This window comes from Canis lupus, chromosome X, assembly GCF_003254725.2.
Source record: "Canis lupus dingo isolate Sandy chromosome X, ASM325472v2, whole genome shotgun sequence".
NCBI classification, from domain to species: Eukaryota; Metazoa; Chordata; class Mammalia; order Carnivora; family Canidae; genus Canis; species Canis lupus.
This window is the reverse complement of record NC_064281.1, coordinates 40,188,946-40,425,000: the sequence shown is the minus strand read 5'-3', so window position 1 is coordinate 40,425,000 and position 236,055 is coordinate 40,188,946. Positions and strand designations below refer to the sequence as shown.

The 236,055-nt window shown below is 42.3% G+C and overlaps 3 protein-coding genes, 2 long non-coding RNA genes and 1 pseudogene across 8 annotated transcripts; 4 read left to right on the top strand and 2 right to left on the bottom strand.

Annotated features, from left to right (window-relative positions):
* The first annotated feature begins 38,049 nt into the window (after positions 1-38,049).
* Positions 38,050-186,928, top strand: SLC9A7 (solute carrier family 9 member A7). 3 transcript variants are annotated; one of them, XM_049107720.1, is made up of 17 exons: positions 38,050-38,515; positions 104,676-104,875; positions 107,757-107,834; positions 113,471-113,547; positions 116,992-117,104; positions 129,940-130,045; positions 130,420-130,561; positions 133,120-133,225; positions 134,680-134,768; positions 134,861-134,974; positions 137,446-137,557; positions 141,179-141,332; positions 149,818-149,877; positions 154,025-154,088; positions 163,249-163,331; positions 176,413-176,518; positions 178,514-180,398. In XM_049107720.1, the coding sequence occupies exons 1-17, from the start codon at positions 38,191-38,193 to the stop codon at positions 178,541-178,543; spliced, it is 1,959 nt and encodes a 652-aa protein (XP_048963677.1). In that variant the 5' UTR covers positions 38,050-38,190; the 3' UTR covers positions 178,544-180,398. The 3 variants fall into 3 exon arrangements, with proteins under 3 accessions (XP_048963677.1, XP_025324678.1, XP_025324679.1); XM_025468893.3 differs by lacking the exon at positions 178,514-180,398 and adding an exon at positions 180,405-186,928 and having other exon boundaries at positions 38,051-38,515; XM_025468894.3 differs by lacking the exons at positions 149,818-149,877; positions 178,514-180,398 and adding an exon at positions 180,405-186,928 and having other exon boundaries at positions 38,051-38,515.
* On the bottom strand, positions 75,372-107,761 carry LOC112673265 (uncharacterized). The gene is made up of 3 exons (XR_007409474.1): positions 107,530-107,761; positions 101,594-101,739; positions 75,372-76,020 (listed from the first exon to the last, which is right to left on the bottom strand). It is a non-coding gene; the product is annotated as an uncharacterized LOC112673265 (long non-coding RNA).
* LOC112673251 (eIF5-mimic protein 2-like) lies at positions 171,363-172,768 on the top strand. The gene is given in 3 exon segments (XM_035711604.2): positions 171,363-171,672; positions 171,674-172,218; positions 172,221-172,768. Coding segments are annotated over 3 exon segments (1,254 nt in total). The 5' UTR covers positions 171,363-171,463; the 3' UTR covers positions 172,721-172,768.
* Positions 186,929-188,176: 1,248 nt separating the features above from the next.
* CHST7 (carbohydrate sulfotransferase 7) lies at positions 188,177-217,343 on the bottom strand. The gene is made up of 2 exons (XM_025468934.3): positions 215,463-217,343; positions 188,177-188,614 (listed from the first exon to the last, which is right to left on the bottom strand). Exon 1 carries the CDS (start codon positions 216,953-216,955, stop codon positions 215,495-215,497), a length of 1,461 nt encoding a protein of 486 aa, XP_025324719.1. The 5' UTR covers positions 216,956-217,343; the 3' UTR covers positions 188,177-188,614; positions 215,463-215,494.
* On the top strand, positions 188,613-192,361 carry LOC125754698 (COMM domain-containing protein 6-like; annotated as a pseudogene).
* On the top strand, positions 201,592-203,002 carry LOC125754699 (uncharacterized). 2 transcript variants are annotated; one of them, XR_007409473.1, is made up of 2 exons: positions 201,592-201,953; positions 202,764-203,002. It is a non-coding gene; the product is annotated as an uncharacterized LOC125754699 (long non-coding RNA). The 2 variants fall into 2 exon arrangements; XR_007409472.1 differs by having other exon boundaries at positions 201,592-202,017.
* Positions 217,344-236,055: the final 18,712 nt, after the last annotated feature.

Here is a 236,055-nt window from a genome sequence, read left to right as displayed (position 1 = left end):
CATGAGAGACACAGAGAGAGGGGGCAGAGACATAGGCAGAGGGAGAAGCAGGCTTTCTGTGGGGAGCCTGATATGAGACTCGATTCTGATCATGTTCTGAGCCAAAGGCAGACATTTGACTACTGAGCCACCAGAAGCCCCTAAACCACCTGACTTTAAGTCTGGTTTTATACCATGAACTATCTGTGTGACCCTAGACAAATTACTTACTTTCTTTGTGCCTCACTGTCCTCATCTGTGAAATGGGGATAATGATAGCACCTACTTCACTATCCCCTAGATGACTTAACAATACAAAGTGTAGTAAATGCTCAATAAATATTTACCATATTAGTAAATCACTCCAGTGTTTAATCACATTTTTAATATCAAAGGCTTCCCTATGCTTTTCAATATGTGTTTCTAAACTCATGTTACAGAACCTAAAAAAAAAAAACATCTAAGGGAGAGTCTCATTTGTATTTTACCTCCAGCTATGGAGATAATAGTATGTTTCCATTTAATACATATACTGAACTCCTGGAACATGTGATGCTCTGTGTGAGAAGAATAAGAGACAATACTCCCTGTCTCAAATCTTGCATTTCCTTGTAATGAAGAAGTAAAACACCTAAATAAGCCAAACCAAGATAGCAATCAATTGTAAAATTGCTGAGACAGAGTTAAACTAGACTCTGTTACAGAAAGTAACTGGCAGATGTAGGGCAGGAGTAGCACGTAGATAGGGTCATCAGGAAAGGTCTCTTTCCGAGAATGACATGTCAGCTGAAACTGGGAGGATAAGAAGGAGCCAGACACAAGGCACAGACAAAGGAACAGGTGGGTGGTGGGCATTTTTAGGAAAGGAAACACCTAGATGCAAGCCCCTAAACAGGGAAAACATGCCTCTTCTGTATTTCTCTGCTAATTAAAAACACAGTTAAAGTCATCATTTGCTGGTGGAACAAAAAAACTGCTACCTAGAGGTATGCTTTCCTTTATTTTTGTTATTTTATTTCATTCCTGAGCAGATATCAAAGTTTCATGATTACAGCAAACCGTAAAGACTGTGCATGCAAGGGCAAGAATTTCAAACTGCCACATAGGTTAATCGGAACACATTTGATGATATGACCTGGTCAAATTGACCATCAGCACTGTTCCTCATACTCATATTCCAAATGATGCCACCAATCACTTCATCATCAAAGCCAGAGCCAAAGGATCCACGCAATCACAAAGTCAGGTCACTTTTCTCAAGTCGGTCTCTCGTTCATCCTCACTGTCATTAATTTGGTTCGGTTCTTATCATTTATTTCCTCCTGAGTTACAAAAGGTTATCTCCCAGCTGGTGTGGTGAATTACAGATATGGCCACAAATAATTGCAGCCCATTCCATCAAGAGATGGACTCTCTTTCTCCAATCCTTGACTTTGGGCTGGCCTTGAGACCTGATGCGCAGTTGAAGCAATGTTGTGTGAATTTTGAGTGTGAGTCTCAAGGGAACTTGTGTGCGTCCTGTCTTGTTCTGGGAATACTTACCACCACTGCCATGTGGGCAAAGCCATACTAGCCTGCTAGAGGATGAGAACCCATGGGGAATGGAGATGAGCTATCTCATCTGAGCTATCCTAGACTAGCCAGTCCCCAGCTGACCCAGTTACCGACAGTAAATGCATGAGCCCAGCCATGTTTACACAAGGTTGGCTTAGATCAGCAGAATTGCCCATCTGAGCCTGGGCTACATTGACAAACCACAAAACCGTGAGATAAATAAATATGTTTTTTTAAGCCATTAAGATTTAGGGTAGCTCAAAAAAAAAAGATTTAGGGTAGCTCTTTTTTTTTTAAAGATTTTATTTATTCATGAGAGACACAGAGACATAGGCAGAGGGAGAAGCAGACTCCCTGCTGGGAGCCCCATGTGAGATTCGATCCCAGGACTCCAGGACCATGCCCTGAATGGAAGGTAGATGCTCAACTGCTGAGCTACCCAGGCATCCCTGGGGTAGCTCTTTCCACAGCAAGAAGTTAATCGATACAATTGATTTCCTGGCTTCTGTTTTTGACTCCACGACAACCAGTGGTCTTTCTAAAACATGACCTGATTATGATGCTCCCCAACATTTTCCCATCACTTTTGTGTAAAACCCACACTTCTCAGTCATATAATTTTCACTATAATTTCTTGCAGTTGCCCAAGCATAAAGTTCATTTTTCACCTCCATGCCTTTGGAAATGCTTGATTTGGGGGTGAATTGGGAACCCCCCTTCCAAATTCACACATTGAAGTCCAACTCCCAGGACTCCAGGACGTGACTGTGTTTGGAGATAGAGTCTTTAAATAGGTAATTAAATGCATGAGCCCAGCCATGTTTACACAAGGTTGGCTTAGATCAGCAGAATTGCCATAAAGTCTTATGGGTGGGCCTTAATCTAATAAGACTATTGTTCTTGTAAGAAGAGGAGGTTAGGACACAGACCAGTACAGAGGGATGACTATGTGAGGACACAGCAAGAAGGCAGCCAACTGCAAGCTAAGGAGTAAGGCCTCAGGAGAAACTACTCTGCCAACACTTTGATCTTGGGACTTCCAGCCTCCAGAACGGTGGTATGATAAATGTGTATTGTTTAAGCCACCAAGTCTGTGGCATTCTGTTATGGCAGTCCTAGCAAACCAATGCAATGCCATTCCTCTTCCAGGAAGTTCTTCCAAATTTAAGTACACCTGTACCTTCTACTTCTTCACCTGGCTAATTCTGACTGAACCTACTACCTTGGGGAAGCCTCCCATAATTCCCTTCAAGCTGGTTCAATGACCTTGGTCTGTGATTCCTCCCCTGTATAGAGCACTTACCCAGGCGTATCTGAATTTTTTGCGGTAGGGGCCCCTGGGTAGCTCAGTCGACTGAGTGTCTGACTCTTGATTTCGATTCAGGTCATGATCTCAGGGTCGTGAGGTCAAGCCTTGCCTTGGACTCCATACTCAGCAGAGAGTCTGCTTGAGATTCTGTCCCTTTCTCCTCATGATTCGTGTGCTCTCTCTCTTCCACTCTCTCTAAAGATAAATTAAGAAATCCTAAAAAAATTTTGGGGGAAAGAATACTTAATGTGAGATTACATAGTCAACAAAATTTTAAGTGTACAATACAGTAATTTTAACCATTGAACCTATGTTGTACAGCAGATCCCTTTAGCTTAATCATATTGTATGACTGAAACTCTTTGCTCATTGAAAAACAAGTTCCCATTTCCTCCTTCCTCTAACCCCTAAAAACCACCATTGTATTCTCTGCTTCTATGTGTTCGACTATTTTAGGTATCTCATATAAATAGAATCATGCAGTATTGTCCTTTTTTAAAAAAAAGATTTTATTTATTTATTCATGAGAGACACAGAAAGAGAGGCAAAGACATAGGCAGAGGGAGAAGTAGGCCCCATGCAGGGAGCCCGATGTGGGACTCGATCCCTGGACCCTGGGATCACACCCTGAGCTGAAGGCAGACGCTCAACCACTGAGCCACCCAGGTGCCCCCAGTATTGTCCTTCTGTCACTGGCTTTTTTTCACTTAACATAATGTTCTCAGATTCACTCATGTTGTCATATATGGCAGGGTTTAATTCTTTCTTAGGGTAGAATAATATTCCATTGTATGTTTATATCACAATTTTTTTTTATCCATTCATCCATTGATACACAGTTGAATTGTTTCCACATCTTGGCTACTGTACATAATTCTGCAATGAAGATGAGAGTGAAGATATGTCTTTGAGATTCTGGTTTCAATTATTTTGGATATATACCCAGAAGTGGGATTGCTGGATCATAAGGTAATATTTTATTTCTTATTTTTTTATTTTTAAAGATTTTTTTTATTTATTCACGAAAGACACACACACACACACACACAGAGAGAGAGAGAGAGAGAGAGAGAGAGAGAGAGAGAGAGAGGCAGAGACACAGGCAGAGGAAGAAGCAGGCTCCATGCAGGGAGCCCGACGTGGGACTCTATCCGGGGTCTCCAGGATCAGGCCCTGGGTTGAAGGCGGCGCTAAACTGCCACCTGGGCTGCCCTATTTTTTATTTTTTTGAGGAAACTTCTTACTGTTTTCCATAGTGGCTTCACCATTTTACATTCCCACCAATAGAATACAAGTGTTCCAATTTTTCCAGATCTTTGTCAACACATTATCTTTTGTTGTTGTTGTTAATGGGCACCCTAACAGGTGTGAGGTGATATCTCATTGTGGTTTGGGTTTGCACTTCCCTGATGATGAGTGATATTGAGCATCTTTTCATATACTTCTTGGTCATTTGTGTGTCTCCTTTGGGGAAAGGCTTATTCAAGTCCTTTACTCATCTTTTAATTGGTTATTTGTTTCTTTTCTTTTTGCTATTGAGTTGAAGTAGTTCATTATGCATTTTGTATATTTCTTTTTAACAATATTTATTTATTGATTTCAGAGACAGAGAGAGCACATGAGCAGAAGGAGGGGCAGAGGAAGAGGGGGAGAAAGAATCAGTCCTAAGTAGACTCCCCAATGAGTGCGGAGCTGGATGTGGGGCTTTATCCCAGGACTCTGAGATCATTATCTAAGCCAAAAGCAACTATCAGCCGCTTAACCAACTGAGCTACCGAGGCACCCCTCTCATATGTTTTGGATATTAACCTCTTATCAGATAGTTTGAAAATATTTTCTCTCATTCTATAGTTTGCTTTTTCACTGTCGATTGCTGCCTTTTCTGTACATGTGGTTTCACATGGTCTCTTCCCGCTAGCCTGTGAACACCTAAGGGCAAAGAGTGTGCCTTTTCCATCTTAGCCCCAGTGCCAAACAGAGTGCCTGGCACATAGCATATGTTTAATAAATACTTTTTGGACTAAAATCCTGCAATTTCCTGCCTCCACATCTTCCCAACTCTGCATATTTGTTTGCTGACACTGCCCCCTCACTTGTAATGTTCTTCTGCACATCTTCCCAAATTCAAACCATGCATAAGATTCACCTTAAAAATCATCTTTTGGGACGCCCGGGTGTCTCAGTGGTTGAGCGTCTGCCATCAGCTCAGGGTGTGATCCCAGGGTCCTGGGATAGAGTCTTGTATCAGGCTCCCTGCAGGGAGCCTGCTTCTCTGTGTGTGTGTGTGTTTCTCGTGAATAAAAATAAAATCTTTTTTAAAGAAATCATCTTTTGATGAAATCAGAGAGGTAGACAAACCATAAGAAGCTCTTAATCATAGGAAACAAAAACTGAGGGTTGCTGGGGGGTGGGACGGGGTAACTTGGTGATGGACATTAAGGAGGGCACATGATGTGATCAGCACTGGGTGTTATATGAGAATGAATCACTGACTTCTACCTCTGAAACTAATAATGCACTAAATGTTAATTAATTGAATTTAAATAAAAATAAATAAGTAAAACTGGAAAAAAATAATCTTTTGGACCAAAATTTCTCCATCGCCCTGCTAGAAGTAATCTTTCCTTCCTTTGAATGCCCATTACTTTTTAAAGATTTTATTTATTTATTCATGAGAGACACAGAGAGACAGGCAGAGACACAGGCAGAAAGAGAAGCAGGCTCCCCGTAGGGAGCCTGATGTGGTACTCAATCCCAGAGCCCCAGGATCACACCCTAAGCCGAAAGCAGATGCTCAACCACTGAGCCACCCAGGTGTCTCTGAATGCTCATTATTTTTATGTAGCTCACTTAATGGATTTTTGCTTGTCACATTGCCCAATATCTGAACCCTCCTACAAATTTTTGACAGATCTCATTTTCCATTGAAAAGTCAGAAAGGTTGGTGTTTGTTTCGCCTGCCTTCTTTGAAGCTAGGGGGCTGGTATGTGACCTGGGCTGAGCCAATAAAACACATCGTCCTGGCACTTTGTATTAACAACTGGAAAGGTAAAGACTTAACAATGGTGAGGAACCTGTCTGGTGGTGGTGGTGATGGTGGCAGCAACATCCAATCTCCAGGGCAGCAGTGGCAGTGAGACGCCAAGACCTCATGGTCATGGCCTAATTTTTGGCCTCCAAGAGACAGAAAGCAGCAGGGGTGCTCCTGCTTGCCGACTTGGGGATCCAGTTTGTTCCTGTTCTGGCTGCCTTGCTTCCCTTGGTCTCTGATCATTTTCTGAGTGTGATATTCCAGCCTTGCCAATGGCTCTATGAAAAGCCAGTATGTGTGGCTGGAGCAGAAGAGTCCTGACCTGTAAAGAATAGTAAGGTCTTACTCCCACCTGTCAGAATAGCTAAAATTAACAACCCAGGAAACAACAGATGTTGGCGAGGATATGGAGAAAGGGAACCCTCTTATACTGTTGGTAGGAATGCAAACTGGCACAGCCACTCTGGAAAAAGTATGGAGGTTCCTCAACAAGTTAAAAACAGACCTACCCTATGATCTGACAATTGCACTACTAGATATTTACCCAAAGGATAGAAAAATACTCATTCAAAGGAGCACATGCACTGCAATGTTTATAGCGGCATTATCAACAATAACCAAATTATGGAAAGAGCCCAGATGTCCATTGACCGATGAATGGATAAAGAAGTTCGGGTGTAATTATGTATGTATACATACATATGTGTATATATACTGATATATTTCATTTAGCATAATAGAGTCTAGCTCCATCCACGTCATTGCAAATGGCAAGATTTTATTCTTTTTGAATGTTATACATATATACAATAGAACATTACTTAGATATCAAAAATTATGCTAAATGAAATAAATCAGAGTAAGACAAATGCCATATGATTTCATTCATATATGGAATTTAAGAAACAAAGCAGATGAACATAAGGAAAACGGGGGGGGGGAGAGAGAGGGAGGTAAACCATAAGAAACTTTTTAACTATAGAGAACACACTGAGGGTTGATGGAGCGAGGTGGGGGGGGATGGGCTAAATGGGTGATGGGCATTAAAGAAGGCACTTGTGATGACCACTGGGTGTTGTATGTAAGTGATGAATCACTAAATTATTTTTAAAAGATTTTATTTATTTATTCATGAGACACAGAGAGAGAGAGAGAGAGAGAGGCAGAGACACAGGCAGAGTGAGAAGCAGGTTCTACGCAGGGAGCCAGAGGCGGGACTCGATCCTGGGTCTCCAGGATCAGGCCCTGGGCTGAAGGCGGTGCTAAACCGCTGAGCCACCCCGGCTGCCCAAATCACTAAATTCTACACCTGAAACCAATTTTATCATAAATGTTAACTAGAATTTTAAAACTTGAAATTTAAAAAAAAGACAAAAAAAAAAAAAAGAAAGGTAAGGTCTTTGAGGGCAGAACTCTGACTCATTGAAGTCACTAACTGAATTGCAGAACTTGTACCTAGGATAAATTCATCAAACATTTCCCAAGTCAATGAAAAAATAGTGATTGTACAAAGAAACCAATTATTTATAGCTTTCATTGGTGTTAGCTTTTTGCAGCTTTCATCAATATCAATTTCCCTTGATATATGGATACTTACCTTCAACACACTCCATCTATAGAGAAAAGGTGTTCATTACTGAAATTGAGTCTATCAAACTTTAATGCCCACTATAAATTATATTGCATATATATGATTGACCTCAGATCTTTCAGTATTTGGTGAAATGGAGAGTTAAGAGGAGTACTTTGATAACAGTTCTTTCATGACCTATGTGGCTGAATATGGGGCAGAAAGAAACTTGGGCAAAAGACACTTTTCCAGGGTTGATCTTACATTCATCCTCACATAAGTAAGTAGAAGGCTACACCTGAAGAAGGGATATTCTTTTTTTTAATTTACACTTTAAGTTTTTATTTTAATTCCAAGTAGTTGAATTTTGGGAGATGGGGATCAAGGAGTGCATTTGTGATGAGCATAAGGTGATGTTTGGAAGTGTTATAGGAGTGATGTTCTATGCGAAGCTGTGTGCATGCATTTGATTATAAACATGGCTTTATCCCACCCATGGATACACTGAATATAATGCACAGATGGTAGAAGAGAAAGTTTATCTGTCAGTTCAAACAAAACTGAAAGAAGTAAAGATTCAAACAAATAATAGTTGGACATGAGATTTCTTGTTTTGTTCCAATTTTATTTATTTTTACAATATCTTATTATAGTATTATGTTACAATACTGTAGTAAGAAAAAACATCTGGATAACAGGTGCTCACAAAATGTGAAGCTATATCAGTTAATTTTGCGAGACTATGCTTATTACGCAGAAACATCTCTGAAGGTTCTAAGCTATAAAAATCCTCCAGTTACCTGACTGTACCAAAAATCAGGTAGCTCCAAAAGCCCATTATACATCATTCAAGGATGGTAATTAGAATGTAGAATAGAAATCAACCTTATTTTTTTCTGGTTCATTATTTTCTGTTTTTCACGTGTATCTTTGCAGCATTTTGCTCCTTTTCCAGGTCTGGCTATTGCTTCAAATAATTGCAGAGACATTTTTCTTTTCTGGCTCTGGGAGATCATGGAACATGACTGATTTGGAAGAATTCAGCATGGCTTTAGTCTCATCACTTGTTTTTAGTGAAAAGAGGAACAGAATAAAACCCTTTAGCTTCTGTTTTAGTCAGAAACAAACCTAGCTCTTATAAAGGAAATGCACAATTTTGCCTTTGGAAGATGATTTTAAAACAACCTTTTTTTTTTTTTCTGAGCTCCTTTCAAAATACACTGTATCAGCCTTATGCCAGTGCTGTCAAGTAGAGATTTCTTGATGAGATATTCTAAAATTCTGGCTGTTTAACACATTAGCCAGATAACTAATGGCTACATGTAGTATTATGAACTTGAAATTTGGCTAAGTGCAAATGGAGGGACTGAAATTTTAATTTAATTTATTTTTAATTAATTCAAATTAAAATTTAAATAGTCACATGTGGCTACTACATCATATAACTAATAGCCAGCTGAGGAGCAATAAAGCCATCTGGTAATACAATTGAGATACAATCCTTCCCATGTTTCTGCCCCAGTATCCTTAGTATGAAGGCCTTGGTCCTTATGCTCCTTGCCTTGTGGCTTCAAAGGACCACTGCACCTTCAGCCATTGCCATCATATCTGCATTCCAGTATGGAAAAGGAGGAAGAGGAAGAAGAAAAACTAGAAATCATCTATATATGTCACGGCTGCTCTTAGCTGTAGTAGAGAGTAGGAAATGGAGTGTTTGGTTTTTGTGACCTCTGTAGTAGAGGTAGGCAAAGAGAAAATAGAATTTGGGTCAGCCAATCTATAATGTCTGTCTCAACACCAGAACTTATTAGACTGTCATGGATTATGGAGAGATTAAATATGTGCTTAAAGAAAAAGAGCTGATTAGATAGCTGCCTGGTCAAGGGACAGGCAGATAAGCTGGCAGCTACCCCAGTGATTCTGGTTTAAAAGTAACTGTGTCCATTTTCAGTTTATGAAATCCGAGACTTAAGTACAGAAAGGCAAAGTAATATATCTAAGATCATACAGATAATACCTTAAGGAGTAGAGATTCTCAACTTTGGTTGAGGAGTGGAATTACCTGGAGAGCTTTAGAAAATCCCAATGCCTAGGCTATACCCCTGACTAATTAATTCATCCTCAAGGGGAGTTATTTGGAGCATAGCTAAGGTTGGGAACTGTGTTGCGGTTACCTATTGCTGCATGAGAAAAATACCCCAAGAAGAATTATGCAAAATGAGAATAGACTTAGGGAACTAAGTGACTCCATCAAACATAATAACACTCATGTACAGGAGTCCCAGAAGAAGAACAGAGTGAAAGGGGGGACAGAAAATTTATTTGAAGAAATAATAGCCAAGAATTTCTGTAATCTGGGGAAGGAAACAGATATCCAGATCAGGAGGCACACAGAACTCCCATCAAAACCAACAAAAGCAGACCCACACCAAGACATATTGTAATTAAACTTGCAAAATATGGTGATAAAGAAAAAAACCTTAAAAGAAACAAGACAAAAGAAGTTATTAACTTACAAGGGAAAACTGATAAGGCTTGCAGATTTTTCAGCAGAAACTTGGCAAACCAGGAGAAAGTGACATAATATATTTAATATACTGAATGGGCAAAACTGCAGCCAAGAATACTCTGTCCAGTAAGGCTGACATTCATAATAAGAGGAGAGATGTAGAGTTTCCCAAACAAAAACTAAAGGAGTTCATGACCACTAAACCAGTCCTGCAAGAAATATTAAAGGGTAGTCTTTGGGTGGAAAGGAGAGACACAAAGTGACAGTATAAGGGTAGGAAACACAAAAACAATAAAATGTATATTTCTGCAAAAAATCAGTCAAGTCAAAATATAATAACATATGCCTAAAACATGGGGAGGAGAGGAGAAAAGAATGGGTTCAAACTTAAACGGCCATTGACTTAATATAGGCTGCTATAAGCAGAAGAGGTTATTTATAAACCTAATGGTAACTATTCATCAAAAACTACTAATAAGCATGCAAAGAATAAAGACAAAGAAATCCGAATGTATCACTAAAGAAAGTCAGCAAACCGTAAAAGAAAGACAAAACAGGAAAAGAAAGGATCAGAGAAAATCTTCAGAAACAACCACAAAACAAGTAATAAAATATCAATACATATATATCTTTCAATAATTACTTTGAATGTAAATGGACTAAACACTCCAATCAAAAGACACAAGGTGACGGAATGGATGAAAATCAAGACTCAACTGTATACTGCCTATAAACGACTCATTTTAGACCTAAAGACACCTGCAGATTGAAAGTGAGGGGATGGATAGCCATCTATCATGCAAATGGATGTCAAAAGAAAGCTGGAGTAGCCATACTTATTTCAGACAAAATAGACTTTAAAACAGACTCTAACAAGAGACAAAGAAGGACACAATATAATAATAAAGGGGATGATCCAACAAGGATATATCACAATTTTAAATATTTATGCACCAAACATGGGAGCAACCCAAATACATAAAACAATTAATAACAAACATAAAGGAACTAATTAATAATAGTACAACAATAGTAGGGGTCTTTAACACCCCATTTACATCAATGGCTAGATCATCTAAACAGAAAATCAACAAGGTAACAATGGCTTTGAATGACACACTGGGAACAGATGATTTATTTTTATTTTTTAAAAAAAGATTTTATTTGGGCAGCCCCGGTGGTGCAGCGGTTTAGCGCCACCTGCAGCCTGAGGTGTGATCTTGGAGACCCCTGGATCGAGTCCCACGTCGGGCTCCCTGCATGGAGCCTGCTTCTCCCTCTGCCTGTGTCTCTGCCTCTCTCTCTCTCTCTATGAATAAATAAAATCTTTTTTAAAAAGATTTTATTTTAAAAGATTTTATTTATTTATTCATGAGAAACACAGAGAGAGAGGCAGAGACACAGGCAGAGGGAGAAGCAGGCTCCATGCAGGGAGCCCGACTTGGGACTCATCCCGGTACTCCAGGACCACACCCTGGGCCGAAGGCAAATGCTCAACCGCTGAGCCACCCAGGCGTCCCGGAAGAGATGGATTTAACAGATATATTCAGAACATTCATCAAGACAGTGGAATACACACTCTTTTTAAGTGCACATGGAACATTCCCCAGAGTAGATTGCATTTTAGTCCACAAAACCAGCCTCACGTTCAAGAAGATTGAAGTCATACCATGCATCTTTTCTGACCACAACACTATGAAACTAGAAGTGAACCACAAGAAAAATCTGGAAAGAGCACAAATGCATGGAGGTTAAAATAGCATGCTACTAAACAATGAATGGGTCAACCAAGAAATAAAAAATACATGGAAACAAATGAGAATGAAAACACAATGTCCAAAACCTTTGGGATGCAGCAAAAGTGATCCTAAGAGGGAAGTATATAGCAACACAAGCCCATCTCAAGAAGCAAGAGAAATCTCAAATAAACAGCATAACCTTACATTAATGAAGCTAGACAAATAACAGCAATCAGAATCTAAAACCAACAGAAGGAAGGAAATAATAAAAATTAGAGCAGAAATAAACAATATAGAAACCAAAAAAAAAACCAAATCAATGAAAAGAGGAGCTTGTTCTTTGAAAAACATAATAACATTGATTAGCCTCTAGCTAAACATATCAAGAAAAAAAAGAGAAAGTACTCAAATAAATAAAATCTCTCACAAATGAGAGAGGAAAAATGACAACCAACACCACAGAAATACAAAGGTTATAAGAGAATGTTATGGAAAACCATATGCCAACAAATTGGACAACCTAGAAAAAATGGGTAAATTTCCAGAATCATATAAACTACCAAAACAAAGCTAGAAAGAAATAGAAAATTTGAACAGACCAATAACCAGCAAAGAAATTGAATCAGTAATCAAGGGCGCCTGGGGGGCTCAGTAGGTTAACTGTCTGCCTTTGGCTCAGGTCATGATCTCGAGATCCTGGGATGGAGCCCTGCATTGGGCTCCCTGCTCAGCAAGGAGTCTGATTCTCTCTCCCTCTAGCCCTCCTCTCTGCTCATGCTCTCTCTCTCTCTCTCTCACTCTGTATCTCTCCAATAAATAGATAAAATCTTAAAAAACGGATTGAATCAGCAATAAAAAAACTCCAACAAACAAAAATTTAGGACCAGACGGCTTCACAGGCGAATTCTATCAAACATTTAAAGAAGAGTTAATACCTACTGTTCTCAAACAAGTCCAAAAAGTAGAAAAGTAAGGAAAACTTCCAAATTCATTCTATGAGGCCAGCATTATCCAGGTACAAAAATTGGATAAAGATACCACTAAAAAAGAGAACCACAGGTCAATATTCCTGATGAATACAGATGCAAAAATCTTCAATACAACACTACCAAACTGAACTCAAGAATACATTGAAAAAAATCATTCACTGTTATCAAATGGGATTTATTCCTGGGTTGTACAGGTGTTTCCATATTTGCCAATCAACCAACATGGCACATTACTTCAATAAGAGAAAGGATGAGAACCATAAGATCATTTCAATAGATGCAGGAAAAGCATTTGACAAAGTACAACACCGATTCACAAAAAAAAAAAAAAAAAAAAAAAAAACAACCCTCAACAAAGTAGGTAGAGAGCTAACATATCTCAACATAATAAAGGCCACCTATAAAAAACCCATAGCTAACATCAACCTCAAAGAGGGAAAAACAGAGCTTTTCCCCTAAGTTCTGGAGCAAGACAAGGATGCCCACTCTCACCACTTCTATTCAACATAGCATTAGAAGTCCTAACCACAATCAGACAACAGAAGTAAATAAAAGGCACCCAAGTTGTAAGAAAGAAGTAAAACTTTCACTATTTGCAGATGACATGATACTCTATGTAGAAAACCTGAAAAGACTCCACCAAAAAGCTGCTAGAACTGATAAATGAATTCAGTAAAGCTGCAGGATATGAAGTCAATGCACAGATATCTGTTGCATTTCTATTATCAAAAATGAAGGAGCAGAAAGAGAAATTAAGAAAACGGTCCCGTTTATAATTACACCAAATGTAATAAGATACCTAGGAATCAACCTAGCCAAAGAGGTAGAAGACCTGCTCTACAAAACTATAAAACACTGATCAAAGAAATTGAAGATGAAACAAAGAAATGGAAAGACATTCCGTGCTCATGGACTGGAAGAACAAATAATGTCAAAATGTCCACACTACACAAAGCCATCTACACATTTAATGCAACCCCTATCAAAATACCAACAGCATCTTTCACAGAGCTAGAATGAACAATCCTAAAATTTGTATGGAACCACAAAAGACCCTGAATAGCCAAAGCAATCTCGAAAAAGTAAAGCAAACCTGGAGGCATCGAAATTCTGGACTATAACTTATATTACAAAGCTGTAATAACCAAACAGTATTTGGTGCCAACAGTACTGGCACAAAAATAGACACACAGGGCAGCCCGGGTGGCTCAGTGGTTTAGCACCACCTTCAGCCCAGGGTGTGAACCTAGAGACCCGGGATTGAGTCCCATATCAGGCTCCCTGCATGGAGCCTGCTTCTCCCTCTGCCTGTGTCTTTGCCTGTGTGTGTGTGTGTGATGAATTAATAAAATATTTTAAAAAATAGACACACAGATCAATGGGACAGAATAGAAAACCCAGAAATAAACTGGCAACTATATGGTCAATTAATCTTTAACAAAGCAGGAAAGAATATCCAGTGGGAAAAGGACACTCTTGTCAACAAATGTTGGGAAAACTGGACAGCAACATACAAAAGAAAGAGACTGGACCACTTTCTTACACCATGCACAAAAATAAATTCAGAACGGATGAAAGACCTAAATGTGAGACCTGAAACAAAAAAAATCCTAGAAGAGAACACGGGCAGTAACAGGTAGCAACTTCTTTCTAGATATGTCTCCTGAGGCAAGGGAAACAAAAGCAAAGATAAGCTAGTGGGACTCAAAATTAAAAAGCTGCAGTGAAGGAAACAATCAACAAAACTAAAAGAATGGGAGAAGATATTTGCAAATGACATCCAATAAAGAGTTAGTATCCAAATAGACAAAGAACTTCTAAAACTCAACACTCAAAAATAAATCATCCAATTAAAAAAATGGGCAGAAGACATGAAGGGACATTTCTCCAAAGAAGACATCCAGGGTTTCAACAGACATGTGAAAAGATGTTTTTCATCACTTCCCATCAGGGAAATACAAATCAAAACTACAGTGAAATATCACCTCACACCTGTCAGAACGGCTAAAATCAACAACACAAGAAACAACAGGTTGTTGGCAAGGATGTGGAGAGAAAGGAACACTCATGCACTGTTGGTGGCAATGCAAACTGATGCAGACACTGTGGAAACAGTATGGAGATTCCTCAAAGAGTTAAAAATAAAACTACCCTATGATCCAGCAACTGCACTCCTGGGTATTTACCCAGAGAACATAAAACACTAATTCCTAGGGACACATGCACCACTATGTTTATAGCAGAATTATCTACAATGGCCAAGATATTGAAGCAACCCAAGTGTCCATTGATTGATGAATGAATAAAGAAGGGGTGATATATATAGAGAGAATGGAATATTATTCAGGCACTAAAAAGAATGAAATCTTGTCAATTGAAACAACATGGATGGAGCTAGAGAGTATAATGCTAAGCAAAATAAGGCAAAGAAAAATATTGTATTATTTCACTCATATGTGTAATTTTAGAAACAAAACAAAGGAGCAAAGGGAGAGAGAGAGGGGGAGAGGGGGAGGGGGGAGAAAGGGAGAGGGGGAGGGGGAGAGGAAGGGGGAGAGGGAGAGGGAGAGACAAAAAAGCAAGAAACGGGGGCAGCCTGGGTGGCTCAGCGGTTTAGTGCTGTCTTCAGCTCAGGGCCTGATTCTGGAGACCTGGGATCAAGTCCCACATCGGGCTCCCTACATGGAGCCTGCTTCTGTCTCTGCCTCTCTCTATGTGTCTCTCATGAATAAATAAATAAAATCTTTTTTTAAATAAAATCTTTTTAAAAAATCAAGAAACAGACTCCTAATTATAGAGAACAAATTGGTGATTACCAGAAGGGAGGGTGTGGGGGAGGAATGGGTGATGGGGATTAAGGAGTGCACTTGTCGTGATGAGCAGTGGGTGATGTATAGAATTGTTGAATCCCTGTGTTGTACACCTGAAACTAATAGAACACTGTAAATAACAACGACAATGCCCCAAATCTGGAATACAGCCCAAGATTCTATAGGAGGTTGCCAGGGCTACTGGTCCTCGGACTACACTTTGAGTAGCAAGGGCGTAAGAGGATTCAAATCTCAAGCTGGTCAGCTGTGTCTTTTTATTTATTTGAGAGAGGGAGTGAGAGAGAGAGCATGAGTAGGGGAGGAGAAGAGGGAGAGAGAGAGGCAGACTCCCTGCCAAGCAGGGGGCCTGATGGGAAGCTCAATCCCAGGACTCCGGGATCATGACCTGAGCTGAAGACAGATGTTTAACCAACTGAGCCATCCAGAAGCCCCCAGCTGTGTCTTTCTAACTGTCCCCCACTAAGCACAGTCACTCAGGGTTCAGTCCTTGCTCCTTTTTGCGAGTGTATGTTTAGTAAGTAATAAAAAGTTGTTAGAAAGAAAGCTCTCACCCCCCTCCAATAAAAAGATCAAAATATCAAATCAGGCTCAAGTGGTGAGCACAGAAATAACGAGTTTTCAACAAGAATCTATGGTTTTCTTAAGCAATCTCTGTCGTTTAGCTAAATGCTTTCCCTGGACAGACTGGGACGTGGGTCACACAGTGAGGCCCAGGCTCTAATTCTGGCTTTGCCACCAATTACCTGTGGAAGCATAGGGAAATGACCTGTATCCCTCATTTTTCTTATCTGCAAAATTACAGAAATGCAGATCTCCCCTAAGGTCTGCTTCAGCTCAAACTCACTCTACAATCCACAGTTTCAGAGAGTGATTACACTTCTTTCACTGAAAGTGCATGTTTGTCTCCAAAATGTAACTGAAGAGATGGTATAGCATATTCTGAGGGAATCTGGCCTGGTTTGCCCTCCTGTTTCGGCTGTGCCCATTGCCTGTTAGAAGCACCTGCCCCAGCCTCCATCCTTTCCAGAACTCTTCAGTGTCAACCTTTATCCCACCATGCCCCAGCCTCTCACCATAATACCACTTGTCCCTCAGACATGAGCCATTGGTGCCTTGGACACTGAATTAGGACACTGAATTTTGATAAGGACAACCATTTCTCCAATCAAAATATTTGACCCTGGGACGCGTGGGTGGCTCAGTGGTTGAGCGTCTGATTTCCGCTCGATCCCCAGAGTCCTGGGATTGAGTCCCACATGGGGCTCCCCGCATGGAACCTGCTTCTCCCTCTGCCTGTGTCTCTGCTTCTCTCTCTCTCTGTCTCTCATGAATGAATAAATAAATAATATCTTTAAAAGAACCCAAAATACTTGACCTGTGTGACAGAATTAGCATAATTAGGTTCCTGTTTCGGTGATGCTGTATAACAAACAATCCCCCAATTTAGTGGCTCACACAACCGTTTATTTCTCACTGGCAGGCCTTAGGGTTGGTTTAGGCAGCTCTGCCTTAGGCTGCAGGTCAAGTTCAGATGTGCTGTTTAATTCTGATAATCGCAGCTCCACAGGTCATGTTTTCTTTTCATGGCCATTGCTGAGGCACAAGGTGCCCTAAATGGAACAAGCACGTTTGGTGCCTCCCCTCATATCAGGTCCACTAGCGTGCCATTGACCAAAGCAAGTCACGTGACCAAGTCCGAAACCTGCAGCACAAGGAAGTCTACTCTGGGGGTTCCTGCAAAATCACATAACCAAGCGAGTGAAGATATAATTTCAATAAAGGGAGGGAGAAGAGAGTGGGAACAATAATCTAATCCACTACAATGGGGCACAGTGCTTTTTTTCACCCCAATTTTTCTTATGAAAAATTTCAAATGCAGAAAATTTTAATAAAAAGATTTTATTTATTTATCCATGAGAAACACACGCACACACACACACACACACACACACACACACACAGAGGCAGAGACACAGGCAGAGGGAGAAACAGACTCCATACAGGGAGCCTGATGTGGGACTCAATCCTGAGACTCCAGCCTCATGCCCTAGGCCGAAGGCAGATGCTCAAACTGCTGAGCCACGTAGGTGTTCCCTCACCACCTAGATTCTAGAACTAATATTTTACTGCACTCGATTGATGGCATTAGCCATCTCCCTCTTTACCCATTCATCAATCTTATTTTTGATGCATTTCACCACAGCTTGCACACATCAGTACATTTCTTCCCAAGTACTTACGGATGCAGAAAGTTAACTGTAATACTGTCTGTAGTGAAATTTGATCCCTTGAGGTAACTTTTACATACAATATAGTGCACACATCTTAAGTGGACCATTCCATGAGTTTTGACAAATGCATATACCATGTATCCCAAACTCCGCTCAAGATAGAGAACGTGATTATCACCTCAGAAAGTTCCCTTGGGATGTAGATTGTCAGTGGGTGTCCTTTTCATCTCACAACTTGATCAACTGAGGATCCAAATAAGGTAGTCTAAAAATTGCCCCCTGGCTAAGCAGAACACAGAGGAATGAGTGGAAACACGATGCTGTGGGGGACATAATGCTGTCTTTCCTAGGGCAGCCGCCTGAGGTTGTGGCTTGAATTACAGATTGTTCACGGAAGGGATGTGTTTGTTTCACAACTATTTTGAGAGCCTCTGTAGCTGTTGCCACACTACAAGGAAACTTTGTGTGAAATACAAAAATGCTCACCCTCTGGGTGTAGTTCTTCTCGCTTGGCTTGGGAAGCCCAGAGGACTTTTGTGCATTTAGGAAAGGCTCCCTTTTCTGAACGGAAGTGGCCTCGACTGGGATACAGGTGTGGTGAGCAGAAGTGCTGTGGTTTACTTCCGGCTAACTTGCCTTCCCCTTGGCGTGCACTGTTGAAAACTACCTGCAGGAGCGCACCCAAGGCCCTGGCTGACTGCTCTGCTCCAGGCCCTGTATGCTTGGTGCTGGTGAGACAGTGGTGAGAAAGGCAGACATGATTTCTGGCCTCAAAGAGCTTCCATTCGAGTGGGACCCACTTATATTCCAGGTTGTACAATCTGTTCAATGGCAACTGGGGAGTAATAAGACTTAGCAGTCTGGCCTCATAGTTAATAAGTGAACAGTATCTATCTATCTATCTATCTATCTATCTATCTATCTATCTATCGAGAGCAAAGGCATGCACAAGCAGTGTGGGGGGGCATGCAGAGGGCGGGGGAGACAGAATTTCAAGCAGGTCCATGCTGAGCACAGAGCCTTACTCAGGACCCAACCTCATGACCCCCAAGATCATGATCTGAACTGAAATCAAGAGTCCTGTCTCTTAACTGATTGAGCCATCAAGGCGCCCCCATAAGTGAACAGTCTAGACTTGATAAAGATAGACTGCAAATCCTTGAGGTCCACATACAGGAAAACGCTGATTCTAACCCAACTGGAATTGGAGTCCAAGGGGACTGAGAGACACTTCCTAATCACATCTGAAGGCTTTCTCTTCATGGAGCTAAATTAGAAATTAACATTGGAGCCATGAGGTATATTATTTCATACTTCGGTTCATTGTTAGTAAATCATTTCATAGTGCAAGCTGAGACATTCTCAACGAATTCTCTCTACTTCCTTTATTTGTAAAGTCTCAAGTTGAAAGCATCATTTTCAAAGGGTAGTTCTCATTAATGCCTTCAGGAGCCCAGGAGGTTCTGTACCTTTGTGAAGCACTCAGTCTGAGAAAATACAGAGTGGGTGGATCATAGGAAACTGGAGAGTGCATGCCCCTTCACCGTATTCAAGTATACTAAGTAAATAACAAAAAATAATGACAACAGTATTAGTAATAAAATAAACAAATGTGCTGGATCAACAAAACATGCTTATGGAATAGGTTTGGCTAACCTGTGACCTCTGAGGTCTGTTAATAGAAATGTACACTTGGTGTACCCATTGGACAGACCAGGTAAGTGACAGCAGCATTTGTTATGAAACAGGCTATAGCCCTGTAGGTGGATCCATTCTTACTTTGGAGTGGAGTATGTTACTCACACTCTGGGCTGTGGTATCCTAAATAAGTTAAAGCATGAAGAATTGTCTGAAGGAGTTTATGCCGCTGTATCAGTTACAGTTAAGTTTGGCTGCAAACAAGAACCTCGTCCACCTAACATAACAAGTTAACATTTTCTCTTCCATTTCTCTTAGGTGAAGGAAATCTGAAAGTAGACTGTCCATGAATGGTCATGGATCTTTAGGTTGCCATTGGGAACACAGTCTCTTCTCTTTTTGTCCTACTGTACTCAGCATATAGCTTCCATCTTCAAGATTACCTCATGGTCCAACGTGGCAAGTGGTGCTCCAGCCCTCAAATCTATTTTCCAGGCTGGAAGAAAGAAAAAAAAGGACAAAATGTCATACATTGCTAAGGATCTTCCCTGGAAGACCTACCCAGTGATTCCACTCTCATTTCACTGAATGAAACTTTGTTCCGTGGCCATACCTCACTGCAAGGGAGGCTGGGAAATGTACTTTTTTAGTTTTATTTTTTAGCTGGGCACATTGACTCTGTTTCAGTTGCTAAGGAAGAAAAGAATAGAAGGGGATATTGAAGGCCCACTAGTTATCCCTGTTTTCATTGCAAATAAGTGGCACTTATTGAAACTACTGGGTTTGTAGGAGCTGAAGAATAAATGCTGTGTAAAGTTTATTTGCACAGAGCTCATCTTAATTTTCTCAGAAGATGAGAGAAATTCACTAATATCTAAGCTATATATATATATATATATATATATATATATATATATATATATTTTGAATGGACCATTTTCAAGTGAACAATCCAGTGGCATTCAGTGCATTCACAATGTTGTGCCCCATCATCTCTCTGGTTCCAAAACATTTTCGTCACCCCAAAAGAAAGCCCTGAAGTTGTTAAGTGGTTACTTTCTATTCCTCATTTTCCCCAGCCCCTGGTAACCACTGATCTGTGTTCTCCCTCTATAGATTCATCTCTTCTGCATAATTCATATGAATGGAATCCTACCACATGCATCTGGCTTCTTTCACTTAGCATAATGTTTTCAAAGTTCATCCACATTGTAGCACGTGTTTGCATTGGTTTCTTTTTATGGCTGCATACAAGAGGAGCATCTTCGTAGCAGGTGCAGTACCACCCCTCCATGCCACATTCTGAACAAAGGCCCCAGCAAAAATCGGTTGTCTTATAATTGGGTATAGAGTGTTCCCAAGGATTCTTTCAGAGACAGACACTGATGTAAGTCCCAAAACCTAGGTCTAAGTGCCCTTCTTCATGGCTGATGGATCCTTCTTTTTCTCTGAAGCAGCAATGTGCCCTGCCCAGGCTCACAACTGGGACAAACTTGTTCCTTATTTTCCCAACCTCTCTTGTGGCCCAGAAACATACTGGGCCTCAGGGAGATATTTCTTTGGAAAAGTATTTGCCTTCCTGATAAAAGAGGATGGGGGTGGGGGTGGGGGTCCTTCCACACCTTTCCTTGCTCTGATTGCAGGCCTGATGGTTGGCGCTGCAGGACTTGTCTTTTCCATCACAAATACTCAGTTGTGCAGAGATCCTGTCCTCACATCCTTGAGGCATTGAATCTGCCCTAGCAGCTTCCTACGGAGACAACTCCTGTTACATGGGAAAGAGAAATGCTTGTTTGCCTCAGCCATGGGGAGACAGGTTTTCTGCTCCTTCCAGAAAAAGTATTTCTAATGAACCTGTGAGTTCCTTTCCAGTGATCAGTTTCCCTCTACTCATCAGAGGCAAAAATTATAACTGCCACCGAGAGAAGGATGATGCCTGGGTAGAGGCGGGGTGGCGTGGGGGGCTCCTGAGCTCTGCTGTGGCAAACCTCTAAGTAGAATCTAAGGCAGCACTTTTGTAACATGGCTACTGAATCACAAACATATTGTCTGCTCGGATTCATACAGGCATGGAAGCCAGAGCACCTGGGTCTTCTCGTGTCTTTCCACCCCTCTTGCTCAAAGAGAAGGATCATTTATTTATGCCTATGGTCATCAACGCATCCACAAAAGTTCCCTAGGGGCTGTTCGACCTTAGCTGTCATCAACGTGCAGAGTGGTGCACTGCAGTGGGAGCCCTGGATGGAAGCCCAAATTTGGAGGATGCTAAAAAAGAGCTTAAAAAAATTGCAATGCCTACATTTTGCTTAATGTTGTGAGATGGAAGCAGGCAGCTAGAAGGGACAAACCCGAGCTGTTCATATAAGCTTTAAGGAGTATCTTGAGCTCCTACCAAAGTCTTTGTGATTTTTAGAACATCTCTCTACTAAGGGCATTCTCTCCAGTATTGGCTTAAATATTTTCAGATGACTTGAGGATAATTAAAAAGGAATCTGGAGGTTTCCCACAGCTTCGCTTAAATGACTCACATTTAGAGGAATCTCAGTGTGTATAATGAGAAGCATAAAACAAAACTAGAAATGACTTTGCTTTGTTCCAGAGAATCTTCATTGAAACTATATTTTGAAATTGAATCGGGAGGGATTTTTGGTCATGGGAAATAGAATGGAGAATGAAGTACTCAGATTTGAGGATGATAAAATAGCTGGGGGGAAAAGCTCAAACTTGTTATTTTATATTTAAAGGTATCTTTTATTTAATTTGGAACATATTACAGGGGTATTGTAGCATTAAATATATAAGAGATATTTAAACCTGTTCAGTTTTCCAGGATTGCACTGAAATTTAACTACATACATTTACCAACAGAGATTATAAGTGGTTCTTGGCAGCTGATAGTCCATAGAAACAGAGCAGCAAAAGTAAGATGGGGCAGAAAAGACACTAGACAAAAGCAAATGATAAATAAGAAGATATGAATTCTAAGCAAAGTAGATGATCGAGAATCTGCAAGAGGTACAGAAAAATTGTATTTAGAAAAATACAGAATTCACTAAATGACTTTCAATTAAATGGCATTGTATGTACCTAGCTAGACATTAAAAAAACACAACCCCTGTTTTATTTATGTACATTTAATCATTTATTCAACAGATTTTCTTTAAGATTTTCTTTATTTATTTATTAATGAGAGACACACACACAGAGAGAGGCAGAGACACAGGCAGAGGGAGAAGCAGGCTCCATGCAGGGAGCCAGACGCGGGACTCCATCCTGGGTCTCCAGGATCAGGCCCTGGGCGGAAGGTGGCGCTAAACTGCTGAGCCCCCCGGGCCGCCCTCAACAGCTATTTTTGAACATCTACTATGTACCAGGCATTGTGCTCAATGCATGGTTTAGCAAGAGCTAAACAAATACAAAAAGCAACAATAAAAAAATACAACAACAACAAAAACAACAGAAAGACTCAACCCATGCTTCCAAAGGGCTTCATGTAAAGTGAATATATCAACAAATAATCAGGTAACAGGATACAATGTGGGAAGGGTCACATTACAAGTAAACGCAGGATATTTAGGGAAAATATAGGAAATCAGATTGAACCCAAATTAAGGAGGCTTTCTGGGATGAGTAGCATCTGAACTGGACTTTCAACAACTAACAGCAGGTGCCAGGTCAAAATGATCAGTACTACAAAAAGAGGAGCATATGCAATAGCCCAGAGGTGTTAAAATTTCTTGACACCTTTAGGGAAAGTGAGAGAGTAGGAGCCATGGCCAGAGATGAATCTAGAGAGGTAGGCAGGGGGCAAATCACAAATGGACTAGTCAGGATAGGCTTAGGTTCTTTTATTTTTTTAAGATTTTATTTATTTATTCATGAGACACACACACACACACACAGACAGAGAGAGAGAGAGAGAGGCAGAGACACAGGCAGAGGGAGAAGCAGGCTCCATGCAGGGAACCTGATGTGGGACTCCATCCCGGGACTCCAGGATCACGCCCTGGGCTGAAGGCAGGTGCTAAACTGCTGAGCCACCCAGGGATCCCCGTTTTTTTTTTTTAAAGTATAGTTGACACATAATGTTACATTAGTTTCAGGTGTACAACTTAGTGATTTCGCAAGTTTTTATAAGTGTGGGAAGTGTAGCTGCCATCTGTCCCATTACATCACTATTACTGTATCATTGACTGTATTCCTTACACTGTGCCTTTTATTCCCATGAGTTATTCATTCCATAACTGGGAGCCTATAGCTCCCTTACCCCTTCAGTCATTTTGCCCATCCCCCACCTCCCTCCTCTTTGGCAATCATTAATTTGTTGTCTGTATTTGTAGGTTTGATTCCGCTTTTTGTTTGCTTATTCCACTCATAAGTGGAATCAAATGGTAGTTGTCTTTGGCTTATTTCACTTAACATTATAGTCTCTACTATAATGTCTCTCATCCATGTTGTCTCAAATGGCATGATCTCATCATTTTTATAGCTGCATAATATTCCATTGTGTGTCTGTGTCTGTGTATCATATTTTCCTTATCCATTTGTCTTATTGATGGACACTTGGGTTGTTTCCATATCTTGGCTATTGTAAATAATGCTGCAATAAACATAGGGGTATGTAGATCTTTTCAAATTAGTGTTTTCATTTCCTTTGGGTAAATACCCAGTAGTGGGATTGTTAGATCATATGCTTTTCTACTTTTAATTTTTTGAGGAACCTCCATACTCTTTTCCACAGTGGTTACACCAGTGTGCATTCCCACCAACAGTGCACTGGGGTTCCTTTTTCTCCACATCCTCACCAGCACTTGTTATTTCTTGCCATTTTGATTTTAACAATAGGTGAGGTTTTACGGTGGCAACAATCCCAAAGTAAAAAAAAAGTCTGCCTCTGGACTACATGTCATACATGGGCTTTTCTGTCTTATAATATTCCCATCCTCCAATAAAAAAATTTTTTTAAAATATTCCCATCTTAATCTGAGGCTTCAGGATTCAATGCTGCAGGGTAGGACAGCACAGATAATCATGCACCTGCTCTTAAATACTTCTGCCCAGAAGTGATGCTCATTACTTCCCTCATTTCACTGGCCAAAGTGACTTGTAGAACTACCACGAACTTCAGGTAAGTGAAAACTACAATCCTCCATGTGTTCAGAACGAGAAGGGAATCGGACATAAGGGGGACTACCAGCAGAGTCTACCAGAGGCCTTATGTACCACACTTAGGAATTTTTATTTTATCTTCAAAATGCAGGCACAATTCCAAACAGAGGCAAAACAAACACAAGAAACTCAGGGTCAGCCGTACTCCTGGTTGCCCTCTGACTTAATTTTTTAATTTTTATTATTTTTTAAAGATCTTTTTATTTGAGAGAGAGAGAGACAGAGAGACAGAGACAGAGAAAGGCGGGGGGTGGGGCAGAGGGAGAGGAAGAGAGAAACTTAGACACTGAGCTGAGGGCAGAGCCCTACTGAGGCCTCGATCTCATGACCCTGAGATGATGACCCTAAGATCATGACCTGAGCTGAAACCAAGAGTTGGTCACTTAACTGACTGTACCAGCCAGGTGCCCCAGCCCTCTGACTTTATACTGCAAGTCTCCAGAGACTGGAGTCAGGGTCTGGTTGGGACAACAGAACCCATAGCTGTTTCAACAGAGGAAGTGTAATATAAGGAATGAGCTACATAGGTATTGGAGAAATGAGAGAGCAAAAAAAGCACAGTAAGATAACCCTGAGAGAATAATAGCAAGAAGCAGCCACTGTAGCTAGGGCTAGAACACAATAGGGAAGGAGTAGGGTTACCAGAACTTGGCAGTCAAAGGAGAGGCCCAGTGGAATTGCTTTGGGGGCTTCCTAAGAGGCTTGGTTGCTGTTGCTGAAGCTGGTTCTGGAAAATGTAAATGAAATTGGAGGCTGGGGCAAAGCAGTCCAGAATAGCAGGAGTTGGCAAGGAAGCTCTCAGCCCCTCTTGCTGCCTCCTGCTCTCCAATGACAACCTCCCATCGGCAGAACTAGAAGGATATCCCGCCGTGGTTCCAGCTTCGACACACATCCCTGACCCCCTGGTCATTTAGCAATCCCTCTCCCTTTTCTGTCTGTCCAGTCTGGGGTCTTCCACTCACTGCTCTCTAGGGGTACGTCATGTTCTCTAGTTGGCATCCCATTCTTCTATCTCCTGTATCACCAATTATCTGCATTACATTTCCTTTGTTGGAAGTACTGAAAATCGTTTTTGTTTTTCTTATTAAATCCCGAGTAAATTAGTAAGTCTCTAGTTTATTTGTAAAAACCAATCATAGAGCTAAATTTGGACACTTGATTTCTAATTCTAGAAAAAAGGACCCGTAACCACGGTGCTAAGATTTATGCCCATAGACTTCATGGTACCTGTGGGTGTGTCTAAACGTTTCTGACTTTCTTTCCTGCTATATCCTACCACATTTCAGGGTAACTGACCTCAGGTCACAGCTCTAGGGGAGTTCTTGACGCCTTAACCTCAAACTAACATAAAATTGGAGACTGTCCAAGGGCAGCCAAAGAGGTTGTTAAGATATTTCAGGGAGAGGCACCTGGGTGGCTCAGTTGGTTGTGTCCAATTCTTTTTTTTTTAAAGATTTTATTTATTTATTCATAGAGATGCAGAGAGAGAGAGAGAGAGAGGCAGAGACACAGGCAGAGGGAGAAGCAGGCTCCATGCAGAGAGCCTGACGTGGGACTCGATCCAGGGTCTCCAGATCATGCTCTGGGCTGCAGGCGGTGCTAAACCACTGCGCCACCGGGGCTGCCCAAGCGTCCAATTCTTGATTTCAGCTCAGGTCATGATCTCAAGGTCATGAGATTGAGCCCCACGTTGGGTTCCACACTCCAGTAGCTACTCCAGTAGCATGGAGTCTACTTGTCCCTTTCCCCCTGCTCCTCCCCTCGCTTTTGTGTGCTCATGCACACAAGTACTCTCTGTCTCTAAAATAAATAAATCTTTTAAAAAAAAAAAGGATACTTCAGGGAGAAATCACTCAAATCAACATACAGTAAAATGTATTTTTTAAAAGATTTTATTTATTTATTCATGAGATACACAGAGAGGAGAGAGACAGAGGGAGAGAGAGAGAGAGAGAGAGAGAGAGAGAGAGAGAGAGAGAAAGGCAGAGGGAGAAGCAGGCTCCGTGCAGGGAGCCTGACGTGGGACTTGATCCCAGGTCTCCAGGATCAGGCCCTGGGCTGAAGGCGGCGCTAAACCACTGAGCCACCAGGGCTGCCCTAAAATGTATTTTTTTAAATGTCCAGTTGTCTGGCTGAGGCTCCATAGCTCAGGGGTTAGGCCACTGGTCTTGTACAGTTGTCCGAATTTATCACATGTACAGGTTCGTATAACCACCACTATGATCAGGCTGCAAAACAGTTTTGTCACCCCAAAAACCTCCCTTGTGCTGTCCCTTTATAATTACACCCTCCTTCTCTCATTAACCTCTGGCAGTTACTGATCTGTTTTCCATAATTATACTTTGTCTTTTCAAGAATGTCATACAAATGGAATCATTTAGCATACAGCCTTTGAGACTGACTTCCACTCAGCATAATGCCTTTGAGATTCATTCAAGTTATTAGGTATGTCAACTGTTCATTCTTTTTTAATGTGGAGTAGTGGAATAGTAGTATTCCATCGTAAAGATGCACTAGAGTTTGTTTATTCTTTCACCCATTGAAGAATGTCTGAGTTATTTCCAGTTTTGGGCTAATACAGGTATCTCCTGCTTTTCAAAAGTACTCATTAAGCAACTTCACGTTTACAGAAGACCTACATTAGTGCCTATTTTCACTAACAGAAAGAAATCCAAAGAGGCTTTTCACTTTTACAAAAAAAAAAAAAAAGATGAAAAGCAAAAAATAGCATTTGGTGTTTGTTTTGCAGGGAGCCATTATAGAGGAAGTTTGCATCCCCAGGTAGCAAGAGTGGCCTGGCCAAGGTCCCTCCCTGGGAACTCCACTCAGCTCTCAGCATCCAGCCACCGGAGCTTTGAATTGGATCAATGAGCATCTGTGCTTTATCTCAATTTATTTTGTACATCCATTAGCAAGACATGTCCTAAGGTATCAGAAAAGCCTAAGAGAGGTTATTTCTTTGGGTCCGAGAATGCTCAAAATTTTTTTCCCTATAAATTAATGATAACTGCTTCTTCACTTTATGTCATTTCAGCTTATAAAAGTTTCATAGAAATGCTCTATTTTCAGATAACAGGGGAAACCTGTATAAATAAAGCTGCTATTAGCATTCATATGCAGGTTTTTTAATGAACATGTTTTTATTTCTCTTGAATATATATCTGCGAGTGGGGGTGATTACTTCTATGGATAAATGCATGTTAATTTTATAAGGAACTGCCTAACTGTTCTCCACAGTGGCTAACACCAGTCTGCATTCTGACATTCGCTTGGTATGGTATTTTTATTTAAGACAATCTAGTAGGTTGTAATCATGGCATTGATTTTCTTTTCCTAAGTGGTTAATGGTGTTAACTCGTTTCACATCATTATTTGTCATCCACGTATCCTCTTTTGTCTGTTGAAGTTTTCTGCCTATTTTTCAATTGAGTTAATTTTTTGCATATGAACTTCTAATTATTCTGAACCATTTTTTTTAAAAGAATGTACTTTCCCCCATTGAATTGATTTTGCACTTTTGTCAAAAATCAATTGACCAAATTTGTGTGTAGACCTATTTCTGGACTCTATTCTGTTACATGGATCTATATATCTATCCTTTCACCAATACTACCTTGTCTTGATTGCTTCATACTTTATAGCTTTATAGTAAGTCTCAAGTTGCATAGTGTGAGTATGCACACTATGCGATTTTATTCTTCAATTTTATTCTTCTTTTCAAAATTGTTTTGGTTATCCGAGTTTCTTTGACTTTCCTATTAATGTTAGATTACCCTTGTCTAGATTTATAAAAAAAAATTCTGCTGCGATTTTGATGGGAATTGCATTAAATCTGTACATCACTTTAGAGAAAATTAACACCTTTTCTAGGATTTGTCTTCCAATTAATGAACATGGTAGGTCTCTCCATTTATCTAGGTCTTCTTTGATTTCTTTCATGAGCATTTTGTAGTTTTCAGCATATGGTACATGTTTTGTTAAATTTATATCTAAGTAATATTTTGTTGAGGATTTTTATGTGTAAGTTCATGAGAGACGTTGGCCTATAGCTTTCTTTTCTTGAAGTCTCTGATTTTGGTGTCAGAGTAATGTTGACCTCATACAATAATTGTTCACTCTTGTATATTTTCTAGAAGGGATTGTGTGGTATTGGTGTTATTTCTTCTTAATGTGTTTGGTGAAATTCACCAGTGAAACCACCTGGGCCTGTAGAATTCTTGTTTGGAATGTTTCTATGACAAGTTCAATTTCTTTTCTTTTTAAGATTTTATTTATTTATTTATTTATTTATTTATTTATTTATTTATTTATTTATTTATTTATGAGAGAGGGAGAGAAAGAGAGAAAAAGAGAGAAAGAGCAGGGGGAAGAGCAGAGGGAGAGAGGACAAGCAGACTGCATGCTGAGCCCAACGTGAGGCTCGCTCTCAAGATCCTGAGATCATGACCTGAGCTTTAATTAAAAGTCAGATGCTTAACTGACTGAGCCACCCAGGTGCCCTCAATTTCTTCAATAAGTATATGTAGTATGCTGAATTACGGTCTCCTAAAAGACATCTATGTCCTAATTTCCAGAATCTGTGAATATATTACTTTATTTATTTTTTTTGTTTATTTATTATAGTCACAGAGAGAGAGAGGGGCAGAGACACAGGCAGAGGGAGAAGCAGGCTCCATGCACCAGGAGCCCGACGTGGGATTCGATCCCGGGTCTCCAGGATCGCGCCCTGGGCCAAAGGCAGGCGCCAAACCGCTGCGCCACCCAGGGATCCCTGAATATATTACTTTAATGACAAAAAGGACCTTGCAAATGTGACTATGTTCAGGCTCTTGAGATGGGGAGATTACCTGGATTGTCTGAGTGGGCCCTAAATGTAATCACAAGTCCTTAAAAGAGGTAGGCAAGAAGGTCAAAGGAGGGAGTAGGAGGTGTGACAATGGAAGCAAGATGCTACATTGCTGGTTTTGAAGACAGAGGAAGGAGGAGTGCCTGGTGGGCTCAGTCAGTTAAGCGACCCACTCTTGGTTTCAGCTCAGGTCATGATCTCAGAGTTGTGAGGCTCCATGCTTAGTGCAGTCTGCTTGAGATTCTTTCCCTCTCCCTCTTTCCCCACTCTCTCTTTCTCTATCTCAAATAAATAAATACAATCTTTTTTAAAAGATGGAGGAAGGAGCCATAAGGCAAGTAATACAGCTCTGAAAGTGGAAAAGGCAAGGAAATGGATTCTTTTCTAGAGCCTCCAAAACAAGCCAGCTCTGCTGACATTTTGACTTTAACACAGTGAAACTGATTTCAGACTTTTGTTTCATGTGCATTTAAAGGCAATTTGTAGGGCAGCCCAGGTGGCTCAGCGGTTTAGTGCCGCCTTCGGCCCAGGGCTGGATCCTAGAGACTTGGGATCGAGTCCCACATCGGGCTCCCTGCATGGAGCCTGCTTCTCCCTCTGCCTGTGTCCCTGCTTCTCTCTCTGTGTGTCTCTCATGGATAAATAAATAAAATCTTAAAAAAATAAAGGCAATGTGTATCCTCCTACTGTTGGATGGAGTGTTATGTAAATGTGAATTAGATCCAGCTGGTTGATGGTGTTCAGATTTTCTATATGCTTACTGATTTTCTATTAGTTCTAGTTCTTACTGTGAGGTGAGTATTGAAGTCTCCGACTCTATTGGTGGATATGTTTATTTCTCCTTTCCTTCCTGTCAGCTTTTGCTTCCTGTATTTTAAAGCTCTGGTATTAGATGCATCTAGGATTGTGTGGTGGGCAGTCCCTAAGAAGGTGAGTCCCAATGAAGTCAGCTCTTGATGTTCATGCTTTTGCATAATCCTCTCCTACTGAATGGGGGCAGGACCTAGGACTTGCTTCTAACCAGTCGACTATGGCAAAGGTGATGGGATGTCATGATCTTGATGAAGTTATGCTATATGGCAAAGATGATGAAATGCTGCTTCCATAATTATGTCACATTATGTAAGACTCTCTTAGCAGACCAGAGTGAGAGATCATCTTTGTTGGACTGATAAAGTAAGTGGCCATTTTGAGGAAGCCCGCATGGTAAAGAACTTCAGCCAGCTTCTAGGAACTGCAAGCGGCCCCTCATACCCGAAGGTGGCCTCCAGTTGACAGCCATCAACTATCCAGAGCCCTTGGCCATACTGCTACAAGGGAATGAATTCTGCCAAAACCTGAATGAGTCTGGAAGTGGATCTTTTCCCAGTCAAGTTTATGATGACACTGCGGCCTTAAGCAGACACCTGAATAACAGACCCCCTGAGCACAGAACCCAGTCAACCTGGGCCATGACTTCTAGTGTACAGACCCTGTGAGATAATAAATGTGCATTGTTTTAGGTCACAATTTACCTGACTTTGTGGTAACTTGTTATGCAAGAGCAGAAAATGAATACAGGTTGTAATATCTTCCTGGTGAACGGATCTGTTATTATGTAATGTCCATCTTTATTCCTGGTAATTTTTTTTTGCTGGGAAGTCTAACATGTCTGATACTAATAAAGCCACTCTAGCTCTCTATTATTGTGTTTTACATGGTATATATGTTTTCATCCTTTTACTTTAAACCACCTATGTCAGGATATTTGAAGTGAGTTTCTTGTAAGCATTCATTTTGGGGTCCTGGGTTTTTTTTTTTAAAAAAACCATTATGACACTTCTTTTAATTGATTTGTTAAGGCCGTTTACATTTAATGTAGTTACTGATATGTTGGGATTTAGGTCGAGCATTTTATTATGTGTTTTCTGTTTGTTCCCTCTGTTCCTTGTTCCTCTTTTTCCCCTTTCCTGCCTTTTTTGGGGTTTCTTAACACTTTAAAAATATTTATTTATTTATTCATTCATTCATTCATTCATTCATCCATTCATGAGAGAGAGAGAGAGGCAGAAACATAGGCAGACGGAGAAGCAGACTCCACACAGGGAGCCCAATGTGGGACTCGATCCTAGGACTCCAGGATCATGCCCTGAGCTGAAGGCAGAAGCTCAAACGCTGAGCCACCCAGGTGTCCCTTGTTAGTATTCCATTTAATTTATCTACTGTGTTTTTACTTTATCTCTTTGTATATTTTAGGGAATACAATATACATGCTTAAGTTTTCATGACCTACCTAAAATTGATATTTTTACCTGTAGTACAAGTGGAATATGAAAACTATACTAATATGTAGGTCCCTTTATCCTTTTCCCTTTATGTTGTGGTTGTGTATTACCTCTACATATGTTGAAAATTCCACTAGACCATGTTATAATTTTCATTTTCTTTTTTAAAATAATTTTTGTTTTCAATCAAAAATCGTATTTTAAAAACTGGTGAGAAGAAGAACTTACCTTCACCATCCTTTTATAGTAGGTCTTCTGGCAATGGATTCTCTGTTTTCCTCCCTTGAAAAATGTCTTTATTTCACTGTCATTCCTGAAAGCTCTTTCTGCTGGATGTATTACTTTGGGTTGACAGTTCTTTTGCACTTTAAAAATGCTGTGTGCTTTTTTATGACCTTGGTTTCTGATGAGAAATCCATAGTCATTTGAATTGCTGTTACCCTAAGTGTAATGTGCCATTTTTTCTCTTTCTGCTTTAAACATATTTTCTTTGTCTTTCTTGTCAACGGTTTGAATATAATATGTCTGGGCATTGATTCTTTTGAGTTTATTCTGTTTGGAGTGTGCTGAGGTTCCTGAATCTTTGGTAAATCTGGAATGTTTTCAGTTACTATATCTTTTTTCCTCTGCATCACACTTTCTCCTGCCCTTGGGATTTCAAAGACATGAATACTAGTTGTTTCATTATTATCCTACAGGACTATGTGGCTATTTTATTTACTTCTCAATTTTTCTCCTCTGTTGCTAAGATTGGATACTTTCTATTGATCTATTTTCAAATTTACTCTCTCCTCTTCATTCTGTTATTGAGCCCATCTAATCCCTTTAAAATTTCAGTTATTTTATTTTTTCTGTTATAACATTTCAATTCAGTTCTTATTTTATCTTTTAATCTTTTTTAAAAAAAGATTTTATTTATATATTCATGAGAGATGCACAGAGAGGCAGAGACATACGCAAAGGCAGAGACATCCCTGTAGGGAGCCTGATGCAGGACTTTTTTTTTAAATAATAAATTTATTTTTTATTGGTGTTCAATTTGCCAACATACAGAATAACACCCAGTGCTCATCCCGTCAAGTGCCCCCCTCAGTGCCCGTCACCCATTCACCCCCACCGCCCGCCCTCCTCCCCTTCCACCACCCCTAGTTCGTTTCCCAGAATTAGAAGTCTTCATGTTCTGTCTCCCTTTCTGATATTTCCTACCCATTTCTTGATCCCAAGCCCCAGGTTCACGACCTGAGCCAAAGGCAGACACTTAACCACTGAGCCACCCAGGCACCCCCTATCTTTTAATTCTTTGCTGAGACTTTCTACCTTTCCATTCATTTCAAGATTGTTTGCTCTTACTTATTGGAGCATTTTTATAATAGCTGACTTAAAGTCTTGTTTAGTTAATTCTAACATCTGTGTCATGTGTCATCTCAGCAATGGTGTCTTTTGATTGATTGCCTTTAGTAGTTGAGATCTTCATGTTCTTCATGTGCTGAATAATTTTGTGCTGTATCCTGGACATTTTTAATATTATGTTATGGGGCCTTGTGTCTTATGTTCATATTCCTCCTATGGAATATTCCTCCTGTTTTTGTTTGAGCTTTAGTCAACATGGTTGGGTCTAGATCACAAGTTCTTTCACAAGTTCTGCCCTTTGTGGATCATGGCTCCAAAGTCAATTCAGTCTTCAAATATTTTGCAGTACTATTTTGATTTGTCCCACAAGTGTTTTATCCAATGGTTAGTTTCAGATCTGGGTGGTGATCTGTTTCTTAGTTCAGTTTCACAGTCTTCAGTATGCTGTTTAGGATAAGATCCACTTGCAGGTTAGGGCGAACCTAGGAGCTCATAAACAAATCTATAGGGCTCTCCCAAGTTGTTCCCCTTCCAAAATCTCCCTGGGACTTTGCAGTTCCTTGGCGTTCCTCTTTTCAGTCCTTTGGCAAGAAATCTGAGTCTTTATTTACTTCTCTCTGGCATGTGCTTCCTGCAACTTCACCTATGTCTAAAGCCAAGCAGCAGGAGGACACAGAGAGAAAAAGGTCTATCAGTGGTCCCACTGTCTTGGGACCAAGGCTATTTCAAACCAGAGAGGAAGGTTCCCCCTTCTGTCAGCATCTTAGGTACTTGACAGCACTGCTCCCTCCATTGTCACCATTGACTCAGCTGCAATGGGGGAATTCCTATTGGCAAGGGTGTGAAAGAACGAAAAAAAGAAAAATTGCTGTACTTCCCTACTTTCCCTGAACATCAGTAGGTCTGTTTTCCGCTATTCCTGTGCTCTCTCTGTCCATGTCCTCTTCTGAGTTTGGGCTGCCTTGAGTTCAGTCCAGTGGCTACTGGAGGAGAAAGAAATGGTAAACTCACTGCCTTTTGTTTCAGTTCAAATTCTGGTGCTCTTCCTCAATTTACCTGGTCCAATTTATTTTCTAGAGTCCTCAAATAGCTGATCCATGTGTTATGTTCATTTTTAAAAAGATTTTATTTATTTATTCATGAGAGACACACAGAGAGGCAGAGACATAGGCAGAGGGAGAAGTAGGCTCCCCATGGGGAGCTCAATGTGGAACTCAATCCCAGGACCCCGGGATCACTACCTGAGCTGAAAGCAGACGCTCAACCACTGAGCCACCCAGGTGTCCCCTGTTCAGGTTTTACAGCTGCATTCAGTGGGAGAGAATGGGTTGAGTGGGATTATTTTGTATTAACTGGAATCGGAACCCTCGTGCTGTATACGTTAGTTTTCATATATAAGCATGTATAGATAATTGAGCATTTTCTTTGGTGTAGATTTGTGAATACTTGGGACAAATATTTTCATACTCTATCTGAGGCAATCACTTTATACTATAAATATTCTTCTGGTTATCTGTTGCTATGGAGGAAATCACACTTAAATTTAGAGCTTGAAATGACATAAATCATTGTATTGTTATCTCATAGACTCGGGCATTGATTAGGTTCAGCTAGGTGGTTCTTCCTTGAGAGTCTCTCATATACTTACAGTAAGATGGTGGCTGGATATAAAATAATTTGAAGGGATGCCTAGGTGGCTCAGCGGTTGGGTGTCTGCCTTTGGCTCAGGGCGTTATCCCAGAATGCCTGGATTGAGTCCCACATCGGGCTCCCTGCATGGAGCCTGCTTCTCCCTCTGCCTGTGTCTTTGCTTCTCTGTGTGTGTCTCATGAATAAATAAATAAAATCTTAAAATAAAATAATTTGAAGATTCACTCATTCAAGTGTGTGGTATTTGGGCTGGAAACACCAAAAAAGCTGTGGTTCCTGTGGCACTGTCCATCTCTGTTGCTATGTTGTCTCTCTGTGGTTTTGCCAGCATGGCAGCTTCAAGGTAGATAGATTTCTTTTTTTTTTTTGATAGATTTCTTTTTAAAAGTTTTCCAGCTTTATTGAGATATAATTGACACATAACATTGTGTAAGTTTAAGGTGTACACTGTGTTGACTTGATGTACTTGTATGTTGCACTATGATTACCACCTTGGCGTTAGCTAATACCTCCATCATGTCACATAATTAGCATTTCTTTCTTTGTGGTGACAACATTTAAGATCTACTCTCTTAGCAACTTTCTTTTTTTTTAATTTTTTTTAATTTTTATTTATTTATGATAGTCACAGAGAGAGAGAGAGAGGCAGAGACACAGGCAGAGGAAGAAGCAGGCTCCATGCACCGGGAGCCCGACATGGGATTCGATCCCGGGTCTCCAGGATCGCGCCCTGGGCCAAAGGCAGGCGCCAAACCGCTGCGCCACCCAGGGATCCCTCTCTTAGCAACTTTCAAATATATGGTATAGAATTGTCATCCATAATTACAACACTGTGCATTAAATCCCTAGAATGTATTCATCTTATAACTGTATGTTTGTATTCTTTGACCAACATTTCCCTATTTACCTCACCTCTCAGCTCCTGATAACCAACATTCTACTCTGTTTCTATAGATTCAGTTTTTTTAGATCCCACATATAAGTGAGGTCAAACAGTATCTGTCTTTCTCTGCCTGACTTATTTCACTGACTTATGGGATCTCAAGACTGATCCTTGATGCTGTTGCAAATGGCAAGATTTCCTTTTTTCTCATGGCTGAATATTCCATTGTGTGTGTATATAGCTATATCTACATATCTCAATATATCTATATATATATATCTCATTTTCTTTATCCATTTATCTGTTGACAGATACTTGAGTTATTTCCCTATCTTGGCTATTGTGAATAATGCTGCAATAAACGTGGGGATGAAGATATATCTTTGAGATCCTGTTTTCACTTTCTTTGGATAAATACCCAGAAGCAGAATTTCTAGATCATCTGGTAGTTCTATTTTTAATTTTCTGACAGACCTCCATACTGTTTACCAGAGTGCCTGTATCAATTTACATTCTAACCAACAGTGCATGAGGGTTCCCTTTTCTCCACCTGCTCGTTCACATTTGTTATCTCTTGTCTTTTTGATGATAGCCTTTCTAACAGGTGTGATGTGATATCTCACTGTGGTCTAGATTTTTTACATGGAAGCTCAGGGTTCCAAGCGGGTAGAGAGCAAGAGTGTGAGAATGAGTCAGGCAGAACTAGATTGTCTTTTACAACCTGGTTTCGCAAGTTGTGCAGTCTTTATTGCCACATTCTATTCTTTGAGGCAGTCACGAGGGTCGACTGAGGTTCAAGGGGTGGGAATGCAGATGCCACCTCTTGATGGGGCGTGGCACGTTCTGGAAGAGCATGTGCAATTGGAAATGGGGTTGTGGGCATTTTTTGAAAATGCAATCTGCCCTAAGTACTAAGAAGTCTGCAGAGAGAAGTTCTGTCCTCGACTTATAGAACCCAAGAGGGTGTAATATTAAATATTATGATCAATATGGCCAGTTTTCAGCAAATGTGGATTTTAGTGAGTCTCCAGAAATTAGATTGTCTTCCTGTTGCTGTACAACTTTCTCTGTGATTATACAGGTTTTTAGTATTTGCGATTTCATTAGGAACCTGCATGGAACTTCAAGATATATGGATTTTTGCAGGGGCTGGGTGACAGCCTGGACAAATATAGAACAATGCTAGCTAAAATCTTGATGAAGAGATTCATTCCCCTGCTTTAGAGAAGGTACTAAGCAGCTCCGCAGAGTGTTCACCTAGAGGAGAACCAGGAAGGCTGTAGTGCTCCAAATCTCTTTCTTACCTAATACTATCCCCTACCCTATTATTACTCTTTTTAGTTAAGCATTGATTTCTTCAATTAATTCTCTTAAAAATGCAAACTCCCCTGGGAGAGAAAACATGAACAGTTGGTAAGGATTTCAGAGCAGTTCAATAAACACTTAAGAGCACAGCGCTAGGCACTGGGAATTCAGTGATTAAGAATTCCATCGCTCTAGGGGCGCCTGGCTGGCTCAGTAGGTAGAGCATGCAACTCTTGATCTTGGGATTGTAGGTTCCAGCCCCACGTCAGGTGTAGAGATTACTTAAAAATTTAAAAATCTTTTTTAAAAAAGAGAGAATTCAAGCTCTTTTCTTCCGTGATGGATTGGAAATTCTAGTTCCTGAGGAATTGTTCCAAGAGGCTTTATTCTCCAGAGTCCACTTTCTGATTTTTTTTTTCAGAGGTGCCCCAAGAATCATCCAAAGACTCCCTGGGCTACCATAAGGTCATCATAAAAGGGCCACCAGGGTAATCACCCTCAGCCCCTGCTGCGCATCTAGCAGGAACAGCAAGAGTTCAGTTCCTTCTGGCTCAACCCTGTTCCCCAAGAGGGTTAGTTACACAGTCCAAAATAAGAAGTCGGTCTCTTCCCCAAATGGTGAAGGCGGTATTTTAACGCTTGCACCTTATTCCAATCCCTTATCAGTCCTCACTTTGGAACAGACTTAGAGCAGAGGTTTGAATGAAGCCTGGCGGAGTCTGGGAAGGCCTGTGAAAGCTGTGGAAAGAGAGGCGTAGGGCGAATCTTCGCTTCCCCCAGATCCACCCCCCCCCCACCCTGGGTCCCCTCGCCCTTTACTGGGCTCCGGGCAGCCACACCCTGGCCAGAGGTGGAACACTTCGCGGTGGCCCCAGAGCGCGCGAATCCAAGCTGATGCTCCTGCCGGGCACCGGCGACCTCTGGCGTTGCGTTTAGGAAGCGCGGCGACGGCGCCGACTGCCCAGGACCGGCCCCGCGATCCCAGACGGCCTGGCCAGGTACGCCAGGACCCGGTAGGGAGCGCAGGGAGGCCGGCGGCCGACGGCCGCTCCCGGGAGCCGCAGGGGCCCAGCCGGGGCGGCTTCGGCAGCCCGGAGGGCGCCGGCAGCGCGCGGCGCGGCTGGGGGCCGAACAGGTGCGCGGGCGGGGGGCGGTGCTTGGGGATCCTGCGCACTGCGCGCGCCCCTCCCCCACGTGGCTCCCTGCGCAGCCCCGGCCCGGCGCGCGGGGGGAGGAGCTGCGGCGGTCGCGGCCACTCCGGCAGGTCGGCTGCGCCGCGGGAAGCCGCGGACGGCGCGGGCTGCTGGTCCCCGCGCGCAGGAGGCGCGGGCGGCCCTGGGGCCATGGAGCCTGGTGACGCGGCGCGCCTCGGCCCGGGACGGGCGGCCCGGGCGCTGCCACCGCGGCTGCTGCTGCTGCCGCTGCTGCCACTGCTGCTGGGTCGGGGGCTGCGCGCCGCGGCCTCGGCCTCCACTGGGGCGGCGGCCGACGACAGCAGCGCCATGGAGGAGCTCGCCACTGAGAAGGAGGCGGAGGAGAGCCACCGGCAAGACAGCGTGAGCCTGCTCACCTTCATCCTGCTGCTCACGCTCACCATCCTCACCATCTGGCTCTTCAAGCACCGCCGGGTGCGCTTTCTGCACGAGACCGGGCTGGCCATGATCTACGGTGAGCACCCCCTACCGTGCCCACCGCCCCGCCACCCCTCCGGCGGCCCGGCCGCGGCGCTGCCCCCACCCCGCCCCGCTCTGCGCTGCGCTGCGCTCCCCCTTCACTTGCCAACGTGTTTCTTTTCCGTTTCCCGCTGCGACGGGGTTGGTTCCCAAGGTCAACTGTCTTGCTTTTTCTGGCTTTCTATTACCGTTAAAAAGAATCCCACCCCATTTCGACGTTTCTTAATCGGGGAACCAGGATAATGAAAGGCACCGAGGTGGCCCGGCTCTGTCTGCCAGGTTCTGTTTTGTGCCCCCCCCCCCCCCCACGATCCCCGCATCGCGCTTCCTCACCCGCCACCCCACCCCCCACCCCAGTTCAGCTCAACAGGGTGTGTGTGCCTCTGCGAGAGGTGGGTGACTACCCTGGGGACCGCGTCACCCCAAGAGGCAGGCCACAGTGAGGTGGGGGCGAGGGCTGAGGGTTTCTGGGCTTGGGTAATGGGCGGCCTGGGGCCTGATGGATGCCACACATCCATGGTCAACCTGGGTGAGCACCCACTTCTGAGATCTCTGTTCCCGGGTCTCTTGTTAACAAAGTCGGAGCCGGATGTGCTGTGAAAGGCGAGCGGGGTCCAGGATCCAGAGTGGTGCACTGCCGTGGTCGGGCCTAGTCGGGCATGTGGGCACTCCTCCCACTCTTCTGTCCAGGTGGGACATTATACCTAATGACTTGAAGAGGACCTTTTGTGTTCTTCAGGTTTTAACATAGACATGACTTTGAAGATACGTTTAGAAGTGTATGAGAGAGGGAAAGTGGTGGTTTTAACTCTGGAGTCAGCCGTCTTTTGTTGTGAAGGGTGGGCTGATGTCACCATCCTCTTCTGGATTTAATGGCACAGGGTGTGTTACGTTCAGAGTGGTCAGCACAAATCTTCCATCATTGGATGGATATCTGTTAGCTGTAATCTGAATCATCCCTCTATCCCACCCCCTTGTGACTCCAAACTAGAACCAAGTATTCTCTTTTTGAATTGAATTCAGTGGAGTTAAGGCCCAAGTGGGCATCGTCACGTGAAATAGATAAGCCCACTTCATGACTGTTCCCATTTGGGAACATTATACTTCATTACTTTTACTGGAGGGATCCCTCCATTCAATTTCCATTCAGGGTTCCTGGACAAAGAATGGAAAGCAGACACCTTAATTTTTAATGTGAAAATTACCCTTGGTCGTGGGCGTTGCTTCTCAGGGCTCTGGATCAGTTGTTGACAGCCCAGGCTCATGGCCACCAGGGCCTAAACAGATATGTCATTGAAACAGAACCAGGTCTAAAACCGAGTTCGGTTATTGCAAGTTGGAGACGTGAACTCAAACTTTGGTCTCAATACCTGGCCACTCTTGAGCTCTGCGGTTTGTGTCAGTGGGTAACAAATCACTAATGCCAGGGCTGCAGGTAAGCCAGGAGGTGTACTGAGCAGATAGTGGAGTGGGGGAATTGAAGCATGTTGTCATTTCAGGTGGTTGACTCTGAGGGATAATGCAAATGAAAATTATCCTTCTGTGTCTATAGATAACCATAAAAATATTTTTATTTTCTAGCCTCAGGATCCAATTCACTAAAGCACAGTGTGAAATACTTCTAAAAGGTAGATTTGACAGGCTCATAAATACATGTTCAAGCACATGGAAAATGAGGATTTAAAAATATTTTTTTTCTGATGGAGAAAAAACTGTACTCCATGTTCTCAGGAGCTCAGTCATCTTTATCTTAAGGGTTACAAACAATAGTGGGATTTTCCTTTGCTGATATATACTTTTTAAACTCCTCTCCATCTTTTAGTCATTGGGGTCGTGTTGCAGTGTACCATTTTGTTTTGTGGTACCGAAATCTGGTTTAATTGCTGATTGTTCAGAACAGGCAACATCATCTTATAGCACTCTGTGTCATTTTGCTCTGTCTTTGGGTTTTAGTGTTACTTTGAAATATACTAAGAAATTTAGTTTGTCAGTATCTGATGTCCTATGTTCTGCCAAATATTAATATTTTAATGTGAATATTTTGCCTGTGAGAAAAGTTTTCTGTCTCATGGATATTTAGTCTTCTGTTTTAGTACACACACACCTTCCATCTGAATTCTAACATCATTTGATCAGCTAATTATTCATTATTTCCTGAAGGCTAGTGGGATAGGGATTCTGATTTTTAAAAATTCAGGATGAAAATATTCAAACGCTTAAGCAAACATAGTACAGATTTTCAGGACTTCTCTTTGTTAATAATAGTAAGAAACAGATTTCATTTCTTGATATCAGTAGAGGAAGTGAGTAATTGTCCTGTTGCCTCTGAGTAATAAAGGACAAAAAGACCTAAGGAAACATTTGTTGAGTATCTGCTGTGTGCTGGGTGCCCAATTTAATTTCTGAAGGTAAACAATTTAATTTTTAAATGTTGGTAAGCTTTTATGAGTGAAAGAGTTCAACTGCAAGTTTCAAAACTCTTTGAAATTTAAAAAATGTTAATTTCTGCCCCTTTAAAAATATATAAGTGGCATTTTAATTTGAAAGGGAAAGCTTTAATATTTATAACAAGTTATGATAAGTAACTATGTTTGCTGATATAAAATATCTCTGGAAGGATAGTCAATAGATTAGTAACATTGGTTTTTTTTTTTCGGGGGAGGAACTAGGTTGCTGTGACCTGAGGTGGGAGGGAAACATCACTGTATACTCTTTTGTGCTTTTCCATTTTTTACCTGTGGAAGCTGAATTACCTCTCAGTGCATCATTGCCCCCATTTGGAGGCATTTATGATGGCATTTTAAGATGCTCCTCAAATCATCTAGTTTGATACCCACTTCTCCCTGTTTTAAATTATATTACACTATCAGTTTTCTGTGACCTTTCAATTGTTGCTTATACCCATGGGACTTCTGGAGCCCTGTGCCTGGAATGGAGACAAAATGGGAAAGGGGAAAGAGATTTTCTTTTCTTGCACTCTCTCCAACTCATTATCCTCAAAGAAGAGTTGATTTTTTAAAAAAGATTTTATTTCTTTATTTGAGAGAGAGAGATAGTACAAGCAGGAATGGGGGGAAGAGTCAGAGGGAGAGGGAGAACTAGACTCCCCACTGAGCAGGGAGCCTGATGCGGGGGCTCCATTCAAGGACCCTGGGACCGTGGCCTGAGCCACCCAGGCGCCCCAAGAGTTAACACTTTTTTAAAAATATTTTATTTATTTATTCATGAGAGACAAAAGAGACACACACACACACACACACAGAATGAGAGAGGCAGAGACACAGGCAGAGGGAGAAGCAGGCTCCCTGAAGGGAGCCCGACGTGGGACTCAGGACTCGATTCTAGGACTCCAGGACCACACCCTGGGCCGAAGGCAGGCACTAAACCGCTGAGCCACCCAGGCATCCCCCAAGAGTTGATGTGTTATTGGGAGTGGTGTGCACTGATAGATCCCATCTTAAGCTCTTGCTCAGAGACAAAGGATCTGAGGACAGTAAAAGACACACTGTGCATGCTCAACCTTCAAATTGCAAGGGACAAGGGCACCAGAGTGGCTCAGCGGTTGAGCATCTGTCTTCAGCTCAGGTTGTGATACCCAGGTCCTGGGATCAAGTTCCACATCAGGCTCCCTCCAGGGAGCCTGTTTCTCCCTCTGCCTATGTCTCTGCCTATGTCTGTGTGTCTCTCATGAATGAATAAATAAATAAATAAATAAATAAGATCTTAAAACCAAAAAATAAATTGCAAGAGACAGTTATAAGCACACCTCCCTGACAGCAGACCCAGGTAGCTATCAGGGAAGGTGACCAGAGACCAGACTCTCCAGGGAAGTTGAAAGCAGCACCTCCAGGCCCTGTGATGCACACAGCAGTGGCCCAGGAGCTTACTGGCACCAGTCTAACCTGTTTTGTCAGAGCAGGGAGCTCCCAGCTGTCTGCCTCTGTACGTGACTACATGACTACGTGCCATCCGAAAGTTACTGGGCCCAGCAAATCTGTGCAGCAGAAATAGCAAGTGTCTGAGGCAGAGAAAGGTGGTATAAACATACTGTGTCAGTTAGCTGTGGTTCTCTCTCGTGTGTATGCTAGTTCCACTTCCCCCCATAATGTTTTTGTGACAACTGATACAGGTCCAAAATATCTAACTTGGCCGTGTCAGCCTACCACCTGCCTCTCGCTTCCTCCACGCCTATCAACTTCCCAAGTCTATGTTGGTCAGCCCCTCCAGGTTCTGTGGGCCGTGGGCTGGTGGTTGCTTTATTGGAGCTGAATTGTCTAGCTCAGCCTGAGAGTGGGTTCCTAGGCAAAGCCTGCAAGGGGAAATATGACTCTTTGAAGTAGCATACAATTAGCATTTGAGCCTGTGTGTGAGTAAACATTTTGGAACCACCCTGTTCTTGGTTAATTGGGAGCCCTGGGTTTTTCTTTTAAGAGTCCCCCCACCCTTCAGCCCCAGTCTGGGGCAGCTCCATAGGGTCTCACTTTGGCCCCAGATCCCTTGGGTTCAGATGCTGGCTCTGTTATTTTTAAAGCTGTATACAACATTGGGTTAGCTCTCTGAGCCTTGGTTTCCTCTTTTCAAAAATGGAGACAGTGTCACTCACCTCATAGGATTACTGTATTATTGAGATGTTGTAAAGGTCAAGTGCAGTGCCTGACACTTAAACACTTGGTAAGTATTAGTTCTTATTCTCACTTTAGACTTTGTGATTCTTTGGCCAGCTTTTTTTTTTTTTAGGATTTTATTTATTTATTCATGAGAGACTCACAGAGAGAGGCAGAGACACAGGCAGAGGGAGAAGCAGGTTCCTTGTGGGAAACCTGATGTGGATTCGACCCCAGGACCACGGGATTACGCCCTGAGCAGCAAGCCGACACTCAACCACTGAGCCACCCAGGCGTCCCTGGCCAGCTTTGCCACTTGAGATTCATTCAGTAGAGACCTGCTGTAATTTAAAAATGCATCAGCATAAGTTAGTGGGGGAGAGGTGCATTTAATTTTTTTTGATGGGCTATTTGTTAATACCTAGAAACTATTTACAGTGTACCTACCCTGCTCTTTTGGCCAGCAGTCTCAATTCTTGGACCTTGTCCTTCAGAAATACTTGTGCTAGCATGTTACATAGATGGCAATATTTGTTGTAGCAGAAGCAAGTTGCAATACTCAAGAAGGGACTGGTTAAGTGACAGCACATTCCTGCTAAGGAATATTATGCAGCTGGCAAAAAAGACGTGTTGTGCAGCCATCCACACATACTGTTGTGAAGAAAAACAAGGCATGGGGCACCTGGGTGGCTCAGTAGTAGAGCCTCTGCCTTCGGCTCAGGTCGTGATCCCAGGGTCCTCAGATTGAGTCCTGCATCAGGCTCCCCGCAGGGATCCTGCTTCTCCCTCTGCCTATGTGTCTGCCTCTCTCTGTGTGTCTCTCATGAATAAATAAATAAAAGCTTTAAAAAATACTTTATAAAGAAAAAACAAGGTTCACAACAATCTGTATAGTATCATCTCACTTATGCTTTAAGAATTATGCAATGTATGCACTCAAACATGTACACATATTTATATATGACCTGCACATGCAAACTTAGCAGTGGTTATCCTTTGGTAGTGGAGCCAGTTGTTGGGATAGAGGGAGGGGAGATGTTACTTTTCCCTTTGTACTCTTCTGAATGGCTTGAAATTTCCATGACACTGACACATTTCTTTTGCAATTGAAAAATTGTTTGAAAAGAAAGCTGACAATTTTTATGTAGCAAAAATTACATTAGAACTAGGGGAACATAGTTATATGGTTAGGTAGCATTTTCCTTCGATATTAAGGTATTCTTTTTAAAGGAATCTCTAGGCATAAAGAAAACTTAGTTTTTTAAAAGTGAGTAATGGACATAAAATGTATCTCAAAATTAGAAAGTGAGATTTCCTGAAATTGTTTCTTAGAACTCTCAAAAGGTAATCTTTTTGGAATGATGTGATTAGAAAATCACCATTTTACAACCCTCGATGACTTAGACCAGGATTTTCAATGAATTCCAAAGCTATAGGTGAGAGGTTGTTGGGGAACATGGTCCTTACATGGTGCCAAGGGGCACTCCACAGATTATTTGCCTATCACAAAGGAGAGAAGGTATCTTTATGGTGGAGAGGTCAGGCAGTCGCCATCCTGTATCTAAGTCATCAAATTTATCCTTGCTCCTTGTTGAACTATCTAGTAGTATGTGCCTCCTTATGTGATGCAGTTTTTACAGGAAATATAGGGGATAGAGAAGCAAGTTATCAAATACCGTGTGAAGACAATTAGACATATCCAAAATATGGGATAATCTACAAGAGCATTGTCCTGGTTTCAAGAAGTCTATGTCAAGGGAAACAAAAAGATAGGATAAATGTCTGTTATGGACTGTATTGTATCTCACCTTCTGAGACTCATGTGTTGAGGTCCTGATAATCCCTAATGTGATGCTATTTGGAAGTGGGGTTTGGGGAGGTAATTAGGTTCTAGGTGAGGTTATAAGAGTGGTACCTCTATGATGGGTTTAGTGCCCTTATAAGAAGATGAAGAGACCAAAGCTCCCAGTCTCTCTACCATGTGAGGATACAGGGAGAAGGCCACCATCTACAAGCTAGGAAGAGGGCTCTAATCAGACACTGAATCTGCCAGCACCTTAATCTTGAACTTCCTGGCCTCCAGAACTGTGAGAAATAAATGTTGGTTGTTTAAACTACCTAGTCTATGGTATTTTGTTCTAGCAGCCTGAGCCAACTAAGACCGTGTTCTTACAAGTTCATGGAGACCAAAGAGGCATAAGCAGTCATAGCACAGGAAACTTGATTGACTCCTGGTTCATGAAAATAAACTATAAAATGTTTTGGATATGGACTTGGTGCCAGATGACATTAGGGAGTGACTGTTATTTTTCTTAGGTGAGATAATTGGGGTTGTATAGGAGAATGCACATATTAATTGGCGTCTACAAGTATTTAGGGGTCAAGTATATGAGACCTAATGCGTGCAACTTACTTTCAAAAAGTTCAGTCAAAAAAATACACATACCACATATATCTGAGTGGTGGGTGAAAGGGTATGCGTTATATATATTCATCTTTCAACTTTTTTCTATGTTTTGAAATTTTCATTAAAATAGAAAATTGGGGAAGATGTTAACCTCCCTGCTAACCTGTTAGTTGTTAACCTTCCTTCCTGAAAGGATGAAGGCTATATACAACCTGTTACTCTCATTAAATTCTGACATTGAGTAATGCTGTTTGACATTACTCATTGACAGTTTATTTTTATTTTTTTTAAAGATTTTATTTTAATTTATTTATTCATAAGAGACACAGAGAGAGGCAGAGACATAGGTAGAGGGAGAAGCAGGATCCCTGCGGGGAGCCTGATGCAGGACTCAATCTGAGGACCCTGGGATCACGACCTGAGCCGAAGGCAGAGGCTCAACTACTGGGCCACCCAGGTGGCCCTTGACATTAGTTTATATGGGATTATGTTAGGCTTTCTTACTTTTAATTTTTTTATTTTATAAAAGATTTTATTTATTTGTTTGACACAGAGAGAGAGAGTCTGTGTGCACAAACGGGGGGAGCAGCAGAGGGAGCGGGAGAAGCAGGCCCCCTGCTGAGCAAGGAGCCACATGTGAGCCTCAATCACAGGACCCTGACCTGAGCCGAAGGCAGATGCTTAGCCAACTAGGCCATCCAGGCACCCCTGATATTTTTTTATTTTAAAAGCTCACATCTCTTTTGAAAAATTACCTCCGTTCCATTTGCAAGAGAATAGGTGTTAGGAGACTTTTCTCTTTTGGTTAAAGCATGTTACTTGGCTTTTAATCAGTGTGGATATTTGTGTTAGGGTAATGCTAGCCATTGGAACAGACCAACCCCAAATTTCAGTGGCCTAACATAAGAAAGGTTCATTTTTATTTCATGTAATGAGCCAGTGCAAGAGTCTGGCAGGTGGTTCTCCAGGTAGTCATTCAGGGACCAGGTGCCTTCCATCCCGTGGCTTCCACATCCCTTAGGGCCTTGGAATCCTCTCTCTCCAACCAGTGAATAAGGAAAGGAAAAGAGATCACATGGGGAAGACTTTGTGCTAAGCCTGAAAGTATTGCACATCACTTTGTCCACTTCTGTTGGACAGAACCTCGTCATAAGGCCACATCTTACTGGAAGGGAAGCAGGGAATATAGTTTAGCTAGAGGAAGAGGAACAGGTTTGGAAAGCAGCTAGCCAATCTCTGATGCAGTGTTTGATGTGTACTTTGTCACACATAATCTAGGAAAGAGAAGTAGTAGGATTTGCATGTGGTTTTGTTGTTGGTGATAATAAACTAAATTTTTTAAGTAACCCATTTTGAAGGGAGTATTCATCTGGAGTTTATGAAATTATTTCAGTACATTACTGGGGAGATTATTAGAACTAGCAGGTATGGTCTCAGACTTAGAATGCTTCGGAGTGGGACACAGAAATTGATGTTTCAATACATTAGCAGAGTTTTTTTTGCAATATTTTATTTTATTTTATCTATTTTTTTTAGAGCGAGTGAGCATGAGTTGGGGGAGGGAGAGACAGAGAACATGAGAAATAATCTCAAGCAGACTCTGCACTGAGCATGGAGCCCAACATGGGGCCTGATCTCCCAACTCTGAGATCAGGACCTGGGCCAAATCAAGAGTCAGATGCTTAACCAACTGGTGCCCCTAGTAGGGTTTTTTGTTGTTGTTGTTTTTTAAGTTGTAATTTGAAACTCACTGCTGTAGAAGATTTGTTTTCACCCTTTAAATACATTCACTATGTTGCTTGTAATTAAACAATAGTAGAAAAATAGCAACTGTTTTTGGAGTACCTGCTATGATAGCCAGGCACTATGTTAAGTATTTTGCACACTTAAAGCCATTTAACCTTCACATCAAATGTATGAAGACTGTATTGTTGCTCTCATTTTGCCAAATGAAGAAATTGAACATTAGATCTACTACTACATTTGTTTAGGGCCATGTATTTGAGAGTGGTAAGTGGGAGTCTATTAAAGGATGAGATCAGTATGGTTCAGGATGTGTTTGGCCAGGATAGAGCCAAAGTTGAATCCTGCCCTGATGACCCGGTTCCTAAGGGTCTCTGAGGGAAATCTCTGCCCAGAGTATAAAATAAAAGTGTCCCCTTTTATTCTTAGTTAGGGCTTTGGTTCCAAACTCCAATGTACTACTGCAAGGAATGAGGCTGGCCAATTTGGAAGACTGGATTTTCCTATGCTAAATTGGCCTTGGGACCTTGGATCCGAGTGGAGCCAAAATGCCTGTTTGTTTTCATCCAAAGGTGCTATGAACGATTGTTTGGGCCTCCCCTAATTCATATATTGAAATCCTGACACCTAGTGTGATAGTATTGGGAGCTATGGCTTTTGGGAGGTAATTAGGTCATGAAAATGGAGCCCTCATGAATGAGATTCATACCCTTATAGAAGAGACCCCAGAGAGCTCTCTCCCCACCACACGAGTATACAATGAGAAGTCGGCAGTCTGCAGCCCAGAAGGAGACGCTCACCAGAACCTGACCATTTTATGACCCTGATCTTGGACTTATAGCTTCCAAAACTGTGAGAAAAATAAATTTCTGTGGTGTCTAAGTCACCCAGTCTATGGTACTTTGTCAGAGCTGCCCTGACCAAAACAATATGGCAGAAAGCTACCAGTTGTTATAGAGGAAAACCCAGAAAAATCATCAAAGGATGTTTAGAGTGGCTGTGCCAGGCCTTCTTGGTGGGAGCAGGTGCTTAAAAGGTTTCTGATCTCAAGATGTCACTATCACAGAGGTGGAGAGGCAGAGCCTGGTCTGTCGAGCTTCCAGGTCTCCTTCCTCTTACTATGCTAGTTCTCCCAGGCATATCATAGTCTCCTGGAGAGCTCTTCCCAAGTACATTAGAACATAAGCCTGAATGACAGTGTAGGCAGGCATACATGTCTTTTGTTTACTGCTGTCTCTTCTGTCCCTAGAATAGTGCCAGACACATAGTAGGTGCCATGGAAATATTTGCTTAATGAATTCTATTTTGTCTAACAAAAATAAGGTGCTATTAACGCTGCTTAGCATTAAAGGTCCTTCCTTCAGGTTCTCATGCCTCAGATTCACACTGGCAGTGAAGTTTCTGAGGAGAACTGTGTGTGAAAACATCTGCCTGAATCACAGCAAGCTGTTGCAGGAAGGAGAACAAAGGGGGATAGGTGAGTATATTTTCGCAAAAATTGTGTACTTAGCTGATAAGCTACATGGTGGTTTCTAAATTCTTTTTTATTTTTTATTTTTTTTTTAATTTTTATTTATTTACTTATGATAGTCACAGAGAGAGAGAGAGAGGCAGAGACACAGGCAGAGGGAGAAGCAGGCTCCATGCACCGGGAGCCTGATATGGGATTCGATCCCGGGTCTCCAGGATCGCGCCCTGGGCCAAAGGCAGGCGCCAAACCGCTGCGCCACCCAGGGATCCCTAAATTCTTTTTTATTGTGGTAAAATAAATATAGCAAAATTTGCCATTTTAAAAATCATTTTTAACTGTACAATTCACTAGCATTAATGGCACTAGTAAAACTGTGTGGCCAATCATACCAGTATTTCCAAAAATTTTTTGTTACCTCAAACAGAAACTCTGTACCTATTACACAATAATGTCATATTCCTTCCTCTCCCCACTGCCCAATATCCTCTAATCTAGTTTTTGTCTCTACGAATTTGCCTATCTTAGATATTTCATGTAAGTGTATTCATACACTTCTAGTCCTAACTTATTTGTATCTGACTTATTTCGCTCGGCACAGTATTTTCAAGGTTCATCCGTGTTGTTGCATATATATGAATTTCATTCCTTTCTAAGGCTGAATAATGTTCTACTCTGCATTTGTTTCCTCATTTATCAGTTCCTGGACACTTGAGTGGTTTTACACCTTTTGGCCATTATGAATATTGCTGCCATGACATGCAAGTATCTCTTTGGGTCCCTGTTTTCAGTTCTTCTGAGTATATACCTGGGAGTAGAATTGCTGGGTCATATGGTACTTCTATGTATGACTTTTCTCAGAACTGCCTGTTTTCCACAGCAGCTTCAGTATTGTACATTCCCACCGAAGTACACAAGAGGTCTAATCTCTCCACATCTTCTCCAATACTTGTTATTTTCTGTTGTTGTTGGATTTTTTTTTGTAGGCATCCTAGTACTTGTGAAGTGGTAGCTCATGGTTTTAATTTTCATTTTCCTAATGAATAATGATGTGGAGCATCTTTTCATGTGTTTATTGGCTGTTTGTACATCTTCTTTGGAGAAATGTTCATTCAACTCCTCTGCCCATTTTTAAATTAGGGTGTTTATTTTTGTCATTATTGAGTTGTAGGAGTTCTTTATATATTCTGGATATTAATCTCTTATGAGATGCATGAGTTGTAAATACTTTATCCTAGTTCATGTCGCCTTTTTACTCTATGATAGTATCCTTTGATGCATAAAAGGCTTTAATATTGATGACGTTCACTTTTTTTCTTTTGTTGTCTATGCCTTCAGTGTCATACTCAAGAAGTCTTTGCCAAATCCAATGCCATGAAGCTTTCTCTATATGTTTTATTTGAAGAGTTTCATAGTTTTAGCTCTTAAATTGAGGTTTTTGGTCTATATTGAGTTAATTTTTATATATGGTATCAGGTAATGGTCCAAATTAATTTTTTTTTTGTATATGGATGTTCAGTTATGCCATTACCATTTGTTGAAGAAACTGTCCCTTCCTCATTGAATGGTTTTGGCACCCTTGTCAAAAAACAGTAGACCATAGATGTGAAGGCATATTTCTAGGCTCTCAATTCTATTCCATTGGTCTATATGTCTGTCCTTATGCCAGTATCACACCGTTTTGATTATTGTAGCTTTATAGTGTGTTTTGAAATTGGGAAGTGTGGAGTCCTCCAACTTTGTTCTTTTTCAGGATGATTTTGGCTCTATGAAGTTCCTCGATTTTCAATATAGGTTTTAGGATGGATTTTTTCATTTCTTTTTTTTAAGATTTTATTTATTTATATGACAGAAAGAGAGTGTGTGTGTGAGAGAGAGGACAAGCAGGGAGAGTGGCAGGCAGAGGGAGAGAGAGAAGCAGGCTCCCTGCTGAGCAGGGACTCAATCCCAGGACTCTGGGATCATGATCTAAGCTGAAGGCAGACAGATGCTTAACTGACTGAGCCACTCAGGCACCCCAGGTTTTTTCATTTCTGCCATTGAGATGTTATAGAAATTACATAGAGTCTCTATATTGCTTTGGATAGTATTGTCATCTTAATGATTTTAAGTCTTCTAGTCCGTGAACATGGTATCTTTTCATTTATTTAGGTCTTTAATTTCTTTCAGGAATGTTTTGTAGTTGAGTGTACAACTCTTGCACTTCCTTGGTTAAATTTATTTTCAAGTATTTTATTCCTTTTTATGCTATTTTAGGTGAAATTGTTTTTTTTAATTTATTTTTTATTGGTGTTCAATTTACTAACATACAGAATAACCCCCCGTGCCCGTCACCCATTCACTCCCACCCCCCGCCCTTCTCCCCTTCCACCACCCCTAGTTCGTTTCCCAGAGTTAGCAGTCTTTATGTTCTGTCTCCCTTTCTGATATTTCCCACACATTTCTTCTCCCTTCCCTTATATTCCCTTTCACTATTATTTATATTGTTTTCTTAAGTTCTTTTTTGGATTGTTTATTGCTAGTGTATAGAAATATGACTGATTTTTTTGGTGTTGATTTTGTGTCTTGCAACTTTGTTGAACTTATTTTTGTAGCAGTTTTTTGGATTCTTTAGAGTTTTATATGTATAAGATCATGTCATCTGCAAATGGAGATAGTTTTACTTCTTTCTTTCTAATTTGGATGCCTTTTATTTCCCTTTCTTGCCTAATTGTTCTGGTTAGAACTTCCAGTCCTGTGTTGAATTGAAGTGGTAAAAGTGGGGATCCTTGTCTTGTTCCTGATCTTAGGGGAAAAGGTTTCAGTTTTTCACCACTGCGTATGGTATTAGATTTGGGTTTCTCACATATGGCCTTTGTCACTTTGAGGAAGTTCCTTTTTATTTCTAGTTTATTGGGTGTTTTTTTTTTATAATGGAAAGGTATTCTTTTTGTCAAATGTTTTTTCTACTTCAGTCGAGGTGATTATGTGGGTTTTCTCCTTCATTCTATTAACATGGTATATTACACTGATTGAGCTTCATATTTTGAGTCACCCTTGCATTCTTGGGATAAATTGCATTTGGTCATGGTGTATAGTTCTTTAAATGTGTTGCTGAATCTGGTTAGCCAGTATTTTGTAGAGGATTTTTGCAGCTATATTTATAAGGACTGTTGGTCTGCAGTTTTCTATTGTCATGTACCTGGCTTTGATATGAGGGTAATGCTGGCTTCATATCAGGAAGTATTCACTGTTTCAATTTTTTGGAAGAGTTTGAGAAGGATTGTTGTTATTTCTTCTTTAAATGTTTAGTAAAATTAATCAATAAGGCTATGTGGTTCTGGGCTTTTCTTTGTTGGGAAGTTTTTGATTACTGATTCACTCTCCTTATTGTTATAGGTCTATTCAGATTTTTCTGTTTCTTCTTGAATTAGTTTTGATATTTTGTGTGTTTGTAAGAATGTGTGAATTTCATCTAGGTTACCCAATTTGTTGGTGTGTATACTTGTTCATAATCTTTTTAACATCTGTAAAGTTGATCTAATGTCTCCTTTTTCATTTCTGATTTTAGTAATTTGAGTCTTCTCTCATTTTTCTTAACTACTCTAGTTACAGTTTGTCAATTTTGTTGATCTTTTCAAAGAACCAACTTTAAAAAAAATTTTTTTCTTCTATTCTTTATTTATCTCCTCTCTAATCTTTTCATCTGTCCCTGTCCTAGCTTCGAGTTTGGTTTCTCTTATTTTTTTTTTTTTTGGTTCCTTCAGGTGTAATTAAGTTACTGATTTGAGATCATTCCTCTTTTTTAACGTAGACACTTACAGCTAAGAATTTCTCTCTGAGCCCTACTTTTGCTGCATCTGATGACTTTTGGTATGTTATGTTGTTTTCATTTTTCCCAAGGTATTTTCTAATTTCCTTTGTGATTTCTTCTTTGACTTATTGGTTAAGAGTGTGCTGTTTAATTTCCACACATTTGGGGCACCTGGGTGGCTCAGATGGTTAAGCCTCTGCCTTCAGCTCAGGTCACGACCATCAAGTCCTGGGATTGAGCCCCACATCAGGCTCCCTGCTCAATGGGGAGTCTGCTTCTCCCTCTCCTCCTGTTTGTGCTCTCTCTGTCTCTCTCTTTCAAGTGAATAAATTTTAAAAATCTTTAAAAAGTCCACACATCTGTGAGTTTTCCACTTTTCTTTCTGTTATTGATTTCTAGTTCATCCCATTGTGATGGGAAAAGATACTTTGTAAACTTTTAGCCTTTTTCATTTTTTTAAGACTTGTTTTGTGACCTAACTTATGGTCTATCCTGGAGAATGTTAAAAATATGTACTTGAGAAGAATGTGTACTCTGATCTTGTTGGGTGGAGTGTTCTGTATGTGTCTGTTAGGTCTAGTTGGTTTATAGTATTCTTCAAGTCCTCTAATTCTTTATTGATCTTCTGTCTGGTCTTTATGTTATTGTTAGTTGGTTATTGAAGTCTTCAACTATTATTATAGAACTAGGTCTTCCAGGATGCCTGTTTGGCTCAGGGTGTGATCCTGGAGTGCCAGGATCAAGTCCCACATCGGGCTTCCTGCATGGAGCCTGTGTCTCCCTCTATGTTTCTGCCTCTCTCTTTGTGTCTTTCATGAATAAATAAATAAAAACTTTTTTAAAAAAAAGAACTAGGTCTTCCTTTAGTTCTGTCAGATTCTGCTTCATATGTTTCTGGGATCCATTTTTAGGTTTGTATTTGTTTGTATTTGTTGTATCTTATTGATAGGTTGAACATTTTATCAATATATATCTTTGTCTATTGTAATATATTTTTTTAACTTAAAATCTATTTTGTCAGATAATATAGCCACCCCACTTCCCTTGTGGTTACTATTTGCATAGTCTATTTTTTTTTACTATCCTTTTACTTTCAACCTCTTTGTGTCTTTGTATTCAAAGTGATTCTCTTGTACACAACATATAGATGGATTATTTGTTTCTACCCATTCTGCCAGTCTCTGACTTTTAATTGTAGAGCTTAATTTTTTGACATTTAAAGTAATTGCTGGTAAGGTAGGACTCCTTCTGCCATGTTGGTTTTTGTTTTCTATATGTCTTATATGGTTTTTGTTCCTCATCTCCATTACCACCTTTTTTGTGTTTAGTTGATTTTTTGTAGTGTATAGTTTTGATCTTCTTTCCTTTTCTGTATATTGTTATTTTCTTGCTGGTTATCTTGGAGATTTCACTTAATATCTTAAGCTTTTAGTAACACATTTTGAATAGTACCAACTTAGTTTCAGTATTATACACACTCTGTTCCTATACCTCTGTTCCTTTCCCTTTATATTGTTATTGTCAAGATTACATATTTATACATTGTGTATCTATTGACATAGATTTATAATTATTATTTGAAATTGCCTTTTTAATCATATAAAAAGAAGAGTTATAAAAAAAAAGAAGAGTTATAAACCAAAAGTATTGTTTTTTTACATTTACCTGTGTTCTTCACCAGTGTTTTTTATTTTTTCCTATGGTTTCAAGTACTGGCTGGTGTCTATTCATGTCAGCCTGAAGTACTCCTTAAGCATTTCTTATAGGTCAAGTCTACTCATAAGGAACTCCACTAGCTTTTTCTGGAGATGTTTCTCCAGAAATGTTTCTGGAGATGTCTTAATTTCTCCTTCATTCTTGAAAATTTGTTTTTGCCAGGTACAGAATTCTTGGTTGACATTTTTTTTCTTTCAGCACTTTAAATATGTTATTTCACTTTCCTTCTAACCTCTGAGGTTTCTGCTAAGAAATCAGATTTCATTTTATTGAAGACCCCTTGTATGTGACAAGTCACTTCTCTTTTCTCCTTTCAAGGTTCTCTTTGTCTTTACCTTTCAACAGTTTCATTATAGTGTGTCTCAGTGTGCATCTTTTGAGTTTATCCTGGTTAGAGATCATTGAGCTTCTTGAATGTGTAGAGTAACGGATGTCATCAAATTTGAGAAGTTTTAAGCCATAATTTCTTCAAATATTCTTTCTAATTCTTTCTCTGTCTCTCCATCTGGGACTTCCATAATGCATTATTGGTCCTCTTGATGGTGTCTCACAGGTCCCTTAGGCCGTGTTCACTTTTCTTCAATTGTTTTTACTTTCTGCTCCTCAGACTTCATAATTTCAATTGTTCTATCTTTACATTTGCTAATTCTGTCTTCTGCTTGCTCGAATATGCCATTGAGCCCTTCTAGTCAATTTATTATTTCAGTTATTGTACTTTTCAGCTCTAGAATTCTAACACTTCCTTTTTAAAATTTCTACCTCCTTTTTGATATTCTCATTTTGTTTATACATCATTTTCCTGGTTTCCTTTATTTCATTGCTCATGGTTTCCCATAGCTTTTTAAGCATATTTCAGATAGTTGACTTAAAGTTTCTGTCTAGTATGTCTAATATCTCAGCCTTCTTAGGAAGGAGTTTTTGCTTGGTTGCTATAAACCTTTTAGTTTTTTCCAGAATTTTGAAAAAGTTGGTTCTGACAGTTTCTGCTTATTTTTTTTATATTTCTATGAAGGAACAGGAGTTTGGACCTGCCTACTCCATCATTTTGCTGACATTCCTCACCACATTGTGCTTTTAAAAAATTACAAATAAATAAATAAATAAAAACAGTAAATAAATAAAAATTACATTTTGTATATTTTCAGAGACACCATGATCTCTGGGAAAAAATAGTATTAAGTCCTGTTTTGTTAAACTTGTGTACCATGTCACTAAGAGTAAAAGTCCTGAAGTAGTCTTTTAAATTTTATTGTGGGCTTCTATCACATGCTTTTGCTGAGAAGCTAGAAAGAGAAAATTCTAATTGGGGTGTAACTTATCATACATAGAGTTTAAGTTTATATTAAACAAATCTCTTCTTTACCTACTCCCCATCTACCTCTGAAACACATTGTGGGTAAAGACACATTTACCTCAAACTGTCTTGGGTTATTAAAAAAGTTGATTCACAGATAACTTTGTGTTGGGCATAGACCTAAGTGTGGCAGAGACTCCAGGTATCTCCCAATATTCATTCTCCCTTTCATCCTTCTAATAGGACCATTAGTTTTAGCTCAGCATATTTCTATGCAATGAAAACACTGTATTTCTTGGCCTCTCTTGTGGTTAGGTGTCCTATGATCAAGTTCTGACTAAAGATTGAAAGTGCTGTGTGGATTTTGAGCAAATATCTATAAAAGGAAGGGAATATGCACTTCTTCTGTCATTCCTTCTATTTTTTTGAATGTCAATGTTATGGCTAGGCCTTCAGCAGCCATATTGGATCCAGAGGTAACTTTGGGAATGGAAGACACTTCTAGCAATACATCAAGATAGGTGGAGCTGGGATCTCTGATAGCATAGAGCTGCTGTGCTAGACCTGGACTGAATACTTCCAGACATCTTACAAGTGAGAGAGAAATGAGTGTTTGTTATTTGCTGCTGAATCTAATTTTAACTTTTATACCGGGCTCTGAGTTCCACTTGAAACTCGAGTGTGATAGATGGGACTGTTTTGAGGACCTGATGCAGTTGTTTATGACTATAATGGATAAGACACTGCTTGGGATTCTAGGGGGAGGCCAAAGAATAGGCAGTACAGGTCCAGAGAAAGTGTTTGAAAAAAGAGTTAAGATTCAAAGTACCACTTACATTTGGTAACTGCTTGGGCGTCTGGTGGCCACCCACAGATGTGGTGATTTGCTAGAAAGACTCATGGGATTAAGAGACATATATAGTCAGAGCTATGATTTATTATAGTGAAAGGATAAACAGCAGGATCAGCAAGGGGAAAAGAAGTAATGGGTGGAGTCTGGAAGAGTCTAGATGGGGCCTTCTAAAGTTCTCCCTTAGACGATTTGAAGTAGGCTTTCACAGAACAAGCTTCTTCTTCCAGCAGGTAGATACAGCAACACATGCACAGGGTTTCTGCCTAGGGAATCTTGCTTAAGACTCCAACTTTTTTTTATTGAGGGCTGATCAGGACGCTCACTGAAATTTCTGACTCCCAGAAGGAAAGCAGGCGTTTGTCATAAATCACATTCACAAAAACAACTTAGCCAGGCTAGTATGGCAGAATTCAATGTCCTAGACCCACAGAACAACCTTATCAATTAGTAACACAGGGAATATTCTATACACCATATTCAAATGAGCTATTACAAGGATCAACCATGCAAGCAGGCCCTCCTAGAGATCACAACATCAGGCCTGTTATGTTAACGTTTTCCTGCAGAATAACATGTGGTGTCAGCTGACTGTTAGTTTTTTGTGTTCCTGAGGTTTCTCTAGTCATCCACTCTTTTATTTTTAAAATCATTAGTTTTTAAAATTTAATTAAATTAATTTAATTAAATTTAATTTTGTTTTTTGTGTGTGGGCATATGTGTAAATGTCTTTATTCCACCTTCAATTTGAAAGATGTTTTTGCTGGGTATAGAATTCTATATTGATTTTTTTGTATATTTTTTATTGGAGTTCGATTTGCCAACATATAGCTTAACACCCAGTGTCATCCCATCCAGTGCCCCCCTCAGTGCCAGTCACCCCGTCCCCCCACCCACCTCCCCTTCCATTACCCCTTGTTCATTTCCCAGAGTTAGGAGTCCCTCATGTTCTGTCACCCTCTCTGATATTTCCCGCTCATTTTCTCTCCTTTCCCCTTTATTCCCTTTCACTATTTTTTATATTCCCCGGATGAATGAGATCATATAATGTTTGTCCTTCTCAGATTGACTTACTATTATGTTGATTTTTGTTTTTCTCCAGTCTCTATTTCCTGCTCCATCACCTTTTTGCTTATATTGTTTCTGATGAGAGATATGACATCACCTTTGTCTTTGTCCTGTATATGTACACGTCTTTCCTCTCTGGTTGCTTTTAAGATTTTCTGTTTATCACTGATTTTTAACAATTTGATTATAACTTACCTTGGTGTCATTTTCTTTGTGTTTCATGCACTTGGGATTCATTTGGTTTTTCAGGTGTATAGTTTTCATTAAGTTCGTAAAAATTTTGGCCATTACTTCTTCAAATATTTCTTTTTTCCTTTCCTTTTCCCCTTCAGGAGCTCCAGTTACCTGTATATTAGACCACTTGCAAGTTGTTACACAGATCACTGTGCCTTTTCATATTTTTGGATGATTTTTTTCCATGTGTTTCACTTTGGATGGTTCTTTTGCTATGCCCTTAAGATAACTCATCTTTTTTCTCCTGCAACACCTAATATGCCATTACAGATTACTGCATCTAGTGTATTTTTTATTTTTTAAAGATTTGTTTATTTATTTGGTGGGGGAGGGACAGAAGGAGAGAGAGAGTCTTAAGTAGGTTTGGCCCTGAGCATGGAGCCCGAGGTGGGGTCCGACCTCACAACCCTGGGATCATGACCTGAGCCAAAACCAAGAATCGGAAGCTTAACCAACAGTGCCACCCAGTCAACCCCAATCCATATTGGGGGGACTAAGATGTTTTTTTCATCTTAGATGTTGTTGTTTTTATGCTCAGAAGTTCTTCCATGTGTCTGCTTAACTTTTTGAACACATGGAATATATTATAATAATTATTTTAATGACCTTCCTTGCTACTTCTAAAATTTCAGTCAGTTTCATTTGATTGATTGATTATCCTCCTAATTATGGATTGCATTTTCCTGCCTCCTTGTATGCCTGCTAATTTTTAGTTGGATGCCAGACGTTGTAAATTTTACCTTGTTAGGTGCTGGACGTGTTTGTATTCCTAAAAATCATCCTGCACTTTGTTCCTAGATGCAGTTAACTTAAGAATAGTTCGATCCTTTGGGGTCTTGCTTTCATCATTTGTTAGATGGGTCTAGAGCAGTGCTAGTTATTCCTACTACCAAGGCAAGACCATCCTGATTATTCTACCCAAATATCCTATGAAATGTCAGTTTTTCCAGTCTGGCTAGTGAGGCCTTGTACTGTCCCTGTAGCCAGGTACTGTTCTCTCTTGTCCTTTCAGATTGTTCTTTCCCCTCATATGCATATGCTAATGTCTTCTGAATACCCAAGGGAGAGACCCTCTGTGGACCTTCAGGATTCTCTCTATTTAGGTCTCCTTTTTTTTTTTAAATTTTTAAAATTTATTTATGATAGTCACAGAGAGAGAGAGAGAGAGAGAGAGGCAGAGACACAGGCAGAGGGAGAAGCAGGCTCCATGCACCGGGAGCCCGACGTGGGATTCGATCCCGGGTCTCCAGGATCGCGCCCTGGGCCAAAGGCAGGCGCCAAACCGCTGCGCCACCCAGGGATCCCCTCTATTTAGGTCTCCTTGCTGGTCTTCTGTCCCATGAACATTGTTTATTTATTTATTTTTAAATATTTTATTTATTTATTCATGAGAGAGAGAGAGAGAGAGGCAGAGACCCAGGCAGAGGGAAAAACAGGCTCCATGCAGGGAGCCTGATGTGAGACTCGATCCCTGGTCTCCAGGATCACACTCTGGGCTGAAGGCAGCGCTAAACCACTGAGCCACCCTGGCTGCCCTGTCCCATGAACTTTAGCTGCCTTTGGATGTAGACTCTTGGCTTTGTCAATTTAGGGAGCTGGCTAGACTTTGTATCAGTTTCCTCTCCCTGCTTTATGGCTTAGAAACTCTCTGAAGGTAGTAAGCTGGAACAATCATAGTACTCACCCCATTTTTCCCCATCTCAGGGATCAGTTCTTTATTGCCTGATGCGTGGTGTCTTGAAAACCATTATCTCATGTATTTCTTTGTTTTTGTTTCAGGCATGAAGATAAATCCAGTCCCTGTTTCTCTGTCTTATCTGGAAGTGGAAGCCTTCATTTCATAAAGGAGTTTTAATCTTTTTTTTGGGGGGGGGTCATTGTAACCCCCATACACATACACTCTGTCTTTTGGTATTTCTTTGTTTGAACCATGGACTTTATATGTGTGTCTATGTCTTCATGCAGTTATGTGTATTTGTATACAAACCGACAGACATTTAAAACAAGCCTACCGTAAACTATCATATTCTAGTCTAGGAATATGTTGGCTACTGTATTTTTTTGCTGTTGAGAGAACTGGGGAAAGAAACAATTGCATTCATTAGCGAGTAGGCTATTAATGAGCCAGAGTGATTCTCTTCAGTGGTATGAATGAGAGAATTGTCTGCTTTCAGTGGCAGTGTTCTGTGGAGTGTTTGTGATGGCACTGAAGAGAGACACAGTCAAGATGGCAATCTGTAGTGATTTTTTATCCACTGTGGAGAAATCTGGTAAAGGGTATAGCTCTGATGTGGCAGATGAAGTCCTCCCAGTCCACTCAGGAAAAAAGAGACAAGTAGTTCAGTCCAGGGCAACTATGAACCAAGACATTGGAAGACCTTAGAAGACAGACAGGGTGCATTGAAGCAGCCTAGAAATAAGCAACAGCAGGCAGCCACTGTCACCCCTAGGGCTGACACAGGGAGGAGGTAGCATTGCCAGAGCCCAGGAATGAGGTTGCCTGGCAGGAACTGGAATCACTGTGGGGGCTGCCTAGTGAGACATGGGACCTGGAGAGAGGGCTGTCTGGTGGAAGCTTCGGCCATAGAGATCACATAGCCATTGCTAGAGAGGGAGGATAGACAGAGGGTACAGAAGGAGAGGAGGAGAGAGCACACAAGCATGTGCTCCTACAGCAAAGAGATGAAGATACCCTGGCTTCTTTTCTCTCCCACTCTAGTCTCTCACCGTGCTGCCCATTGGATGAATCTCACTGGAACACTGGGAAGGGGAGCCTGGAGATGAAGTTTACTGGGGTCAACCCAACCCCTTCCCTTCTCTCCCTGCCCCCTGCAAATGTAGCAGAGCAAGAAAGGGCAGAAAATAGATCTGAGGGCACAGAAGCCCAGGACTGGCATGATGACCCTGACTCAAATTAAAGGCCTATTCTGGTGAGCAGTAGATCCAATACCTGGATATGGCCCAGGAGGGAGGAGAAAAGCTGCATGGTCAGCCTCAAAAGAACCAATATCCCTCCCAGCAGACTTCACGGGTGGGGGAGAAGGAAGCTAGGTGTTGAGGCACAACTGGATTTGCTGTGGTAATGTATGCCCAAAGGCTGGGGTGAGGTAATTATGATAAACAGTTGTTCACATTTGAAATGTTAAGTCTATGCATGAAAAAGCACCCCACCTACATCAACTATTTTTTTAAATTTTTTTTTAATTTTTATTTATTTATGATAGTCACAGAGAGAGAAAGAGAGAGAGGCAGAGACACAGGCAGAGGGAGAAGCAGGCTCCATGCACTGGGAGCCCGATGTGGGATTCGATCCCGGGTCTTCAGGATCGCGCCCTGGGCCAAAGGCAGGCGCCAAACCGCTGCGCCACCCAGGGATCCCTACATCAACTATTTTGTAAGCTTACCAATCAGTGCCCTTTGTATAGTATAATTTACATTATGATTTGATGTACACATTAATATTTGTAAGCAAAACATTTAGATATTTCTGTAACAGTGTCTTTTTGTCATAGAGCCACCTTAGCAGTGATACCCTAGGATATCTAAGCCCTTTTATGATGAGTTCAGCCAGGAAAACTGTGCCTGCCGAGGGTACTGAATGACATTATTTAGTTTTGTAGCAACATCTGTTCAGTTTCTACAATTGAGGTAGTGTTTGGAAAATTCCTAATTAGAGTTGGGTTTCTGTAAAAGAGGACAACTTTAGAGGAGTAGGTCACATAAGCACCTGCTGTATTCTTAGTCTCCTCCGCTAGTATGGAGGGCCTGGTTGGGCCAATGACATAAGGTCAAAGATGTGATGCAGGTTTGAGCATTTTGCTCTACCTCAGAAGGCCAAATGGGCATCAAGCATTTATGTGTTACAAGAACATATAAGTTTATTGAAACCAGTTCTTTCTTTCATTGGAATAATAGCAAGTCAGGTAAGAAAATCTTATATCAAACTGATCAGAATCCTTGATTAGATACTATAGGAGTTACCAATCTTTTAAAAAATTTTATTTATTTGAGAGACGGAATGAGTGAGAGGAGGCACACGAGCAGGGGCAGAGGAAAAGGAAAAGCAGGCTCCCCTGCTGAGCAGGGAGCCCAATATGGGACTCGACCCAGGACCCTGGGATCATGACCAGAGCTAAAGGCAAATGCTTAACCAACTGAGCCACCCAGGTGCTCCAGTTTCCTATCTTTCTCTGTTTATCTGATTAACTAAAGTTCAGTGAATTGTTATTTAGTGCATTATAATTTGCTTGACACAGTCTTTCAGTATTTCACATATCTAACCTTTCTGGGAAAAGGCTGCATATAAAGTAAAAGTACACTCGAAAAACGAATAAACAGCCTTCTGGTTTCACCTCAGAGATGCAGACCATAGAGCTCCCATCCTTACAACGAGAAAAAAGCTGGACAAATTGCAAATCAACGACTTCTCTTGAATGCATCAGAAAACTGAGACTTCAGAGCATACAACTAACCCCAAATCGAGAGTGATACAGGAGTCACTACAGGGAGAAATAGGACTTGAGCATTTGCATACCCAGGACAGACACTGCTGAATGTCATATAAGCCAGTAAGATTAAACTAGTATTTTTAAATGAATTGCTAAAGGCTGGGGGCCAGAGGTAGAGGAAGTTCTCCCCCTTACAGACTTTAACAGGCCAAGTGGAACAAATAAAAAATAGCTGGCAAGATAGTAGATTTTAATCCCACCATATCAGCATTCATTTTAAATGTGAAAATGTGAGTGGCCTAAAAGAGATAATCAGATTAGATTTAAAAAAGAATGCAACTGTATGCTATTTATAAGAAACCCACTTTAAGCATAAAGGCATGGATAGATTAAAAGTCAAAAGAAGGATAAAGATAAATTATGTAACAGTAAGCAAAAGAGAGAGGAGTAGCTATTATTAATTTAAAATGAAGTAGACTTCATAACAATGATATCCCAAGTGCGAGTGGCTCAGCGGTTTGGCACCTGCCTTCAGCCTAGGGCATGATCCTAGAGCCCCGGGATCGAATCCCACGTTGGGCTCCCTGCGTGGAGCCTGCTTCTCCCTCTGCTTGTGTCTCTGCTTCTCTTTATCTCTCTCTGTGCCTCTCATGAATAAATAAATTTTTAAAAAAAAGCAAGTTAGAAGACCCATCTACCCAGATACAGGTAGTCCCGCTTTGCATCAGTCTGTATGTATGAATTGAAGTTACCATGGTTTAGTTAAATAACATCAGTCTCCTAACAACATGATTCAAATTTTTGGTACCATGGTATATTAATTGCCCAAAGTAAAAACTTTACTGCTAGTTCTTTACTCCAGAAATCACTATGTAAATAACAAATGCACATCAGGATCAGCGCCCAATCATAGTCATCTCTTTCAAAGTCTGTCTGTTATTGGTTACTGTCCTTTTGTTATTCAATCCGCATGTGGACAGCAAAGCATAGAGTTGTGTTGCCTCCTTGTCTCCCAGTGATAAATCCATGTGACATTTTATCAAAATGCATAACTGAAAGAGGAAATGGGCCAACAAAGATGAAAGTGAAGCCAAAAAAAGTAATAACACTGGAAGATAAATTTATATCAAACATAAATGGAATTACAGTTGACCCTTGAACAACATAGGTTTGAATTTCACAGGTCCACTTATACGTGGATTTCTTTTTTGATATGTACAGTACCATAAATATATTTCCTTTATGATTTACTTAACATTTTCTTTTCTTTGGTATGTCGTTGTAAGAATACAGTATGTAATGCATACAACATACAAAATATGTGTTAGTTGACTGTTATCAGTAAGGCTTCCCAGTCCATAGAAGGGTATTAGTGGTTACATTTGGGGGCAGTCACAGGTTGCATCTGGATTTTTGACTGCATGGCAGGTCAGTGCCCCAATGCCTGTGTAGTTCATTTCGACAAAATACCTGATAGCAGAAATGTTGACACTGCCATCATTTGAGAAACTCTAGATCACAGCCAGAAGAACTTAAAGAAGGGGAACTTACTGATATAAATGAGCAGAGTGGTTGTGATGAAAAGCATGAAGATTTCAGAGGAAGTGATGCCAGCAAAAAAGAGTTCCTCAGATTGAAGGAACTCTTGGAAGTATTTCAAGACATTGAAAGTGCTAAGGATATAATGTGGAAGCTGATCCTAACCCAGAAAGGAGTGTGACAATTTGCCATGGCATAGAAAAGATGCTTACTCTGTATTGTCAGTTATAGGACAAGGAGAAGAAAGCACACTGTTCAAACTACTCTTAAGTTTTTTTTTTTTTAAACAAAGAAATAGCTTTAGTTCTCAATATTTCTGATGTTTTAAATTATGGTACACTAATATTAGTTTTACTATCGTTTTACTTTCTCTTTACACTTAAAGTCAAGAGTAAGAGTCTTTAATGTTTCCACAAACTTTTTTAAAGACCATGGTACAATTATATTTTTTCCCATTGATTATTAAGATTGCTTTTCTTCCTTTTTGTAAAATAGGGTGCATGTATGTACACAGGCCAGGGGAGGAGGGGCAGAGGGAGAAGGAGAGAGAGAATCTTTTTTTTTTATGATAGTCACAGAGAGAGAGAGAGAGGCAGAGACATAGGCAGAGGGAGAAGCAGGCTCCATGTAGGGAGCCCGACGTGGGATTCGATCCCGGGTCTCCAGGATCGCGCCCTGGGCCAAAGGCAGGCGCTAAACCGCTGCACCACCCAGGGATCCCTGAGAGAGAGAATCTTAAGCAGGCTCCACACCAAGTGCAGAACCCGACTCAGGGCTCAACTTGGGGCTTGATCTCACAACCCTGAGATCATGACCTGAGCCAAAATCAAGAGTCAGCCACTTAACTGACTAAGCCACCCAGATGCCTCAAGATTGCCTTTCATGCTTTCAGCTTGTATAGTCAATTTTTGTGGTTCCCACTACCATGCAGGACTGTCTACACTATTTAGCAATTAAAAAGAATGAAGTGCTGATTCATGCTTAAAACATGGATGAACCTCAAAATTATCATGCTAAATGAAAGAAGTCATACACAAAAGGATACCTACTGTGTGATTCCATTTATGTGAAATATTTAGAAAAAGTAAATGTATAGAAACAATGTATTAGTGGTTGCCTGGGGCTGAGAATAGAAAGCAGTATTAACTATGAGTGGGTACCAAGGAATCTTACTGGGATAAGGGTGGTGATAGTTGCATAACTTGGTAAATTTAGTAACAAATATTGAATTATACACATAAATTGGGTGAATTTTATGGAATCAAAGTTGTTTTTTCTTAAAAATGAAGGCAACGTGGTGCCTGGCTGGCTCAGTCGGTGGACTACATGACTCTTGATCTCAGGGTTGTGAGTGTGAGCCCCACATTGGATGTGGAGCTTACCTAAATATAAAATCTTAAAAAATTGAAAGTGAATATATATTCCCAGATAAACAAAGACTGAAATAATTTGTTTCTGGCAGATCTGTCTTAGAAGAAATACTAAAGTCTTTTAGGCTTAAAGGAAGTGACATTAGACAACAATTTAAATGTATACAAATAAATAAAGACTCCTGGAAAATGTGAATATATGAGTAACTATAAAAAACGGCATAAATATTTACATTTCCTCTTTTGTTCTTTAAATTTTTAAAAAGACATAAAATTGAATTTAACAATAATTATAATGCTGTGTTGTGAGGTTTGTAGCATATACAGTTGACATATTTTAAGATACTAACATGAAGGAGGTATGTGGAAATGGAGCTAGGATCACAGAAAGTTTCAATTTCAATAATTCCCTCCTGGAATTAAATTAGCATCACACTGAAGTAGACTGGAATGAAGATGACTATTATAATCCCTAGAGCAACCACTATGAGAACAAAAAAACAAACTCAAAAACATAGTGAAAAAACCCTAAAGGAATGAAAATTACACACACACCCAAATACATATATATACAAACACAGAAAGTGCAGACGTGTGTGTGTGCACACAAGGAGGCAGAGAAAAAGTAGCAAAGATCCAAAATGACATGAAACATAGGAAATCAGTAGCAAATATGGCAGTCATAAATCCAACCATTAAATGTGACTGGACCAAACACTGCAGTCAAAAGGCAGAAATGGTCAGACTAAAAAAAAAAAACAAAAACAAAACCTAAGATTCACCTAGATGCTGTCTAAAAGAGACATGCTTTAGATAAGCATTTCTCAACCTTGATGCCATTGAAATTTGGACTGGGTAATTTTTTGTTGTGGGAGGTATCCTGTGTGTTGTAGGGTATTAGTAGCATTCTTGGCCTTTATCTATTACATGTCAGTAGTAGCCATGGAATTGTGATAACCAGAAATTTCTCCAGCTATTGCAAATGTCACATAGGGGGCAAAATTGCTCCCAGCTGAGAAGCATTGCTTTAGATTCACACACACACACACACACACACACACACTGAAAGTAAAAGGATGGAAAAATACATGCCAGCTAATAATCATAAATCACTGGAGTAACTATATTAATATCAGGACAGACTTGGAAGACAAGAAGTGTAGTTATAGACAAAGGGGGACACTTTATATAATGCCTTCAGAAAGATATAAAAATTATGAAAACCTGTAGGTAATACACCTGAAAACAGAGTCCCCAAACATGAAGCAAAAACCAAGAGACTTGAAGAGACAGATATGCAATTCAATAATAATGAATAGGGACTTCTATCCCCTTTTCCCAAAAATTGAAAGAACAACTAGATAAAAAACAGGTTATAGAAGGTTTGAACATCATCATCAACTGCTTGACCTCACTGACATTTATAGAACAAAACAAAATACACATCCTCTCTAAGCGTACGTGTAACATTCTACAGAATAGATTCTACACTTAGCCATAAAACATGTCTTATTAAATTTTAATAGATTGAAATCATACAAAGAATATTCTCTGATCTCAGAGGAATTAAATTTTTTTTTTATTTATGATAGTCACACAGAGAGAGAGAGAGGCAGAGACACAGGCAGAGGGAGAAGCAGGCTCCATGCACCGGGAGCCCGATGTGGGATTCGATCCCGGGTCTCCAGGATCGTGCCCTGGGCCAAAGGCAGGCGCTAAACCGCTGCGCCACTCAGGGATCCCGGAATTAAAATTTGACTCAACAACCACAAAAGAAATTTCGCAAATATCCAAATAGTTTTTATAGTTTTATAACATGTATGCATAGCCCTTAATATGTTTAGTCTTGCCTGTTTTTGCACTTCCTGAGTCTCTTGCAAATAAATGTTTTTTGAACACATAGTGCAAGTATAAAAACAAATTTAAAAGAGACACATTGAAAAAGATATACCCTATCCTCCTATCCATTTCTCCTTGATGTTGTAGTAACCACTTTTGTTGTGTTTCTTTTCATAAATAAAAGCAAATAAAAATATATGTGCTAATTTCTACCTTTCTCTGCATAAAGTAGTATACCATGTGTCCCTAGACTGCACCTGTGCTTTTCATTTACATTGTCCTGGAAATGTATCATATTAGATTAAAGAACCTTCTTCATTCTTTTATAGTTGCAAGGTATTCTGTTGTGTGGAGGTATCATAATTAGTCCTTTGTTGGTGGGCTCTAGGCTTGTTTCCAGTCTTATTGTAGCAAAGAGTACTGCACTGGATAATATTGAACATTTTGTCCATGTGTGGTTGTCTCTGTGGGACAGATTCCTAAAAGCAGGATTGCTGGATGAAAAGGTAAATATACTTGCAATTTTGGATGATATTGCCAGATTCTTATTAGAAGTTTTACCATTTTCCACTCTTAGCAGCAGTGTCTTGCCAACAGGGTATGTTGTCAAACTTTTGGATTTTTGTCAATTTGAGAGATAAGAATGTGGTCTCGGTGTTGTTTAATTTGCATTGCTCTTATAAATAATACCTTTTCAAAAGCTTAAGAGCCATTTTTTTGTGAATTGTGCATTTATATTTTTGGCCTATTTTTTTTCTGCAGACTTCTCTTTTTCTTGAGTGTAGGAGCTTCTTATACTTCTTATGCATAGGGAGATTAGCCCTTTATCTGTGATGAGTTGCAATTTTTTTTCAGTTTGTCTTTAAAAAAAACAACTTTGATTATGTTTTTCTCCCTCTTACAAGATTGTTCTTGCTATTAAATAGTTGAAGTTTTCAAGTTTTTCTTTTAAGATGTCTGGACTTCATCATTAGAAAGGCACTCCCCAGGGGAGCCTGGGTGACTCAGTCAGTTAAGTGTCTGCTTTTGGCTCAGGGCCTGATCTCAGGGTCCTGGGATCAAGCCCCACCGTGGGCTCTCTGCTCAGCGGGGAGTCTGCTGCTCCTTCTCCCTCTGCCTGCTGCTCTGCCTGCCACTTTCCCTACTTGTGCTCTCTCTCTCTCTCTCTCTCTGTGTCAAATAAATAAATAAAATCTTTAAAAAAAGAAAGGTACTCCCCAAATGCCTACCCCATTGTCCCAACACCAATGACGAAAAAAATCCATATTGAGCCTGCTGGTTGGAGATACTTTCTCTATCGTATACTAAATACCTGTATGCATTTCTGGACTTTTTTTGCTTCTCCATTGGTATGCCTCCATTCATGAATTAATGCTACTGATACTGGTATTATACCGATATTAATTAGTACCAATGGTAGAGGCCTTTTGAGTATTTAAAAATCTCATAGGGCTAATGCCCCCCGTGGCTCATTTTTTCCCCCTGAGTTTTCTTCGTTCTTCTTGTCTGCTTAGTTTTATAGATGACTCTATAATTGGCTTGTCTAGTTCCTTCCAAAGGCCTAGTGGTATTTTCATTGGAATAACATTGGATTTAGGAATCAGTGTGGGAAGAAAAATTTTTACGGTGCCGATTCTTCCTATTCAAGGGTTTCTTAGGCCTTTCCATTTTTCAAGACTTCTGTGTTCCTCAGGAATGTTTTTGGGTTTTCCTCTTTAGTTTTACACATTTCTGGTAAACCTTATTCCTATATATTTTATTTATTTTATTTTTTAAAAGATTTTATTCATTCATTCATTCATTCATGAGAGACACACAGAGAGAGAGAGAAAGAGAGAGAGGGGCAGAGACATAGGCAGAGGGAGAAGCAGGCTCCATGCAGGCAGCCTGATTTGGGACTCGATCCTGGGTCTCCAGGATCACACCCTGAGCCAATGGCAGGAGCTAAACCGCTGAGCTACCCAGGGATCCCCCTATGTTTTTGTTTCTATAATGAAGTTTTCTTGTCCATTGTATCTTTAAACTGTATTGTTGTTCTGGGTTTCCTTTCTCTTAAATTTGCTTAGCCACATTATTTTTTACTTTCTTTAATCTCATTTTATTTTTTATTTTTTTAAATTTATTTTTTATTGGTGTTCAATTTACCAACATACAGAATAACACCCAGTGCCCGTCACCCATTCACTCCCACCCCCCGCCCTCCTCCCCTTCTACCACCCCTAGTTCGTTTCCCAGAGTTAGCAGTCTTTACGTTCTGTCTCCCTTTCTGATATTTCCCACACATTTCTTCTCCCTTCCCTTATATTCCCATTCACTATTATTTATATTCCCCAAATGAATGAGAACATATAATGTTTGTCCTTCTCCGACTGACTTACTTCACTCAGCATAATACCCTCCAGTTCCATCCACGTTGAAGCAAATGGTGGGTATTTGTCATTTCTAATAGCTGAGTAATCTCATTTTAATAGCCCAGGATATTTTCTGAAAATTTTGAAAAGCTTTTTTTTTTTTTAAAGATTTCATTTATTTATTCATGAGAGACACAGAGAGAGAGACAGAGACAGAGACACAGGCAGAGGGAGAAGCAGGCCCATGCAGGGAGCCGGATGTGGGAACTCGATCCCGGGTCTCCAGGATCAGGCCGTGGGCCAAAGGTGGCGCTAAACCGCTGAGCTACCCAGGCTGCCCTCCAAAAGCTTTTTATTGTATTTCTACTTTGTAATGAAGTAGCTTGAAAATTAATGTTAGAAAATCAAAGTACTGACAATGAATTAGGGTTTCTACTATAAATGTTGGTAATGGTGGGATTTATCATAGGTGCTTGAACACAGAGAAAGTTGTACCCCGAGTGTATTTTGACATTGGTTTGGTGGAACCTGGCTGATCACGAACCAGAACTTGAAACCTTGAAAGTTAACAGATTGATTACTTGTATTAAGGATATACTGAATAAGTATTTTGCCTAATTGCTGAGTGGCAAGTATTAAAAATCAATATTTGGCCAAGACCAAACCAAAATATCACCAGCTTATAGTGAACCTCTTGAGTTAAATAAAATTGCCATTTTATTCAGAAATAAATTATTCACTGCAGTTTTATTAAAAATGTCAGTAGGGGCACCTGGCTGGTTCAGTGGGTGGAGCATGTTCAGAGTTATGGGTTCAAGCCCATGTTGGATGTAGAGATTACTTAAAAAAATAAAATCTGGGCAGCCCCGGTGGTGCAGCGGGGTTAGCGCCGCCTGCAGCCCGGGGTGTGAACCTGGAGACCTGGGATCAGGTCCCATGTCGGGCTCCCTGCATGGAGCCTGCTTCTCCCTCTGCCTGTGTCTCTGCCTGCCTCTCAATCTCTCTCTCTCTCTCTCTCTCTGAATAAATAAATTAAAAATCTTAAATAAAATAAAATATTTGAAATAAGTGTCAGTCACATTTTTATTTTTTATTTTTTAAATTTTATTTTTAAAAAATAATCTCTTCACTCAGTGTGGGGCTCAAACTCACAACCCTGAGATTGAGAGTCATATGCTCCACCGACTGAGCTAGCCAGGTGCCCCAGTAGTCATATTTTTAAAGTTTGACACTACAGAGCATAATTTCTCAGCACTATCATCTGCTAGCTTGCTTGGGAGTTCCTTAGGTCATGTGAGTGTGATACCAAAGAGATAACTACAAATTAAATGCAACCCTAAAAGTTTGTTTTGTGGGGCACCTGAGTGACTCAGTTGCTTAAGTGTCTGCCTTCAGCTCAGGTCATGATCCTGGGGTCCTGGGATCGAGCCCTGCATTGGGCTCCCTGCTCAGCAAAGAACCTACTTCTCTCCCCCTGCCCTTCCCCCACTGCTTGTGTGCTCTCTCTCTTATTCTTTCTCGTGCTCTCTCTCAAATAAATCTTTAAAAATATGAATAAATAAATAAATGAAAGTTTGTTTTATGTTATGAATGATACCACACCAAATAATTCTATAGATAAGAATTGTTATAATCAAATATCTATTATTCTATCTTGTATTGTTACTGAAAGTTTTAGACATTTGCCGACTTAAGTGGATATATTTTCTTAAGTTACTTAGTGATTGCACTCTTCAGTCACTAATTCATTCAAATATTCACTATTTCTTGGCATACTTCTTTTTAAAAGCCAGGTTTATTGAGGTATAATATACATACAATAAAATTCATTCTTTGTAAGTATACAGTTTGATGAGTTTTGATGTATGTATACACTTGGGTGACCACCACCAAAGTCAAACTGTGGAACATGTCTATCACCCTGGAAAGTCCTCATACACCTTTGCAGAGTGTGCCCTCCACTTACTCTAGCCCTTGGTAGCTATTGACCTGCTTTCTGTCACTACACTTTTGCCTTTTCTAGGACTTCATATACATGAAATCATATAGTAGGGACCCTTTTGTGTCTAGCTTCTTCCAGTTAGTGTAATGCTTTTGTGACTCATCCATGTTGTCATGTGTATCAATAGTTTACTCCTTTTGTATTGCTGAGCAGTGTTCCCCCGTGTGGATGTATCACAGTTTACTTACACATTCCCCATTCGTTGAACATTTGGGTTGTTTTCAGTTTTGGGTATTATAAATAAAGCTGCTGTGAACATTTGCCTACACATCTTTGTGTGGGCATGTGTTTTCATTTCTGTTGGATAAATACCCAAGAGAGATTTCTGGGTTGCATGGTAAGTGTATGTTTAATTTTATAAAAACCTGGCAACCTTTTGCAAAGGGACTGAACATTTTTGCATTCCCAGCAGCAGTGCATACATTTCCAATGGCTCTACATCCTTAACAAGTTTCGTTATTTAGAAATTTTTAATTTTAGCAGTTCTAGTGTGAAGTAATATTTTTATTGTTGTTTTTAATTTGCATTTCCCTAATGACTAATGATGTGGAGCATCTTTTCTTTCCTTTTTAAAAACTGTATTGTAGGGGCTCTTGGATGGCTCAGGCAGTTTAAGCGTCTGACTTTTGATTTTGGCTCAGGTCATGATCTCAGGGTCATGAGATCGAGCCCCATGTCAGGCTCTGTGCTGGGCATGGAACCTGCTTAAGATTTCCTCTCTCCCTCTTTATCTGCCCCACCCCTCCTCTTCCTCTCTAAAACAAAATAAATAAAAAGAAATAAAATTGTATTTTAAATTCCAGTATAGTTAACGTATAGTGTTATATTAATTTCAGGTGTGCGGTATACTGATTCAACAATTGTATCCGTTACGCAGTGTTCATCATGACAAGTGTACTCCTTAATGCTCATAACCTATTTCACCCATCCCTCCCCCCCACCTCCCTTATGGAATATCTTTACTTATGCCTATTTGCCATCTGTGTACCTTCTATGGTGCTCTGTTCATACTTTTGGTCCATTTTAAATCTTTTTTTTCTTTTTGGTATTATTGAGCTGCATTTTTAATATTTTTGGGGATACAAATCCCTTGTCAGATAAGTGGTTCATGGTATTTTCTTCCTGTGGCCTGTCTTTTCATTTCCTTAACACCGTCTTTGGAAGAGTAGAAGTTTTAGATTTTGATAAAGTCCAGTTTATCAGTTTTTTCCTTTATGGTTTGTACTTTCTTTGTTGATCATAATACATTCTTAATAAGTTAACTGTTTTGTATATAAAATAAAAATCAACAGCTCTCACCGTCATTAATCAGTACTTTATTCTTAGAATAATAAAGGGTCTATTGTTTAAGAGACTGATAGAATTTCTACACATAAAACCCATAAGTTACACTCCAAGTTACAAATAGACTGAATAGTAAACACAAAGGACATGCCTTGTTTATATTACTCATGTTGTTATGCTGGTCACATGTGATGACAGCCTATGCCATCCCGTGTCCATTGGTCATGAATAGTTAAGGAATACAAAAAATGACATTGCAAGAGACATTCAGTTACTTCTGAAGACCAAAGCTGATTTTTGTCTAAGTCAAACTTTGGGCTATCCCTAAATTTATATTGATTGTTTTTTTAGTTGAAGTATAGTTGACACATAATGTTACATTAGTTTCAGGTGTACAACATACTGATTGGACAAGTCTATATGTTTTTTTAAAGATTTTATGTATTCATGAGAGACACAGAGGGAGAGGCAAAGACAGAGGGAGAGGCAGAGGGAGAAGCATGGACAAATCTATATGTTATGCTGAGCTCCCCACAAGGGTAGCTATCATCTGGCACTGCATAGTGCTATTATGATACCGTTGACTGTATTCCTTATGCTGTTGTACCTTTCATCCCCATGACTTATTCATTCCATGACTGGAAGCCTGTATCTCCCTCCCCCTTCACTTGTTTGGCCCACCCCCATACTGATTGTTTTGTGTGTGTGTATTTATTTTGGTATTGTCTATTAATTACAGATCTCAACCTTCCCGTAAAAGACCCAAGTGAGCCCAATCACGATTTTCACTAAATTGAGTCATATTGAATACTCAAGTCTTTGTGACTATTTATTGTACAGGGATACAGACCCTACTCACAAGGTCTGCTGTGGGAATGCTATGTGGAGGAGGTTATTAAGAAATTAGCTTTATGATCCCTCCGGAGCTACTGCTTCCTCCTCTGGGAAGTGAGAGAGGGGTTTGGATGAGGCTTGTGGTCTTGAATATTTCTTGTGTGTCCTCACTGTCATTCAGATAATTGAAACTTTGAATATTGTATCACTTTCCTTCACTATAGAAGAATAATTGTGACTCAGCTTTATTAGTTGCTTAAATACAGTTAATGTTTTGCTGAGTTTTGAGTATTTAAGAGATTATGCTAGGATGCCAGGTATGGGAAGAAGAAATAAAAGGTTTCTGCCTCTAATGAGTTGATACACACTAAGTAGATCACAAGTATATACAGTGCACCAAAATCCAGGTCAGGCTGTGTGGCTGAAGTTAGAGCATATGGGGATCAGCAGAATACAGGAAACATATTCAGGGAACAGACTGTGGGCCTTAGCTGCCCTATCGGAGCCCTGAGGCTCTATTTCACTAAGAACTGGGTTGGCATTTGTGATGGAGGCTTGGGTTGATTTAGGCCTGCCTGAGGATGGCCTTGGTCTCCCCTATTCTGGGCCACGAAGACAGAAGAGTTAAGGTAACTGGAGGATGTTGTGTCCGCCTCGGTTGTTGTATGAAACTGTACCTGGCTTGGGGAGCTGTGAATGAGTGTGTGGACTTTTGGCTTGTATGAGGGTAGTATACAAAATCGGTGGGAAAAGGGGCTGTGGCTTCTCTGTATCAACAAGCTGTGTGGGTGAGGGGAGAGAAGAAGCTGGCTACTTGGGTGGCCAGTGCGCCTCCCATGGAGATGGAGCTTCTGTCTCAGTATATTTGCAGTCCTATACCCTTCTCTAAAGGAGTAAATGTTATAGTAACTGAAAAGTTCTTTGGGGCCCGGGAGCCTCGTTGCTGGCTTGAACCCATGACAGCTTGGAATGAAAGGTTAGCCATACAGGTTGGGGAGATGCCTTTAGAGAGGTTGCATTGGGGATGATGGGGACCGGAATCAGTGCTGTAGCAACAAGAAGGTGAGAGGTCAACATCTGCATCCATGGAAAGCACTGAAACTCCTGATAGCAGTTCTAGCAGATGGTCTAGGGCAGAAGGGAGACCAGAACTCCAGATATAGCTCTGCTGAGAGGTCTGAATGGGGCCAGCAGCTCTTCCTAGCTGTGTAAACATTTCAATTTAATTTAATTTTCAAAAAAAAATTAACAGCACTTGATATGTGCCAAGTACTATTCCAGGTATTTTTATAAATATGGACTCATTTAATTCCATCTACTGAGGAGAAGAGCAAGGCACAAAGAAATGGGAGTAGCTTTGCCACTGGCGAAGCAGGGATTTGAACTCAGGCAGTCTGGCTCCAGTATCCATGCTCTGAGCCCTTCCAATTCTGTTAGCTGCTGTACACATTCTTCCTCATAGGAAATGAGTGGAAGAGTTTCTGCTGTTCACAGAGAATGCCCATACAGGTGACAGCTGCCCAGGATCATCTCATTGGAGCACGGATTCCTTAGCATGAAGCATAGGTGAGGATAGCACCTACCCTTTGGCTTCTACCCCTCCCTGTCCCACAACCAGGGAAGCCCTACATTACAGTTGTGGGGTCCCACTTCACATCTGTTGACCACCCCCCTTTGCTATTGAGACAACCCCATCCTCACAATTCCTGGGATCGGAAGTTACATTTCCCCCTTCTCTTGGATCTTTAGATCTTTTGCAGGGCCCACAGCTGTGATGCCCCTGCAGTCTCCTGCTTTGCCTTTTTGGAGGGGAGTGAGTTTGCTTTGGGAGGAAATCTCAGCAAAGGTCTGAGCAATGGGTGTGCACTTGGGGCTCACTCAGAGGTTTAGACATTACTTTATCATAGTTTTTTTGCCTTTCCTTGAAAGCAATTCTCAGTGTTAATACATGGGTTGTCCCACCCAGGCCCTTTAGTCATAGCAAAGAAAGCAAATTATTCCCTTTTCAAAGATGAGCCTTATATGAATTATTACACTACCTCTTATGTGAATTCTCCCAGTTATGTGTGGCCATGATTTATGTATATTATTCTTCTTTCTTTTGCTGGATGGGTAGATCAAAATGGCTTTCTCATCATGATTTTTATTCTTTGCTACAAAGCAGTGATTTGGTTTCTAGGTCGACATTTCAGCAGCATGATGTTTTATCACAGTATGCCAGCTTGCTCACGCTGCTGGCTGAGCAGGGATGGCTGAAATGCACTGATCGAGCTGTTGATATCTTCACCATCCTATTTCATATTGAATGAAGCATGACAGGTCCCACTCTGTGACTGAAGCTGTGAGTATCAGTTGTTTCCATGTGGTGGCCTAAGATGACAGAAGGTTACCAGCTTACTAGGGATGAACCTTCTGGAGGTTCATCTGGAGGGATGAACACCTCTGCTTTGAGCCCACCATAGAACTTGTGTGTGGCATCTAGTAAATTACAGCCCCACTGCTAGGGTGACCTGCAACCACAAAGAAGGACTAACTTTGTCACACAGGAAGTTTTGGAGCTCTCCGATCATCTGTCTCAGGTCATGCTTCATGGTGTTACTGGTATACCTGCCGTGAAGACTGTGATCAGCATCCATCATTTCTTTATGTGTACTGCCTAAATCAAGCATCATAAATGGGGTTAATAAAACTTTTTTTTCTCCACTGAATTTTAGTTTTTACAGTTAAGCTTAGAATAATTCAAGTAACTATGGTTTGAGGAGGAAACAGTTCTTACTTGGTGCATGAAAAACTATTACTCTATATTGTGCTCCATTTTTCTGGAAATAACTGTTAGTGAGATTAACAAGCATCATCACAGAAACAAAGTGTTCCTTTAAAAGCCACAGATTAGGGAAGCCCCAGTGGTGCAGCGGTTTAGCACCGCCTGCAGCCCAGGGCGTGATCCTAGAGACCCTGGATCGAGTCCCACGTCAGGCTCTCTGTATGATGCCTGCTTCTCCCTTTGCCTGTGTCTCTGCCTCTCTCTCTCTCTCTGTCTCTATGAATAAATAAATAAAATCTTAAAAAAATAAAAGCCACAGATTACTGCTTTTATATTGACAAAAGCCATAAACAGGCATCTCTTCCTTAATAGGAGGGTTTAAACAGATGTTTAAACATTAAGGCAGTGATGATTCTAAAACATAATGAAAATCCTAGTTAAGGATGTTTGTTTTGAAGCCTGTATTCATAGGATACTTCTATATGGAACACCCTTGCATTTTGGAGCAAAAATAGATTTTTGGGGGGCACCTGGGTGGCTCAGTCAGTTAAACGTCTGATTCTTGGTTTCATGATCTCATGGATTGTGGGATTAAGCCCCGCATGGGGCTCCTCATTCAGCAAGTAGCCGGCTTGAAATACTCTGCCCCTCCTCCTTGCTCGTGTTCACGCTCTCTCTCTAAAAATCTTTTAAAAAATAGATTTTTGGTTTATCAACCCTTAGACTAGAATGTAAACCCATGTTTAATCTCCATTTGGACAGTTAATAGTTCAAACCATGAAGTCATATGTTGACTGAGAGTGTGAGAAGCAAAGTGGGAAAAAAAGGCTTCTCACTGGTGAATGTCAACAGCGGCCTTGACTAACTGCACTTACCACAATACATCATCATCTCTTCTCCCTACCTTCACTAGATCATAAGGTCCAGAGAGGCACCCTTGATTGCCTTGTTCATGATTGCTCAAGTATCAGTTACATGAGAGTCTCTATAGTTCTCAGAGGGCTGGTGGTGAGGTGTGGAGCGGAGGGTCTTTCCTCAGTACTGGGCCTTCACTTTGGAAGCCAAACTGTGTTGTGATAATTATAATAATTTAAAACTGTGCGGCATCTGAAGATGACTCTGCAGGAAATTGAATTTTGAAGCAAACTTATGTCTTGGAAGCTTAATGGATGACTTTTAAAAAACAGAGAATCATTTACCTCTAGCTTAGAAGCCAGAGAAACCAGACGCTGAAGCGTGTGCCCTCTTCCCTCAGTCTCCTCTTCTTTTGCAGCTCTAATTTCTATCCAGGATAACATTACATTTGCATCTTTGAAAATTCCACCATTCTGGCTGGCTGATTAGAGTGGTAAAGTGGAAACACACCTTGTGTGTTCGCCGTCGTTCTGGAGAATTACTAGTAAAGTCTCTTTCTGGCAATTCTCATTAAATGACTTAATTTTAGAAATGGGAAGAGCCTTATATACTGGAGCACTTGAATCTAAGCAAATTATTATATTAAACTCTAGTAAGAATGAAAACTATTTCCTGGAATTTTGTAACACCAACTCAAAGTTAAATCAAACTATATCTTCAGGTACCATCACAAAGATCATAAACACAGACAAATGCGGTTTTTGTATACAATGGAATATTCCTCAGCCATTAGAAACGACAAATACCCACCATTTGCTTCGACGTGGATGGAACTGGAGGGTTCTGAGTGAAATAAGTCAATCGGAGAAGGACAAACATTATATGGTCTCATTCATTTGGGGAATATAAATAATAGTGAAAGGGAATATAAGGGAAGGGAGAAGAAATGTGTGGGAAATATCAGAAAGGGAGACAGAACATAAAGACTCCTAACTCTGGGAAACGAACTAGGGGTGGTGGAAGGGGAGGAGGGCGGGGGGATGGGGTGACTGGGTGACGGGCACTGAGGGGGGCACTTGACGGGATGAGCACTGGGTGTTATTCTGTATGTTGGCAAATTGAACACCAATAAAAATAAATTTATTACAAAAAATAAATAAACACAGACAATATATTTTTGAACCTTCATATCATTGTGTGAATTTGGACCAGAGGTGATCATCTCATGGGAATGGTGATTTCAATTCCTTTGTTTAGGCCATTTGTTTTTAAATTTGGATTTCCATGTACCTGAGATCTCACCTTTAACATCTACTCATGTGATGCTTTTGGTCACTTTTTTTGAGAGATTTGGCTGTGGGAATTCAGGATATAGACTTGTCAGTCTAAATATATAGGTCGTTTTGCTTTGAGAGATCATCTCAGAGACCTTCAGGGTTTCTTTGGATGATGGGCTTCAGTAGGTGGGGTTCTCTCCTTTTTTCTTCTCTTGTCTTCATTTTTCCCCCTTTTATTCTCTGCCAATGTCATGAGGGAGGTCTTGGATGACTGTATTGCCAGGGTGACAGTAAGGTGTGTGCAGGGAACTCAGAAGTGTTAAGGATGACGGGTGTTGATGTGTGAGGGGCAGATGGTGGTAGGAAGTGAAATTGGAGAGGCAGATGCTAGGTCTCTGTGGTCCTTGAATGCCATGTTTCTATTAGCAGTGAAGTCCCTGAAGAATTTTAAGCAGGGCTGTGTCATGACTAGCCTTATTTGTGATCCCGAGAAATTAGTCAGGTGGTTTTTGGACAGTGGATAATTAGGAAACTGGGTGAGATGCAGGGAGGATAGTTAAGAAATTATTGTGGAAGGTCCAGGCAGGAGACTTGAACTGGAATAAAGATGGGTAAGTTGGATTGGGAGTGAGCAGGGAGAGTGCTTGGGAGGTAGGGTTAGCAGACCAGGAAGGGAAAGGACATGCCACCAGTGATGCCAAGCTTTTGTGCTAGATTGAAGTAATTGTGTGAATGTTTGAACCAGAGCTGTTTTCTTTTCTTTTTTTTCAAAGATTTTATTTATTTATTTGACAGACAGAGAAAGAGAAAGAGAGCATAAGCAGGGGGAGTGGCAGGCAGAGGGAGAGGGAGAAACAGGCTATCTGCTGAGCAGGGAGCCCATTGTAGGGCTCGATCCCAGGACCCCCGGATCATGACCTGAGCAGAAGGCAGACACTTAACCGACTGAGCCACCCAGGCACCCCTAGAGCTATTTTCTGAGGAAAATCTTGTTTGTAATTTTTCGAACCTTTCTTCAGCAGGTAAGAATATACACATCAAGATTTTTAATTTATTTTTTATTATTTTATTTTATTATTGTAACAAATAGCCTTACAATTGACACACCTAGAAACTGTAGCTCCATAGAGCTTTTAAATGACCAGCTGTTGAAGTTCTCAGTAATGACCTTAATCATGTTGGTCATTCATCTTGCTCATGTCAGAAGCCCAGCTGAAAAGCCTAGTATTTGCAAAAGGAACATTCTTAGAAAATATATTACTTATTAATTCTTCCAAAAAATAATTTTAGCCGAAACATCAGGAAATGACAGATTGGACCATATAATATTGTCCTCCAATATTCCATCCACAGAATTGCCTGTAGAGTACCAAACTAATATTATGCCTTTAGTTTTCTCTGAGGACTACTTACTGGTGGAATGCCTTTACATTTTGTAGAAAAATGTTCTTAAAGCTATTGTTGACCTTGGCTCCCCTCTCCCCACTTTCTATAAAAACTGTGAGACAGAATCTTCTTAGAGCATAGGACCAACAAAATAATTTTGTGATTTATCAACACTTAGGCTAGAATAGGAAATTCACATTTATTCTCGTGTTTTCCATTTTGCTTTTGTCAGAAAAATGCACAAAGTTTTAATCTTATTTTCTGGTTTCCCTCAGATAATTTTTTTGATTATGGCTTTTCTTTTGTTCTCTATCTAACCATATTCATTGCTGTTTTAACTGGACTTGTGTTCCTACTTTAATGAAATAATATTTCAAGTGTGTTTCTAAGGAGAATGAAAATTTGGGATGATCCTAAATTAGTATTTTTAGGAGATTTAAGAGTCCTGCTTAGATTTCCTTAAATAGCAGGGTTTTTTTTTTCTTAATGGCACTGAAACCCTTTATCATCCAAACATAATAGAAATCAACAAAAGAAATATTAAAGTCACTTTGTGGTACTATATGGAATTTGTAGTTATTTGACCCCCTGTATGATTCATATCGATAATATATGTGTCCCTTTTATAGGACTTCAGGAACCATTTGAGTATTTTCCAGGATAGGCTGCAGTTACAACTTTGCTTTTTGTCATATACATAGCTCCTGTTTGCAGAAGTGAAGAATGTGACAGCCCCTTCCCAACTACTTCATTATTTCTTTGGGAAAATGCAATTAGATTATTCTGGTAAATGTGTTTTTTTGCATAGCTCATGTGACCAGATGTAGGATGAGAACCAAGCCTAGGGTTTTTGTTTTATATTTGTTCTAGATAGCCCTTATTCTTTCTATCAGGCCTCTGGCTTTATCTGGAAGCCAAGTGGCTTTAGGACAAAATATTTTCCCCTTCCCCATACATCAAGGAACTAGAATCAAAAGCAAAACCAAGCAAAAGAAAGGAAGGGAAGAATAAATTTTGAAAAACTAAATTATCATCCAAATAGCCTCAAATAGGATTTGAAAGTCACTTGGGAATTATTTGCTTGTTGATATCAGAGTCATTCTTTCCTGTTTGGGTGTAAATCATTTAGACCTCCAATCTGCTGATACTGCTGCTGGATATTTTGAAAGAGAAGTTAGTGCATTCACAATAGACTTCAATTCCTCAGAACTCTCTATTTCCAGCATTTTTCAGAGTGAGTCAGTGGGGGAGTTTGAGAGCCGATTTAGGCAAGGTAATTACTTCCTCCCCTCTATACACTCAAAGCACTCACCTGTATTGTAGCAGTCCTACTCTCTGGGCTAGAGCCTTTTGTTTTACTGAGCAAGATCCTGCCTTAGTCATCGCAGGGCTCTCATGTCTAGTGGCTGAGTAATACAGGCAACAGGGAGCTCTTTCTTACATTATTTGCATTGGTGATAAGCTTAGGTGCTCTAAAAACACACATCTTTACCAGATGTTATAGGAAGGCAGGGAACACTGGCTAAGGTCATGCACATGTTCTAAGGTCATGCACACGTTCGCTTTACCCGGTTAGCCACTTGATGTTGTGCATTCAGGTCTGTGCATAGATGTGTATAGGTGCACTGGCTAAGGAGTCAGGAGGCTGGGTCTGAGTCACTACTTAACCCCACAGGACCCACCTGTATTTGAACAGACCACTGACTAGCTCTAGGTTTCAGCATCTTGCTTTGCAAAATATGACTTAGATGTGCACTGCCTACCTTAGGGGACTATTTGCCAGGAAAAAAAATCAGGTAATGTATATATATCTAAAGACTTCTTAAGACTAGAAAAAGACTCTGTGTGACATTTGTCATTCTTAACTAAGCAAGGCTGATGGCGCCTTCACAAATTTTGATTCAATCCAGAACCACGCCTTCTATCACTGGACTCATATTTTGACACCAATGATCATAATATTTAAAAATATTGTGACCATTTCCAGGAGCTAAGAACACTCCAACCATTATAAAGAAAAAGCTGTCCAGTTATAACTATACCAAACCAGTCAAACTGATTTGTTGTTGTCATTGTTTTTATAATATCCTCATGTGGAAGAAGGGGCTTGGGATATCTCTGGAACCTCTTTTATAAAGTACCAATCCAATTCATGAGGGTCTCACCCTCATGACTAAAGCACCTTCCAAAGGCCCCACTTCCTACGCCATCATCTTTGGGGATTAGGATTTCAATGTATGAATTTGGGGTAGGGTGACACAGACCATAGAAATCAACATTTTAAAATCTAACTTAGCAATCTTTTTTCAGCATGCTTTCTTCCATTGGCCATATACACTGGTCTCTCTTTTCCCCCTTGGAACAAGCTTTACCATTCTGTTTGTTTCCTTTTTAAGCAGTAAATATCTTTGATGTCTGCTAACTATTTTTATGAGAATCTTGTTTGTTACTCTTTGAAATTTATCCTCTGACAAAAACGAGAACCGGAAGATAATGTGTACTGTCGTTAAGCCCCAGTCACCCCCCAAATAGCTTTAGTCCATGATGTACTTAGTATAATATTCAGTTAAACTTTAGAAAATTAGACTGTTGTAGTGATGACAGTAATTTAAAGATAATGTTAAGGAATTATTTTTCTTGACTTTTTGATGACAGGATTGATTAGAGGATGAGAAGAAAGATACTGGAAGGCATTTATAGTTATCTGTTCTGATAGGACATTTTACATGTGTTCAATACCTGAATAATTCTCAAGGAGTTTACAGTCTAGTTAGGGATATGGAATAATTTAAGAACTGGGCTTATCTGTGGTGAAAATAAATACTGATTATTTTAATATGTAGAGTATTTGTTCAGAGAAATGAGATATCAATGTGAACGAGGAACTTGGGTAGGCTTTAGAGAATTGAGGTTAATCCAAGTGAAAAGAAATTTTTTTTTTGAAAAGAAATTTCATCCAAGTACAAAAGTTGAGTAAATGCATCTAGCGCAATGTCTGATATATACTAGATGGAAATACTAATTTGCTTGGTGAATGCATCTTTCCTTCAACAAACTTATCTTCCAGTTTTACAGTTCTCTCTTCCACTGTATCTAGTCTACTATTGACTGTGAAAATGAAATAAGATTCTAAGATCATGTTTTTCGGTTCTAGAGTTTCTAACAGTTCTTTCTAAAATCTCAGCCTTCCACTCTACACTATTCTTCTTAACCCTTTTTCTGCTATATATTTTTTGCAATAGCATTTACTGTGTTCTTTTCTTATGTAGTTTATTTATTTCTCATGTTTCTCTCTCCTAGTAGAATGTGAAGAAATTCCATGAGAGCAGGAATTTGTTTTGTTCACTGATACATATCCCCAAAGATTAGAACAGTGCTTAGGAGATAGTAAAAGCTGAAAACTCATTTGCTGAATGAATGTGTGGTCTATAAGTGTGCAGGCAATGATGAAACCTGTCAGGTCAGATCAAGCGGGGAGCTCCCTGTGGTGCATACTAGGAAATAAGATTGGGGGGAATGCATTCATTATGGCCAGATTACATGTTTCGAGGGGAGATTCAGGGTTTCACTACAATAGGCACATACATTATTTATAAAGCTGAACAAAATCTTACTTATAATTCACTTGTCATCTGGGAGGCATCAGGAAATAGCAGAAAGAGCTCTCGCTTTGGAATTAAGGTGAATTCGAATCCTATAGTTTCTGTGACCAGATCAGCTATGTGACCTTAGGCAAGTGATTTAAAGATCTAGTTTTCTCAACTGTAAAGTACTGTAAAATAATCCCTACTTCATAAAGTTACAGTGAAAATTAAAAGAATAAAGTAGTTATTCAATAAGTATTTTTTTATTCTGCATGTATTGATTCAGAATTATTATCTTTTAACGTACTAAAACATATTTTTTCTGTCTGGGACAAATAGAGTAATATGAAGAAGCAAACAACACTGGGGTGGTGTATTGTAACTGTGGTTTAGAAAAAAATAGCTACCAAATATGAGTAAAAATGAAAAGAAGATACTATATTTGGGTATTTGACAGCCATGAGAAAAACCCACAGAAATAACCAGTATCGTTTCACTTCTCCAAAATGGTTTAAAACCTCCAGTTAACTACACAAGAGAGGAAAATCCCCTAATAAGGCCGGAGTCACTAATTGTAATGCCTCCAAAAGTACCAAGCCACTGGGAAGCCACCAGGTTCTGGGGAAAATCAGCCTTTCCTGACATCCTCCTGGGTGTCTCTGTCCAGGCAGGAATCCCACCTGGATGTTGACATAAGGCCGGACACTAACCTGACACTCTGAAGAAAATATTTTAATGTTATGTTCTCTACTTGTTAAAGGTTAACTAAGGAGAACATCCTCCTGGAGAAGCCTTGTACATGTTCTATATAGCAGTTGTTAAAGATGGTCAACCTGTTTTTTGTTTTTTGTTTGTTTTGTTTTGTTTTGTTTTGTTTTTTGCTAATTGAGCCTTGTGACAGATTTGTTTTAGAATGAGGATCAAGCAAGCATTTATTTCTCTTAACTGGTCCCATCAGGTGATGTGAATCAAACAGCACACAAGGTTTTCTCTTAGTTGTCAAGAAACCCAGCACAGCATGTAATGCTTTATTACAATCATGGAAAGTCAAGGAGGACCATACATTTCACTGTTCTTTCTACAGAGTTTAATATTACCAATTTCTGTTCTGACTTGCTGTAGGAGACTTTAAAAGGCTTTATAAAACAACCAGCCTGTACCTGAGACTGATCCGTCCCTCAGTGTACCATTGAACTAATTGAACATTGCTCCTGATGTGATCCAGACACTTTGTGAATAAAGTGTGTTTAAAAGACCCACGTATCGGGATCCCTGGGTGGCGCAGCGGTTTGGCGCCTGCCTTTGGCCCAGGGCGCGATCCTGGAGACCCGGGATCGAATCCCACGTCGGGCTCCCGGTGCATGGAGCCTGCCTGCTTCTCCCTCTGCCTGTGTCTCTGCCTCTCTCTCTCTCTCTCTGATGTGACTATCATAAATAAATAAAAATTAAAAAAAAAGACCCATGTGTCTTGCAATAGGGGAATGGTTTAATAAATGTGGTGCATAAATATGTCATATTTAGAATGTAGAGCCTAACACGTAAAGAAAGCCTATCCTATAAGCCCTTACAAGAGGCGCAACGTGGCACTGAAAGAAGACTTTCTTTTCTAGCCTCTCTTGCAGCCGGATGCAACTCTGTGACTAGGTCCTGGCCGGTGGGGTGTGAGTGGAAGTAATGGGCACAATTTAGAGGCACTCCCCATAAAAGGCAGGGGAGAGCCTTTCCTTGTCCCATTCTCAGTTCTCTTTCCCTGAGATGCAGGCCTAATGGTGAGGGCAACACCCATGGATGGTAGAGCAGGAAGACAGGGGTGCCACTGTTTCAACACAGGAAACTGTATGCTCTGACTCTGGGATGAGAGACCCCCATCTCATGTAAGCTCTGGTCCCTTTGGTCTCTGTTCCAGCAGCCGAACTGGTTTCCTAGTTCCACATCATACTATTTCCGTAAGTTAAAAGAAGCAAAAGACCATTATATATTTGTGGATATGTATATTTAGCAAACCTCGGACTGGACATAGACTATAATGAGGGGTGGGCGCTGCAGAGGCGGAGGGAGGGGATAGAACGAGGGAAAGAAGAAGTACAGCCCTCTTTCCCTCTAATGCTGTGTATCCTGCCCAGTTCTTTGTGTCCGAGCAGGACAGGTGATGATGAATGATGAAGACGTCTGTACATGTGAGATTTTTGTGAGTGCTTGTGCCAAGCTGTTTCTTGGTAGCTTTTTTAAAAAAATATTTATTTATTTGAGAGAGCATGAGTAGGGGGAGGGGGAGAGGGAGAAGCAGGCCCTCCACCGACCAGAGGTGGGGCTCGATCCCAGGACCCCGAAATCATGACCTGAGCTGAAGGCAGACGCTTAACTGACTGAGCCACCCGGGAGCCTCTCCTGATGGCTTCTAACAGTGACTTCTGTCATCATAGGAGTGAGCTATGAAATGGAATTAGGAAAACAGATGCTTGCTGTTTGATGGTAAGGCCTGTGGCACAAATGTTGCCAGGAGAAGCCTGGCAGGCTGCAAGAAAGAGGCCACACAGGTCGTATTCACCTTGGCCCAGACTCTAGACAATGATGTCACCTGCTCAGAAGCTGAAACTGTCAGCAGCCTGAGTGACTCTCAGGGCCAAGCTCACGTTCATCAGGCTCAGAGTCTGAACCTAACCAGAGTGCAGAATTCAGACAGAGTAGACTGTTTTCTCTGTGTAGATGTCTCTGTACAGACATAGAGTTGTTGTCAGAAGATTACTTAGAGGACAGAATTAAAACAGAAGCTATTGGTTGTGATGTGCTTTTGTCTAGACTAGAAAAGGCCAATGGGTCCGTCTCCTCGGTAGGGACAGCTTTGTCCCTTCCCTCCAACTGGTTTAGGTCAGGCACTGGATCCTTTCTTTCAGCCAGTGATTACATGAGTCATCTTATCATCTGACTTTGGAGGTTTGCTTTTCTTCTTTTCACAGTATTTTTCCAAACTGGATACCCCACAGTGCACTGGATTCTCCCCAGGTGAATCTAAGGTGCATTCCCACTGGGTCACTTTGTGGTTTGGGGATTCCCAGGCTCTTCGGGGCACGCGAGCAGCTAATCTCCTGGTTTACTCTTATCATTTGCCAGTCACATCTGGCAGTTTTGCTGGCTATCTGAGGAAAACTTCATTCTCTTGCCTTTAAATCTTGGGAACTCTCACTTTTGTCCCCCACCCCCATTCCAGGTGCATTCCATGATGCTTTTGGTAGTATTTTTGGATGAGGTTCTTCCTGGCACAAAGGAGGGTCTTCTATGTATCCAGCTGTCCCTGCTTTCGTTCTGTTTGCCTGAGCGTGGAGGTGCCCAAAGTCCAGTCCTTGATCTGATAAGTTTCTTTCACTCTCTGGTTCATGGCTTCAGATACCATTTTTACATAGCTGCCCTACAGGTCTTTATATTTCGTCTTGTATGTAACTTCTATAATACAGCCTTGAGACTTGTTACTTATTTAAATGAATTTTTGATAGGATAATACATATCATAGTTCAAAATGCAAAAGTTTCAAGAAAAGACAAGTGAAAAAGAGGCTTCCCTTTGTCCCTGGATAGAAATTTATCCCATTCTCTTTCTTGGAGGCAAGCATTCTCATCATTTGGGCCATTTTCCCCTGAATGTGCCATGCTTTGAAATCAGTATATGTGATGACAGAGTTAGCACCTTCTGTTTTTTTTTTTTTTAAGATTTCATTTATTTCTTTATTTGAGAGAGAGAGCAGGGGGAGGTCTAGAGGAAGAGAATCTCAAACAGACTCGTTGGCAAGTACAGAGCCTGATTTGGGGCTCGATCCCAAGACCTGAGATCACAACCCAAGCCGAAACCAAGAGTCAGATACTCAACCAAGTACACCACCCAGGCGCCCCAGCATCTTCCGTTTTTAATACCAGCTTTCTCACTGGACATTCTCACTTCTGTAAATGCTGTCCATATCTTACCAGCCACCTCAGCTCAAAGCTTTGGTGTTTTCTTTTACTTCTTTTTCCTCTTTTGCCTCATTTATATCTTTATTCATATTCCACTGATTTATTCTTTGACATGTATTTTACAGCAGGCTTTTCCTTTCTGTTACACTGGCCTGTCAATGGCAACCAACCTCTCAGCCCACACAGTGTTTGACTGTCTGATGATTCCCCTGAGAACCATGAACATCCACCTACTGTAATATAACTGGAAGGATGGTTGATGGGTTGTCTACATGATGCTTTTTTTGTTTGCATAGCTTGCCTTCAATTGGATTATGGGCTCTCAGAGGACAGGAATCATTGTGCACTATTTCTGGTATATTCCTTATAGCACTTTACGTGGTCTTATACATAGAGCCAGTTCTCCATATATATTTGGCAAATAATGAGCTGAACACTATCTTTTGTTGGTTTAAGTAAGACATGGGCATTTTGTTTTTAAAAACACAGAAAAAAATAAGTGGCAAGGAATATAGTGGCAAGACATTGAGAAGATAGCTTGCTATATTTATGAGCATTTGTTACCTTTTCTTTTCCTCAACATTTTTTTCTTTGCTTGCTCTGTAATAATTGCCCCCACGGTTCTATCTCAGGACCTCCCACCACACTAGCTGTGCTCCTTCTCTCTTTTATTTTCCTCTCTAGTACTTAACACACTAGTGAATTCATTTACCTTGTTTTCAAAGCATTCTCTCCCCTACTAGAATGTAAGCTTAGGGGTGCCTGGCTGACTCAGTTGATGGAACATAGGACTCTTGATATCAGGGTTGTAAGTTTGAGCCCCACATTGGGTATAGAGATTACTTTAAAAAAAAAAGACACAGCAGAATCTTTACAGGATAAGCTTAAAGCCTTCTTTCCCCTATTAGACTGTGAGCCATATGAGGGCAGGACTTTTATCATTCTTGTTAACTGCTAGACTCCCAGTGCCTGGCATGTAGTAAGCTGCTCAATAAATATTTGTTGAATGTGTAACCTGATGAGGTGCCAATCGGATGTGTTGTCATTAAATTGATGACTCTCACCAATCCTAGATTTCTTTGTTCTGTTCAGTGTCACTTAGCATCAAGGCTTTGAGGGCCAAAAGACATTCTTTATCTCTCTGCAAGCAAAAGCCATAGTTCAGGCCTGAGTGACTGAGAGGCTCTTGGGAGGAAGAAATAGACCATATGGTCGACGGTGCTGGATAAAGACATCTTGGGCTCAGCTTTCTATTGGTTAGCTTATTTTCCACACTCCCACTTGTATTTTGCTAACCTCTTATGAGTACCTTCAGTAAGGGTGATTCATGTCCCTATTTGTTATTTTTACCACAGATTAGGTCTTTTTAGTGACTTAAATTCTCCTCTTGTAGTTAGTGTCCATTTGGATTCCTTTGCTTAGGACTTGTCACTCTGACATAAAGGAAGCCATTTGAGGGGCACCTGGGTGGCTCAGTTGGTTAAGTGGTTAAGTGTCTGCCTTTGGCTCAGGTTATGATCTCAGGGTCCTGGGATCAAGTCCCACATCGGGCTCCCTGCTCAGCAGGGAGTCTGCTTCTTCCTCTGCCCCTCTCCTTCTCCCTGCTCCTGTGTTCTGTGCTCTCTCTCTCAAATGAAATATTTTTTTCCTTTTAAAAAATAAGGCCATTTGATTGGGTTTGAGTTTGAGCCTTAAATAATTTAGTCTCACAGAGAAAAATTCTGTTCTGTGGCTACATTTTGCCCATCTGGCCAGCCAGCTGCTGTGACTGACTATATGAGCCTCGGGTCCTACCTCCTGTGGGAACAGTCAGGTAGGCCTTAGCATGAATGCGGAACCAAGAGGCTGCCGGCTGAATGTGACCCCAGCTTTCCAGTAAGGGCTGCCTGGCCACCCTGCTTCGAGAGATCCCCTGCTGTGACTGCGGGTGTCAGATGTGAAGCTGCTGTGCTGCTCACTAATCATTTAATCAGCTCGAAAATGGGGTTGGTGTCCTTTGTGAGAACCGAAGTTGCTGAGATGGTATCAGAAAAACCTTAGGACCTTGTTAAATCGACACAAAGAGATCGACAGACTGTGCCTTGCCAAGGAATGGAGGCTTTTGTACCCTAGATGGCAAGGAGCCACTGGAACACTTGAAGCAGGGCAGAGATGTTTATTTTAGGATTACTGGCCCTGCAGTGGTTTTGAGGTAGATCATCCAGGACCATGAGGTGAGTGTGAGGAGGCTTAGGAGGCTGTTAAAAAAATCCACGTGAGAAGAATGGTTGCCACTGTGTAGAAGTAGGTGCCTGCTTGTGGGTGATTGACATGGGGCTGACTCACAGGGATCGGGTTTGCACAGGGACAAGGATAGGGGGAGAGAGGATGCTCATAGGGAGGAGTGACAGTTACCGCTTGCACCTGTGCAGTTAGAGGTATGCAAGAGATTGGGATGCAGGTTTCTGGAGAAGGATAGAAAGACTGTTCTGGACCTACACCTGCTGGAATCACTGCTTTCAGTCTTCGTGTAGGGCGGAGTAAGTTGTTCATTTACAAATCGTTATGGAAATTTTCAAACCCTTAAAAGTCGAGACAATAGTATGATGGTATTATGATTTATAATAAATACATATTTGGTTTTTATTTCTGGCACAGAGCTCCTAAAAGCCTCGGAATTTCCTAAGTGATCTGAGCAATGAAGGTGTTTTGACATTTCCTAACAAACCCCTTCCAACCACACCCGAGTTTATGTTAATGTGGGGACTTTAGGAAAGCACCTGGGTGTGGGTGGGGGCTGGTTGCCAGGGAACTGACCTTGTGACTAGAGGGTTGGAACTTGAGGTTCCCCTCCCCTGACTTCAGGGGAGGGGAAGAGGGAATGGAGATTGAATCAGTTACAGACAGTGGCCAACAATTTCATCAACTATGCCTGTGTAATGAAGCCTGTGTAAAAACCTAAAAGGCTAGGGTTCTGAGAGCTTCTGGGCTGCGAACACATGAAGATAGGGGGAGGGTGGCCCACTCGGAGAGGACCTGGAAGCTCTGTGACCTTTCCCCCAGGCTGCCCAGTGGATTTCTTCCATCTGGCTGTTCCCGAATTCTGTCCTCTTCTAATAAACTGGTGATCTAGTAAGGTGTTTCTCTCAGTCCTGTGAGCTGCTCTAGCAAATTAATTGGACCCAAGGGGAGGGTTATAGGGACCTCTGATCTGTAGTTCTGATCTATAGCGGTTGGTTAGAAGCCTAAGTGACAACCTGGACTTGGGATTGGCATCTGAAGGAGGCTGGGGTTCAGGGAGGGATCAGTCTTGGGGGATTGAGCCCTTAACCTGTGGGATCTGATGCCACCTCCAGGTAGATCGTGTCAGAATTGAATTGAAATGTAAGATGCACAGCTAGTGTCAGAGAATTGCTTTGTGGTGTGAAAAAACCCACATGCAGAAGTATAGTAAACTACAACCCGTGTACCCATTATCCAGTTTCATTAGTTACTAGTTTATGGCCAATCTTGGTTAATCCGTACTCCCCATAGCTACTCCTTTTCATATCACAGACACAAAATCCCCAATTAAAAAAAAAAGATTATTTATGTATTAATGAGAGACAGAGAGAGGGACAGAGACATAGGCAGAGGGAGAAGCAGGCTCCCCACGGGGATCCCAATGTGGGACTAGATCCCAGGACCCTGGGATCATGACCCAGGCCAAAGGCAGACACACAACCACTGAGCCACCCAGGTGCCCCAAAATCCCAAATTTTATTTGTAAATATTTCAGTATTTATCTCCAAAAGATAAATAATCTTTTCTAAGATTTATTTATTTATTTATTTATTGGGGGCACAGAGGGAGAAAATCTTCAAGCAGATGCCTTGCTGAGCAAGGAGCCCAATGCGGGGCTCAGTCTCACAACCCATGAGATTATGACCTGAGCTGAAACCAAGAGTCAGATGTTCAACTGACTGAACCACCCAGGCTCCCCAAGATAAAGAATCTTAAAAAATGTATATATAGCCACAATACTTCATTACCCCTTAGAAATGACAGTAGTTTCATTTTTGTCCAATATCCAGTGAATTCACATTTCCCCAGTTGATTTTTTAGTTTGATTTAAGATGCAGATAAAGTCCTTACAACTGTATTTGGTTACTAGGTCTCTGTCTTATAGATCTGTCTTAATATGTAGGTTTGGATGGGTAACTTTTCAGAGCATTCTGGATTATACTTGTGTGAACCCAAATAATAACTAGCACTTGAACAAAACAAAGAGATGGAAGAATATGAGATAAGGTAGGGTTTCTCTTAGTTGGAGGAGTGATTTTTACCTTACTCCACCTTCGCCCCACCCCCCACCGCCAAGAGGCATGATACTCTTAGGATCCTGTGTCTCTTTCCTGCAGTTCATTCTCCACGCTTCTGCTACAACAAATCTTAAAAATCAGGCCTGATTATGCCCCTTCTTAACCTGAAATCTCTGGCCTGTTTCCTGTGGAATAAAGTCTGCACTCCTGAGCTTGGCCTACAGAGAAAGTTCTCCATCTCCATTGAGCCAACCTCACACTCCTCGACACTTGGTCTCTACCCTTCCTCTTTCTCCCAGTGCGGTCTCTGCTCCAGCCATGCTGCTCTGGTTAATTTTTCGCTGCCCCACATCACACTGAGGGCTTTTTCTGAAATACAGCTCACACATCTTTCTTCTTTCACCCACGGAAGTCTGAGTCATCTTGAAAGGCCCAACTGAGAAGTCACCTTTTCTGTGAAGTTTTCCTCAACTACTTTTTCACCTGAAAGAATTATTCATTTTGTTCCCTACTATGTCATCTGTTTGTGCCTCTGTTTTATGGTGCTTGTCACAATTTGACTGGCTTTATCATTAGTTATGTGTTCCCAGGCTGGCGGGGGTGGGCGTGGCATTGGTAAGGGGCTCAGGAGGTCAGGTTCTCCATGCCTCCTTAGCACCCAGCCCAAAGCCCTCTCCTCCTGGAATGCAGCATACATCTGTTCAGTACCAGCTCTTAGAATGATGAGCAAAAGATTTTCCTTTTTTAAAAAGTTGATTTATTTAAGTAAACTCTATACCCAACACGGGGCCTTGAACTCATCACCCCAAGATCAAGAGTTGCTTCCTCCTCCAACCGAGCCAGCCAGTCAAACCCAGATTTTCTATTATAGCTTCTCCACTATGTGTTTTGTTTTAACATTATTTTATTAGTGTTAAATATGATATGGTTTTGAGTTGGGTCGAACTTAAACCATTGAATAATTGCATTTTATTCTGCTCTCATAAGCACATAAAAGATTTTGCTGGGGATATGGTGTGAAGTGTTTCTTGATGTGTCATTAATGTCAACTCTGGTTACTGACTTGGGATACTTCCTAGACATAAATCTCATGACTCAAGAAATTGCAACAAAAATATGAAAGCAATCTTTTCAGATGCTATTTTGTTAACTTGTCACAATCTACATGTAAGTTGCAGGAGGAGGAAGGCATTAGGTTCACAATTTGGGGAACTGCTGCTTCCATGTGTGTATAATCTATTATTATTTGTAGTCAAATTAGAGTTTTTGATTTTCATTATTTCATTCTTCCAGCAAACATTTATTGAATGGTGACCACATTCCAGACATTGTGCTGGGTTCAGTGGAACTTGTGGTCTCATGGGGAGGACAGACACACAACAGCAGTTAGGTAGGCACCAACAGCCTAGAGGCAGGAGCGGTTAACTTTCTGCCAAAGCTGGTGCAGTTCCAGTTGAGTCCTGCAGGTGAATAGGAACTGGCCAGGTAGACAGGGGAGGGCATGATGAGAAGTGTGACAGCATGTGCCAAGAACAAGGAGGTAAGAAGTGGCTGGCTTACATCAGTATTTAGCTATCATTTTGATTCTTAACAGGAAATATATGTTACACATGGTATAAAATTCAAATAGCTCCAGAGTGAAAATTAAATTCTATCTATCCTCTGATCCCTAGTTAACTCCGCTCCCCTCCTTAGAGATAGCCAGTGTTACACCTTCTTGTGTATGTCCTTTCAGGGAATCTTACTGCATTTACAAACCTGAAATAGATTTTCTTGTTTATTTCCCATGCAAAACATAGTGTGTTATACAACTCGTCTGCACTGTGCTTATTTTTTTTTTCACTTAATGCATCGGATGTAGCACTGCTGCATTCTTTTTAATATAATGGCTACAGGCTCCATTATGTGAAAGGACCATAATTTATTTAGCCAGTACCCTTTGGAGGGGGCATTTAGGCCTTTATAAAAGAGTGTTGTTATCCATCCCGTGAAGCAGATTGGAGTAAGTGAGCAGTAGTCACAGTCCAAAGGGAAGGGTCATAAACATATTAACCTCTTAGTTTAGATTATGTTAGCAAACAACTATTATGTTGGAAAAGAACCAAATAGAATTTTTGTCTAAAGATTTTATTTATTTATTTCAGAGAATGGGGAGAGAGAGAAGGAGCACAAGCATGAGCAGAAGGAGGGGCAGAGGGAGAAGCAGACACCCACTGAGCAGGGAGCCTGATGTGGGGCTTGATCCCAGGATCCTGAGATCTTGACCTGAGCCAAAGGCAGACACTTTTTAACCAAGTGAGCCATCCAGGCACGACCCCTGGCCGGCTTTTTAAAAACAGATTTCATTCATTTAGTAAAAACCAAATAGAATTTCTAGAAGTGAAAAACAGTCATTGACATTACAAACTCTCAATGGATAGGGTAAAGAACTGAAGAGTTTTGGCAAACCAGACAACGGATCTGAAGCAATTCTCCAGAAGGTGGTACAGAAAAGCAGAAGGAAAATATATCCACGTGCTAAAACACGATACAGCAGTGAGACATCATGCACCAGGGCCATATGTTAATATGGATGACTCTCATAAGCACATTATGCAGTGAAAAAAGCAAGTTACCAAATAATTCATATCACACATAATTCAAAGACATACAAAATGAAACAAAATATATCCACAATTAAACTCTAAGGGCATAATAAGCACCCAGTTCAGGGTAGTAGTTTCCAGGGGCTGGGGTGAGGGCAAGTTCAGGTCTTGATTGAAAATAATATAAAGGGTGCTTAGCTCTCTTGGTAGTGCACTGTTGATTAAATTGAGTGATGGCCACATAGATGTCTGGTAGACCATTCATATCCTGATAAATTCTTGTGAAATATATTAAATATACAAAATAGAGTATATAACTTAAAAAGTGGAATAAACACCTCTGTATTTACTGTCCAGCTTTAAGAAACAGAAACCACTACCATTACCACTACCTTTGAAACCCCCATGTATATACTTTCCCAATTACATTACTCTTTATCCCTTATATGTACTATATTTATATTTTTGGGTATCTGATACACTTCATAATAAAGTTTTTATAGTCATTATAGTTCGCTTACTAGTATAGGTCATCATCAATTTAAATTTAAATCTTTGTCCTTTTTTAGAATTATTGTATTGATCATCTGAGTTAAAAATTATGTATTGTGTGCCTCTAAATTTCTAAACACAGCACATTTCAGTATCTTCCCAAGTAGGAAATGTTTTGAAAGCATTAATGAAAGTTAATCTTTTGTCTGGCTCCAACAATTCTGATCAGAGAGAACAAAAGTATGGTAGTTTGCTGGCTAGTGCTCTAGGAAAATACTTTCTGAGTTCATGCTGGGAGGGCAATATGGTGAAAGTCTCCTTTGGAAGATTAAAAAGAGTCATCATGATGGTAATATGGGAAAAAGAAAGACAAAAACCATCTGCGGAGTAGGGCTTAAGGACCCTGTGGTAGAGCAGTGGGACCTTGACTTCTCATCTGTAAGAGAAAGTTTTCCTAGTTGTGAGGTCAGATGTGAGTTAGCTGGAAGGCTATTATTGATAGTCGAGAGAAGCCCCCCTGCATCTTCTGACAGCCATCTTCTTGCGGTGTCCTCACATGGCCTTTCCTCTGGGCATGTGTGCACAGGAAGAGGGAGCAGGTGTCTCTTCCTCCTCTTACAAGGCCACCAGCCCTATCAGATTAAGGCCCCCACCTTATGACCTCATTTAACCTTTATTTCCTCCTTGAAGAGCTTATCTCCAAATTACAGTCACATGTGGGGGGGCGGTGGTGGTGGTGGTGGTGGTGGTGGTGGTGGTGGTTAGGGCTTCGACATAGGACGTTTGAGAGAACACAGTTAAGTCCGTAGAAGATAATTTGTTTTGGTTGATAGTCTTTGATTTGGTTTGACAGGTGAGTTCTTAAATAGGTTTTGTTTTCTTTAATTTTCAAAAATACACCGTCATCAATTAAAACTTAGGTAAGTATGGTTGTGTTTTGTTCACTTATTTTCCCACGTGTTATCAAAACCCTATTCTGTTACTTGTGTGTGTCTATATATTTGCATTTATTTCAGTTTAAGGCTCAGCCATCCCTTAGTAAGTCCAGTCATGAGAGCAGCAAACGTAGTTGTTGGTGTGTGTTCCAGTTTCATAGCTCTCTAAGATAACTGTGATTAGCACATTCGTTTATTTGCAATATTACTTCAGAGCCTCTAGGAAGGTAGATTCTATAATATGCCTCATAAAACCACTAGAAGATTTTTGACCTGTGAGAGTACTTGAATTGTATTCATTAATTCAGGCCAAATGGGAAAGGCTAATAAATGTGGGTACCCTTGAGTTTCATGGCAGGTAAGAGGTTGAAAATATGTAGTTGCTTTCTCAGGATTCAGAACTAAGTATCTTTTCCTACAACTCACATAAGGTGATTCTTTGTTAACAGATGGCTACTGGCTAATGTCCCCATAGTCTGTTTTCTTGTATTGTGTGGCTGTGATGGGTCAGATGCAGGAATGGCTGGTGAGTACTCACTGAGCATTGCCCTTAGGAAAATTAGCCCTGGGGATGAGGAACAGAAGTTAAAAGGCATTCACAGTGCAGTGCTATCGTAGCTCTGATGACATGGTCACTATGAGAGACTGTGTCTGGAGATGCATGGGTAGCAGGGAAGCCACATATGGTTGTGTAGGTTGTGCCCTGAACAATTTCAGGGGGCATCTTTCATGTTGAATTCTGTGAGGGCAACCCTGATTGTGGAGAATCCAGTCCAGTCCTGAGGTATCAGGAAGGGCTTCCCTGCCTGGAAGAAGTGATAATTATATTGTGACTTGAAGGATAAAGTAGGACTTAACCCTGTGAGGATGATTAGGGAAGACAGGGTGGGGAGAGAATTCCAGGCAAAAGCTCAGAGGAAAGATTGATAAATTTATTTTGAAAGGTAGCTGGTGTTTATCTGAGTCTTGGCTGAACCTTTAAAGAGTGGCAAAAAAGGTCAGGAAAATGTGTGATAATCTGCTGTAGTAACCTTTGTAGTCCTTTGGCAGTTGACTTGAATTTGATTAATGTGTTTAATTGAAGGGGAGATACACAAAACAGCAATTAAAATGTGTTGAGTATGACTTAGCCACAGGTATCCTTGATTTTGGATAATGGCAGAGTATGAAGCAGAAACAAATGAATCGTATTCCTGACCTAAAACAGAAAACCAATACTATAATTTGAAAGGTCCTTAGACCTAATCCAGGAATCTGCTGGCTTCCCATTTTCTTCCACTCAAATGTATCTGTGAATTTTATTTTAAAAGGATTTTGAAGAAAATGTGTATTTATTTATTCATTCATTCATGAGAGACATACAGAGGCAGAGACACAGGCAGAGGGAGAAGCAGGCTCCCTGTGGGGAGCCCGATGTGGGACTTAATTCCAGGACCCTGGGATCATGCCCTGATGCCATGCCATGAGCAGACGCTCAACCACTGAGCCACCTAGGCACCTCAGAAGAAAATATGTTTAACAACATGGGTGGTTATCTATATTGTTGGTGTTTGAGGGATTGAATTAGTGATACTCAGTTCCCTACCAAAATTTTGAACCAATTGGAAGATAAAGGAGCCAGGTCAAAATGTCTCATTGGTTAATGGCAGAGCTTGGAGAGTGTGGTTTAGGTGTGTGGTAATAATGGGATTTCTAAGACTGTAACCCTGGATTAATCCCTACAGCCCTGGAAGTGTTGAGTCAGCATAGGCCCCACATAGAATGAGACAAATGTAATCAACCTATACTTGGATACCAAGTATTGGACTTGGTAATTGAAAGTTTTGGACTCCTCTAGTTGAAAGTTTAGTCATGGAGCCCAAGTCGGCCTCCCTGGTCCTAGTTCCCAATGAAAGACTCATTCTACACTAGAATGAGGATCTTCCTTTTGTAAAGATTGTCAGAAGGTTATATGGCATACGGTCATATGTGGAGAAGTGCTGTATGGCACAACAATGATGGGAAGTTTTTTGTGGTGACTCACCCAAAAGCTTCATGGGACAGTAGAATGATTTTCCCATGTCTAGTTTTGTTAAGTAGATCTCTAAGATAAAATCATTTTCTTCTTTTTATTCCTAACTGTGACATCCCATATTTGGGGAAGCTACTTATAAAATTGATGGTGGTTTTGAATCACAAAAATGCACTCCATCTTGGTTTTAATCAGATCTCTGGAATGTCAGCTGCTGGAGAAGAGGGGCATTTGATTGGAGGTCCAACTCCTGACTGGCTTGATTTTCACTATTTTAGTGTCTTGTATACTGGCCGGGACAAGACATAACTTGTGTCTTAAAGAGCTATGGACCCAGTTTATTTCTTTCATCAGAGTCATCCTCTAGCAGGGTAGCATTGCTCCCAGGCTGGCTGTTTGGTGATTCACAGATTTTCTGGTGTATTATCAAGAGTTATCAGATGTGGAGCAACTAGAACTCCCATACACTGCTTGTGGGAAAGGGGTTGTCACAAAATGGCATAGTAACTCTGAGAAATGGCTTGGCAGATTCTAATAAAGTTAAACATACACTTGCCCTGTGACTGAGCAGTCATATTCTGGGTATTGAAATGGAAACACATTCACATAAAACCCTGTTTGTACATGTTCAAGGCAACTTAATTTGTGATAGCCAAAAGCTGGAAGCAAGTCAACTATCCCTCAACAGGTGAATAGATAAAAAAATTCTTGTATATTCATACACTGGAGTACTAGTCAACAATCAAAAGGAGGAGTGGGTGTTAATTCACTGCTTGGGTGAATTGCAAGGTACACAGTTTCCCAAGTGGAAAAAAATTTCAGCAGTTTCTTAAATAGTAAACATAGATTTACCATGTGACCCACTCCTGGGTATCTACCCTAGAGAAATGAAAACATGTCTACAGGGATTTGTATGCAAATATCCATAGCAGCATTATTCATAATAGCAAAAATGTGGAAACAACCCAAATGCTTATCAACTGGTGAATGGATAAGCAAAATATGGTATATTCATACATTGGAATACTGTTCAGCAATCAAAAGTAATGAAGTACTGATACCTTCCTTCCACACAGCTGAACCTTGAAAACATTACACTCAGTGAAGGAAGCCAACACAAATGACTACATATTTTATGATTCCATTTATATGGAATGTCCAGAAAAGGCAAATCTATAGAGACAGGGAGTAGATCAGTAGTTGCCTGGGGCTAACAGTAGGCAATAGGAAGTGATTACAGAATGTAATCAAAATGAAATGTTTCAAAATTATATTCACTTTCTTCACACACTGTGGAACGATGTATGGAACAGGGTGCTTTCTTTTCTCAGGATTTCAGATGAAGCTTTTGAACTCAGAACAGCCCCTGTATGCTGTAAACAAGCCCACAGCGGTAGCCAGACCCAACTGGTGATCATCTCCTCCCAATTGCTCATATAGTGAAAGTGAAACCTCATTAGAGAACAACGTATCCATGCACCTGTTCTCCAGCTTCTTAACAAAGGCTTATTAATAGAGACATCTAAATATTACAGCAAGTGGATGGCTGTCTAGAATTACAGCTAGCTGAGTGTCGACTCATTCAACTGTCCTTCTGACAGCTTCAGTCATGAAAGCAGGAGCTGGCACCAAAGTAATGGGGGCTAGTTTCTTTAATGGCCTCATGGGGTTTTTGTTTTTTGTTGTTTTGTGTTGTTTTGTTTTTTTCTCACGGGGTTTTTGAACCATACTTTCTCCATAGTTAAATTCCTTCCTCAGACCACCAGTTTTTGGAAAGACACATATATAAACCATACGTAGGGATTTTGTGTCTTACTTTTAAAAATTAGAAAAGTTGGCAGTTGCACACCATCAGCACAATATGCTCATACAGCTGTGAAGTGAGTTGTTTTCCTACCTAGGTGAAGCAGTCTTAAAATTGTTTTTCCCTGAAAAAGTCTTCAAACTTTTGCATCTTTGGAGTTGACCATCCTGTATTAAGGGATATCAGATGTCAAAGGAATGTCATCCATATTTGCCTTCTGTAAGAGTTTAAAACTCCATTCTTCCCTGATATTAATCCTATACCTATGAGGTCAGTGGTTCATTTTCTCCATCAGCTGCCATCTTATGTGCTACTTTTCTGGCCCACATACATAATCGGTTATTTCTCTTTGTAATCCAGAACACTATGATGTTGATCCAGTAAAATCTTCAGTTCTTCGGTTGGTCTCCATCATTTTTTTTTGTGTGTGTGGACACTGATTTTTTTGAGCTTTTTTAAAAAACTTAATGTTGTGTTTTCATTCTCTGTAGTTAGCACCTTTTACAGTTCCCCGTCGGAGGATGTCTGTCTTCCACATGTAGCAGATGAAAATATGCAATTCATGTTTTTTCTTTTTTTTTTTAATTTATTTTTTATTGGTGTTCAATTTGCAATTCATGTTTTTTCTAAACCTTTATCCTCTTCTTACCAAAATATGCCTCCACTGTCCTAATATAGTATTCTTTCTTGAAGTGGAAGACAGTAAACACAAACTTACTATCATGATGATGACTCTGTTCCTTTGTGTCATGAACTACAGTGGTAATAAATATAAATCTAAGATGTTTGAGGAGTAACTCAAAGTCTACCTTGAGTTAGCAATGTATCCTGTTGCTTGATAATAGTTTTGGCCCAAACTATCAGGCAGGCGTTGACCTTGTATCTTTGCTGTGGTGTTTTATGTTGCCATGTTTTACCACAAGAGGGCAGCAGCATCGCCTTCACCGTCTCTCATCTTTAAAATGGGCACACTGGGCCCAGGTAGGGAGGGAAGTGTTTTATCAGTACATAAAAACAATATTCATCAGTTAATAGCACTTCTAGTATGATGGTGATGGTTACTGGGAGAGAGTGTGAGGGAATTTCCTATAATTGAGGAATTTGTCTACAAATATAAACTTCTATAAGAAAAAAACCTCCTGTTTCCCCTTTACACAATATTCAACACTGAACACTTCTGTAATGACTTTCGCACACCAAGCAATTCTCCAATTCTGATGGGTAGTGGCTGAGTGTCCTATGATTCAACTCAATTCTGACACTACCTGGACTTGACATTAACTCCCACAGGTTGAGGGCTCAGTCCCACAACACCACAACCCCTTCCCCAATGTCAGATGTCAGTCACAAGTCCTAAGTGGTCACCTGCACTTCTGGCTGACCAGCTACACATCTGAGGTTCCCATGGCAACCTCCTCAAGTACAGCATTTGTAGAATGGTTCAAAGAACTCAGGAAAATAGTTTACTTGTTTTATTGCGGGTTTATTATAAGTGGATATAACTAAGGAACAGCCAGATGGAAGAGATACATAGAGCAAGGTACGAAGGAAGGAGTGGAGCTTTCGTGCCCTCTCTGGGTACACCACCCTCCCCATACCTTCAACCCATGTTCACCAACCCAGAAGCTCTCTGAGCCCCCATACTTTGGGGATTTTTGTGGAGACTCCATTACTTAGGCATGGTTAATTAAATCATTGGCCATTAGTGATTAACTCACTCTCTCGCTTCTTTCCCTCCCTGGAAGTTTGGGGCAGGGTTTAAGTTTTCAACTCTGTAAACATGAGAGACTCCTAAATCTGGGAAACGAACAAGGGGTAGTGGAAGGGGAGGTGGGCGGGGGGATGGGGTGACTGGATGACGGGCACTGAGGGGGACACTTGACGGGATGAGCACTGGGTGTTATACTATATGTTGGCAAATCAAACTCCAATTAAAAAATATACAATAAATAAATAAATAAAAAGTTTTCAACTCTGTAATCATAAGGTTGGTTCCCCCTGGCAACCAGCTCCCATCTTGAAGATTATCCAGGAGCCTCCAGCTACCAGTCATCTTACTAGCATACAAAAATATACTAATCACTCAATTCCAAGGGTTTTAGGAGCTATGTACCAGGAAATTGGGACAAAGACCAAATATATAGTTCCTCACCTCTTTCATTAGAGTAGTAGTCATCATGAAGACCCTGTGCTAGTATGGTTTACCTTTTAGTTACCGCCACTAATAATGACGCTGATACCATAAATAAACAGTGAGTTATGGGAAGTAGCTATTGATTTGAGAGAAGGAGAGTCTTCTGTAAATGACTTACTTTGGTTTCCTGATGAAGACATCAAAGTTAAATCGTGTGATAGGTCGCCTTCTTCAGACTCTGCAGGTCATCCTGTAGACATGATGAGTGTTGAAGTGCCACGGAGTCCTCTCTTGTCATGTACAACTTCATTAGGAAATAACTGCCTGACCAGGGAGTGAAGAAATAATAGTAATAAAAAAAAACAATACAAGTTCCATCTGGAGTGGAGAGCAACCCCAGAGAACCTTGAGCAGAACCCTACTCTGGTGACCCATGGAGGAGCTGAGGCTGCCACCACCAGCCCCGGCCACCATCCCCATTGTCGCAACCCTGAGCAGCAGAGCTAAGGCCCAGCAGCCTCCTGCCACCCCTCCTCAGCGCAGCCACTGCTCACTGTGGCTCAGGAGCATGGTGGAGGGAGCAGTGGCTCACCCACAGAGACGAGAAAGTCCTTGTGACAAAAGTTTAAGGAACAGTAAAATGGTTCAGTGTAGGGACACCTGGGTGGCTCAGTGGTTGAGTGTCTGCCTTTGGCTCAGGTCATGATCCCAGGGTCCTGGGATCAAGTCCCACATCAGGCTCCCCACATGGAACCTGCTTCTTCCTCTGCCTATGTCTCTGCCTCTCTCATGAATAAATAAATAAAATCTTTTTTAAAAAATGGTTGCATGTAAGAAACAGCTATGGTTTCATCCACAGGAATGACACCAAGTGATATATATTTATTTGTACACTAGACTGCCATAAAGAAGAACCTCCAGGAAGCACCTTTCCAGTGCAGGGGGTAGAGAAACTACGTGGTTCAAAGTTCTTGACAGAGAAAAGGGTGTAGAAGCAACAAATGTTGGCCCTGGTAGATTTCCAATGCCAGGCAATAAATATGGAGCAACGTATAACCATTACAGACTTTATGCGGGGGCCTCCATGTGCTCCCCAGCAAAATTACCACAATGCTGAGAATGGGAAACAGAAAGAGGGATTGTAGAGCTCCCCTGGACACCAGGCCCAGCAGCACACACCTTACTCCATACAGAGACCCTATGAGGGCTGACCAGTCTTCCAGCCCTCCTGTGTAGGAAGGGAGAAGACTGCCAACAACCAAGGTACAGGAGAACAAAGTAGACCAGGGATACAGATTATCCATTGGGGTTAGAGACTGTGATTCTCTAGGATGGCCATGGAGAGGAGTGGGAAAATCAAGGAGAAGGGACTGACCATCAGCAACCACCTCAACATAGGTACCTCCCCAACTTCAGTTACCGGCACAGACACCCAGGAAACTGTAAACCACAAGATGGCCAAGAGACCACAGCTGGAAAGTCTGTTCCGAGGCTGGGCAGGGAGACACTAAGTGCTAGCTTACCATCTCTGACATCATCCCGGTTAGTCACCCAACAAGAAGAAAAGAATGTGAAATACCAGCAATAAGACATGAAAGAAAGATTGGTGCTGAAGACCTCAGTTATGGGGTTTTTATTTTTTTTTTTCTCTAAAGACATCTTTTTCTTTCTTTGTAACAACCAACGTGTTTTTCCTTAAAGTCTGGCTTTTCTTCCTACACCTTTAAAGGTTTTAAAACTGTTTTATATCTGGTTAAGTTGAGATTATTAAGAACCTCATTCTAGAGACGCCTCAGTGGCTCAGTGGTTGAGCCTCTGCCCTTGGCTCAGGTCGTGGTCCTGGGGGCCTGGGACTGAGTCCTGCATCAGGCTTCCTGCAGGGTGCCTGCTTCTCCCTCTGCCTATGTCTCTGCCTCTTTCTCTGTGTCTCTCATGAATAAATAAATAAAATCTTTTAAAAAAAGAACCTTGTTCTTCATTAGTAATCTTTTATAATTTGATTTTTCTCACAAAGGTCAACCAGCTACAAGTATCTGTTAATGCAGATCTTTAATAATAACAATAATAATGATGATGATGTGGCAGAGACACTGAGTCTGGCTTAAAGAACTGTACTTTTCTAGATTTTATACATATAATTCCTCAACAACGTCTTGTGAGTTCTCATATGTCTTGGTGATAAGAGACATTATAGAATATTATGCACAGAATATAGTAAACATACAACCTTCTTTCTTTTTCTCATGGAACTCTCTGTTAATGGCAAAATGAGACAAGGGAGCATTTTTTTTTTACCCTTCTGTCTTTTAACACTGTTAGCAAAGAACTGAATGTAGAGAGAAGTCAGAAATCTTCCCCCTAACAGAGAACTGTAGGAAGTTTCTTGTGGAGATTTATGTTCTCTTCATATGTCGCTCACTTTTCCTGTGGCATGTGGGACTCCTGTCCAGGACCAGGGGAGCAACACTCCTTCACTGTGGAACCACATGCTTATCCACAACTTTGCTGAGGTTGTTTTTTTTCCCCCTAATGGGAAACCCCACCTAAGAACGGAATGAGACCTAAAGACTTGCAGCTAATTATTTTAGCTGTATCATAGCCACAGCTCCAAGAAGACAGCTGCACAGTCCTTGCGTCGCGATAGCAAAAATTTGCACCGTGGGGTTTAGCTCCCCAAGGGGTAGAATTACTTCCTCCGTGATACCCAGTATTTAAAATGACCTAAACAAAAGCACTGCTTTGCTTTCTCTTTTGTCTTCTCTGCCCCCCCCCCCCCGCCCCTTTCTCTGGTGGGTGGCAGAGCAAGTTGCATTTTTAGGAGCTGGAAATTCCTGTGGCCTGGTCCTGGCTGGCAGATGGCAGCAGGACTGGCCTGAGGGCTGCCGCTTGTACGGATCAAAGCTCAGCAGTTGTGCTCTGTGCTGTCCTTGGCAGAAAAGGCTTTGCCTCTCTTACCATTCTATCCTCCTCCACCAGAAGCCTGAGAAAGGAGACATGGTCACTTGGGGAAAATGCTCAGTGCCATAATAACCAGGAAAGGTACTGTCCCACCTCGTCCTCCTGGTGGATGAGGGACTCAGGCCAGAGGATGTTAACCCTTTGGAAGGACCATGCAGCTGCTCCTAAAATACACTATACCTGGGTTCTAAGATGACTTCTGTGTCTCCTAGCTATTGTAGACCGACTGTCATTATTTCCATGCTCCCTCTGTCCTTCCACAGACCTGATGGGGGTCTTTTTTCCTTCCCACTCTGTTTCAGGGCTCATCGTTGGGGTGATCCTGAGGTACGGCACCCCTGCCACCAGTGGTCATGACAAGTCGCTCAGCTGTACCCAGGAAGACAGGGCCTTCAGCACCTTATTGGTGAATGTCAGTGGGAAGTTCTTCGAATACACCCTGAAAGGAGAAATCAGCCCTGGCAAGATCAACAGTGTGGAGCAGAATGACATGCTGAGGAAGGTGAGCTGGGGAGTACTCTGCCATTGTGGCCCTGACATGATTTTCGACTTTCTGATTCCATCTCAGCCCTTGTAGAGGGAAATCCTTTTAGAATCCTGGAGCATGGATAACATTCCTGGTTCTCAGTTTTGCTAGGACGTGAACCTGAGCCCATTTGCTTTGTTAGGGTTAGTAGCTGACACAGGCCGCCAGTGGTGCGATAGGTTTGTTCAACACCACTCAGCTTGTCTCTCCATCCCCATCTCTCCTTTAGCACATCTCTTGTTACAGTTTAGGGATGAGGTTGTTTCTTTCTTAAAATAATATTGGTTTCACTTTAAGCTTGTTTGTTCAGTATTCCAAATGGTAAGTCTTAGCTCTTCCTGGTTCTTTTGCCAGATTGTACAAATACTTATTGAGTGTCCGTTCTCATTAGTGAGCGATGCCAAAGGCTTAATGAATCTCTGGAGGAAGAATATCTCGTCTTAGAATTTGAGCCCAAGTGCTGTTTTTCATTCGATATTGGCAATAGCTAAAGTACATGACAGAAGGATAATTTATCTCCTCACTCAGGTGATTTCCAAGAAAAGCAAGAGATCTGTACTTATCCACACATTCTCTCTTTACTCTGTAGACCCAGGCTTATCAGCAGGAAGGCTTCTATCTAAGCTCTTGGTGATCCAGGCTGTGGGGAGCCTCTTTTTGTATAGAACAAAGCTAATGTGTGCAAAGGCTTGCAGCCAAAGGCATGGTGTAGGCTGTGCTCTGAAAATTAAATTATTATTGATTTTAGGATCGACCTTAATCCTTAAGGAAAATTATTCTTAATCTGGAGTTTTAAACATGCCCATCTTTTCTGTGTCCTCAAAGGCAGTCCTAGTGAACTTTATGTTCTCAACCCCTCATAAGAATGTCTGGGATTTCCATTAACATTGGTAAAATTAAATGCAACCGAGAAAGATACTCAGTGTAATCACCATGCTCATAGCTGTTTGGAAATGGCAGCTTGAGTCTCTTGTGGATAGGGTGGGGACAAAAGGAAAAGGAACCCAACCCATCTCCATCTTTTAGATCATTATAAAAGGTGATGCTGACTTTTGCTCCTTTTACCTTTAGAAAAAGGTTGATTCACATCCCTTCTGTTTAAACTTTTGCTGCACAAAGCAAAGGTGGGAGAGCAGACAAGGCTGAGAGCACTGTTGTTAGCTGAGGAGAAAAGAGATGTGCCGAGGCAGCTTGATGCACCGTATTGGAGTAGGTGGCAGGAAAGGCTCGTGCTACTTCCTGCATGACTGTGGCCTCAGCACTCTCATACTGAGTATCATTCAAAGCCCCTTCTCATTCTGACATTCCCTGTTTTTCTCACTACTCATATCTTCAGCAAGAAGATCAAATAAAGCATAATTTGTGAGAATCTTTTCACTTTTAATTAGGCTGGTTAACATTTCCAGTTTCTAAAGAGAAATGGTAACTTGATTTTTTTTTTTTAAGAGACAGCAGAAGAAGAAGGGGCAGGGGGAAAGGGAGAGATAGCATTTTAAGCAGGCTTCACACCCAGCATGGAGCCCCACAGAGGGCTCGATCTCATGACCCTGAGATCATGACCTGAGCTGAAATCAAGAGTCGAACACTGAACTGACTGCGCCCCCCCAGGCGCTCCCTAACCTGACTTTTAATAATTAGAGTGAGGCTTTAAAATTAATTTTAGTAAGAGCATGAACAAATTCTTTAAAAAGTTTGGGAAGTATATTGACTGCTTAATTCTTTACTGAACATGAAGAGTTTCGGAGTGATTTCCCTATATGAAGCCTGCAAGTGCATTTCAGTCCCTCTAGAGCTGCCAAATTTTCATGTTGATGCTGAGAAAGCTGCTAGCATCATTGGCGACTCTGATCTAGGCTGCATCAGGTCTCATAAAAGGCTGATCACTCAGGAGAGACTTAAATTCAGTAGAATGGGAGTGCCTGGGTGGCTTAGTTGGTTAAACATCAGGCTTTGGCTCTGGTCATGATCACAGGGTCCTGGGATTAAGCCCTGCATTGGGCTCCCTGCTCAGCAGGAAGTCTACTCCCCATCTCTCCCTCTGCCATTTCCCCCACCACTTGTGCTCTCTGGCTTTCTCTATCTCTCTGTCAAATAAATAAATTTTTTTTAAAAAGTTCAATTGAGGGCAGCCCTGGTGGCTCAGCGGTTTAGTGCCGCCTTCATCCCGGGGTGTGATCCTGGAGACCCAGGATCGAGTTCCGCGTCGGGCTTCCTGCATGGATCCTGCTTCTCCCTCTGCCTGTGTCTCTGCCTCTCTCTGTGTGTGTCTCTCATGAATAAATAAAATAAAATCTTTTAAAAAAATAAATAAATAAAAAGTTCAGTAGAATGGTGTCTATAGGCAGTTCTGTGGGAGGATCCAGAAATTTAATAAAGAATCATGATGGCATCTTTTATTGCAGTTGAGCCTTTATAAAGGCTTGATAAAAATCAAGATGTTTTTATTTCTTGTTTAAAAAACATTGGCCAGGAGCTTTCTGAGTCCTTGGAATTACATTGTCATTTCTTATTATGTATTAAATAACACACCAAGAGCAGGAGTCAGAGTGCTGTATAGAGAACAACATGTTGGTCCACAGGGGAAACTGTGGCTGATCTCTTGTGATGAGTCCATGATTTTTCACACTTACCTTATTTGCTTCCCGACTTGAGTCAATGGCTTAAAATATTAAGCAACTATTGTGACACCAACTGGCATTAAACTAGAATTTGACTTCTCTCTCTCTCTCTCCCTCTAAGTAGGCTCCATGCCCAGCGTGGGGCTTGAACTCATGATCCTGAGATCAAGAGTTACATGCTGTACCAACTAAGTCAGTCTGGTGCCCTCCCCCTGACTTTTTTCTTTTTAAACTTTCAGGTAACATTTGATCCAGAGGTCTTCTTCAACATCCTTCTGCCTCCAATTATTTTCCATGCTGGCTACAGTTTAAAGAAGGTAAGAGATTTTTGCCAGTATTTCTTAAAGCACGGGAATTGCTGTGTTAATGTACCTACATAACTTTCTAACTTTTCCCTTCTCCCAGATTGCTTATTACTGTGTTCTGCGCCCACTCAGAGACTATAGTTGTCTCATCATCAAGTGATTCATCTCTGTTCTAGAATCTGGAGTGCTCCTACATTGCCAGTAGGAATGTAAAATGGGGCGGCCACTCTGGAAAGCAGTTTTATAGTTTCTTATAAGACTGAAGTTGAAGTTACCATATGACCCCACAATTTTATTCCCGATGATTTCTCCCAGAGAAATGAAAACTTATGTTCACACAAAAGCCTGTACATAATGGCTCATAGCAATTTTATTTGTAATAGTCCCCAGCTGGAAACAACAACAACGTCTTGAAGTTAGGTGAATAGTTAAACACCCATCCATACCATGGCATATTACTCAGCAACAAAAAAGGAACAAACTATTAATACAACAATTTGGATGGACCTCAAAGGCATTATGCTGAATGGGAAAAAAACCCAACCTCAAAAGGTCACGTACTGTATGATTTCATTTATGTAGCATTCTAGGCATGACAAAAGTATAGGGATGGAGAACAAATTAGTGGCTGTGCTGTGGGTTAGGGATGGTGGGAGTGAGAGGGGTGTGACTGTAAAGGATGTCGTGGTGGTGATGGCACAGTTTCATGTCTTGATTGCAGCTGTGGATACGTGAATCTACACATAGGATAAAATGAAACAGAGCTATTCACACACTTTGTCCCTATGTCAGTTTCCTGGTTTTGATCTTGTAGTACAGTTACATAAGGTATAACTAGTGGAGAAAACTTGGCAAAGATACACAGGACCCCTCTATACTATCTTTGCAATTTCTCTGAATTTGTAATTGCTCCAAAATAAAAAGTTAAAAAAAAAGCTATCCTTATCTTTCCTACTTTCCCTCTGGACTTAGGTTTTCTATACCAAAATATGTATCCTTTTCTTGTCTACTTTATGGGGTTGCAAAAGTATCTAAATCTATATGACAGCTATTGACATGTAACAAATAGGAGATGTTTTATGAGTATAAAAAATGTTATTCTTTAAGTGAAGAATTTGGGAACTCTTTATCAGATCAAATGGGTGATGAATAATTTGGTGTTGTAAATCACTAATCTTAATGTATCATCAAGGTTGCTTTAAAATGAAAGCAAATCATTGGCTGTAGCCATTCTAATGGCTGAAAAACACTTTAGGTTCTGCAGAGCCTTCCCTATGTTGGCCTCATTTTCTCAGAAGAAAAATAACAGGCTTTGCCAGTTACCAATTTAAGTTGTTTTTGAAATGCCAGTCTCTTGAGCTATCTGCTATTAGTTCAGTCTCTTTCCTTTTTAAATAGTCCTTATAATGGCACTGAAATAGTTGGTTTTTGTATGGTTTTGCCATCTGTGATTAAAGCTGCTGTCGATTAAATGTGTAATAACCATTTCACCACTTAACTACGGGCACGGAAACAAATATATTCAGACCCTTTGACCTATGCACATGGAGTTGTCATGCGGACATGGGCCTTTTTTTCTAACTTGAAAAAATGTCATTGGAATTAGCTATGATTTTGTGCTACTGCTCAGTTTGCTTATGGGGTGTGTCACCAGCAAAATAATTCACCTAATGAAAGCCTTCATGTTTTGTGAACTTCTCCCACCAAACTCGCTCTTTTTATTTTTATTTATTTTTTTTCTTGATATCTCTCTCAGTCTTTATCTCTCTCTGTCTCTCTGTCTCATGTTAACATTTGTCAGTGAGGAACGGGAGGAGTAGAAATGCAAGTCTTAGAATGGTACAGCTAGAAATTGGAATGCCAGGTGGACTTTCACCAAAAGCACACCTTCTCATCCTGATCAGTCTTCAGCCTGTACTCTTGAAGACTTTACCAGAGCTTAGCCATCTCCTTTGTCTCTCTTTGCCATTCTAGAATGGAGAGGGAAAAGTAGGGGGTACTGAACCAGTCATAGCTATGGGAACTACACATGACTGGCCAAATAAGAGGAAGATAAAAGACCTAGGATTCTGGGATGCCTGGGTGGCTCAGTGGTTGCGTGGCTGCCTTCGGCTTGTGTTGTGATCCCGGGATCCAGGATCAAGTGCTGCATCGAACTCCCTGTGAGGAGTTTGCTTCTCCCTCTATGTCTCTGCCTCTCTCAGTCTGTGTCTCTCGTGAATAAATAAATAAATCTTAAAAAAAAAGACCTAGGATTTTGCTAGCACCTAGCACTAGGACTAGGAGGTGCTATACTTTCTTCCCTACAAGGATGTAGTAGGAGTCGAGAAGGGTGGCTTGTACAGTGAGACTCTAATGCCCTGCACTAAGAAGACACGCTTTCCAGGCTTGACACTGCAGTTGATCGGTGACTCCAAGCAGCTCACACACAGGAGTCTACTCCTTCTCCTGTTCCTTACTGTCATGGTGTTATGGGGAGCCCTGTGTGTGAGAGACATCGAATGTCCCCATAACACCTTCATGATGAGGTGGCTGCAAAGATTGGATGGGCTACTATATGTGAAAGTATAGTATAAACCATGAAGTAGATAGTCAAGCATTTGGTGTCATAATTCCCAAATAAGTGGCACAGTGTACCTTTCTTTTCAAGGCATAAAACTCCAGTTCATACCAGCATATATGAGTGGAGATGGGTAATTGTGTATGTGTGTGTGTATGTGTGTGATTTTAGAATATGTCATGGGTGTATTTGGGGTGGCAGATTTATATTCCTCATTTGTGTGTATGTGTGTTATAAGGGCTTTTCTTTATGTGAATCAAAGGTATCTTTGTGTATCCACAAATATACATTTAAGGTAACAGTTTCAAAGGCTCCAATCAATTATCACAAATTATTCAAATACCTATCATTGACCATTTAAAATATTTTCGCTTGTTGATTTTCAAACAAATTTGTGACCCAAAACACCTTACTTGAATGCCAGGACAATCTGTGAGACAAATCATACCCCAAGAGAATCACTGGGCCGTGTGGAGTCGGGTTCTCAGACATCTGTGCTGACCGCCAGCCGCTCCTTCAGATGCCTGCTGGTCCAGGTGAAGACATGCGTCTGGCACGGAAGCTACATGGAGGGGATGGAAGTCTGGCATCTGCACACAGGCTGTCAGCTCGGGTCTCCTCCAGCAGCATCCAGACCTGAGCACTGGGACTTGCTACATGGAGGATGAGTGCTAAAAGCAGCATGTTTTGTGTGCAGCCACCACGTGTGGCCACACCTGGACATGGGCCACTCAGCCCCACACACAACCAGACTGAAGCTGAGAAGGCCTCCTAACAATGCCGGTCCTGCTAGAGGTGCACCCTCACATACCTTGCACCTGTGCCCAGCTTTTCTGGCCCATCCTGCCCCTATCAGGCCCAGGAGCTATAGGACACACCTGATCCCCCCACATCTGGACCCCTCGACCACCCACAAGACCCAGTTTCTCCCCAAGCCCACAGATGAGGGCTCAGATTCAGCTTTATTGCCAATGCAATCTGAAGCACAGACCCATCTTTCCACTAACACGCTCTCTCTCCTCTCCACGTGGGTCCTGGACCTCCCTTATTCCCACTTTCTTCCAGCCCAGGACCAAAGGGGACACTTTGCATTGCCCCTCAACCCCACCCTGGGAACCCGAATCCAGCACCCCTAAGATCTAGATGCCCTCGAGGGTGGCACCAGGGACCTGGGATTCATTACGGAATTCACACGGATAAGGGCTCCTCCGGGCTCTAGTCTGAACCGGTCCCTCTCACATGACCCTGAGACCCACCTATCACATGCAAGCTCCAGAGCAGTTGTCAGCTCAGAGCTGGGCTGCACAGCCCCAAGGTCCCTTCCTCCCTGGGGCCTCAGAAGCCCTACCAGATCATCAGCAGTCATTCCATGAGAACTAACTTTCCAGGAGGAGAATCCACAGCTCTTATATTCCTGATTTTTTTTTGGCAAATATGAATATGAATTTACTAAATGTATTCAAACTAACCATAGTGATAGTTACCCAAAAGGAGAGCTGAGTGGCAAGGAAAAGCAATTCTGGGATTAAAATCTGTTCCTGGATACTTCACATGATTTTCCTTGGTCTCGTGTCTCTACCTTGATGGACTCCTAGGCCTCCCTGCTTTAAGCCCTTGATTGAGTTTTTAAAAGGCAATTAGGCTCACAGTTGTTGATTTTTTTTTTGAAACCTAATTTTTTCAAAACACTGGTGGATATAAATATGTTCACTTAAAAAAAAAAAAAGCCTGGGGACAGTGACTGACTTAAAAGGCAAACATAATGTGTCCACAATATATTCAGGCAGCACCCTCATTTGGTGATTGTTGGTGTGGCAAGCCCTTAAAGGATTCTCTTCTGAGCAGGTGGCTTAAGGGCACTAGACATTCCTTGATACCTTCTTCACAGCCTCAGAGAGGGCCAAGCATTAGGAAAAGCTGAAGCCAAGGCTTCAGATCCTATGCTTACAATACAGGTCAGAGGCCACCCAAAGCCCTCTGTGTGGTCACACTTCCTGGTGGCTGCTTGATCCATGCTGAGTTCTTCCTAGGTCCTGTCCTTCCCTGATGTTGCTCAGCTGGCATACTGGGACTCTCCTGCCTTTTAAATTTTTATATAAAGTATTCCTGGCCCTTATCGAATTAGGGTGTTTGTGGGTTTTTGTTTGGTTTTGTTCAATAGTTCTGATTGTCCAATGAGAAGAACTTATGCCTTGAAGAGTAAGAACTGTGGCTTAGGGTCCCAAGAACAGGGATTTTCCCCCATCAGAGTATCCCAAAGGCCTAATGACTTATGAGAAGCAAATCTTTGTGTGTGTGTGTGTGTGTGTGTGTGTGTGTGTGTGTGTTAAGGTAACCGGCGAATGTACAGAAGCATTGAGAGGATTGCAGTTTGGCCATCTCCTTCTGAATAATTGCTAGATCTTACATTGGTGTAAGTATAGACACTTCTTTTTTTTTTTTTTAGAAACTTCTTATACATATATGTAAACTTATACATTTGCTCATCTTAAATGGAACTACTTATTTTTCCTTTCTCCACTTCCATCTCTATTGGCCCTCTTTCCCAGGCTCCAACGATCAATCCAGAAGGATATCAGGAGACACTTCAGATGCCATGAGGCAGATAATTACGATACAGTTTTCTGATACTGAATTAAGCAGAAAGGCCTTTAGACAGCACTTTCATACTTTATCAGTTTCAAACTTCTATCTGTAATGATCTTCTAAGGTACACCAGACATGGGAGTGACTAGCTGATCATAGAGTAAAAGAGTTTGGGTTAGATCTATGAAAATGATTGGTCTACTTACACACACACAGTCACTCACACTCATGTACACTTTCTCTCAGTGTAATTTAATATAATCAGAGTAGTTGTGTCTGAGATTTACTAAGCCCTTGCTTGCTCGTTCAGTGATTAATGGGATCAGAGTTATTTTAAAACCTCAATGTTTATAGCTAAGTAGCTTTATTCAGGAGTAACTTCAGTTATTTCTTGTTATAATGCAATCAATAAGTAAAATTTCACTTTTAAGAGACTTCTGTTGTGTTTCTTATGCTTGATATCAAAAATCACAATGTGATTCCTGCCTCTTGTTTTATTCAGAGACACTTTTTCAGAAATCTCGGGTCTATTCTGGCTTATGCTTTCTTGGGGACTGCTGTTTCCTGCTTCATTATTGGGTAAGTTACTCTTTGTCATTAATCAAATTAACACATTTTCCAAAGAGGTGAAATCCACATGGGTCCTGCAGAGCCCAGTGTTTTCCCCAGCTATCACAATATTCACATTGTGTGAACTTCAAGTGGACAATGTGACAGTGTGTTGATTTGAAATATTTATAAGTTGCAAAATCATTACCACCATAGGATTAGCTACCACCTTCATCCTGTCACATAGTTACCATTTTTCTTGAGATGAGTACATTTGAGACCTACTCTCAGCAAAATTCAAGTATATGATACAGTATTATTAGCTACAATCACCATGTTGCACCTTACATCCTCAAACTTGTTAATCTTCTAACTGTAAGTTTGTGTCCTTTGAGCAACATCTCCCCATTTCCCATGCCCCCAAACCCCCACAACCACCAGAGTCCAGGATTTTGATGCTGATGCTGATGACAGTTAAGCTCTAGAGCTACATTGTGTAGCGTGGTAGCTATTAGCCATGTGTAGCTTTTTAAATTAAGATTAAGATAAATTAAAATGAACTATACCTAGTCCCCAGATCTTGGTTCCTGATCACATTCTCCAGTGAAAAAAACCAGACCACCTTGCAGAAATGGTTGATTCTAGGGCAGGGGCAGCAGATACACAAGATAAGAACGGAGTGTATCAAAAAAAAAAAAAAAAAAAAAAAAGAACGGGTGTATCATAGTGCCGAAAAATAAGGAAGTGCCCAGAAAACAGAGAAACAGAAGGGCTTGGGGCTTATCAAAGAGACAAAGAGCCAAAAAAAAAGCCTGGGGACAGTGACTGACTTAAAAGGCAAACATAATGTGTCCACAATATATTCAGGCAGCACCCTCATTTGGTGATTGTTGGTGTGGCAAGCCCTTAAAGGATTCTCTTCTGAGCAGGTGGCTTAAGGGCACTAGACATTCCTTGATACCTTCTTCACAGCCTCAGAGAGGGCCAAGCATTAGGAAAAGCTGAAGCCAAGGCTTCAGATCCTATGCTTACAATACAGGTCAGAGGCCACCCAAAGCCCTCTGTGTGGTCACACTTCCTGGTGGCTGCTTGATCCATGCTGAGTTCTTCCTAGGTCCTGTCCTTCCCTGATGTTGCTCAGCTGGCATACTGGGACTCTCCTGCCTTTTAAATTTTTATATAAAGTATTCCTGGCCCTTATCGAATTAGGGTGTTTGTGGGTTTTTGTTTGGTTTTGTTCAATAGTTCTGATTGTCCAATGAGAAGAGCTTATGCCTTGAAGAGTAAGAACTGTGGCTTAGGGTCCCAAGAACAGGGATTTTCCCCCATCAGAGTATCCCAAAGGCCTAATGACTTATGAGAAGCAAATCTTTGTGTGTGTGTTCCCCTAAGGCCAATGGCCAGAGAACAACAAAATAAATAACATTGTATTGGGCTCAAACCATAAAGTAAACATCTGAGTCTCTGCTGATGTTAATAAATGATTGGATGAATAAATAAATGGAGAAGTGACAGATCTCCTGTGCAGAAAAATTCCAAATAATTTATGTTGACCTACTCCCTCCCTCCCCATCCCGCCCCACAAGAGCGGGAGCTTGTGTCTCCTTCAGCTGTGATTGCAGGCTATGCATAGTGACTTCCTCCCACAGAATATAACAGGGAAAAAAGGAGGAAGAAAGCATAGCTTTACAGCGGAGAAAACCTGACAAACACCAGCCTAGCCAGATGATCCAGATCAGCAGCCATAGGGGTAAATCACACTGATACCTCTGCACCCTTGATGTTCGTGATGAGAGTGGCACTTTCCCTCCCCAAAACACATTACCTCAGTGTAATTGTGAGAAAAAAATCAGACGTGTCCTCATGGAGGGAGTTTCTACAAAGTACCTGACTAACACTCCTCAAAACTGACAAGGTCATCAAAAACACAGAGTCGGAGAGATTGTCACAGCCCAGAGGAGACTAAAGAGACATGATGTCGAGGTGTTGTGTGGTATTTCAGATAGGATCCTGGAACAGAAAAGGGACATTAGATAAAAGCTAAGGAAATTGGAATAAAGCATGTACCTTCGTTACTTTTTAAAAATTAGCTAAAAAGCTGGAAGAGATAAAAGGCAAGGGCCTTTTGTGTCACCAAAATAGTAGGAGCTTGGACTTCATCCTTTAAGAGAGACAGACCACCAAAGAGTACCAGGTTAGATGACTGGCATTGGTGGCAAGATGGGAAAAGGCTGTCAGGGAGAAGCCCAGCGTCCGAGTCTGTTTGTGGTAGGCGGAAATGGAGAGACAGGTGTAGTTTCAGGAAATGTCTGAAAGGATGGTAAAAGAAGCCTCCAACAGGCAACAAAAGGCAAATCACCTCTGTCTCACAGAGTTACTGGGAATCGAAATTGAACTGTTTGTCTGGAACAGTGCCCGGCACACAGTAAGGAAGCTTTAAGTTATAGCTACATATTCTCCAAAGGATTCAATTCTGCAAATAATTCTTGAGCTCCTAGCTTAGTAAATCTGTCATCCTAGGTGCCCGGGATACAAATGTAAGCCATGGCATGGTCCCTACCGGCAAGAATATTATTATTAGAGTGTTAGCTGTGGGGTACAATGAGTCTATTCTGTGGTTATTTTTATTCTCCTAACCCCTACAGCTGCTGCCGACACACACACACACACACACACACACACACACACACACACCCTTTAGTAACGCGTACTAGGCCTTTTAACACCCCTCACTCCTCCCATTTTGTAAGCTGTCCTGTAGGAAACGTGCTCCGGCCAAGTCAAAATATTTAACTTGGTAGTCTATCTTGGACTGTGCCACATCCTATGCAGCATAAGAAGCATCAGAAGGGCTGCCGCTGGCCTGCCCTAACCCATGCAGAGAATGAGAAGCCAGATATGTCGCTGGAGTACCCTGATATTTTACTAGGATGTTTAGAGAGTTTTGCTTCTGTTCCCTTTTTTGAAATAATTCTTGGCAGAGAAGATTGGTCACCTGCACCTTTGGGGCCTACCCATCCTTTTTTTTTTTCTCTCCAGCTCATCCAGCACACTCATTTCCACAACTTTAAACACACTGCCTGAGAATCCTGTCAGTTTTATAGCAATTGATTACACACTATGAAGCATTCTTTCCCTTTCTTTCTCCTCTATTACAAGCTGCTTTGGGTGCCTTAAAGTTGTTGCTAATCGAGGACCATACTTAATAGTTGTCAGCAAGCACAGCTTTAAGGAATGGAATAGTGTTGAGATGTTTCAGCAAGATGATGTCCACTGCAAACTATTACTTGGTGCCAAAGTCTTATTTGCATGTGTTCCTGGTGAGTGTCCAACCACAACAGCCACCTAAGGTTTTTATAAGCCACCTTCGAGGTATCGTATGCTAGTGCTACTTTGCTTGCACATTGGCCAGGTTACTCAGTTAGGAGGGTTTTCATTTCCCTTTCTGACATAGTTTACCTTCCCTTCTTACAGAAATCTTATGTATGGCGTGGTGAAGCTCATGAAGATTGTGGGACAGCTCTCGGATAAATTTTACTACACAGATTGTCTCTTTTTTGGAGCAATTATCTCGGCCACTGACCCAGGTATCATCGTGCTATTCCATTATTTAAATCTCCAAACATTCAGAGCAACCATTAACTTTGGTTGCAGTAGGGAGACTGTGGAGGTACCAGGAAGTGGTCTAACAGATGGCTTTTCTTTCTTTTTTTTTTTTTTTAATTTTATTTATTTTTTATTTATTCCTGATAGACATAGAGAGAGAGAGAGGCAGAGACACAGGCAGAAGGAGAAGCAGGCTCCATGCTGGGAGCCTGACGCGGGACTCGATCCCGGGACTCCAGGATCGCGCCCTGGGCCGAAGGCAGGCGCCAAACCACTGAGCCACCCAGGGATCCCCTAACAGATGGCTTTTCTAAGAAGGGTGTGCATTTCCCTTTTGCTTGTATTATTATTAAGATTTTATTTATTTGAGAGAGAGGGAGAGCATGAGTGGGAGGGAGGGGCAGAGAGAGAGGGAAAAGCAAACTCCCCACTGGGCAGTCAGCCTGATGCAGGACTTGGTCCGAGGACCCCGGGATCATGACCCAAACCAAAGGCAGATGCATAACTGACTGAGCCACCCAGGCGCACCTGTCTTTCATTTTAGAATGTCTACTTTGGCCATAATTTTTACACTTTAACTGCCCTCTTCCTCGGTGTTGTACTTTTTGCCTTCATTTAGGAAACAATATCATTTTATAAAAAATTTTCATAGTGGAAATGCATGCCAGTACCTGCAGCGAATGTAATGTCCTTTGTAAACTCCTTTTTGTTCAGCGTTCCTGCATGACAGCACACTGTGACCTGGTTCCTATTCATTAATCTCTTACCTTGTACTTTCCCGATTGTTAGTGGAACCAATTCTTAAAAGTGGAATTATTGGGACGCCTGAGTGGCTCAGTGGTTGAGCGTCTGCCTTTGGCTCAAGGTGTGGTCCCAGCGTCCTGGGATCGAGTCCTGCATCGGGCTCCCCATGGGGAGCCTATTTCTCCCTCTGCCTATGTCTCTGCCTCTCTCTGTGTGTCTCTCATGAATAAATAAATTAAATCTTTTTTTTTAAAGGTGGAATTATTATATGCCCCCCACCCTGCTCTGCAGCTCAAGAACGAACAAACAAAAGAACCTCCCTTCTCCCAGTTGGAACCTATAATTAAATCAGTTCACATCAGGTAGTTAAAGCTATTTCTTCCATCTGGTGTCAGCCATTGAGAGGACATTGTAGGCAAGGAACTTATGGAGAAAGAATTGGTGCTGTCCCAGTAGTGGAAGTGGAAAAGTCTTCTCAATGTTTCTGATGCCCTCTAACACTCTGGATAGTAATGATTTTTCAAAGATACTAAGATTCCCTCCACCACACAATTGTGCCATGCCTCATAGGAGTCCTCTAGATCAGTGCGATGACCCAAATGTGCTCTGTTCCATGCCCAGAGTCAGGTAGCCAGTAGCCACATGTGGCTACTGAGTTCTCGAAATGAGAGGTAGTGCAACTGAAGAACTGACTTGAAAATCTTATTTTATGATCAGTAATATAAATTTTAATAGCTGCATGTGCCTGGTAGCTACCCTATTGGATGGCCCAGCCCTAGACAGTTGTGTGATTCTGAAACTATTGCTGTCCCAAAAGCCATTGACCTCTCTTACCCCCATAATGTAGCCCAAACGCTAAATAAACTGGTATCAAAGACATGGCTGGTTGAAGTACCCTGGTTTTGGAAAAAGAGTGTGGGATGTGGAGTTGTAGGTGGAAGTCTGAGCCCTGCCTCTCACTGACCAGGTGGCCTGGGCACACTTTCTCTCCTCCATGTCGATTTCCTCCTTCATGAAGTAGGAATAATGATACCTATGTCCCAGGACTATTGAGAACATTAAATGAACTAACACATGTAAAGCACTGACCACAGCATCTGCTAATCATGTTGGTCTCTAGCCACATCTGGCTCAGGCAGAGATTTCTTTGTTTTTTGCTATTCAGTTTTTTTTAAGTTTATTTATTTATTTTTTTAAGTAATCTCTATACCCAACATGGAGTTCAAACTCATGACCCCAAGATCAAGAGTCACATGGTCTTTGAGTCAGCGAGACATCCCCCCACCCTGTTTTTTTTTAATATTTATTTATTTACTTATTTAAGAGAGAGAGAGAGAGAGCGCGCGCACACACACAGGGGAAGAGGGAGAGAGTTAGTCCTCAAGTAGATTACCCACTGAGTATGGAGCCCGATGCAGGGCTTGATCCCAGGACCCTAAGATCATGACCCAAGCCAAAATCAAGAGTCAGATATTAACCAACTGAGCCATCCAGGCACCCACCACCCCATGTTTTCTTAAAAAATAAATAACAGGTCATAACTTAATTCAAGCATGTTTCTAAAGAGCACTCCCAAAAGTAGCTTTATTATTTTCATACTACAGTGTCTGTGACTATCTCCAAGTATGTGTCTGTTGAGAAAAAGATTCTGCATAAGTCTAGGAAAGGTGTCTAGTCTCTCTGAAAATATATTACTAACTATACTCATCTGTAACTTTTTAAAAACGATTTATTAAGAGAGAGAGTGGGGGAGGGGCAGAGGGAGAGGGAGAGGAAGAGAGAGAGAATCTCAAGCAGACTCCCCACTAAGTGTGGAGCCTGATGTGAGGCTCAATCTGATGACCCTGAGATCATGACCTGAGCTGAAACCAAGAATCAGACACCTAACTGACTGAGCCACCCAGGCACCCCCCATCTGTAATTTTATCACTAACTTCTTACACTAGTACCACCAATAAGCAAAGGGAGGTTAGTGTAACATAAGGATCACTGGGCGCCTGGGTGGCTCAGTTGGTTAAGCAGCTTCTGCCTTTGGCTCAAGTCATGATCTCAGGGTCCTGGGATCAAGCCCCACATTGGGCTCCCTGCTCAGCAGGAAGTCTCCCCCCCCCATAAATGAATAAATAATCTTAAAAAAAGATTACCAGTGTTGTTTTCTGACCTATTGAGGTGTTGCTTCATTTAATTGGATAGAAAGGCTTATTTTTTCAGATTATCTTCCTAATTGTTTACTTCAATTTAATGTGTCCTTGCTGTGGTAGAAATTAACAGAAGGCATCACCACGATACACCGTTGTTATTTGGCCTGTGGAGATTGGCAGAGTAAGGGTTTTATATAAATGAAAGTTCTAGAAAATTGAAAGTTAAAACTTATTAAACACCAGGACATTAACTTTAACTGCTTTTTAATGGAAATCTTTCTGAAATGTCGACTGTTTTTGCAGATTAAAAGTCTTTCACCAGTTTCCTAAAAATCTGTCGTTTGAAAACATGGGCCATAAAAGAGATAAAAACTTAAGTGTAGAGTTAGAAGGGACCATGAGATCAAATAGACTTCTTGTGCCTGGTGCATCCAACAATTCTAGTATCAGGATATGTAGTGGTATTGATTGATATGAAGGAATCAGAGTCCTTGTCCCTGATGACACCGCATTTGGCTCAAGACACCAGTCTTTGGTCTTCCCGTTGAAGGGGACACCATACACATGGGGCGGTGTGGGTGGCTCTGTGACCCAAAGCCATCTCCCTTCTGTGGCTGTGCGTCAAGGGTGCCATGTGCCATCCTTGTGGACTGTTACTTCAGAGAGACCCACAGCTCAGCAAAGGAAAATGTACGTTTCCAACCCGGAGCACATCTCTAGCAGCTACCAGAGAAAGTAAGCACTCATTCCTTTCTATGAACGCTTATGAAGTGATCTCTCTCATTTTAATTCTGTCACCTGTACACCCCTCGAGTGATTGGTCTTCAAAATTTGTGATCAGTCTCGGAGAGAGTAATTCTCTAGTTGCATCACCCAGACTGTTCAGGCTCTTGCTTATCCATTGACACTCAGTTCCAATATGCCACCTGCCTACCCATTCTTCCCTGACTCTTTCACTTACTTGCTGCCACAGCTCTTGAGTCAGGCCCATTTTGTATACGATACTTAACCACTTTGTACTGAGTGTTTGCAAGTGCTAAGTGCTCTTTAATATACAGATGAAGCGTTCAGGTGAAGTTCATTCATCGAATGAACAAATTTGGGTTCTTGAATTTTCCTTCTTCCTGCACCTGCTACTTTATTTTTCTCACTCCTCTTTAGATGCCAGTACCAGAGGTCTTCAGTCAATGAATTGTAATTTCTTAGTCCATGTTCAGTTAGCAACAGCCCTTGTGACCCTGTTCACTCTAATTTCAAGGGTCCCACTGTGGGGGGTGAGCAGTCTTTACTCTTCACCTGGAAAAGCCACTCACCCAATCTGTCACCCGCTCTGTCATCTTCTAGTTGTCCACACCCACACCACTCCTCTTGCTCAGGCATAGGCTTGCTTAGGAGGGGCACACAAGGGTTTCTGCCTTGTTTTATAAAGTGATGGGCAGGGAGAATGAGAAATTGAAAATCAGATCAGTCAAATTCAGAGCAGGGCCATGTAAGTGTTCATTGTTATTAGTATTAACTATGCAAGCTAGCTTTTATTGTCATGGGTAAGTGAGTTAGCTATATGTTGTTTTGTTTTGTCTCATTTTACTACTGGTAACTGTAGGATTTTAGGAAAACAGTGTTGCAAGTCAAAAGGACTCTTGACCAAATTATGGAAAGAGGCCAGATGTCCAACAGATGGATAAAGATGTGGTATATACATACAATGGAATATTAGCCGTCAAAAACATGAAATCTTGCCATTTGCAGCAGCGTGGATAGAACTAGAGGATATTATGCTGAGTGAAATAAGTCAATCAGAGAAAGACAACTACCATATGATCTCACTCCTATTTGGAATTTAAGAAATAAAACAGAGGATCATAGGGGAAGGGAGGGAAAAATACAACAAGATGAAATCAGAGAGGGAGAAAAACCATAAGAGACTTTTAATCATAGGAAACAAACTGAGGGTTGCCAGAGGAGCGGGGATGGGGGAATGGAGTAACTGGGTGATACACTATATGTTAATTAGTTGGATTTGAATTGGGAAAAATTGAAAAAATAAAGTATAACTTCCAGTTTACAAGGTATACAGTGAACAAAGGGACAAGTTAAAAGCACAAAGAAACAATCATAACTCTAGAAGACAGGTCATTCTACAAGGAAATGATCTGATCTTCTCAAAGAAATGTCAGTATCATAAGAAAGGAATAGAGGAAGGAGCTTTTCTAGATTAAAAGAGACTAAAAAGAAAATCAACTACAATGAGAAAATCTTGACTGAATTCTAGTTAGAAAAATCATTTTATGGGACAAATGGGAAAATTTAGATATAGACTGAATATTAAATGCTAAAAGAGGGGATGGCTCCTGAAAATCATTGAGCTCAAACCCCTACTTCACTAAGTCTTTGGACTTTGCTATGTGCTAAGTTTTCATAGGCTGTTGGTGGCTATGTGGGATGGTGTCTGTTTTCCCCTCCAGATTTACTCACCACCCTTCTCTGCCCTTCTTTGGGTACCAGGAGGCTGATCTATATGGAAGATTTCAAAGGTTCCTTTGTCTTCTGGTTTCCCATTGGATTTGTCTACAGGAGAACACCAGTGGGAGACTGGAAGGAGAATGGAGATGCAGGGTCTTGGCTGTGTCCTTAGGACACAGATCCTGTCAGGTGACCCTCACAATGCAGTTCCTGGTTCAGGCAGTCACACCTTCTCTGAACCCTCTGGGCCTAGAGATGGCATAGGATGGTCTCTGTTTTCAGTGACATATACTGTCCTCTCTCTTGCGGTTTTTCCATATTCTGCCCACATTTCTATAAACAATGTCTTCATTAAATACTTCTCAGATTGCTGAGTTTGAGGGTGCTGTCTCTTTCCTACCATGACCCTGACTGATAAAGTCCTGGGCTTCAGGTCTCCTAGGCTGCCAGCCCTGTGCTCTGTTCATTGAGATTAGCCTCCACCAGCCTTGAATCCCTGGGTGACTGATGTGACCAGAGGCCTCCGGTGCTCACCCCCAGTGGACGTGTCATGAGTAATGGATAAAACTTCTCTTGGGTTCAACCACTCAGATTTTAGGAGTTTTGATGTTGCAGCAGAAAGCAGCCCATCAGACAGGGCCTGTTTTCTCATCTCTGAATCAGGGGAAACGATAGTACTACCCACCTCAGGTTTTATGAGGACTGAATAAGATTGGAAAATGTTTAGCATAGTGCCTGCTTCATGTTTAAGTCCTTAGTAATTGTTGTTGTTATTAGCATTATTACTTTTTCATCAACATTGGGTTAAAACAAGATAATTCTTTTTTAAGATTTTATTTATTATTTATTTGAGAAACTGAGCATGTAAGCACAAGCAAGGGGAGGAGTAGAGGGAGAAGCAAACTCCCTGCTGAGTGGAGCTTGATGCCAGGACCCTTGAGATCATGACCTGAGCCAAAGTCAGATGCTTAACCAACTGAGCCACCCAGGTGCCCCAAAGGAAGATAATTCTTTAGTCACATAATGATAAACTATTAGAATTAAGGTTTTGTATTAGAGTTCTTCAGAGAAACAGAAATAGGTGTGTGTGTGTGTAGAGAGAGAGAGAGAGAGTAAGAAAAGAAATTGAGTGATGATAAAGAATTGGCTCATGTAATTATGGAGGTTGAGAAGTCCTAAGATCTGCTGCCCAAAGGCCTGAAAACCAGGAAAGCCAACAGTGTAGTTCGAGTCTGGGTCCACAGGCAGGAGAAGACTATTGTCCCATTTGAAAGGCAGGCAGTAAGAGTGAAGTCTTCTTACTCTGCCTTCAGCTGACTGGATGAGTCTCACTGACATTGGGGAGGGACACCTACTTTACTGAGTCTTCGGATTCAAATGTTAATCCCATACAAAACCTCATAGACAAACCCAGAACAATGTTTGATCAAATATCTTAGGCCCCCATAGCCCTAGTCAAGTTGACACATAAAATTAACCACCACAGGTTTTCTGGAAGGAGCCACAGATATTGTTCATGTAATAAGCAATCCAGAAAATAAGAATTCTTTTTAGCCAAATCCCTAAAGGTTTTTCCTGTTGTGTTACCTGATAAAGTGTATTTAAAGGTAGATGAAAAAGATTGACTTTGTGTCCTGTTATGAAGATGACATGTCCTCCAGCAACTATGGCTATGGGCAGTGCCCTCTGTTGATGTCTGGTTAGTGTCCTAATGCTTAGAGTAATTTGAGCATGTACATGTATAATTACCGGGAGCAGCCTCATGATAGAGTCAACACTTTCCTATCCAAATTGTTCTTTGCTCACTCTCAATAAGTGAATTAAACTTTTTGAAAAGGGAGAGCATGATGGGAACAGTGTAGCTTTGGAATCTTCCTTAATCCTGAATTGAAATGGAAAAAGCAGGACAGCAAGAGAGAAAACACAGAGAGAGAGCTAGTTGGCAGAGTACCCACAAATCCCCAAATATTATCTGCTGGGGTCAAGCCACCAGCAGCAGTGAGACTTAGGGGTAGGGACTGCAGCAGTGCAGGAGGAAGCAGCGCGGAAGAGAGGTGGCTGCTGATCATTTTGACTGCCAGCAAACTTTCCTACACTCAAAGGGGGAGGAATCCCCCCTTGAAGTAAAGAACTTTGTAGGCACATCTGGATAACAACAGTTAAGGCTGGGAGGCACTTTACAGGCTCCAATCTATGAGTGACAGCAAGGACACCAGAGGAGATTTGAGGCCGCAGAAATGACCTGAGCCCTCATGGCTCTCAAAAAATATCCCGTGAAAATCTCTCTGGAAGGACAAAGCCACTTCATAAGAAGGAACTGCTAAGGACCACAGGCCCTGCGTGACAGGGCATTAAAGGAGAAAGCAGACTCAGATACCAGGGGAGGAAGAGACCAGAGGATGTAGATTTCTTGAGCATGAAGGAGGTGGCGCCACATTTTCAGTACTTCAATGTAAAACCAGCAGAGGGAGCCTTAGAGTCATGAAACGGAGGAAAGCTGATCTAGGTCTTCCCCCTACCCACCTCACTTAAAATGAGCAGCAGCAATAGGTTGAGATCGGACTTCATGCAAAGTTTAAGAAACCATGAGGATAGCCCTTCTGAATAGCATAGGAAAGTTGCAGTTAATTAAGTAATATCAGCAAAATAGGGCACCAAAGCAGAATATTACTAATATTCCAATGAAAGCTAAAGGAAATTAAAGGGGTACCTGGGTGGCTCAGTCAGTTGAGTACTGGACTCTTGGTTTCTTTTTTTTTTTCTTGGTTTTTGCATGGGTGGTGATCTTGGGGTCATGATCTCAGGGTGGTAGCATCAAACCCTGCATAAGGCTCCACATTCAGTGCAGGAGTCTGCTTGTCCCTTTCCCTCTGGTCTTCTCCCCTCCCCCCAGTGCTTTCCCCCTCTCTCAATAAATAAATAAATAAAATGTTAAAAAAAGGAAATTCAGAAAATGATAGAAGTTATGAAAGAACTGTATACATCATGATTGGAAAATTCAGAAATAAGAGGAGTAAACACTAGGCATTATGGAAAGTGTTCATAGAAAGGAACAAGTCGAGGAACCCAGGCAGTAAATAAAATATAAAAAAAATTTCAAAAAGTAAATGTAAAAATGGATAAAATCAAGCAGTAGTGTCAGGGAGTATACAGCAGGTGATCAAACTATAAGGAAATGCAAGAAAAAGAAGATTACTATAAAATCAGATTGGTGGTTACATTTGGGTGAAGGAAGGGGCTTGGAATTAGAATGGAACATATAAGTGAGCTTCCAAGGGGGCTGGCAAAATTCCATTTCCAAAACTGGGTGATGGCTACAAGAGTGGTTAGCTTGTAGTAACTCACAAAGGTAAATATTTGTTTGGTTCTGTTTTCTAATTGTGTCTGTTAGTAATGCTTTTGGTTGCAACAGCAGAACAGCCTGGCCAGTAGGAACTTAGACAGCTGTCTATCTTAGCTAATGGCCCTCAGCCGGTGCCATGGCTCCTGCTACAATCAGGTGTCTGGGCACTCCGTTCTTCTAGTGCCCTGCCCTTGTGTTTCAGATACACTTTAGCTGCCCGGTGGAGACAAGATGACTATGCTACATCCAGCCTCTCCACTCTCCTCCAGGCAGGAAGAGGTGACACTCACTGCAGGAGGAGTTGGAGAGGCAAGTTTTTAAAGTCCTTATAGTAGAAACAAACAAAGCAGAGGGTAGTTGGGTGTGAGCGTAGAGAGGAGCCTGCACACATGTATATATCTACAACAGTGGTTCTTCACGAGGCGGGTGGGTGACTTTGCCCCTCAGGAGACATTTGGCAATGCCTGGAGATATTTTTGGTAGTTACAATTGGTGAGGAGTGTGCAATGCTACTCATATCTAGTGGGTAGAAGCCAAGAATGCTGCTGAACATCCTACCTTGCAGGACAGCCACCCACAATTATCTGGCCTAAACTAGTACTGAAGTTGAGAAACACCAAAATGCTTTCAGGGGCATTAAGGTCTGAACTGATTTAATAATAATAGTAATACATTATTTGTCTGTTTTTAAAGATTTATTTTTGAGAGAGAACATGTGTCTGAGTGGGGGAAGGGGCAGAGGGAGAGAATATCAGAGCAGACTCCCACTGAGCACAGAGCCAGATGTGGGGCTTAGTCTCAGGACCCATGAGATCAAGACCAGAGCCAAAACCAAGAGTGGGACACTCAACCAACTGAGTCACCTAGGCGCCTCCATTATTTGTGTTTTTTACTTAAATTTTTTTCATGAGTGTGCAGTAGAGTGGAGTTTTCCAGAGGCTGCATAACATGTGATACTATCTGGTTGGTCGAATACAGAAGCAGATAAGAGAACCATCTGTCTTCCATTAATCTAGATATTAAAGAGTTTGAAAAACTGTGAAACAATGGCTCCCTTCAGCCTTTCCCCTAAGATCAGGAACAAGACAGGGATGTCTACTCTCACCACTGCTTTTCAACATAGTACTAGAAATCCTAGCTTCAGCAATCAGGCAACAAAAAGAAATAAAAGGCATTCAAATTGGCAAAGAAGAAGTCAAACTCTCCCTCTTCACAGATGACATGATCCTGTACATAGAAAACCCAAAAGACTCCACCCCAAGATTGCTAGAACTCATACAGCAATTCGGCAGTGTGGCAGGATACAAAATCAATGCCCAGAAGTCAGTGGCATTTCTATACACTAACAATGAGACTGAAGAAAGAGAAATTAAGGAATCAATCCCATTTACAATTGCACCCAAAAGCATAAGATACCTAGGAATAAACCTAACCAAAGAAGGAAAGGATCTATACCCTAAAAACTACAGAACACTTCTGAAAGAAATGGAGGAAGACACAAAGAGATGGAAAAATATTCCATGTTCATGGATTGGAAGAATTAATATTGTGAAAATGTCAATGCTACCCAGGGCAATTTACACATTTAATGCAATCCCTATCAAAATACCATGGAGTTTCTTCAGAGAGTGGGAACAAATCATCTTAAGATTTGTGTGGAATCAGAAAAGACCCCGAATAGCCAGGGGAATATTAAAAAAAGAAAACCATAGCTGGGGGCATCACAATGCTGGATTTCAGGTTGTACTACAAAGCTGTGATCATCAAGACAGTGTGGTACTGGCACAAAAACAGACATATAGATCAATGGAACAGAATAGAGAATCCAGAAGTGGACCCTCAACTCTATGGTCAACTAATATTTGACAAAGCAGGAAAGACTATCCCCTGGAAAAAAGACAGTCTCTTCAATAAATGGTGCTGGGAAAATTGGACATCCACATGCAGAAGAATGAAACTAGACCATTCTCTTACACCAGACACAAAGATAAACTCAAAATGGCTGAAAGATCTAAATGTGAGACAAGATTCCATCAAAATCCTAGAGGAGAACACAGGCAACACCCTTTTTGAACTTGGCCACAGCAACTTCTTGCAAGATAATCCATGAAGGCAAGAGAAACAAAAGCAAAAATGAATTATTGGGACTTCATCAAGATAAAAAGCTTCTGCACAGCAAAAGAAACAGTCAACAAAACTAAAAGAAAACCTACAGAATGGGAGAAGATATTTGCAAATGACATATCAGATAAAGGGCTAGTATCCAAGATCTATAAAGAACTTATGAAACTCAACAGCAAAGAAACAAACAATCCAATCATGAAATGGGCAAAAGACATGAACAGAAATCTCCTAGAGGAAGACATCGACATGGCCAACAAGCACATGGGAAAATGCTCCGCATCACTTGCCATCAGGGAAATACAAATCAAAACCACAATGAGATACCACCTCACACCAGTGAGAATAGGGAAAATTAACAAGGCAGGAAACCACAAATGTTGGAGAGGATGCGGAGAAAGGGGAACCCTCTTGCACTGTTGGTGGGAATGTGAACTGGTGCAGCCACTCTGGAAAACTGTGTGGAGGTTCCTCAAAGTGTTAAAAATAGATCTGCCCTACGACCCAGCAATTGCACTGATGGGGATTTACCCCAAAGATAAAGATACAGATACAGTGAAATGCCAGGACACCTGCACCCCAATATTTATAGGAGCAATGTCCACAATAGCCAACCTGTGGAAGGAGCCTCGGTGTCCATCGAAAGATGAATGGATAAAGAAGATGTGGTCTATGTATACAATGGAATATTACTCAGCCATTAGAAATGACAAATACCCACCATTTGCTTCGATGTGGAGCGACCTGGAGGGTATTATGCTGAGTGAAATAAGTCAATCAGAAAAAGACAAACATTATATGGTCCCATTCATTTGGGGAATATAAAAATAGTGAAAGGGAATAAAGGGGAAAGGAGAGAAAATGAGTGGGAAATATCGGAGACAGAACATGAGAGACTCCTAACTCTGGGAAATGAACTAGGGGTGGTGGAAAGGGAGGTGGCCGGGGGGTTGGGGTGACTGGGTGATGGGCACTGAGGGGGGCACTTGATGGGATGAGCACTGGGTGTTATGCTGTATGTTGGCAAATTGAACTCCAATAAAAAGAAATTAAAAGAAAAAAACAGTGGCTCCCTTCCCACTATTTTTTTTTTTATTTTGGAAAATGGAATTATTTTTCATTAAAAATATGTATGTTAAAGGGCGCCTGGGTGGCTCAGCTAGTTACAGATCTGCCTTTGGCTCAAGTTATGATCTCAGGGTCCTGGGATTGAGCCCCATGTCAGGCTCCCTGCTCAGTAGGGAGTCTGCTTCTCCCTTTTCCTCTGCCCCTCTCCCCAGCTTGTGCACTCTCACTCTCTCTCAAATAAATATTTTTAAAAATAATGTACATTAACATGATGGGGTTTATTCTTAATTTTAAATGCATAAATATTTAAATTTTTTGCTTTATTTAACACAGTAAATATCAATAGCTATGGCCCACAAAACTAAAAGCAGCTATTGGTGGGAATCAGAAAAGTAATTTTTAAGAGTATAAAGGAGTCCTGAGACCAATAGTTTAAGAACTGCTCATATGAATAAGAGCTGATTTTTCAGTGTCTAAGAAACGTGAAGACTGTGAGAAGTGGAATTATATCTGGTCTGTCATAAAAGAAGACCTTCAGTATTTTACAAACCTTTATTAAAACCTTCTCTGGCCCTGACCCTAGCTGGGTTCTGGGAACACAGTGGTAGCGGGAATAGGGTTTCTATCTTCAAAAAAATTTCGACCCACCAGTGGAGCCAAAACACATTCACTGTGATGATTTTTTAAAATTCTTGTAACAGAGGTATTTTCAAAGTATAATAGGATTGCAGTGGAAGGTGCAGGGTTGCTGCATGGTGTTATTAGAATTGAGCCTCATATCAGACCTCATTCAGATCAGGAAGACTGTCATTTTTGTTTCATTTCCTTTCTGTCTCCTAAACCACCCTGTCCCGCCAAAGGTAGGAATTGCCTGTATACATTTGTCACCAGTGGCTTAAACTGAAACTAATTTCTATGCTTTTTGCCCATTTTTAGTGACCGTACTGGCAATATTTAACGAACTGCATGCAGATGTGGACCTTTATGCACTTCTGTTTGGAGAAAGTGTCCTAAATGATGCTGTTGCCATTGTCCTGTCCTCGTAAGTAACAGTATTTCTGCCCCGGGGAAGAGAGCCTCTGGCTTCCAGAACTTTCTGGGCTAAATTCAGAGGCTTATCTTAAAAGTGTTAAAGATTGAACTGGGTGTTTTTCTAAATGAGGTTTATCAGCTCTGTTGCTAAAGTGATGTTGCTTTGTGCACTTGGCAGTGATCTGAATGCTAATGCCAGCATAACATGAGGGCTGTGGATTAAAGGAATACAGCACAGGAGGTGCTTGGCAGATTGTAGATACTGATGTTTGTCAGTCTTTGTAGGTACCATGGTGTAAAGGCAGTACAGTCTGTTTTAACACTCTCTTCTTTTTATTTTTTATTTTTTTTGTTTTTTACAAATCTCTTCTTTTTAAATCACAGGTCTATAGTTGCCTACCAGCCAGCAGGGCTGAACACTCATGCCTTTGATGCTGCTGCCTTTTTTAAATCAGTGGGCATTTTTCTAGGTATATTTAGTGGCTCTTTTACCATGGGAGCCGTGACAGGCGTTGTGACTGCTCTGATATCCTTTCTGTGGTTTCTGCCCCCACCTGGGTATGATTGTGTGCTAGTACACTTGCAAAAACAAGGTCTCCGTTCTCCCTCTCATAAGTGATTTTTTTTTCCAGAAACAAATCTTAAATTGATGGTTCCACTGGGGTCTGGGGGCTCCTGAAACATGTCCCTTTGGTGAAACATGACAGAACACTATGTAGCTAAGAGGCTGAGAAAATGGTTGGGAATGTGATTCTAGCCTTAGCTCTGTACCTGACCTTTGCGCTCTCTTCCTCCTGTGAATCAGTGGGAGATGGGAGTTCGGGGAGAACATTGGTTGTAGAGGGGTGAAAAGTGCTGAGAGGAGGCTGGGGATCAGGGACCACCACAGAGATGGTCAGGAGGGAGCAGGCTGGGAAGTACTTTAGCCTCCAACGTGCTACCGCCCCCTGCTGTTGCGGATCACAGGGGCTAATGTGGCCATTAACTACCTGGGGCCATCCATCAGTGGGAATTACTGCAAGGTGGCCTTCTGTAAGTGAAGGATCCTATGATATTTGGTTAAAAAACCAACCAACCAACATAAAAGCAAAGTGTGGAATGAGCAGGCAGTCCCTCAACAAGTGCGCTGAGTCCTTTGCCATATGTTCTTGCAATGGCATTTAGATCCCCTGGTCCAGTGCAATGTGATGGAAGCCATGGGTGCCAGCCACATCATCTCAACCTGCAACCCGTATACAGTCAATGTGATCCCATACATGCAATTTTTATACGAAATTTTTGAAATGTGGCACGTTTTTTGCTCTTCCAGCATATCTCAGTTCAGACTGGCCACATTTCAAGTGTTCAGAATCCACACATGGCAAGTGGCTACCATATTGGGCAGCACAGATTTCGCTGCTCTCCCCACACAGGTCCTTTTGATGCCCTGGGGACTTGTGCTGCCCCATGAAAGCACTCATGAAGTGGTTCCATGCTGGCCCGCTGGGGAGGGGCAGTGTTACAAGGGGAATCTCTGGTCCCCAGGAGTGACACGAGAACCTCATAGCTGCCCCTAAACTTGTACGTTTTCTTTCTTCACTTCTTATGCATTCACGAGGCACCTGTTGTAGAGACTCAAGTTCACAGCAGCCCACAGAGGTCAGGGTCTCACTGACCTACTGTCTGTCCCCAGGCCTGGCTGAGGATGAGCCCAGCACTGCTGGGACTAACCAGCCAGTCCCCCTCAGGCCAAGGTGGTGCCCCTCAGAGCCCTGGGCATTACAAGGAGCACGGAAAACCTATTTCCAGTTTTTTTTTTAAGATTTTATTTATTTATTCCTGAGAGACACAGAGAGACAGAGACACAGGTAGAGGGAGAAGCAGGCTCCATGCTGGGAGCCTGATGCGGGACCCAATCCTGGGACCCCAGGATCATGCCCTGGGCCTAAGGCAAGCACCAAACCACTGAGCCACCCAGGGATCCCCAGCCACCCAGGGATCCCCTATTTCCAGTTGCTTTAGAAAGCTCAGTTTCTTTTCATTTCTTTTTTTTAAAAAGATTTTTATTTATTTATTCATGAGAGACAGAGAGGCAGAGACACAGACATAGGGAGAAGCAGGCTACCTGTGGGGAGCCCAATGTGGGATTTGATCTAGGGACCCCAGGATCATGCCCTGAGTCAAAGCCAGACGCTCAACTGCTGAGCCACCAGGCATCCTAAAAATTCAGTTTCTGAAGAAAGCTTTATTGAGGTAAAATGCACATACTGTATAACTCCCCCATTTAAAGTACATGCTTGGGGATCCCTGGGTGGCTCAGCGGTTTGGCGCCTGCCTTTGGCCCGGGGTGTGATCCTGGAGTCCTGAGATCGAGTCCCGCATCGGGCTTCCAGCATGGAGCCTGCTTCTCCCTCCTCCTGAATCTCTGCCTCTCTTTCTCTCTATGCCTATCATAAATAAATAAATAAATCTTTAAAAAAAAATAAAGTACATGCTTAAATGGTTTTTGGTAATGCTACATTATTTTTTTAACTGTGGCAGAATACATATAACATAATTGGCCATTTCAAGCATTTTTAAGCATACAGTTCAGTGGCATGAAGTACCTCCACACTGTTTGTGCAGTCATCCCCACTGTGGAATTCCTGGGTGGCTCAGTGGCTGAGCATCTGCCTTCAGCTCAGGGCGTGATCCCGGAGCCCCGGGATCAAGTCCCACATCGGGCTCCCTGCATGGAGCCAGCTTTTCTCTCTGCCTGTGTCTCTGCCTCTCTCTCTCTCTCCGTGTCTCTCATGAATAAATAAAATATTTTTAAAAAATCATCCCCACTGTCTGTTTCCAGAACTTTTACATCATCCCAAACAGAAACCATGTAACCCTGAAACAATATTCCCTTTCTCCCCTCTCCCAGCCCTTGCTAACCTCTTTTCTACTAGAAAACTTAGTTTTCATTACTTCAAAAACTAGCCAGCAGCTTTTCTTCTTTGAAAGAAGAGTTGAAAGGAAAGGATAGCCCTAAGGAGGGGGGTGCTGGGCTAATCAAGTGTGGTTCTTGGTGGGCCTGATAACTGGTTCCTGGAGCCAAGTTCCTTGACGGGGGCCCACGTGACCAAGTTTACCAAGCTGCACTGCTTCCCCCTGCTGGAGACCGCACTTTTCTTCCTGATGTCATGGAGCACGTTCCTGTTGGCCGAAGCCTGCGGGTTTACAGGTGGGTTTTTACTCGCCTGGGCCACCCTTCCCTTCATTGTATCCAGGGCTTTAGGAGCTGGAGGGGAGCTCATGGAGCCGCTGCATCGAGTTGATGAACTGCTCACAGAGCGTCCATATGAAGGATTGCTGAGCAAGGGGGATGTTCTGCTTTAAGAATAATTTTGTTTCCCAAAGCCACACATTTTTTAAAGAATGAAATTTATTGTTTCAAGGCCAGCTGTCTCTGAATACTCATTCTAACTGTAAATAGATGTTTAGCTGCAGAGGTTACTGAATACATTAACTTATTTGTACCATCCCCCTAGATTGCTACTTATTTTACAGGTAGTAACAATAACAAACAAAATCTGTGTCCTTGTAAGATTAACTTTGTATTTACTCAGATAAGTGTGAACACAGTTTGTCCTTGTTTTGTCTCTGGTCTATTTAATCATTGTTTTTCAATATTATGTTCTTATGATGCCAGTTTCGGGTATTACTGGTATAAGTAACCTTGTGGTTTTAGTTCCTCACATTTCTCTCATCAAAAAAAAATCACTGAATTTTTCCATTAGAAAACTCAAGTACAATTATTATACATAATCTAGATAGTTGGGAAGCTCTTTCATCCTCTTTGCAAAATACTGCAACATATCTTTACATGCAGCATTATAAAATAGCCCACTTCTTTAAAAGTTGACAATTTTCTGTAAATGTATAGACAAAGGCTAGGTATGTCAGTTGTCTTGCACAACATAATGGTTACCATTAATCAGAAATCAAGGTAATCAAGGCTTGGATAAATGGAACAGTACTCTGGATCCATTTTGTCTGAAGCCCACATCCATGTAAAAATAGAAAAAAGGATTTGCTCGCAATCAAATTCATGGTTTCTAAGAACAGAGAGGAACATGACAAAAAGGATATGATGGGCCCTCATGGTCTCTCTTTTTTTAAAAGACTTATTTATTCATTTATTTATTTGAGCAAGAGAGCAGAGGGTAGGAACAGAGGGAGATGGAAAGAGAGACTCTCAAGCAGACTCCCCACTGAGCATGGAGCCCGACACGGGGCTCAATCCCACAACCCCGAGCTCATGAACTGAGCCGAAATCAAGAGCTGGCTATTCAACTGACTGAGCCACCGGTGCCCCCACAGCCGCTTTGAAGGAATGAAAGCTAAGTGCCAAATTCAGCAGGAGCAGAAGAGGGGAGAGAATGCCCTTAAAAGTGGAGCAAGAAGGGAAGTCGAGGACCTTCACCTTGAAGGAGGACAGTCAGAAAAGAAGGAAAAGTTGATATGAGTAGTGGGGGTAGGGGAGCATTCAGTAATAGGGAACTTTCCAAACTATCCAGAAAGTTGGATATGTTGGGCTAGCCTACCTTAAGTTTTTGTTTCAGTGGGGATTTTTTTCCTGCTTCTTTTTTTTCCCACTGATGTTTTTCCTTTCTTTAAAAAAAAATCTCTTACCAGGTGTTGTGGCGGTCCTTTTCTGTGGAATCACACAGGCTCATTACACCTACAACAATCTGTCGGTGGAATCAAGAAGTCGAACAAAGCAGGTGAGAGTGAACCCTCGGTCTTCACAAGTTACCTGTGAATTCAAGGGAGGAGACCCACGGGGTTTACGGCTTCCTTTTCCCGTTCTGTGCAGCTCTTTGAGGTGTTACACTTTCTGGCCGAGAACTTCATCTTCTCCTATATGGGCCTGGCGCTGTTTACCTTCCAGAAGCATGTTTTCAGCCCCGTTTTCATCATTGGAGCTTTTGTATCCTTTTTCGGCTCTTCTGTTTTCTATGTGTACAGGTGACCACTGCTGGGGAAACTCTAATAAGAAGAATTTCTGTTCTGGTTGAGTGACTGAGCCAAGTGCTAGTTCATGGTGTTTTCATGATGAGAGAAGAGAAGGCTTACGTGGTTCATAAAGCTAAATATATTTGATTTAAGGGTTAGCATTTGATCTAAGGTTGTCCTTTTCTGCATATTCTGTGTAAGGTGTTTTTTCTGTTACACTGGTGCTTGGCAGGTGGTAGCTTGTTTTGTAAAGCAGCCTTTTTATTTATTTACTTATTTTTAAAGACTTTATTTCTTAATTTATTTTAGAGAAAGAGAGTCTGTCCATGTGCACATGCATGCAGGAAGAAGGGCAGAAAGAGGGAGGGAGAGGGACAAGCAGACTCTCTGCTGAGCATGGAGCCTGACATGGACCCGAGCCCATGACCTGAGCTGAAATCAAGAGTCAGATGTTTAACCCACTGAGCCACCCACTTGCCCTGTAAAGTACTCTTCTTAGCAGAAGTTGTCAACTGTGTGAGTGCCGGAATCATTTTTTTATTTCATTACTGCCTGAGTTCCAATCCAGGAGGTTCCCAACTGGAAAGACCTGAAGGTTCTGTTACTCTTGTAGACTGCACACTGGTGCAGGCTGCCCAAAGAAGCCTGCAGGCAAATGAACATGCTTTCAGTGGAGTGTCCCTGCTGTTATAGAACACAGTGAAAAAGACTTCTTTTTTTCCAAAAAAAAAAAGAAGAAGAAGAAAAGACAAAGTGGAAAAATACTTGATTCTTTGACTTAGATCCATTGTGAGCACAGTTTTTGGAAGAAAGGCACAGTTTTGGGGATTGGCTTCTCTCGAGGAAGGAGGGATGTGAATGCCCAGCACTGGATTGCCAGCTCAGAGTTTTGATCACTTTGCCTCAGATCCTATTGTTTTTATTGAAGTAAACTTCTCTGGGGCTTGGAACCATAGCAGTCCAGCTCAGCCTGGATTTCAAAATGCTGAGCCGGCGTCCCCTATTGCTGGGAATTTCCTCTTGCCTTTTCTGATGCCTCACAGCTAACCTGAAGAAAAGAAGTGTTTTTCCTCTTCTGGGCTATTCATTTACAGTACAGGAATAGGTGGCATTCCCTAACCAGCTCCATAGTGACAGTGGCCTATTGCCATGTGGAGGCCTTCCGGTTAGAGTGTTAGCTGATTCAGCTGGGGCTCTTCGTTGGTCTTGCCCACTCACCAGACTCACAGCTAAAAATCTGGGGGCTCAGTGTTCTCATTTTTGATTCAGAGAGACCTTGCACATCCTCTGGATTTGCATTCCTAGCATAGCATCCTGTGAGGGAGAGTGAGAGAGCAGCTCTTGTTTACAGAGGAGGGCCTGGCCGGGAGGGCGAGCAGGGCCCTCTGGAATCCTGAAGGCCCCTGAGCGCTTGAGGAGCTTCACGTGGCTTCTGGGATGCTCTCGAAGCTCTCGAAGCATGACCTGTCTCCTTCTGTTGAAAACAAAACAGCCCAACACAGAACCAAGGGGGGTAGGGAACCCAGCTGAAAGCAGAAAAAAACAGGCAGCCCTTTACCCCAGAGAAGGCAGAAGACCGTTGGGCCTTTGCTTCTGTCTGAGGCAGCTGTAGCTTGCGGCAGCTGGTGCTCGGCTGAACCGGAAGCTCCCGGCCCTGCGGCTCCCACGGCGGTTTCCTTCTGTGACCAGGGCAGCCTGCAGCTCTCTCCACTGGGCTTTGGGCTTAGCTCAGCAACTGACAAATGCCCTATTTCCCGGAATTCTTTGCCTTCCAGGCTCCCGTGTTTCCTTGTCAAGACATTTGAGCCCCTCAGGGAGAGAGATCTTCCCCCCTGCCCCCACCACCACCTCCCCTTGAGTCTTGGGAGGAGTAAGAATGCTCCTTAAGTGTACCCAGTACTTTAACTTTCTCATTCGTAGCATCTTCCTGGTCATTTGGGACCCTTACTGTTTACTTCCGACCGAGGCTTATGAACTCTTGCCCAGAAAACTTGCTCTTTACCATTTGACCCCAGGGGTTAGGCGTTTGTTCTTCTGACTCTCCTTCTTATGGAGCCCACACCACTGTTTACTCCTCTCAACACCCCCCCCCCACATCCCTGCCGGGGTACCCGTGCTTTTTTCTGGACCCAAGACCGGGAGACTTGGTCCACACCAGCCTAATTACATCAAGAAGTTCCAACAACACAGTTAATGGGTTAGAAATTACCTCTGGGAGCCAGGAGGTTGGGAAAGTTGGCTAGTTGAATCCCCACCTGTGGCTGAGGCTCACTTTGAGGGAGACTAGACAGCCTGGCTGCCTTGTGCTACCCTCCTACTCTTTGTGCAGTTATCTCCTGGTCATGAGGTATCACAGCATCCCTAAAATTCTCCTCTCTGCCAGAGGCTGGGGGAAGGTACCATTCTAGATACCTGTTGGGTCCTTAACCTCCACCTGGTGGTTAGGTTGCCATCTTTCTGGGCAGAGCTGCACACATCTACCCGCTCTCCTTCTTCCTCAACTTGGGCAGAAGGCATAAGATTGGCTGGAACTTTCAACACATGATGATGTTTTCAGGTAAAAACCCATAAATGTAAAGAAAATGCATTTTGTTTGGCAGGAATGTTAGCATGATTAAAATATCATTGATAAGGTTCATAAAGAGATAGAAGTTCAAATTCCTGGTTCTTTAGTATCCCCCCACAGTGCTGAGTAGACCAACGTACACAGAGTTAAACAGAGTTAATATGATTTTGCAAGCCATACTACCAAATGTGAACATTCTCCCCTAAAATAGACACATCTTCATTTTTATCTCTACCACCCACAGTACCTGAAGATATAGAAGTATTTAAAGTACTTGATAGTTTTCTAGTAGATGTTCATAATCTTCCAGAAGGGCTCCAGATCTAGAATTAGAAAGGAGATAGGCCTTTAATTAAAAAAGAACACAGGCCAAGTCACTCAGTACCTCCCAGCTACAGTATCCACTCTTGTAAAATAATGAAATTGAACTAATTAGTTGAGGTTCTTCCTAGCTCCAACTTTTTCTGAAGCAGAAAACAAAAACCAAAAAAAAAACCCACTTGCATAAACAAGATGAGCCCCAAACCAGAAGTTAACAGCTATGATAGTTCTGCTTAATTTACACTATCTCCCAGATGCCGCCCCCCCCCCCCACTGTAAAGCTGAGAAGTGTGCAGAAGCCACTGAGCAGACAAAGGACAGTAAAGTATGTGGAGGTAAAGGAAGGAGAGAGCAATTGGCATGAGCTGATGGTGGTAAGCATCAGACATTATAGACAAGAGCCAAGTTAGAGCATCTTTGCAGAACAGAGGGAGGAGATGGTAGGGCAAAAGGCTACAGTGATCCTTCAAGGTACTTCTGTCCTGTGTGGGAGATGGGGAGGGGCTGCACAAGAGGCAAAGTGAGCAGCAGCCGTCTTACTGCTACGTAGTAGTGCTCAGGGGCCTCAGAGTCTTACCTAACTCCTAACTCTCACCAATAGGCACTGCTTGGCAAAGCAGTTGCTCTGTGTACTATGTGCTTACATCTGCACTTAAACATGCAGCCTGCCACAATGAGTCCCTTTCACTCTGACACACGTTCATGGAGCATTCTTTTTATAAGCCACAGTTCTGGGTTCTGGAGGATACAAAGACAGCCTCCTTGCAGGGCTCACAGTCCCCTGTGGGGGAGGAAGGTGTGCAAAGAGCTAAGTGTCTCTGGAGAGAGGGTGACAAATTGCACCTAAAAAGTATGGAGTCAAAGTGGAGAAGAGGAGGGCCTAGGGTCATCTTTACCAAGGGGGTAACCTTCAACCTGGGCTTTCGAGAGATGGCTCTCGTGAGGCAGTGGGTTGGAGAAACAGGAGAGCATTGCCAGGCGTGGCTTTTTCCAGGAAGGACAGCAGTGTGGTTTCAATGTAAGACATGCAGGGTAATGCAGAAAGAGGGTAAGGTTGGATGGGGAAACTGCATCTAGGCTGCTGGGAGCCTTTAGGCTATATAGGAACCACCAATTGGGCTCGTTAGAGCACCTTGCCGGGCCCCACCACCAGTGATTTTGCAGCTCTGGTGCGGGCCCCAAGAACTTACATTTCTCATATATTCTTGGCTGCTGCTGGTTTGAGGAACACACTCTGAGAACCACTATTGGAGTCTGGACCACAGAGAAGCTCCAGTGCTGTGCCAAAGAGTTTGGGCTTGACTCAAGAGCAGCTGGGCAACTTTAGAGGTTTCTCAGGAGGGCATGCCAAGATCCTCCTTACATATTCAGAAAGTACTGCTGGAAAAGAGCAAGACCAGCTGGAGATAACTCAGTCACCTAGACAAACTTAAAATATGTTCATTATTTTCTGTACTAAAAGACTGAGAAATACACAGTGCTGTTTAAAGATATCTCCTGTAAAAATTATTTCCTGCTGGGAGCAATCTTGCCATTGAAAGGAACTCAGTTCTTTAAAGTGATGAAAAACCCAAGGCTTCTCCTTCATTTTGCTTACAGTATTTACCTAATAAGAGAAAGACAAATGTAGTACACATTGTCTATCTCTGACCCCCAAGTGTTCTTCTTTGAGACAACATCCCTTTAGAGGCTTAGATATTGATCATTGACAAAGCTGGCTGTCAGGCAATCTAAATCTGTATAAGTATTTCACTAGCACAGAAAACATTAACTTTGCTCTGTTTTTTCATGTCACTTTTTGGAATCATTCTGTGGTAAATCGTGAAGTTCTCAGATTAGTGAATTTACAAAATTATTAGGAAAGGTAGGAACACCTACACAAACAGATATAGTGGGAATAACTTCTCATTCTCTCATAAAATGTACACAGTCTTCCCCCCAGTGAACAGGAACTTATACCATATTATCTATTAAAGACCATGGATTCAGTCTTTACTATAAAATAAATGATGATCATAGTATGAAGAAGGAACAGAAGAGCTTAGATAAACATGAAAATGTGTGGGCATAATATTTTTTTAAACAAACAACATTAAATGTAACAAAATCTGATGCAAGATGAAAATATGAAAACTCACATAGAACAAACATTTGTAAATATATATTAAAAATATTTACTATTGTTTCACTTCTTTGTGAGTGTTGTACTATGTAGATCAAAACATATGCTTTCAAAATTAAAGGTGAGTATGAATATACTTAGCTTCACAAATTTAATTTATCTTCCTCAGGGTGTTTTTTAGTGTAATCGACACATAATGTTACGTTAGTTTCAGATGTACAACATAGTGATTCAGCTTCTCTATAGGTTGTGCTGTACTCACCACAAGTATTTGGTGCTCAATCTTAATACCCATTCATGTGAATGAAGGGTCAGTGAATTATAGCCCCTGGGCCAAATCTGGCTGCTTCCCATTTTCATATACTCCATGGCTAAGAGTGGCCTTTACGGATGGACATCTATAATCTAATGACAGGGGATCCTAACTCTGAAATCCAATTAAGTGAAATATACTCCTCCAAAAGAATTCCATTGTTTTCATTAATGCACCTATATTATAACAAATTGTACTCCATTATTATTATTCTATTCTTGGCTTCCATTGGTAAGATTTTGTGGAAATTTGTTTTTTCTTGTATATATAAGTACCCACACTGTATCCTTGATTTTTTCCCCTTGCCCCACAAAGCATAAAACATTTAATATCTGACCCTTTACAGGAAAAGTTTCCAACCCTTGATGGAGATCAGGTTATATCATTTCTTCTTTGTGTTGCTTTGCTAAGGAAATGTGGAATTGTTCTGTGGTTCATGGCACACAGGCCACAAATATGCATTTGGCATATTCATACCTAGCCTGTTACTTAAGTTTATAATGACTGTAGAGTGCCTGGATCACAGACCTAGAGAGCTTATGTTAGTTATTTCTTATTTACATTTCCTTTTACTTCATGTTACAAGCACGAGAACTGTTTCAGTAATAAGAGTGTTATTATCCTAGAATATGTTATACAAAGTACTGCTGTGTTTTTCTCATTACATTTGGGCATTTTACAAGAAGAAAACTTCCAACTGGAGAAAACCATATTCCCTTTTCTTCTTTCTGAAGAAGACAACTTGACTTGCAAACCATACGTGGATATAGTTCACTAGCCCCGAGTGGCAGCAGTGGATTCCAGGACATGTTGTCATTTGGCCTTATAACCAAATCCTCTTCTTTGGTCCCTGCAGGCCTCAGGGGGGCAATGGCATTTGCACTGGCCATCCGAGACACAGCATCCTATGCTCGCCAGATGATGTTCACGACCACCCTCCTCATCGTCTTCTTCACCGTCTGGGTCATTGGCGGAGGCACAACACCCATGTTGTCATGGCTTAACATAAGGTCGGTTTGAAACCATGGCCAGTTTCATGTCTAATTGTGTCACTGTGCTCACCCAGGTGTGAGACAGCCTAGTGTTCGGAAGATTTTTATGGGGTTTTGTTTGGTTTGGGGGAGCAATTAAAAAACAATATGTAAAAATTCCGAATGTCAGATTTTCCACAAGAAAAAAGATGGTCATTAAGAGTTTTGTCAGTACGAAAACACAAGGCTTTTGAAATATCCAGACCTTGCTAGAACAGTGACATTAGGGCAAGAATTCAAAAGTCCTAAAGCTGCAGGCAATAGAACGGACATAACTGCTGGCAACGTCTGGCATTTCACAGTCCTTTCAAATCAAACTAAGTCCTCCGAAATAATCTCATCCACCAGAAATAAAAAGAGGCAATTTGAGTTTTGTTTCTAGGAGGAAATTGCTCTGTTACTTCTTACTCGAGTGCACAGAGGTGACATTTCCTGCCTAACCCTCATTTGTTGCAGCCTCCTGGATGTTCCCCGCCTGTGGTTTTGCAGCTGTATCAGGATGGAGAGCACTGATCTAAAGTTGATTTTTTTTTTTACGAGCGTTTGAATTGCAAAGTATGCTTGTGAGCCCCAGCACCTGACAGTAAAGATGACGCTGGAACAGAGGTCACGAGTCACAGAGCCTAACTCTGGCTCTGTCTTCAAGGCAAGCCCTTCCTGTCTTTGGGCCTCAGTTTCCCTGAATGGTAAATGAAAGCAGGCTGTCAGATCTTCTACCAGCCCCTTCAGGCCTCACTGTATGTGTTCTGCCTCATGGGAGGTGCTCCCACCACATCCCTCAGTTTGGAGTCTGCAGAGAGTGATTGTGATCAGAGCGCGACAACACTCGGGGCGTGCATGGGTGCAGGGAAGAATACTCTGAAGAGCCACCAGGTGGCAGTGTTTTCCTCTTCCTCTGCGGGCCTTTAGCTTTTTTTTCCTTCTCTAGAGCATAGAAAGCACCAGACTGACAACTGCAGAGCATACCTAGCTTGAAGGAGAGAGCTTATCCAGACCTCGTGGTCATCCTTAGAGTCGGGGGTGGGGGGACTGGAATTTGGGAGAAAACTGGAATTTGAGAGAATAGTTTCCACCACCTCCTCCCCATCAAGGACTTGTGTACTGATGGCAGGCAGGGATTCCTGGGCTTGGCCTCTGCCAGCGGCACCATATCTGGGCTCCTTGTGGCTCTGCAGAACCTATGTGGGGCTAATTGGTGGCAGCCATAGAATAGCTGACGCTTGTGTGATGCAGGCGTTGTACAAAATGCCAGGCCTGCATTAAGACCAACTTCATAGCATTCCTATAAAGAGGCTACTACGGTCATCTCCATTTTAGAGTTGATAGAACTGAGGCATAGAGCAATAACTTGCCCAGGTCACATAGCTTTAGGGGGATGAGCCAGGATTTGGGCTCCGGCAGTCTTGCCACCCAGTCCACAGCCTTGACTACTGTGCTTTACCACCTGTAAGAAGTTTGCCTGCGTCAGGGACTCCTCCCTCTGTGTCGTGAAATTTGGGATGATTAGAATTTCAATTTCCTGATGTGAATCTCAAGAGTAGTATTAAGAGAAATAATTCATCATGGGAATATAAACCTGAAGAACAAAATGGACAGATTTTTGCCTCTAAACTGGCATGCAAGATGGTACCAGCCTTGTTCTGTGTTAGAATAAGGGTAAAAAAGGAGGCTTACCCTGCACACAGTTGAGAATCTTTAAGAATCTCAAGATTAGGGGCGCCTGGTTGGCTCAGCCATTGAGTGTCTGCCTTTGGCTTGGGTCACGATCCCATGATCCTGGGATAGAGCCCTGCATTAGGCTCCCTGCTCAGTGGGGAGTCTGCTTCTCTCTCTCCCTCTGCCCCTCCCCCACTCCCTGCTCATGCTTGCTCTCTCTTTCTCTCTCTCAAATAAATAAAATCTTTTTTTTTTTTTTAAAGAATCTCAAGATTGACCTCTGAGGTTACTTCCTGCTCCTCTTTGGTCACTCTCAGTAGGTACCCTGGAGGCTCAGAGCCTGATTAAATCATGTTTGTTTTTCATGCTAGTTTATAAGCCTTCTACCCCACAGACATATATAGGACCAAATAATTTCCCACTGAATGGAGAGAGTTGACTTGTGACATTTGGCACTTCTGATAACCCTTTTCAGGACTGGATCATTAAAACTGTCCTATCCAGCACTGAGAGTTTGGGTAGCTCTCCCTGAGGCACAGAAGCTGTATATATACACACATAAAATAACTGTATTGTTGTGGAAATATTGATGTAATGTATATATAGCACCCAGAACATAGCAGCTAGCATACAGCGAGAGACCAGGAAATGACTATGTATGTGACTGGGTATAGGAGAGATCTAGTTTCTCTGCATCCTTGCCAGCATTTGGTGTTGCCACTATTTTTCATTGTAGTTGTTCTAATAGGTGTGTTGGAATACTTCACTGTGGCCTTAATTTGCATTTCTCTAATGATTAACGATGTTGAACATCTCTTCATGTGCTTATTTGCCATTCATATATCTCCTCCTGGTGAAACACCTGTTCAAACTTTCTATTTTCTAATTAGATTGTTTGGAGTTTTTAATTGAGTTTTGAGAGTTCTTTCTTTATAGTAGATACCAGTCTTTTGTCAGAGGTGTGATTTGCAAATATTTTCTCTCAGGCTGTAACTTGTCTTTTCATCCTTTTAGTGGAATCTGTCATAGGCCAGAAGTTTCAAATTTGAGGAAGTGCCATTTATCATTTATTTTTCTTTTACGCATTGTGCCTTTGGTGTTACATCTAAGGACATTCCATTAAGCCCTAGGTCCTAAAGATTTTCTTCTGTTATCTTTTGAAACTTTTTTAGTTTTATGCTTGACATTCAAGTCTATGGTCCATTTTGGGTTAATTTTTATATAAGATGCAAGGTTTAGGTTGAGGTTTTATTTTATTTACCTATGGCCACCCAGTTCTGGCACAATGTGTTAAAAAGACTAGTCTTGGGGCTCCTGGGTGGCTCAGTCGGTTGGGCATCTGCCTTCGACTCAGGTCATGATCTTAGGGTCCTGGTATGGAGCCTCACATCAGGCTCCCTGCTCAGCAGGGAGCCTGCTTCTCCCTCTCCCTCTGCCTCTCCCCCAGTTAAGCGTGCTCACGCTCTCTCACTCTCAAATAAATAAAATCTTTTTAAAAAACTAGTCTTACTCTATTGAACTACTTTTATTCCTTTGACAAAACCCCGTTGGCTATATACATGTGAATCTGTTTCTATTCTGCTCTGTTGATGAATGCTTTCAACCCTCCACCAGTACCACACTGTCCTGATAACTATAGTCATGTAATAAACTTTACTATCAGGTAGAGTGAGCCCTACCACGTTATTCTTTTTCAAAATTGGTAAACCTATTCTAGTTCTTTTCCATATATGTTTTAGAATAAGCTTGTCTATCTCAAAAAAAAAAATCTTGCTGGAATTTTCACAGGAATTGTGTTAAACCTGTGTATCAGTTTGGGAAGAATTGCCATCTTTATTATGTTGAGTCTTTCAATTCATGAACATGGCATGTTTCTTCATTTATTTATATTGTCTTTGATTTCCTTCATCACTGCTACATGGTTTTCAGCATACAGTGCCTGTACGTGGTTTGTTAGATTTATATTGGAATCTTTCTTCTTTTTTGAGCAATTATATTATTCTATCTTTAATTTCAATTTCCATGTGTTCATTGCTAGAATATAGAAATACAATTGGTTTTTATATTTTTTTAGAGAGGGAGAGAAGAGGGAGGGGCAGAGGGGGAGAGAGAGAATCTTAAACAGGCTCCATGGCCAGCACAGAGCACTGATGCAGGACTCGATCCCACAACCCTGAGCTCATGACCTGAGCTGAACCCAAGAGTCAGAAGCATAACCAACTGAGCCACCCAGGCCCCCTGGTTTTTGTTATGTTGTTCTTATATCCTGTGACCATGCTGAACTCATTAGTTCTAGGAGGGTTTTGTTTTGTTTTGTAAATTCTTTGGGATTTTCTACATAGACCATCACATCATTTGCAAACAGAGACAGTTTTATATCTTCCTTTCCAACCAGCATACCTTTTATTTCCTTTTCTCGACTTACTGCTCTGGCTAGGACTTTCAGTATGATGTTGAGTAACAGTGACATGAGCTGACATCCTTGTCTTGTTTCCAGTTTTAAGGGGAAAGCATTCAGTCTTTCACCGATAAGTGTAATATAGCTGTATGGTTTTTGTAGATCTTCATCATCATCAAGTTGAGGGAGTTTCTGTCTATTGCTAGGTTTTTGAGTTTTTTTTTTATCATAAACAGGTGTTGAATTTTATCAAATGCTTTTTTCTATAGAGATATGATCATATTATTTTCCATGCTTTGCCTGTTAATATGGTGGGTTACATTGATTAGTTTCCCTTTTTTTTTTAGAGAGAGAGTGCACATGTAAGTGGGGGGAGGGGCGAAGGGGAGGAGAGAGAATCTCAAGGAGGCTCCACGCCCAATGCAGAGCCCAACACAGGACTCAGTCTCGTGACCCTGAGATCATGACCTAAGCTGAAATCAGGAATCAGACATTTAACTGACTGAGTCACCTAAGCACCCGTTCCCCTTCATTTTAAAACTAACTTTCAAATATTAAACAAGTCCTACTATCCTAAAACAAACCCCACTTGGTTATGGCGTATAAATTTTTATATGAATGCTGAATTCTATTAGCTGTTATTTTGTTAAGGACTTTTGTGGTCTGTGTTCATAAGGGATATTGGTTTACACTTGGGTTTTTTTGTTTTTTTTTTGTTTGTTTGTTTGTTTGTTTTTTGTACTGCCTTTCTCTATTTTTTTGGTTCCAGAGTAATCTGGCCTCACAAAATGAGCTGGGACATGTTCCCTACTCTTCTGTTTTCTGGAAGGCATTGTGTAGAATTGACATTAATTCGTCTTGAAAGTTTAATGGAATTCTCCAGTAAAACCATCTAGTCCTAGAGACTTCTTTTGCAAGAATTTTTAAATTGTGAAGGCAATTTCTTTAATAGTTAAAGGGCTATTAAGATGATCTGTTTCATGCAGCACCTGGGTGGCTCAGTCAGTTAAGTGTCCAACTCATGATTTCAGCTCAGGTCATGGTCTTAGAGTTGTGGGATCAAACCCTGCTTTGGGCTTCACACTCACCGGGGATTCTGCTTGAGATCCCCTCTCTCCCTCTCCTCCCACTCATATGCTCTCTTTTGCGCTCTCTCTCTCTCTCTCTCTCTCTCTCTCTCTCTCTCCCTCCCTCTCCCTCTCTCTCTTTCTCAAATAAATAAATAAATAAATAAATCTAAAAAAAGGTTATCTGTTCCATATTGGGTGAATTGTGGTGGTTTGTGAAATTGATCCATTTCATCTAAGCTGTCATGTTTATGTTTGTAATATTGCTTTGTTATCCTTTTGATGTCTGTGAGATCTATAGTAACACTCCTTGTTTCATTCCTGATATTGGTAATTTGTATCTTCTCTCTTTTTTTTCTTGTCAGAGGTTTGTCAATTTTATTGATCTTTTCAAAGAACTAGCTTTTTATTTCATTGATTTTCTGTATTGTTTGTTTTCTGTTTCATTGATCTCTGCTCCTATCTTTATTTTTTTCTTCTTTCTGTCCAACTCTACCCAGATAGCATAATGAAACAAATAGGTGGACAATACATATGGTGTTAGTGCATTGCATTTCCCAGATATGAATACATTGTAATTATGTAAGTGTAGAAACTGACATTTATCACATGATCACATGAAAAGAAGTTCCCTCTGAAATAAAGTAATGAGATTCATTGGGTTTTCTGGCCTGTGGTTTCTGATGTTACTTCATGACCATGAATCATTTACATGAACCAGTTTCTTATTCTAAATTGATTCAGAAACCCCCTGAAGTTCAGCGTGGTGTTTTGACCTCTGTGACGAAAGTACAATCAATACCTACTTGTTCCTTACTTCTCCAGGCTACTGACAGAGACCATGTGGTGTTAAGTGGTTGCTCAGAAGACAAAGGCCCACGGTGGGATTTGGAGTTCCATCCTAAATAATTAGAAGTTAGTTGTGATTTTTAACCATGGCTATGTACTAGTCTGCGTATAAGATAAAAATGAAAAAAAAAAAGATAAAAATGAATATTCCACAAATCCAAAGCTAGGTCACTGCCCTCCAGAAATCCAACTTAGCTTTTTGGTATGTTGTGATCAATATTTTAAAACATAATGGCAGAACGCTCCAGTTATTTCCTATTAATGCACAGACTACATTTTTTTGTAGTCCCTTGAGCAAAGGTTGTTATTCACAAAAGGCAGAATTTTGGCAATTAAAAAAAAAAAAAGACCGCCTTGTATGTGTCCAGAGCACATTTTGGCAGCGTGGTGGCTGTTCTGTTTAGAGCACCCCAGCTTCAGGTGACACACATGTCAAGTGGTAGTGATGGTGGGGGTGGAATGGCACATGTGTGGCAGTCAGACGAACAGGTACTCTTTGCACTCTAGAGTGCAGTCGTGCAAACACTCAAGGACAAGTAAGGATACTCTGCTCAGTATAATCCTGTTAGACTGAGAATTTACGATAAAGCTCTTTGCCAGATAACTTGAAGAATAAAGGCAGGGAGAAGCCCTGAGCTCTTTATGTAATAGCATTTGTAACTGAATATTTTTTAAAGTGATTAAGGGTGCCAGCATGTAATTAGAGGGTGGATCCTAGGGCGCCTGGGTGGCTTGGTTGGTTGGGCATCTGACTCTTGGTCCCAACTCAGGTCATGATTTCAGGGTTGTGGGATCGAGCCCCGTGTTGGGCTCAGCACAAAGTCTGCTCGAGATTCTCTCTCCCTCTCCCTCTGCTCCTCTCCCTTCCTTCCCCTGCCAAATAAATAAATAAATCTTTTTTTAAAAAGAGGGGGCAGGTACTGTGAGGTGAAGAACTGGAGCTCTGGGGTGTGAGAGCCTTGGCCACAGTCTTGGTTCTACCATTTTCTACCTTTGTGACCTTGGGCAACTTATTTAGCTTCTTTACTCAGTTTCCCCACCGATTTAGATGGGGACAGTAGTGTAAGGATAAAATAAATGTGATAAAGAATTAAATATACCATCTGAAAAAGAAAGAAAGGTACAATCTGGTGCATAGTAAGCATTGAGTCTATGTTAGCTCTCAATTATTATATGTAATATGTATTGTGTATAATATAATATTATCATCACCAATAATAGCCTTAGTACTGCTACTATTGCTATTTTTCTTATCAGTGAATCTTACTTTAATGGAGTCCAGCTTGCTTTTCTGGAATTTGTTATAATTTTTCAATTCTACAGTAAAATAGTCTGGTATGAGTCACATTCTGAGCATGTGACTTGTTAAAAGTACCGTGTTAAAAACCATCCCATTCTCACTTGCATATTCTGGGGGATAGCCATAGCACAAGAATATGGGCATTATCTAGCACCATGTTTTTCCACCTTGTTTTCATTGTTTCCCTTCACGGAGCCCTTGGAAGATGTTTTTTCTCCGATGACCTCTTCCAATGAAATTTAAATACCACAGATCCACTGTATACTTGTTTATGTATTATCATGCTTTAGAGGGCTATAAACCATTGTACTAGCTAAAACTTTTTGTCTCACAAGAACCAATTTTCACACCCATGGGGCCAATACCACCCCTAATTTAGAACACATGAGTTAACGCAGTGGTTCTCGATGGATGGCAGTTTACCACCCAGGGGACATTTGGCAATGTCTGGAAATATTTGGTTTGCCTCACCTAGGGTGGGAGGGCACTACTGGTATCTAGTAGGTAGAGGCCCAGGCCCAAAATGTCAGTAGTGCCAAGATTGTCAGTAGTGCCTGCTCTTAGTACGATGACAAAGTTCCAATGCACCCTGAATAACCCAGAAATTGTGAAGACAGGTAAAAATGGACCATGTTAACTCTAAGGTGCAAGAGAAAGAGAATAGCAGAAGTTGGGTTCCTGACTTCTGTCAAAAAAAAAAAAAAGGCCATCTTTGTCTTCTTAAGTATTGTTGCTGTTTTCAACAATATGGTGCTTTTTGCTCTTTCTGTCTAATATGTGTCAAATTATGTGTAAATGCTTCAAATATGTGTTTAGTAGCAACTTTGTTTTCTATTTTTTGTACAGATGTATCTTGCTTTATGAAACAGGTGACCTGGAAAATTGTATAAATGCACTTTCTATGAGTTGCATACATTCCTTTGATTTCCTTACATTATATTTTGAGAGGCTTTATCTTCATTCCCAATTGATCCTCATTTGACCTAGCTCCTAATACTGTTGCTTTAAGTTTGAATTTAGCAGCAGTTCTACCTCCCTGGGTTTTAGAGAATGGGGACAGTATAAGAGGATACGGATTTATATTCAGAGTGAGCCAGCCTATTCTTTGATGGACATGGTCCAGGTCCTGTGCCCAGAGCTCCTGGCTCCCCTGTTGTCCCCATAACACTCACGTTCCCTTCTTCTGCTGCCCAGAGTTGGCGTCGAGGAGCCCTCCGAAGAGGACCAGAATGAACACCGCTGGCAGTACTTCAGGTGACACAAGGGCATCCTCAGAAACAAATTAACCGGGCCTGGCTCTTCTCCTCCTTCTAACCTGAGATGTTTCTCTTTATGCTGTTTTGTCCCTTTCTTGCTTCCTGTGTGCGCCAACCCCCTGCCCCTTTTAGCAAAGGGGCAAGAGGTCAGGTCAAGTCTAATCCCTTTTCCAGCCTTTCTCTGGGTTGATGGATGTGTCGGTGTCCCTGACATTCTGTTCTCTTTCCCTGAATATTGGACAATGTGTGTCAACACCAAAGCCGAAGTTGGCAAGTGTCTCCTTTCTTATACAACTGAGCTTAGTGTCGAGAGCAGTCCATTTTCAGAGCCACAGATACTTTTTCCACAAAGCCTTGTTTATGATCTAGTAAACAAGGCTTTTAATTAATTCATAAAGAAAACTAGAATTTTATATTTCAGCCATGACTAGGGTATGGCTTATATCATCTTAATTAAGTACCAATGCTATTTGAGTTTTTTAAGTATGTGTTTGTGTACTCATACCTCATGGTCAATCAGAAGGTACAAAAACAGTGTTTAAAAAAAACAGAAGATAAAGTCTCTTCTAATGCAGTTTGTCTCTCGGTGTCCATCCAAGTTTATGATTGGATTATGCTTAAGAGCGGCGACATTGGGCAAGCAGAGCGAAGAGTTTAATGTTTCTTTTTTCCTTCCTGTGTCTATATCAGCATGCATTGTTTCTGATCTGATTCTCAGTGCTGGTAGATAAATCAATGCAGAATAGGCTTGAGCTCTGTTCTTGCCACTGTGAAAGTACGTCACTCTCTGAGGGCAGTGGAGAGAACAGCGATGCTTATCATCGGGTATGAACGTTGCACTATCACCAGGCTCCAGATGGACTGTAATGATGTGCATATAAGTAATGGAAGCTGTTAAGTTCCCTGGGTTTACACTTTTTTTTCTACTGTTTAAAATACACACACACACACACACACACACACACACACACATTCACTTTTTGGAGGCCTGACTGTAGGTAGCAGATAAGTTGCAGAGGAGACCCTTTCTTTTGAAATATCCCACCTTCAGGAAGGAAGGTCCTGTGGGCAAAGGACAAGTTATTACCCTGGGGATATGTGAGAATTCAGACTGTGACCTGGTGTCCAAGGTTTTACATGAAGGTGTGTGTCTCCTAGTCCTCGAATTATTTAGGGCTTCAGCCATTCACGTTTTTGCAAAATTATCGGTTAATGTAGAACACTCCTAAAATTCCTGAGATTTCAATGGCATTTTGGAGGCAGCTAATCAGAATGTACTTATTATCATATTAGAAGGGAAATTATTCATGTTCTTTCCAGATTTATTCATTCCAGAATGAGCACATTAGTTTGACTGCTTTATTTTCTCACTTGGTGTGAAACCAAATGAAATGTAAAAATGCACTTCCTTAGTCGTATTAGCCACATTTCAACTCAGTGTCTGGCCACATGTGGCTCTTGGCTGGCACACTGGACAGCGCAGATCTAGCCCACTGCCATGGTTGCAGAAAGTTCTACTGGATAGTGTGGATCTAGACTTACTCCCAAGTTCCCCCAAACAAAATGCTGAACATTATGAGTTTGAGATGAAGTTAGGGTGGCCCTGCTTTGGTGAATTGATGAAGTTATTTCAACATTTTATATTTGTTGTTTTGAATTCTGGCCTGGCCACATGGGCCCAAGGAAAATAGAGGAGCTCCACTGACATTGCCAGGACTTGCATGAAAATAGTCACAGCCTAGTCTTCATAAGCAGTTCTTGTCGACCAGAATTGAATTCTTGTTAAACAAGAATTTTTTTCTCTCTTAATAGAGATCAGTTAAAAGAATAGAGGGGGCTAAATTTCATTTGGCAGCTTTTATTATATTTGGCTTTACTTTCATTATTGTAATACAGGGCATACTTAACCTTTTGTCCTACTCATAGTCTTCCTATTTCATCTAGGCCAGTAAAGTCAACTTGCTTTATCTTTGCTGATGTGGAAGCTGTTTATGAAAGCTAATGACACCTATTTCAAAATTCACAGTATAGAAAGAAGAGATTATTAGTGGCAGATCTGGACTGCCATATTCTTGGCCATATTGTGCCTCATGCCCTTCAGGTAACATAAACTCATTACTTCTGCCCTACAATATGGTCAGGCCTTATGGTTAGATTGAGGGCTGCTATGTCACCTGGCATTCTGGTAGGCTGTCTGAGAAACACCAGGGTAACCAGTGCTCTGCCTCTCTGAGTCTGTACCAGGGAGCTCAGCTAAGTAAATTAGTCTGCCATGAAGGGGTTTTGTGCTGCTATAGAATCCACAGAATAAGGCCTAATGTTGGATTCCTAGCTGTTGATCCTACAAATGCTGACAAAACTACCACATGGAGGACTTTTCTCTGTGGAATGTGTGTTAAGCATCTCTAAAACAGATGAAGGCTCAAAATCAAGAGCTAGGAATTCCATATGTGACCACTCCTCTCACATTTTGATACATTAGACACATCAGGTGCATTGAGGCTCTGCTGTGACTTTTAGGGGCAGCCCTGAGGCCCCTGAATTGGATGGATTTTGTGTCAGAAAACCTCTATGAGATTTGTTGCTTAAAGGTCCTCGGATAATGTCTAGTTACGAGGACAAGCCTCCAACCCTCAGAATCTCCTCCAACCTGGAAGCAGCCCCTAGACATGTAGCAAAGTCCATCCAACTCACTACAAAGATCCTATCAAACTCCAGGCCCATAGGGAGGAAATCTGGTGTCTGGTACACTAGATTTTCATTAGAACAGTGCCTGCCATAATAGGCATCCAACAAATATCTGATGAATACATGGATTCATCTTGTGGTTTTAAACTTTGCCTTCAGCAAAATACAGGACATCCATTCCCTCTCCTGCCATAGTTCCTTTCAGGGGCGCACACACCTTGGGTCAGTGCTTGACGAACCTGGAATAAAACAGGGTTGAGATTGGCTTTGAAAGGGTAGGCACATCTGTGTTCTTTACTGTTTACCTTTTCTACTAGTCTCTCTTCTCAAGAAATGACCTGGGCATCATAAGTGGGAAAGAGGGAAGGAGAGGAAGAAAAGTAGGATGCACACACGTGAGGTTTTGTGTCTGTGGACCACTCTTTGGAGTCAGCACCCTGGTAGTGGACTGTTGGTTGAGGCCAGTCGGTGCCTCCCGTCAAGCTCAAGGCAGACCTGCCAAAAACTGAGATCTCAGTTTCCAGTTCTTTGCAACAGTGGAGGGAGTGTGAGAAGACAGAGAATTTTCCTGGCCTCTTTGTTCTCTCCCCCATCACCCTGTGATCGATGTCACAGTTCTCCACCTCAGAGTGAAGAGGGTACAGGCAGAGAGAATTAACAGATGCACAAAACAACAGCTGGTGTGTTACTAAGTCAAGACAACTACCCTAACAAAAGTGTGGGATTTGTTGCAAGTGGATTTTGCCACTTTGCTTTTTCTTTCTGCCTTCAGTTGTTGATCTTAAACATGCCACCTCTCAGGTCACCTCTGTTGCAGGAGGACATGGGGCTACCTGGAGAAAACATGAATGATATGCATGCTCAAGTATTCAGGGGACATGTGCTGATGTCTGCAACTTTTATTTGGATGCATCTAAAGAATAAGATGAATAATAGAGATATGGATAGATACGTGGTAAAGAAACTCTAGCAAGATGCCAGTGGTAGAGTCTAGGTGGTGGGTATACAGGTATTCACTATAAATTCTTCCGGCACTGCCCTGGATATGTGAAAAATTGCATATCAGAAGTTTAGGGAATTAAAAGGAGGTCAGGGCAGACGTGAGGAAGCAGCAGAAAGGAAACGGTATGGGGCAGTAAGACCCCAGTTTGGATAACTGGGACCATTTGGTGCAGGAAGGCAGAGGGACAGTTGCCAGCCGGTGCCACTCCCGAGTGGCCTTGCATAGGGTGTAAGCACACAGTACTACTTGCCTCTCCTGCCCCCTGGGATCTGACATGGTACATGACCTCTTTCTCACGACTTTTGCATGACAGCCTTCCTCCTCTTTTAGCTAACTACTCCTTCCACTTCTGGAAGATGGTCAGCTTTTTGGCTACTTTCAGCCAGCATGGTTGCCATGGTCCAAGCTAATACTCTCCATTTTTCTCCTTGTCTTTCTCCCTGGTGACTTACAGAGTTGGCGTCGACCCAGATCAAGACCCACCACCCAACAATGACAGCTTTCAAGTCTTACAAGGGGTAAGTCACAAGAGATGCTTCTTCCAGGGGAAGACATTTTTAAAAGTAGCTAAAATTTATTGAGTATTTGCTATAGACCAAACATCTTTACGTGGATTCTCTCACTGTGAGTTTGACAGCAACCTTATGGGGTAGGGACTGTTACCGCCATTTGACAGATGAGAAGCTGAAGTTTGAGAGTCTAAGTGAGCCATCTGCAGTCAGAGAATTAGAAGGTTCTGAAGCCAGGGTTTGACCCCAGAGCTGGTGTTCTTAAACAACATATTGAGGGGTTAGGCTGGCCAGGAAGAGTATTCAAGCTAAGTCCCTGACTGCCTGCCTTCCAAAAATGGATATATCAGATATGTTGGCGACTGGCTCACTGTCAGTGGGTCAGAGTCTGTCAGTGGTGCCCGGGTAGGGGGAAGTGGGGATGGGGTCTGACTCTCTAGCCCAGAATCTGAGGAAGAGAGGAAGGATGTGGGTGATTAGAGCCCCTCCCCTTCCTCCAGAGCCTGGGATCCTTTACAACTGAGTTCCCCTCAAGCCCAGCAATGTCAGAGCAGCCGCCCTCACCCCCACCGCCACCCCCACCCCCAAGGGCTGAAGGTCACAGCAAGGCTAACAGCTAAGGCTTAGGCAGGGTGGTGGCAGCAGTGACAGCCTGGAACAGTGTGCCAGGGAGGGAAGTTGTACAGGCTGGGATCAGAGCAGCCCCATGGCAGCCTCGAGTATGACAAGCAGGGATGACTCCCTGCTGCTGCAGAGACTCCTGATAGAGTCTGTGTGGCAGAGAGGAGTAATCTGGCCTGTGGTTTTGCCATCTGTTCCAGTTACTGTTGCTGCATAACAAAACTGCACCAAACATAGGAAAGTGAGCAACAATTTCTTTTACTCATGGATTCTCTTCGTCAGGAATTTGGAAAAGGCATAATAGAGGCAGCTCGCCTTTGCTCCAAGGAGAGAGCTGGCGGCTGGAGTCATCCAAAGACTCATACACTCATATGTCTGGCACCTGAGCTGGGAGGACCCAAAGACTAGGACAGCTGACTGGAATGCCTACACATGGCTCCCCCACATGGCCTCGGGATTACTGGACTTCTTACACAATGACTCAGGGTTCCATCCCAGCAAGCAAGGTGGAAGCCGCATCACCGTTTCTGACCTAGCCTTGAAAGTCTCCCGGCATCACCTCTGTGACTTCCTGGTGGTCACAATGAGTTGCTCAAGCCAGACCAGATTCGATGGGAGGGGAGAGAGACCATAAGCTCTTTATGGGAGCATCAGTGAAGTGGCAGACATGGTTTTGAGCCGCTACATCACCCTGTGTCTCCAGGTTTGCTCCTTCCCAAGGCTGACGTTCTGTGGGCAGGCAGGCTAGAGGAACAAAAGGTTATGTTAAGAGCAGCAATCCGTTACCCAAATGTCACGAATTGGCCTCAGGAGTCAAGAACTGTTTTGTGCAGGATTGACTCCCCAGTGCTGAGCGCAGTGCCTGGCACCTGGGGGCGCTCGATTGGCATTTGATAGGGAGATGCGGGGTGGGGGGCGACGAGAGAGCCCCAGTGCAGAGGAAAGCTTTACTGACCTCACACATGTGTTGTCCAGGAAACTGTGTTGGGAGTTTCTTTTTTTCCAGTCAGCTTTGAACCGTACTCAACCCTAAATCCAGTCTACATACTTCAAATTCCAGAGGACCTTCTAAATTACTCTAGCCCCCAAATCAGATCTAACAAGTGTCCCAAAATGTGGTGCCATGCAGGGCCAGGGAGTGCCGCCTACAGCTTTTTCTGATTTCTTTCTCTTTGAGGGGGGTCCCATCTTGGTGGTAATGCCCCTTAAGGAACACAAAGCCATGACCTCTGAAAGAGCTGGACATCTGAGGAAAAGTTTCCAGTGAGCTTTATTGGAGACAATATGATGCCCACTTTAATGGTACTCCAGAGGGACGCCTGGCTGGCTCAGTCGAAGAGCATGGGACTCCATCTCAGGGTTGAGTTCAGGCCCCACGCTGGGTGTAGAGATTACTTAAAAAGAAAATATTAAAACAGGAATAATGGTGCCCCAGAAAACCTTTGAGATTATATTAGAAGCAGCCACTGTGTTGGGAACTTGTGGTTTCAATGAGAAATTCTTTTTGAAAAGTTGCCATTGCACTCTAGCTTGGATCAAGGAGTTTAGAAACCGAGAGTTCAGAACTGTGCACCTGGAAGCTAATTTAGAGTATAATGGGGGATCTTGAAACTCACCCTGAGAAAACCTGGGTGAAGTGTCTTTATTTCACTGAAAGGAAAATAATGGCTCTGGTAGGAAGATATGACTGCCCTATTCCAAAGCTTCCTCCCCAGGACTGCAGCTGGTCCAGATGAATTTTGTAAGAAAAACAGGCGAATTCCAGCTGGATAGCCAGGGTTTGGACAGATTTCATCTTGTCAGTTCCAGACCAAACACCTCCAGCCCTTTTGCTGCTGGCTGTTATTGTTGTTGTTGTTGTTGTTTTCAATTGCTCCTGCCTCTGGATTTAAGCATCTGTAAAAGGAAAGGCATGAAGTGGTTTGGTTGCTTTCACGTAGTCAAACTCACTATACATCTCATGAGAACTTCACATGGAGACACTGGGCTTGTAACAAGACTCGGTCACAAGCTTGTTGTCACTGGTCCATGGAAATGTTTGAGAAAGCAGCAGGTCCTAAGTTAGTGCTAAGCGTTCTGGCAGTGCCTTTAGCCTCAGCGGTGACAGCTAAGATAGCGCTCCCTGTCTGGGGTGTGGTCATCAGTGTTCCTGATGGCCCCCTGGACGGCCCTTTGGCCCAGTTGTGAATGGGCAGGTGGTGGCGACTTCTGCAGCACTCCCAGTGGCACCCAGCGGCCGGCCCTAGCCAGGAGCTGGTGTCACAGCTTCCCTTAACCTACCTCCTTCCAAGCCTCACACTCAGTCATGCAGTGGGCCCTCAGAATCAGTTCCACTGGTATTTTGAGAGTCTTTCAAGATTGCTGTCAGATTGAAAAAAAGAAAAAAGACAAACTTCAAGCTTGGTTTTCCAGGGCACCTTCTTACAAATGACTCCTGCCCTTGTACTTAAAGGGCCTTATGTCTCTTAGTCCTCCTGGCCTGACTTTCTCAGTCCAGTGAGCCACTAACAGCAGAGCTGGGAGCACTCAGTGGTCAGGAGCAACAATAAAACAGAGAAGTAAATGGGCTTCTCAATTTTTTTGGGTAAAATCCTGGGTTCTTGCAGTTTCCCCTGAAATGGATCCAGGTCACACGCTAAGTGATGTCATGAAACTGAAATCATAAGTGGGGAAAGTCCAGATGTTTGTTCCCCAGCAGAGAAGAAAGGCCAGTTCTCTTTACCTCATTTTCTAAATGATCTTCCTAAAAATAAATAGGAAAGTGACATTTGATGGGAATGAATTTCTCATGACAGCAGGATTGTTCCTCACTGGTTCTAGAAGCCCAAGAGTTATGGCTACAGAGCTGCAGAATATTAGCTCATGTGGGAGAAGGAAAGGAGCTTTTGGCTAGAACTTCTGGCTTTATGAGAGGGAAGCATAAGAATATTGTGGGCAGACTTCAGCTTCATGTCCCTGGCAAGTTTGACTCATTAGAACAAAACAAAACAAAAAAACTCAGTTGCTTTGTTTCTCTGGAGGTCTTGGTGACTTTGCAACCAAAACAAAAACAACCCCAGATGGAGGCAAGCTGCCTGGGCTTGGGGGTGGCCTCCCACCCCATTCAAGGGGGACTTTTTTGTGCCAGACAGAGATATTCACTTCCTTCCCCAAGTTTACAGAAGAGCACTCATTGATCAGCCTGCTTTGGAGTAGCTAGGAGCACAAATCTGAATTTATCCTGGCTTTATCATCTCAGCAGGATGGAGTCAGAAGCAGGATATTAATAGAATGTGGAGGAGACGAAAACATTGTGCTTGTAGTGTATGTGTGCACAGGCGCGCCTGGCAAGCACCACACACGTGCATGCAGAAAATCAGCTCTTTATAGTTGCATTGACTTACAACTTTCTAGTCCTTCCCCAGTTTTACTCTAGGCTGAAACCTGATACGCAATCACTTGAAATCTTTAACTTCAAACAGTTGCTGAAGGGCCTTTTCTTAAATTCCAGTAGGATGCTTTTCTTTTTGTTTTTCTGCTTGCCACCCCCTCGCCTTGGTCCCTGACTTCCCTTTTGGCTATTTTTTTTTCTTAGAAGTACAAAATTCACATTAATTTATTCATTCATTTGACAAAGGCTTACTGAGCACCTATTATATTTCAGACAATCTTTGGGGCTCTGGGAATACATCTGCAAGCAAGACACCACATCCTTAAGGGTGTGGTGACAGTGCAATGAAGGGTACAGATAAGGGCAGAGAGTGCCAGAGGTGAGGTCAATAGACCTGGCCTTGCCGCTCACCTCTGAGTGTCCCCATGGACCAGCAGCCTGGGCCTTACCAGAGAGCTTATAAAAATGCAGACTGTTGGGCCTCACCCAGACCCACCCACTCTGAACTCACATTTTAAAGGGGTTCCCAGGAGGGTCATGTGCCCATTCACAATTTGAGAAGCCCTGGAGTAGGCATTGTGGAGCTCTTGATTCCCTGTTTTCAAAACCTATTACTCCCTTGTGAGAGTTGTAGGCTCCACCATCCCAGGGACAAGAAAAGGGCACAAATTAGGTCACATCACTTATTTGTTCTTTTGCTCTGCATTAGATTTCTAGGGCCACTGTAACAAACTCCCACCCACTCAGTAACTTCAAACACCAGTCTTACATTCTGTAGGTTAAAAGTTTGGTGGGCTCCGCTGGTTTCTTTGTTTTAAGGCCAAAATCAAGGTGTTGGTGGGGTTGGGCTCTGGGGGAGAACCAACCCACTGCCAGGCTCATTCAGATTGTTGCTAGCATTCAGTTATATAGCTGTAGGACTGAAGTCCTGTTTCCTTGCTGACCCTTGGCCCAGGGTCAAGCTCCCCTCCTAGAAGCACCTGCTATTTCTTGGTTTGTGGACTCCCTCTATCTTCAAAGTGAGCAACAGTGGGGCAAGTCCCTGTAACATGTTGAATCTTTCCTGCCTCTTCTTCCACTGCAACTCTCTCTTTTACCCTCTTCATCTACTTTTAAGGGCCTGTGCAATTGCAGCAGCCCTCCTGGAAAACCTTAAGTCCATCTACAAAACGCCTTTTGCCATGTCATGTAACATCAGGCTCCTGGGATTAGGTCAGAGAAATCTTTGTGGTGTGGGGAAGGGAAGTGTTTTGCTCCATCTCTGGAAAAAAAAAAAAAACATAAGCTGTTGTCATTACTGTAATGAAATTTTAGCTTTGAAAATTTCTTTTAACAATAAGAATGGGGATCCCTGGGTGGCGCAGTGGTTTGGCGCCTGCCTTTGGCCCAGGGCGCGATCCTGGAGACCCGGGATCGAATCCCACATCGGGCTCCCGGTGCATGGAGCCTGCTTATCCCTCTGCCTATGTCTCTGCCTCTCTCTCTCTCTCTCTCTCTCTCTCTCTCTCTCTCTCTCTCTATCATAAATAAATAAAAATTGAAAAAAAAATTAACAATAAGAATGGAATGAAATAATAACTCTGCCCATAAATCATTATTTATTAGTTCTAGCAAAAAGATTTCAAAAATAGGACCTTTTGTCACTCCTCAGTTCTTAAATTTGCTTTCTTTTACTTCATCACATTTGTCACCATATACGTCTGTCCGTGTGTCCTCCCCTCTGGAAACATGCTCCTTGGGGGAGCAAGTGCTAGTCTCATGCCCCTTTGTGTTTCCAGCACCCAGCGTGGTGCCTGGCACACAGTAGATGTCTAGTGAATACAAAAAATAAATACACTCATTGTGATATCCTCGAAAAATGAGGATAGGAGCTAAGGGGTAGGAGAATTCGGGAGATGTTTAAGCAGCTAATAGATAAATAAGTTCTGGAGAGCTAGTGCACACCAAAGTGAATATAGTCAACAATACTCTTATTATAAACTACAAAGTTGCTACTATAGTAGGTCTTAATTGTTCTCACCAAAAAAAGAAATGATAACCATGTGATAGGATATAGATAGTAGCTCATGCTACCTTGGTAATCATACTGTAGTCAATAAATGTATCAAACCAACACACTGTACACTTTAAACTGACACAATGTTATATGTCAGTTAGATCTCAATTTAAACCTGCCCAGGGTCATACAGCGAGACAATGGCACAGCTAGGAGTAGAGTAAGGATCGAGACCCACAGTTTGTTGACAAAGCCTGTGATAGTCATACCTGTACCTCTTGGCATGCTCTGTTGCCTTTGAAACATTTCTAAGAGAAGCCAACCTTCTCTTGTATCCAGCCTCAAAAAATGAATACGGATCAGCCAGGTAGGTGTTGTAGGTGGGAGAAAGCTACCGTTGGAAAGGCTGTTCCAAGTTCTAAAAGCCCTGAGCTGAAGACATGGGGTGTAAGCCCTCCTGTGGGAATGCAGGTTTCGGGGAGGAGTGTGGTGAGAGAACAGGTCCCAGCTTTTTCTGTGGGCAGCACCTGAATGGAAATCCAAGGGTCTGCACGTAAGCCTGGGAAGGGGGCTGCGTCTTGTAGGATCAGCCTGCCCCCACACTGACCCCTGCTCAGCCCTATACTGCTCGGAGCAGGAAAGGGGCCCAAATCCCTTTGGGAAGCAGCTGTTGGTTATCTTCCTCTTCTGGGTCAGCTTAACAAATGAAACCCAATGAGTCCCATTCCACAGCCCCTTCCTGATTTCTCCAGAGTCCCCGTATGTGGATTTATCTCTGTTTTTCTTATACCTAGTCATACTTCTGGCACCATCTCATAAAATAAGAAGTTGCTTAACATCCCCGTTGTGAAGCTGCACTTTTTATTTGCTCCAAATTTATCCCTGGTCACCTTTCAGCATTGACATCATCTTGCAGCCTCTTATATTTCCCTTTATCTTATTTATGGCCTGCAGGCATGGCCCTTGGTCGCCTGTGAAGACCTTTTGTTTGCCTTTGAAAAGAAGCCTTTTGGGGCACCTGGGTGGCTCAGCGGTTGAGCCTCTGCCTTCGGCTCAGGTCATGATCCCAGGGTCCTGGGATGGAGTCCCACATCGGGCTCCCCATGGGGAGCCTGCTTCTCTCTCTGCCTGTGTCTCTGCCTCTCTCTCTGTGTCTCTCACGAATAAATAAATAAAATCTTTTTTTGAAAAAAAGAAAAGAAACCTTTCCTTTGCTTTATGCATTGTAATGGTCCTTCTTGGGGCTTATCTAAGTCTCCTATAGAGGTGAGGTGGCAGGGCCTAAACTGTCCCAGGTGATGATAGCGCATTGTGGTTTGGCAGAGGTTAGGATGACAGGGTTGGGGTTGGTCATTTTTCTTGTTTTAGGGGAGGAGCAGATGCAACTGACATGGGGGGTACCTGTCTTGTGCCTGGTGGTTTATAGTATCCTTCTTGACGATGTATGTCACCAGGGTAGTTTTTTCTTTAATAAGCTTCTATGGGCACTTAGAACCACGAGCTTAGAGCCTATCCCTTTGTAATGAACCATTTAATTTTTCCATGAAGGTATCTGCCCCTCAGAATGCTCACCTGTGACTTTAACACTCAGTCGTGGGGCATTCGGAACCCCCCCTCGCATTGTCATTAGGCCAGCAATTGATTACCTGAAGGAGTGATCATGACCTGCAAATAGAGACATTTCTGTGCCTTCTTTCTTCCACACGATTTCTAAAAATGCGAAATACAGTTGGTCCCTGGGAACTCTTTCTCTCTCTCTCTTCTCTTTTTTTTTTAAATTTCCTCATCCATAGAAGGGCCCATTTAAACAAGCCATGTCCGCATCTGTCACTAAACATTCTTCAGATACCATAGGGACTCTGTTTTTAAAAATAACCTTTGTTATTGGAAACATGAGAAATTGAAACAGTGCTTGCTAATTTCCCTCCCATTACTTGTTCCTACACTCAAGCCTTTCAGAGATCTCTGATGGATCCATGCTATCTCAGTTACAGATGGAGCGAACGCCCACTGCAATGTAGAACTCCTTGTAATAGTGGCTCATTTTGCATTTGGCTCTTGTCAGTGGCACCTCACTTGCAGAGCTGCCTCTCCCTGGAGCATTCAAGGGAGAGGCAACTGCTTGTGCTTCCCAAGCAGTCTGTACTTTCGGAGCTGGTCACCTGACAACTCAGAATTCCAACAGTGCCCTTCAATCACCACAGCCAGTCCACTCTTTAATATTAACTGTGCTGCTTACAATATTTGTACAGAGCCTATTTCCCAAGCCTCCAAATGAATGTTAGATTTTGAAAGTCATTTTGCAAATTAAATGACAGGGACATTTGAGTTGGAAAAGGATGAGAGGAGTAACCGCTTGAGGGCAGCTAAAATACCAGAAATGCGGGGCACCTGGGTAGCAGAGTGGGCTGGGCAGCTCAAGTCCTAATCTCAGGGTCTTGAGATCAAGCCCCACATTGGGCTCTGCACTCAGCGTGGAGTCTGCTTGAGATTCTACCCCCCCTCCCACTCCCTCTGCCCCTCCTGCTCATATGTGCTCATGCCCTCTGTCTCTGTCTCTCTCTCAATAATTAAATCCTTAAAATAACAGAAATGCTAGTTCTGGCCCCATTTTCCCTGCTCACTGCCCCCATCTTACTAAAGCTCTCAGGGTGTCAAGTTGCCGTACCACCTGGAATGCAATGTAGGTGCCTTAGTAAGGGCCATCAAGAATCCTAGGCGGATCGTCAGGGAATGACCAAGAGCATGACTTCCCCAGGCCAGCTTTGCGGAGGCCTGGAAAACTGGTTTTATGGAAGCTCTCTTTAATATTCCCTATAGATTAGTTTTGGCCTGTTAGGATCTATACTATGTTAGTGTAATTAATCTACTAAAAGGCACTTTGAGGAAACTTACAATAAGAACGCCAAAAGAAATTTTGTACTGCACTGAGTTGAGCTGCCCACAGATGTATCCCAGGCTTTTTACCTTGGGGGTTGATTTGTCTGCCTTTTGGATTTATCCACTTTCTCTCAAGATATTACCTCTCAGCATATCTGCAACTTTAGTGATACAGGATGTATGTCTCTGAGCTCTAAATCTCTAAAAGTTATGGTTAAAAAAGAAGCTTCCCTCCCCTCCCTGCACACCCCATTTCAATCCCTTTACTGCAACTAAGCATCTGTCTTCTTGTTTGTTCCTAGGATGGACCAGATTCTGCCAGAGGAAACCGGACAAAGCAGGAGAGTGCGTGGCTCTTCCGGCTGTGGTACAGCTTTGACCATAAGTATCCTTTAGTGGCTTCCTTATATTTGTGAAACATTGATGATGAAATTCTCTTGTTGTCAGTGAACAACTTCTGATAAGTAAGTAAAGATGTGTGCTTGGTACAGGGATAGTCAGTCCTCTCTTGGTCCACATGCAAGATTATTCAACCACAGGTAGTCCTGGAAAGAATCTCTTTGGCCAAGAGTGTTTGTACATTATTAGGGTAGCTAACCCACAGCTTGCTAGATTCAATGTGGCTCTTCAGAACTGTATGTCCAAGGGAAATAAGCCTATGTAGGTGAATTAGTTAAAATTACACAATGAACCATACTGTGGTCAGGAAGGGTAGTAGAACTTGAACAGTTAATTCATATTGGTAATTCAATATGGCCTAACTAAGATAATTCCTATTGGCCTAACCAAGTCTGGACAAGTCTGATCTATGCCTTAACTGGGCCACATGCAGAACAGACTCTGTTCTAGTAGATTCACTTGTTCTCAGGTGAAAATTAAAAATCAAAAAGTTAAACTTCCATAATTTAAGTTGATATAGTGATCAAATGGGTAGGTAGTTCATATACAGTCTTTGGAAACTTTAAAAATGTTAAAAAATTTTTTATTAAAGTGTAAGATAAATATAGAAAAGTACACAAATCTTAGATGCTCAATGGATTATCACAAAATAAACATACTCATTGAATACCAAGAAGGTAAAAAACCAAAGTATTCAGTTATTCTCATGCCATAACCCAGTTACTACCCCTTCTCCCTAGATGTAACCAAACTCCTGACCTCTAGCAACACCTAGTAATTTTACCTGTTTTTTGAACTTTGTGTGAATGGGACTACAGAATATATATTTTTTAGTGTCTGGTTTATTTGGCTTGACATCATTTGTGTGACACATCCATGTTGCCATGTGTAGTTCTAGTTCATCCATTTTCATTGCTGTATAATATTTCATTATGTGAATATACCATAGGGATCCCTGGGTGGCTCAGTGCTTTAGCGCCTGCCTTTGGTCCAGGGCACAATCCTGGAGTCCCAGGATCGAGTCTCACGTCGGGCTCCCAGCATGGAGCCTGCTTCTCCCTCCTCCTGTGTCTCTGCCTCTCTCTTTCTCTCTCTATGTCTATCATAAATAAATAAATCTTTAAAAAAATGTGAATATACCATAATTTAATTATCATTGATTGTTGATGAACATGTAGATTGTTTCTAATTTGGAGCTAGTATGACATTTTTGTACGTGTCTTTTGGTGCATGTGTATATACATTTTGTTGGGAATATACCCAGGAATGAAACATGCATAGATTCAACTTTAGAAGGTAGTGCAAAACAGTTTTACAAAATGGTGGTACCACTTTATGCACACCTCTAGTGTATGACAATTCTGGTTGCTCTACGTCATCACTGACCATTGGTGTTGCCAGTCTTCTGAATTGTAGCCATTCTATTGGGTTTATAGTGGTATTTTATTGTGGTTTTAATTTTCACTTATCTGATGACTGATAAGGCTGAGCATCTTTCCATATATTTACTGGCCATTGGTATGTTTCTTTATGAAGTACCTGTTCAAGTCTCTTGCCCATTTTTCTTTTCTTTTTTTAAATATTTTATTTATTTATTCATGAGAGACACAGAGAAAGAGGCAGAGACACAGGCAGAGGGAGAAGCAGGCTCCATGCAGGGAGCCTGACACGGGACTCAATCCTGGGTCTCCAGGATCACTCCCTGGGCCGAAGGCAGCGCTAAACCACTGAGCCACCCGAGCTGCCCTCTTGCCCATTTTTCAATTGGGTTGTCTGCCTTTACTATTTTGTAAGCATTCATTAGGTATTCTGGCTATATGAGTATTTTGCTAATTATTTGTGATAAAAATATCATCTCTCCTTGTGACTTGCCTTTTCACTTTTACATAGAATCTCTTGATAAACAAAAGGTCTTAATCCAATTTATTGATCTTTTCTGGATAGTAGTTTTGTGTCCTCTTATAAAAATCTTTGTCTATCCCAAACTCATGAAGCCAGTTTCCTCTTATCTTCTAGAAACTTTATTATTTATCTTCTGTGCATCTATTTTTTTTTTTACTGAGTGCTGGACATGGGTAGTGGAAAAGTGTAGAGATCATTTGAGATGCTCTGGCTGAGGCTATTGTCCTTCAGAGCTAATTAACTTGTTTCTGGTCAGTGGCTAGGCTAGGGGCATTAGCAATTCCAGGTCACCATAACCCAATCAGGAATGAGGGTGACTTGAAGCTGGGAGTCATTTCCCGTGAAGATTAGTCTGTTCTCTGTTGTGGTTTTTTTTCTAGGATTCTAAAGTAGAGCCTAAGGTGTTTACGTACCATCTTCTTCAGAAGGATGGGACTCCAGTTTTCATCAGATTCACTCTATCTTCTACAGCAACATATACGTGTAAAGAGAAAGTATCTGTTAACTGAAAATTTCATATTCTCTTCTGTTATCCCCAAAGTTGAGAAATCCTGTTCTACTGGGAAAAGCAGATGATATTATGAACTTATAGAAAATTTCAAAGAAAATACAGGCCACAATTTAAAACTTCATTAATAACATCCTTTTAATCAAAAGTCAAAGGCGGGATCCCTGGGTGGCGCAGCGGTTTGGCGCCTGCCTTTGGCCCAGGGCGCGATCCTGGAGACCCGGGATCGAATCCCACGTTGGGCTCCCGGTGCATGGAGCCTGCTTCTCCCTCTGCCTGTGTCTCTGCTTCTCTCTCTCTCTGTGACTATCATAAATAAATAAAAATTAAAAAAAAAAGTCAAAGGCTTGGAGGGGGAGGTAAACTTTACTATGTAAATAATAGTTTGGGGATGACAGAAGGCAACATTAACGAAGCCTGAAGACCAGATAAAACATTTTCTATGTTCATATGAGACTAATATCTATCATGTACAGAGAACTTTTAAAATTCTATAATAAAAAGGTTCACAAAATATTTTAAAATTAATAGGCAATTAACAGAAAGAGAAAAAACAAATTACTAAAAAATACATAGTAATCAAGAAAGCTAATAGAAGAAGCTAATTTTGTCATGCATTAGACTGAAAAAAAAATCCTCAAGGGGTGCCTGGGTAGCTCAGTGGTTGAGCATCTGCCTTTGGCTCAGGTCGTGGCCCAGGGTCCTGGGATCAAGTCCCACATCAGGCTCCCCATAGGGAGCCTGCTTCTCCTTCAACCTATGTCTCTGCCTCTCTCTGTGTCTCTTATGAATAAATATAAGATATTTTTTTAAAAAAAGATTCACTCTATCTTTGTGAGTCTGACAGATCCTCTGCCCAACTTCTCAGGTGCCTTTTGGGGAAATGTGGCTCACCAAATGCCAGGCTCACCTCTTGGGCTTCTTCCTCCAGATTCTGGCCCTCTTTGCTGCCATGGCAGCATTCTGATGCCATTAAGCAGACGATTTTGTGGTGTTTTATTTTGCCCAGATTTTCTAGTTGTTTTCAGTGGAAATGATGACTCAAATTACCTTGTTTGCTATTAACTGAAATAGAACCCCCAGAGACTTTTAAAAGCCATATGTACTTTGTCTACATTGTAATTCAGATTGCATGTTACTCCCTGGGCTTGGAAATGATGTAGAGAAAATTGGAGAGAGTTCACAGAAGACTGACAAAATGCTAAAGTGATAAGAAATTTATTCTTATGGGCATTCAGTACTCCAGTTTCAATAATGGATAGATTGTTCAGACACAAAAGGAAATAAGGAAACATTGGATTTGAACTACATTTTAGACCAAGTGGATCTAAAAGATATACAGAACTTTGCATCCAACTGCAGCAGAATACACATTCTTCTCAAGTACACATGGAACATTCTCCAGGAAAGATCATAAAACCAGTCTTAGCAAATTTAAGAAGATTGAAATTATATCAAAGATCTTTCCCAACCACAATGGTATGAAGCTAAGAAAACTGGAAAGTTCACAAATGTGTGGACATTCAACCGCACGCTCCCGAACAACCAGTGGATCAATGAAGAAATCAGAAGGGGAATCAGAAAATATCTTGAGACAAATAAAAATAGTAAAACAGCATACCAAAACTTATGAGATGCAGTGAAACAGTTCTAAAAGGGAAGCTTATAGTGATAAGTGCCTATGTTCAGAAGAAAGGAAGATCTCAAATAAACAACCTAACTTTATACCTCAAGGAACTAGAAAAAGAAGAACAAACTAAGCCAGAAGTTAGCAGAAGGAAGGAAATAACAAAGGTCAGAGCAGAAATAAAGAAAAGAGACTGGAAAAACAATAGAAAAGATAAACGAAACAGAGTTGTTTTATTGAAAAGATAAACAGAATTGACAAACTTTTAGTTAGACTAAGAAAAAAAGAGGACTCAAGTAAATAAAATAAAAAATGGAAGAGGAGACATTACAAATGATACCAAATAAATACAAGGGGTCATAAGAGACTTCTAGGAACAATTCTACACTAAAAATTGGATAACTTTGAAAAAATGGATAAATTTCTAGAAACATGCAACTTACCAAGACTGAATGAAGAAGAAATAGAAAATCTGAATAGATCAGTAACAAGCAAGAGATTGAATCAGTAATCAAAAAACTCCTAACAAGGGTGCCTGGGTGGCTCAGTTCGTTAAACATCTACCTTTGGCTCAGGTCATGATCTCGGGGTCCTAGGATCAAGCCCCACATTGGGCTCCCTGCTCAGCAAGGAGTCTTCTTATCCCTCTCCCTCGGCCCCTCTCCTCTCCTCTCCTCTCCCTGCTTGTGCTCTCTCCCTTTCAAATTAAAAAAAAAAATCCCAACAGAGAAAAGCCCAGAATCAAATGGCTTCACTGGTGAATTCCACCAAACATTTAAGGAATTAACACCTTCTCAAACTCTTCCAAAGAACTGAAGAGGCAGGAACATTCCCAGACTCATTTTATGAGGCCTACTTTGCCCTGATATCAAAGTCCAAGGACACTACAAGAAAAGAAATTTACAGGCCAGTGTCCCTGATGAGCATAGATGTAAAAAATCCTCAACAAAATACTAAAAGAATTCAATGGCATATTAAAAGGATCATACACCATGAACAAATGGGATTTATCCCTGAAATGCAAGTGTGGTCCAACATGAGTAAATCAATAAATGTGATATACCATATTAACAAAACAAAAAATAAAAATTATATGATTATCTCAGCAGGTGCAGAAAAGGCATTTTTTAGAGAGGGAGTAGGGGCAGAGGGAGAGGGAAAGAGAAACTCTTAAGCAGGCTCCACACTGGGATGCAGGGCTTGATCTCACGACTCTGAGATCATGACCTAAACCAAAATCAAGAGTCAGATGCTTAACTGACTGAGCCACCCAGGTGCCCCCAGAAAACGCAATTTGACAGAATCCAACATCATTTCATGATTTTAAAAAATACCCCAATTAAAAAATAGGCAAAGGACCTGAATAAACATTTTTCCAGAGAAGACATATACTTGGCTGACTGACCCATGGAACATTCTCAACATCATTCATCATCAGGGAAATACAAATCAAAACCATAATGAGATCTCACCTCATATCTATGAGGTTAGCTGTTATCAAAATGTCAAAAGATAACAAGTGTTAGGAGGATGTGGAGAAATGGAAACCCTTATATACTGTTGGTGGTATGTAAAATGGTGCAGCCACTGTGAGAAACAGTACGGAGGTTCCTCATCCTCATCTCAAAGAGATATCTGCACTCCCATGTTCATAGCAGCATTATTCACAGTAATGAAGATATGGAAACAACCTAAGCATCCCCTCAGTGCATGAATGAATAAAGATGTGTGTGAGCATGTGTATATAGTAGAATATTATTCAGCCTTAAAAATGAAGGAAATTCAGCTATTTGGGACAACATGGCTAAAACTGGAGGACATTATGCTATGAAATAAACCAAGCACAGAAAGAAAAACACTGCATGATCTTACCTCCGGGTGGAATCTATAAAAGTCAAACTCATAGTAACAGAGAGTAGAATGGTGGTTGCCAGGGGCTGGGGAGTGGAGGGAATGGAGAGATGCTGGTCAGAGGGTAGAAACTTTCAGTTATAAGATGTATAAGTTCTGAAAACCTAAGTTCTGGAAACCTAACGTACAATATTGTGACTATAGTTAATAATCTGTAGTGTATGCTAGAAATTCTCTAAGGGGGTAGATCTTAAGTGTTTGTACCATGCACACAAGAAAATGGTAACTGTGAAATGATGAATATGTTAATCAGCTTGATTGTGGTAATTATTTCACAGTATACACATATCTGAACATCTCATACCTCTAATACACGCAGTTGTTGTTTGTTAGTCATACTTCAGTGAAGTTGTGTGGGGAAGAAATTGACTCTTTGAAGAGCAACAGGAGTGATCTCTAAAGTCATGGAGTGTAAATTTTAGTCACTAGGATTTCTGCTTGTTCAGTTTGGAGGAGAGGCACTAAGAACAGAAGCAGGCACAAAGTGTCTGAAGAATTAGATGAGGAAGGTGCCCATGATTCATTCTATAGCTCCATAGATGGTCAAATAAGAAAATGTGAGCTTTGACTACATCCAGGGTTCAGCTGGATGGAAATGATCCCCACAGGCCAGCAAGAGCAAGTGTGGTACCTCCTTCACTGAAAAAGCCTGAAAATGGAATAGATGGACTTCCAATTTAAGATGAGAGGCTCAGCTCACACATATAGCTCCCTTGTATTCCCAGGGCTCATTGAAATCACAGGAGAGATATTTTGGACTACTTGCAAGACCAAACATAGAGGGAATTGTAGGAGAGACAACTATAGCCCAAGACCAAAGTGAGACTTGAGCCAGTTTGTCTAGTCATTTATTAAAGAATGTTGTTAGTAACAGCTGCAACAAGCACTTCCTGTGTCAACTGATCAACTGGTAGCTGTTAATTTTCTCTTCAGGCCATAGCTCTCTAAAGAAAGTGGAGATAATATCTGGGGAGAGCTTGATAGAAAAACAGATCTTGAGGCCACCAAAGATTTTTCTCCCTAGAGTAATACCCCCCAACTCAACTTCAGCATGGTCAGATTCCCCACCTGCTTGATGAACTGAATAAAGACCTAGGAGGGCATGCCAAAGTAATTAATTCCTATATATGTACATATATTTTTAAAGTAAATTCTATGCCCAACACAGGGCTCTAACTCATGACCCTGAGATCAAGAGTTGTATGCTCTACCAACTGAGCCAGCCTGGTGCCCCACTAAATAGTTATTTTTTAATTTTTCTAATAAAAGCCCTAGAGTTGAAAGGCTTTTTCAGTCATGATATAAGAACAGGTCATTAGAAAAATGAGCAACCAAACAAGAAGAAAGTCTTGGAAATTAAAAATAAAGTTTCTAAAATGAATCCCAAAATGTAATGGATAGTTTAATTATGTGGTAGAGACCAAACTGTTGATCTGGAAGATGAAGTTGAGAATAAAAGAATCTGTAAGAATTGGAGCAGAGTTAGAGATGTGCGAGAGAAGAGTTTTGAGATGTAGAGGTCAGAGCCAGATGGCCCAGAGTCCTTTAACAGAACCTAAAAGGAAAAGATAGAGACTGCGGAGGAAAAGAAGAACCAAAAAAGTAGTGGAAGAAAAACAATCCCTTGGTAGAGGAAAGGTTCCAGTCTCCAGAGTGCAAGGGCCCCTGGTATGAGTAGCATGAATAGACACATTGGAGCATTCCATAACTAAGAAGGAAAAGCAGGACTCTTCAAGGCTTCCAAAGAGAAAAACTGGCAGCCTTTAAAGAGAAAGAATCAGATGTGGCATTAGCAAAACTGGATGTTAGAATACCATCTAGCATTGTCAGAGTTCTAGGATGAAAAGAAAAAGTCTGAGCCTAGAATTCTGCACCCCAGCTGAGTAGGTGGGAAAAGGAAGGTGGCTTTCAGATATGCAAGAGTTGAGAAAGTTTAACACTGTGCTCTCTAAGAATGGGAGGAAAAACCAACAACAGCATACAGATTAAATAAAACCAAAATCAGCTCCATCTAAGCGGACAACATTGAAGATGTAGCGATTTTTTATAATCCAGAAGTGAACAAGATCAAAACAAAATTAGAAGAAGAGCAGAGGAGACACCGCCGCAGTTGCCACCACATGGGGGATTTCTGGCTCTTTTCTCTTCGCCTTAAATTCGGGTGTCTTTTATGAATAATCAAAAGCAGCAAAAGCCAACGCTATCAGGCCAGCGTTTTAAAACCAGAAAAAGAGATGAAAAAGAGAGGTTTGACCCTACTCAGTTTCAAGACTGTATTATTCAAGGCTTAACTGAAACTGGTACTGATTTGGAAGCAGTAGCAAAGTTTCTTGATGCTTCTGGAGCAAAACTTGATTACCGCCGATATGCAGAAACACTCTGACATTCTGGTGGCCGGCGGAATGCTGGCCCCAGGGGGTACACTGGCAGATGACATGATGCGTACAGATGTCTGTGTGTTCGCAGCACAAGAAGACCTAGAGACCATGCAAGCATTTGCTCAGGTTTTTAACAAGTTAATCAGGCGCTACAAATACCTGGAGAAAGGTTTTGAAGATGAAGTAAAAAAGCTGCTGCTGTTCTTAAAGGGTTTTTCAGAGTCGGAGAGGAACAAGCTGGCTATGTTGACTGGTGTTCTTCTGGCTAATGGAACACTTAATGCATCCATTCTTAATAGCCTTTATAATGAGAATTTGGTTAAAGAAGGGGTTTCAGCAGCTTTTGCTGTAAAGCTCTTTAAATCATGGATAAATGAAAAAGATATCAATGCAGTAGCTGCAAGTCTTCGGAAAGTCAGCATGGATAACAGACTGATGGAACTTTTTCCTGCCAATAAACAAAGCGTTGAACACTTCACAAAGTATTTTACTGAGGCAGGCTTGAAAGAACTTTCAGAATATGTTCGGAATCAACAAACCATAGGAGCTCGAAAGAACTCCAGAAAGAACTTCAAGAACAGATGTCCTGTGGTGATCCATTTAAGGATATAATTTTGTATGTCAAGGAGGAGATGAAAAAAAACAACATCCCAGAAACCGTTGTCATTGGAATAGTCTGGTCCAGCGTAATGAGCACCGTGGAATGGAACAAAAAGGAGGAGCTTGTAGCAGAGCAAGCCATCAAGCACTTGAAGCAATACAGCCCTCTACTTGCTGCCTTTACTACTCAAGGTCAGTCTGAGCTGACTCTGTTATTGAAGATTCAGGAGAATTGCTATGACAACATTCATTTCATGAAAGCCTTCCAGAAAATAGTGATGCTTTTTTATAAAGCTGAAGTCCTGAGTGAAGAGCCCATTCTGAAGTGGTATAAAGATGCACATGTTGCCAAGGGGAAAAGCGTCTTCCTTGAGCAAATGAAAAAGTTTGTAGAGTGGCTCAAAAATGCTGAAGAAGAATCTGAGTCTGAAGCTGAAGAAGGTGACTGAATTTTGAAACTACACCCTCAGTAAAGCAAACAGGAGTTGTAGATAAAATGTCATGTCTCATGTGTCCTGGTTCTTACATCTTCCTACCTCCCTATATCAAGCATGATATAAGGGCTTTCATGGCAAATTTTATTTTAACTGTTTCTATGGTTTCTGGAAATGTTGGGTTTAGTTTCTAAAACCATGTTTTAAGTAGCTACAGGAGCTATAGATTTGAATCTAATGTTGCATTAGTCTTTTCAGTTATCTTCTACCTCCTATATTTTCTACTGTAATAATGTAATTTAAGGCCTTCCACAATGAACAGTTCACTTTATTCCCTGGGTTTTCTTTTTTTTTTTTTTTTTTTTTTGTAATTTTTTTTTAAATTTTTATTTATTTATGATAGTCACAGAGAGAGAGAGAGAGAGAGAGGCAGAGACACAGGCAGAGGGAGAAGCAGGCTCCATGCACCGGGAGCCCGATGTGGGATTCGATCCCGGGTCTCCAGGATCGCGCCCTGGGCCAAAGGCAGGCACCAAACCGCTGCGCCACCCAGGGATCCCCCCTGGGTTTTCTATATAAACAGTTTTCAAGATATGATTTGGTTAAAAATAATTTGTTACAAAAATTCTGTTTGCAAATTAAACTGTAAAAGTATCAAAAAAAAATTAAAAGAAGATCCTGGGGGCACCTGGGTGGCTCAGCGGTTGAGCGTCTGCCTTTGGCTCAGGTCATGATCCCAGGGTTCCGGGATCGGGTCCTGCATCGGGCTTCCTGCATGGAGCCTTGTTTCTCCCTCTGCCTGTGTCTCTGTCTCTCATGAATAATAAAATCTTAAAAAAAAAAGATCCTGTATTTACCAAGACACTCAAGTGTTCTCACTAACGAAGTTTAAATGACACTTTTTACATTTCCTTTAATAGTGTTCTAACCACAGGGTACCTGGGTGGCTTAGTCGGTTAAGTGTCCACCTCATTTTTCTTTTTATTTAAGTAGGCTCCTCACCCCACACAGGGCCTGAATTCACAACCCTGAGATCAAGACCTCAGCTGAGATCAAGAATTAGACGCTTAACCAACTGAGCCACTCAGACACCTAGTGTCTAACTCTTGATTTCAGCTCAGGGCATGGAGCCTTCTTTAAAAAAAATAGTGTTCTGGGCAGCCCGGGTGGCTCAGTGGTTTAGCGCTGCCTTTGGCCCAGGGCGTGATCCCGGGGTCCCGGGATCGAGTCCCATGTCAGGCTCCCTGCATGGAGCCTGCTTCTCCCTCTGCCTGTGGCTCTGCCTCTCTCTCTCTCTCTCTCTGTGTCTCTCATGAATAAATAAATAAAATCTTTTTTAAAAAATAGTGTTCTAGGGATCCCTGGGTGGCGCAGCAGTTTGGCGCCTGCCTTTGGCCCAGGGCGCGATCCTGGAGACCCGGGATCGAATCCCACATCGGGCTCCCGGTGCATGGAGCCTGCTTCTCCCTCTGCCTGTGTCTCTGCCTCTCTCTCTCTCTCTGTGACTATCATAAATAAATTTAAAAAAAAAAATAGTGTTCTAACTACTCTGCTCGGTTACAGTGAATAATATTCATATAATAATATTATTACAAATGCTATTTAGTGGCTTTTAACATTTAGACTCAACCCATAGACAAAATATAGAAGATTTACTTATTAGTTATAAAATAGAATACAAATGTTATTTATCTGCAGTATGAAATTAATTATAATAGATATTAGGAAAAACTTGAAAAGGCAGGAGTATAAACGAACTAAAGATACCATCCTGCATAGGAGGGAATTAAAAGCCTCTGACTAAAGTTTATAAATCAAGAAATAGGAGAAAAAATGTATTCTAGTGGTGTACACACCGCCCTCCCCCCCCACACACGCAGTGGAATACTATCCAGTCATAAAAAAGAATGAAATCTTGCCATTTGTGACAACATGGATGGATCTTGAAGCTAGCATGCTAAGTGAAATAAATCAGAGAAAAACAAATGCTATATTGATTTCACTTATATGTGGAATCTATAAAAACAAAGCAAAACAAACAAAATCCAGATTCATAGATACAGAGAACAGATTGGTGATCACCAGAGGGGAAGGAGGTTGGTGGAGTAAAATGGATGAAGGGGATCAATAAATACAAACTTCCAGTTATAAAATAAATAAATCATGGGGATATAAGGTACAGCATGGGGTATATAGTCAATAACATTATATTAATTTTATGTGGTGACAGGTGGTAACTAATTTGTTGAGGTGATCATTTTGCAATGGATACAAAGGCCAAATCACTACGTTGTAACACCTGAAACTAAAATAACGCTGAATGTCTGTTATACCTCAGTTAAAAAAAAAAAAAGGTAACGGTAATTACTAGAGCAACTGAATGGGACAGAGACCTGATATTTCATTTTTGCCCTTTGAAGAATTTACATATTTAAAATCTGTATGTAAATAGATTTTTTTTCTCTACTAAGAAGTTGTTAGAGGGCCTTTTGTGTTTGTGAGAACTTGTCTTTGAACCACCCAAGGCAGGGCACCAAAAGGTAGCCTTGGGGGTCCCCTGTGCCTCTGTTTGTATTAGCCCTACAAATCCAGTGCTGTCAGCTCTGCAGCTGGACTTAAAGTAGCCGAGAGGCCTACAGGGGCCAATCCCAGAAATGTGGTCAGAGGACAGTGGTGAAAGGGGGTTTGTTCTGTTTGTATAGAATTTTGGCAGAGCCCCCACCTTCCCCTTTGTTGAGTAATTCCCTACTAGAAGTATACCCCAGTGTCTTCCTTCTATCTCCTCCCAGAGAGGCCTGTTCTCTCTTGTGCTGCTGTAAATATTGTAAATACGGTGCTCAAAGCAGTCATCCTCTTGGGCACAGATGGCTCTGATGCCTTCTCACCTTCCTTCCAATTCTCTTGGCCATTCCTGCCTTGGAGGGTAGCCATGTGAGTCTCTGCCTTCTCCATACTGTGGGGGCTGTGGGTCTCAGAAATGATCCAGGCTCAATCCTATTGTGATGAGTGCCTCACGGTCCTTCCAACACAAGGTCATGCATCTGACGGCATAGTAGCCACAAACTGACAAATCCTGAGCTCTCCATACAACAGCTGACCTTTGTGTCAGAGTAGTGGTCTCAACTGAGGGTAGGTTTGCTTCTCAGAGGACATTCGGCAGTGTCCGGAGACCTTTTTGTTGTCACACCTGGGAGAGGGGTTGGGGGTGCTACTGGCATCTAGCAGGTAGAGGCCAGGGATATTGCTGGACATCCTACAATGTGGGATGGTCCCCTATGACAAAGAAGGACCTGGCACCAAATGTTAGTAGTGTCAAGGTTGAGAAACTGATATGCTGTCTCCTGTTTCCAAGGCGTGAGCTGGTTGTGTGTCCACAGCTGGAATGCTGGATGAAACCAAAATTCTCGTTCAGCATAACAGACGAATGGAGAAAGATGCTCTAATTAATTTAATATTCTTTTTGCCTGAAAATTGGGAACCGCCAACCTGAGAGTTTATAGGAAACGCTTACAGGGATGGTTTAATCTTCGATTCAGACTGTTGCAGACCCCAAGTATTTTCTGGATGGTACTGGTAAAATGAGGGAAAAGAGGCATCCTTTTTTTGTAGGTAGAAGGCCAGATGATTTACTCTTGGGGATTTCTAAACATGTTTTGTTGGGTGTGTGTTTTCTTTGCAGACATTTTTCCTTAATTATCTTTCAAAAGTTACTTGAAGCCCATCCTCACACACAGTGGCCCCCCATTAACTACCACGCTCCCAGCCTGGTGTGGCCTGCTTGCTCGGTGTCTGACCAGTCCTCAGGTGTATGACGTAAGTACAGCATGTCAGGGCTGTATTCCTGCTCACCGTGCCAGGGTAGTGTCTTTCCCAGAAAGACAAAACCTGTTGCACTCAAGCCTCCAAATCCACAGGTTTTGCCTCTCTAAATAAGATGATTAGAAACGTCCAACTTACATATGTTTATCTATTTTGCACCGTAACAGAAAAACCTTTTACCTGGGCTGTGGGGCCCCATAACACCCGCAGCTGTGGTGTAGTAGAAGGGACACTGGATTTGGAATCAGAACACTAGATTCAAACCCAAGCCCTGAGCCATTTAAGCGTTTTGTGCTTTAGTTTTCTTATCTGTAAAATGGGCCTAGTTGCACAGGGTGATGGTGAGATTAAAGGGCAAGGCACAGGAAAACACTGTGAACCACAAAGTGTTTGGCAAACATGAGGATTCTTTTTGTAAATGCTTTATTTGCATTGATGTGGTCAAGTCCTTTCTGTTTTCAGATTCGGACTTGGCACAGTGTGAAAAGAAGATCCACACTAGTGGATGTCTGAGCTCTGGGGCTGACTCATGAGCTCCTTGTATGGGTGCTAGGCAGAGGGATGGAGAGAACAAACAGCTACCCACATAGAAGGACTAGAGGAGAGGAAAGACCCTTCTTCCTCTCTCTCCTCTGCCATCCTAACCATCCGGTCACAAACACAACCATCATACCCTAGGAGAGAAGATTTCCTTAAGTTTGTGTAGAGCTTTACAGCTCACAAAGGCCAAGTTTCTTCTCTCAGCCATACCGTAAATAAGCACGTGCTACGGTGTTACAGAGGAAGAAAGTGCCAAGGTCCCAGGATCAGTAATTGGCAGAGCTGAGACCCTAATGCAGGTTTCAGAGAATTTGTAAGTAACCTGCAATTTACTTGATTAGTGTTGAGAAAGCAGAATGTAAACACCAGATCTGAGCGAGAAGGACCTGGACCAGGTAAGTTCTAATGGGGTGGGGCAGCAGGCTTGGGAACCATTGTTTGCACTTGGGTGCTACAGAGGGGCAGGGGACACAGCTGGGCAGAGTGCGCTGGGCCAGAGGGGAACAGTGGCCTGGCATGCTATGGGGCAGCCTCATCAGAGATGGGGCGACTAGGTCAAGAAGCAAGAATCCCTCCATATTGCCACTACTGCCTTGGGCTGGGGTCCTAACCAGAGTCTCAGTCAGTTCCAGACACAGCGAGGCTTGCAGTGGTTAGGAGAGTGGAAACACGGGGTCTTCGGAAAATTAATTGAGGAAGCCAAAGGAGGGAGAGTGGAGGGGCCCCCTGCAGGGTTTTGAGCCCTGTCAGGGTCTCTGGCCAGGCCTCCCTCGCGGTTGTTTAACACACTGTTGTTCTCACCCATCACCTAGAGGGTGTTTGTACTTTTGGTTTAGTTGGGTGATATTGAAGACGTTCACCATTTACACGAACTCTACACCACTCAGGATTCACATCCACCTAGAAAGCAGTGTGTTTCCATTCATGAAAGTGACCTCTGTTTATTTAAAATGGGCACATTCCTGCGACACATGTGTTTGCAGGGTCATTCTACAGTATTTTCCCAGCAGTCTTCAGTGGACAGCTAGTTACATAATTGTACAAACCTCCAGCTTAAAACTTTTGTGGAAATTGTCATCTAGAGTTCGAGGAAGTGGATTGGTTTCATCATCTCCATATCACGTTCATTGGATTGGTTTCATCATCTGCGTATTATGTTCATTAAGCTCTGATTTGGAAATCCCTGTCCCCTGGGCTTTGCCATGTCCTTGTTTCGGGTACTATTTGTCCACGCTTGTGAGTTTTGTAATGGAATGGGTCAACATCCAATCTTGTTTTCCCCTGTCGGTGAATTTTAGCCCTGCTTCCCACTGCCAGGGGTCAGCGTGGGCCACACTGGGGCTGGTGTCTGGGGGTGCATCTGTCTGTGCAGCTGTAGGGGGCGTGGCTACATTCACAGCATCTCCCTGCATACAATGACTTCACATTCCTCTCTGTCCTGCGTTCCAGGAGAGTCTCCCGCTGAAAATGGGGAGCTAAGAGCCCTGGCAGCAGTATTTTGACAGAGATGAATGAAAATCTTACTTAGCGCTCATCCGCACGGGAGAAATGGAACATGCTAAAATGGGGAACATGAACTCATTTGTCGTTAAGAAAACTGTCGCAGGACGAATGGAGCTTCAGGACTTTCCAAACACTGGTGGAGAGGAGGAATTTAGGGAGTTTGGAGTGAGTTTTGGAATTACGCTCTGAGTGGAGGGTTCTTACTTAGTTGCACGTTTGCACCCTGCCTCATTCCAGTGAGGATTTGAGGCAGCCAGCAAGAAGCGTTTTGTGCTTGCCAGTCAAAAAAAGCCAGAGCATTGGTTCTGTGGCGTCACATTGTAGAGGGTGGAGAAGGCGACATCACTGAGAAGCCATGCAGAAAACAGACCTGCGCTTGTGACCAGTGAGTGCACACACACAGGCTGGGGCGGGAGAAGGGGGTCAGCAGACCCATGAGTCCTCCCTGGGCCGGTGCATTTAACAGGCACTCTGCTGCACCTGCTATGACTTCAGCACCACGAGGAAGGGTACCAAGAAGAGGAGGCGGTCACCAGGCTTTGCTGGTTTCTCACCTAGATGGGGATGCAAGTGTGATGGGGAGAATATGCCCGTGGCCTTGGGCAGTGTGACTGGCGGGGCCAGGGGAGGGGAGGTGGAGGGCAGGAGACTATCAAGGAGGCAGGTTCTGTGTCCTGCACCAAGGACAACCTGCCGTCTAAAGGATGCAGGACTTCAGATGCACTTTGAAGAGTACATGGGAAATAGACCAAGAGCAGTTTACCTGGAGCCTTTTGAAACCCTGCCTGCCGAGCATAAGAGCAGCTCACCATGTTTGACAGATGTGCAGTGGGGGCAGCAGAGGAGCGAACTGCCCCCCGCCCCCTGCTGCAGCCGGTTTTGCTGGTTAAATCCTTTGGAGGGTGAAGGGTTGTGCTGGCCCCGTGCTGCTTCCCAAGCTCTCCCCAATGACCTGGTAGTTTCAAGAGGTTGCCACTCGGCTAACACCTGCCTTGCCCAGGCTTGGCCATTTCGCTGTAACTTCAGCTTAGCATGAGATGCCGAGGTGGGCCTCTTCCTGACCCAGCTGATTTTTTCCATCCTTGATGTGGGCCAAACCAGTCCAGAGGCAGCGTAAATCCCAACTCTACTTCCTACCAGCTGGACAACCCGGGGCAAATTTCATAGGTCCTCTTAGGTCCTCAGGTTTTCTCCGTCTGACATGAGTGTTCCCTGCCCTTCACAGGCAGAGAGGGGCAAGGATCAGGTGAGAGCTCATGTGGCCTGAAATACATGTTCAAGGAACGGTGCCTGTCCTCTCCACGTCTCACCGCATCTACACAAGGGCTTCCCATCAGGGGTTCTTCTTTGGAGACAGGAAGGAAAACCTCATTATGCTTTGTCCCCTTCTGTCAGTTGCTGACAAGGACAAAGTAGTTCAGATATAAACCAAGTGGGTTTCAGGTGATTTGTGTAGGGCAGGAGGCCCACTCAGAAGACCAGCCCAGAGAAGAGAGGGACCCAAAACCTATTTGCAAGTTGGCGATGACCTTACCCCTCCTTTCCTTGTGGGTCGGGAAGCCAACAACCCAGGCTGGCCTTTTGTCACTAACCCCAAGCTGTTGAGCATTGAAAATCGGAACTGCTTCCTGGGATTCAGAGCCGTGGTTGGGGCACCGGTGCCCTTGCCTTAAATAGCACTGGACAGGTTACTTACATCCAGGATCCACACCAGGGGCTCAAGGCAGGCATGATTCACAAGCCCCAGTTCTCAGATGAGGAGTTGAGGTTGGGGTTGGCTCCAGCCCTAGAAGCTACCAGTCTCCCATTTGTTGTTGTCATTCGTTGCACTTTGCAGAACCAAGAGCCGCTGAGAGAGGAAGACTCGGATTTCATCCTGACCGAGGGCGACCTCACCCTGACCTACGGGGGGGACAGCACAGTGACTGCAAATGGCTCCTCAGGCTCCCACACGGCCTCCACAAGCCTCGAGGGCAGTCGGAGAACAAAGAGCAGCTCCGAGGAGGTGCTGGACCGAGCCCTGGGAATGGGAGACCAGCCGGTGTCTAGCCGGGGCACGCGCCTGGTGTTCCCCCTGGAGGACAACGCGTGACTCTCCCCTCAGGGCCTGCAGCGATGGGGCGACCCACACGTGCAGTGAGGAGGCCGCAAGCCCCACGGTTGTTTGAGATGGGGCACTGACTGAGTGGAACTTGATGCTTCTATCTTCCTGAGGTCTGAAGCTATCTTAACATTTAAAATTTAACCCAAGATGCAGATGGTGGGGCTTTTATGTCTCTAACTCAAGACAAATGCAGACCTAATTCCTACTTTTTCACATAGTAGTGTGCTGTTCAGAGTCAAACAAACAAATAGCATGCTTTAATGGTCTAACTCATTCACCTGCAGTATCTGAGCAAGGTGTGGCAGGCATGGGGAGTCCTCCCAGGAGAGGCTTCCAATTGATACACAGCAGTGCCAGCCCAGCTGGCTGCAGGAATAGCAAGGCAGGGAAGAGCAGGCTGGAAGAACGATCAAGAAGGAGGCAGCTGAGATTGGACCTCCAAAGATCATGGGAAGCCCGTGGTCAATGGGACAGAACTCACGAAGATGCAATTTGAGCGGAGGCCCTAGCACAGAGGATGGTAGGACCGCGATCTCATTTCAGGCTTCTGGACCCCTTTCGCCACCTGGATTTCCAGGAGGCTGAAGATTGGAACTATATCCGTGAACATTTCAACATGGGGAAAGAATTAGCATTCCTTCTCTGGAAATCTCCAGAAAGAAGTAGCTACTGAAATGTTTAAAACCAAAGGCAAAAGCGTGTTATGCTGTTGGGCTTTTAAAATTAATCTGAGGACAGGAGAAACTGTTTAGAAACTAATGGCAAAAATCAGTCAATTCTTCAGGCTACCACATGAGTGAGCTGCCTGGCAATCGATTCATAGGACTGAGATTTCTACTGTGGGTTTAGGAATAACACCAAGATTTGTGGGATGCCTCTATCGGGATGAGAGAGCAGCAAGGAGCCTAGGAGGCAATAGGCTAGTATCCAGAGGGGGAAAAACACCACACTGCAAAAAATATTGACTGCAAAACACAAAATACAAGCTCCTGTTCTAAGGACCGAGTAGAATTCCAAACTTTGATACTAAATGCATGGGATTTCAGTGGCCATGTGAGGAATGAGAGGCAAGTCAATGGAAAATTAAGCGTTATTCAATCCCGTGGAAGGTTCCGCCTACTGTAAGATTAAGAATCCAGATGTCTTAACACTGAGTGCCATGTAGAGAAGGGTCATTTTCTTGGTATCTGGGGAGGCTCGCACCAGCTTAATGTGTGAGCATGGTTTGAAATTTAGGTTTTTAGTTTGGCTTCTTTGTGGGTGAACTGTACTACCTGCCCACACCTGGGGCCTCCCAGGTAAAATACTGAGGGAGCCCTTAGAAACCAAGTTTGGGATTCTCCCTGTGTCTCTGCTTCAGTGCTGGTATATGTGAAAACCCAATCTATAAAAAAATTGCTTTCATAAAATGTGGGCATTTTTCTTATTGTGGCAGACAAAATTGTGGCCCAGTCGAGTGCTTCCATAAATGAAACCAGCCATTTAATCTTCTTAACTCGCATTTTTAATGGTTAATATTTAGATAAGACATTATTATACTTTGCTTTTTGAATTGATGATTTGTGCAAAATGGCAAATATTATTAAGTTCAGCCATATGAAATTGCTGATATTTAACCATTTTTGAAAAAATAGAAATGGCAATTTCATATGGTTTGATATGATATAATTAAATGATTTGTAGTCCCCTCTTTCCTTTCTATGTATCCTAAAGTCCATTTTTATTTTATCATGGGCATCCATGGGCTTTGTAAGCTTGAAAAGTGAGCTAAACAACATATCTCACCCTGTAAGGCTCAGAATTACCTAGGCTAGTCAGGGACTTGAGAAAATCTCTGAGCCCAAGCCAGAGAAACAGCTTTTTTAGAGAGCCCCTGGATAGGAGGTAGTCATGTCGTGGGGTCAGAGTGCAGAGAGCGACTCCCAGGCTTGGGAGAAGGCTGGAGATGTGCACATGTGCCTATGCCCAGAACCCGCATAGGCTTTATTCAGTACAGTTACCTCGGTAATGACCAGTCATGCCTGTAAACTTGAAAGGTGAGGCGTGTGTGTGTGTGTGTGTGTGTGTGATTTGCAGAGATGGAGGGATAGGCTGGTCAGCTCTTTGGTTGGGTCTTTATAAAACCTTGTTTCTCTCTTGTGTTGCTTACTTATTTAATTTTGGAGGGAAAAAGCTAACAGAAAAACCCTGATAGGGTTCTTGAAAAAGAGCCAACCAGGTAGGACCCATCCTCTTCTCATTAAAGTCTAGGCTTTGTTGGCATTTTGGCTTTCCAAGAAGCTTTTGTCAAATTTATAAGAAATACCCTCGTGAGGGGGGGAAATAACCAGAGTTCTCCATCCTAGTCCTAAATCAATACATAGATTGTTGTGTTTTCACCAAAAGGGTCTTGTAGTCTTGACTCCAAACGTTTTATTCGGACCTACTTAAATCTAAGTAAATGGAGATTTGCCAAGATCACAATTTTGCTAGGGTTGTAGTTATTTGGTTGGATTTTTTACTCAGTGGATAGGAGTAAGTCACTGACATATGATCCTAATTTTTGTTTCCAAGATATGAAGAATAATCCTGACCTTACCAGAGATGCTAGGAAATGAGTCCATTCATCAAAATATTTCCATCTCTAGAAGCTTTATACCTTTGCTGAATGGGGAAAAGTAGGTGCCATGAAGCCCCCAAACCATCTAACTCAAGGCCAACTGTCTGCTGCCAATCTGGCATAAATCCGATTGAAACTGCTGAGTGCCTCAGATTTAACATCTTATAAACATATATGTTCTGGGTTGGAGGGGTGGATTTTGGTTCAGCAGAGCTAGCTGTTCTAGAGGATAAGTCCTCAATCCTGGCTGTGCATTAGGATTGCCTGGCTGGTTTTTTTTTGTTTTGTTTTTTTTTTTTTTAATTTATTTTTTATTGGTGTTCAATTTACTAACATACAGAATAACCCCCAGTGCCCGTCACCCATTCACTCCCACCCCCCGCCCTCCTCCCCTTCTACCACCCCTAGTTGGTTTTTAAAAAATACCAGTGTAAGGGCCCAATGTTCAGAGCTTCACATTCAGTAGGTTTAGAGTAGGGCCTGGCTTCAGTGCTTTATTGAGGATCTTCAGGGATTCTAGTGTGCAGCCAGGGTCAGGAGGCTTTTAGTCCACAACCTGGAGTGGACCCTATTTGGAACCTTGAAGAATAGCCTAGCAAATTAAGTTTCCTTTAATCATTAGTCCTGTGGAACAATCTGAGTGATGACCAATTAATATAGATTGGACAGCTGTGAAAGAGTTTCATGCAAATAATCTTTGCAGAACTCCAGAACATACTCCATAAAGGACAACTGAAAATGTCACACTTGAACCACCTTAGTGCATAAAAGGGAGAGAAGGGTGACTTGAGTGGATGTGTTGGGTGGGTGAGTGGGGATTAAAAACCTGTCCTCTTGGCCGCTTAAAAGAAAGAGGCTTGGTCTTAACTGAGCAGCTATCAAGTGTGAAGGTTTTGGAGAAGCTTGTCATTTTAACATAACCCAGGATGAAATGGAGTCCCCTTTGCAATTCAAGTCAGCTTTCTTTCTCATCACACGTAGCTTGTCCCCAGGTCTGAATCCCTGCTGGGCTCCGGAGGATGGGGGTGGGCCCATGTAACACCTGAGTGGAGGCCCCAGGTGAGTGGAAGCTTGTGACCACTTCCAGGTCACAAGGCAGCAGTGTTGGTAAACTTCCAGATAGGGCCAGCAGAGGGGAGGGACAGACTCCAGCCATTCCTCTTAATACTCTCTTTTGGGACTACAAGGAGACCTGAACCTTGTCTCTTCGAGAAGGAAATCTGCACTTTAGATGAGGCTGCAAAAATAGGAAGAAGGCATGTGTGATTAAATGGACTCTGCCCATCCGAGGTACTCACTGGGGCAGCTGAACAAGCAACTTGATGCCCTGCAGCCAGGTCTCACACTGCGACAGCAAATGTTTCATCAGGCAAACAGCAAGGAACTTTCAGGCTGTGTTCTTGAGACCTGAAAATGTCCTCTGTGGTTTGGTGAACAAATTAAGTCTCTTTAGAAAACGTGAAAAACGTTCTCTCAGCTGTCCATGAACATTTCAGTCTAGGGCAATTTCCTTCCAAAATAGAGGGCTGTTTCATGACACACACATGCCCTCCTGTCCAGTTATCTCTCTTTCTTTGCGGGGGAAGTCAATGTCACCGTGTCAGATACCTTAATACGAGCAGAACAATTTCTTTTATAAAAAAGATTTTATTTGAGAAAGAGAAAGCAAGAGACAGTACAGGCAGGGAGAAGGGAGAAGCAGGCTCCCTGCTGAGTAGGGAGCCCAAAGAGGGGCTCAATCCCAGGACCCTGGGACCCTGAGACAGACACTTAACCAACTGAGTCACCCAGGTGTCCCTGAACAGAACAATTTCTAAATGTAGAAACACCAGTGATGCACTGGTGGTGAGGCCACTGAGCCACTCAACGGATGAGAGAATCATCCTCTTGAACACCTAGCTGGGTACCCATGGTGAGTTCTTTTTTTTTCCCCTGGTGAGTTCTAAGAGGCATATCACAAAGCTGATTTTCCCGTCTGTTGTAAGATGTAATCTGGAACAAGGGCTTCTGGAAAGTCAGCTTGCTGATTGAATAATAATGTGACTTCTTATTCCACTTCGGCAACAGGGAACTTGGCAGGTCTCATGCACGCCTCTTGATGTTGATGCTGCAGATGAGTTAGTGTAGGAGTGAGCCTGTCACGTGCATTCAAGTGGTATCACTGAGTTCTGATCTCTTATGTTGGTCTTCAAGTGAAACTCTGGCCTACCAGTGTGAGATGCTGTACTCTGCTACAGGAAGCTGAAGGAAGTCTAGTGGCCAAGAGTTAGCAACAACCCGTCTGAATGCTGCTTTCACTCTGGCACCTGAAGAGAATTTCCACCTTTCTTAGACCCTAATAAGGACAATATACAGAGAAATGCTCCAGAAAGCAATGCTAGTCTCTAACAAGGAAAAACAAGTAGGTTCTTTGACAATCTTTTCAAAACCAGACCTGGAAATAAAACCCTTTTCCCAGTTTCAATTTTTCTAAGTAGAGCTTTCTTTTTTCTTAACTAACAAACGTGTCACCTAGCATGAGCAGAAATTGTAATGAACAAAACCAAAGTTTTTGATGTTAGTTTTATTTTTGTAAGCAGGGTAGAACCACAGCCCACATGGAACACGTAGGCAGCCAGTCGTCTGCCACATGAGCCTGGGAGAGGATGAGAAGGAAGGTCTTCCTGTCCTGCCGCATTTTGAAAAGCCCTGAGAGGCACATGGAGACCCAAGAGAGGCTGCCTTCTATTCAGGTGGCTGCCTTCTAAAAACGATTAGCAGAATTGCCAAAATGTTAGGGTCAGTGGAAAATTGCAGGGCCTGTGTATGTTGAGGAATTCAGAAAGAGGCTTGTAAACACCACAGAGCCCAGCACTTGCTGTCTGAAGCACTGAAAGAAGTGAAGACCCCCGTGCTACTGGGTGACGGTCCAACTGCCTGGACATTTGGGGTGCACTTCAGTTGCGATGATGCCAGTCATGGGCTTTGGGGAAGCAGAGGAATGACTTCCCGTTGTGTGGGTGTTAAGTCTGTGGATTTGGAATGTATCACTGAAATCACTCGTTCGAAGAGTGACTTCACAGTAGGACCACCTCCTCCTAGGTTGTCTTATCATTTTTTTACATAAAACACACCTGGTCCTTCTTACTTAGGCAGTTTCACTGTGTCCGATAAAATGATTAAATGGGAAGGCCACCAAGATTCATTTAATAGCCGAAGAGCAGTTTTTAAAAATAGTATAGGATGAATTTAACGTGAGATGACATGACCTTCCGGGGAACTTTTTAAGAGCTTACACAATGTAATTGGGGAGAATTTTGTCTTCTATTTCCATTCATCAGTAGCAAACCAGTGGTCTTACAAAGATTAATGTTATAGTATGTTATAGAAATAAACATGATATATGAAATAAAAGTATGTTTAACTGTGAAAAAGTGAAGACTTGGAGTTATCAGTAACCTTTATGTGCACTAAGGAAAACTGCAGGTAGGCCCCCAAAGTGCTACCTTTCCCTAGCATTTTATTTACTGTTTGCCTTTGTGTATATGTTTTGATTGATATTGTAAAGCTAGCTACATGTTTTCCTGCCATTGACCTATATTTAACACATTTTTCTCCAAGCTTTTTTTTTTTTTTTTTTTACAAAACTCAAAATAAAAAGATTAACTGGCTGAGCTAATCTTCTTTTGCATTTTAAACATATCGTCTGTTAGTAGAAGAATGCACTGTGATCCTTTTCTTGGTGTTTTCTTTCCCTCACTGAGAGGTTCTTTTCTGAGTGGAACCTATTTCTCTCTAGCTCCCTTAGACTGACAAATTAAGGCTAGCTAGCCCCTCGGATCCGGATCCGGCTCACCATCTATTTTTGTAAATAAAGTTTTATTGGACTACGCTAGGCTCCTTTATTTGCATAAGATCTGTGACTGCTTTCATGCAGAACTGAGTAGTTGTGACAGAAGCCAGCGACAATTTGCGCATAAAGCCTGGACGATTTACTGTCTGGCTTTCTTACAGGAAAGGATTTTGCCAACCCCTGATTTAGGTGCTAGAAAAACTTAAGTTTTAAAATAAGGTCTAAAAATCACAGCAACTTGGAGAGAAAATGAATGAAAATATCAGAAAGGGTGACAGAACATGAGAGACTCCTAACTCTGGGAATGAACAAGGGGTGGTGGAAGGGGAGGTGGGTGGGGGGGATGGGGTGACTGGGTGACGGGCACTGAGGGGGACACTTGAAGGGATGAGCACTGGGTGTTATATGTTGGCAAATTGAACTCCAATAAAAAACAAAAGGTTAAAAAAAATCACAGCAACAGATTTCTGAGATTTTAATGTCCCTCAGGATTAAGAGAAACACTTCAGATCTGGTCTGTATTGTGACTTCTGGCATACAAGTCGTTAACAGGCTTTGAGTGTTGCTAAGATTCTTGAACTCAATAGTTTCCTTCAGTCTTCCTATTCCCTTGTATGTAGACTAGCTTTTCCCTGAACCATGCAACTGAACTTCGCAACTGAACTTCATCATAAAAATCTGCACCCTAGCAAAACAAAACAAATCTTGTCGTTAACATGGACTGCAGAGTCATCTAATAGTATAATTACAAAGACACCAGACAGAAAAACTCGATAGCAAAAATCTGTGTCAGCTCATTAGGGTTCTCCCACCCCAGGGAAAGAAATTCCTTTTTAAAAACTGGTTTAGGGGGCAGCCTGGGTGGCTCAGCAGTTTAGCACCGCCTTCAGTCCAGGCCCTGATCCTGGAGACCAGGGATCGAGTCCCACGTCGGGCTCCCCGCATGTAGCCTGCTTCTCCCTCTGCCTGTGTCTCTGCCTCTCTGTGTCTCTCACGAAAAATAAATAAAATCTTTAAAAACTGGTTTAGGGGCAGGTGTAGGGGGAGTTCTTTGAAAAAGCCGAACGAGTCAGGTTTAAACCAATAGCACTCAGACCTTTTATTTAATATCAAGTAATTTAATCAAGATACAAAGGACTGCACTTGGCCCTTATTCACATTGATGTTTTGTTCAGACACCTGCTGCTGATGGGAAATGGTACCAAACCATGTCTCTTCTTTGTTCTGAGAACACCTTGTTGAAATGGCTCCAGCAGAGGCAGGTTCAGGCTGGGAACTAAAGTTATGGCCATAATTACCCACATCGGACTGTCACTTCCTTACTGAAAACTTCGTTTCAACCAACGTGTCGGTCATTATTTAACAGCTCGTGATATTGCTGCTCTGCAGAATTGCACAGCAGTCGGTACCCAGCCAAGTCCCAGTCTCTGACAGTGTGATAGACTGCCTCCGCAGCATGGCTTCTCCAGTGCTGGGGCAACATGCTGAGTGCCCCGGTTCACGGTGGCTGACCTGGAAGGGAAAAAACAAAGGATGTTTTCAACTTCAGAACACAGCAACCCACAGACAGGAGGCCTGCTGAACTCTGACACTATGAGGCCTCTTAACTATGAAGCCCATAATCTTCCCTTATTTAAGCTGTGTGATCCAGTGCTGGAAATCCATACCGTCAGTACCTGTCATTTCTGCTTGGTGAGGACAGGTCAGGAGAAAATGTGAGCCAAGGGATATTTTGGTGAGGAAAAAGATTGGGCACCACTGCCAGGATGACCGCGCTTTCTGCAGCTCCTGCTGTGGGGGCACCCGAGGAAGGGGACAGAATGTCCTGAGACTTGCTGGGGAGAGTGGGGGAAGAGCTGGGATCGAAGCTGTACCCTTCAGGCACTGACCACATAACCGTCCATCCTCCATGTGTGCACTGTTCACGTGGGCAAAATCAGTCATCCCAGCAACAATCAGCTGTTGTGTAAAACGGAGGCTGTGTATAAGCAACAAGTCCAGCTTTCTACCTTTGGGGCATCTGAACTTTTTTCTTCTTTCATTAAAGCCCACTGCTTGTGCAGTGCAGAGTTTGGGAAAGAAGCATCTTCAAGATGATAAAGAGTGTGCACTAAAGATCCCCATTAAAAAGCCAATTTCATAAATGCCCTGAGGCCTTCCTATGAACCTTTAATATTGTTAGTACAGGTTATCTACATAAAAGAAGAGCCACCGTGTCAAATTTCAATATAGTTTAGTTTAATATAAATCAATTTCCAAAAGGACTAACTCTGGTTCCCGATAAGATGGAATTAAGTGCATTTGTCCTTATTCCTTCCACAGAGTGTAACAAAAACCCCCAAACATGAGACATGAGACAAAGACTCTAAGGGCCCAGAAAAGAAACCAGACTGACTGCAGACCTTGGGGAATGAGGGGCAGCAGAGCTGTGAGTTCCCTCAGTTTTCTTCATGCTTCCCCCTAGATCTGGGAATAGACACTGGAGATGCCAGCACACCAGGAATGCAAATGGTCACAGACCAAAAAGCCCCAAGAAAAGCCTATTACCTCTACCCAAAGGACAGGGAAAGGGTCAGCCAAGAAGCCAGAAACCAAGCACCATACACAAACCCCACCTCCTGTCCGGAGAGCCCTAGTGGGAAGCCAGGGCTTCTAGAGTACCACCCCTCCTGATAGTAACCAGGTGGTGTACCCCTTCCTCCCCCAGCAGTGTCAGTAGAGTCCTGCTAAAACAGAAGATCTAAATAAAATTCAGAGATTCAAATGTATCCCAAATATTCAGGATATGATTTAAAAATCACATGTCAAACCAAGAATCAGGGAAATTTCAACTTGAATGAGAAAAGGTAAATGACAGATGCCAACACTGAAACAGCAAAGATTCTGAAATTATCCAAAAAGGATTTTAAGCCACTCATCAATATGCTTCAGTCAGTTAACCATTAGGAAACACACTTGAAACAATTTAAAAATAGGGGTGCCCGGGTGGCTCAGTGGTTGAGTGTCTGCCTTTGGCTCAGGTCATGATCCTGGGGTCTTGGGATCAAGTCCCCACGGGGAGCCTGCTTCTCCCTCTGCCTATTTCTCTGCCTCTCTCTCTGTGTCTCTCATGAATAAATAACATCTTTAAAAAAAAGAATTTAAAAATAGAAATTCTTGGCAAAGAAATATTAAACAAAGAACCAAATGGGAGTTGCAAAACTGTAAAGTACAATAACCAAAATTTTAAATGCTCACTGGATGGATGGGCTCCATAGCAGAATAGAGATGACAGAGTAAAGAATCAGTGAATCGGAACAAAGAGCTATAGAACTTATCTACTGTGAACAGAAAATAGAGTGAAAAAGGATGAACATAGCCTCAGGGACTTGTGGTACTACAAAAAGTGACCTATTCATTTCATCAGGGTTCCAGAAAGAGGAGGAAAAGAGACTGAAGCTAAAAAAGTACTTGAATAAATATGTCTGAAAATTTTCCCAAATTTGGCAAGAGACATAAACCTACAGATTCAAGGAGCTGAGTGAACTCCAACCAAAAACACAAAGAAATCTACACCATGATACAGTGTCCTCAAACTTCAGGGAAGACAAAGAAAAAATCTTGAAATCAACTAGAGAGAATGGATGCATTGCTTACAGAAACAATGATCTGAATGTCAGTGTATTTCATATCTGAAAACATGGAGGCCAGAGGAAGTGGCACAATGCTTTTCAAGTGCTGAAAAAAAATAATTGTCAATGCAGAGTTGTATATTCCATGATACTATCCTTCAGAAATGAAGGTGAAATAAAGACATTCTCAGGTGACAGAAAACTAAGAGAATGTGTTGCCAATAGATCTGCTGTAAAAGAACTACTAAAGGAAGTTCTTCCAACAGAAAGGAAATGGTAAAGGAAGGAAATGAAGCATCACAAATAAAGAAAGAACAGAGCAAATATAACAGACTATTCTCTTGAATTAAAAAAAAAGTTTGAGAGTTGAGGCAAAAGTTATTAACGCTATATGATACAGTTCTCAATATATATAGAAAAGAATACAAGAGGATTATAAAGGGGACAGGATAAAGGAAGCTAAATGGACATGAAGTTTGTATACTTCCACTTGAGGCAGTGAAATGTCGAGACCAGTAGATTGTGATTAGTTGCATATGTATAATCTAAAGAAAGCACTAAAATAAGCATACAAAGAAAAATACTCTGAAACACTGCAGATAAAATGAAGTTCTTAAAAATATTCATGTAACTAACAGGAAAACTAAAAGGGAAATGGGAACAATAAATAGAACAAACAAATCAAGTTTTAAAAATGGCAAATATGGGATGCCTGGGTGGCTCAGCAGTTAAGCGTCTGCCTTCAACCCAGGGTGTGATCCTGGAGACCTGGGATCAAGTCCTGCATCAGGCCCCCTGCATGGAGCCTGCTTCTCTTTCTGCTTCTGTCTGTGTTTCTGCCTCTCTCTGTGTCTCTCATGAATAAATTTTTAAAATCTTAAAAATAAATTAAATAAATAAAAATGGCAAATGTAAGCCCTATAATATCAATAATTACATTAAATATAAATGGTCTAAATTCACAAATATACAAAAAGAGACCAGCAGGATGGCTTTAAAACATGACCCAACAATATGCTGTCTACAAGAAATTCACTTTGAATATGATATAGGTGGGTTGAAAGCGAAAGGATGAAAAGAATATACCATATAAACATTAATTGAAAGGGGAGTTGCTGGTGTGAGTCCTGGACACTTGCCTGGAGAGGTCTAATGGACTGCTGCCATGTGTTAAGTGAGGTCACCAACCAGCTTAGAGGTTTTCAGCTCAAACTGTGTATGGCTATAAGCTCAGACAGTTGCAGATCACTAAGTGTCCTTATGTTACAGTGATGCTAAAAGTGGCAGATCATTCAGGCCATGTAAAGAATAAGTCCTTTGAAATGACAACTCCACAATTTCAGAATTTCTACAAGCAGTTTGGGGAAATTGCTGCAATTATTGAAACTGTGTGAAAACTGTTTACTTTGATAAATTGCTATCATCATTCTAAAATCATGGGCTTCACTCTCTGCAACAAAACTGCATAAGGGGGCAGCCTGGGTGGCTCAGCAGTTTAGCGCCACCTTCAGCGCAGGGCCTGATCCTGGAGACCCAGGATCGAGTCCCACGTCGGGCTCCCTGCATGGAGCCTCCTTCTCCCTCTGCCTGTCTCTCTCTCTCTCTCTCTCTCATGAATAAATAAAATCTTTTTTTAAAAAAACTACATAAGGACCAAAGGATATATATTGAATGAAAATTGCATTTTGGTCTTTCAATTTTTTATTTTATTTTTTTAAGATTTTATTTATTTATTTATTCATGAGAGACATAGAAAGAGAGTGAGAGAGAGGCAGAGACCCAGGCAGAGGGAGAAGCAGGCTCCATGCAAGGAGCTCGATGTGGGACTCAATCCCAGAACCCAGGATCACGCTCTGAGCCACCCAGGCATTCCTCCATTTTTTACATAATAGTCAGAAAAACAGGAATTAGGGGTGATCAATGCACAACTTTCTGAATGTACTAAGAGCCATTGAATCAAACACTTTAAATGATGAACTCTGTGGTATGTGAATTACATCTCAATTTAAAAATTAAAAAAAAAAAGAGGTGCCTAGGTGGCTCAGTTGGTTGAGTGTCTGACTCTTGATTTTGGTTCAGGTCATGATCTAAGGGTTGTGAGATCAAGCGCTGCATCAGGCTCTGTGCTGGGCATGGAGCCTGCTTAAGATTCTTGAACTCCCTCTCTTTCTGCCCACCTCCCCACCCCTCATGCTCTCTCTCTCTAAAAAAAATCGGTAAAAAGAAGAGTGGTTATATTAATATCAGATAAACTTTGGAGCAAAGAAAATTACCTGAGACAACAAAGGACAGTACATAATGATAAAAGTTTCAGCCCACCAACAAGACATAGCAATCCAAAATGTGGATGTATGCAGCAAACAACAGAACTTCACATTTTTGAAGCAAACCTGAAAGAACAGAAAGGAGAAGTAGACCTGTTCACATTTATACTTGGAAACTTCAATACCTCTCTCAACAATTGATAGAATTACCAGTCAGAAAATCAACAATGATATAAGGAACTAAATAATACCATCAAGCAAACAAGACTGAATTGATATTTGTACAACACTCTACCTAATAACAATAGAAACACATTCTTTTAAAAAAAAAAGATTGTATTTTTTTATTGATAGAGACAGAGAAAGAGCATGAGCAGGGGAGGGGGAGAGGGAGAGGAAGATGCTGGCTCCCCACTGAGCAGGGAGCCCAACATAGGGCTCAATCCTAGGACCCTGAGATCATGACCTGAGCCAAAGGCAGACACTTAACTGAGCCACCCAGGCACCCCTGAAACACATTCTTTTTTTTTAGTGTTATGTTTATAGTTTTTTTTAATAATAAATTTATTTTTTATTGGTGTTCAATTTGCCAACATACAGAATAACACCCAGTGCTCATCCCGTCAAGTGCCCCGCCTCAGTGCCCGCCAACCAGTCACCCCCCACCCCCCGCCCTCCTCCCCTTCCACCACCCCTAGTTAGTTTCCCAGAGTTAGGAGTCTTCCATGTTCTGTCTCCCTTTCTGATATTTCCTACCCATTTCTTCTCCCTTCCCCTCTATTATTTATATTCCCCAAATGAATGAGACCATATAATGTTTGTCCTTCTCCAATTAACTTATTTCACTCAGCATAATACCCTCCAGTTCCATCCACTTCGAAGCAAATGGTGGGTATTTGTCATTTCTAATGGCTGAGTAATATTCCATTGAAACACATTCTTTTTAAGCACGCATGGAATATTCACAACATAGGCCAGATCCTGGTTCATAAAACAAACCTGAATAGATTTAAAAGAATTAAAATAACACAGAATGTGTTCACTAATGATGGAATCAAACTAAGAATCTATATCAGAAAGATATCAGGAAATTCTCCAGATCCTTGAAAATGAGAATTCTAAATAATCCATGGAATATTAAACAACAACAATATGTCGAATTAAAATGAATATGCAACATATCAAAATTTGTGAGACACAACCAAATCAGTGCTGAGAGTGAAATTTATAGTATTAGATGTTTACACTGCAAATGATGTAAGGTCTCACATCAATATTCTAAAAACCCACCTCCAGAAACTAGAAGATAAAAGTAAACACAAATCAAGCAGAGGGAAACAAGAACAGAAATCAGTAAAATTGAAAACAGAAAAACAACAGAGAAAAATCATTGGAACAAAAACCTGGTTCTAAAAAAAGATTAAGAATTGGATAAACCTCTACCAAGGCTAAAAATAAAGAGAAGACAAATTACTAATATCAGCAATGAAACAGGATCCCACTACAGAATTCACAGACATTAAAAGGATAAAAAACACTAAGAATAATTCTACATACATAAATTTGACAACTCAGGTGAAATGGACCAATTCCTCAAAAAGCACAAACTACCATAATTCATCCAATATGAAGTAGATAATTTGACGTTTTATCTATTTAAAAATTGAAATAATCATTAAAAGACTCCCAAAAACTAAATCTTCAGGCCCATATACTTTCAATGGAGAATTCTACCAAATATTTAAAGTAGAATTACCACTAATTCTACATAGTCTCTTCCACAAAATTATGAGGCCAGTATTACCTGATACCAAAACTAGACAAATGCCCAAAAAACCCCAGTATCTCTCATGAACTTAGATGTGAAAATCCTCAACAAAGTATCAGTAAATCATATTCAACAATATGTGGAAAAATTTATATATCACGACTAAGTGGGGTTTATTCCAGGATGAAAACTGGCTTAGTTTCAATAATCATGAAATCCACCATGTTAACAAGCTAAGGAAGAAAAATCACATAATCCTATCAACTGATGCAGAAAAGGCATTTCCATCCATTAAAGATACTTAACATCTGGTTCATGATAAAAATTCTCAGCAAACTAGGAATAGAGGGAAACTGCCTCAACTTGATTTTTAAAAATTCTACATAAACCTACATATAACCTCATTCTTTATGGTAAAAGACTGAATGACTTCCCCCCTAAGATCAGAAACAAGGCAAAAGATGTCTGCACTTGCCATTCTTATTCAGCATAATACTAGAAGTCCTAGCCAATGAAATAAGGTAAGAAAAGGAAATAAAAGCCATAGTGACTAGAAAGGAAAAAATAAAACTGTCCCTATTTGCAAATGATATGCTTATATACATAGAAAATCCCAAGGAATACACACACACACACAACTAACAAATAAATTCAGTAAGTTTGCAGGATACAAGATCAATATTAAATATCTACTTGATTTATATATACCAAAAATGAACATTTTAAAACCAAATCTTAAAACTCATACTATTTACAATCACTGAAAATAAATGAAATATTTAGATATAAATATAATAAAACAAGTAAATGACTTGTAGGCTAAACTACAAAATACCAGTAAAAGAAATTAAACAAGATCTGAATAAAAAGAGACACTTAACCATGTTCATGTATTGGAGGACTCAACAATAAAGATGTCTAAATCCCCCTAAATTGACCTATATAGAGATTTTAGAAAATTCCTATCAGATTCCATCAATGCTTTTTGTAGATATAGACAACATTATTCTAAAATTTACATGGTAAGGCAAAGAAACTAGAATACCTAAAAACCTTTCTGGAAAAGAATAAAGTAGGAATAATCATTCTATTCAGTGTTAAGATAGATATAACCACATTAATCAGAATAGTGTGGTATTGGTGGAAGGACAGACTCATAGATCAGTGGAGCAGTAAAAACCCAGAAACAGACCTACATATGTGTATGGCTAACTGATTTTTGACAAAAAATAAAAAAGCAATTTATCGGAGGAATGATCATCTTTTCAGTAAATGGTGCTGAAACAGACCAACCACAGGCAAAAACTAACCCTTTACCTAAACCTCACACTTTAAACAAAACCTAACACAAAATGAACCATAGAATTAAATGTAGATATAGATAAGCTTATCCTAAAATGTATAAGGAAAGACAAAAATATAAAATATCAGAAAGCACAGGAGAAAATCTTCAGGACCCTAGGGCTGGGCAAAGAGTTCTTAGACACTGCAGCAAATGCACAATCCACAAGAGAAAAATTGTTAAGTTGGACTTCATCAAAATTTACAAACTTTTGGCTTGCAAAAGATCTTGTTAATATGATATAAACACAAAATAAGATACAGACTGGGAGAAAATACTTGCAACCACATATTTACCAAAGGGCTTTTATCTAGAATATATAAATAACTCAAAATGCAAGAGCAAAACACAAAGAATCCAATTAGGAAATGGGCAAAACACCTCAACCAACATTTCACCAAAGAGGAGATCTGGACAGCAAGTAAGCACACAAAAGATGTTCAATGTCACTAGCCACTGGGATAATGCAAATTAAAAACCACAAGGACAATAACCACTACATACCTAACAGAACAGCTAAAGTACAACACAGTAACAATGCCAAATCCTGGTGAGGCTGCACAGAAATCTGATCTCTCATACACTGCCGTTGGGAATGTCAAATGGTTTAGCCACTCTGACAAAGTCTGGTAGTTTATTATAAAAAGCAAACATACATTTACCATATGATCTAACAATTGCACTCCTGGGCATTCATCTCAGAGAAAGGAAATGTAATGTCCACACAAAAACCTATACACCAATATTTCATAGCAGCTTTATTTATAATAGTTAAAAACTGGAAACAATCCAAATGTCCTTCAGTGGGTTAATGGTTAAACAAACTGTGGTACATCCATACCGTGGAATACTACTCAGCAATGAAAACGAAAGAACTATTGATACACATGACAACCTGGTGCCCCTCCAGTGAATTCTGCTGAGAATAAACAATCTCAAAAGATCACATATTGCATGATTCCATCTATATAGCGATTTTGAAATTACATCTAGAGATGAACAGATTAATGTTTGCCATGGAAAGGTGGGATGAGGTGGGGTATATGGTTATAAAGGGGTAGCCCAAGAGATTTTCTTTATGCTGATGGAACAGTTCTGTGTTGATTGTGGTAATATTCACACATATCTACATGAGATCAAAGTACACAGGTCCATGTACTCACATACACACAAAAGGAGTATGTGTAACAACAGAGGCCTATAGATTGTACTAATGTCAACTTCCTGGTGTTGATAGTGACCTACGGGAAATATGTGACCCCTGGGAAAAGCTGGGTGAAGGATACGCTGGACCTCCCTGTACTGTTTTTGCAACTTCCTAGGAGTCTACAATTATTTCAAAATAAAAAAATTCCCTCTGCCAACTGTTTCTTTGTGCAGTGTGTCTACCTCTCCATTTGAGTTGTCTTAAAGACCCAGAAACAATGTAGCAGTAATTCACCAAGTGCTAAATGTTGCCTGGTCAGATCACCTGTCCTAACAAATATCCTGTTTATGGACACAGTACCAGCCCCACCTCTGGACCCAAAAGCACTCTTTAAATCCTTTTATTAAAAATCTTTTTAAAAATTTATTTTCTCTACCTGTAAGTTGCTTTTCACTCAAGTTCAAATTTTTTATCAAATCGCTGGCAGTACAAGGTGGGAAGAGGGGAGCTCTGAAAGCTCTGTGACTGCCTCTCTGGAGTCTTTGAAGAGCCATTCTGAAGCCCAGCTAATCCAGGCTGGGCAGTCCTCGGTGTACCAAAAGCAACCTTATAAGGCCCTTTCCTTCTTCACACTGCAAATGGGTTCCTGTCCTCCTATACTTCCTGAAGGTTACCGAACCGGGGGCAGGGGTGCTTACATACCTTCCAGTCCTGATGTCTACCTCCATGGAGCCCATAGCCCCCAAGTAGGACCTTAAAAACCTATCAGTTAATTTCCTAACATTTTCCCATTATTTTGGGTTGTGGGTTTTTGGGTTGGTTTTTGTTTGTTCGTTTCTGTTTTTGTTTTTGTTTCTTTGAGAGTGAGCACTCGAGTAGGGGTGGGTGGGAGAGGGAGAGAGAAAGAATCTTAAGCACACTCCCCACTGAGTGCAAAGCCTGCAATGGCTCAATCTCATAACCCTGAGATCATGACCTGAGCTAGAAATGAAGAGCTGGACACTCAACCAACTAAACCTTGTGTTTAAAACATAAACATATCCAGGACGCCTGGGTGGCTCAGTGGTTGAGTATCTGCCTTTGGCTCAAGGCATGATCCCAGGTCCAGGGATCAAGTCCCACAGCAGGCTCCCTGCAAGGAGCTGGCTTTTCCCTCTGCCTATGTCTCTGCCTCTCTGTGTATGTCTCCCATGAATAAGTAAACAAAATCTTTAAAAAATAATTAAAAATATAAAACAGCAACATATCCATGAGTTCTTAATGTGATGGTTCCCTCAATTCTTAAGCACCAGTGTCTTAGATACAGGATTAAAATTTTAATTCATTCCAGATTTCACTCTTTGTAATACTTTGGGGCCCTATTCATTTGAAGCTATGAAATATTCAATTTTGTGTGCAAATTTAAAAACCAAACACTCAGTTTATCAGCAAGCTTCAGTGACCAAGTACCTAGCACTGCCCTTTTTATCCCTCAGGTGCTGGATGTTTGACAATTAAGAATTAAATTTGAAGCTACTAACACATCTTGGTTAAAACGATTCCCATTTACCCAGAATCTGGAGAAAATAAAAATGTTTGCTACTGCCTGCAGCACCTGAAATGAGTGTAGAGCCTTCTGGATATTCTGAAGACAAAATTATTTAAAGACCTATCCTGGGCTCTCTATTCTGTTCTATTGATTTAGGTGTCTCCAGTGCCATACTGCTTTGATTACTATAGCTTTGTCGTATACTCTATACTCTTCTTTTTCAAGACTGCTTTGGCTATTCAGGGTCCTTTCAGGTTCCATACAGATTTTAGGATCATTTGTTCTAGTTCTGTGAAAAATGCTATTTGTCAAAGAAGACATAAAGACAACCAACCAACACCTGAAAAGATGCTCAAGGGGTGTCTGGGGGGTGCAGTTGGTTAAGCGTCCAACTCTTGGTTTAGCCTCAGATCATGATCTCAGGGTTCTGAGATCAAACCCCACATCTGGCTCTGCACTCAGTGCAGTCTGCTTAAGATTTTCTCTCCCTCTCCTTCTGCCCCTCCTCCATGAGTGCTCTTTCTCTCTCTCTCTAAAATAAATCAATCTTTTCTTAAAAAAAAAAGAAAGAAAAGATGCTCGACATCACCAACCATCAGAAAAATGCAAATCAAAGCCATAATAAGATAATGCTTCACACCTGTCAGAATGCCTAGTATCAAAAAGACAAATATTACGTGTTGACAAGGATGTAAAGCAAAGGGAACCCTCGTGCACTGCTGGTGAGAATGCAAACTGGTGCAGCCAAAATGGAAAACAGCATAGAGATTCCTGAAAAAATTGAGAACTACCATACGATCTGGCAATTCCATGTCTGGGTATTTATCAAAAGAAAATAAAAATACTAACTCAAAAAGATATATGCATCTTCATGTTCATTGCCCATTATTTATAAGACCCAAGACATGGAAGCAACTGAAACGTCCACAAACAGATGAATAAAGATGTGTGTGTGAATAAAGAAGATATATATGTATATATACATACACAAACATACATACACACAATGGAATATTAATAATCAGAAGAAAGAATAAAATGTTGCTGTTTTACGACAATACGGATGGACCTAGAAGGCATTATGCTAAGTGAAATAAGTCTAGGAAAGACAAATATCATATAATTTCACTTACACGTGTAATCGAAAAAAACAAATGAACAAACAAAACAGACTCATACAGAGAACAAACTAGTGGTCGCCAGAGGGAAGAGGGGTAGGGGAAGGGGTGAAATAGGTGAAGGGGATTAAGAGGAACGAATTTCCAGTTATAAAATAAATAAGCCACGGGGTTGCAAAGTACAGCACAGGGATGTGGTCAATAATAATTCGTAGTAACTTTGCATGGTGACAGATGGTAACTACCACTTACAATGGTGATGACTTCGTATGTATATCAATGTCAAATCTCATACCAGAAACGAATACGTTGTATGTCAACTATACCTCAATTTTTAAAAACACCTATCTTGTATGATAACAGAAAACAGATAATAAAAAAACTCTGGGTGCAATTAATTTACAGAATTATAGAGATTTCACTCTATCGCTATTTTGAGAAGCACGTGTAAAGGGTTGTTTTAAAAATATGTGGCATCTAAGGGTCAAGTCTCTCCTTAATACTCAATTCACAAAATCACTTGCACTTTATTTTTTTTAATAATAAATTTATTTTATTGGTGTTCAATTTGCCAACATTACAGAATAACACCCAGTGCTCATCCCGTCAAGTGCCCCCCTCAGTGCCCGTCACCCACTCACCCCCACCCCCCGCCCTCCTCCCCTTCCACCACCCCTAGTTCGTTTCCCAGAGTTAGGAGTCTTTATGTTCTGTCTCCCTTTCTGATATTTCCCACACATTTCTTCTCCCTTCCCTTATATTCCCTTTCACTATTATTTATATTCCCCAAATGAATGAGAACATACACTGTTTGTCCTTCTCCGACTGACTTACTTCACTCAGCATAATACCCTCCAGTTCCATCCACGTTGAAGCAAATGGTGGGTATTTGTCATTTCTAATGGCTGAGGAATATTCCATTGTGTACATAGACCACAGCTTCTTTATCCATACAACAAACTGATCATTTACTTAAAGTTTCAAAGTCTGGGACACCTGGGTGGCTCAGCGGTTGAGTGTCTGCCTTCGGCTCAGGGGGAGATCCCGGGGTCCTGGGATGGAGTCCCACATGGGGCTCCCTGTGTGGAGCCTGCTTCTCCCTCTGCCTCTCTCTGTGTGTCTGTCATGGATAAATAAGTAAAATCTTAAAAAAAGAGATTCAAAGTCAATTGAATTTAAATACTAAAAAAAATAAAGATTCAAAGTCCTACACCAAAGACTTGAGTGTATTTTGCCTCCTTTGCTACAGTTCTCCTGGTATTTAAATGACCAGCCGGGGACAGGCCCGTGGCGCAGCGGTTTAGCGCCGCCTTCAGCCCAGGGCCCGATCCTGGAGACCCGGAATCGAGTCCCACATCGGGCTCCCTGCGTGGAGCCTGCTTCTCCCTCTGCCTGTGTCTCTGCCTCTCTCTTGTAAATAAATAAAATCTTTAAAAAAATTCCGCGTTAAGGAGGGTCCGCCTCGTGTTGCGCCCGGGCTGTTACACTAGATGCTGGCAAGCTGAATTTCAATAGAAATAAAGAAACTCAAGTCTGCGGAGCAGAGGCGGCGGAGAGGCAGGTACCGGCCGCGGGGCCCCCAGAGCAGCAGCCGGGCACGGACGTCTCCCTTCGCTCCTCCCATCGCACTTGCAGATTTTTTTTTTTTTTTTTTGGCGCTTGTAGATTTTTTTTACCCGCCCTTCGGCCAAGTTTTCCTCCGCCGACCAGGGTGACACCCGCCCCCCCCCCCACGCACTTGGCCCAGGTGAGGCCCCGGGCTGACTTGGTAGGTGCTGGGCTGGCGGCGGGGTGGGGTGCGGGGCGGAGATTTCCGGGCATTCAGCAGGACCCGTTATCAAGGGCGACGTCCCTGCCGGCCCATTGTGACCGCCTTCCTCCGGGGCCACTCCAGGACGGACGGGCCGAGCGCGGCGTCAGCCTCCTCCGCGGCTGCTCCGCCGCTCGCTGCTCGCGGGGGCTTGTCCCGACCGCCCGGCCCGGCCGGCCTCGGGGCAGGACGCCGCCACCTTCGATCCTCGGTCCCCGCGGGCCCCGACTAAGCTCTAACCTTGCTGTTTTCACCTCCAGTCGGTGAGCCGGCGGTGCTAAGGAAAACGGAAATGACTGGCAGTGTTTACGGCAAAAGGGCCATTAAGTTAGTGGCGTGTGTGTGTGTGTGTATGTGTGTGTGTGTGTGTGTGTGTGTTTTCTTTAAGGGAGCTGCTTGGGGAGAATGTGAAAATGATACTTGAAATCCCAGAAATGTCAAAGGGCAAGCATCCCCTCACTGGGACTCTGATGTGTAATAGGAAACATTTCGTTTGCTCACACAACCGCACCCCCCAAACAGCCTGGAGATGGACTTCAATACCATCAGTGTTAGAAATTATTTCCAGACTTTCAATGTGAAAAATTAAGTAGCAGGGCGGGAGCCAGTATATTTGCACCAGTCATACTCTCTTTTTTTTTTTTTTAAGATTTTATCATTTATTCATGATAGACATAGAGAGAGAGAGAGAGGCAGAGACACAGGCAGAAGGAGAAGCAGGGCCCCCCTGCAGGGAACCCGCCGCGGGACTCGATCCCGGGACTCCAGGATTGCTTCGCGCCCTGGGCTGAAGGCAGGCGCTAAACCGCTGACCCACCCGGGGATCCCCTAATTGCTTTTTTTTAAGATTTTATTTATTCATGAGAGACCTAGAGAGAGAGGCAAAGACATAGGCAGAGGGAGAAGCAGGCTCCCTGCGGGGAGCCGGATGCAGGACTCGATCCCAGGACACCGGGATCCCGACCTGAGCCAAAGGCAGACCTCAACCGCTGAGCCACCCAGGTGCCCCTGCAACAGTCATACTTAATACTTATTTTTTATTTATTATTTTAATTTTTATTTATTTGTGATAGTCACAGAGAGAGAGAGAGAATGAGGCAGAGACACAGGCAGAGGGAGAAGCAGGCTCCATGCACCGGGAGCCCGACGTGGGATTCGATCCCGGGTCTCCAGGATCGCGCCCTGGGCCAAAGGCAGGCGCCAAACCGCTGCACCACCCAGGGATCCCAACAGTCATACTTAATACTTGAAACAACTCTCACTTCCGGTGAATACAGAGAATGAGTTTTAATTAAAAATAACAAAAACACGACCTCACAAACAGACAAAACTCTTGGCCTGGGGAGTAGGGGGAGACACCAGGTGAGAAGCCACTTGCTGGCATCTGGGCAACCCATGTGCAGCTAAGCTGCCCCCTACCCCCTTGCTGCTCACAGGAGGAGAAAAGGACTCACTTCTCTGCTTCAGAATTCCAAGGAAAACCAACACATGCGAGACATTGGTCAAGTCCCAGAGTCAACAAGAGCCAAAATTAAATGGCCATCATGTTTCCTCAACAGAACAGGATAAAAATAATAACTGGCTTCTAGCTTTATCATGCCCACCCCCAGCGGAAAAAGTCCCAAGTTTCTGAGCTCACTTGCAAACAAAATGAATATGCTCCAAACCAGTATTTATAAAACTTGGAAACAGCTGACTCGGCCTAGTTGGCTTTTGTTTTTTCCTTTCATTGAGCTGCTCCGAGGTATAATTTCAATCGGCATACATAATTGCTTTTGTGAGTAAAGTCATTCCGACTCAAGTAAAGGAACTGAGTCAGTATCTTACAATATGTGTTTGATTGCCCACCTGCAAATGTTTGTCATCCACCAAGTGGGGGTGTCACAGGTTAGCAAGGGCACGGGGCTGGGAAGTGGTGGAGCTTGGATCTGTCATTCGGGCAGCCGCTGGGCCCCCACAGGAGTGGCCCCTGGTCAACTTTAGGGTTCACAGGTTAGGATGGCTAGTCAGAATACAGAGTCTGTCCCACACTCCAGGTATCTCTTCCTGTACATGAAGGCACTGTCTGCCCTACGCCTCATCTAGCCCTGTCCATGGTTGATGGGTATAAAATGGCCCCATGGCGGTGCCTGGGTGGCTCAGTCACTTGAGCATCCAATTCTTGGTTTCAGCTCAGGTCATGATCTCCGGGCCATGAGATCGAGGCCCACAGCGGGTTCCGTGCTCAGTATGGAGTCTGCTTGAGATTCTCTCTCCCTCTCCCTCTGCACACCCCCTCTCCCGCACATTCATATTCTCTCTCTCTCTCTCAAATAATAAATCTTCAAAAATTTATTTTTGTGCCATTTCAAAAATGGCACAAAGGCCAAGAGCAGGTTCATGCTGGCACAGGATGTCGGAGCAGGTAAATCAGCCTTCCCCTGGGCCCATAGGACTGCCAGAGATTGCCATATTTAGGAGCATGACATGAGTTTTTCCTGAGCTCAAAACTATTTCTTTCTCTCTGTTGAGAAATAAAAATAAAACAAAATAAATTTAAAAGGCATTCAATAATGGTGGGAATTTTGTTGTTCTTTGGGAGGGTGTGTTCATGTGTGTTTATTTTCAGCCCACAATCTCCTTTTTGCAAAACAGTCCCTTTTGCCATCCCTAGCTGGGGAAGGTGGGGGGGGGGGTGTGCAGAATACCCAGAAAGGCAACAAAAGGGTAACCTTTTTTATTGTTTGTAGAACCTGAAAACTGTATTACTTTCCTCTATTATATCTGTGTTGGCGATGCCCTTTATTAGAGCAAGGAACAGTATCTGCTTTTATGGCTTCTAAAATCCGTATATTCAACATATGCCAGCTCTAGGCTATTTGAAAGGAAGTCCTATTTTTAAAACACTATCTTGCAGGGCACCTGGGTGGCTCAGTGGTTGAGTGCTGGCCTTTGGCTCAGGATGTGATTCCAGGGTCCTGGGATTGAGTCTCACATCAGGCTCCCCGCAGGAAGCCTGCGTCTCCCTCTGCTTATGTCTCTGCCTCTCTCTCTGTGTGTCTCTCACAAATAAATACATAAAGTCTTTAAAAAAATAAATAAAACACTATCTTGATTTTAGTCTTTTTGGCTTAATATTCCCATAATCTCTCTGAAGCAGTGACGAGTCCTTTCCCATCAAGTCAGGTCTCAGGCATGGGGAGAGTGACCTCAAAAGCTCTGGGGCCTTTTCCCCACTGCTTACCTGATCTGTTATATCAGAACTGCTTCCCTTAGCCTCCCAAGTTCGTGCTGGTGGCTGCTCCTAACTTCCCTCAGTGCCTCATCTTCACACAGAAGAACTCACGGTCTCGAACCTGCTCCCCGTACCTCACAAATGTTTCTGGCACCTTCTATTTCTGACTTTCAATTAGGCTGGCTTCTCTGCCTCCAACCCCTGCTGGTTACCCTGACCAAATGACACTAATCACACAATATTAATCTCTCCAAGCTGGCCCTCTAGACGTTTGTGTCTCAGGCTAGATTTGAGACATCTTGCCGCCAGGGCCCAGGGGTTGCCCTGCATCCTCACGGCTCGCCCCGTGCCTTCCGGGGTTCCTTTTAACACCGGCCCGGGAGACTGAACAGAAAGGGCTTCCATTCCATGCACAAACACTTCCATTCCATGTGCAAAAACACATCTGCCTCAATGGCTGTTTCCAGAATGTCGCTCTACGGCAAAGCTCCCAGCCACTCACACTGACTTTCAGGGGGAGGGCAGTCTGCTCACTCTGAACAAGGTCATCCTTGATGGCCATCCTTGAAGTCAACCGTGGTGGCCATCCTTTACCTCCTCTTAACCTCTGAACTGACAAATATCCGCTATGGGCCAATGCTCCAATTTCTCCCCTGCATCCAGCATGATGGTCTTGCACACGAACAGGGCCAGCTGCAGATGTCACACCCGGACGCTGGCGAGGTGCCTGCAGGCTGTGGGGGGAGTGTGTGGGGGGTGCAAGGCCGAAGGGTTCCAACTCTCATGAAGACATCACTGAGCTCTGCGACTTCTCTCCAATTGAAACTGCTTCCTGTTCAGCTCCCAAAAGGCTCGCCACTTCCTTGCGTTCTTGAACTTGGGCCAGGGCTATTCCTTGGTCCCTACTGTTCTTAATTGTCTACTGCACTTAGGCAGAAAGGTTTCTTTGAATGGAGCCAACTCCTTCAGTTCCACCGCGGGGTAAGAAGATGAGGAGCCCGGAGACCTCCCGAAGAGAGGTTCGCTTCTAAGTCGCCTCATTCAGCTGGAAGGGCAGGCCCAGAAAGGCGAGACCGGTTTAGCTTTTGGAGTTTCTGGGCTGTTCATGCGGAGGGCGGCCTGAGAAAAGGCAGACTGAGGAATTTTAAGCCAGCTACTTATAAATATTTTTTAAAAGCATCACTCGGACTATTTATACTACATTTGTATTCATGGGAAGAAAATCTTTACCCAGGCTAAAAAAAACCCTCTTTGAAAACCCTCTGAATCCTGTCTCGGCAACTGCAAACGGGGGCTCCTGCCCTACACCCACCGCCCCCCTGCCCCAGACTACAAAGGGGGCTCTCAGGAGCACAGAGGAAATGTCGGAAGGGTTAAGCTTTATTTAAAATCAGCCAAATCTCCCCAGCGCTAGTGTCCTGAAACAGTGGGGAGTTCAAGTCAACAGGCACTACCCCCTGCCCCAGGACCAGAAGGCCACCCTAACACGGAGCTCGCTAAGCCTGCCCTCACCCATCAGCGCGGTTTTATAAAAAAAAAAAAAAAATGAGCATTTTTATTTCAAAGTGTATCCGGTCCTTCAAAAGGATCACAGGAATGACGCCTGCCAAATACAAGTGGCCTGCAGGAGGGCTTAAGCAGGCGATTTCGTCTGGTCACCATGACACCAAGGTGTAGGCAATCATTCACCCTCTGAGATGCCCCGTGGAGTCAGAGAAAGCCGGGGTTTGGGGAGGAAGCATTTTTCCAGCCAGCACGCCAGCCAAAATGAAAAAAATTCGGTAAAATGCACATTGGTGAAAGTCTGGCAAACAGGACACTCCCAGAAACAGCTGGTTGGGAGTGAACACTGGGGCCAACTTTGAAGAACTCTACCTCTCAAAATGCAAAACGTGTACACCCTTTGCTACATAAGACCACCCTGCTGGAGAGGTTTTTCTAAGAGATCTACTTGCGTGTATGCACATGACACCATTAAAAATGTAGCAATGAAATGCTGGGACTAGAAACTAGTGAAATGTTACATACTCCTATAGTGTTTTCCTAGGTTTCATTATTTTATTTCTGTTATCTTTGTTTTATTTTTTTTTAAAGATTTTATTTTATTTACTCATGAGAGATACAGAGCGAGAGAGAGAGAGAAGCAGAGGGAGAAGCAGGCTCCATGCAGGGAGCCCGACGTGGGACTCGATCCCGGGTCTCCAGGATCAGGCCCTGGGTCGCAGGTGGCGCTAAACCACTGCGCCACTGGGGCTGCCCTCTTTATTTGTTTTAAACCAATTACATTTTATTTCACTTTTTATTTCACTTTTCAGAAGGGAGAGGGAAAGGAGAGAGAGGGGTAGAGGGAGAATCTCAAGCAGACTCCCCGCTGAGCACAGAGCTGGACAGGGGGCTCGATCTCACAACCTGAGATTGAGATCATGACCTGAGCCAAAATCAAGAGGCAAATGCCTAACTGACTGAGCCACCCAGGCTCCCCTATTTCTGTAACCTTCAGATCATACCTCATAAATAAGATTTTGTCACAACTGGATTTAGTGGAAGCAGAGGCATCAAGTACACACTTCTGAAACATAAAAAAGGCAAGGGAACAGTGCCTTAGAAAAAGTTATTCGTGGGATGCCTGGGTGGCTCAGCAGTTGAGCATCTGCCTTTGGCTCAGGGCATGATCCCGGGGTCCCAGGATCGAGTCCCATATTGGGGTTCCTGCATGGAGCCTGCTTCTCCCTCTGCCTGGATCTCTGACACACACATTCTCTCTCTCTCTCTTTCATGAATAAATAAATAAAATCTTGGAAAAAAAGGTTATTCATAAAAGATCACCAGAAAAACCCCTAAACAAAAGCTAAATAATTCATCATTAAGTTTAATATGAATAGGTACAGATTTAGTACAGTGAGCTAGCATTAGGTTTCTTGCTTAAGCCCATAAATCTTTCCCTAAACACTACTGATCCTCTAAAGGATAAATGCATGAACTTAGCAGTACTTTAGACACTGCTAGCTGCTGGAACATTCCACAGAAAAATGGAAAATAATTTTGTAGGAACATGATGGCAACAGTCAGCAGCCAGTATTCTCACTTTCAAATTACCAAAAAGCATATACAATTTTAGTCTAGGAAAAGTCAACATTTAAAAAAAATTTAGAATGAAAAGCAACCTCCCCTCCCCTCTTTAATGAGCATATAGACACTGAAAAAGTTCCCAAAAATCTAACTAAAAAGTTTACGGAAAGAAACATATGCCCTTATAGTTATTAAATGCAGTCCGTATGGAGACTCTTCAGACACAGGTGCTACCCGCCCTGGGCTGGTGGCAGGAGCCCGTGGGGATGGGACGGAAACAGCAAACACGTTCCCGGGGTGTGAGCGCTCCGGCACCTGACCCACTTCGAGTACTTGTTCAAAAGAGGGATTCAGAATCTGGAACTTGTGAATTCCCTTCACCATCTTCTTCAAAGCCACGTTTTTGATAATCTCATCGTAGCTATCATGTTTCTGGACTTGAGTAGGTGGCAACAGAAATCCATTATGGCCAAGCACCACTACTGCCCACAAATGGTGGGAATGTAAACTGGTGCAGCCACCATGGAAAACTGAGCAGAGGTTCCTCTAAAAATTAAAAATAGAACTGCCATGTGATCCAGGAACTCCACTTCTGGGTATTTACCCAAAGGAAACAAAAACACTAACTCAGGGATCCCTGGGTGGCGCAGCGGTTTGGCGCCTGCCTTTGGCCCAGGGTACGATCCTGGAAACCCAGGATCGAATCCCACATCGGGCTCCCGGTGCATGGAGCCTGCTTCTCCCTCTGCCTGTGTCTCTGCCTCTCTCTCTCTCTCTCTCTCTGTGACTATCATAAATAAAAAAAAAACACTAACTCAAAACAATATCTGCACCCCCATGCTCACTGCAGCATTATTTACAATAGCCAAGACACGCATGGCATCCACCTAAGTGTCCATCAATGACTGAATGATCCATTCAGCCATAAACCAAAAGGGAATCTTGTCACTTGTGAGAGTATGGATGGACCTGGAGGACACTGTGCTCATAAAATAAGCCAGAAAAAGACAAATACTGTATAGTCTTCATTACATGTGGAACCTAAAAAACAAACTCATGGAGAGAACAGGCTGGTAGTTGCCAGAGCCAAGTGGCAGGGGGTGGGCGAAATGGGTGAAGGGAGTCAAAAGGTACAAACTTCCAGGTATAAAATAAACAATTCATGGAGATGTAGTGTACAAACACAGTGACCGTAGGTAATAATATTGTATGGCATATTTCAAGGTTGGTAAGAGAGTAGATCTTTAAAGTTCTCATTGAAAGGAAAAGCAGGTAACTACAAGTGGTGATGGATGTTAACTAGACTGTGATCATTTCACCATATACACAAGTATGGAATCACTATGCTGTACACCTGAAACTAATACAATGTTATATGTCAATTATATCTCAGTTAAAAAAATTAAGATTTTTATTTATTTGACAGAGAGAGAGTGCACAAGCAGGGTGAGCAGCAGGCAGAGGGAGTGGGAGAAGCAGACTCCCCGCTGAGCAGGGAGCCAGATGTTGGACACAATCCCAGGATCCTGCGATCATGACCTGAGCCGAAGGCACATGCTTAACCGACTGAGCCACCCAGGTGCCCCTCAATTAAAAATTTTAAGTAATTAAAATCTAAAAGATCTATAGCTACCCCCAGAAGGGCAAAATATGTTTGAATTTGCAGAAAGCGTTTCTAGACAAATATCACAAGAAATGTATTTCTTCTAGGAAATGCATGTGGTTGCTTCTAGAAAGTTAAGACTGGAGGTTATTTTATATCCCTCTGTAACTGTTAATATTTTCCACCATGTGCTTGTATTATCTCTAAAAAAAGTTTTGGGTGTCAGTTTCAAAATAGAGAGCACCTGATTTCAATCCTCTGGCTGTGTTATTCTGGACAATTACCCAACCTCTCTGGGTCTGTTTTGCCATCCCAAAACAGGGATGCTATGTACCTCATAAAGCTGAGATGAGGACTAACTCCACACAACACACATGAAGCAAGTAACACAGTGCACAAAACAGGCATGCAATAAACATCACCTTCCCTTAGCTCGAGAAACCCTGGAAATCCTCTTAACCTTCGTTCCTACTGGCAAGAACACTAAAGCCAAAAAGGTTTAGGGACTTGCCCAAGATCAATCAAGAAGCAACCAGAAGAGCCAAGCCCTAAAAGCCTGGGTTCCTGAACCCTCACATAAAAATCAATTCCATATGCGCTAAGGAATGACTCTGTAACTACTGTGTGGCCATGCCTCCACTTTGGTAGGGCCAGCCTCCTCCCCTGCCTCACTCACCAGACTTGAGGAGTCTTGATTTTTCCCTAAACACCAAATCCACCATCAACTGAGGGGTCCTACCTGGGAAGACAGCCCCACAGGGGAGCTCCAAGAATGTCTTGATCAAAGGCAGCACTAAAATAATAAGGATTTTAATATGGATGTGTTTTTAAAAAATCTGCTCTCATTATGTGGCTCTGCCACTCAGGTATCTATGTGTACCCCAACCCCATACACACACCTCATCCTAATTTCCAGCCCTCTGGCTTGAATACAGCACCAGATTGGATTTAGGATTGGAAGTTTTTGTTTTTTTAAAGATTTTATTTATTTATTTATTTATTTATTTATTTATTTATTTATTTAAGAGAGAAAGAGAGCATGAGCAGGGCGAGAGGCAGAGGGAGAAGGAGAAGCAGACCCCCCGCTGAGCAGGGAGCCCTATTCGGGGCTCAGTCTCAGGACCCCAGGATCATGACCTGAGCTGAAGGCAGGTGCTTAACCAACTGAGCCACCCGGCACCCCTGATAGGGAATTTAAATAGATTTTGTTGAATGAGAAATTCTATGGGGGGGGACAGTGTTTAATGAATGCCTATTTAAGCAAGAGATCTCCTTCAGGTGACATTTATACATAAGCTGGGGCTTAGTATCCTGATTAAGATAGAATGACTGTGAGAATACTTGGGGATTTGGTGGTAGCTGGTCATTTCTGTTTCTGCTCGGATGGCTTCCTTAGAGAAAGCTTTCTGAACGTTGGGTTATTAGTTTACAGTGCACTTACCTCCTTCCCTAGATTCGTTCAAAGGATTCATTTATCTTGTCAAGAACAAAGACCAAGGTGTCTTAAATACCTACCAGAATGAAATCTTGGGGCCTCCTCAGAACAGAGGTCAAGGGGAGACATGCTGAAAGGGACAGGACAGCACATTTAACTGTCTGGAATAGTAGTGGATGGTGTGTACAATGATGGATTATTAGGTTCTAAGAAGCTAGGGATAACAAAGCATTTAAAGGAATGTGAGAGGGTGATAAATGGAGCTGTGAATCCCTGAAGACGTTTTTCCCTTTCCATATGAACGCCCTCCAGCTGCTTGGAGCCTCATGGCTCCAAGTTCCTTGACATAAATTTCGATGGCCCTCCAGCCCCATCCGGATCTTGTTCCAGTGGCAACAGCCCCACCCAGATGATGAACCAGGACCGGTCCAGGCCACGGTTCTCAACTTTGGCTGTCCAGCTCCATCACCCGGGGTGCTTTCAGAATACCCCAATGCCTGGGCCCCACTCCAGATCAAATGAAGTCAGAATCCCTGGGGATGGAACTCAGGTACTGACATTATGGCTGAGAACCAGGGATCTAAGCCAATCAGGACAAGCCCGTTTTCCCTGTTGCCACTTACTGGGCCAGTGAGGGCCACGTGACCAAGTGCTAGCCAGTGAGAAATAAAAGGATGTCGACTGAGGTGGGGGGGTTGGTTCTGGGAAGGTTTTATTACCAGATCGAAGGAGAGACACACGAGGGAACTCCTCCACCCCTTCCTTACTAGCCAGCCAGCTTCCTTCCTGCCTGCCTCTTAACAACGCTGCGTAGTTGTGAGGAAGTGATGCTCGTTGCTGAGGCTACCATCTTGTGACAGCCGGAGAAGCTGGTGACTGAAAGCCAAGAGGGTGGAAGGGATAGAAAGGGCCTGAGTCCTTGATGACTTGGTTCAGGGTGCTGTGGTCCCCACGCAGCCCTGCAAAACAGTGTCCTGACTCCCTCCCTGCCAAATCCTGGCTGTCAGCTATGGACCTTCCAGAAGTTGCCCAGGTTAATGAGTGTGCAGCTCTCTCCCCTTCGCTGCTGAGCTAGGGGTACCACCAGCTAGACCCCCAAGGCCTGACCTTAACTGCCACCTGCCTGTGCTCACTGACCTGTCCTACGTTTTTCTTTAAGCTCTTCTTTCCAACTTCTCTCTAACTCAGGCGAACCATAGCGACTGCCCTGGCAAGACCTCCAGCCAGCCCAGGCCGCCCTGGCCAGCTTGAGCACACGCGCACACGCGCGCACACACATACACACAAACACAGGCGCGCGCGCCCCATCCCCCACTCCGCTCGCACCTGCGCCGCCGCCGCCGAGGGACCACGAGGGATGTCTGGAAGGAGGGGTCGGGAACCGCCGCCCACTACCTCTACTTCATTGGAACACTCAAACCTCCGCCCAAGGAGAAGCCCAAGCCACCTTCACGTAACATACAAAGCAGGGACCGCAGATTTCCTTCAGGCGCATGCGCGGCCTCCTGCCTGCCGCTGCAGGTGATGACAAGGCTCCCCTATCTAAAGATTCATCCTAACCTAACTAACTAAAAGGAACCCGTTCACCCTTGCTCGGGGACTCAAGGCCTTGGAAGTTACTCCCCCGTGATCTCCTTATTCGACGCAAATAAAATTTCCTTTGTGCAACAACTCCGCCTGGCGTATCTGTGACTCACCACGGAGCAAACTTTCCACCGTGCAGTTAACAGGGGTTTGCGATGAGGCCCGGGGCTGCGGGGGGGCGGGTGTAGATCGGCTGTAGAGTCACCCGCTTTTCCTGTAGAGGTGCTGTAGGCAGCTCGGAGATATTTTATTGATTTGTTCCGTTTGCTAGAGCCTATTAATAATACAGCTAAGTGTGGGGTAGCCCAGGTGGCTCAGCGGTTTGGTGCCGCCTTAGGCCCACGGTGTAATCCTGGAGTCCCGGGATCGAGTCCGGTCGGGCTCCCTGCATGGGGCCTGCTTCTCCCTCTGCCTGTGTCTCTGCCCCTCTCCCTCTCTCTCCCTCTCTCTCTCTCTCTCTGTCTCTCATGAATAAATAAATAATAAAATCTTTCAAACAAACAAACAAATAAATAAAGCTAAGTGTGTTTCCCACCCCACCCCAGCCTAGCTGAGGTGCTAAAGGTGCTGCCAGGGGATCCTAAGTGGGGCCAGGTAAGGGGAAAATCTGAGCTGGGGGGGCGGCGGTGGGGAGTCTAACACCAATGCTGCTCCCCCCTCCCCAGTCCAAGTGACTTTGGGCAGGTTACTTGAATCCTCTGAGTCCCGGATTCCTCATCTGTAAAACTGATAATGGGTGAAAGTAATGACACACGTACAATGCCTAACTCCATGCATGGCACAAGAGGATCCAACCCCTTCCCCAGGGGAGACAGATTTTTTGGAAGGTCATCAGTGGGTCAATAACGTCATCTTTCCAGGAATCGGGAACACCCACATTTTAACAAATCCACTGGTTGGTGGTGACATGGTAAGTGCCTAATAATTCCAGCAGAAGTGTGGGAAGAAGGGCTTGGTCACTAAAGTATTGGAAGAGCCTAGAGCTTGCTCCGAGAAGTCCCTGCAGCCCTGCAAAGGAAGCCTCAGTGGCCTTCCGAGCAGTGGCATCAGTGTCTTGCCCCATAGTCACTGTCACCCACACAGATTCTAACTTCCTAGAGATGCAGATTATACCCTCTCTCCTCCTCTCTATCCTCTTTCTTACCTCGCTCCCGTCAGAGCTCAATAAATGTTAGTAAAAATGAAAACAATAAAGGTTTCTGGGAGATCTGCAGTTCTTAACGCCAGAAAAATACTGCCCAATTAGCCCTGAGAGGCTCTTCCTCAAGCCTGGGAGGGAGGGTGAGGGGCCATTATGTTACTTACATCTGCAAAAACAGGATTAGCAGATGAAAGGATGTTTTTGTTAAGATGTGACGAGTCACCCTGTGCCTTTACCTTCCTTTGCTCTGGAAATCAGGAAAGAACACAGACTTCCTAGCAATTACCCAAACTGGCCAAGAAAACCACTCAATACTGGATTACTGGGAGAAAAAGCAGTCAGCTTCCGAAAGCACTCAGCAACCCTGGTCTATTAAACAACAACAAAAATCCATCTTCATTAACAACTTCAACTTTGTCCTCTGAGCTTCATCCCAGGGGAATACCGAATTACACTAAAAAATAATGAATGGAAACTTAAGTCACTTCCGCCCACCCAGCCGAGCTTTTCCTCCTCCTCTGGCAGCGCAGTGCAGAAGGCTGCCCCCTTCCAAGTCAAATAGTTTGGGTTAACGCGTTCCCATACCACTAACTAGACTGCTAAGGTCACCGTCATGCAGAACAAACTCCTTCCTCAGCCCAACAACGGCGCGGCCAGACACTGACCACATGCCGGGGTCACATGCCCCCACCTTAGCATCTTAGGATGCACGCTTTATAAAAGAGACAGAACACAAAAAGTTGGGGAAGGAGGAGGTCTTTGCACAGCCGAGGCTGCTACTTACTGCCCCTGTAAGGTTCCATCTCTCAAAGGGATTGGGGCTGAGTGCAGAACGCCCAGCCCTAAGGTCTGGCCGGCACTGGAGGAAGCTGATTAGGCAGCTTTTGTGACCTGATGTGGATGGGATATGGTCAAATATCCTGCAAACGCCAGCCGCGCAAGGGGGTGAGGGGCGGGGGGGAGGGCAGGGAGATGCTCCATGAGCCAAGGGAAAGCCAAGTCCACTCTGCGGCGATACCACAGCAGGAGACACACACACGTGCAAAAAACTGTTGCAAGAGAGGCCTGTCTACACCTGTATGCCTGGTCACTTAGGAGACCCGGAGCGGCGCTCTAGAGAGACGGGGGCAGAGAAGTAGGGAACAGATTACGGGTAGGGAGGAGAGTCGCTAACTTTGCACCAAACCCTGCTTCGGGCTTTCCCCGTGCCTGCAAACACTGCTGCAAAGTTTCCCCACAGGTACAGATCGGTGTCAAGATAAAGTCGATCAGCTTCGAAATGGTCCCGGAAATCAGTTACTTTTCATGTCAATTTCCAGTCTCAAGTTCCATTATAGCTGTTTCAAACCTTCTCTACTCTCCTCAGACCTCTTCCCTCCTCTCCACCCCTCTTCTCTCTCCCTCTCCTTGCCCCAATCCCAACGGGTGACAGACCTTAATGCCTACTTCACGGAGGGACCTGGGAGTGCGGACACCTGGGTGCCGCCCCAGGCAAACTTAACCCCTCTCGGGGCCCTCCCCTGGGGAGGGGGCAGCTGGCTAAGCTGGAGATCCCGACGACTCTCTTCCAAATTCTACCAGCGGCGCTTTCCCACCCGCTGGGACCTATTCAGACGGGGTGAGATCTGGGACGGCATCCATCCCCCCACACACACTTCCCCCTACAGGCTGGTCTGAGCTCCCCCAAAACCCTTCCTTGCCCCCGTCCCGCCCGGGGCCGCCTTACCCGGATCCGTCCCGGGGGCGCGGTGCGGGGGGCTACGTGGCGCCGTCCACCTCGGCCTCAGGCGGCTTCTCCTCATCCGCAGGCGGCTCCGGGTCGCCCTCCTCTCCGCTGCGAGGGTAGGCCAGCAGACGCATGGCTGGAGCGCAGGCCGCCTCCACCTGGCGCACCTGCTCTCGGCTCAGGCGCTCGCGCCAGGCGTGCACCGCCTCGCGGGCGTCGCGCGCCGACAGGTGGAAGGGTCGGTCGGCGCCGTAGGCCGCGCCCCGCGTCATGTTGAGCGCGAAGGCGTCGAGCGCGGCGAGCGCGCGCAGCCCGGAGAAGCGCAGCAGGCGGCGCAGCTGGGTGCGCGGCTGCCGCACCAGGTCCTCGTAGCGCAGCCTCAGGTAGCGGCGCCGCAGCCAGGCGGGCGCGCCGCGCGCAAACAGCAGGTCGCGCAGCCAGGCTTCGCAGATCACCTCGAGCGCGCCGGTCAGGAAGAAGTCGGCGCGCGGGGCGGCGGGCAGGGCGCGGGCCTGGGCCCCGGGCCGAGCGCCCACGCCGTGCGCCAGCAGCACGCGGTGGAAGCGGTCGCCCCGCTGGCGGGTGCGCAGCACTTGGATGCTCTCGCGCAGCAGCCCCTGCCGGGACTTGAGGCGTGAGTTGTGCACGGCCCGCGGGTCGCGGAAAAGTTGCACCACCTTCAGGTTGAGGCCGGGGTCACGCAACAGAGGCACCAGCACGCCCAGGTCGAGGAGGCGCACGTCCTTGATGACCACCACCGGATACTTGCGGCACTCGGCCTCCAGGGCGCGTAGAGCCACGGGCGGGCAGCTGCGCTCGCAGGCTGCATCTTCGACGAGGCCGACCTCAGCGCGGGCACGGGGTGCGCCGGGGCACAGCGGCGGCGAGCAGATGACCTTGTTGGTCCGCCAGCGAAAGAGCGCGGCCGTGGTGAGATTGGCTGCGCCCGGGGCGCGCGCGGCGGGGTCCCCCGGCGGCGCGTACAGCCGCAGCACCGAGAAGTCGCAGCGGAAGAGCGAGCGCAACATGTCGCGCAGCGCGCCCTGCAGGCTCTCAGCGTCGCCCGGATACAGCGCTTGCCATAGGTGCCACATGGGCTCGTACAAGTAGAAAACGTCCGGGTGCTGGTTAAAGAGCTCGCCCAGGAACGACGAGCCGGTGCGCCAGGTGGCATGCACATAAATGTGCTGCTTCTCGCGGGACAGCGCCTCCCCAACGGCGCCGCTTAGGTTACCCGGGGCCCCGGGGGATTGGCCCGCGCCCCCCTCCGCAGCCGGCCGCGCCTCCCCGCCCTGCTCTCGCTCTCCCGCCGCCGCAGCCTCCAAGCTCCACACTCCCAGGCTGCGCTGCACGCCCGGGCAGTGCCCGGCGCCCTTGTCGCCGTCGCGGCCGCCGTCCAGTACGGAGGGGATGAGCAGCAGCACCAGCGTGTACAGCACCAACAGCAGCGCAAACTTGCAGTACTCCCGGCGCCGCCGCCGCCGGCTCTTCATCGTTCACCGAGCCCCCCACCCTCCGAGCGGGTGGGGCGCCCGTCCTCTCCCCTTCCTCCGAAATCCCGTCCGAGCCCGCTCCTCCGGCCTCCTCGGGCCCCTCTGCGCCGGGGGGATGGGGAGCGGAGCGACCGGGCCCGTGCATCCACAACGGAGAACTTGGGAGACGGTGGTGCTGCTGGCGGCGCCCCTGCCCTCTCTCTCGGCCCCGCCGCTGGGTAGCCGCCTATTGGCTGCTTTGGCGGCCGCCCGCCCCGCCTTCGAGCTCGCCGCTCCTCCCCGCGTCTTTACCCGCCCGGGATCGCCCACGGCCCTGCCAGATCTGGGCGGGGTTGCGGCGGGGTGCGGATGATGGTTGGGGCGCACCGAGCCAGACCCCACCTTTCCCCAGCCGCTCCGTAGTGCAGTCAAGTCTTCATGAATTGACTTCAGGGCAGGGAGGGGCTCGTGTGTACAGAATGTACCCAGTGACCGGACTTGGACCCCACCCGGAGAACTCCGCCGCCTCCCCTGTTTTATGTCCCCTGCCTGGTCAGCTCTGCTCTTGGCAGACGCGCCTCCGTACTATCGAGAGCGGGGCTCCTGGTCGCTATCCACATCCAGCGCCCCCGTCAGCCCCAGGGTGGGTGTTACAGAGGTCTGGATGCGACAACTTCTCCCCTGGGATAAAGATACTCGATTGCACATTGCGCGGTGGGCGGGAGGAATTGGAGGCGCTAACTCCTTCGCGCAGCGCAATTAATCGTTAAGGTGTAGCCTTTGTCAACTTGTTTTGAATTTATTTACTCAGGAGAGACACAGAGAGAGAGGCAGAGACATAGGGAGAGGGAGAAGCAGGCTTCCTGCGAGAGGCCTGATGTGGGACTCGATCCCGAGACCCCGGGATCACAGTCTGAGCCAAGGGCAGATGCTCAACCGCTGAGCCACCCAGGCATCTGGTGAACTTTTAAATGGTGTGTTCCTTAAGGGGTTGACCGCTGAGGGCTAAGCACATTTCTAGACCCTCTGAAGATCGGTTTACTCACTTGTAAAATGCAGATAATCTTTAGCATCTCTGTACCTCCTGTCGTTGTGAGATTTGGGTGTCATTTGTGACCACCGCGTAATCTAGCCTGTTCTGACACCTGAGCAAAAGACATTTACGGAGCTAGAACGATAGGATGTGGACTTCCTCGGGAGCTCAGTGTTTAAAAGGACCCATAAGCAGGACTATGCAATGAATGATGGATGAAAAAGTGACAGGAAGTCCAAGAGGCAGAGTGAGCCTAAAGTTCCCTAAATCCAAAAGAGAACTAAAAGGGATCATTTTTGCTCTATTTCAGTAGGATAATGAACACCTCCTTGGAGGAAGGTGTTGTAAGGTTAATGGAAGATAGAAAGCAAATCTACTCATCTCCACCAGGGGAAGGTGTTCACTTTGGAAAAGTGGGAACATCTCCACAAAGATCTCTAGCCTTTTTAAAAAGATTTATTTATTTTTGCGGGGGTGGAGAGAGGGAGAGAGCATGAGCACCAGTGGGGGGGGGGAGAGGCAGAGGGAGAAGCAGACTCCCCACTGAGCAGGGAGCTGGGTGCGGGGCTTGATCTCAGACCCTGGGATCATGACCTGAGCTGAAAGCAGATGCTTAATGGACTGAGCCACCCAGGTGCCCAATCTCTGGCCTTTTAATCAGAGAAACCACTCCACATCTGAAATCACTAGCTGAAGCATCCTTCCATCTGTCCACAAGTCCTGGCCTTTCATCCATTTGTTCAAATCTTCTCTACCCTCCATCCTCATTGACTGGTACCTCCACTTTATTCCCATTTTTTTCTATTTGGCTAAGAGACCCCAGACCGTTATTTTAATAACACTTCTGCCAATAATCTAAACTCTCTGTCGTTTCATTTACTCATTTAGCAACATCCCCCTGTTAAACCCTGCTTTGGGCTCTCTCTGTACCTGCAAACACAGTTGTAGGTCCTCCACAGGACAGATGGAGTTAAAATCATCAACCTCAAATGGTCCCTAAAGTCCTACACTTTCCATGTCAACTCCCAGTTTCAGGTTCTGTTATGACTATTTCAGACCTGCTCTGCTCTCCTCAGACCTCTGATACCCCCTCTGCACCCCCCTCCCTGGTTTCAGCAGATGAACTTACCTCCTACTTCATAGACAAAATGAAACTGTTAGGCAAGCTCTCACTTTCCGCTATCCGAGCCATACATCCATTTACCTCTGTACCCATCTTTTCCCTTGTGGCAGGGATATTATTTTCCAATATGAAGCTGTCACTTTTTCTCCTTCCCTGTGTTTTTACTTTTTTCCTTCCTCTCCTCTTTTAAACAGGTAGATGGCTCTCCGCTCACCTGAAGGGAGGAATGTGGCTGAGCAGAATGCAAAAAAGTCGCTGGTGTTTCTTTCCAAAAGCCAAAACTCCAGTCACAGAGGGTGTGGTCGGTTTTTTAAATAACCACAAAATTTTCCCCTTCTCTCTCCTCACCCTTTGGCAGTGCCTACTCACACGGACTCTGGGATGGCCTTGTGACTTGCGTTAGCCAATGGGACAGTAATAAACATGACACAAGCAGGGGCTTGAAAAATGTTTTCACCATGGGGAAGAGCCCCCCCAGCTGCTCTTGGGAACCCTGAGATCACCAGTTGAAGAAGCCTGGGCTAGCCACATGGCTTGGAGAATAGGCTGTACTAGCTGAGGCGCCTAGACCAAACAGCCTGCCAACTGCCAGACAGATGAGAGAGGATAGCCCAGACAGGTGTTTCCTAAACTTTAAGGCATCCATAAACCATCCGGGGATCTTGTGAAAATGGGGAAACAGGTCCATTAGGCCTGGTGTGGGGCCAGAGAACCTAACATCCCTAATAGGCTCCTGGGTGCTGCTGCTCTGAGGACCACACTTTGAGTAGGAGGACACTCCATCCTCCAGCCCCAGTCGAGTTGACCCAGAAGACCCACCTAGCTGACCCACAGAATTATGAGAAATAATAGATGTGCATATTGTAAGATACTAGGCTTGGGGTCTATCTGAGCTCTTCCTCGTGGCAATGGTTCAGGGAAGAGCAGATCTCAAGGAGTGGCTCAGGTGCTGTGTGGACCAAAACCCAATGATCCTAAGATCCCAGATCTATGGCACACCCCTATTTGTAGAGAAACCCTAGGAATTACCAAGGCAAACTGCCAGCCCAGCAAAAAGCTCAATCAGAAATAAAGTTGTTTCCAGGGAGGTCCAGGCTTCCAGTTACAGAATGAATCAGTCATGGGGATGAAAGGCACAGCCCCGGGAATCAAATGGTACCGTAGTAGCATTGTATGGTGGCAGATGGCAGCTACCCTTGTGGGGAGCAGAGGGTAATGTAAGCGTTGTCAATCACTGTGTCATACACCTGAAGCTAACATTGTGCAACTATACTTCAATTAAAGAAAAAAGTTGTTTTCTGTAAGCTTATTTCTTTTTTTAAAAAAGATATTATTTATTTATTTATTTATTTATTTATTTATTTATTTATTTATTTGAGAAAGGGAGAACACGAGCAGGGGGAGGGGCAGAGGGAGAGACAGACTCCCTGCTGAGCAGGGTGCCCCGATCCCAGGATCGGGATCATGACCTGAGCCACCCAGGCGCCCCTGTAAAGTGATTTCTATCACACCTAATCGAGTGGACCTGCTACCGCTTTCTCTCTGGTACAATAGAGTATGTCCCAGCACCTGCTATCAGTTACCACTCCTCTTTCCTGTTAATTCAGCCACATGCTCTCAACTATTCTCACCAATGGGCGAATTAAACATAGTTAAATGTATCTCTTAAAAAAATCCCATCAGTTCACACCCTCTTGCAGTACAAGCACTGCTGACACATACTTTAATGAGAATCAGAAGGTGCCTGCTCTAGGCACACAAATTTCAAAAATGGCCTTAAAAGAAGTACTCCTTCCTTCGGGCCGCAGCCCCAGGCCGAAGTGTAGAGCTCAAGTGCCGAGTCTGGCTGGGTTCCAGCCTGGACTTGCATCCCTCTGCCGGGCCTTTCACTGCTCCTTTGTCCTGGCACCGCGGCTTCCTCCGCCCGAGCCTCACAGCCCAGCTCCTTGCTGGAGTTGTTTATACTTGCTCTCCCCCTGCTCTCACCTCCTCCTCGTTCCTCAGCAGGCTCCAGTCTAGATTCCTGCCCCGTGCTGCTGTACAAACAGCCCTTCCTAAGCTAATCAATGGCTTCCATGTTATTGAACCCAGAGGACATCCTCACATCTCATCTTCTTTGACCTGCCGATAGCATCTGACACCTGACAGCTCCCGCCTCCACACTGACTCCTTTCAATTTCTAGGACATCATACTGGCCCCACTCTCCTCCCATTTCACAGCTGTGCCTTCAGAGCAAAGCAAAGCGTTTGGGAGACCAGGCTCTGTAAAACAGTGATCCTACTAGGAGGGTTATTGCAGCGTTATTGTAAGAATTAAATTGTATAAGATGGATAGACATTTCCTGCCCAGACCTCTCCTTGGAGCTCTGGACCTAGAAATCCACTTGCTGGGATGCCTGGGTGGCTCAGTGATTGAGTGTCTGCCTTTGGCTCAGGGCGTGATCCCGGAGTTCCAGGATTAAGTCCCACATCAGGCTCCCCACAGGGAGCTTTCATCTCCCTCTGCCTATGTCTCTGCCTCTCTTCCCATGTCTCTCATGAATAAATAAATAAAATATTTTAAAATAAAAAAAAAATCCAGTTGCCTGCCTGACATTCCTTCTTGGTGGCCTCAAGTTCATTTCAGTGTTAATGTGTGAATGGGGGAATCATCTCCCCCATGATGCAATCAGAAATGTAGGCGTTGGTTTTGGCACCTCCCCCTCCCTCAGCCCCCTTCCCTCAACCCAACCCATTGCCAAGTCAGGTTGGTTTTATCTCATCATGTCCCCTTAATGCATTCATTTTTCTCCCTTGCCAATACTACCACCCAGGTGATCATCCTCTGTCCTATCTCTAAAAACTGCTTAGCCTCTCTCTGTTTCCACTCTGCTGTCCTCTGATTTTGATTTTTTTAAAGATTTATTTGTTAATTTGAGAGAGAGAGAGAGTACTGAGGGGGAAGGGCAGAGAGAATTGCCGCGCTGAGCTTGGAGCCCATGCGGGGCTCCATCTCACCATCCTGAGATCGTGACTTGACCTGAAATCAAGAGTCAGGTGCTTGGTCAACTGAGCCACCCAAGGGCCCCTGCCTGACACTGATTTTGAATCAGTGGTTTATTTCAGTCATGTCACTCCTCTGCTTGGAATCCATCCTGGTTCCACCTGGTCTTAAAGACAATCATGAAGGCTTGTAGACTGACACATTAGGAGTTTTGAATGCAAGAGCTTAGGATGGTGTCGAGCACATAGTAGATGCTCAACAGGTATCTGTTGTCTGCCTGACTGATGGGAGGAAGCACTTTTTAAAAATCTTTGGTCTTTGAAAGCAAACTACTGACTATTTTTATTGAGGGAGTAAGTAATATTAGCAGCAATGACTTTCCAAAAACCATCTTGCTGTGATCTGGTGGATGGGGGTTGAGGCAGAAAGACCTATTGGGACAGAAGGAGAGGAAAACTGGAAGTGGATAGCAGTAGGAAAGGAAGGGATGGATGGAGCTGGGGAAAGCAGAATCTGCAGGCTCAGCTGAGGAAAAAAATGAGGATTTGGGCTGGGCAAATGCAAAAAAAATATTCCTTTTGATTCATTTATTCTGGTACTTTTTCTCTTTTTCATGAGGATTCAAACATTATGAATAGAGGTGTTAAAGTCACATCTTTAATACTTTTAAAACCCTGGGTCTGGAGAACAAACTTCCTCAAAAGTGGCTGGACCTTCCCTTTGCATTTTTTTCATATCTTGATATTTATTCAAAAATATGCATTAAATGCAATCACCTGCTGAGGTTGTGTGAGGCTGAGGAGATATATGGGGAGAAGCACAGTCCCTATCCCTGCTCTCATGACCTGTCCAGCTTAAGAGAGGAGGCCAGTTTTAACCAAATGAGTCTCCCAGTGTGTGAATAACCCCAAACTAGGCCAAATGCTGTGGAGGAGGGAAACCCAAGTTCTGTGAGAGAGCATAAGAAAAAGGCCTGCCTTGGGATCCCTGGGTGGCGCAGCGGTTTGGCGCCTGCCTTTGGCCCAGGGCGCGATCCTGGAGACCCGGGATCGAATCCCACGTCGGGCTCCCGGTGCATGGAGCCTGCTTCTCCCTCTGCCTCTCTCTCTCTCTCTCTCTCTCTCTCTCTCTCTGTGACTATCATAAATAAATAAAAATTTAAAAAAAAAAAAAAAAAAAAAAAAAAAAAAAAAAAAGAAAAAGGCCTGCCTTAGACAGCCAGGGTGTGCATGTGTGTAGTAAATGCTTCCCAGAAGGGACACCCAAGCTGACATCTGAAGGTGGAGATGGACTAAATTTAATGAGGTGGGAATGGAGTAGCAGAAGAGAACATGGCCAGTTCAAGAAACTTAGGCCACTTAGCTATTCTTGCAAATTAATATTTCCATATAAACTTTAGTATCAACCTAAGTCCAGAATAGAAGCTCACAGGTATATTTTATTGAGAGTGTGGTACATTTTAAAAATAACTTAGGGAGGAAAATCGATCCCATGACCCTGGGATCACACCCTGAGTCGAAGGCAGACGCCCAACCACTGAGCCACCCAGGCATCCTGAGAATTATTCTTTCTGACATGGCTTGTCCTATCCATGATAAAGGAATATCTTTCCATTTGTTTAAGACTATTTTTGTTCCTTTCAGAAGTGTTTTTAAATGTTCATGGTATAGATTAGGATATTTCTTGTTCAATTTATTAAGTATTTTATCTTCTTGGTTTCTATTGTAAATGGATTTTTTTTTCTCTAAGATTACATCTGCTACCTGGTTATTGTATACAGAGAGCAGTTGGTTCCTATATGTTAATTTTTGCTGTATGTTAATTTTATATCCTGCTAACTTACTGAATTCTTTCATTGTTTGAGTTAGTTTTTATTAGTAACTCTGTAAAGGTCTCCAGGTGTATTATGTCACCTGCAAATAGAAATGGACTGATGGGATGAGCACTGGGTGTTATTCTATATGTTGGCAAATTGAACACAAATAAAAAATAAATTAAAAAAATAAAGAAAGAAAGAAGTTAAATGACAAGAAAAAAAAGAAATGGTTTTACTTCTGTTTTTCAAATTATTAAGTCACTAATTAATCTCTTTTGTCTGATTCTATTTGCTAACACCTTCAGTTTAATGGTAAATCGTCATGGAGATAATGGGTATCTTTACCTTGCTCCTGATGGTAGCAGAAATTCCCCTAGTGACTCTCACTATGTAAGATGCTAGGTTTAGGATTAAGGTGTGCATACTCACACATCCATACAAATGTTATCATGTAAAGGAAGTATCTATCCATCAATTTCTATTTTCTTGTGTGTTTTTTAAATTAGGAAAGAAAGTTGAATTTTGTCAAAGGCTTTTTAGCACCAAAGGAGACAATCATAGAATTTTTCTCCTTACATGTATTAATATGGTATATTATGTTGACAAATTTCATAATATTGAACCAAACTTCCATTTCAGGAGCAACTCCCAATTAGACATGGAGTATGGAGGATCCCTGGGTGGCTCAGCGGTTTGGTGCCTGCCTTTGGGGCAGGGCGTGATCTTTGAGTCCCAGGATCGAGTCCCACATCAGGCTCCCTGCATGGAGCCTGCTTCTCTCTCTGCCTGTGTCTCTGCTTCTCTCTCTCTCATGAATAAATACATAAAATCTTTAAAAAAAAAAAGACATGGAGTATTATTTACTTAATGTCATGTTGGATTCTATCTGCTTACTTTGTAGTTAGTATTGTTGTACCAGTATTCATAAGTGATTTAGTTTGTAATTTTCTTTTTCATGCTGTCTTTGTTTTTGCTTTTGTTTTAAGATTTATTTATTTATTTGAGAGAGAGAGAGAGAGAAAACATATGAGTGAGGGAGGGGAATGTTTGGCAAATTTCTCCTGTAAAACCATATGGGCCAACTGCTTTTTTGTGAGATAGTTCTTTTATAACTTCAAAGAAATTGATTTGTTTAGGCCTTGTCTCTCTGATGGGGTCAATTTTAGCAAATGTGTTTTCTTAGAGAATTAGCCATTTCATCTATGTTTTCAAATTTATTTGCATAGAGGTCTACAAAAGGTCTTATGACTTAAAATTGTTCTTTGATTATTTCCCTCATGTCATTTCTGATTTTGTATATGTCTGCCACCCCTTTTATTCTTGGAACACTAGAGAAATTTCTGCTAAGATCAGGAACAATGTAAGGATATCCATTATCTCTACAATTCTTCAATGTTAAACCAGAGATAGTGGTCAATACAATAGTGGTTTGTCTATTTGATTCATTTTTTCAAGAAAACAGGACTCTGGTTTACTAAATAGATGTAAAAACATGCTATTTTTCTTTTTTATCCCATTAATTTCTGCTTTTATCTTTATTCTTTCCTCCCTATGCTTTTATTTTACTTTGTTGTTCTCTTTCTGGTGTTGAGTTGGGAATTTAGTTCATACATTTTTATTTTGTTATTTATTCATCTCTGTTGATATTGATATTATTTATTTATTGACATTTGCTGACAATGTCTATAGGTATGCAGTTTCCTCCAATCACTTCATTAATTATATCCAATAATTTCTGATATATAGTGTTTTCATTAGCATTATTTAAAAAAATTCCCTAATCTCATTTTTTATTTCCCTTCCTCTCAGGAATTCCTTAACAGATTTTTAAATTTTCAGGTAGAATTTTTGGTTTTATTGCATTATGATCAGAGAATGTTGTTTATAACAGTTCTATCTTATGCAACCTACTGATACTCCCTTTGTGACTTAATACACGATCAGTGTCTATGACTGTTTCATGGGCACTTGAGAAGAAGTTGTATTCCCAATTATCATGGTGCAAAGCTTGTTACATCCACAATTATATACCTTATTAGTTTGTCATTTAGGTCTTCTGTATTCTTATTTACTTTCTGTCCATTTGATCTGTCTTGTATTGAAGCGGTATCTTAAAAGCTTCCTATCGTTAATAAATTTACATCAATTTCTGGCATCTCTTGCAACTTTTGCTTTAAAGAGGGGATTGCTGTGGTTACTCACCTTTTAAACAGTGTGGTGGATATATTAAGGAACCACTCAGATCCCCTTCCGGACACTTTTTGCTTCAGCTACCAGGAGTGCTTTTGGCAAACAACCCTCAGATATCAGCCCCCTTTGGGATTGCCTAAGCTGAAGAGACCTGCTTGCCTAAAGTCATGCTTCCACTGGGGGTGGCCCACACCCAACAACTGATTAATGCAGGATTATAAGATCCCAGCCCTCTCACTTCAACATCAGACAGCTCTAAATGGCCATGCCATCTTCAGAGCTCCCCATAGGATCAGCCAAGGCATCCACTGAGACTACATCATTGCTCCACCTATCTCTTGGCCCAACCCTACTACTTTCCTATCTCTTTCCTTTCACAGGAGTTGGTCCTAAGAGCAATTCTTCATAAAACTCCAGCAGGCTAGAGATGCCTGGGTGGCTCAGTGGTTGAGCATCTGCCTTTGGCTCAGGGCATGTTCCCAGAGTCCCAGGATCAAGTCCCACATTGGACTTCCTGCATGGAGCCTGCTTCTCCCTCTGCCTGTGTCTCTACCTCTCTCTGTGTGTCTCTCATGAATAAATAAATAAATAAAATCTTTTTAAAAACTCCAGCAGGATGATATCCATGTCAGAGTCTACCAGATGATAATCTGCAGTTAAGAGTCCAAAGGGCTAGTAAATAATGCATAGAATTATCACAGCCCTGGCCCCCCATCACTATTTTTAGAAAGTAAGTGCTCAAGCCAATGCTCAACCCTTAAACCAGTTGTCCAAGGCAAATTATGTTACCATTGCCAAAGACCATAGCAGAGAGTAGCTGTTTGCACTGTCTTGCCTAGGTCTAGGGAAGATTTTTTTCCCTCATACATATTATGAAGTCCAGTGTCCCTATTATCTGAAGAGACACTGAGGGAATTCCCATTATTTTCTTTTTCTGTTACAGGCTGACTTCTCTGTTGAAGCAGACTCTGAGATGGAGATAGGCACCCAGAAGATCTATTCAAGAGGGCTCTTGAGATCAAAACCTGTTAAAGGGATGAGAAGGATGCAGGATTGGGCAGAGGGAGATGCTGGGTTGCATTGCAAAAGGACCTCAGCAACACTCTTGGTTTACCACATGGGGACTTTTGCCAATGTAATGGCTATTCAGAGTTGACCCAAGTTGAGAGAACAGGCCCCATGTCTTTCAGTTATTAGATGCAGGCTGACCCATAGAAGGATGAACTTTGGGTGAGGCTGCTCTATTCAGCCAAGGCAATCCCTGAGGAGGCTGACAGCTGAGGGCTTTCTGTGGGCACCACTCCCAGCAGCTGGGGAACATTTCCTTTATTCCTGAAGGAGAATCTGGAGAGTATCCACCACGCTTTGACATTTTCAAAGTTTTTTTTCTTCAGGGAGAGGCCTCTACATTTTATTAGGGATATGGCAGAAGAAGAGGCTGGATCAGAGCAGCCACATTTTTTGTTTTGTTTTGTTTCTTAATTAATTTATATATTGAGAAAGGAGGGGCAGAGGGAGAGAGTCTCAAGTAGACTCCTTGCTGAAGACAGAGCTGGGACCCTGAGATCATGACTGGAGCTGAAATAAAGAGTCAGACACTTAACCAATTGAGCCACTGAGGTGCCCCTGAGCAGCCTCGTTTTTAATGACATAAATTAACTGCAGTGCAAGGATGGAGGGGTGGGCACTGTGTGTGGTGCTTTACTGTAGAGAAAAAAAAACAATTAAAAGACAGACAAATTGAACTCAAAGACATGGGGTAGGACAGGGCAACACCATCTAGATAGCAGGGACAACCAGAGTTTTCAATCCTCTTTACTACCTCCCAAAGGCCAGAAATGGTGATTTCCTGTTGAAATCCAATAATGACTCACCAAGTCCCTTTGTATTTTCTAACAGAAACACAAATCAGCAAATAAACATTTTTTTGGGCAGAGTGTCTTTTTTTTAAAAAAAGATTTATTTGTTTATTTTAGAGAGAGAGAGAGAGAGAGAGAGAGCAAGGGGAGGGGTCAAGGGAGAGGGAGAGAGAGAATCTCAAACAGCCTCCATGCTGAGCACAGAACCCTATGTGGGGCTTGATCTCACAACCCTGAGATCATGACCTGAGCCAAAACAAAGAGTCAGATGCTTACCTGACTAAGCCTCCCAGGCGCCCCTCAGATTTCTTTCTGAATTCTAGTTACTCTTATATTTCCACTTCTGTCTCAGCAGCTTCACCTGGATGCCTCCCAGGAACCTCAAACTCATTTCATCCCGAACCAAATTCTTTACAACCTCCACAAATCTACTATCCTCATGAATTTCCTGTTTTGAGCAATCCAATCGTTACACACCAAGATGCCAGAATTAGACACCTCACAGTCATCTTTGTACACACCTCCTCTTTTCTCGGGCACCACATCCAGTCATTCATCCTGGCCCACAAAGTCTATCATGTGAATTTCTCTTAAATATGCCTCCATCATTAGTCTTTTCCCCCCTGCAAGATGTTACCACTCATCAGCCACACTGTGTTTTTCCCCTCTAGCTTTGTTCGATCCATCATCTCTTAATTGGACTCTCCACTTCCATCCTTTAGTGCCTCCACACCTTTATAAGACAGTGCTATTCTTCCTCCTTAGCATGCCTCCTCAGAGTTTCACAGTCTGGCCTCAATCTCCATGTTTTCACTTCCCACCACTGCCTTCCTCATTCTCTTCCATCCTCCCCTCCAATTCTGTTGGCATGCGTGTGTTTTATGCTGCATGTTCTACCCAGACTCTTCCAGTTTTAGCAAAAATGCTTAATGGACACTTCCAAATCTGAGCTCAAGTTGTTCTACCTGAAATGCCCTTTGCGGGATCCCTGGGTGGCGCAGTGGTTTAGCGCCTGCCTTTGGCCCAGGGCGCGATCCTGGAGATCTGGGATCGAATCCCACGTTGGGCTCCCGGTGCATGAAGCCTGCTTCTCTCTCTCTCTCTCTCTCTCTCTGTGATATGACTATCATAAATAAAATAAAATAAAAATTAAAAAAAAAAGAAATGCCCTTTGTGCACTTTTATGATATCCCACTCTGAGTTGAATATAAATATATATATTTATATATATATGAATATATATATGAATCACATATAAAATTCCCTCAACAGATTTAATAATTCATTTTCTGAGTTCCCATGGAATCTTGTGCAAACCTGCACTGAAACACCTCTTACATATCATTTGAGTTTGTATCCCTTACTAGACAGACTCTGAGCTCTGTAATTAAACTTGAAACATAAGAGATGCTCAATTGATGTTTGGTTTGAACTCGTGAATTTAATCCCCTGGTGTAGCTAGCACATTAAGTGGAAACTATGAATTACATACACCAAAGAATGAATTCAAATTAGATTCTGCACTCAAGGTTAGAAACTAGGGAAGCAAACATTAATGCATTGAACTTAAAAGAAGGGAGAAATAATTCTAAAGAACTAATTTGAGGGGCGCCTGGGTGGCTCAGTTGGTTGAGCATCTGCCTTCGGCTCAAGTTGTGATCCCAGGGTCCTGGAATTGAGTCCCCTGTCTAGCTCCCTACTCAGTGGGGGAACCTGCTTCTCCCTCTCCCCCTGCCTTTCACTCCCTCTACTTGTACTTTCTTTCTCTTTGTGTCAAATAAGTAAATAAAATCTTTAAAAAAAAGTACTAATTTGGGAAACAGAGAGGAATGAGGGGCCTGCAAGGAAGAAAGAAATGAAGAAAATCAAAGGTGGACATTTGCCCCCTTTAGCATTTTGTTCTGGCTGTTCTATTTTTGCATGTAGGCAGGCTGATGTGACCTGAGGCTATGGGAGAAAATATCTAGTAAAAACACTATGCAACTAGGCACTGAAGAAGTCAAAAATTTTTACTGTCTGTGTTAGTGATTTTTTATTATTTTTTATTATTTTAATTTTAAAAAAGATTTTATTTATTCATGAGAGACACACACAGAGAGAGGCAGAGATATAAGCAGAGGGAGGAGCAGGCTCCTGCGGAGAGCCTGATGCGGGACTCGATCCTGGATACCAGGATCAATCACACCCTGAGCCAAAGGCAGATGCTCAACTGCTGAGCCACCAGGAATCCCAGTGATGATTTTTTTTATTGTTCTTAGTTTCCTTTTATAGATTTAACTTCTTGATGAATGCTTTTTTTTTTTTTTTTTTGTAAAGGAGTTCAAGATAGAGTAAAGGAGAAATGAGATAAAGATAATTCTATTTTAGTCACTTAGCTCGCTGGTTTTTCTGGACAATTTATCCGTACTCTATAAAATGTCACCATCTGCTGGAGGAAGAAAATACGTACAATTCAACTTTGTTGTGTGACTGTTCTTTCTAGTCAACATGACTAACTACTTAGAACTACATAGCTTTTCTTTTAGCAAGATGATTACACTAGTTCAGCCAGTGAAGAATTACCAGATCACATAGGCCAATACTACTCACCACTGTATTTGAAGATACGCTTTCTCCAATGGGCAATTCAGAACCGAGTATCCTTTAAAATGTTTTAACAAGCAGCTACTTCCCAGGACCACATGTCTTCTATTTTCAGTTGTTTGTAGTTAGCACTTAATATGGAGATGTTAGGTATTAAAATCAGCTACTGTAGAGGTGGGACTTCCAAAATGGCTTAGTGAGAAACTCAACAAATCCCTTCCTCAAAAAGCAATGATAAAACAGACCAAGGTACAAAACCACTTCAGGACTCTGGAAATTGACTAGAAGGAGAGGAAAGGGAGAGGGGGGGCAGACAAAAACATTTCAGAAATAGTGGCTAAAACCATGCCAAATTTGATGAAAGTCATTAATCTACATGCAAACTAAGTTCAATGAATTCCCTGTAGGATAAACACAAAGAGTTCCAAATCTTAATACATCATGTTCAAACCGTTAGAAGCCAAAGATAAAATCCAAAAAGCCACAAGAGAAAAATGATTCATCAGGTACAAGGAAACCACATCACATACAACTGGTTCACAATGACTTCTCAACAACAGAGGCCAAAGGCTGTGGTATGATGTACTCAAAGTGCCAGAATGGGGAGCCTGGCTGGCTCAATTGGTACAGCATGCTGCTCTTGATCTTGGGGTTTTGAGTTCTTGATCTTGGGGTTTTGAGTTCTAGGCCCCACATTGGGCCTAGAGCTTACTTTAAAAAATGTCAAAAGAAAAAAAAAATCTGGATATGGAATTCCATATCCAGCAAAGCTATCTTTCAAAAATAAAGGCATCAGGTAAAGGATCTGAATAGACATTTCTCCAAAGAAGATACAGAAATGTCCAATAAGCACATGAAAATATGCTCAAGATCATTATCTCTCAGGGAAACACAAATAAAATCACAGTGAGATACCAATATACACCCACTAGGATGGCTATTATCAAAGTCAGATATTAGAACAGTTGATGAGGATATGGAGAAATCAGAAGCTACATACACTCCTGGTGGGAATGTAAAATGGTGCAGCCACTTTGGAAAACATTCTGGCAGTTTCTTAAAATTTAAATATAGAGTTAACATTTGACTCAGCATTTCACTTTTAAGTATATAATCCAAGAGAAGTAAAGGCATATGTACACACAAAAACTTGTACATGAATATTCATGGCAACATCATTCATACTAGCCCAAAGTGGAAACAACACAAAAATCTATCAACTGACGAATGGATAAACAAAATATGGTAGATTCATAGATGGAATATTATTCCTCCATAAAATGAAGTGAATTGCTGATACATGCTACAACATGGATGAACTTCGAATACTTTATACTAAGTGAAGGAAGCCAGTCACAAAAGACCACATATTGTATGATCCTATTTTTATGAAATGTCCAGAATTGGAAAATCTATAAAGACAAGAAGGCAGAATAGTGGTCACGGAGGGCTGGGGAGGGGAGTGGGGTATCGGGAGTGTGACAGCTAAAGAGTACAAGATTTCTTTTTGTGTTTATAACAATGTACTAAAATTAATTTAAAATTAATTTTGGGTGATTTTGCACAGCTCTGTGAATATACTAGAAACCATTAAATCACACACTTTAAATGGGTGAATTGTGCAGTACATAAATTATTCTTCAAAAAAGCTGTTATCAGAAAAAGAAGTACGATTAACGTTTACGATGAGAAAGGCTCTAATGGAAAAACTACACAACAGAGAGACCGGATGTGTAATATCACCACACATCTGATAAAGGGTTAGTATCCAAGATATACAGAGAACTTCAAAACTCAACACCCCCAAAAAGAATAATCCAATTAAAAAATGGGCAGAAGATTTGAATAGACAGGCCACCTGGGTGGCTCAGTGGCTCACCAGTGGCTCAGCATCTTCTTTTGGCTCAGGTTGTGTTCCCGGGGTCCTGGGAACGAGTGCCTGCTTTTCCCTTTGCCTATGTTTCTGCCTCTCTCTCTTTGTCTCTCACGAATGAATAAATAAAAAATCTTTTAAAAAAACTTCCATCAAAGAAAAGTCAAACATCAGATGGCTTTGTTAATGAGTGCTAGCAAACATTTAAAGAATTAATGCTAATCCTTTTCCAAATTTCCAGAATAGGAAAGGAAATGACACTTTCCAATTCATTCTGATACCCAACCCAGACAAAGAAACTCCAAGAAAAGAAAATCACAAGCTATTATCCTTTAAGAATATAGATTTAAAATTCCCAACGAAATACTAGAAAACCAAATCCAGCAACATGTTAGGCCCACCATGACTAAGTGGGATTTTTTTAAAGATTTTATTTATTTATTTCGGATAGAGAGTGAGAGAGAGCAAGCATAAGTGGTCGGGGAGGAGCAGAGGGGAGAAGGAGAAGCTCCATGCTGAGCAGGGAGCCTGATCCCAGGACTCTTGGATCATGACCCAGCCGAAGGCAGACTAAGTGGGATTTACCCCAGGAACATAAGGATGGTTCAACATATGAAAATAAATCAATATAATGCAGCACAACAATAGAATGAAGGAAAAAAACCACATGATAATCTCAATGAATGCAGAAAAGCATTTGAAATTACCCAACACTCTTTTATGATAAAAAAAGTAAACCAGGAAGAAAACTTCCTTAACATAATAAAAGGCATTTATGAAAAACTCAGAGTTAACATCGTCCTCAATGGTGAAATATTAAAAGCTTTCCCTCTAAGATTAGGAACCAGACAAGGATGTCTCCTTTTGTTACTGCAATTCAACACTGCCCTGGAAATTCTAGCCCAGAGCGATTAGGCAAGAAAAAAAAAAAGGCATCTAAATTGGAAAGAAAAAAGTACAACTATCTCTAATCACAGATGACATCATCCAATAAAAGAGAAAATCCTAAAGAATCCCCACACAAAAAAGCTATTAGAGCTAATAAACAAAACCAGCAAAGTTGCAGGGCACATTATCAATATGCAAAAATCAGTTGTATTTTTATATACTAGCAATGAAAAATCCAAAAAGGAAATCAAAGGATTCCATTTACAGTAACATCAAAAGAATAAAATACTTAGGAATAAATTTAGTCAAAAAGGTGTAAGATAGGGCACCTGGGTAGCTCAGTTGGCTCAGCGTTTACCTTCAGCTCAGGTCATGATCCCAGGGTCCTGGGATTGAACCCCACATCAGGCTTCCTGCTCAGTGGGGAGCCTGCTTCTCCCTCTCTTGCTCTCTCTTCCCATGCTTGTTTCCTCTCTACCTCTCTCTCTCTCTCTCTGTCAAATAAATAAATAAAATCTTTTTTAAAAAGGGTGAAAGACTTGTACACTGAAAGCTACAAAACATTGAAAGTAATTAAAGAAGACCTAAATAAATGGAAAAATGTCTCATGTCCATGGCTTAAAAGACTTAATATTGTTAAGATGGCAACAATCAACCAAAGAAATTTGTAGGTTAAAAACAATCCCTATCAAAATCCCAATGACCTTTTTATTTTTTGCAGAAATAAGAAAGCTGATCCTAAAATTCTTATGGAATTTCAAGGGACCATCAGTAGCCAAAATAGTCTTGAAAAAGAGAAACAAAATAGGAGGACTAACATTTCCTGATATCAAAACTTACTACAAAGCCATGGTAATAAAAACAATGTAGATAAGGATAGACATATAGATCAAGAGAATGAAATTGGGAGTCCAAAATAAATCCACACATCTATGGCCAATTGATTTTTGACAAGTGTGCCAAGACCATTCAATGGGGAAAAGAATAGTCTTTTCAACAAATAGTGCTGGGACAACTGGATATCCACATGCAAAAGAATGAATCTATGCCTTTGCCTCATACCATATACAAAAACCAACTCAAAATGGATTTTAAAAAAGCCTAAGTATTAGAGCTAAAATCCTAAAACCCTTAGCAATAAACATAGGGGGAAATCCTCATAACAATTTGGCAATGGTTTCATTGGTATGACAGCAAAACACCAAAAAAATAAAAATTGGACTTCATCAAAATTTAAAACTTTTGTGCATCAAGGGACACAGCCAAGAAAATGAAAAGACAACCCACAGAATGGGAGAAAATATTTTCAAATCATATGTCTGGTAACGTTTTCCTATCCATAATTTATATATAAAAAACTCTTACAACTTTACCAAAAAAGAAACAACCCAGTTAAAAATAGGCAAAGGACTTGAACAGATATATCTCAAAGAAAATATATAAAATTGTCAATAAGCAACTGAATAGATGCCAACATGATTAGTCATTAGAGAAGTACAAACAAATGCCACAATGAAATGTCACTTAGCACCCACTAGGATGACTAATAGTTTTTTTTTTTAAAAAAAAACATAAAATAACAAGGGTTGGTGAGGATGTAGAGAAATTGGAACCCTTATGTGTTGCTGGTGGAATGTAAAATGTTATAGCTACTGTGAAAAATAATTTGGTGGTTCCCCAATAAGTTAAACATATAATTACCATATGACCCAGCAATTTTACTCTTAAGTATTGTTATGGACTGAATGTTTGTGCCCCATTTCCCCCCACCAATTAATATGCTGAAGTCCTAAACATCCCCCCACCATGTCACTATTTAGAAATGAGGCCTCTAAGAAAGTAATGAGCATGAAATGAGGTCTTACGGGTGGGGTCTGATAGAATTTGTGTCCTTATAAGAAGAGATATCCGGGGCACTTGGGTGGCTCAGTTGGTTAAGCCTTTGCCTTCAGTTCAGGTCATGATCCCGGGGTCCTGGGATAGAGCCCCACGTTGGGCTCCCTACTCAGCAGGGAGTCTGCTTCTCCCTCTCCCACTGACTTTCCTCCTGCTTGTGCTCTCTCTGTTAAATAAATAAATAAAATCTTAAAAAAAGAGAAATACCAGAAAGCAGTCTCTCTCTTCATGTGCAGGCACTGAGGAAAGGTCATGTGATGATATAGTAAGAAGGTGGCCATCTACAAGCCAGGGAGAGAATTCTCACCAGAAACTCATTATGCCGGCACCTTAACCTCAGAATTACAGCCTTCAGAACCATAAGAAAAATTTCTCTTGTTTAAGCCATCTTCCATGTGGTATTTTGTTATGGCAGCCTGAACAGAACTAAGACCAGTATATACCCCAAAGAATTGAAAATAGGTGTTCAACCTATAGGAGGAAACAACCCAGATGTCCATCATCTGATGAATGAATAAACAAAGTGTGGTGTATACATACAGTGGTATATTATCCAACTATAAAAAGGAAAGGACTACTGATAAATTGTATGACATAGATGAACCTTGAAAACATCATGCTAAGTGAAAAGAGCCAGACACAAAAATGCCACATATTATACGGTTCCATTTATATGAAATATTCAGAATGGATAAATCCATAGAGAGAGAAAGTAGATTAGAGGTTTCCAGGAACTGGGGGAAAGGTGGAGTGGAGTGTGACTGATTAGTGTGCATGGGATTTCCTTTTTGGGTGATGAAAAAGTTCTGGAAGTAGATAATGGTGATGTTTGCACATTGTCAATGTACTAAAAGTTACTTACTTGTACACTTTTAAA

Coding starts and splice junctions, on each gene's coding strand:
- CHST7 (XM_025468934.3), bottom strand. CDS start 216,955: ATGAAGAGCCGGCGGCGGCGGCGCCGGGAGTACTGCAAGTTTGCGCTG.
- SLC9A7 (XM_025468893.3), top strand. CDS start 38,191: ATGGAGCCTGGTGACGCGGCGCGCCTCGGCCCGGGACGGGCGGCCCGG. Junction 130,046..130,419: donor GTTGCCATTGTCCTGTCCTC/GTAAGTAACAGT, acceptor TTTAAATCACAG/GTCTATAGTTGCCTACCAGC. Junction 149,878..154,024: donor CACCGCTGGCAGTACTTCAG/GTGACACAAGGG, acceptor GGTGACTTACAG/AGTTGGCGTCGACCCAGATC.